The sequence below is a fragment of the Apis cerana genome, linkage group LG1 (genome assembly GCF_029169275.1).
Source record: "Apis cerana isolate GH-2021 linkage group LG1, AcerK_1.0, whole genome shotgun sequence".
In the NCBI taxonomy this organism is placed as follows: domain Eukaryota; kingdom Metazoa; phylum Arthropoda; class Insecta; order Hymenoptera; family Apidae; genus Apis; species Apis cerana.
The window spans coordinates 10,491,540-10,779,897 of NC_083852.1; the positions used below are offsets into that span (position 1 = coordinate 10,491,540).

Genomic DNA, 288,358 nt, shown 5'->3' on the forward strand with positions numbered 1-288,358 from the left:
CCTAACCTAAATTTGATACGTGAGCAATAAATTTCGTTAAATTTCGTTAAAAGTCTCTCAAAAATAAAAATTGTAAAAATCATTGCAAATATTCAATGTATATTAGTTCATTAAATATTAATTATTTTAGCTTTTATCATTAATTCATTTTCTATATTTAATTATTTTAATTTCTTGTTTTTATTTTTTTCCATTTCGATATACAGTCTCCCGTGATGAGATTTGGTAATTGACATCATTTTCCAATTTTTTTTTTAAATCACACTTTATAATTATTTCATTAAAAATTTTCACATATTTTAAATTTAATAATGTTATATTTATATTTATATTATATATTATATTTATATTACGTAATTTAATAATATTTTATCAATAATAATCTTTGGAATGCGATGTCAAGCTATGTACAATTGTACAATTCAATTTATATCTTATCTTAAAATTTTCTTCAATTATTTTAGGTTATTCTTTATATAAATTAATATGCATGTATCAGTTAACGCTGTTTAACTTAAAGAATTCTATTTAACTTTATCTTGTTTATAAATTAAAGAAGTTAATTCTCTATCTGAAATTTCTCAAAATTTATTTATTTGTTCATTCATCAGATAATCTAACTATATATCTACTTATAAATATTATTTATTTAATTATTTATATATAAATAAATAAATTAATAAAGAAATAATTATAACAAATATAAATTAATTTCATCCAAATATTATTAATAATTATATATTTAAATAATTATAAATAATATATATTCATTTTGATTACTAAATCAAAAATAAAATATTAGACAACATATTTTAATAATTCAAATTAAAAATATATTATAAATTATTTAATAAAATTAATTTAATATAAAAGTTTTAGAATAAAAGTTATATAAAGAACTAAAATGAATAAATAACTAATAAGTAAAAAAGTAAATATACAAATATATATATTAATCCATACATAATTGAAAAAACTAATAGAGATTTCTAAAGAAACTAACAAACTAATAAATCACTAGACGAATAAATGAATAAATATATAAATAATTAAATAAATGAAGAAATAAGAAATATAAAATAATATGATACGTTAATACATACACAAATACAAAACGAAGATGCTACAAAAAATTTTACAAATAAATGGTTAGGTTGGCAAATAACTGTATCGATAAATAATCGATAATTCATGAGTTAGTGATTAATTAAATCAATTATTTAAAAAATATATGTACAGATGTCAAATAAATAATTAATATATTAAAAATTAATAATACATAAATATATTAATAATCTATTATTAATATATTTTTAATTAACATAATTAAATTATATTACGCAATATCTCGATACATGCGATTTCGATTGTAAAGTTGCCTTACGACACCAACCAATCAGAAAGCTGCTAACTAAATAGTGGTGCACAGTCTCAGTTTCTTGAGGAAAATCATCGCAATAGGACGTATTTGTGACCGGCTTCGGTGACGCAGTAAGTAATTCTATTCATATTCTGTTATCGAATTTATAATTTATTGTCGGTTTATTTAATAATCCATTATATTTTTTTTAATATTTATTAAGTTGAGATAATTAATTAACATTTCGAACTTTTTTGTACATTTTTTGTTAATCTTATGATCGAGGTTACTGGTAGTTCGTACTTCGTTGCATCGAGATTTGAATAAAAATATTGCTTCTTCTTAATATATCTTTTTTATTTATCAATTTACAATTTTTATTATATTTACATCTTTATTTGATTTTTATTTGAATACATAGTCATTCAGTTGTCGGAATAACTTCGAAATATAATTTATGGCATACACGTGGTACGTCGATTTTCAGATAACTTCGATTTTTTAAATTTTTTATTTGTTTCAATAAAGATTTACTGAAAATAGATTTTCATATTTTTTATCCATATTACATACATTAAAAGAATACATAGAAAGTCAATTTTATTCTATCAAATTAAATCATATGAGCGATACTTATTGCGTTTCCAAATTACGTTTCCTATATGTAATGTTTACGTACCTTTCGTTCAATGTTATGCTCGAGACATATAACATATTTCCACAACATAATTTTTCCAAGAAATTCGGGTGTTTGCGTTCGTGCCATACTCGACATGTTTCGACTCGTTGCCGAACATCTCCCCACTCTAATTCGCGATTCGAGAATCGGAATTACGTCGTGTCACGTCGTGTCATTGTACTTTCCATATTCATAATGATTAAAACTGCCATTCTTTTTTGAGATGTATAATTTTTTTCCTGTGTAATACGTATTTTCTTCCATAGTTATAAACTATTATTCAATCAGTACGTATTTATTGCCACATTTGATAATCTTTCTAAGATGAAATCATTCGCTTTCCGTTCGTGATTTATTTGACAATTATAGTTCAAGTTATTGTACATTATGAGTATATAAGATGAATTTTATATTTAATTATTGTTTTATCTTAATGTGGTCGATTAATTTAATAAGTTTTATACGTTTATTAGACAAAATTTATTTTTCTTTGTACAGATTATTATCTGCTTACTGATCCGACTTCAAAGGCGGGAAAAATTCCAATATGGCCGCCAACGTACTTTTTCAAAGAGAAGTTCGATCTTTTGCTTCTGAATTGTATGTATAATTTTACTTTTATTCGATCATTTTTACATGATATACTTTATCACTTGAAAATATATTTATATTTCTTCAATGAACAATCACCATGAGTATTAATATTTTTGTTTAAATAATGATTTAAGAATATATTCTATATAAAATAGTAAAATTATATCTTCTTATTAAATGAATTTTTTTTATTTTTTTTTGAATTTGAAATAATCATAATTTATTGAAAAAATGGTAATATTTTCTGAAACAAATGTTGGATGGAAAGAAGAAGAAAAATAGAAAAAATATTTCGCTTCTTTTTTTTTTTATAAATCATCCCATTATTAATATAGTTTTATTTCAGAGAATTTTTGCGATCGCGTGCAATGCGATCGGTAGATTCAGTGTTTGTTTCGTAACAGTTTTTTATTATTTTAGCTATTAGAAGCCTAATAGCTCTAATTAAATAATTATTTATTATATTCGCGAAATTAGAATCAGTGTTTGTTCGCCGATTATAAATTAGACGGACGCGTTAGTAGTTTATTATTTTTAATTTTTTATTTTTTTTTAAACAATCGTTTTCGGTAGAGAATAGAGTCAGTGCTTCTCGAGGGAAATAGGCGATCATCCATCACGCGAAGAGGTAATTATCTTTGTATATTTTTTTTCTTCAATTTCGTTTATTGGTATTTTGCGTTGATTTATGAATCGACAAATAAAAACAATATTTAGTTTTTAAAAAAATAAAATTTTTATTTTTCTATCGAAAAAAAATGAATTCTAATAGCTAGATTTTCACTTATGTTTATTACTTCAATTCTAAATCTTTATTTTTATCCATGCATCGAATTCTATAAATTGAATTTTCCTTTTGGTTTCTTCAAAATTTTGTAATCATCAATACAGTTCTTCTTATGAAAAAAAATTATATGTGATAATTTATCTTTTGTTATAGGTATCTGAAAATCTTGGTGAAAATTTTCTCTTGGACTTCAGTTTTTCAACAAATTTGTAATCGCGCGCAATGCGATTTTTAGAATCAGTGTTTGCTTCGTAATAGTATATTAATATTTTAGAGCACAATAATGTTCTAGTTAAATCTATTTACTTAATGGAAATACTTAAATTTATAATCGCGAAATTAGAATCAGTGCTTGTTCGATCGTATATTAGACGGACGCGTTAGTAGCTTTTTATTTTTATTTATTTTTTTTAAATATTCGATTTCGGTACAGGATAGAGTCAGTGTTTCGGAAGAGAATAAGGCAATCATCCATCACGCGAAGAGGTAATTATTTTTATATATTTTACTTTGTATTTAAATAAACTTTTTCAAATAACGAATGGAATGTTTAAATTATGGTTTTTCACGTTTCATTATAGTTTTCTCATCCTCGTATTTGAGGATTGACTTCACGGTGACAATCCATGGGTCACGATGGTGATAACGCAGATTCTTCGCATCGGTTGGTGAGTCGCATGCGTTTATGTTCCTCCGATTACTCAATCATGTCGTAGGATGAAAGGTCCGAATCGACACGAGTGATTGGTTGTATACGTAGATTTTTGCACGAGCACAGTGACCGCGGGTATTTATTATACCCGTGAATAGTAACAATTCTTTTTTGTGTTTTATTTATTAGACCAGGATAGAACTTCTTGCACGACGCGTTTTTAATAAAATGATACTGATAGTTAACTTTGTATTAATAGATTATTTTGATATAGTATAATATATTATAGGTATGGATATGAATGACATAAATTATTAGTTTGATAATATATAATGAAAATAATGTTGTCTTAATTATAACATTTATAACAATTATACATATACATACGAAAAATATTAATAAAAATAAATATTCGATTAAACTAAATCTCGTTTTAGTGAAGAAATCGGATGTCCTCCGATTTCGTTAAATTAAAAGTATGTAACAGTAATGCACATTAATGTCATAAGAAATTTTTAGTTTATCTTATCCTTCAATATTTAATAGTTTAATTTTTTCTAATGAACTTGATTTGAAACGTGAAAGAATTTTATTTCCATCGTACAAAAATATATACGTGCAAGAAGATATTTCGTGACAGGTAGATTTCTGAATCAAGTAACAATAAATTTTGAACATTGCTGTGTTTTGAAAATGTACTTTGATGAAGAAATCGCCTGAGGTTATTTTTATTATTATTCTAGTTAAAGTCATTTCTTATTATTAATTACCATATGCAAATTTATTACTAATCGTTATAAACAAATATTTTTTTATTCCTAAATAAAAATAATAATATGAAATTTAAATGAATTTTATAAATGAAAATTTAATATGAAATTAAAATAAATAATATGAAATTTATTAAATTTGTAAAGTAATTTTTTCAAAATTGGAAAAACAGATCTTGAATTATAAAAGATTAGTCCGTTAGATGCACTAATAAATTTTTTTAGCTCAGGATTTTCAGATTTAACCCTTTCCGTGTCCATTGTCAGGATCTCACTCACGTGCTCAGGTGCTACTTGGGTGAGAGGGAGGCGATGGGCACGATGACTGTAGTTTATAAGTTTATAACAATTTCTCAGCGACTGACGATGCATTAACGTATCGTGCACGACGTATTTTTCACATTATGTGTGTGTTGTTAGGCTGTGGAATTGCGTCGTTTCGTCTATAATTCATGCTATAATAGTATAATTTGAGATTTTAGAAATATTCACGATTAATCTTATAACAATACTTTACATACGATATTGTAATTCTTGTTTTCAAATTACGATAATAGTATGAAATTTCGTATCATTTCAGTAACTTAAACTTAATAATGCCTTTAAGCAGCATAATCATTTAGTGATAATAATTAAATTGAGATATACAAGTATTTAACGCAATGGTCGTTAGCCATCGTCAGTCGATTTCAGGAAAATGGTACGTACAGTTAGAGTATGCGAGCAGTGTGCCAAGCTCGGGTGTCGGAGGCGTCCCGGGACGCTTTCCCTAGTGTAGGCTTTTGCGCCCGAGTATTATGCGTGAGAATCGTAGAATGAGTGTGTTGGTGTGCCTGCTTTGCCATTTTTTAAATATAGGACTAGGCAGGATAGGTAGTATACTTCTCGTGTGACTGTTAATTTTAAGTAGGTAGGGCCGGGCAGGTTGTCACAGTCTCTGGTCGGGTAGGCGCGTTTTCGCGTGACAACCTGTTTCAGGAAATAAAATTTGAAAAATCGAGGGTGAAGCTGAGACGAATGTACCATTCGTCTCTGGTTTCGCTGGTCGATTTTTCGAATTCCGTGGTCGCGGTCGCGAAATTTCGAAACGAACGTTGCGCTCGAGATTAAGCACATGTACGGAGAATGATCATTGCGATCGTTGATCGTCCATGTGCATTCAGCTTTCGTGATGTAGTCTGTTTTTTTTATTTTTTTTTTTTTTTATTTGCGATTAGTGAATCTCGAGCCTAGATATAAGTTTCAGCGGGCATTGCGCCCGAAGGAGGAAGACCGAAGAGGCCTCGACAAACTGTCACGAAGAGGGGCTGCAACGAATGGCTTCTCACTTTTTGGATTTGTTTGGGGTCCAAAGAATGGGAAGTCATTGTTACTATTTTGTTACTGTGCTCGTTTTAGTAATATGTAGTAATTGTTTGTATTGTCTGGCCGATTGCATGCAGGCCCATCAGATCCAGTCATCATGGGCATCGCGATTTTTAATTAGTGTTGCGATTGATTAAGAACGGGTTGAATTAGAGTTGCGTTAAAATGAAAATCGCGTTTGCATTAGTTTTGCTTTGAAGTGAGAATTTTGTTTGATTAGAGTTGCGAATTATAAGATGTCGCGATTTTTTTGTTTTAAATTGTTTTAATTTTTTTTGTAAAATAGTTAAAATTTATATGATTTGTCATTAAATTCTTGAAATAATTAATTGTAACTTTTGATGAATAACTTTTTTTTAATTTGTCTCAGAATATCTTAGAAAATAGTGTTGCGTTGAAAAATAACCGCGTTTGTTAAATAGTGTTGCGAATATTGAATGCCCAATTCTTCTCCACTAAGATTGTGGAAGTTCCAGTTCTTAAATCACCTAAGGTAGTTGAAAACACTACATACAAGGGTGATTAATTAGGCAGTCAAGGAGAGGCTGCATTGAATTTTTCGTTATTAGTCTTGCGTATTTGAATTCGAGTGCATAAAGTATTTTTTAGTGTTGCGTTAAATAATTTGGAAATTTCTTCATTTTTTCTTTCTTTTTTTTTTTTGGTCGATTATAAATTATTATTGCAAATTAATAAAGCATTCATCGCGATTTTTTATTTTGCAAGAGATATTATTATATTAGTGTTGCGATATAAAATGAACATTCCACTCACGGTTTGTTGTCGGGTTTATATCGAGTGGAAAATATTTTTATAGCAGTAGTCCTTCTGACTACTAAATTTTTTTTTTCTTTTACAGCGTCCCCTATCATAGACTGCGTTTGTTATAGAAAATATTACTATGATATATATCCTTTCCATATCTTTGAAAGAAATGAATTTAATTTCTTTTTATTAAATTTTTTTAATAAAAATAATGGTGAATGTTCATTATAAAATTATTTTTTTATAGTTCCATAATATTTTAATTTTCTTTTTAATTATTGTACTAATCCTTTAAAAATGTTTGTTTCAGAAAACAGCTATTATATATTTCAAGAAATTGTGATTTGTGATCTATCATCAATTAATAAACAATTATATATCTTATAAAACATTACTAATTATTGATACTTTAATTTGTTCCAGGGAGTGTGAAATCAATCAACGAAAATGAATATTTCATATGGTATCTTTTCTTTTGCTTCGATTATTAACATTTTTCTATAAGAAGGGCCCTTCGATTTTAGATTAGTATATAGTCAATATATAGATATATAGGTAATACCTTTGATATGAGTAGAGAAATATACATTTAGATTTTATATAGGTAGGAAATCATATAAATCAATTACATGTGGAAAGCAATTATATTTTATAAATTTTTTATTAACTTTTATTGTCTTATTTGTTTCAGAAACTAACATCATCATTCTGATCAATAAAAAATATTTGTATTTTATGTAATCCTCTCGATTTTATTAAGATTTTTCTGAATAAAAATAAATTCCCTAAATGTTTAAATGTTTATATGTACTTTTAGATTTATATTAGGTAGGGATTAAAAATAAATGTAGGTAGGGATTGTAAAGAATAGTAGATTGGAGTTAAATAAAATGAAACTATTTTGAATTATTATTCTTTAAGGATCATATTGTGTCACATTCATAATTAAAATATTTTTAAGTTTAGTTTTATTTTAAGATTTATGAAATATTTGTATGTATAAGTTTAGTTATATAAGTAAATGGTTTGTAGAATTGCTGCTGTAGAAATATTGCTTAAAGTAGAATATATATATATTTGCATGGCATGTATAATTGTAGTAGTAGTAGTAGTAGTAGTAATAGTAGTAGTAGTTAATATTAAAAATGATCATGATGAATAAAATGAATATAATTCTGTATGGAATACATTTAATATTTTTTTAATTCTATATGTTTTGAATGTTCAGTATCATAATTTTTAATATTTTATATTTCTGTGATAATGAATGTTTAAAATATTGACACGTTCTTATCTGTAAAGTATCTGTATCTCATATAGAGTTAAATATGATCGAAGTATATTTTAATTTTTACTTTCAGGTTTAGCTTTCGCGTCGGTTTTCCTTCGAATTCCTTTTGCTGTTTGTTTTGCACAACGACTAAAGATGATGCGTTTTGCAAATCTACATGAAAAGGAAGATTTGTCTTTGTTTTTTAATTAAATTGTTACGTAAGGAGGATGGATGGAATCGTGGATAGGGTGGGTCTCCAATTCGCAGCAACCTCCACGCGGTGAGACCTGGAAAATCATTATTATTTTCTATAAAATTCTTAATCGTATTTATGATATAATTGTAAATTTTATAGTAAATAATATGAGCTAATTGGCTGCGCTCGCGATTACAACGATTATTTTTTTATACAGTTATTAATATTTATTAAGGTAATAGAAACATTTTCATTTGATTTTTAAAAATTGATATATAATCAATTAACTTATTCAGAATAAGCATCTATAATTATATAATTTGTGTAATAATAGGAATTTTTTGTTTTAATTGATAATTATAATAATTAATAGATAATAATATAGTATATATATATTATATTGTCATCTATTAATTATTATAATATATATATATATTATAATAAAATAGGAGAACATAATAAAATAAATTCTAATTTTTGGGCAATTGATATTTCAGAATCTGTCTGAATTGTTAGTATGAGTACAATACAAAATATATGATTTCTTATAAAAATAATTAAGTAATACTACATTAAATGTGAAAATTAATTCAATGCTTTTATTTTTCACAGAATATTTTATTCGTTAATCATTCATTACTCAATTAATGACATTAATGTTTTCGCCGTTACACCATTTAATTTAATTAAATAATTTCGACATATTAAAGCTCTCTACTTACACATAAAAGAAATTTATATTTATATTTCTTTGAATTTAATATGTATATTGTCTTTTTCTTTTCATATTCATAATTTTTTTTGTGTAAATTTAATTATATAATATTGAAATTATATGATACAAAAAAAATTTATTTTTTGAAAAATTTGTTAAATTTAATTTAATTTAACAAATTTTAAACACAGTCCAAATCTACATCATTTTACTTTTTATAGTACAGTATAAAATGATTTGGAATTAAAACTTATGTATAATATTTTATGTACATTCATTTGTTACACGTTCACAAATTTATTTGTTCGTTAAGTAAATTTTTTTTTCTTTATAAGTTCTTTGGCCAGTCCTTTAATGTAAAAAATAAAACTAAATTTATATTTTTCTTTTTAAATTTTTTATTTAATTTTAACATTCAATTTATTAATATATTTTCTTTATCAATTCGAAATTATGAATAATCTTTTGGATTTCTTTATTACATCAAAAAGTAAATTTTCATTTTCTATTCCATTTACAAGAATAGTAGAACTTTTATATGAGAAATTTTAAATACTTTTTTGTATTTAAAATTAATATTTAAAATTAGAAATAATTATAATAATTACAACTTTAAGAAGAGCATAATATAAATGGTACAAAATGTATAAGTAATTTATTATACAATTTCCAATCAATCAATTTCAAATTTTACACATCCAAATTAATTTATACTTCAAAAAAATTAAAAAGAAAATATATATTTTTTCTATTAGAACATTCTACTAAAAAAAAAATGATATATTTAGTGAACAGTAACAAAAACTATTTTGAAAAAATTCTTCATCATTTAGTCGTATGTCTTGCCCAGGTAGTTCTCTGTACTTCGGACATAAGATCATTTCTTGAAGGTAAACGAGCACTAGTTGTACGAGACGGTGGTGGACCAGTTGTTCTCAGAATGGTTGCTAAGTTTTTTTGTTTTTGTACATTCTTACTTGATATTTGACCGTTCGAGTTTTCTTTAGTTGCCACATGTTTTGGTGTTGTTTCTGAACGTTTACCCTGAGGTGGAGGATCTAGCACAATTGGTGGTACTTCCTCATGTAAGTTATTTCGATCCTGTTTACCCACTGTCTCATGATTGACATTCCTTTCATTTGTACAAGGTATAGGTTTTATAAATGTTGATTTAAATTCCGTATTTTCTGTGTTTCCTACATAATTATCTAACTTGTGCGTCATTATGGGCGATGAGGAAAAACTGTTTGATTGAGAAACTCTTAATGATATGGAGTTTGGAGACAATTGAGCTGAATTCTATAAATAAAAAAAATTGTATGAATTATATATATTCTATTAAACAATTCTAGTGATTTTGATATTCATTTATTAAAATTCACTTACAGTTGGTATATTATTAGGAGGGACAAGAAGACTAGGACCCATCGTGTAAGGAGATGGTGTATTATAAGGTGATCTTTGAGGTTGATATGGACTTATGTTGTGTAATCTTTCTAGAAGTTGTGCTTGAAACTGTAACTGATCTGTATTGCTGTTCCCTTGTATTCCAATTGTGCTCAGGTTTCCAGGGTAAGACAAAGAGTCTGTCGGATAAGAGCAATATGGGGATGGTGGATCCAATTCCCATGGTGAATTTTGTCCTCCTGTTCGTTGGTACTATTTGAGAAATAACAATATTAGAATGTTATTCTAAAAAGTATGTAAAAGTGAAGATGATTAAAATTACATTGATTGATTTTGAAAAATATTGAAAAATTTCATTAATTTCTTAATATTTAAATTTTTCATTAATTTAATAAAATAAATATTTTTAATTTCAAATATTAAGAAAAAAGTTTTTTATTACCTGAAATTATATTTTTCTTTTTTTAAATTTTGATGCATACTTTCTAAAGATTCAAAAATTAATAATATTACCTAGCATTTGTTGGTAGCACAAAGTCCAAAATCCCGTGCGAAGACCTGTTACATAACATCATCACACCGACGCTTAGCATAATTATTGGATTAGCGATTTAGCTTTAATGTCAGCATTAAATTGCTATCTTCCAGTCGAGCAATACAGAACGAACCGCGTTCGTTCATAAGCAATATTGTTTTCACGTGTTTCAAAGTCTAATTGCTCATACAGTTTCCTTAAAAGGATTAAAAAGTTGCTTATGAAATATTCTTTAAGTCGATTATAAACCTAATATTTGTCTCCCATAAAATACAAATAGTAAATTTGAGCAATTAATTTTGATTCTAGATATTACCATTTATAAATATGGCATACTTTAATGATAAATTTTGTTGAATTACAATTTTAGCAATTTATATTTGTATTATTTAAAAGTGAAATTTTTTTTATACAAATAACAAATAACAGATCCATTTTGATTTCAAATTCGCAATTAAATAAATGAATATTATTTATGTATCTTAATCACATTAAACGCAAAACAATATTTCAAAAAAATATAATTATGAATCATTCATGCAAAAAAAAAAGTATTAGGATATTTAATTTAAATAAGCAAATACTTTTGAGCATACATTTAGGTCTTATTCAAAAACTAGAATGATAGAACATAATGAAACTATAAACTGTAGACAAAAAAAAGAACAATCGCAGCTTTAACATATCCAAAACATTAAAAAAAAATGCATTCATATCTTATATTTGAATAATCTAAGATATTAAGGAATGTGTATCTCTTGATTCAAACTTTACATCTTACATCTTATTCTTTGATGACAAGGTGCAAAACAGAAATATATGCGTAAATTGTTTTATTAAGAAGTTCATTTTAAAAAAATGCGTCAGTACAAAAAATGTTACAGTATAAAAAAAAGAAAGAAAGAAAAACAAAAAAAAATACAAAATATAATGCTAAACGTTAATTGAAATGCAACGTTCGTTTGCTGGTTGGTTGAACAGTCATGTCAACATTCATGGTATTCGGTAGAGTGTTACCTGGCCGAGATTCGACAGATCAGGAACAGTAGTAGTCTGTTGTATTGCCGCCGAGCCTGGTAACTGAGATTGTGAGGTTACGTGGCCGCTCGAGATTCGTTCTTGTTCTCGAAGATGGCCGACCAACGCACTTATATGCTCTAGAAGCTCTTTATTTTGCATCAATAATTGATGCGTTCTAGCCTGTAGAAAAAACGGAAAATAAAACATGATATACATTTAATATCATTCGGTTTTCAATGTTTCTTTTAATTTATCTATTAACAATGAAATATTATTGCAATATATATCTAGAATTTAAGTAAAATTTGATATCTAGCAGTAGTATATTATAAAATATATCTTGTGGTATTTACTCAAGTTTATTCTTGTCAAATTTGTGTAATATTTGTTAATATAGTATCTATTTAAATATGTGTTAATATTCATCATCAATTACAGATCAAGTTTTATCATTATTATGCAAGCAAATGAATATTTACAAATATCTATCTGTCTAATTCATTCTGATTCTTCTAAAAATATTCAATTATCCTTCAACGATCAACATATCAATACATAATAATAATATCATGATATATTATTACATGATAATATAATCCAAAAAGAAATTGAATACATAATTTTATATATACAATTAATAACAACATATTTTATTTATATGTATAATAATATAAGATCTTTAATTTGTGGATTAATTTAGTAAATTTTCATAATAGAATCAGCATTAATTATGATAAAGCTAGAAATCAAATCAATTAAAATTTCATGTGTAACCTCAATGTTTGATTAAAATATTAGAAGTATATGCAATAGTATCCTATTATATTATATTAACATATTTCACTTACTTGAGCTTCGACGCGAGCTGCAGTTTCAGCAGCAAGCTGATCCTGAAGAAGTCGCGCATGGGCAACAGCGGCTCTGGTTTGTTGGCTTTGTTGCTCTAATCGTTCCCGTAACAGTTGAATCTCGTGTTTTAGAGCAGTTAATTCGCCGCCAACCAATAATCCTCCGCAATCGGAGGTCACCGTGCCCTACATTATAAGATTAATTAAACATTTATAAATGTTCAATATATTATTAAAAGGAAATGTTAAAATAAAATAGTATATTTTCAATAATCTATAATGATTATACCGATGGCGATTGTCTAATGGGCGAGGTAGACGCTGTAGTTGCTGGAACTTCATGCGACCGCAGAAGACATGGAACAGTTGTCTGTTCTGGTGCCGAATCTTCTGTATCCCCTAAGAGTGATATATCTAAAAATATTACATACATATACAGTGTATTGATTTTGATTCGTTCACACTGTTATAATTAAAATAATTAAAAAGAAAAAAATTTGGAAAAATCTTTTAATTTTATAATTTATAATATTATTATTTAAAAAAATATTGAACATATTAAGAGTGGTTAATGGGCAGATTAATGAAGAGAAATAAAAAAATTCTTTTGAAATGAATCGCTTATGATAATTCAAAAGAAATTAAGATATTAATCTTACCTTTATGGACAGAAGACGGCGATGGTTGTGATTGTACATTGGGTATTTCATCTTGATCTTCGTAAACGTCACGGTGATTCTCACCATGCTCCCTCTCTCTTTCCTTCTCTCCCCGATCCCGCTCCTCCGTGGCGTTGTTTAAACTTAATTTATGGCACACCTCGAAAGCTTGTCCTACTGTTCTGACCACCCTCATCGCTTGACTCTAACGAAATCCAACTTTTTCATTGAACGTACAAGTAAGTACAACTAATATTTAAAAGTGGCACATGCAAAAATTAGGGTGATAGTGTTTGTAAGTACTTAACTGACATCAAATTTCAAGCTTTCAATTTTAAAATTAAATTTCGAATACATACAAATTTCTAATTAATTCGAATCGTGAATCCTCATTTATATTCCAACGCAGAGCTTTTCAAATTCTTTTTATCCGAATAAAAACAATAAGAAAAAATCGATGGAAGAAAGAAGCGAGAAAAAGGAGGAAAAGAAACTAAAAGACCCGTAAATAACGGTTAGGATATCCTATAATTTATTCCACCGCGATTATTCATCGTCCCCGAAGCGATTCTTCTTTATTTTTTTTTTCCAGGTACAGGAGACAACTTTACCCTATAAACAGCGTTATTCGTAAGCGTACACCTTTACCTCGAGCTCCTCGAGGTCATCGTTCTCCTCTTCGAAAGGGTTCTCATCGAAGCTAAAATCGACGGCCGATATCGAGTGTGTTAGTTGAAGGGGAGGCAGTTTTATTTTTCGAAAAGGTTTCTTCAACTTTAGATAATTGAATATTTCAGGCTCCTTGAACGATAATTTCTTCCTGGGCTTCGGTGTGGTCTCCACGCCGGAAGGATTGGCTGGACCGGAACTAGGCGACACTGGTGCGTCAGAGTTCGTTTGCTTCGTCGAATTTTTTAACATGGTCGACACGTATTTACTCCCTGTAGATTTATTTTTTTTAACAGGAGATATATTAAATGTATATCGTGATAAAAGTTACGATGTCCGTGAAGAGTTCATTCTTTTGTCCTGCGTTGCATGGTATGTACAATACAATTTCTTTTTGCACTCTTATTTATGTTATATTTAATTTATAATTTATTATTGTAAATATTATTTTGATTGATGATTGATGAACATTTAATATTTAGAATATGTAAAAAATTCCTAACTTTATAATTTATAATTTGAATTTATTATTTAAATATACCTTAAGGGTTTGGATATCATGTTATATGTATCACGATGCGAAATGATACTTTCCACGATAATTATTATAAATAAAATTTTATAAAATACATCTGAAGATTCTATTCAATTCGATATTTAAAATTCAAATATCGACTTTATTATTATTCAAATCACAAACAAAGAGCAATCTAATAAAAATTCTACGTTCATTTTTCCTTCATGTTAGACAGCAACTTTATTCTCACTTCCCTACGTAATAGCTGTAGTAGTAGAAAGCTTTGTTTCCAATTTTGTAAATTCCGTCCAATCAACCAATCATCTTTATTGTTCTCGAAAGTGTCTAATTCTTATGCGCGAAATAACTTGAATCACATCTCGTAGATAACAATAAACGATCTAGCAAAATTTATTTCGAATACAAAAGCGCCGCTAAAGAATCGATATTTACGTGTGTAGCATACCCGGACGATTCCATTTATAAACAAGCGCCGACCGGTATGGACCAGACAACTGGCAAACTCCCCGATAAATCTTGCTCTTGCTTTAGAAACTATTACAAACCCGCGTCGTTAACAGAGCTACACGAGAGTTTATTTGCTCTGTAACGTGTATACGATCGACGACGCAGCAGCGCTCGCAACGCACTCTCGTTTCATTCGAGGAATTAATCTCGAATCTGTAAATCTTCGAGACATTTCGAGATTTCTTTTCGTGCCTGGGTTGCAATGGTTATTTCGAAATAATTGTTCAACGAAGTATAATTTATTTGTGTATTCTCTTTTATAACTTTTCTTATTTTTCTCAATTTTTTTATTTGTTTTGAAAACACGCAAGGGATATATTGGAAATAAATATATTGCAATATATTTCTTTCGCTCTTCAACGGCAATCTTTTTTATTATAATCGAGGAATATTATTCATCTTTCGTTACAGGTATCGCGAATTTTTTTTTTTTTTAAATAATCTTTCGTATTTTATTGTAAATTTATAACGAAAAAGATAAAATTATTAGCAGTAAGGGGCATGTATGTGTGTATGTAAGTACATTTTAAAGATATTTTTATAGACATCGCTCTTCAGAAAGTATAACTCGATCAATGATTTTAATTTACTAGCATGCCGGTAAAATCCATTCTCTCTCATTCATATATCTCGAACTTGACCCCACATGACGGCCATTAGTGATAACCTCGAACGAGTGCGTCGCTTTGATTAGAGAAGCGTGCGTAACACAAGTAAATATACTCTCGTCAGTGATTAAGTGACGACTTGATAATACGCGTTCCTTTCTATCAGGCGTAAGCGATCATGTTAAAAAAAAAGAACTCGTGTTATAATTATCTGACATACATCATTATTTTTTCCTTTATATTACTTTTTTCTTCAAGATTTTTTTTTTTTTCAAGATTATTTTATAATTAATTTCTAACTAATTTAAGAAATTATGTTATCTTGATAATAAATTGATGATAGTTACGCATTTATTAAAAAAATATTTTAATAAATTTTTATTTCGTTTTATTTCAGAGTTAATTATGATAACGTATGGTAATTTTATCGATAAGTTCAAGGATATAGTTGTCATCAGATTCCTTACGAAATCTGTTTCGCTTCAAAAGATCTATAAAATGAAATAGGAAACGCTTAAAATAAATAAATTACCGCGTTTATGCCAAATTTCTAAATTTTTTGATCTTTCAAATTTCACTTTTAAATCGAGAAATAAAAATTTAGAAGAAAAAAAAATGTGTTTGATATTAAATCGATAAATTAGAAAGTTTAATTATATTTCTAAATTATTTAATTTGACAAAAATATTAAATATTGAATAGTGTTTGAATAAGCAACCGTGAAAGTATCAGTCGTCGAGTTTCGATTCTCCAATTACCTCGATCGATATATTATTTCAACGAACGGAAACAAAATCGTGAGAAAGCCAGGCTTCTTTTAAAAACTTCATTTTCTGGAATTTCTTTATATATAAATATTTACGGTTTTCACGATTAAGATTTTTATAATAATTATTATTTATAGTAACATTAACGTAAAATATTAACTTTTAAGGATATATTTATGAAATAAAGAAAGGAAAAATTGAAATATTTATAATCGACGTTAATTTTCGGGATAAGAGTGCAAAGAGAATAAAATGTTTATTAAACGTTGAAATCGATAAATAAAATAAATGAAAAAAATAAAATCATTTCGGATTAATCTTGTTCTAATTTATAATTTTTATATCATTTTTAATGATTTCAATATTTACATATTATTTTAATTAAAAAACGAATTAATAAAACGAATGAATAAAACAAAATACCAATTTTTATTTTTTTGACGTATTTTATACACATCACTCACTAAACACTTTTTAAACAGATCATTTTATTGAAATTGTTTCTTGATTTTAATTCGTTCAAACTTGAAATTTTATTTAAATTTTGTTAAAATTATTAAAAATTGATCTTTTTACATTTGATTTTCCATGACATGTTGTTAATTTAATTCAGCATTTTTTGATCAAACTTTTATCATTTCTGCTCAAGATATTCTCTATTTCTCTATCTTATTTAAAATTCTTCCAACTTCTGTTTCAACACTTTTTCCTTTAGCTAACACATTTCTTTAGTATCTTCTTTGAAGATACTTTTATTCTCATATAAAAACACTTTCCAATTTTTTATTTTCCAAACACAAGTCCTCTTCAAATATAAATTTCTTTTAACAAACTTTCTCTTATGCTTTTAAACTTTTTCAATTCTTTTTCAATTTTTGCAATAGAAATCAATATTCTCATGAAATTATATATCAATTGAATTTTAAATTTTAAATTTTATTCATTTTTCAAAATTTTTTCAATTATTATTCTACTTTTAGTTTCTTTTAAGAATTAATTTTTCTATAACTTTCCTATTTTATTCTCATAGCTTTCTACTTTTATATTCATTCTTACAACGAGAAATATATATTACATTTTCCGTTAAATATATCTCTCCTTTCCACTCTCTATTTTCTTTTCTTCCCCTTTTACAAATCACCATTTTCATTCCCATTCCTCATTCCTTTCTCCAAATCATTTATCCTTTTTATTCCTCCTTTCTTTTTCTCTCTCTCTTTCATATCACTTTCACATCTCATTCTCCACATCTTCAAATTTTACCATTCAATTTCACAAACTACTATCCCATTCTCACTTCTCTATTTCCTTCTTTTTCTCAAATACTATTCCATTCTACACTCTCTCCCCCACTTCCTCACTATTTTCTTCCTTTTACCCTCTTAAACCATCATCCTTCGCTCATCCTCCCTATCAATTGAGATCTTCATTTATTTGATTCACCGTCTTGCGTTCCAAAACGAGAAATATTCGAACGAGGCTCGTGCGCGGCCGTGTGTTCTCGAAATACACGAAAACGAGCAGTATCTGGCCCACGGGTGGCTAGGCGAAGCGGAACTAAGGCGCGTGCCTCTGGTGGATCGTCGGCCGAGCGATAGCGACGACGAGAAGTAAGTACACACACGCATCACCGGCTTGTTTCCTCTGGTTTATTTATAAACGCATTAATATTCTTGCTTTCGTGCAGCTCAATGGCATTTCCGTGTCTGTCCATTGCAGAGAGAATCTCCATTCTTCTCTATTCTTTTATAGTACTATTAACGTATTTATCGCAGTCCACTGCTATCTATTGCTGCGTACTTTAATTGAAACGCTGTGATGCGAATGCTTATGCAAAATTTGAACGTATAAATCACGAGAGCAAGACATATCTATATATTTAAGCTTTATTTTTTTTAATCGTATTCGTAAAAATTTTATTTTGCATAAACGTTCGTAGTTCACCGATGCAATTATCATGTTAAGTCATAATATAATTCATGTTTATATCAAAGGATTTGAGGAAATACTTTTTCTAAGATGCATAACGATTAAATATTAGAAATTTTGGAAACAAGTAATAATAATATTTTTTTAAATCAAAGAATATTTAACGTTTCGATGATAGAAATTCAATTTATATTAAATAGAATTCAAATAATCATTATTAATAATTTTGTACATATATATATATAGATGGAAATTTATTGTATCCGATAATTATTAATAATTGCACTGTTATAGGAATTGTTTCTATTTTTTTAATAAAACGATTCTTTTTTTTTCATCTAACAAAAAAAATTTTAATAATAATATTTGAATTATTTTTCTTTTGAAAGAAAAAATTAATATATATGATATTTATAAGTTTCGTCTTGTATAAAATACTTTCTCTATTAAAGTCATTAAACCTTTCTCATCCATGCTTCTACAATATGTACACACTGTGCACATTGTATGCCATTATATTCCTTAATTATTCTGTATGTACAAAGAAATTCAATCAATATCATGTTACGTCAGGCTTCATCTTACTTCTAATTATTGCATATACATTCTAATACATATTACATACATATTTCACACTTTATATATCAATTAAAATTAATTATCTTCTTCAAATTAAATCTTTTTCAAAGTTTTTAAAGAATTTCTTATTATTTTACAAATTAATTATTCAATTCAAATAATTTATATAGACACTGATATTAAACAGAAAAATTCCAATTCTATTTCAATAATCATGCATAGCAATGATAAAGAGATAACTTTCTTTACTATTCTTTTCTCTAAATAACAGTTTTTTCAAAATCAATCTTTTACGCAAAAAGTAAAATTGGTTTAAATATAAACATATATAAACTCACAGGTATAGTGTTTCATTCCTTTTTCTCATTTTTCTTTCTGTTCTTCTTTTTTTTTAATTATTTTATCCTTCATTACAAAACTTAATACTTCCTGTAACCTTTTTCCTTCCTCTATTAGATACTCCTTAACAATCTCACATAATTCCTCTTCATTGATTTTCATTATTTCTCTTTTCTTCATTATCTTTAATCACTTTGATTTAGTTTCGTTATAATAATTAGATTTTTATTACAGTTTGTAAATTCTTTTATCCTTTCATTTACTCTTTAACAATTCTTCCTGCATTCCTCTTCAGTTTTCTCCCTTCATTTTTCTTTTTCTTCAACTAAGAAACTTTAATCTATAATTTTATAATACCAATCAGAATCTTCCTCTTTCTACTTCCTCTTTCTGTTTCCTCTCTTAAATACTTAACAATCTTACATAACTCTCTTCTTTAATAACTTTCATTCTTCTTCAGTTACCACATTTGCATCATAATTTCATTACATGTTAAAATCTTGTTATTTTCTGTATCTTCTTCTACTTACATTAATTTGTTGCATTAATTTTCTTCACAGTTGACCAAGTTCTGCGCATTTCTTTCAACAGCTAAACTAGTCTCTGTTTCTTTTCCAACTTTTGCTCCTCCTGTTCTGTCATTAACCGAGTCGAAACAATGAAAAAATGCAAAAAGAAGAAAAGATAGAAAATGAGAGACAAAAAAAAGGGAAGTGCAAATGAGCTTTTACAACACGGAAAAGCAACGCTTAAAATTTGCGTTTCACTGTGCTCGTTTCGAGCATCCTTCAACTAGAGCGAGTAATTCGGTCGAGCGATTTTACTCGTTACTCTTCTCGTATTTCCTCCCTTATGGACGATAACAAAACACATTAATTCTAGAAACGTGTAAAAGTGAATTTAGTGATTAATTACTATGAATCTATTTAAATCGAATAACTTTTTCTTCTCCTTTTTTTTTTACTTTATATTTTTCCTCCATGATTTAGAAAGAAAAGGTTAATGGAAAAGTTCTTTTCGTTTTTTCGACATATAAATCTCAAAATTTTTATAATTTTTCCAGAATAATGATGGATTGTAATAATATTTTAACATTTAAAAAATTGTAGATAGTTAATAGAGGACGTGCTACGTTTGTGACAAGGATTACTTTTGAAAGATCAATATATTTATAGAGGCCAAACAAACAAAAAATTGAAATATAAAAACGTCGATTAAGATTCATTTATTAAAATATAAACAATTTGAGGCGAGACAAAGGATAGAGCTATCTCTTTCTATTATCTATATATCGTTTCATCAAAACAAACTTCAATTATTTACAACTTAATAAATAATTCAATCGAAATTTATACAAATTTTGTGTTTGTTTTGACTCCTACAATCTATTATTTTCCACAGAAAAGAATGTATTAATATACGAAGTGTTTTAATGCAAAAACTTCTATTTTCCTAAAATCTATTCTATCTCTCCAAAATGATTTTGAATTATTTGTAAAATATCATTTTAAAAAATGATTTTTTATAGATAATCATCAAATTATTATCTAATTATTCTATTCGATGTATAATTATGATAAAATTTAATCAATTTATAGGTTGTTAATTTCTTAATATTACTAATCGAAAAGCTAGGAGTAGTTTTTAGATTAATTAATAAATAATAACATGACTATTTTTGAAAAATTATTTCCATTTTATAAAATTTTTATTATTTTTTTTCTAAATATCAAGAGAAATCTTTTTACCAATAAATAGATTTTTTCTTTTTTTATTTCCATAATAAAATAAACGTACGTTTGAATTTATCTAATTTTGTCTTGGAAATCTGAGAATCGTCCAGAAACTTCTTACATGAAACACAGGGAAGGAAATTGACAATAGTTTCAGTCGTAATTCGAGAAAGTTACTTCTACAATGTAAGATAAAAGTATACAGAGCTTAATTCATTCTTGGAATTGTTTACTTTTAGCTGCAGTAAAACGTCTCGAACGAGAGCTTATGTACCGAATCACTTTTCCAAATCTCAATCCTGTTTATTTCCTAGACGACAAATCGCCGTTCAGTAAAGTTTTACAACGAGCCTTGAACTTTAACGAACGGCCAAATATCTTTAAACATCGCTACATCAAAGTTTATGTAACGAATTTGATCTATATTTACACATTGGAATAAAAAAAAAAAAGAGATAGAATAACAAGAGTAATTTTATCGTAGAGAAATAAAATTTTAATGTATGGATATATTTTTTGAATAAATAACAATTATAGATATATCTGTGAATTTATCGATACATAAACTTTGGATTATAAAAAATTAAATAAATTTCTTTAATCTGTTCCTGTTGTTGGAATATACATATAAATGATAGATTAAGTTTTATTATTAACGTAAAACTCATATTAAAGAAGAAACGATTATGATTTATTATGTGCTAATGTGACGATGAAAATATAATAAAAAGAAAAAGAAAAGAGATTACGTGTACGATAAAATTTTTATTTGGAACAGGGGCGACATCTGATATACATTTTTCTCACTAGCATAAGGATCGTAAACTCATCGTAAATTTGTCCAGCAATTTTTGAAATATTTTAAATTAATATATGAATCTTTTATATACTTTATTTTTGTTATTATAACATTTTTATTTATTATTTTCTTAATTATTGAATCATTTTTTTATTTAGTTCTTTATCCTTGCTCTAAAAAATCCAATGCTGGATTAAGAGATGGAATGACTGGCCATTTATTTCAGGAGGTTTTAAAAGAAAAAGAATAGATATTATGTACAAATATTATTTTATTATTTCTATTATTCTTATTTTTTAATTTTTTTCTAAGATCTTTCCATCTTTCGTGCAATTTTAAAAATAAAAATCAAATAAATAATGATTGTTCAAAAGTTTTCAAAAAAAAATCAGAGAAAGAATATTTAAAAGTTTCATCTGCCATGAAATTTTTCAAAATCATTCGAAAAATAGAAAAAGCTCTTTTCTCTCAAGAACTATAGTATGATATTCACGAAACATTAAACATTAGCACATGGTACATAGACATTTCTTCGACATGATTCTAGCAGTACAGTTTGTTTTATTTCTAGACTACCATTTCTTAAATTTACGAATCATATAAAATTTTAATTTCTGCTTGAAACGAAAAAAAAAAACCAAACAAAAAATGAAATAAATATCTAATAAAGTTGGTTAATAAGTTATAATAAAATTAAATTACAATTTTTAGATTAAATTATTAGTTCATTATTGAAATAAAATTCATAAAATGTAATTGCATATATAATTTTTCATTGCATATTAACTCAATAAGTTATACGCAGATATAATTTTATAATTTTATCATATCAGAATATTCTGTGCATATACTTCAAAGAAATAATAATTCGAAGAGTAATAATTAAATAATAAAATAATCGTAGCTTGATTTATCTGACATATTTAAAGTATATTCTAGCATAGCATATTTATCCAGGTACTTTTAACTAACAGTATAAATGTTCATATTGTCCAAAATATTATTCAAATATAATAAATTCTATCAATTGATTTAAATAAAATATCGGTGAAAATATCTGTGAAAATTGGATAAAATGGTAGAAGAAAATCATCTGGAATAATTCAAATTCACCAGGAATAATAATTTTATTTAAAGTTTAATTTAAACTACGCGCCACTGGTATTCAAAATATTTTCAGACGAGAATTTACGCGCAAACGCAGCATCGGGGATCGACGAATCATACCGAAGTTTCTCTGAGAAATATTTTTAAAACGGCTTATTACCGATGGGCTCCTGTAAACCAATGCTGTATAAGTTAAAATTAACATCTTGACAACGTGTATGACGTAGAACATACCAATTGACGAATCTTATTTAATGACACGATATAATAATTTTGAAAAAATTATAATATTTAACTGGATATTTATTTTAAAAAATTATCCGGTTAACGTTATAAATTATATTATTTTATTATATCACTTTTTATATTTTCGTTCAATCATGTTATTATCCATTCATATAAACGAGAATTTTTATTTCTTAAAATAATAATATAATTATTTAACACTTACAAAAATATATTTTATAAATATATATTGTATAATATAATATTAAATAAAAATATAAAATTTGAAAACCGAAGAACATAATTTTCATTCGAATATTCAAATAGTTTTTATTCAAGAACAATTAACTGAGATTACTTTGTGTCAAACGATTTCTCATCTTATTAATTTCCTCTTATTCGAATGAAATATTCAACTGTTGTCCATAAAGAAATCAATAGCGGTTCGACGTTACAGTTCGTTGACCAACACAGCCTGTCTAATTTCAGCTGTTCTTCCTCGAAATCAAGCTTCTCCTTGTTTTCCCTGCGAGTGCACTTAAACGATTCGACTTTGATCTTCGAATAATTTTCGAGACTTTGTGATTACAATTTGTCGAACTTCTCTCGACAATTTTGTTTTAAAAGCGATGAAAGAAAGATTTAAATAATATTGCAATTTTCTTTCTTGCAGTTTGTATGCACGAGGAAAATAAGGTAAAGAACAAAGTGACAAAATCAATTTGCTCTGTTGACTTTCAGATATACGACGTTCTTTAAGATTAAAGCGGATGACGATTTGAACAAATACTTGTTTCCAACAAAATTTATACGGCAATATCATTTTATATTTATATATATATATATAGTTCTCGCCTTTCTTCTTGCTACGATTTATTTCTCTTTTCATTCTTTTATTTGATTTCCTTTTTTTTTATTTTTTGCTTTTCTGAATTTTAATCTTACTAAGCTTCAAAAATTCATTATAAATAAAAAGTAAAAAAAAAAAATTATTTAAAAATGCAAATAAAAATGGAAAAAGAACAATAATATATTATATACTGAAATACATATGAAGGTAGAAATGTTTCATCTTTAATGTGTTTATGATAGAAAGAGACGTATCGTATAAACGATATGACTCGTATAAAACAATGATGATGAAGAAGATGACGAAGAGTAGAAAAAAAAAAAGAAAACTTCAGTACGAAATGTTTTAGAATTTTCCATATCACAATTTATGTACACGATCAAATATTCATCTCTACACTTAAAAAGAAACAAGAACGGTTTCGAAACACATTTATAAATTATTGAAAATATCGAACTTAAAAAATATTAAAGTTTTTTCTTTTTGTTTCAAAATTGTAATTTCTTAATATATAGAATTCTTCCTTAAGAAATTAAATTTTGTAATTCAAACTTCTAAAACAGAATTCCTTAACAATGAATCTTGCTTATAATGATTTTAGATATACTAATCCTATCAACGTTGAACTCAAAATTAAATACGAAATATTTTAATATTCTACCGATAGAAAAAATACACGTAAGAAAATTCGAAATAACGAAGATGCAACATAATTTTACTATATAATTTTCCTATCCTAATTGTAGCGATCCATTCTAAGTGAACGTAAAATTATACGAGCCAGAACCAACGTTTATTATAATAAACCGGTAATACCTATCATATGCCGTAAACGAGCCAGTGTGGATGGAGCATTATACCAGCAATTTTATCGTCACACGATCTTCCAAAGCCGGGCGCCCATGATCTCGACCGAGAGAAGGTGCATTCTGCTCCCTTCTGCGACTTCGTCTCCTCTCCTCTCCTCACCTCTCCTCTACTCTACTCTACTCGTCCCTTTGACCAAACGACAATAATAGCTCTGACAAGCAACGAATCGTGTTCAGTACAGAAGAGTTTGATGTTGAAAAATGTTAAAAGTTTTAATGATTTAGAAAGAAGATTCGTAAAATATTAGATAAAATATATTGAGAAAATAAATATTACATACTGGGAAAAGGTTGGAAAAATTTTAAAAATTGTAATTATTACAAATGATGAAGAAAATATTTGGATGATTATTATTGTATTACATGCTTCGAGAATCTTTAAAATTATCTTAAAAAAATTCCTCGAAGAATTAAATGACGTAGTACGTGCATGGAAATCCAAGTAGTTTTATAAATATGAAAATCTTTTTATCAACCTAGAGAATATTGTATCAATATTTTACAAGTTCCTTGTTATACAAACACTTGTAATCTATATTTCCTCCACCTTTCTTTGATATTTTAATTACATTCGACGCTTTAAATTCTACTTCCTTTAAAGAGACTATTCAACAACTTTAATCTTCGGAAGTCTATTATGAAAGCCCAAATCCATTAAGGTATGGTAAAGAAATAACGTAACATCCTTTATTCACCTAAATTACCTTGAAGATTTATCAGAAGAAACCTAAATGATGATTGCTCGAAGCTGTATCGAGAGAAAGAAACGTGGAACAAGACGGAAAGAGGAAGCTCTTTATCTGGAGTTGAAACGCCAGAAAAAGGAAGATGAAAGAAAAAGTAGAAGAAAAGTCGTAGAGCAAAAGTATGTGTATACGCGTATGAAAGAGCTCGAGAGGGATGGCTCGTTTATTTATAGAATTACAATAACGTGACTTGATAAAATGCCAGGCGACACACAGATTGCACGTGTACCACATAACATTATGACTTGATGACTATTCACGTTGTGTAAAACGATAGTTCAACTCCAATTGATATTTCAAAATTTAAAATTTTTCGTTTTGAATCGTTACAAAATTAACTTGAACACAGATTTTCTTCAAATTTTATTTTGAAGAATAAAGTTTGAAGAATTAACGAAGATTTTTACACATGTTTCTGATTAATTTGTATCATTTCATTGTTTGTCTCTTAAATTTGATGACAGATACACGTATAAATATTCAAAATTTTCTAAAATGTAATCGCATAAAGTATTTAAATTGCTTAATCTAAACTTACCTTTTTGCTAGATTTGAAGACGTTGCATTTAAATGTATTACTGCTACCGTCCCGAGCAATGTAACTAAAAATTTTCAAGTCATGGCTGTCATGGGAGACATAGAATATCCTGTAAAACAATAAAGAAAAATAAATTGCATAATTTACTCTTTTCCAATTTCTTAAAATTCCAAAATAAAAAGCAAATAAAAAAAATATGTAAAACAAAATTATTGCATGGAGGTGTAACAAGTTAAAAATTTCTTTTTTTTAATTATAAAAATTATTTATACGTAATTCAATTAAGAATTAATCGGAAGTTGTGTAATTGGAAGGAGCTAAACTTGTTCTCGTATTCAAGAATACGCAGGATGTTCCCATGAGAGAAGCGAGCGATTCAGCTTACCTATATATGGGATGGTGCATCAGGTATATCTTATTCTCGTCCATCCACTGCTGTTGCTTCTTCTGTGAAAACAAAGGACAAATAACGACTCATTAATCCCATGATACGTAGGATGGACGTATCATCTTGGATGAGGAAATTGTAGCTTAGAATAGCGTGTCTCGCATAGAATATAACACTTCATTGAGAAAGAAATGTTAAAAATGCTTACAAAGTATTCGTAATGCTCACGGCAGAAGAATGATAAATTACACGTTGAATTACAGAAGAAAAATATAAATATTTCATTTTTAAATTTGGCTCTCATCTCATTTCCAAAATATTCACGAACACGTTTTTTTCTTCTCCAATGTTTCATTTTAGAACGTATCATTTTTGCAAAATGATAATGGATAGAACGACTAAATATAGGAATATACGAATATACGAATCGAGATCCATTGTTATATAATAATTGATATGTGAATACAATTTCTTGATCTCTTTAACGATAATTTTTTAATATTTTATATTCAACGCTCAAATTACGTGATTCTCGTAAGTGGCAATCTTCTTTTTCAAAATCATTATCTTTTAAACTTTAACTTAACGGATTAAATTTTAAAAGAGAATTAATTCGAAAATAATAATAATCGACAAATGTAATACGACATATCGTATATTCATATACAGAGATCAATATCGAAGGAAAAATAAGAAGAATTAAAAATCGTTTAAAGAAAGAAAACTAATTTTCACTGAGATCGTGACGACACGCATAGCCAACAAACCAGTCGGATAAGTAGTACACGACAATTACCTTCTTCTTTCGAAGAGTGACTTTCAACCCGTCCACGGATACCTCCAGCGTCACTTTCTTCTTTTTGATCCCTTTGGCCTTGAACTCGTACTGGAGACAGAATAAGGCTGAAATAAACGAACCATTCCGGCCCGCGAGGGCATCCGCACGTTTAATTACAGATTATGCGAACTCACGCGGATTCTTCGCATCGCCGCCACGATCTCCACTCGGCTGGTCGGTCGAGGAACCTCCATAGAGCCGATGAACTACGAGCAAACGAACAAAGGAAATAGAATTGGAGAGAGAGAAAGAGAGAGAGAGAATGGATTACGTACTTGTTCCTTTTCCATATATACCGGCTGGCATATTTTGAATTACCTTGCTTAATCCCTATACGATTTTCTTTTCATTACTTTATTGCATTAATACCTGGGTATGCGCAGAAATTAACCAATTGTTGATACAGACTTCTATCGAAACGTAAACTGGGAATTTTTAGGAATTTGTTGTTCGTTATATAGTATAGATATTCTATCATATTGTATATATGTATATCTCGTTGAATAATGCAGGAGAAAATACAGTCAATAATTTAAATAGAAATTTCAGTGTTGACGATATAGAGAATCATATGAAATTTAATATTTTTTATGAGATACATAGAAATTGTAGATTATTTTTGAAATAAATTACAAAAATTAAAAATATAGAATTTTATTATAGAGAATTAAAATATGAAAAATATTTTATTATATATATATATATATAAAACTATTAAAATAAACATAATATCATAATGGAAAACAAGATTTATCGAATGAATACAAGGAACATATGAATTCTGCTACTGTTTCAGGAACACCAACAACCAACATAGTTCGACTGGCCGGTCAGAAATTGCCCGCTAAAGATCAAAAGCAGATAATCAGAAATAGGTTTGCTAAATGTAGTGACGTGCTTGAATTCGGCCAGTGATTTATTGAACTAAATCAAGGGAATTCTGTATCTCGTTTATAGATAGTAAGACAGAATATCAAAACATGAATAAGCAATTATCAGGAATTAAAAGGAAAGACATACATAGATAATTCCTTTGATTCTTTAACGATTTCAAAATGCTAATAAAAGATCAAAAAATTTTTTCAACTTCAAAAGCAGTAAAAAGTTTTGTAAATAAAATAATTAAAGGAAAAATTTCTTCATTCATCGTAATGTAAAGAAGAGAATATTATATATAATGAGATACAAATATTTTCGTATCAAGAAATTTATCTAATTAAGCACAATGGATTATATATTTCATTTTTGACAAAATATTATTTTAAGAAGATGAAATCATATTCAAAATTTTAATTCCTTTTGTCATTTTCTTTTAATTCTGTGCCATTCTAAATTAATTAACAATTAAATTTTAAATGTTTGAAACATAGTATTCCATCACTCTGTTAAAAAAAAATTATGCAAAATTTTATTTAAAACTTTAAAGATTGATTGTACAAGATATAAGTATAAATCAAACGCTATGCATAGCTAAAATATATATAATATGTATATATATATATAGCATACATGTATTTAGAATTTCCCCATTAAAACGATGGTTTGACCACGTGTTTTGCACACGTGGTTACCTCCCACGTATCGCGCAAGAAATGATCGAGTTACTCGAATTCGAGATCGATCGCAAAGTGTAATGCAATCGACTGCTATCCCTCTTTTCCTGTCTCGTTTTAAATATTTTAACAGATACGCCAAAGAATAGCTGTTCGAAGGTGTGTTGTTCTTATTCTATAGGTGACTAAAGCTATAAATATTTATATAATATTAATTAAGAATGATGTATAATTTTTACGTCATGAAAAAGGATTATTACGCAAAAACATTTTTAAGAAAGAATTATTTTTAAAATAACTTATATTAAATTATAAATATATATATATATATATATATAGAAAAAAATAATGATTTATTATATACAAGAATGATATATTTATATTAAAAATATAAAAGAAATGTAAATACAATTTGAAGCGTGACCAAATCTCTTGGATATTTAGAATTTTTTTATCGTATATAAAAGAAACGAAATAGTTACAATTGTAAAATTATTATGAATTTACTAGGGCAAAGAAAAATTTCTCTAGGACTATGCAAAATATATATCGATTCACAACAACGAATTTTCGTTAACATCATAGAAAAAATCTCTAAATTAAATTACAAATATAGCAAGATATATCAATAACTAAAAATATATTTTAAAAAATTGATATAAATTATTACATATATATAAAGAAAAACGAAGATATATATAAAAAAATATAAACGAATATTATTATAAATATAAAAATCTAGAGAACGGAAGAAAAAGAAATTCATTTGTTAATTTATTAATTTTCTAAGAATTTTAAATTTAAAAAATCAAAGAAAATTTATTTTCTTTCTTTGAAGGATATTGCATCTTTCATCATTTGAAATGTGAAATAAAGTAAAAATCCAGAAGTAAATTTAAGAAAACGGAGATTAATCTAAAAAAAAAAATAAATACAAGAAAACAGCGTTAAGTCTGAAATGTTTAACCTATATTAAAACATACAAGAAGAGAAAAGAGATTTTTTATAAATAAGGAAAGAACTATTTCTTAATGGAATATTTTTTAATGGACGTGAAAAACATTGCATTAAATTCAATTCGATGAAAATAAAATAATAAACAAATAAAATAAAATTGAACAAATTAAATTACTGATATGTGACTTCCTCTTCAAATAATACGGCATTGTAGAGGGCGCAATCAGTACTGGAACACGACGCGTAAAACCGAATGTTAAGGGGAAGAGAACAGTTCGAGAACACCGCGAATAGCCGCGATGTTTCCATTGCGAAGTGACCGTTTTACGAAGCTGCTTTACGAGCTTATGAACATGAAAGCTTTAACCTTTCCGAGAAACGAACGTGCACGATTCAAATAAACACGTGCACAATGACGTCACAGTCCTGTTTCTCTTTCCGTATTGCGATGTCGTGTTACTGATCAAAAATACCCGTTTTGTCGCGTTGTTGCCGCGATTGTTGCATTCACTACGCAGTGATCGATCGAAAGTTGGCTAGAACTTTCTTTACTTTTTCCATCGATCATAATACGTGAAATATACAGGTTCATAAACAGGTATAATATTCAAAGAAATGAATGAATATTGATTTTTAACGTTTCGTAGCAACGAAACGAACTATGATGCTTACTTGTGATATTTCCTTTATATGAATGATCGCTATTAGCGATTATCTATATTGGTTATATCTATAATATCATTATTCAAAATTCGCGGCGTTGAAAGTCACGTGACTTTTAAAGAGTATGTTGAAAAAATAAAAGATCTTACGCTTTTAGAAATTAGAAATTAAAAAAAATATAACTCTGGCAATTATTTAAACGATTTGTCGATATCAATCATATACTATATACATAAATTATATGTTATTCTATGCACGTAAATGCCTTTCAAAAAATAAATCGCTTTTATAGTAGAATGAGAAAAATTTTATATTTCTTAGAAATGATTTTATGCAGCTGTTTGAACGAATTAAATTGCGTATGCAAATTAGAGCAACACTCGTTTTATAAATATTTCCGGAAAGGAATCAATATGAAAGATTTCGTAGTGCAATTGAAAAATACAAGAAGATAAGAGTTCAATCACCCTTGTGGAATGCATGTATTTATTCTGTTCCGAGCTAAATCCAAAAAAAAAATTCTAAAATCAAATTTATTTGTTTCAATCTAAATTAAAAGAAATCGAAATATTTGCTCTGTGTTTTAATGAAGATTGAAATAAATATTAAAGAGAGAATTTTCTACTTTGTATATACTATTATGATCACAGAATATAATGCAAAGTTCCGTTAGACAATTTCTATTTCCATTCTCATTTTAACTCAGCTCAATTTTTCTTAGCCAATCGTATTTCGAAGCTTTAATGCTCATTTCCTGCGAAATAACTATCTTGCATTGATGTTACGACTAATTAACAATCGCAAGTATATTTCGAAAAGGACACGCCTCTTCTTTAGAAATTACGTTTGTATTGATATAAAAAATTCTTTACTATAATAATTTCAGAAAATATAAATCAGAATACAACTTTTCTTTATTAATTCTTAGAATTAATTCGGATTGAAAAAAAAATGAAAATTAAATTTTTAATCAAAATACATTGTTAATATTTTTAAGATATTTGTTAAATAATAATAGAAGTGTAAAAATAAAAGAGCTCAGAATTGTCAAAATTGCAAAATCAGAGGAGTATGCATTTTAATTTCTAATTACTTTTTCTCCTTTTATCTCTTAAAATATGATTTCATAAATCTAAATTACGAAGAATATTATATATTTAACATTTCTATTAGACAATTACAATTCATTTGATCATAATATTATATCAATATCAAAAAATATTTCACATTTTTACCGTTTTCTTTCTAATAATATTATGATTGGATTGATTGCTTTTTAGAGAGAGTCCCTCTGTACAAGTTTTAATAGAATCCGGTTTTGAATAAATAAGGAAACTCTTTAGTCATTTTCCATTTTCCATTTTACGTTTTCTCAGGCATTATTGTACAGGAAATGACTTAAAATTGTTTGCGCATGACTGGACTATTCATTGTTTCGAAAAGTTTAAACAAGTCATAAATATTGGTAGATGATAAAAAAATGAAAAAGAAAAATCATAAATTTGCTACAAATTTAAAATAAATTTATATATATATATATTTGATACAAGGACTTTAAGATACGTGACGCATTATAGTAGCCTTCCCGATATAACGAGTTCTTAAATTAAAACAACCAATGCCAGTATCGATAGAATATGGACACCTAGGGTTACCTATAATCGAAACCCACAATTAAACGTTGTACACGTAATACGACCGTTGCTTTAGTATTGCGTGTTTCCCTGGAAACGATCAGAAATGGGGAAAGGCTAGAACAGCCACGCGTTTAGGCAATGTTGACGTAGAAAATTGGAAAGTATTTAACGATGATTACCTTGGCATGGAAGACAATTCCACGGTGGAATGCCTCTTCACTGTGCAGTGGTATCCTCGTGTCGTACTCGTCATTATGTACGAGATTATATTGCTTCTTAGAGGGCATGCTTGGCCCAACTTCATCCGATTATGCTCGTCCAGTCTAGCTGAAACATTAGTCTACGTATTATCACTCAATATTATTCTTGAGTTGTAAAATTTTCAATGAAAAAATAAATAATTAAATCATTTAATCATCCAGAGATATTATTCTTTTTTAATATTTTTATCGTTTGTGTATATATTAACAATAAAAAAAAATAATACAAGAATATTTTTTAAAAAAAATATAAATTTATAGAATGTTTTGTTAATTTTATATATTGTAAATTTTGTTTGCTTATACGAAAAATTAGAAACAATTTTCTTTATATTGATTTGAACTCTTAAAATTAATAGTTAATATCAATAGATTGTTTAATTCTATTAAAATGTTATAGCAAGAAAAAAAATGACATTTTATTTTGTTCTCTATTTTTTACGAAGTATCAAATTTATATATAGAAATTATTAAATATTTATATTCATATTTGTTAAAATAGAAATATCTGTAATCATCGTGACATAGGTTTTCATCTTGCTGACTAACAGAAAGGAAATTGTGTAGCTAAGTTTCGACAGGAAATCAATGTTGGAAGATCTTTATGTAGCTATTAATCTTCCTGACATTTTATTTAAGAGAAAAAATTTTATATCTGAGATATATAGGTGATTCTATTGACGATAAAATTGAAGTAAGAGATAAAGAATATAGGTTATCCTAATGCCTTTATTCTTATTTTATTATGGTTAAATCATTTCAGATCCGAAAACTAATTTATTGTACAATAATAATATGAAAGAAAATGTTAAAAATTTGATATTTAAAGAAAACATTTATATTATTAATAAAATTTTATGTTAATAAAATAATTACAAAAGAGATCAATATCATTAACTCAGATGACAATTATAAATTTTCTAAATTAAATTATAAATAATTCAGCTGAAGTCGTGTTTCATCAAAAAAAACTATATTAAATTAGTGCTACTAAAAAATAGAGCAAAAATTGGTCATTATATGAATAATTAAATAAATATTTTTTAAAAAATTTTAAAAAATCGTCGTATGCTAAACATTTAATTCATATGCTCTTATTATATTCATTTATCAATTTTATTTATCAAGTTATAAAAAAAAAATTTTTTAAAAATGTGTTCACATTTATGATGACTAGAAAGTGAAGCTTTTAATGTACATATTCAAATAGATGAAACATTTTTCTCTAGACTATCATACTATCATTCCTATATATTACCATTGCACAAGTTCAAATATTTTGCTTTAATTCTTTTACTATAAAATATTTACAATTATCTGATTGATAATAACATTTAATAATAAAAATCTCTCTATTGCTTATTATTACTATTAGTATAAATAAATATTCATAACACCATAATTTTTAGATCAATAGTCTATAATATCAATCTGTAAACAGAACAGATCTTTTAATATTTTTAAATCTATTATTTTTATAGTATTTTTATTACTATTAGTTCTCATTCTTTTAGATCTAGAGTAAATAATATCAATTAGAAACAATTTGTATATATCCAGATATATGCATTTATCTTTTCTAAGAAATTTTGTTGTACAATGAAACTATATTACATTTCTCTCTGTTTCAAACTCCTAAAATCCAATCAATCAAAATGAATCTAGATAATCTATTAACAATAAATCACAACTAAATTCGTCTTCAATGTCGTAAATCGATATTCTGTCATATTTATTCTTCTCAAATTATTGATTTGAACTGTTATTGAAAATATACATTGTATACACTTATATATATATATACATACATTCTTAAATAATTTAAAGCTCTGTTCAAAATAAAAAAAATTTAAGAATTGAATGATAGATAGAGCCTACGCATCCACATGCTGTAGCATGAAGCACGTTCAAGGTCAGTTGTGAATATGAGCTATGGTTGACGTTTTTTGATCGAGTTGTGCACTCGACTGAACAAAAAGTATATGCTCGAAGCTTCAAGATAGCATCGAGGCCGATTTGCTATGCCTGTGTCGAAGCATGAGTTTCCTTCTGATTGGTTGCCTTTCATTCATGACAAAGAATTGCCAGGTGGCTTGTCCTTTATCGTGAAAGCTTTCTTTCGATTTTCTGTTTGCACATATGTATCTTTCAGTAATACTAGATTTAGAAAATGATTAATTGTAATGAAACTAAACTTATTATGTTATTATATTATAATAATAATTTTAATTTTTTAATAAAAAAAATGATACAGGATTATTGTAAATTGAATATATCTTAAAATACTGATTAATTAATTTAATAACATCACATATTTTTTAAATTTGATAAAGAATTATTTTGAATTAAATTATTTTTTGAAAAATGAATAAAAATAAAATTTAAAAGATAAAATTGAATAAATTGAAAAATTGAATAAATATCGTCTCTAAATTAATTTTACGATGTTATACCATTAGAAAATCTTTGAAATAAAAGAAACTAATTTTTTTAAATTATATTTAAATTATTTAATTATATATTGTATATTAGATTTGTATTACAATAATTTTTAATTTTTAATCAATTTCATTTTTTAGATAAATTATTACAAAATATATGATTAAAAATTTAATCAATATAATTGCATAAATATAATAAGTTAACTTTTTTTTTCCATCCCCGTTCTTTCAATTTCTTAACAATACATCTAACGAAACTACATCTTAAAAAACGATATCTTTATTAAAAAGATCTTTTGAAAAAGAAGAAAAATGACTTCGATATAAAAATATAATTTTCTTTTGTTAAATTTAAGTCGCATAGAATAGATAGATTCTGAATCACTCGAAATCGCGTGCATGATTACAACTCACGACGGATAATAATGAAAATTTAAAAATTTATCGCATTTTACACATCATCTCTCATATTCTCCTTTAATAAATCTTTAATAAACCTAATCATATCCCTCGTATTCTCGACCCCTTCGAAAACTATTCGCTATACACGAACACCTCAAAGTACATCGAAAAGATATACAGACTCATAAAAATTACTTGTTGGAGGGTTGGAAGAAATCCTAATATCTCTTGCGTGAGACTATGAGAAATAAAACTTCGAGGGGAGAAACGATTCCGCAAGGTAAGCGAGAAAGAAAAAGAAGAGAGAAAAGGTCTAAAGAAGTCTAGTGTATCAATCGTACAGTCCACTTGCCAAGATTTTATCATGGCGGTAATTCCATTAGCCCCTCGCGAGAACAAAATCATGCTCGATTGCGTTGCCTCTAGACCAATTACATGGCACGTGCAGCATGTTGCACTTAAATTGTTAATAGTCAAAGAAAATAATAAAAAAGATATATATACATATAGTGGAATCTTTATATTCATCATTAATAAATTTCTTTTTATTTGTGTTTCTGCAATCATTGCTCCCCAATAAATTATAAATTTTTATTTATTTATTGATTCAATTGAAAATTAATTCATTTTTTGTTAATTTTTATAAAAAAAATTAATTTTAATATTTGTCCAATCCGATATTCAATATTTTTCAGAAACAGATTAATACTAAACATAAAAATTCCACTGTATGTATATGTAACATATGCATCTAATATAATATAATGCAATAAAAACATATATTTTATTGTATCAATATTATCAAATATTAATGTTATATCATAATGAAAGAAAAAACATATTCATTAAAATTCATTGAATTCACGTTAAAAATGACTCATTTTAATAACTTTTAATAGATACATAAATTTTGCAAGTGTCAAAATAAAAAATACTGATTGAAATATGGAATCAAAAGATTAAAAAGAATTCAAAACAATTTACATTTTTAATTATCTCAGAAAATTATATAAATAAAAATAAATAAGAATTTAAAGCATTCAAACATCAAAATTGATACATAATAAAAAAATAAATTATCTTTAATAATTTTCTTCATTAAATATTTTATTTTTCTAATAATAATTTTATAGTCACATCCGTTATAGAAAGCCTTGAAACCATGGGGATGGAATGAAGGAGGAAAAAACAAAACGCAAGAGAGCAAAGGTAAAGAAGAAACCGATAGAATCTTATAAGTAGGATAGACCGTGGTTATTTTTCGACTGGAATTATTCGGTTGACTGGGTTCGTTTATAAACGAATTTACAGACCACGTAAGGCCATCTAGTGATTTTGCTACATATGGCACCTACGGTTTTATCCAAATATTCTTCCATACCATTAGTAAAGAAACATGCATGTGTCTGTAGAATTATTTATCTACTTGAACACATATATATCGAATTTACAAAGTGAAAAAGTTAATTTATCAAAGTACATTAATTATTTTATTCTATTAATTAAACGTAAATATTGGAACAGAGAAAGAAAATAAAGGATAAATATATGCATATGTATTAAGAAATGCTAATGTTAGATTTAAATGAAATTAATTTTTTTCTTCGCATTGTATTAATATTATATTAATATATTGTTTTGAATTGATATATATATATTAATATATATATTGAATTTATATATATTAATATATATATTGAAATTTATATAAATAATAAATAATAAATATATAAATATCGAATACTGAAATATAAAAGAAAATATTCTCTACTTTCTGAAAGCTGTTTTATTTATTCAACAAAAAATCTTTAACAACAAAATTTTATGAATTACAGGAACAAATTAAGGAAACCCGTTGGAATAGGAAGCAATTTTATTATATTCGTTTTAACAGACCACTAATATCTACAGACGAAAGAAAAGAAACCGTAACACTCTCTGACATTATCTCCAACTAGAAACTATTTCTTGGAAAGGACTGTCTAAGTTTATTTCTTAGAAGAAAACCATTGGAATTTGTTACGAATTTGATTGTTTAAATAAAACACATACTTAATTTTTGTATAGAAAAGTTAAAAAGAAAATAAAAAAAAAAAATGAATAATATTAATGAATATTAATTAATTTTTAAATTTTTGTAACATTTACTAATTAACAATCTTCTATTTAAAATATTAAATATTAAAACTAATAAATAAATTTAGGATATCTATTATTATTTAACTGTTATCATAAATATATAAAGATGCATAATCATCAAACATAGTACTTAAATATCTTCTGCAGAAGATCTGAAATAAAATTTACAAAGAAAATAAAATTTGCATTAAATGTTTACTTTTTTCTCCATATCATAGCAAACATTTATCATGAACGATTATTTAATGCTCGAACAAATAATTCTAAAAAAGTTATAGATTCGTAATATTATCACGTTTATTTTTAATAAATTATTTTTGATTAAATTTCTTTATATATACATAAATTAATTTTTAGAATTAATTATGTCTTAAATATGTCTTAATATCAAAAAAAATTATAAAAACTTTGAAAGAGATAATAATTAAAGGAATAGATAAGTTATACGAAACAGAGAGTTCAAATATCGTTGGAGGATGCAACTTTGTGCACACCTGAATTAAGCTAGCGTTCACACAAGCGCGATTGAACAAAGAGACTGTTCATATAGCTGCAACTCGCGTCTACCTATGGCAGCAATAACTATGGAACGGTAAAACGCGTACCGCATACAATTTCATCTCTCTGATTTGCTATAATGCGACATCCACTGTGAGTAAATTCTGAAAAGAAAGTACAATTCTTTGCGTATAATCTTTATACATATGAAACCGACAAATTTCTTAATAATTTTTCAAAATAATCACAAAAAATTACATAAAACAATATTACTAAAGATAAATTAAGATTAAATTTCTTTGACATGGGGAGGAGGTATTTTGATTTGAATAAAATAAATGCAACTTTATATAGAAAAAAATAATAATTAGAACTATTTGATACAAGGTAATTTACCATAATTGATAGAAAAATTACTTTTATGATAAAATCATATATCGTATAAATTAATATTCACTGTTTATAAATATTGCTTGATAAGTAGATTATGGACCCATTGGAAACTGAGTCAAAGTGGAGGATCTCATTTAGCCACCCCACGTGCTATTGAACGCGTTTTACGGCCTGTGAGCATGTATCCCGCTACTTTCGCACGAGTCATTAATTTCAGTGCGAAATCCATTGGTTTTCATGATTTATAGCGCGATATATGTTTCTTATTGGAAAGGCGCAGAAAGCAGAACTGAAAACAAAACACACGCGAATAAAAAAAATAGAAAACCAAATATGTATAAGCCAATCATTTTTATTATAAGATGTATAAATATAAATTCTATTATTATTTAAATCATTCGAAAGAAATCGTTATATGTTTGGATTTAAATTCACGCATATTGAAAATATCAATAATCAAGTAAATTTTTCGAAATTTTTATAATTAATCATTATTCACAATTTAATTAAATTATGAAAACTGTTGAAATGAAAAGATATCAAATTATGACAAGAGGATTTTAGTTAGAAGATAAATACTAAAAATAAAATAATCTTTTCTGTTCGCTTTTTATTTGGAGAACGGATAAAATTCATCAATTAGTTTTGTGTGTAAATGAATATCGATATTCTCATTAATAAAAATCTTACCTGCTAGCTGATTGGACGATCGAAGCCAGATAGTCCTCATTAACCGGTTCGATTCGTACTCTTGGCAAGAACGACCGAGATACGGTCCTTGCCCAAAAATCGGCTTCCTTTGTGAATGCAGCTTAACGGTGGAAGGCAGGCCAGTCAGCCAGGAGAAATATGCACACATTCAGGTCCCGTCGTTTGTGAAGAACCAACACTGATGCCCCATGGCGCGATTGTACACTAATACACAGAGCCACCGACCTCTCTCTTCTTTGAAACAGATGACAGAATGACTTGGTTAATGTAACTCACGAGATATTCTACAGGAATACCTTTATATCGCGATTTTATTCGACGCAATGCGACCACTTGATCGTCATGCATGTATGTACTACCAACTCCATTGGCTTTACTCTCTTCTTCTTTCTTCTTTCGTCCTTTCCTTTTCTTTTTCCCTTTGGTCGTTGTTCTTTTCACGGTGAACGCGAGAACTCGTAAGCCTCTTTGGTACGCGAACCGAGATGACCGCGTGCTAATTCGAACTATTCAGAGAAAGGAAACGACAACGTATAACTTCACCAATGGAATGTGCAAAATAATAAGGAAGGGATATAATCATAATCATTCGAATTGCACCACTATTTCTGCACCGTTTCTTAATAACGTTGAATATACACTTTATAGACCACGTTTATCTCACCATGTTTTTCAATTCTTTGTTCTATTTTATGATTTTCGTTTTATAATTTTGCACAACACTTGCAATATTTCTTAATTGCATTTTTCGCTGTTCTCTCATTGTTCGATCACAAGAAACAAGCGCGCGCTTTGAATATGTATTATACCCGCCGTGTGAAATCGTGATACGAACAGCCCTCCGAGGATCGTGCAAAACTCCCCCACTGTCGACGCAACCGGCATCACACTGAAAACCGGCTGGCTCAAGTATTGCTCTCGAGCATGAAGCGGGAATGTAATCAGAAAGCAATGACATCTATTGAGAAAATAAGGAAACATATTGTCGATAATATTGATGTAATAAGTCAATATTTTTTATTCTTAAATATCGAATAATAATATCGAATAATCAATTTATAAAAATAATAAATTGCTAAAATTTTGAAAATAAAATAAATAAAATTAAACAAAAAATTAAAATTTCGTAAGAGTGAAAATTTTTTTACTAATACATAAATTTATCATATCGTTTGAAAATGGTTGAAATATTTTGATGTTGACAACAAGAAAATATAATTTCAAGATAAAAATTTGAAATTTTGTTATTATAAAGTAAAGAAATAAGATAAAGAACAAAAAAATATAATTATATAAATAAAAAATAAATCAAATAAATTGAACTATATGATTGCCAATCTAGGTTATAAATAGTTTATGTTTTTTGAATATAAATATTATGCACAGGCTCGAAGAAAATTATATGACATACGATAGCATAAGTGATTGAAAAGAAGTGAAAAAAAATTGGAAAAATGAATATCGTTACTTGTATCGCACCTATTAATATTGCCGTTGTAAAATATTGTATGTATTTTTTTTTATTTTTTTTATTGGTAATTATATATAAATATTATTTATTATACAGATCAACTAAATAAATTGAATAATAGCAGAATTTATCTGCAATATTTTATATTTTTATTTAAATAACCGTATTTTTAAAATTTAAATTAATAATAATAAAATAGTATTTTATTTTTTTTTTAGAAAATCTTATTTTTATTTTAATATTAATTGTTTTATATATGGAAAAAATAATGTATGGAAAAAAATGAAAAAACATTCGAAATATTATAGAAGTATATGTTACATATATCATTGAAATGTATATAACTTCCTTGATTATTTGAATTTGAATAGAATTTTTCAAAGTATTATATAATATTTTTTTTTACAGGGGGTAAAAGAGACGAAACGTTAATATTGCCAGCAAATGATTCCATTAGCGCTACTTTAGATACTGACCATGTAAAAATTATTAATATTTACAAGATAAAATATAAATAATATATTCTAATCACTTATTTTAAATTTTAGTTATGTGCAAAAACTACTGTGATGATTAGTCCAAATTTTAAACACGATCGTATATGGTTAAATGGACGGTAAATATATTTATTATAAAAAATTTTTTAAATAAAAATACGAATTAAAAACATTTCAAAATATTATAAATTTAATATTTTAGGGAAGAAGATATTAAGAATATTAGATTGCAAAACTGTTTAACAGAAAGTATGTAATTATATTAAAATTCTCAAATTTTTCTTCAGGAAATAAAATATATTATATTTTAGTTAAAAAAAGGGCAGGAAATTCTAATCATATGGATCAATGGAAAATTCATATTTGTTCAGAAAATAATTTTCCAACTTCAGCTGGTTTAGCTTCCAGTGCTGCAGGTTATGCTTGTCTTGTAATAGCTCTTGCTAAATTATATGAAATAAAGGTATTTCAAAATAAACAAGTAAATAATTATAAATTTTATAATATGCAAAGTTAGTTGAATTTTATATGTTTTAATATTAATTTCTAGGGTGATATTACTACAATAGCTCGTGTTGGTTCTGGATCAGCATGTCGTAGTATTTTAGGAGGTTTTGTAAGATGGTATATGGGTTCTCAAACAGATGGGACTGACAGTATAGCAAAACAAATTGTACCTGCCAGTTATTGGCCAGAAATGAGAATTTTAATATTAGTTGTAAGTATTATTTTTGATTTTATTATTTTTTATATTGTATTTATCATTACATTTAATATTCTGTAATAGGTAAATGAAGCAAAGAAAAATGTTTCCAGTGCAATTGGAATGAGAAGAGGTATGGAAACATCTGATTTTCTGAATTTTAGAGTAAAACATATTGTTCCTGATAGAGTGAAAAGTATTGAACAAGCTATTCTACAAAAAGATTTTAAAACATTTGCTGAACAGACAATGAAAGATTCAAATCAAATGCATGCAGCTTGTTTAGATACATATCCACCATGTGTTTATATGAATGATATTTCACATGCTATTGTTGATTTGATTCATGCTTATAATGAAACCGTGAAAGAAGTAAAGGTATTAGTATTTTTTCAAGTTTTTAAATCAATAAATAATAATATATAATAAAGTATTAAAATTTATATTAAAATTTTAATAAAACATGTTATATATTTATTCATTTTAGGTTGCATATACTTTTGATGCAGGACCAAATGCAACTTTATATCTTTTAGAAGAAAATGTAACAGAATTTTTAGGAGTATTAGATTATTTTTTCCCTCCAACAACTAATTTAGAGGAATATAGGAAAGGTTTACCTATTAAAAAAGTTGTACATTCACTAGTAAATATTATCATTTTTGGTATAATAATCATATCTTATTTGATGCATTTAATAATATTTGATTTTGTTTTAGGAACTATTCAATAATATTAATATAAGAAAACAAGCTCCAGGATGTTTTAAATATATTATTTACACTAAAATCAGTGATGGTCCTAAATATTTAAATGATTCTAAAGATCATCTTTTAAATAAAGAAGGATTACCTATTTTAATTAAGGATTATCCTTAATTTATTTTAATTTATAAAGAATATAATAATAATATTTATTATAATGAAAAATAAATTATTATTTATATCTATATTTGTATCTTTTTGGTTTTATTTTAATTATTTTATATTATAAATAAAAATTAAAACTTATGTACATATGTAAATAGAATAGAGCATCTTGAATATTTTTGTAATTTTTAAAGATATTAAAAATTTTTTTATATGAAATTCCTCAATATAAAGAGGGCTATAATGCGACTATAATAATTTTTTTGTAAATGTAAGATTTTTTGATATTTTAAGATCAAAGTCACCTTCATTTTTTTTAAATTATTTGTATTCTTTTATTTCTGGAAATGTTTTAATAAATTCCATAACTTTTATATCGATTTCATATAATTTTTGTATTAAAAAATTTTTCAATATTTTTAAAAGTGACAAACATTTAAAATAATCAGAATTATTGCTTTATTCTGTATAATGATTAGAAGATAAATAAAATTTAATGAAATGTGTTAAATATTTGTGTTGAATATTATTTTATTTATATCATTTTAATAAAATTTATTGAAAATTTATTCTTATTTCACACGTTTATAAATAATAAGTAAATAAATAATTAATAATATAAATAATAAATAATATATTAAATATTTGCATTGGATACTATTTTATCTACATTCTATATTTATCTTTATTTTATTTATAAATAATAAGTAAATAATAATTATTTTATAAATAATAAGTAAATAAGTAATATTTTGATAAGTAAGAACTTTTTCCTGTCATCTTACATATATACATATGTATATATATATATTTAAGTTAGGTTAGTAGCTAAGTATAATTAAAAGAATTTTAATAAAATTTTCATAGATTAAATATTATCTTACATTTTGTAAATATAATAAAAATATTTTAGAAGTAACTAATTATTTGTAATTATTTAATTTCAGTGAAAAATCGAAAAGTATACAAATTTAATCATGTGCAAAACGAAATTTGTTAGATCATTTTTGGACAAAATTCTTAAAAAGCCTAATTTCGCACAATGTTTACAAAAAGTTAAGTTTTTAATATTTTCTAATTTTTCTTTTTTCAATAAATTAAGTATTATAGTAATAAATTTATTTTTAATTTATTATAAATTATTTTTTTCTAAAAAGCTTCAGATTGTATCAGCAGGAAATGGAAATTGTAAAGCAGAATTGGTTGTATCCCAGGAACATTTAAATATATATGGATTGATGCATGGTGGTTTTACATCTACTCTTATTGATGCTGTCTCTACATATGCTTTAATAACCCATGAAAAAAATAGCAAACCAGGTGTTTCATTAAATTTAAATATTACGTAAATATAACTTTTTATATATTTTTTATACATCTTATATATAAAAAATAATAATATATTAAATCTTTTATATATAAGAAATATATATATATATATATATATGTATATTAATTAATTATATAACATAAATATATAATAATATATATAGGTTTATGAAACCTGCTCTTTCTGGTGAGCTGATAACAATTAATGCAAGAACAATACGTGTTGGAAAAACAGTAGCTTTTATTTCAGTAGATATTACAAAAAATGCAGGGAAAGATATAATTGTTAATGGAACGCACATAAAATTTATTGGAAAGTAAAATAAATAAAAGAACGCATATATTATTATATATTGTTAATATTTAATGAACACTTTATATGTGAATATGTATATATAGTACAATAGATAGTACAATAGTATATTATAAAATTTAAATTCTAGTACTGTCTCAATGTGTATATTTGTCATTACATAAATGAATACAATTTCTTTATTGAACATTGCATCATAATATCCTTCAAATATTAATCTATTCTTTGCTGTAGATATTTTTATTTAACAAAAATTTTTAAAAAATTTAGATATTAAAAAATATTATTAATTATTTTCTACAATACTTTTAGAAATTTTATAAAAGTTAATGTGTACATAATATATAAGATAACACATGGCACAAAATCATAAAAATATAATTATTCAACATATTAGCAATCAATATAAAAATGTATATATTAAATTATAATTGTATTTGTGATTTGTTTTTATTTAATATTTGTGATAAACAAAATTTATTAATATAAGTTTTTTTATATTACTAACATATAATGAGTATGATATTTATTTATTATCTATATAAAAGAGAAAAGAGTGAAGTGATATGTAAACTCTTGCATTGTTCACAAGGAAAAATATTACTGCATAAAATACGATTAAAATATTTTTATTATTTCATCTAAGTCAAACATACACACACACGCGCGCGCGCGCATGCACACACACATATGTATATATATACCATTCAAGCAATACAAAATAAAAATTATGAAAAATCGCAATAAGTAAATAAGCTCTATTGCTTATATAAATATCATTAAGCTCTTTTTAGTACTATTAAAGTATCAGATATAAGACTAGAGATAATAATAAACACTTAAATAACAAATTCAAATCCGATATAAAAGCAACAAGGATTTAATTTTTTTAAATTCAATCAGGCTTTAGATATGTACAATGATGTAATAATGCAATATTTAAAATGAAGCGAATTTAGATATAAAATAATAAAATCAAATGCCTATTGAAACAATGGCACATCTATTGATCTTTCGATCTTTTCACGTCCTCTAAAAGAGATTTCAATTCTTTTACCATATAAGACAAAGATTCTGCAAGATCTCTAATTTTTTTAGATTCTTGCTCCGTTTCTTCGATTTTTTTCTCTAAATATTCAAGTTTTTCGCTATAACTCTGTGCATTTATATTCTTCACATTAAAAATGTTTTTCGATGGCAAATATTTAGTTGCACTACGTCTAAATCTCGAAATCGTATTACTATGATCTTCACATCCATCACAACATTCAGACCAAACTCTTAAATCTATGTATGGAATTTCATCACAAGTAACGAATTTATTATCACCTTCTGGCAATAAGAACACATTTGGTTGAATTCTGTTAATATTGTCACCATTATCACATAGAATCCTAGCTAAACTCGTCTGTTTAATTTGAGCGAGTTGCTCTGGTTTGAAAACAGTTGGATTCTCATACCAAAACCTGTCCCCATTTCTAGTACGTCGGAATTGTTCCAATAAAAGACATTTGAAAAGTGGTCCTACTTTTGCATTAGGGAGTTGATCTTCTAATACTCCACCAACCCAAACATCTATGTTCCCAGGATGACCATACAATTCTCTTAATTTTTGTCTAACCTTAGCGCTACGAATTTCACCAACTAGATCCTCAAATGTCTCTACGTGAGACATATTGCAGAATCGTCGCCATTCCAAATAACTTGGTAGAGCATGATCCCTACCACGTTGGATATTCATTGCAGCTAAATCTAATGCAACTGCATGAGCAGTACGGAATAATTGTTCTGTAAGTTCTGTATTCAAATTTTCTTCTGGTAATTTTAATTTTGCTGCAGTGGCAAACATTCCTCTCATCAGTGGATCTACGCCACCTTCCTCAACCAATCTCCAAGGTGAGAAGAAGGCGTCTCTTAGCTTAAGAGGACCCTGAGGAATTGATTGAAAAGATTCGTTAAAACGTTCCAATCGAGGTTGAATCAAAGTATGACCAAATCTCAAAGCTGCAGTGGCAAAAACGTTGGAGATACTAGCATCAAGATTAGAGTCATAACCACGATATGAGCCTAAAAGTTCTTCGGCAGTACCATCAAACACATGAGGAATCCATTGTTGATAAGTAATATGCTGCATTTCAGCGCCAACGATTTTTCTGGCCTCCTGATATAATTTTTCTCCATTCCATTGAGGATTCATATCACGTAACGAACGAGCTATGCGATTATGTTCACGCAGCCATATTGTATGCATCGCCAAAAGACCTACTTGTTCATTGGCTCTGATATCTCCGGCTACGAAGCAATTGATAGTGCTTTCTATAGGATTTCTTCTGCAATCAACAAATTGACCAGAAGCATATGGAAGTAGAGGCTTCTGACCAGGAATTGTTGGTCCTTCTCGTAATAAACCATGATCAGTAGTGAGATCACGCAGATCTCTGGCTAAAGTATCATCGTAACCATATACTTGAGAAGCATCTATATAACTAGTTAATTGATTTAATTGCTCTCGAGGGGTAAAACTACCCCATAATATACTAGTTGCACCCGAACCGCAAACTGCACTAGTCCTAATAAAATCGATGCATCTTCTGTTATTAACTCTGGGATCATTACGGGGTACGTCCATGGGGAAACAAGGTGCAGCATTATCACAAGATTTTTTGCAGTCTATGCCATCCCAAGATTCACTGGAAACTGCTGGTAGAGCATGATCTAAATCATGATCTAGAAATTGACCCCATTGCATCACCATATGTGTTATCCCATTGTCTGAAGTCACTTTGTGAGTGGCTATCAGTGTCGTGGAGATTAAACGTGCCGAAGGTTTCGGATATCCATAATAAAGGCGACCTTTCTCCCAACCTACTGGTGATGAAAATCCATTTTCATAAATTGGTTGTAAAACTCTACGAAAACCAGTATAGGAGGAACCCCAAGTAGGATGGCGTAGATTGTTACAACTACCATCAATGCTGCGGTATTTATTGTGATAGCACATATTCGTGCAATTCTGACGATGCCTGTGACCAGTACATCCGGATAATCTTTCGATTTCTCTGACCTATAATAAAATTGCAGAATTTTTTTCTTATTTATTATTCTGAAAAAAATTATTCTCTAGAAAAAGAATTAATAAAATTTGCTAAAACGTTTTTAGATAAAAAAATTTAATATGAATCAATAAGTAATATGATTTCAATATTTCATCAATTTTTCTTTTTTTTTATTGTTTTTCAATAAAATAGCACATCTTATAATAGTGATTATTATTAATTATAATAATATTAATTATCACTTTTTGAAGAGAAATTATTTTTTAGATTAGTAATATCAAATTAAAAACTATATAAATTTGATTCTTATCATATTTATATTAACTTAAGAGAACAAAATTATTTTAATTAAATAATTAATTCAAAGAACATACCTGTTCTGCTGTCAGAATTTCTTCGTAACGAAATTCAGTGGTAGTGTTTGCGCTCAAGCCAGAATTTACCATTCGTCGTATATTAACAAGTGTTCTTTCAAAAATTTCTGCTGGTCTGGCAGCCGCACGACCAATAGCATCTGGGAAACGTGCGAGTCTAAATGGATTCACGTGTTGAGGTCTGTCACCATTAAAAAGATCCATCAAAGTGTTGTTTATGGCTCGATCGATTTCTTCTGTGGCATCTTTAAAAGCTCTTATCACGAGCACATCTGTTGCTTCTGGTTGGCGAACACGCACTAAAGCTTGAGCAGTTGCACGGCCATATTGATTCACAGCCGAACATTCGTACCTATATGTACAATTTTTTTATTTATTTGATATATATATATTTTTTATTATAGTACTTGATTAAATTTGAAAGAATTTTGTTCGATTTTAAAAACACTTTTTTCTTATTATTCAATATTTAGAGTTTCAATATTTGATCATAGCAGATAACGAGAAAAAATTCAATTATTGAATAGCTAGAGCTTAAAACAAATTAACAAATTATATAATTTGTATTTATTAAGATTTATAGATAAAATTTCATTATTTGTATCATTTTTCGACTTCTTTCATTTATACATTACCTTACAAAAGTTTAAAAGCAATAATATTTTTGCACAGAATAAAAAATTGTGTTTATTGACATTGACAATTACTTTAAATATAATAAAAAATTAAAGAATTAATAAATAAATAAAAAATAAAAATATTATCTTGTCATCATCTTTTTTTTAATACATTTTTTTATTATTCAGCTAATTTTAATTATAAAAGATACATAATATGTGATCTTTTATTTGAAATTCTTTATTGCTTCGAAACTTTTAGATGGTAACGTATTTCTCTTCAACAAACATTTCCCTTAAAAAATCTCGGAAAGGAAGCATTCAAATTCACCTTCCAGTGTCCCCAGCAGTAACATTATAAAGATACAAGCTCCCCCCACGAGATATTCGAAATCTTTCTCCTTCCATAGCTGTTCCATCCTTCTTCCACTGTATCACCGGTTTTGGGATCCCTTCCACTCTGCAAGGTACCTCGATAATGGTCCCAGGTTCCGCCTCCATATCATGAGGCTCATATGTCATCCTAGGGGGGCTATAAGACTCGTCCACCACGTTCAAATCGGCACTGGTTTCGGCGTATCCATTAGAGTTTCTCGCTTGGCAAACGTATCTCGCCGTGTCCGTTTCCTTCACGGCAAAAATTTTCAATAAACTTCCTTCGTTCTCGATAGCGACACGACCACCCACGTTCAACAATTGACCGTTCCTCCACCATTGAATATTCGGAGTAGGGCGACCATCCACTTTGCAAGTGAAAGAAACATCTACGCCAATTTGGACAGTCTGTGACTCGGGTAATTCGGTGAATCTTAACGACGGTGATACCGTGATCACCGCCCTGGCCTTTCTCGATTTTGTTAAACCCATTTCACTCTTAGCCACGCATTCGTATTCACCAGTATCTTGCTTCGTCACGTCTGATATTATTAATGTCCCATCCTCCTGTATCACGTAATGATTCCCATCGGCAGATACCTCGTTAGAATCACGCATCCATTTGATTTCTGGTATGGGATCGCCTATTACCTCGCAGGTAAAGCTAATGGTACCACCCAGTCTTACCTCCACGTCCTGGGGTCCGTTCATTATGCGTGGCTCGGCTAAAAAAACGTAGAAATGAATAATTTGTTTAAGAATAATTTGTTAAATATTGATTTGTATATTAATGAGATTTTTTTTTATCTTAGAAATATTAGAATTTTAATTATTTATATGGAAATTTATATTTATATTATGTTAGAAATTTTGTTTACCATGTATACAGATTTTTCTATATTTATAAAAATGAAAATTAGATATAATTCTTCTTTTTACATGATTTGATGTGAAAATTAGAAACTATATAATAATATTGTTTTTGTTAAAAATAATATAGGATTAAAGTATGTATTTTCTTGTTTTTGTTATTGATCAATTACATTAAAAAAATGTAAATAAAATAGTTAAAAAGTCAATTTAAATAATAGATTTGTCAATTTATTTTAGGCACAGTGAAATTGCCAGTGACAAATCTTAGTAGAAAATAGGTTTATTTACAATTGTATAGGTAAAATTTATTAGAAATTGATTACATATTTGATTTAATTTGAAATTGATATAATTAAATATGTTATAATCATCAATTAATCATTTTATCAGAATATTTTTTAAATAGACACGAAGATGATATTCATTTATTTTTATATTTATTTAATATATATAATAATAACTGTAAAAAACATTTTCACATTATATTTGTGATAGTATTTATATATTAGTTTTAATAATACATAAATACATTATATGGTATCATATAATATTTTCATACAAAAATTTGATGCTATGAAAATGAAATATGGAACATTTCATAAAAAAAAGTTTGATTGGAAAATAGATAAATAATAAATGTTGATATTTTTTTATTATCATTATAAGTTTTTATATACACATAATCAAAGATAATCGAGGAAACAACTTTCACCACTTTATCAACATCATCATTATTGATTTTAATAAAAAATGTTCATTATATAAATTTAATAATTTTTAATTTGAAATTTATCATATAATTTTAAAACTTTTTCAAGTTTTTATTTTTATTTAAGTACCTTATAATTCGAGCAGAGACTAAATATTATCATATTTCAATTATCAATTATCTATATTTATAATATTATATTATATTACTTTGAAATTATTTTTACTCTTTTGAGTCATTTGAAAAATTAAGATTGTTTATCAAATTGCACTAATTATATTTTTTAATCTCAAATCTGTATAAAATTATTTTTTATTATTTGTACAATTATATGCAATAAGGATTAAATTTAATTACTCAACTACAATGAAAATCATCCATAGACATAGTCGTTAACGATCTTCCCTTCATCTCGTTCGGCGACTGACAAATGGCCGCCATTTCAGATGGTTTGCTTTGAAGCCTCTGCACAAGCCAAACTAAGTTGCAATCGCAAACGAGAGCATTGCTATCTAGGCGAAGCCGCGTCATGGGTCCCACATTGTGAAAAGCGTCCGCTGGTAGATGATGTAGCATATTGCTCTGTAAGAAGAGTCTTTCCAGTGACGGTAAATCATTGAAAGTATCTTTTTTTATTTCTCTCAGGTGATTGTAATGTAGATATAGCTGTTCCAATTTCAGGAGACCAGAAAACGCTCCTGGTGAAATTTGTTCCAAACGATTTTTATATAAATAAAGAATTCTCAGATTTGATGCACCCTCAAAAGTCTTTGGTAAGAGATATCTGATGCGATTGTCATTCAACAGAAGTGTATCTAATTCTGGTAGATTGTGGAAGGAGCCTTGTCGAAGCTCAGCTATGTTGTTGAACCGTAGATCACTGTAAAATTAATATAATTTTTTTAACGATATTATAATGAAATATTTAAATAAAAAAAATAGAATATATTAGAATAATATAAATAATAATAGTAATAATAATGAAATGGAAATTAAAAATTATTTTATTTTTATTTTTTATCTTTTGAGGAAAAGTTATGATGATATCTATATTTTGAAATGAAAAATATAATTTAGAAATGAAATTTTAGGAAATGTAATGTATTTAATGTATAGGAATTGAATATATATTTATAATTATTCAATTTTTATTATCATAATATGAAACTGATTTATTTATTATATTATATTTTTTATTAAATTATAATATAATAAAATTAATATAATTGAAAATATAATTGTGAATTGTATAGTGAAGTATAATTGGAATATAGATATCTTATATTATAATAGAACATCTTAATTATTAATTTATAAATAGAGATTGATCAAATGCTGAAGAGGACAAAAGAAAGAAAATATAACAAAAAAGAATAGAAATACATTTTAAATATACTGACATCACTTTCAATTTTTTATTTATAATTTATTTAAAATTTTTTTTATTTCATCAAAATCTTTTAATAATAGAATAGCAAAAGAATAGCTTCTATCTTCTATTGTTCTATAAATTTGAATCAAAGAAATGAAGTTTTTCAATTTCAAAAATTATGCAAAAGATTGCTGTGTGGGTTGACTGTTATATTTCTTTCGCAATTGAGCAATAATCATGCTTCAAGTATCGATTATAGCTGCAATCAACTTGACAAAACTTGCAAATCAACGAAGCAACTTAAACGCCATCATTCGTTAAAATTTGAAATAATATCGTATACTGGTTCATTTCGACTTGTTCCAGTTAATTATTGAATGGACAACCGGTCTGTATATGTCGTCGACAAACAATCGAGAGATATCAATTAGACATAATTACACGGTTTGTTGTTGCAAAGATCGCTTGAGTTATAAAGCGCGAATCTCTTAATTAACGATTTTATTCGTCTCGTTGCACATTATTCCCTTCATCTAAATTGCCGAGCGAGTTCTCGGTTCGGCGCGTCGGTATTTTAACCTCTTTATCGCTTCAGCTGATCTTCCAGTGGTTCGTTCCGTGCTGAAATACGAACAAGGGAAACGAAAATGGAACGATCCATGAGTAGAGGCGACCATTCGTGACATAAATGCAATAATAGAAGATTTTTCTGTTAAAAAGATTTTGTTAGAAGATTCGCAACGAGAAATGTACTCTGCTTCTTATATTTTCGCCTCATGAATCTTTTTACTAATATCTTTTATCATTGTCAAGTATGACAATGTTGAAGAATACGTGAAATACATGTTTGTGTATATATGATAAAAAATTTTCTTATATTTAGAAAACAGAAATAACTATATTTATGGAATTTTTAATAATATGATGTAAGGTAAGCAAGATTTAGAGAGAAAAGACGAAAAAAATATAAAAAAGATTTTCTTTCATTAATTCAGTGATATTATTGTATGTATACTTTTATAAAATAATATCAACGTATATTATATTATATTATATTTAGCAATTTGTAATTGTTACAATTTGTTATTAATATTCATAAATATCTGATTATTATTTTATCAATCATGATTCAATATTTTTTTTCATCTTTTTACAATATAGTATTAAGAAATATATGTGTGTATATATATAAATGCAATTAGAAGGATGAAACAAAATTTTTTTAATTTCAAATATATTTAAAAAATTATTATAATTTGTGTAAGGAATATTAATTTAAAAAAAAATAAAGCATCATATCAAAATTATCATATTTATTGACAGGTTATGTTTCTATATTAAATTCTTCTAATAACATGTACTCTAAATATTGTCAAAAAATTATAAATATTTTTCTTGTTTTCTATCACATAACATTTCACGTAAAAAGATGATTCTTTTTTTATCAATATTCTCTCTTTATTTTGTTTAATGTTTCTTTCGGTTTTAAATTATGATTATATTTCAGAATATATTAATTCGAAATATTCAAGGAAATATTAATTCTTTCTTTAGATAAAAAAACAAAACCATATCAAATTATGTCCATACCAAATTATGTCTAATATATTTATATGATATGCTATTGGGGAGAACGAAATCGATAAAAATGATAATGAGAAATAAATTCACTTTCACCTTAGTTGGACGACTTTGCTGTTTTAAATACCGTCATAAATATTATTAGCAGTCGTTATTTATCTAAATTTACCATCATAATTTGCTTTGCAATTTGACACCAATATGATTCAATAAAAAATTATAGCTATTAATATTAATAAACCTATCAATCGATGATTATCAAATTAAATTAAAATCGTATTTTTAGAAACATTCAATAATTTTAATTTTTTTATTTTTTCAATATATATTTTCGATATATTTTTTATTTAGCAAATTCAGAGATCGATGGTATTATTATTTACATTGATATTATTTTTTATTTATTATTAAATTAATAAATTTTTAATTTTTAATATTAAATTAATATTAAATTAATATTAAATTTTTAACATATAATAATAATTCTAATCGAAAGAAAAAATCATTAAATTAAAATAGGAAGTTTTTTAGAAATAAAAATATTTAATATTTCATTATAATTTTTTTACGATTTTAATTATTAATATAATTATTAATATAATTAAAATATTATTAGACTATTTGTATAATATGTAATATTTATCTTATAATATTCTTATTGTAAATTAATCCAACTTTTATATGTTATCTTTTATTTAATTTTCAGAATAATTTTTCCAATGTATATCTATTAATTGTTTAAATAATAATAAGGAAAATTTTTATCTTGAAGATATATCAGTATTTAGCAAAAGTATATTTATTCAATGAAATCGAAGCAAACTGCACTTAAAGGGTACCTGCTCGATATTCAGGTCAATATCCATAATAAGTATTTCTTCGTCGATCGATTCGAAGACCATTTTATTATTTCAAAAAACTTGAATTCCAAAATTACGTATAATAAACAATAATTTCCAATCGTTTTATTAAAATCTGATTGAAAATGATATAATGAAAATATTTTATGTAAAAAAAAGATGTTTTCCATTTATTTTTAATTTATTTATAATACATTTATATAATATATTTTATTTGTGTAATATAATATTAGTTATAATATAAAATGAAATAAGTTCGATTTAATTTGATATAATATATTCTTTTTTTTTTAAATTTTACTTAATTAGTAAAAAAATTTTATTTAATTATTTTATTTAAAATTTTATTTCGATTATAAATTTATATCATTAAGTCTTGAAGATATATTATTTTGCTCTGTTATCTTATCTATTTTATTTAAAATTATAAAATTGTTTGTTATTAATAAGTTCTAAAATTTTATCTATCATTTTCGTTAATTCTATTTAATATTTTACCTATATATAATTTTATTTATATTTATTTTATATTTTATATCTATTAAAGATATTTAAATTTACAATGTCTTCGTTATATTATATAAATATTTGGTTAAATTCGAATTAATCGTTCTTAACGAGCGAGTTTCATTATTTTTGTAAGGATACTTCAATTTAACGAGACTATTTTACACAACATAGGGAGAAACCATCGAGAAGTATTCATCGTATTGACGATCAATCGAAATACAATTCGACTTTTACGTAAATGAATGAAAATAACATTCAGTTCCAATGAATAAATAATTTTATTTATGTGTTTCAGATCGTTCCAATGTTATCTATTCAATAGAAATTTGTTGCTTTCCTTTTTTTTTTACCGATTTTTTACAATCAAGTTTTAAACACTCTTTGTCTACAGTTGTATACAGAAATAAGACACTAGAAAGATGAGTGTACTGCGTGAAAATAGAGTCTAGGAAAGCATCAAGGTTAGCTTACAGTGAATCACGCAGGGCGAAATTTAACAATATGTGTTGAGCTTTTTCGATCATTTCTTAATATACACGATTTATATATTACGAATATGAAATTGAATAAGATTTATCGTATTAGTATAAATAAACATGGTATATTGCCAAAAATTCAAATTATGCAGAGTGGACGATGGGAAGAAATCTTTCAATTTGAAAAACACTATTTGTTTCGCGTGTTTCATTTGACACTTGACAGTAGAAGCAATTTATTATAATTATTAACAAATAAGCGTATAGAGATTAGATTTTTGCGTAATCGTGGTGTTGACAGAACAAAAAAATAATGCCATTAAAAGAAGAAATAAATATGCACATAGATATATGTAATAGTATGTAATTTTATTTGAGATATTAACTAATTGTTATTCAATTTTTATTTTTCTCTTCTTTTTGGTAAACTAAAATTTTTTCATTTTTTTTTTTTTATATCTTTTTACTTCTTTAATAAAACATAATCTTTCAATTCTTTTTATCAAAAATAAAATATAGCAAATGTCCAATAATAAGATAAACTTATCCATTTATCTTTGTTTTAAAATAATTATTAGATAAAAGGAAATAAAAAAATAACATAATTTTTCAATTTAATAAAGGTAACTACTATTTTAAAAAGTTATAATAAATTAAAATAGGATATTATTTCTTTTGGAAAATGAAAAAGACTTTGAAAAAAAATAATAAAATTATGTTATTAGCAAATTATTGTATTTCAAATTATATTATATTTATATGAAGTATAAATTACTTTATGATATTTCTGTTATGCAATAGGTCATATGGATTAATTGAGAAACAACGGTTTAAATAAAAGCAATATCTTTTAATTACGTTTCTTTATGGATAAGAATATTGCAGTGTATACTCATATCTGAGTCATCTCTCAATACAAACAATTTATCGTACTTTCTTTAAAAGATTCAATTGATATTTTTGCAGTTAATGTTCGGCTTTATGATTAATTATTTCACATAAAAACTAAATTTATTCATGAAACTTCTCTATTTCCGAAACTTTCACTCTTAATTGTGATTTGAAAAAAATTGTTTAAAACGATTTCATAATTTTCTACATATGTATATTTTATGTTTAATATTATAAGAAGAAATATTTGATAAAATAGAATTTTTTATGAAAATGTAAAAAGTAAAAACATTATTAGAAAAAAAATTATTATAAATGTTGTTTATAATAATAATATTTTCATATACTATATATATAGAATATATATATTATATAATATATACAGCCTTTTAATAAATATAGTTTTAAATAGCGAAAAGAAAACGTAAAAAACAAAAACAAATTGAAACAAAGTCCTTAACCTGAAATGATAGAAGCGGTAAAATATTGATAAAACATTATCTATGGTTATATTTTTATCGTTTTTTCACTCAAAATATAAAATATATCCATTTTTTAAAAGAAATATATTCGTTGTTTTTTTCACGAAAAACTAAATTAATTGTTTTTCTTGCAAAAAGAAAGAAGGAAGAGAGGAAAATAGAAATTCGTATATAAACAGATTCATTTTTACAGAATATATATAGATGATATCATGTATTGAAACGATGATAAGATCAAAGAAACATTTCGAAAATTTTATAAATGAATAAATTTATTTTTTAAAGATAATTTACAAATTGAATTAAAATAATATTAAAAAATTTGTAAATAGTTCTGAAATTTAAAATGATCATTTATTTCTTTTTTTTATTCAAATCCTGTTATATATAATTTTTTTAATAGAAAAATTATAGCTTTCTACTTTAAAAAAATAAAAGAAATAATTTCTTAATTAAAAATTTATAATATTCGTTGAAATAATTTATTAGTAAAAGTTTTTTAAAATGTCTTATAACAAATTCTTTAATTAATATTAAAAATTAGATTGAATCGATGCATGAAAGAATAGACCACACACATTCATTCGAAAATTCATCTGCATCCATGATATGGATTCGTTTAGTCTTCAAATATTCGTTTACATCCGCTTTCTCACCTCTTATATATATAGTTTAAGCTGTATGGTCACGCCTATTTTAACTATATTCGAATACACGTTGTTCGGCTGTATAAAGAAACTGAAGTATAAAACTATACGATTTTAACATGACTTTAAATAAAATTATTAAAAATTCAAATATGTCAAAAATGTTAAAAAAATTATATATATAATCTTATTAAAAAAAAAAAAAGAGAGAAAATCAGAACTTTTTTATAAACTTCTTCAATAATTTTATAAAAATTAATCATTTAAGATGAGATCATAATGCGAACCATTTAAACGTATATACAAAAAATACATTCATAAAAATTACTAAGTAAAATAATTTCTGAGAACATCTTTTTATATAACATCCATGCTTTTTTCTTTTGTGTTAATTTTCGAAATGTTGAAAATTAAATGATAAACAATTTTGTTTGTAAAATTGAAGATTTTCTATTCGAATGATTTGTGTTTCATTGATTATTTTAAAAAATAATAAACATATTATTATAAAATAATCTAAAAAAAGTAATCTGAAATAAGTATTATTATAATATATCCCATTCATATTTAAAATACGATTCTCTAATTATGTGAAGGGGTATATATCTTTGATCAAGTTATTGCCTTTATATCACTAAAGTAGTTTATCATCAATCTCAAGTTTGAATTGATTCATTGCTGTATGATTTTTCTTAATTATCGTATTAGAATTAATTATATGACTTATAATATAATGATATATATTTATGAATTTATAGAATTTCAAAATTGTTTAATATCAAAAAAAAATTTTCTAATTTCTTAAAAGCTAAACTTCTCGAAAAAAATACATATAAAGTACATATAGAAGAAATATATTTGTGGATAAATAATAAAATTCAATCAATATTATTAAATCTAATAAAATAAATCAATATTATTAAATCTTTAGACTTTCAAGAATTCTAAAATTCTTTTTCGTAGAAATCCTTCAGTTCATATAAAATAAATATATCTAATTGAAAAGAATACTTGACTATAAGCAAGCTACGTAATTCCTTACTTCCCACATGCACTTATGTTCAGAAATATTCACAGCCTACACCATAAATATTTGTCGATTACTACGATTCCTGTAATTCGCCTAGGGACATAGTATATATAGATAGGCATACCATAAATCGTGGCGTAACCATTGGCCGGAGGGATTAAAAGTAGTGTAAAAGGAAAAAAAAAAAATAAGAAAGGATTTAAAGAAGCATCCACTTACAGGACTGTCGTATTAGTTGGTACCCGTGGTACACGATTCAGTTTCTGAAGCATGCATCTCACAGTAGTCCCGAAGCACATACACTTATGAGGGCACTCCACGTTCCTACCATTTTGCCATTGGTGCGTATAAAACGATGGCAGGATGAACAGGAGCGAACAAATGACACTTAACGTTAACCTCATTTTGCGATACCCACGTGATCAATCTTGTTCACATCGAAATTGTTCCTTGCACTATTTCACGCTTGCACGTGTTGCATAGAGATAAATGTATCTTCGTACATACAAATTATGATTGCAATCTTTAGACGCGATACTTTCACTTCTACTTCAGAAATCCATAATTTGTTTTTATAACTATTAAAATTAGGACTAAGATCCTGAAGGATTATTAAAATTTATTAGTTGATAGGATCTTTGAAATCCTATCGACTTTATACGGTGAATATTTATTATATTTTGATAGTGGTTTATGTAATTTTATTAAATGTTGTTGTTTATTAAATGAAGATCGTGAAAAAGAAAAAAATATTTGGTGAAAAATTTGCATGCAACTCAACGTAAGTTGGATTAAATTGATAGTTTTAGATAATGAATTTTATAATTTGATTTTTTTTTAAAAACTTTAAAAAAAATGTTTTTAGGAATAGTATGTGTTGATTTTTAAAATTGCCTGTTATCTCATTTACAGTATGTCTTGTTTAAATATTTTTAAAATTATTGAAATCAAATTTTAGAAATTTATATGTATCAAATCAAAATTTGATATATGTTTTTATTACTAAATCTAACATATTTTTCCAATAATTTTAAATGACTTCTTTTCTAATTGTTTATCAAAAATAAAATAAAAAACTTAAACTAGACATACTCTCTCTACTCTTCAAACCTCATTACATTTCACCAATTCTCATTAAAACTTCAAAACAATTTATTCTAAATTTCAATCATATAAAATAATTTTTTCTTCAACTTTCAAATTCAAAATCACTTCCTTCACAAAAACTTCACCGATCCAAGATTTCAAAATTAGAAGAAACTAATCCGTTATATATGTATTATATCTCGGTGAGATTTCTTCAGAGCCGTGTATAACTGTCGAATATCGTCTACGAGGGACGAAGCAACGGCGGCGATGAAGGAATAAATAAGGACGACGCCGCTGCTGCGTTCTCGTCTCGTCGCGGCGGCTTGACTACTACTGGAAGCACGTCTTGCCCGAGTATACGTCTGCGCGAGCGTATATACGCGAGCTTTTCCACATGAGTATTCCTCCCTCTACTACTTCCAACCGCAACGTTCGGCGCCGATCTGTCCCTCTCCCTTTTCTTCCTTCTCGTTTTTTCTTTATTTACCTGCACACGTGGATGTATTCGGTATAGTACGGTAACTTTTGTAATATTGCAAGATCGTAAAATAGCATTGAGCATCAAAATGGGCATATCGAGTGTTTAGACAAGTATATTGATGGAAATTTAAGAAGATGAAAATTTGAATAATTAATATTTTGATAATATTGATGGATATTTTGATAATTTAAATTTAACATTGATGTTTTTAGATTTTTTATCCAATCTGTTTTGTCTTCTTTATGTCAAAAAATTTCTGGAATTAGAAGATAATAAATAAAAAATAAAAGAATAAAAACATATAGAAAGATATATCAATTATATAATAGAAATGAAAACAAATGAAATATTTCTTTAATAATAATGTAAATGTTTTTTAATATCAAATTAACTTGTCATACAGGTTAAATGATTTTGAATAATAAATATAGAAAGATAAAGAAAAAAAAATATTAATAAATGTCTATAATGTAAATACATATATCAAATATAAGAAAAATATATTTATTACTTTTATGTAATAGAGTATTTTAGCATATAATAATCGTAAAAAAAAACTATTATATTTTGCATGCAAAATAAAATTTTAATTGCTTCTGAAATATATAAAACTGAATAAAAGACAAGTTTTTTTTCTATCCTGCAAGGAATATTTCGTTTTTATTTTATTTTATTAAAAAAGGATATAATATACAAACACATTATATTTTTCAAATTAAAAAATAATTATAAAATTAAAAAAAAGATAGATATTTATTATTTACTAGATATTTACTATAAATATTTACTATTTTCTTTTAATAATATTTACTTTATTACACATAAATAAAAATGTACTTCAGTTTGAAGTAGTTTTAGATAATTCTTTCTACTTTGTTGTATGTCTCTTTTTGCTGTATGCGATTTCAAAGAAACCGTTGCTATATAATTGGATGCTTTATATCTGTCCATTTTAATGTTTCTGTACGCAGTGCTCTATGGGACACAGTGTATTCCCGCGTAGCAACGTTGCGACGTTGCATTGCGTGTTATGGCTTCTTCCCTTGCCTTTTGAGATCTCGGTCAGAATTGACAGTAGTCGTTGCTTTTGTATTCTAAATCGTACACTGTCAACATTTAAATTCTGAAAGTCTTTCAAATTTTAACACTAAGAGAAAAGTATTATTTCGTTTATCAAAATCCCTTATTTCCTATAAAAATATTATATTCTGTCAAGATAACGAAAGTAAGAAATATTCGATAATAAAATCATGTTTACAACTTTTTTATTATTATTTTATTTTTTATATATTATGTTTCGATATCGTATTTTATATATGTATCATATTTATATGTTTTTGAGTCAAATATCTTTCATTTTAAGAAAAGCGAATGTATTGCATTATTATTGTACTAGACTATACTATTATATATCCATGTATTGAAAGCAAAGATAATCTTATAAAAAGAAAGTGTCATCAAGGATACTAAGTTCGAAACTTATAATGCAACATTAGATTCATCTTAATTCTAACCTAACTTTCGCTCTACTTTGTCAGCTCTATTTATTAAAGTTTATCATCAACAAAGATTTTAATTTTCTTATTCTTGGAATTACAATTCCTCTTAGACCTTTACAATTAAAATCACGAAACTATTACCAACACATCTATACGTGATGGTGTTCCATACATGTATACATTCGTACCTTCATAGAATATGTTTTCCAAGCCGTACATTTCACACGACAGAAACGCAATATTCGGCGTAATGCGATATTTATCGATACTGTCCTCACGTGCGCATTCCTATTAACATTCCGTATGAAATCTACAGATAGATAAGTGGAATGCTTTGTACAAAGGCACGTTTACATATACTCTGGTATTTAGATGCATCTGTGCTTGTAAAGACGTGCATGCATGCAAAGTTCAACGAGCGCTGGGGAAGCTGGCGCTAAACGGCAATCCTTCACACTAGGTAACTGATCGGTGATTGTTGCTTCCTTCGTTGTTTTTTTTGATAATACTGTTATCCAATATAGAAATGTGATCAAGTATAATTAATGTTCGTGTATACAATTCTTGATATATATCATAATAAATAGATAAGTAGAAATAATAATCTCGAGTGTATAGGTTAGGTGATATTTAAATATTAATTGATTATTATTAATTGATCACTATAACGATAAATGTGATAAATGTTCATTAAAAAGTGGAAGTTAATTATATAAAATATAAAATTATTTATTATAATGTTAGAATGAAATATCATAATGACATTATGATACAGTAAGTACGTTATAATAGTAATATTATTATATATATATTAAGTAAAAAAATTTATTTGAGAATATCATGTACGTATATATTATTGTATATATATCATTTAAATCAGAAATTTAATTTTATTTATTTAAGTTAAAAATATATTTAAGTAATAATAATAATTTTTTTCAAATAAATTTTATTTTTCTTTATAATATTATTATTAATTTATGCAGAATTAATTTATAAATTTATAATTTAAAAATTTTTGAATTATATATTTTAAATTCAAAATATATACTTTTATATTATATTTTTAAAATATTTAAAAAAAATATCATTCGTTACAATCTTAAATATTTTAAATATTCTTTTCTTCAATTATTCTAATTTTGACATTGATTGATCACCATTATTTTTTTTAAACATATTATATTCGAAAACATAATTTAAATAGAAAAAATTCTCTTTTTAGATATACTTTTATTTTTTGAAATTCGATAAATAATAATAGTCTGTATGTTTATCTCGTCAATTGTAGATATATGTATTTTTTGAATAGAATTGCTGAATATAAGAAAAGAAAAAAATATGGAACTATTATCTTCATGATGTTTTTGTATTGTGAGCTATGCATTAAGGAGAACAACACAGGTGCATTATGCGAAGAATATTTAACAAAAGAATACTTAAGGAAAGAGAAAATATTAACATTCTAGGTCACCGATTGTATAACACATTCATGATTAGAACGCATTCCCGTGATGTGTAATTTACCAAGTTTGTGGATTATCAAAATTATTTGATAAGCAGGAAATTGTTTCCGACTACTAATACGGATTAACCTAATGCACCTAAAAATATATATTGTAATACATATCAATTCGAACACCATATTGTGCGAGAAAATATTAGTTTATATATTTATTTATAATAAACTTTTTTAAATTGATTTTTAATATATTAATATAATCATTATTAATTACTATAAACGTAAATTTTATTTATTTAATGTATAATTTTCTATAAATTAAATAAAATTGAATAACAAAAAACATTGTAAAAATATTCAGAATTATATAAATTTTATATTTATGTTTATAAAAATTATATTTTAGCAATAAAATGAACTGAATGATTTATTATAGTGAATGAATAATCATATTTGAATATTACATTTTGTCCTTTTTTAAATTTATAATTATAATAATATAATTATAATTTAATTTATAATAAATTATAAAATCAATAATTTCTAGGACATTTATGATGCTTGTAATGCAAGTCATTGTATACATATGTATAGATTTACAGAGTTAAAGCATATATACTATGATACTATTGTTATAATTCAAGGAAAAAAAAATAATGAAATTATAAAATTGATATGTTAAATTTGAAGATTTGATGAATGAATTATATTACATTATATAAAATAATTATATTATTGTAAAATGATATAAACTATATATTTTTGAATTAGTTTCTATTAAAAAATACAAAATAGTGTATATAATCTTCATAAATTAAAGTTACTTGATATTTTAATATTGTAATTTAAAACTTTGTTATTTATTTTTCAGTAATTTATACTAATAAATGAATTTAATAATCTATTTAAAAAGATTTACAAATTTTGAATCTATGAATTATAAAAATAAATTTTTTAACTACGTTATGTTGATCAATGCAACTAGAATGATCTAACTGAACTTAATCGAGACATACAAACCCGAAATGTGTGCCGAATAAATCCGAACTTAAGCCGAACTAATGTGCATCCGTGAGTATATGTAGGTTTAGTTTAGTTTGTCACTGTAAAAAATATAGATTTGTATGTTTCGTAATCAAAATTAGTTTCTATTTTAATAAAAAATATTAGAACATTTATTTTGAAAGAGATAATTTTTTTTAATACTTTTCAACATTAATTTTATTTAAAATGAATAGATTTTATAAAAAATTTGTCTAATATTTTAAATTATATACAAATATAAGGAATTATGAAATCTGATTTTAATCTAGTTCAAACTGGAAAGATAATATTAATCTACAGATATGGCATAACTCAAATATATATATATATATATAAAATATATATATATTAAAGAGATATGTGTATTTGAATGATGTTATATTTACTATTATTATTGATAAAGCTGATTGTTTATTAAATAATAAAATATAATTAAGAATCTAATAAAATAAAATAATTTGTCAAATAATATTTTAAATTAAATATATATATTCAACGTATATATTTATATATATACTCATTTTAAATTGAATGAAACAGAATCATAATTATAAAAAAAATATAATTACAATTACAAATATAATTATAAAATAGTAAATTAAAGTTACGAAATCATACATATTTTGAATCAATTTGTAATAATTACATCGAAAATAGGATTTGTTTTTGATTAAAAATGATTGTAATAATCCCTTAATTTATTGCATTTTGATAAATTAGTATTTTATTGTTTTCAGAATAAGAGGCAAATTATATAAATTTCAAACGCGATAACCACATATGCCAGTATTATCTTATTGAATGAAAAAATATAAATTTGTACAACGAGCAATGATAAAGCTAAATACGAGAGTATATATATAAAGTGAGAGAGATAAGATACGATTGTTCAATACGATACCGAAGATAAGAAATGATTGTATGATATATCACATTATTATACTATAGTGATTATACTTACCAAAGGAGAGAAAGTGTTATAAAATTTTTATCCATAGCATGATTTGTTGCGAAACGTTTAATCGAGGAAAATCACCATAGATTTGTTTAAGAGAAATCTTGAAATTCGAAAAATAGAGAATCAAAATCTATGAAATTTCAATAATATATAATTTTCTTACATAACTTAGAAAATCTTGAATCTTCTTAGAAAAATTTTTTATTTATTAAATTTAAAGATCGATAATGATTAAATAAAAAAAAAAATAAGAAATTATAGAGATAAATCTAGATTTATTAATGTCACTTTCAAATCGGTCACTTTATTTCCAAGTTTAACAAATTTCGATTAATGATAAAAAAAAAAGATGGACATTTTTGATCATTGTACTCCATATAATGATTTTGATTAACTAGAAATATATAATATAAAATATAATCAAAAGCGCCTATTTCTCAATTGATATATGTCACACAGTTTTATTAAATCAATTTTATGGAATAGGCATTAATTTTATTGAAATTGAATTTTAATTGCCTCAACAAAGATATATATTCAATAAATTTCTATTAAAACAGATTTTAATGATTATCATTTTTATAGTCATTATATTAAAACGATCTAACATTATGATTGATATTGATATCAATAGTGGTAGCTGAATTTGATGTGGATTGATCTTTTTAATAGGACTTAACGAAATCATCATAGATAAACACGTCATGCTGGATACATTCATATTAATATCAATTTCTTCGATATTATGATCGGCAGTAAAGATAGTCAAAATTCTATTATTGATTCTTATTCTTCCATCGTTGACTTCTTATTGAATATCAACTTGATTAGATAAATAACTGGAATAATAATTTCTTCTCTATAGAGTGTCTTTATAAATCGTCGACTTTCAGTTTGATAAGATGATATAAATGGAAAGAATATATAAATGTAAAGGTTACATAATAACATTATTAAAAAATGTAAATAGAATAATTTACATATTATTTTGTCAAGACACAAATAACATATTAGAATAATAAATGTCTCATAGCAAGTTATTTCATAAATCAGAGATACAATAAAATTTCCTAATATTAAAGAAAAAATAGATGATCAACAATAAAATATTATAAAATAGGATCTAAATAGAAGAAAAAATAATAATAAAATAAATATTGAATGAATTCTTAAAATTCCAAGCTATATTAAATCATTAATTAAAAAATAAAATTTAATAATATAAATTGATTCAAAAAATATAAATAATACAGAATACATATAAGTAGAATACATATTGAAAAGATCTGACAATACAAAACAAACTAAATCTAACTTTTTCTTTTTTCTGCATCTCTTGAATGCTTTTACAATTGTGCTCTCTATTTCTCTTCATTGTTCAACATATTCTTTACATCATAGAATAGTTTCGACTGAAAAATAATTATTATTAAATTATTATTATTATTATTATTTGTGCATGAAAAGATATAAAAGTAAATAAAAAAAATTATAAAAAATATCCAATTTTCAGCAATTAAAAAATTATCAAATACAAGCCATCGTCGAAACTTTTTATTAAAAAATAAGAAAATAGAATTTTTCATATATAAAAGTAATTAGATAATTTTTTAACAAAATTATATTTCTTATTTTTCAATTCGTTTCGAATTTGGTAATGGCTTCTCTTTCCATAATCATTTGATCATATCCATCATAAGATTCTTGGTAACTAATAAATAACCAATGCTGAATAACAATGTTGTGATGCTCGATGATCAGTAATATCGTTTGCTTAAAACAGAATCATTTTTTTCTTTCTTTTCTTCATCACATCAACGATTGTGATTTAACCGTTTCGAAATCTACGATTCATTTGATTTTTAAGAATCTTTCTGGAATTATGCATATACTTTCACAACGAGAAATTTTCAAGGAGAATAAGTTTTCTTATTTACGTATATTCAATAAGAAATCACAAACAAACTGGTTATATCTACATTGTAGAATAATTTTGTATTATTTTAAATCTGAAGTAAATGAACTTTAAGATTCGAATAAATAGACTTATGATTAAAATCTTATTATGATATAAAGTATTTGATTTTACATATTGCATACGTTATATATATGTTTAATGAGTCGATTTATTAAAAGATAAATAAAATAATTAATCATAAATAATGATGAAAGTTTAAAAAAAATATTGTAAGATCGAGATTCGTAATTTTAAGAGATTAAAATTTTTACAATTGAATATAGATTTCTTTCATGTATACGCAACGAAGTAATTCTTTAGAAATTGAATATTTTTACAATAATTTTTTTGTTAAATTTTTTTTTTATATTAAATTATTTAAATATTCTTGATCTATCTAGAATAATTTAAGAAAAATTTTTTTTTTAATGATCATTGAGTTTTTAGATTAAAATCAAATAGAGATTAGATTAAAGAAATAGAAATTTGAGATCCTAAGAAAAGTAACTACATATTGTATTTTCCTAGATTAACCTCTTAAATGAGCAAATCATGTAAGTAAATATTGGATATTTAAATGAGTAAAGCGTACAAATAAATATCAGGCACTCAAATGAGTAAACCACATATATAAACAAATATAAATACATCAATTGGATCAAATGAAATAAGTGTTTCATTTATTATTTTAACTGATTATAGTATTAAAGAATTAATTTAAATCATAATTCATCGGTAATTTTAGCAATCAATTCGATTTGTTTATCTTCTCTGATTGGATTTGATGGATAGTGTACATGTTGATTGACATTTTAAGGTATCGTTTACAAAAACGAAGATAGAAATTGTATTGATCAAAAATACTTTATTGACTTACGTCAGTAAGTTTAGTTTTGTCAATAGTTCAGTTTAATTTCACTTACGTCAATGTTAGTTTTTGCAAATGTAAATATAGCGTGATGCATCTGAATGCAAATACAATATTGCATTTAAAACAGAATATCTTCTCATAACGTAAATATTTTGTTATGCCCAAATTATTGATAATTCAAATTATGAATTTATATTTTGTTTTTTACCAAAATTAACAGAATTATTTTTGTAATGTCTAATTTGATATATTGCAATAAATGAACATTTTCATTTGTTATTCGTTGTCTTCGAAGTATAAAACAGATCCGTAATGCGCTTCGTAGATTAATGAGATATTCGGTGTTACATACGATGTCTGCTCCTTTTCTTCAAGATTCTATTAATAACACCGGTTTCATGGATTAAATCATGATTTGAGATATAGGAGAAAAGTGAATATACATATTCATTCGGATGGAATATTTATTAATTCTAATTGAAAGATTCAATCAGACCTAATTTCTATTCCTTGGATAACTGAGTGAAATAGAATTTTAATTTTACGTTATTGAATACGTCAAACATTTTTTTATATTATTGCCATTGAAAACATATTTGAAAGAATTATTTTTTAAAGATAGACTATCTTTTAAAATCTTATTTTTTTATATGTCAATTCTTCCTTTATTATTTTATTTCTATGGATAATTGACTTAATAACATGATGCATTTGTAAAATAATATTTTCATCTATTAATTTTTCTGTTAATTATTATTCTATTATTCTATCTTTTATTATTTAATAATTATATTTTACTTTTATTTTTTTCTTTCATTCTAAATAAAATATATATCTCTATAAATAATAAAAATGTTATGGATATTTAAGATATTGTCAATTTTTTTCTTGGAAAGAAAATTTTTGTAGAATATACACGATCCAATGCCGACCTTCGTCTTACATCAGCGATCTCTTTTTGTCCTCGAGACGTATATGGAATCCACATGGAGATATCGTGTTTTTGTACACTCCTTGGAAGATGCTTTTTCTGTAAAGGGTAGGCAACCGGATTCCAGAAAATGCACAACTTTCGATACTTATTGTTACTTCTTTTATTGATTTTATTTAAAAATTAAACACCATTTGTCTATTTATTTTTAAATAATTTTTTATAGATTGTATTTAATTAAAATATTAAAAATTTAATATTAATTACGAATCAATTTAAAAAATATACATATTAAATAAAATTCTCAAAAAAATGTGTTTAGATGATTTGATTGTCACACGTTTGTAAAAAAACATGATACATTAGATTTTACCATCTATTATATTCTCATTAAAGAAATGTACATTCATGCAATAAAATTAAAAATTTCTTATTCGAAAATTTAATTTCGCTTTATTAAACATCAACGCCATACTCGTATTTATTGAATTAAGTTTGCATTGGGATGATATCGTACCCTTCCTCATCCTCGATCTTCGCTTTTCTCGACCAAGCCTAACTGTTCTTAATGTAATAAAAGAAGATTCATGAACGAATGAATCATGTTTGTTCGAATGAATGCATGAATAATCTTAAGAGAATCGTGCAAATGTTGATCGCATTGCAATGAGAAATTAAACGAATTCTTTCTTAGTGGAGCGAGTCTATGTGAAAGGTAAAAATATAAATTGATTTGTTACTTATGCAATGCAAATATGTTATTGTGTAACACGCTCGACAATAGCCTTATTGTAAATAATAATCATGGTGGTTTTGATAAATCATATTTACTCGAGCGAAACCTATATGCTTCTATTTGTTTAATCGAATCAGTATTTTCGTAATCGATTGTAGGTTATGTTTGTTCAAACTGTTATATTAATAGTATACAATTGTGTTCTCTCATTAATAATCTTAAACAGCATGATTATTTATAGAAGTATTTTTGGAAATGATCACATTCCAAGTTGTTCTTGTTCATATACTTACATATATTTATAAAGATCTAAAAAAGATTATGAAAGTAAAAGAACTTTATAGAAAAATATCCGATATCATAAATTTTCTCAATTTTTAAAACTATATAAAAATAATAATAATAAAAAGTTTACAATTTATTTTACAATTTGCCCAATAGTTTCTTTTAATAAAATATAATCAAATATATTAACACAATAATCATTCTGATTTTTATTTTATTATAAATTAAATAATAATATAATAAAAATGTCTTAGAAGAATTACATAGTATATTTGAACAAAGAGATAAGATTCAATTTTTTTTTATAATAAACTTTTAAGAATAGAAATAAATTTAAAACTTAACAAATTTTCATCTCCTATAATAAGGCCTGTTTTTAGACGGCAGAACAGATTCATCCGTCACGGCTGAGACTTCCGTTCTTTGTTTGCAGTTTCTATTTCAGCATGTCCTCGACCAATCACAAAGGAAGACACCAGTTATCGAACACGTCGAGCCAATCGTTTACCTCGAAATTATTTCGTTTGTTTATCCTCTTTTTCGATAACGAGCGATATAAAACGAAATTAAAACGCCATCTAGTTAATACGAGAGTATACATAAATGAATCAATTTGATCGTGGGTAAGTAAAAATCATGTTTAGTATCGTATATTCCATTACGGAATCTCTATTGTTATGTTCTAAATTGAAGTTGATGTCATTCACTATCGCACTTAGTCGATCTTTATTAATATAAATTTATATCGCGACAATAACGTTAATTCAAGTATAAATGATATATATATATATAGTCAGTGTAATTCATGACACGAACAATATGATTTAGTTGATCGAATGCGTTTCGGAAACGTTAAATATAGGTTTCCTGTGTATATTGTAAATCGAACAAGGTTAATAGCTTACTTCCTTTTTCCATCATGTAATTATCATAGAAATAAATCTAATTCGAACATTCGAACATAATGTTAATTAATATTGCTAGATAATAAATTTTTGTTTATACAAAATTTTAAATATATAATTTTTATCATTAATTAGGATATGTTTAATTCTAATGTTAATTTTTCGTTTTTGAAAATTAGATTGCATATACTTGTAATTATGCTTGTATTTAGATATTGTATTCTTAAATATTGAGAATAATGAAAATGAATCTAATATTAGAGATATAAAGTTTAAATGCAAAGTGTATCTTTGTTACATTTTTGAAAAAGGAATAAAATTTTTAGCAAAAATTAATTAGAAGAAAAACTATTTAAAAAAGTACAAAAAAATTATTTTTAGTGATATTTAAAATATTATTAATATTGAAAATATATTTATGCATCATTATACATCAAAATCAAATTAATTAACATTAATAAATATAAAAAATATTATTTAAATTGTTGCTTTGTTAACAAAAAAAAAGAAATTAAAAATTGTATCCAATGTAACATTGACAAATAATTATTTCACGCGTGATTAAATCAATAAATGACATTCCTTATAAAGTTACAAGATTATTCTGGAACGCATTATAATAAATATATATATATACAATAATGAATATAATTCATTCCATTAATTCATACCAGCAATACCAAGACGAAAATTTCTTCTTTACCGCGAAACACACCCCATAAACTACCATTAACGGTTCAATAAATGCCTTAATAAAAGCAAAGGATCGAGTCAAAATTCTATTTGTATAAATTCATAAATCTAGTTGATCTACGGCACAACTTGACATTATGTCATCTCTATAGTTCAAAAATATAGATTAAGACACGTAATAAAAATCTTATAAATTTCAAAAATCAATATGCAATAGAATTCAAGTAAAAAAATGAAAAATATGTCAATTAAATATTAATATATTATTATTATTTTTTTTTTTACATAACATAATCTTTTTAATCTTTTCAAGCTGCTGATATAACATTTGTGTGACGCCAAACCATTGTGATTGACATCGAATCAACGTTATATAAAGATACTTGAATCGTCTTGCAGAACGAGCCAAAGGTGTGAACGTGATAAAAATCCCGAATCACGTTTGATTCCAGATAAATAAACGGTTTATTTAAAAAGCATTATTCCTTGACACTTTGATAAAAAAAAACATATATAATAATGAATAAATGAATTAATTTTAGATACAAGGAAGAAAAACATTAAAAAACAGTAGTAGGAAAAGAAAGTAAGTTTATTTGAAAGGTCTATTACAGGAAGCATAAGTAAAAAGCATAAAATTTTAAAAATCTTTATTACTATGTTAGTTTATAGAAAGATAATTAAAGAAAGAGAAGATATCGATTAAGAAAAGATACTTAATCGATTATTTTTCATTTTCTTTGTACACTTATTCTTTAAATCGCAATCAGATATTATCCGATTAGTGGTATTATCATGTTTTTAATGTATACGTTAGATCATTTATGTACACCTTACATAAATAATACATACACTTCTTGTGACGAATGCATATGAATGTAAGTGAATACTTTGCACTACAAGTCTAGGCGAAGAGAATAGTTACAGAAATAGCTTATGACTCAATATTAGACAGCATATTTAATACGAACCATACGGAATTATATTCATTTCTTGTGGTCAAAAATCGATGATTTATTTGATAAATATTTACACGATTTCTATAAAACATTAATGATCGAAAAATCTTAAAATTCTAAAATCAGGTCCATGTTGAAGAGATTCAAGATCTTTTCAGACTAAAGATTTTTGAGTTAAAAATTCAGATCTAAATTATAAAAAAATTTCCAAGTCACAATTTATAAAAATTTTTAACTCGAAATCCTCGATATTAAATTTGTTGATATTTAATAAATGATGATTTTAGATTGATTTTTGTTAATTCTTTCGAATTTGTAATAGTTTCGAAATTCTACAATTTCAAATTAATTTTATGTAATATTCTTTCATTTTCATTATTCGAATATCTTAGGAAATATGAGCATTGTGATTTTCGATCAAAATTGCCAGAATATATAACTTGCTCCTGTTTTAGCACTTAAACAAGGAAGTTTATGTTTAAAAACGTAGGTTTCATTCTAAATATACTTACTTCAGAGTTACCAAATAATGGGACAAAATGGCTATCAGTGACATTACAAAGTAGCAGTATAAAGAACACGATTTCCAATCCTATCTAGAGAGACTATATTAAACTGCATCATTGCTTCATTTACTCATTCTCTTTCTTTAGAAAATTTTAGAAAAAATTTTCTATTTTCTACTTCAAATTACTCTGGAATAGGAGGAACAAATCAAGTGAGAAAATAAAGATTCAGTTGGCAATCTTGTTCAGCATTGCCACAAAAATTCCTTCTTAAGAAAATAACGTCACATTATTCTTATTTTTTCTCTATTTATATCTATGAATCATATTCTCTGAATATATTAATCTTTTTTCTGAATTTCAAAATAATAATCTTGGTCTCAATCCACGCTAAAAGCGATACACAAATTCAATTAATAATCAAACAAGATAAAATGTTTGCAGTGAATAACAGCAATGAGAAAACAATTTCTTCTTATTTTCATCGATTTGAAAAAAAATGAGTAAAAATCGAATAATATTGCTATATCATATCTCTACATAATAAATCTATATTATATCTCTACAAATCTTGTTACTGATATTTAACAGTCATTTTGCCTGGTATTTGGCAATTGTGATTCTCTTAGTTTGTTGTCTTATTCCCAAAATATAATTTAACATCAGATTCTGCCTAAAATTCTCTCTAGCAATCCTGCTGCCAACTCCCTGGCTAGAGAAAAATGACACACAGAGTTATATATAATATTCGAACGAAGTAGAAAAGGTTTCTTTCTAATCAGCAGTAATAAAAATTATTTATAAGTTTTTTTTTTATATTTATTATTTTTATCGTTTCATTTATTAATTATAAAATATACATTAATTCATTATTTATATGTAAATGAAATAGGGAGATGATAGGGAAATAAAATGAAATTAAGTACAAAGATATTATCGCTGTAAATATAAATTTATTGAAGTCTTACAGTGCTTAGATTGAACAAAAACATACGGCAAACTGAACAATTTAAGTACACCTATATCTTGTCAATAAATTCGCCGTATAAATATTATTTTACATCTATGTAAATTGTGTATGATTTTATTTATGATATATTGTATATATCTATGTATAATTTATATACAAATCCGATATAATACCGTATATGTAAATATACATATACAATTGATCGTAGAAAATACAAATTATTCTTCACGAAATTTTTTTTTCTTTTAAAGACATTTCATATCTCATACAAAGCAAATTCTTCTTGATATTCGAATTTTGTACTTCTTTTTTTTTTGCATTTATGTTTACACTTACGTATCATTGAAATTTGTAACAACAATGAACATTGTGTATTTTTTCTATACATGTATGAAAGCCTTTCCCCTTTCAAAATTATGACAACTGTGAGCATGAATTATTATTATTATTATTATTATTATTATTATTTGTTTTATTTGTAATCAATTTAAAAGATAAGAATTGCTCAATAGTATCTTTCGTCGAATAAGTCTTTTATTGTACTTTTTATTGCGTTTTGTTTAGAATAATCTATAATAATCATATAAACGAAAGCATGTATACTAGGCGTTAACGTTACGTGCCAAAGAAAATATTTAGAACATAACGTGATGATTTTAAAGTGAATGATGGCTTACATATTTACAAAGCTTAACTCTTAGTGGATATGAGAATACAACAGTAATTGTTGTTTCGCTTAATAATATATAAGATGATTTTACCCAAACTTTAATACAGTGAAAAAGAAACTAGACATTCAATACAAATTACAAATTAAATTGTAATAACAAGAAAAAGAATATTTTCATCTTTATTTTATCTCGAGAGAAATAAATTTACCCGAGAATGAAATTTGTCTTCACTTTGTCATTAATTATTGAAATATTTTAAATCTCAAACTTTCGCTTTAATTATTTGTCCTATTATTCGTAAATTAAACCTTACTTAACATAGCTAAATCAATATTAATGATCTCGAAGAACAATACATATCGGAGACATCAGTCTTCTATATACAAAAATATAAGAATGGATAAAAGAAGATCGCAGATGAATGAAAAAGTTAACAAAGAAATTAAACTATCTTTAAAAGATTATAATACACCATTTATAAAATGAAAACATTTCTTTCTCTAATGCTGTATGTATGTATGTAACTTTTCCTCCATTGGTTTAATCATTCATCGTATATTTATATTGTTCCCATATGTATCAAATAATCGACAAATATTATCGATTCATCCTTTGATTCATTCTTTAGGTATCATTGTTTTTTTTTCATCCTTTTAAAGAGACCGACTCTTCTCGAGTTTCTTTCACTTAAACTCCTTTAAAAATTGTGCAATTGACTTAGCGACATTTAAGACGGAAGTATTCACGCAAGTTTCATGTATATCGTGCGGTCTCTCATCTTGCAGTGCTTCAACTCCCTCAATGCTCTTTGTGCCTCGCTAGGCGACGCGAAAGCTACTCTGGCATCGCCTGTAGGCATACCTCTTTCATTATACCGACGTATCACGTTCTCTCTTTTAACATCAAAGTCGCCAAAGAACTCGATGATCTCGTTAATGTCAGCTTTGAAAGGGACATTTTCCAAGGACAATACGCAACCAGGTTTACCAAAACCTTCCACTACGTAATCCATGGAACCTGGGTGTCGGCCTAACATGTGTCTAGGTATGCCCATCAAGCCAGGAGGGCATCTAGGTCCGAAACCAGAATTACCGAAGCGAGGCAAATGATTCATGGGTCCGGAAAATCGTGGCCTTTGCTCCTGAAGCGGTGGAAAATGTTGCTGTTGCGTTTCCATGATCTGTGGATCAACCATTCCTAACGTTTCCAACATTTTCGCCCGTGGAACCAGCTCTATCGTAGGGACGTTCTTGCCAAAAGGTAAACCGTTTTTAGCAGTAGCTCTGAGAGCCTCGTCCGCCGTGTCGAATTCACAAAAACACTCACCAGCGGGTTTCCCATTCTGATGCAACATGTGTATTCGATGGGGCACGATTCCAATGTCGGAGAAGAAGTCCAAGATATCGCGGTCGATCGTTTGGAATGGGAGACCTCGCATGATAACGCAATCCGAACTTGCCGTTTGATTCATACTATTCTGCTCGTGATCACGTTTCGCTTGAGCAAATTTTTCCTCGGTGATCGCCGTCGCGGTCACGGGTTTATTGCCAATTTTCAAAGACGTATTCACCGACGCTTTCGCATCCTCTATTCTGGCAAATTGCACATAGGCCATGCACTGGATAGTTCCAGACTCCTTGCTACTAGTGATGAACAGGTCGTTGATTTTCCAATCGTGGAACAATTTGGCAATATCCATCTCTTTGGTAAAGGACGGCAGATCAGTTAGCAAAATACAGGCAGAGGATCTGACATCGTCTATTCCATCTTCCCCCCGGTCCCTCTCCTTCTCAGGAGAGTACGAATCCACCGCTTTGTCGAAGATGCTTTCATCCAAATGCAAAACCTCCACCTCTGATCCCCTAACGAATCTGGTCGTGCTCAATGCGAGTTCCTTGCCCTCAGCCTTGCTGAACTTAACGTAAGCAATACCAACACGATTCCCGTGATTATCGTTGATCAACTTGAGCCCATCTTTTCTTATATAAATACCTTGAAACGCGTGACGAACGTCGTTGTACGTGGCGCTCAAAGGCATGTTACGAACCTCGACACAGTGTCCACCTCCGCTATTGTTTTTATTCTCGTTCGAGAATCTGTTGGTCGAGCTACGGTTCCCTGGCCTGTCACTGTCGAAATTGAACTGAGAACTATTCGTTTGGAAGGCGTGCGGATTGCGGCGGCCTTCCAATTCTTGCACCTTGCTCAAAAACGGATTGTTCGGTCTGATGCCTGGCCTGTAATTCACAGAACCGTTCGAGCCGTATATATCCGCCCCGAACTGGCCCGACCTGCCAGGGAATCTGACTTGATCCAATCTGCTTTGCTCGTTCTGGTTCCACGGTTCTTTCGGCCGGTTCAACGAGCTCACTCCGCTGCTCAAATTAGGTAAATTTGACCCGCCCACGTTCTGAGACAACGGGCCCATACCTACAGTGTGGCCGAGCGTTTGCATGTGCGACTGCATCAAACTTCCAACGCCATTTATTCCATTGATCGGAAACTGACCTTGCTGAAGCAACGACGGATGCCCCATAACCATAGACCGTGGCTCGCCGTCTTGCGACAATGCTGCTACCCCAGCGCCCAAAATCCCAGGCGCCAGCATGGCGGCCTGCATCTGCGTCTGCGGCGGCACCTCCCAAATGCCATTCTCCAACGGTTTCTTGGCACCTGCTACAGGCTTGTCCTTGTGAAACTGGCCCACGCACACCACGTCGTTGTTATCGTCGTCGTTGGCGTCCTTTCGACGCTCCCCAGTTGAATTACGCTTGGTATCCCGATCCCTCGATCGTGTACGATCCCGGGACCTTGATCTATCGCGACGGCGACGCCTATCCCTTCTGTCCCTCTCCCTGTCCCGCGATCTACTTCTATCACGACGTCTACGATCTCGTCCTCTGTCTCTATCTCGTCGATCCCTATCCCTGTCGCGGTCACGAGATCGAGATCTGTCCCTGGATCGAGATCTGTCCCGCCTGTCTTTGCGATCCTTGCTCGACTCGCTGTCGTTGTCCTTCTCTTTCTCCCTTCGGTCACCGGGCGATCCAGGCTTTTGAACAACCGGGGCGACAGCAACCGGCGCCGTTTGCATAAAGGATTGAAGGCTCAAGGTCTGTTGGCGAGCCGCCTCGATAACTTTCTGCATCTCCGTTCGCGAGCTCAGCAACAACTTTATCTTCATTTCTTTGATCTTGCCGCCATCGTGCATCATCGCCTGTCGGGCATCCTCGTCGGTGCTGCAAAAATGCGTGAAATTCAGTCCGCGTAACCAAGAGGTCCGCGTTGGAAGAAGATGGAATTTCAAAGGGAGGATATTCTTTTGTATAAAAATTGTATAAAATTGTATAAAAATCATTAGATCGCGGCTTTTTGCGCACTTGAACGTAGAAAAATGGAAAAATACTAATCGTGTTCGTATAAATTTTAATTTTTTGAGGACTTAAAATTAGAAATAATATTAATCTCTTTCGTTTCTCAATCCATCGATTGAAATCGATTTATCGCGTTTTATCGATTTGAGTATCATTAAAATTTAAAAAATTATAATTAAGAGACAAATGTTATTATTTATTTCAATTGTATATTAATAGACAGTCGTTTGTTTACCTGAAAGCTATGAAAGCGTCTCCCAGCTCTCCGCCAACAATGTGCACACCTCCTTCCGGTATGCTCAAGCCTCTGAAAAATTGGCGAATATCCAAAGCGTTCGCGGACCATGCCAAATTCTGTAGTCTGATTATGACGCTCATTTTCAATTGTTTTTCGAGGGATCTGTAACCGAGGCGAAGGAATTCGAATTAAACGAGGATGAATGTATCCTGGGATGCAAAAATGATGCATACCTTCAGAATCATAAAGCGAATAATCGAAAGCTAGGCAATTGTGGAATAAAATAGAGATATATTTTAACGTATTCTTTTTTATTATTTATTTATTTATTTATTTAGATACATACGTTTACACATGTTGATAAATACACAATAATAAATATATACACATATAATAATAATTTTGATAAATTTAATTTCGAAGCAGGATTACGTGGTATCGATTCAAAATGATTTTTAATTTATATGGAAATTTTTATTGGTTTCAAAATGAGTAATGTACGAAATAAAATATATAAAATAATGGTTGTATAATTAATATTTAAAAATTTTCAAAATTCTAGATGAAATTCGATAATAATAGAAGTAACGTAACATGTGATTTACATAATTAATAAACACGATTCGAAAATTAATAACGCCGATATCTCGTTCGTTGAAGTATATAAAGATGTGAAAGTGAATTTTATTTCTAACAGGAACATCAATTCCGTATTCTTTCAAGTATAATATCTTTGAAGATTTCATCGATCGTATCTGTTCCATTTTATTGTTCGATCAAGAAATAATCACAAGGATTTATGTTTTCAGATGTCAATCTTCCGATTATATAACTAAATACATTTATAATACTCGAGCAGTTCTTGACGAAATATTTTAAAAATTATATAATTTCCTTCTTTACGTTTATTAATTTTAAAAGCGATTCATTCAAATATTAATTTATTTTCTAAAATAAAGAGATTATAATCGACTATTATTATTTCTTTTGCAATTAAATATTACTGTTAATGCATAATTTAATGTATAATTTCATTCATTAATAGAAATACATATAACATTTTATTTTTAATTTAACAATATTAGTAAAACGTAATTATATAAATATTTATTAATATAAATTACTTTCGAATTTCACTATTCTGAAATTACTAAACTAAATACACTAAACCAAAGTTAAAATATACATTATACGCCACTGATTTGTTTTAACTTCTTCTTAGGTTTCGCTCAAAAGATACAGATCTTGACGTTTGACCCACTTAACGACTGTATCGTATGAGATACTGTACAACATTTCCCAGATAATTTTCAAAATAATCAATCTTTGAAAAATTCGTGATAAAATCGAATTTATAATTAATGGTACAGTTCGAACAATGATCCATGGATGCGATATTAAATCTAAAAATAACTTATCCCCATATCTTGTACCATCTCTTTCTAAACATTGCAATAAATCTCGAGATCTAACGTTTTACGGACCATCGATTCGACTCGACAGTGTATATCCAGCGTGTCAAACTAACTTCTTATCTCACAATATCGAACTCACGGCAATAATAGAGATCACGATTCTATTATATTAAACACGAATTGCAATAATAAATTTTCGTTTTTCAAGTTATTTTAATTTATTTCCAACGTACGAAGAATATGTACTAGAAAGTACATATGGTATTTCAGTTTTAATGAACGTTTCGCAAGGTAGCACACGTGAGAATAAAAAGATTTTTTAAATTCATGTGCATACCAAGAATACTTTCCAAATTGTTTTTTCTTAACGCGACAAATATATACTTTTCAATTTTTATATTAAATAAATTTTTAAATCTCGTAAGTTCCCTCGTTACTTTGGGGAGCCGATAAAATCGATCAGGTTTAAGATTAAGTTTAATTTTATATGTTTTGAACAATGGAAAATATAGCATTATACGCTATATATTTTCACATTGGACATATTTATAAACAAAGTTACACAATTTAAGTTAAAAAGACGCGTTATTTATAGGAAAATTTAAAATTCTTCCGAGATCCAATCTTTGACGATTTAATTTAGATCTCGGTATTTATTAATCCATCTACGTGCACATTGCAAATAGATTTTTCTATTTTTTAGCCTCTTATTTTTAAGGTTTGCGTGTCTAACTTAAGTTTAATGTCCTAGTTTTAAGTAATTACGAGAACTGGAGGATCTACGCCGACACGAAAGTCGTAATCGAGCACGACCTCGATCGTAAAGATTATATAGTAATCTCTATTGAAAAGAGAAAGGGATCGTAAAATCGGTCAGACGTCAGTTCACACGTTCGGCCATCAGAAAGAGAGAGAATCGAGAAAAAAAAAAGAAAAAATTGAGAATGAGCGGTCGAAACGATTTCTATTAAAAAAGGAAAAAAAAAAAAAGAGAGAGAGTAAAATGCTGCATCTGGATGTTATCTGCATCAATTGACGTCGCTTTAACACGCTCACTGCTTGCCAAATTTGTAATATAATCACAAAGCATCGTATTCAAATTATATAACACAATTTGTCAGTGATTATAATAAGTAATATTATGTTTCAAATTAAGATAAAGAAATTTACATAATGTATAGAATCTTGGCGAAGGTTACGAAAGAATTTTTAATAGAATAATAATTAATGTTTATGATTAAAAATTTATAGATTTCATTTTACTTAGAAATAAAATAACGCTTACACGTGTTAAAAATTTAAAGAAAAAAAATATGTATTTAAAATTTTATAATTTTTGTTTAATATTTAAAATTGAAATTAATTATTTTTTAAGTTGATGAATGAAACGAGAGATATGCGCACGGAAAGTCGATCAGAATCAAATGAATATCTTAATTCGATTCAGTGATTATTGAAAAGCGTATAATATACAGATCTAATATAACAAAATTCTAATATAAATATTAATATGTACAAAAGTCGAAAGATAATTAATAAAATTAATTAATTCATGATTTATACGTAATAAAATTTAAAATAAAAATTTATGTAAAAAAATCGAATCATTATGTCAACGCGATAATTTTTTAATCTTATTATTAACAAAATTAAAAGTTATATCATAGAGATTACGTATGTAATTGTTCTGTTTGCTTATTATCGAAACGTGGCTGATACAATCATTAGTGTCCTAGGCTTTTCTACGTGGATCGATTAAAAGCATGAATAATAATCGACCAACGAATTGAATTTCTGTGTAATGAATAAAAGATCAATCACTGTTCAATAGCGTGTAAAAAACAATTCTGTAACAAGATTTCGAAGATTGTTCGAAGTGATCAGTCTAAGATATATTATATTTTATAAAAATGGTAGAAAACCATTCTTTTTTTTATTTTCCATATTTTATCATTTTTTTTTTAATTGAATGTTAATTATTTTATTATTAAATTTGTTCTGGTTTTAAATAAATTCTTTTTATAAATGATAATATTCTTTAATTTATAAATTTAACTGATGAAATGAATATTTATTTTTTGAAAGGAACAAAAAATAATAATAATCATATCTTTCCTTTTTTTAGTAAAATAAACATGTAATGAAAAATAATCCATAATATTTGTTTAATATTAAAATTTCGACGTTTTTTATTCTTTTTATCCTTCAGTCTTTCTATCAATTGAATTTCTATCATTACATATTTATATATATGTAAGATAAATATAAGATAAAATAAGTTTTCATTATTTTCATTAAAATAAAAAGAAGCAATAAAAGATAAAATCTATAATATCATATTAACGATTAAAATTTCTAATATATTTCTGCTTTTCCTATTCTTAAGTTGAATTACTTCAATAATATAATTATTCATAAAATTCTAATTAAAATAAAATAATAAAATAATTTTTTAGTTGATTATTCAACGAAATAAGAAAAATAATGGGCATTTTAATAATGACGTCATTAAAGTCTGTCATTTTTAAAGAGAGGGAAAAAAAAATGAAACGCAATAAAACGTTCAAATACAGAGAATAAATTTGAATATTGTTTTTTTCTTCTCACGCAATAATTACGTAATAAAATCCCAGCATTTTGAAGAATATGATAATTTTTACTCACGGAAACATTTATTATTTTAGCGAATTTTCTCGTTTAACGATATAAATTTGTTGAATATATTATCAAACGATAAATAAAATATTTCTTGTCTCTTATCATCATATTAATAAGTATCATGAAAAAAATTTAAAAAAAATATATATCAAGTATTATTAAGTATATAAGAATAGTTAATCATTTTTTAAATAAATGGACAATAAATTAAAACGGAAATAAAAAAAATATCGAAAACATTTTAAGAAATATTTACATTTGAGACGTTAATTTAGGAATTTCATTTCACAGAAATGAAAGTAACGATATTATTCATAAAATCATTGATTAAAAAAATGTAATTATTTAAAATTAAATTATTATAACAAAGTTAATTGGAATAAATTTTTCAATTAATAAACTTTTTTATTAGAAATTTCTTCTCATAGATCTATATCATTTGCAATAATATAGCAATATTAGCAATTCTGACGCTTTAATTCCTATATTCATCGAATGTAAATCATTCTTCTCCAACGGTGAAACGATCATCTTTAAATCAAATCGAATCTTGCGCTTTTAATTATTGATCAAGAGATAAACATTTTATATTTTAACGAAATTAATTTTTCGCTCTCAAGAACAATATTTTCATTCATTTTTATCAGAATTACTCTTGACTTTTGTCAACCACTTGGATGAACCAATTGCATAAATTAAGGAATAAACAATACCAGACAACAATAATTGCGGCACGATATTTGCTTTTTTTTTTTTTGTAACGTGAAGATACGACAGCAACGAATCCTCGATGAAAAGAAAACGCAACAGCCGCGTTAGCAGCATCATTGAAATAATTATTGACGAAACGCATACGTTAAGTAGTATCGAAAATATTAAGGAAAAGTTTAAAAAAAAAAAAAAATGGTGAAAAAAAATTGAGCACAACACCATGATTCTTTTATCAGAAAAAAGAAACAAAAAATTTTTCTTCTTCATCTTAAATTCTAATTATAACCGATGAAAATTCTATTACTTCTAACAATAACGATTAAGTTATTATAGTAAACTTAACGCAGCCTCGGGTTTCAGGAATCCGTTGGACAGCAGTTTAAAAATACAGCATGTGGATCTAGGTAGATTGGAAGTTCGATAACGTAGAGACTTGAACGCCTTTTTCGAGGCACAATCCTTAACCATGTTTCATTTCACGTTTTCATTCGCGAAATATTACAAGAAGGTAAATAGTAAAAAATTTATAAAGGTACACGATGTAATAAAGTAGTCGTAAAATGGGATAATGTTCTAAAAAAGATAGGATACATAGGATAGGATTCTTATTGAAAGTATCTATGGAGGCCTACCACCATGTATTCGATTTAATTTTTTCTTAGAAATAATTTAATTTTAGAGAGATAAGATACCTAGAATTTCCAGAGCACCAATTGCAAGAATCAGAGGATTGAATAAATTTTTGAGAACTACGCATCAAGTCAGCAGATGAAAATTCTATGTAGAGTTATTTTTTCTTTTTCTTTTCTTTTCTTTTTTTTTTTTTCCGTAAACGAAATTCGATTCGCCTTACCAAATTATTCGACTCGATAAGTCGATTTTTAATAAAAATTTGATTGTTATTTGTTCATTATAAGCATAAGGATTCTCGATAACTTAATTCTTCACTTCAAAATAACCACACGATTCCAACAATTTCATATTGGAAATCTTAATATCTGAACGTTCATCAGGATCAACCCTAAACGACGATCGATGTCGAAGTTTGAGCAGATCGTTGGCTGTGGTGAAACTTCGTCAAATTTCGCGACTAGGCTTCAACAGGTCGACACAGATCGATGGAAAAATTATTGACACAGAGAGACAACGACGAGGGTCAATCAGCAAATATCCACCTCGAGGTTCCATATCCGTACAGCGGTGGCACGTCCATGATGTCGTGACAGAACAAGAAAATTCCAGAGGAACGATGAACGCGCGTCTCAAACGTTTTTTTTTCTTTTCCTTTCCTTTTTTTCGTAAAACTTTGTCACACGTCGAACTTCCGTCGAAGACTAAAACAAGCTCCCTCGAGCTTACTTTGGAACGTTTGATGACCATTAGAAAGAAAAGTTTCAAAAACGCGTTTTTAAACTCGTTCAAAATATTTTAACGTTTCGACCAAAACGTTTCGAAGTTCAAATAACAAGACTTATATTCGCTGAGTGTGTGTATATATATATATATATATATATACTATATATATATATATATGTGTGTGTATGTACGAGGAATTCGATATATCTATCTCACTTCCACTCAAGCGGCTTTTTAATCGCGTATTATATAATATACGCTGTATAATACACATCGCTAATGATAATGGAAAAAAAGCATAATATAATTTTGATCTATTCGAAGCAAGTTAATTTTGTTCTTTCATCTAAAATGTAAAAATGATTTCCTTAAAGGAAATTTTTTAAAAAATCTGTTTTTATATTCCCGTAACATAAATCTATATATATATATGTATATATATATCAATATATAAACATTTTTTCTTCGATTAATTAATGTGTTAATGTTATGAAAAATACAATTTAATATCTAAATTCTGAGGCTTTATATTATTCAATATATTCGACGAATTATTATATTTTTGTGTTAAACTTTTTTTTTTTTTTAAATTTAAGATTTCACTTGTAAAACAATTTAATACTTCAATTTCATCCATAAATTCATCTTCCATTTCTGCAAAATTTTTCAAATGTGTAATACATACACATTTACTTTTTCCAATTTCGTTTCTTTTCTTTTATGGTAAAATTTATGAAGATAGGAAGAGGGAATAGGAAGTATATTGATCCGAAATTGTCGTAATTCATAAAGCTGGCTGCATATTCGTTACGGGAACAAAAGATATGTTGAAACATACGAATAAGAGAAAAAGAGATCCAACGAGAGACAACGAGATTCGATTTCATTCACCAGATTTTTATGCGGTCAATCTGAATCAGTAGCTGCATCAACTTACAAGCAGTCGCCGCAACCAAACGCAGTTTTTCTCCTTAATATTTATTTTCCCCTTTCCCTCGTTTACTTTTCTGCATTGCCATTATTATAAGAAAGTAATTTTATTTATATCGAAAATTCGAAACCTCTCTTGCTCGACACTTTTATGATCTAAAAATACCTTTAATTTATCTTTAAACTTTAATAATATCTTTAATAATTAATTATTTTATTTCAATTAATAATTTTATATACTTTGATTGTACTTTATATATTATATTCATATTCAAAACAAAAGAAGTTTCGAATATCAAAAAATTACGAACTTTCGATTGTCGAATAAACGAGATTATGTTTAAAAAAACGCGCTTTCGTCGTGAATGAAAATATTAGCATAACTATTAAAAGTATCAACTAAATATATAAAGGCCCAGTGATGCAAACAATTGTAGCATCTTTCTCTTCCTTTCTCGTGTTGTATGCACGACCTGATACACGTCATCAGTAGTACGATGTATTGTTGTGTAGATATAAGATTAATGACCGATTTCCATCGTCCACATATACATTTGATCCATGAGTTTCCTCGTCGCTCAGCACCACAATTAATATATTTCTTGCGACGGTGTGTGAAACGATTGTGCTAACAATAATAATAAAATAATACGATTGCTTTTTAGCAATAATTCATAAATTCAATAATTTTGTTGAATCCAAGAACGATTATTTCGAATTCTAAGAGTATTATTTTTTTTTACGAATATTTTTTAAAGAAATCAAATCGGTTTTTATAAAAGTCTGTTTTATATATCGTTGTTTTAGTGATTGATACGTTTTATGTATGTTGTTTAACTTAATACGTATTAGGAACTAGTACCATTGTTATAATCCTAAATTTTAGCCACAAAAATGGAAAATTTACGCTATTTTTAATGGATTTAACGTTCAATACATACTTTGAACCGAAGGAAAAAACTGCACTTGATAAAATGGTGCAAAGTATACAACAGGAAAAACAGAGTAGAATAATTCGATGACCATTGTGTCCACGTAGAACAGTGCAAACGGAAATGCACTTGAATGATAAGGCGATGACTCCCAGCGTTCAAGGACCTTGCAAGAAAAATGCACTCCTTTCTTGCGCTCCTCTTAACTTATATTTTTTAAAATAAACTAAATATGTAAAAATCACGATTCATACATAAACGACCTTTATCCGCGCCTTTTTATTTTAATTGGACTTCGACATTTTTTACTACTTTTTTTTTGTAGAAAAATAATAAATACTTAATTTGTATATAAAAAAAATAAATTATCATATTAAATCTTATTATTTCCTATATTTTTAGAATTTTTGTTGTAAAAATAATTGTATGGACGTACGATACATGTATTTTAATTTAAACTTTGCAAAATATATGTTGCTTTATTTATGCATGACTTCTTATTTATAAATAAACTTACCTTCTATGAATAATGAATGAATCAAATAATCATAGTTGCTGCATTTTAAGATAATATACTTCGAAATATTTAAACGCATAATGGAATAGGTTATTAAAAGAAAAATTTGATATGATACATTTTAAACATATTTTCAAGTTCTATTTTATGCAACATGAGCAGAATCCATGATTATGATCCTCTATATCAACTTAAAACTTTTACAAAAAGATATGAGTTTATATGAAAAATGTTTCTCTTCAAAAAAGTTTTCCTTTTAGAAATTTTTTTTTTTTAATATAATTCAGTACCATTCGAGTAACATGGTACATCTTGAAAAAAATGCTCAATTATTATATTTTATTAAGGTAAGTTTATAATATTAGGATGTATGTGATAATCAATATTTTAAAAAATGAAGAACATATAAAAAATAATCATGCAAATATATAAAAATGTTCTTCATTTCTATGCAATATTTCGCTTTTAATTTTTTTTATTGTTTTCATTATCACTATTTTATTAATTACTTACCATTTCTCATTAGATAGCATGAATGTATAGTAAAAAGAGAAAATATTTTGCATGAAATGTAAATGTGAAATGGTGCTTAATTCTCAATGACCATCTTGGAACATTCCAAGATAATGAAGAACTAAATGAGCCTGTAGTAAAATCACAACACTTCCTTCCAAAATTATGAGCTAGATTTTATTACATTACTTATGAAGCATTACCTTCACTTTAGATACTTGAGAAATCTCTTCCTTCTTCACCCTCAGTTAAAATGTACGATGAAAGATAAGAAGTTGATGAGAATAAAGACGACCAAGCAGCAAGTCCATCAGCGAAGGATAATAAAATGAAGAAGTGGAAAAGGAGTCAACTGCACCATGTCATTGTACTAAAGTCCAGTGATGATGGTGATACCTGATCTTGACACCTAACACACACTCAGTTGCCTAAGATCCTGCAACACACATCATTTTTTCCATACTGTACCTATAAACCTCTTATAACAATCACATACTGTAACTATAAAATAAATATTAAAAGTTTCAATTTTATTTAATTCTAAAAATTATATTATTTAAACATTACAATATATTTTATACATTACTTCTTAACTTTGAAATTTTTAAGTTTTCCCCTCATATATATTAATTTTTGCAAGTAGTAATAATGTATATTTTTATTAAAATCCAATATTATATAATTTTATACTAGGCAATATATATATATATATATATATATATATATATATATATATATATATATATTTAAATATATATATATTTAAATTTACTGTTCTTTATTTGAATAAAAAAATTAATAAAAATGAATAAAATTATTTTTATTCAATTATTTTCTACACAAAAAATATTCGATTTTTTTTAAAATAATAAGATATAAAAATTAATATCTAATAAATACATCTAACGATTCTTTATATCAATATATTTGAATCTAATATCTAAAACATTGTAGTAATATTATATTCAATAAAATAAAATATTACTTAAATTTCGATACTTCACAATTTTCAAAGCACGAAAAAACTATGTATAGGAAAAAATATTTTCTTAACTACAAAAAAAATGACAAAAAAGTGCATGAATTAAATGATTTCACACATGATAAAACTAAACTTCAAAACCAATAATAAAATTCAAAGAAGAAAAATTTTTTATTACATTGTGCATTACCCATTCGCCATTTTCACAACTTGGAAATGTTGATCGAAATATTTTGAGAAGCACACCAGAATATTTGACTCACCGAACTTACTATGCAAATACGGCGTATCTCATAAGGAGAATGTTGATTATAGAAGCCGTAAACAAATTTAAACACGACAACAAAGAAATTTTCGCTTTCAATGAACGACAATTGCTTCCTGTCTTCAGCCAATTCTGTAATGGCTGTCGTTTTCCGTGCAATCGGTTGTGAAAACCCCGCAGTCGTATTATTCACTATTACCAATATTTCATAGTTAAATTCGATATTTCTATTTCAATATTATCTTGTCACTTTTATATTTATATTCATATAATAATAATTAAGATATAATAAATTAAAAATAAATTATTTAATGTTAAATAAATTAAAAAATCTAAATTTTATTTTAAAAGTTTATTTTTAATATTCAATATTAATAAAAATAAATATGTAACATTGATTGTATAATATATTAAATTATAAAAAAATGTTTATATCATATTTTTTTTATAAAATATATATAAAAAAATTATATTTATTTAATATATTTAATATTTATATTATAATTATATTTTTAATATAAAGAACATGAAAAAGTACGAAAGTAGGTTTTTTAATTTGGCAACACTTGTTTGGCTTGTGAACAATTCGTGATATTCGAGAAAACACGAAGTAGTAAGTAACTGATTGCGCGGGTAGACGGTTAGTGCGTAGGATTTGTAGAGTGTAATACAAAGAAAAATGGCGATGGCAACAACTCAAGTTAAAGGAAGCGGATGGCCAAGGAGAGCCAGTAACAGTTCGTTCGAAGGAAAAGTTGTACAGAACCAGTCTGTAACTATCAACAGGACAGTTAACTTGTAAGTGATAATCAATATGTGACTTAATTACATTATTTTTTAGAGTTAATGTTTTGACTGCCTCTCCTGTAGAACAACTATGGCCGGTTAAGAGACGCTAGCAATTAAAATTATGTTCCTAACACCTTTCAATGCATCTTACATGGTACAACCATGAGACGGCTGTTCATCTTTTCGTTAAGTACACATGGAAATTTTAAGCAATATTTCATTGAAATTATTATTATTAAAATTATTATTGATTAATGATTTAATAATTTATTTTTGCTTATATTTATCGCGAAACATAACCAATTATTTTAAAATGCCATGAAAATTTTCATGTAACAAAATGTTTTCTATAAATTATTTTCTCACAATCCATAATATATATATATCTTCATTGAATTAAAAATGAATTAAATATATGATTTTTTGCTTAAAATTTCCAAATATATAATAAAATGATGTCTTTCGTGCTTTATTTGCACAAAATATAAGCTTCTGATTATAAAGAAGTTAAAGACATTTAATTTCCATTAAATTATATTTATATTTATCAAAATTATAGCCATCATATATAATGTACATTGGCCTCTTTTATACATTGAATGTATGTTTGCGTATGAAAATATGTTTTGTTATTTTTTATAGTCACAATAATATAAATGTGACTTTTAATTTATAATGCGTATATATTTGAAGAAATAAATATATTGTCATAGATTATTGTTTCTCATATACTAATTATTTTGATATTATGTATAAAAAATATATAAAGCAAACAATTTTAAAAATTATAATCTAAGATTATATATCTCTTAATAGATAAAATTATAAATGTTTATATTTTTTTTATTAGTAAAATGAATTTTTATGTAAGATAAATTTTGCAAAATAACATTTTTTTATATCCAAATTATCATAAATGTATTTGTTATAAATAGTTCATAATTGTATTTATTTGTTATACTTTTAAGAGATCACATAACGTGCACAGATATTGTGAATATTTTAAATAATCTTTTATAAAACAAAATTTTAATAGAATATTACATTTGAAATTTATATCTTTTACTTACTGCGACATTAATAATGTTTTAAAAATGAAACAACATACTGAAGAATGTAACATATTTATTATATAAATATATTTATTTACAAGATATCATTTATAAGTGAATAATAAACTCAGATTATATGATGTAAAGAATTAATTGTATAGGTATAAGTATCTTAATTACTTATTTATATTTTGATATTTGGCAAGTTTATAGTTATATAGTGTTTAAAGATATTATTAAAAATTATTACAACATATTTATTTGGTATGAAAATTATTGTGATTTATTCACATATAATTTATAAATTACAATATGTCAATGCATATGTCACAATATATTACATAAAAAATATTTTTTAAAAAAGATAAATACATGTACTATATATTTCTAAACAAATAATATAATACATTTGATTATTTATAATTAATGTAAACATGTAATATTATAAGTAATATAATAATTTATACAAACAATTTATATTTAATATTTTGTATTTTATAATTAAGTGATTATTACATATGAGATCTTTATGTAGAAATTTAGTTTTCAAACAGAAATTTAACTTGTTACTTGATAAATTGATAAATATTATTAAATAACATTGTATTTGTAAATCATATAAAATTATCAATTCTAGCATTTATTTACAATTTTATTATACATGTGTGTATATATATAAATATATAAATATATATATATATATATATACATTTTTTTTATTCAATGTATATACATTTTTAAATATAAAAAATGTCAGATATAAAATGATGATTTAAAATATTATAAAAAAATCTTTGTATGTTATTCCTCTTGCTTGCATGAGCACAAAATAATATTTTTTGTCTTGTATAAAAATGTGAAAATTAATATAAGGTTTGCTGGGGACAAAATTATATGTTCAGACTATCTAGTGCATTGTGAGTACCTGTATAATCTTTATCACTATATATTGTAATATTTGTGAAAGTGATGTTGAAGAGACTGGATTTAGTTACTGAAGGATTGCATAAAAAGTAAGAACCTAACACAAAAATAAAACTCATTTATCATAGATATCCTTTGACAAACTATACATTTGGAACAAAAGAGCCACTCTTCGAGAAAGATCCATCTGTACCAGCAAGGTTTCAACGTATGCGAGATGAATTCGATAAAATTGGAATGCGTCGCAGTGTTGAAGGGGTTTTATTGGTACATGAACATGGATTACCACATGTTCTCCTGCTCCAATTGGGAACAACTTTCTTCAAATTGTAAGTATTATTGTGATATCAATTAAGTGTATGTGAAAATTCAAAGGATGAATTCAAAATTTATGCAATAAGAAAATTATTAGAATTATTAAATTAATCATTAGATTATCAGTTATTAGATATCATGGAATTTTATTTAACAATTTTTAGTTTTCTCATATCTCTAAACTTGATTAAAAAATCTATTAAAAGATATAAAAATATTTATACATTTTTATTTATTATTTTTTAGACCTGGTGGAGAACTAAATGCAGGAGAAGACGAGGTAGAGGGCCTGAAACGGCTCCTTACAGAGGTAACAGTTAGCACGAAGCCTTATGCTACCTATATGGTAGCTAGGAGTGGCACTTTGATATGTTAGATTATAACACTGTTTAAGGATCAATTGTATTAATCCTACAAATATTTGTAGAACTTATGTAACCGGGCCTGTAGCTCAAAATAGGGAATTTTATTAAATTAATTATATTAGTATTTATATTTTTAGTGTGCTGCATGCCCGGACATTTCAATGTTTATAGTTATGAAATTATAATTTTTTACATTATACATATCATGGTTAGCTAAGAACATTGTTCTTGTGTCACTCGCTATATGTTAATTCAGAAATAGAAGAGGCAAGACATGAAGATTGTAATACTATAACAAGAAGACTGTATTTTATATATCATTATCAATTTTTTGTTGTAATTCATTGAAAAGACAAAAAGTACTTAAAATATTTAGGATTATGATTCTTCTTCATATAACAAATAGGCACTTTTTAGATTTTATATTTACTAATTTATCAAATTTTTTATTAAAATGATAAACGTATGTACAACAGCTGTTTCATTTAATTAGGTATCTGTAAGTAAAAAAAATCGGAAGTATTTCTATAAATACTTTTAATCTATATACATTATATAGAAGGAACATAGTAGGTAATCATTGATCAAGTTAAATTGTTACCCGAATAAAATTATACACCCATCTTAAATAATGTAAACAATGTACATATGTCAAAATTATGTAACCATGTTCTTAGTGAACTGAACGAAGAAGATTGTATTTTGATGTATACACAGTATAGTAGAATTGGGAAAGAGAAAAAGAAAAAGAAAAATAAATGATACTATAATATTAAAATAATTTTCAGACCTTTGGGCGTCAAGATGGTGTTAAACAGGAATGGGTGATAGAAGATACCATTGGAAATTGGTGGAGACCTAATTTTGAACCACCTCAGTATCCTTATGTACCACCACATATTACCAAGCCGAAGGAACATAAAAGGTTGTTTCTTGTTCAACTGCAAGAGAAAGGTAATATATCTTTTATTTATAATTTTTATTCATGATTAAAAATATATTACCATATTAAGATGTAATAAAATCCAATATTATAATATAATTATTTTTATATTTTTTAGCTCTATTTGCAGTACCAAAAAATTATAAATTAGTAGCTGCACCTTTGTTTGAATTGTATGATAATTCACAAGGATATGGACCTATTATTTCCTCCCTACCCCAATCTCTTTGCAGGTAATTTTTGAATATATAATTATAATATATAATATATAAATTTTTGAATTTATATCTAATTATTTTTTAAAATTATTTTATTTTATATGTTGCAGATTTAATTTTATCTATATGTGAAAGAAGAAATAAGTGAGAAAGTAATTTTATTTAAGTTAACAGAAATTAACTATTATAAATACAGTATGTATGAGATGATGAGTGAAACTGCAAAAAACCCTGTGTTCTATGTATAATATAATATGCACTAAAAATTAAATCATTTTTTAAGTAGTACTTATATAATTCATTAGCACTTTTAATTTACATTCCTTATAATCTTATTTCATACTAATAATAATAATTTATAATATTATTCATATATCAATTATAATCTAATTTAAATTTGTAATATTTATATTTATTCATAAGATGTACATAGATGTACTTTGCCATTTACATATAATTGTGAAGTGTTTTAACTTTATATTATAAAATTTATTATAAAAAATTTATATATATAATTTATATATATATAAAAATAATATATGATAATTATAATTATATTATATATAAGATTATGATAAAATTTATGAACTTCGATATTATAGAGATAAAATTTATGATTCATAATAAAAATTGTTAATATTAGTTATTATAATTTTAATAAATAAGCAAATCAAACGCGTTTTTTTTTTGTATACAATTTTTATATTTGTTTTGATCTTTAGAATTAATTTTTCAAAATATCTTATGAATATTAACATTTTGTATAATAATGTATGATATAAGAAAAATAATTTATAATAATATTTGTAATAGTAATATAGTAGTTCTACATTCTAAAAAAGGACATGTAGTTTTTTAATATTTAATTTAATAACTTAATTATACTCTATTCTTTGTTGAAAATCAAATATTTTTAAGTGAAAAAAAATTACGAAAATTTATCTTTATAATTTATCTATAAACTTATGGTTTGAACCGCCATTTTGTATTTAGCAAAGATAGGAACACATATTCTTATTTACCTGATATTCAGGAATACTAGATATTTATTTGAAATGTTAGAAGATTGCGTTTAATATAACAAGAAAACATATATATTAATATACAAAATGACACAAGATGAATCAATCATAACAAAGGTACTTGTAATAATAAAATTTTATATATTTTTATTTCAATTAGTAAAATTATCTTATCTTAACCTGTATTTATAATTATTAAATATAAATTAATTTTTTCATATATTAGATACAGAAAGTAGAGGATACATTAAATGAATCTATGTATAAATTAGATATGCTGACAAAAAAACTTAAAACAAAATTATTCACAATGGAAACTCGTGAAGAGTTGGAAACACAATTAGAAGAAATTAAAGAGGTACTTAAAAAGAATGAAGAAAAATTAAAAAAATTAAGAAAACAGAATACAAAATCATTCATGGTAGCAGCAAGCATAATTTTTGCATGTTTTTTGCTCTATGGATTATATTTAATGTTTTATGGAACAATATAAGATTTTTATATTATATTATATTTATATTTTTTATAATATCTTTTATTGAAAAATATTATTTTCTGAATTTTATATTAATATGAAAAATTTTTTATATGTTGCTATTTTGTATCATATCAATATTGTTAACATATAACATATATTTAAAACATATATTTTCTTATAGATCAAAAAAAACAATTTACTATACAACAATATATTAATTTTTTTTTCACAATTATTATATGTTCAAAATTTTTAATTCATAATCAAATATGAGCATAAGATACCAACATAATTTTCCAATAAGACTGATTGCATTATGTTTTATTTACATTGCATAAACAAATTAATTTCATAATATAAAATATAATTGTCTTACTATATAAGTAGTAAAAAAAAAATTTTAAATTATTTATCTTACATTATTTGTTTTTACAACAAATTTACAGTATTTAACTGAGAACAGTTAAGTTATTGAAGCATTGTAAATAATGTTATATTTTAATTTATGAACATATAAAAGGGTAAGTTAAAATTTATTAATCAGTAATCAAGTCATATTGTGGAGTTCCAGCACGACGACTTTGCATGTATTTAGCATGTATTTCAGTATCAAGATAATTAGATCTAATAGCAGGATTTTCTTTCATGGCAGATCTCCATTCCAACTGTAATTTTAAATAATAGATTAGAAATGTATTATTTATATATTCTAATATAATTTGTGTGGAATAAGTAACTACACATTTACTAAATATTTTACCAGTCTTTTAAATCTATCATGAGGTATAGTAAATTGATCTCCACGTAGCATTTTAATTGTATTGGATCTTTCCCACCATGGCCATATCATAAAGTCTAACATGCCAGGAGAATTACCATGAAAGAATGGTGTACCTCTTGATGCAAGTTCTCTTTCAAAAAGTTCCAACTCTGATAAAGCTTCATCAAATATATCTTGATCTATAGATGTATTAATAAACAACTGAAAGATAAATATTTATATTTTAATTCTAATATGTTATATTTGTATTTTATAAATAAATTTTATGTATGAAAAACAAATACCTTACACATAGTATTTATAACAGAATTAAATCTACCAATTAACAACTTATCCTTAGCTCTAGCTAGAGGATCATTAGGATATAGTTTGTTTTGTGGATATGTATCGTCCAAATATTCAGCAATTACAAGACTTTCATATAATATTTCTCCTCCTTCTAATTCTATACATGGAACTTTACCCAAAGGACTTTTTTCTAATAGCCAATCAGGTTTATGAGTCAAATTTACATAAACAACATCGTGACTATAATAAAAAAAAACTATTTACTCATGAGATTTTAAAATAATTTATGAATAAAAATACAAAAAATAAAATAGATGAGTGTCCTATTTAAATTAAATAAAATATGTTCTTAATATATAAAGAAAATATAAAAAATTACATTATAATTTTAAAATGTTAATTCACTTACGGTATATGTTTCGCGTCAAGTACTAAATGAATTCTTTGGGCATATGGACAAAATCGCATACTATATAAACGTATTTTTCCAGGTACAATGGGTGGAGCAACTGATCCTAGAAAATAATAGAATAAAAAGAATTATTTTTTAATTATATCAATATTAAGTTTTAATAATATAATCTTACCGATAGTCAAATGTTTAGAACTCATTTCAATAGTATAATCGATAAGGAACTTCTAAAAATTGTTCGGATCAATTGCGGAAATATTCTTTAACTATGAATAATGTTTCACATTTTCCTGCAACCTAAGTGGTCCAAGAAATATTGATGATGATTCAAAGTTCTCCAGCTTATATATCTGTTTTAATAAGAACTACGATCTCTTCAAAATTTAATATCTAAATATAATTTTTTTATTATATAATTTGTTTTTAAAATCATCTTAATTATAATAATCAAAATATGATTATTACTAATTTTAATCTTTTTTCATTTTTTTCTAAATACTTTGGAGGATTTTAAATTTATAAAAATTAAAAACTGAAGGTTAGATTTAAACTTGACAACTTTTAAAAAGAAAGGTTCTAGTATTTAGGGAAAAAATTTAAAAAAATTTGTTTAATTAAAAATTATGGTAAGTTTTGATATCAAGTTATCAGTTCAATATAAGATTACAATATAAGATACACAAATAAGATTACAATATTAATAATAATTGTAAAATTAAAATTTAAAGTAACATTATAAGAAAAATATATGATAGAATATATAGATTTATATCATAATCTTATAATCTTATATTTTTTAATAGAATTTACATCTGAAAAATATACTGGTTATATTACAGTTTAAATATTGTGATTTTTTTATTATGATCATTTAAGTATTCATACTATATATGATAAATAAGATTAATTATCTTCTTGAAATTTAAATATTATATCATGTTATATCAAAAGCTTCAAAGCAGCATAAAATAGAATTATAAATTAAAAATAAATAATAATTAGAGATCAGAATTATTTTTTGATATCTTTGAAAAAAATATTTTTGTTATTTAAGAATGGTTAAAAAATGCTAATTTTTAATTCATTATTTTATTTTATCTTACCTTTAAAAAGATATTTTTAAAATTAAAGAGATGGCGTTAACAGTCAATTTTTCTTTGTTCAATCATTGTTTTTCTTATCTATATTTGTTTTTGATATATAACTATAAACGAGGTAGGGAATATTACTTGAACAGACATTTTTGTTTCAAAACTATGATGTATCTTAATGTAAAAAATATATGTATTTACAATTTATTTTTAAGATGATAATAATTTTGCAAAATAGAATATATTTTAATATAAAATATGACGCGAGTATTTTCCTCTTATAAATCAATTTTTATCTTATTTTATTTTATTCGTTTTTTATAAGATATGTAAAATATATATATATAATATATATATATTATATATATATATTTTATTATTATATTATTATATATTATATATTATATATTATATATTATTATATATATATATTTTATTACAATATATATTATATATATATATATATTGTATGTATATTAAATGTATATTATATATACATTTTTATATTATATATAGGAATATTATATTATATATAGGAAAGCATTAGAGAAAATTTTAAATATATTTGAAATTTAACAAGAATTTTTTTTATTTCAGTTGATTGTATTAATTTTTCCTGATTAGATTGAATATGATTTTTAAATTCTATTTTAAATGGTAAATAAAAATTTTTTATTTTTTAATCATAGTTAATAATTCAAAGCATAGAAAATCTATAAGATGATAGGTATATTATTCTATCGTTCATTTATGATTGAATTTTTTAGAATAGAAATTTCTTTTTTTTTTCTCAAAATCGCAAATTTAATCATTCATTTAATTGATGAATCTTTTTGCATTTGTTGGTGTATATTTTTTATTAGTTATTATTTATTAGTTAGATCGAATATAATTCTTAATTATAATTTAAAAATTTAAAAAGTCTTAAAAGAAATTTTGACAGCAAAGAAATTAAAGCAAAGAAATAATTTAATTTGACTAAGTATATATAATAAAATGATCTAAATGTAATCTAAAAAAAAAATAGCAAAAGAAATCCAAATGTAACATAATTAAAATAATACAAATCATTCATATTTTTTTTAAAATATTGCAATGTAATATGCAAACTATTAATATATTTTTAGAATGTATTTATGGATATCTTTAGAGAATTTATAAAAACCAAAATAAATATAATTGGTATAATTATATATAATAAATTTTATTATTAGAAAGAATTGAAGTTTGTGGAAAACGAAATTAGATTGAATAAAAATTTATTTCTATTTTTATCTAATGTTTATAAACTTGTTTATAATTTAATAAATAAGTTTCAATCAATATTTTTGCATATTAATTTTTTTATTTTAAAATCGATCTTTCATAAATATATTAACGTCCCATATGATTCGAAAAATATATACTACGTAATATAAAGTAAATTTAATGATCGTAAAATAGAATTATTATGTTATAATCATTAAATCATTTTGCATGAAATAATTTAAATGTGAGCTTAGTAATCATACTTCGAATGGCTCTATTCTATGTCATGTCGTAATATAGGATATCCCCTCCAGAAGGTAGAGTCAAACTATCGGTGTGCTTCTCTTTACCTGACCGCCAGTCACAATTTCAAATTATCCAGGACGAGTTGTGAGCTTTTTTTCGTCGCGCGTTTCCACGACAGCGTGATGCATTTTCGCGCATTTCTATTTCTTTGTTTGTTTCTGATGGTAAACCATCATTGTTGCGAGGAAAATGTCACTAGTGTCACGGAAGAAAACGCGTTAGCGAAATTAGTCAAAATGTTTTCGAAACCCGGGGCATTCAAACGAGTAAGTTTCAAAAATTATGTATCTTTTTTAATATTGTTGAAAATATAGAATATATTGCAAAAAATATTGGAAAAGAAAATTTTCTCAAAAAATAATGTAAATTTTCACGTAACAGATGCAATGGTATTGTTTATTTGAGCGAATATAATTATAATAATCATTTTATAATGATTTTTTCTTCTTTGTTTTTTTCATAAAACAAAAATTTTGAAATAAAAAAATTCGAATTCGAATTCGAGAATTTTTATTCCTCTTTTAGACTAAGTTTAATTCCTTATATAAATGTACGTTAAAACATGCATATATAAAAGCAAAGATGAAATATAAATTGACCCATTATTAAAAATATCAATTCTCGTTGCGCAACGAAAATTATAATCAAGGAATATCTATATACATAATTTGGAACATGCAATGAAGATATCCAATTGACTTTCAGATTAACGCAATACTTGGTGAAAATTCGATCGAAGAATCTTTTACGTCTTGTCCAAAAGGCGAAGAAGGCCTCGAATGCAGAAGAGCTGAGGCCAGGCGATCCGTCGATTGTCCTCAAGGTAATCATACAAGGATTTCGAAACTTTACGTGTATATTATATGTACAAAAATAACACATAAATAAACAAATATAAAATTAATATATTAAAAAAATAAAATATTATTTTCACATTCCAGCTAGATAATCTTAATTGTATATTACAAATAAACACACGACTTTCCGTGATATATAATGGAGATTCTAACCTTGACATAGCCACTCCCAGACATTGTTTGCTCATGTTAAATACACACGATCGCACCAGAGCATTAATGTATGAATTAGATCTATCGTTCAATTGAATGAAACACTATTTTTCGCGTTTTATTGCATTTAATTTAAATTTACGTTTTTAATTTACGTTTATTAATACGTAATATGATAAATCACTTTCTCGGGAATCATGCCAATTGAGAAACAATTTTATTTTTATTTTGAAAAATATGAATATAAATAGCAAGATGATTGGAAGGTTATAGGGATTAATGAAAAAAATAAATGATTTTCTAATATGATGATTCTTTAATTAAAAAATATTAAGGAAAATTTAATGGCTAATAATAAATAGAAAAAACGAAGTGTTGCGAAGCATAATTCAATGCATATTGCATAATGCTGCAAAATATGAAATATTGTACATTATACATATATATTCTTGAAAATATTTAATTGATTATCAATGCAACAGTGTACTATTTATAAAAAAATAAAAAAAAAAAAAGAAAATAAAAAGTCATATTCATTTCCTTTTGCTTAAAAATTTTTTTATTTTTAATTAATAATTATATTTTTAATTATTTTAAACAATGTAACATTAACCCTTCGCGGTTGAAAGATTGGATACCAGCCTAGTAGCACACTTTCACTCAACAACTCCAATAAAAAATAGTACACTTCGTAAAGATTTTATTAAAATTAATCGAAATATATATATAGCCAGTCCTAGCTTCACATTGTTTGCATATTATTATTCAGAATGTTTGTTTACCAATTGAATGTACGTCATTAAATTCCACTAAATCATATAGAAAGTAATAATTTATTTTATAAGTCATTTTTCTTTGAAAAATAGAAACTTTAGTTTCTATTTTTACTTTAAAGATTGGAATATTAACCCCTTGAGAAAAAAATTAGATAGGTGCCTGAAGATGTACTTTCACCATGTATCATTATAAAGTCGCTTAACTTTTATTTCTTAAATTTTTATATTAAAAATCATTTACAATTTGTGGAAATTATTATCAAAATTTAGTTTGAAATCAATTTTAGAAAGTATAATAAAATATAAAATAAAATAAAATAACATAACATAAAATAAAATTAAAACATATTGATTTAAAAAAAAATTGTTTTTTTTTCGCAAAAATTAAAATTTTTTCGAAAACAAATTTATATGATAATAATTGAGTCGTTTAAATAATTATCAATTATATTTTGTTTAATTAAACCTTACTTCTCAGCGATAATAGAAAATATAATCGATATAATAATCATGGAAGATCAATTTTAATTATCAATTATAATTTAAATTTATTTATAATTTATATCTAAAATAATTAATTATTTCTAGAATAAAGAAAATTTATTATTATAAAACTCTTAAGCAATTTGAAAGCAGAAAATTAAACGTTTATTTTTACGCGTATCCTTGCAATTTCTTCCAAGAGAATAATTTATAATAATCAACGCAGTGCTTGTGTATTCCATCTTACATCTCTTCCTTTCACTATTCAACGATCAAGAAACTACGATTTAGCGAATGAACTATATATAAAGCATATGTGGTTTTATCGAACCATCTAATTATCATATGCAGAATGCAACTATTGATTTGTTTGAATTCTTCAACAATGTGTTAATTTTTTACTTCTTCTTTTTTCATAATACGTATTTCTTGTTTATTATATCAATTAAAAAAAATGTTCATTTTAAAAAAATATAGATTATAAAAATTGAATGTAAAAAAAAATTGTATGAATTATATCAATTAGAAAAAATGAACGACAAATATATATTCCGTGATCGTAATGTTCAAAAGAACAGTGACTTATCTTGTTTTCAGTTCTAATTATTATATAAAAAATACATACGATATGTGATATACGATATACCTGTGTTCCTCTTCTTTCCCCTTTTCGTTATGGTTATTTAACATAAGGAGTCGAATATCTTATGATGCAAGCACGTTGCTTTGGTAATGGAATTGCAATCCGTTATCGAGAAGACGGAATAAATGGAAAAAATGAAATATGTGGTATAGAGAAATCACTTCTAAAAATATATTTATATTTATAATTTAAAATAAAATAGTAATAAAATTAATCAATTATTATTGAAAGACATTTTTTTTAAAATATCTTTTAAAATATTATGTATCTAATATTATAAATATAAAAGTAAGAGACTTTTAATAAATTAATAATATAATAATATAATAATAAATTAAAAAATCAGGATCAAAGATGTAGAATTAAATTCTATCAAATTATTTAAATGCAAGTTTTTCATTTAAAACAAAAATTTAAAGAAATAGAACTAAAACCTGAAAAAAGTATCAATTTGTTAACATTGTTACTGATTCATATAATTTTTTACATTTTTTTCAATTTTTACAATGATTCATTGTTGTTTTGTATAATTGAATCGAATAGAATATTGATTAAAAATAAATGGTTTGCGAATTTCATTTTTGATTATCAATATTTCTTCTTGTCTTTTTCCAGGTGATTGTTATTGCTACAATTGTGCTGCAGCTGGTCCTGAGTTATGGGCATCCTGTTGTCGTGAAAGCTTGCGATGTTGTTCGCATCTTGCAGCGGCATGTCGTACCTGCGACCATCCAACACTATACCCGTTTTGCTCAAAACACTTTAAAAAATGTCTTGTCGAATTGAAAAAACAAAATTAACATCTGTTCTTTACGATACGATTAATTTTCATCACAAGGACAAATAATCGAATGAAATATAAGAAAATAGGACTAATAGGTTATAACAGTTTCTAAACATTGATTTTGAAATAAGAGAAAGAATTTCAACAAAATGAAGATACATTTTAAAAACACGGTTAACAACTGTAACCATGACCAAATTTTATAATATTTTTACATAACTATAAATTAAATCCGTACAAAATGATAACACGAATGAAATTCGCGTAGGTTAAGTTAATCGACAATCGTATCTTGCATAAGTTGAAAGTTTTACGCCGAGTTTCTAAATATAGCGCTTATCTTTCGACCCGTTAAACTGGTCCCCGTTTCAATTTTTTTTTGTGCTACGTTACATTACGCACCAGATAGGGTAACGCGAAACGTGAGATGCCGTGATAAATCGTACCTGAACTCATGTAAAACTCGTGTATTCCTTTTTTTTTTCTTTCGCGAAATATCGAAGAGGAAGAGGAAACAACGATGAATTCATCGATAGAGAAGCAACAGAAGGGAAGACATATTCGATATGTCCGTAATAACAGATTAGACAATAAGATAACGTTTTTACTATGTACAGAAAAAAAAATCAATAAAAAAGAAAAGAATAAGAACAAAAGAAGTATTAGAATTTATAATGACGAAATTCTTGAGCGTTCATAGGTCAATGTACAAACATAGTAAAAAGTTAATGTACCTTCTAAAGACTAAACGATCGCAGGCCATTAATCCGCCGCTTTTTGTATCTTAACGATTATTGAGAACATTTGAGTTATGCAGTTACTGTCCAAGCGATAGACAAAAAGTAACAGACGGTTTGACAAGTCGCACATTTACAAAATACCTTGCCAATCGAAACGTACGAAAAGTAATACAACGCTGCTTCGAGAAAATTTTTCTCTTCGACGGATATTTTTTCATTCATTTCTTTTTTTTTTTTGTTTTTACATATAACATTAAAAGCTGACAATTCGAGAGTACAAATAATAAATCATCACTCAAAATACAATCATTGATAAGCTTTATTTGTGTAGTCTTCAGAGTATTTAGTAATCCGTACTTTTTTAAAACTACTAAATCCTATAAATTGTGGGGGCAGAGACTTTGATCAGGTAGCCAGACTTAAATAATACAGAATAATACGAATTTGATTTCATTTCTTCTTTTTCGTTTTTGGACGTAAAATTTTCACGTTTAAAGAATTATTTTATACATTTTTTTCTTTTCATTTTCGCAATTTTTTTAAATCGTTTACTGCATCCCCACGAAATATCGGACCTCGTTTCTTTACACAACATTTTATTTATTTTTTCTCCAAATATCTTATATAGAATGCTATTCCGCGAAATTCGAAGTTCTATATTGCTTTACCTATATATATTAAATCGAATTTTCGATTCGTTTCATTTTCTTTGCTGTTTCTTGTTCCATTTGTTTCACACTACCGCCATACGTGAAACTTCTAGCATAAGTATTTTTCCTTTCTTTCATTTTAATATTCTTTTTGTAGCAAAAAAAAATTTTTGTTTCTATTTCTTTCTCGTTTTTCTCTCGTGTTTAGTATATAAAATTATAGTTTTGCACTTGAGAATGCTCTCAGTTCTTAAATCAGCACCACACAGAGGTGAAAGACAAGACTAGAAAAGAAGATAGGAAGAAACGTAGTTACTCTTTTTTTCTTTTTCGAATTTTCGTTTCGCATTGCTGTGAAAAAACAATGTAATGTGACTTTTTTTTTAAAACTTTTTCCCATTCTTGCATTCGTATTTGAATTCGTATTTAGAGGAACGTAATCAAATTATCTACGTTTCGACGAATCGTCAATAAACATTAAACACCTTGCACGATTTCGGCAGTCATAAGAGTGATGATGCTGCGCGCGCATCTTCACTTTTCTTTCGTTTGTTTTATTCTTAATTAATATAGTAATTGATCGCGAAGCAAGGGAGGCTGGTGAAAAAACGCAAATGCTTAATACATATATAATATAATAATATAGAAATAATTGATCCTCAATATATATATAATCATAACATATTACATATTATATATATATATATATATATATGTAATATAGTATATATATAATATATAATTAAGATATAAATGATTGCAATAATTTTTATTGGATTTGAGTTCGGTTATTTAATTTTACTGTATTATTAATTTTTAATTTAGATTTTTTGTTTTGCGAGATAATTATTATGTTTATCAGAATAATTATCATTAATATGCAAAATTAAAATTTTTTAATATGAATAATTTAGAATTTGTCTTTGTTTTATCCTTTGATTATTAAAATTAAATAACTTAACCCAAAATGTTTTAAGTCTAATACGATTCCAATTAAATATTAAATGTATTTTTTTTATCTTTTTTCTGGAATTTCTTAAAAAATGAAATTCCTGAAATTAAAAAGTTGAGTATATGCATATATGATAATTGATTAATAATATTAAATTAAGATATATTTATCATGTATAATTATTGTGCGTTAAATGACCATGCACTCTCTCGCTTCACGATATGATAATGACGATAAAATATGAATAAATCCGCTTCTTTCATTTTTACCTTTTCTTTCTTTTTTTTCTTTTTTTTTCTTTTTTTGTTTTTTTTTTTACGATCAGAAGAATAATAGCGGTAGCGTCCTGGCAAAATGACAATTGACAACGATGATATTACTTCGATTCCTTTACATAAAACACAGATCTTGATCTATTATGCGATCGACTTATTACGGTGTACATGTATATCAAGTATGAGTTCAAAATCTATCACGAAGTACAAAGAGAGATTGATTATGCTATTTTTAGTTTATTAACTTGTATATACCGAGAAATATCAAGACTACAGTTAACTATATATTTAGTGATTCGGAAATTGTGACCAAGATCGGTTGGTTAGCCAGTAATCAATGAAAAATCAGATTATTTAGAGTAGGAGTGGTAATAAGTATTGCTTGGGATGTGTGTCGGAGAGATTTTGTTTTCACTCTTTCTTTCTTTCTTTTTTTTCTTTTTTTTTCTTTTTTTTTTTTGTAAAGTGTAGATAAGTTTTTTTTTCATTTTGTTTTTTTTTCAGAAGAAAGGATTTCATAAAAACTCGGCGTTCTGCCATTTCGTCTTTGTTTTATCCTTTGAGAAAAACTTTGGGTAAATACGATTTGTGTTAAATTCATTAAATACTTTTACATCGATGTGACACATTAAATCAGTCGCGCAATCATAAGTAACTTACATCTTTGATGATCGACAGATTTTCTTTTTATCTTTCATTTTTGTTTTATATATATAATATATATATATATAATATATATATATATATATATATATATATATATACATTATATATATATATATATATATAATATATTCTGTTTCGTTTTTTGTTTCATTTTTTTTTAAACATATTCTTCAACAAGAAAATCTTATCACAAAATTTTTACAAATTATGCGCGAATGATATTTATGTCATTATTTTAAAAACATACTGAATACTTATTCTTTGTTCTCTTGCAATGACAAAAAAAAAAAAAAAAGAAAAAGAATCGTTACTCTCACACTCACATTCATATCTTGCTGACTATATCAGCGACACACATTTTCATATAAAGATCATTTTTTCCCTTTTTTTTCTTATTGAGTCTACAACTTTCTTGTTCTTACTCTTTCTCTTTTTCAATTATTATAACCGCCTTAAAAATATTTCATTGTTTGAAGAAAATAAAGAGATATACATAGAGTACAGGTACCGCCGATGATTACAAAAATTATTCAAACTAGCGACAAAGATCGATAACTGTAATATATCAAGGGCCTAAGAAGATCCCATTTTTTCAACTTTGTTGTTTTACGTCACATAGTGTTTACTTTCTCTCTCACATTCTCTTTTTTTCGCATTCTTTCTCTCTCCACTTATTACTATTGTAAATCAACCAATTTTTTTATAATCACGTAACACTTATTACTTAGTGCCTTATAAATGTCCACTTGGTTCTGTAGATATAATATATATAATGTAATAATTGAAGCAATTATATTCATTTATGTGCGTCCGAGTTATTATGCACTTAATCCAATTAGTTGATTGACATTCACCTATTATTCGCTTGCAATATTATTAATTTCAACATAAGATAATGTGAAAAAAGCAGATATTGCTCTTAAAGAAATCAATTTGAAAATTGTTTGCTAAGCTTAAATTATGAACAGTTTTTCATTTTCTCTTTTTGAAACCACTAAGATAATTATTCGTATATTATATAACCGAAAGTTAAAGTTCTTCAAGACGATAAAACGTCTTGTAAAAAGTAAATCATCAAACCTTTCAGGTAACAATCAAAAGTCACACTCACACATCAATGCATATTCACAAAATGATGGTTAAAATATCCCATTTTCACATAATACAGGAAATATCTTGTCTATTCTTCCAAGTTTGAGCTCACTTTGTAAATACAGATGCCAATCATGCATCGATTAGTATATTATCCTAGAAATGTCACAAAGATGCAACATTCCATTGAAGATTTCCATTTAGTACGATATTGTGGAAAAAGAATATGAGTATCTTTGTTTCTCAATATTCTTAACACAGCTCTACAGTTTCATTTATTTGCGTTTAATGGTCGATGTTTAAATGCGTTCGGTTACGTTTTCCAATTGTGTGGATGGGCTCGAGGTGGAGCCTGATTACCCTGTGCTTGAGATGCTTGTGATGGAATCATATCAAGCAGATATTGACGTTGCAAATCTGCTGCTTGTCGTTGCAATTCTGCGAGACCTTTTCCACCAGCTTGCGCCATTGCTAATTGATAAGGATATAATATCGAGGTAAATGGTGGCATCATATGAGCAGGAAGAGGTTGATGAGGTGGCAGACCTGGTACAGGATTTTTTGCCAGTTCTGAAAATAGAATCAATCAAATTATTTTTAATATATAATTTATTAACTTTTAATTAATAAAAAAAGTATATAATTACCCCTAAGCAACTGTTGTTGCAAAGCAGCTGCAGCAGCATGGTGTGGACTGAATTTTCCACTTTCTGCTAATTTAACCAAGGGATGTTCTTGTAGCTTAGGTGCTGGTGGAGTTGGTGCTAGCGTTGGTGCTGGTGGAACTTGAGGTGGGGGGGCTGGTGGCGTTGCTACTCTTCTTGTAGGAGTAGCTGCTTTAGGAACTGGTTTAGGAGCTGGTGGATCCGGACTTGGGCATGCTGCTTGTGCCAACCTTTGTTCTATTTCTTGTTCTTGTTGCAATGCTTTTACAAATGCTGTCTTTAATCTATAAATATATGTAATATATTAATTAATATGATAAAATGTATCATTTTTCATAATAATTTTTCATAAATTTTAAATTACATACCGATTAGTATGCTCTGCTTTGAGAGCTTTTTTAACATTAGTCGTTACACAATGTTCACATATAACTCTAGGATCGCGACCTGCTGGTGGTCTTTGAAAAGTTGCATGCTGCACTCGTGGACCTTCTTTCTTGCCACCAGTTATAGGCTTTTCCCATTTCCATACGGGTGTGAAATCCGTTTTACATTGAGTACATTCGAAAGGTTCTGGAGGTGGTGGAATAGCAGGTTCTTTAGTGATGAAATCAACTACATGTTCCAAACCCACCAAATATATAAATTCCGTATTAGACGGATTTGGCACAAAGTGCATCTCCGGTGGTGGAGGTTTTGGAGGTGGTATTTGTAACAAAGTCTTTTCAAGTTGTTTTCTTAAAGCCAATTTAGCAGCTGCTTGACGTTGTGCAGGTGTTTGATTATCATCCCTCGGTCTTTCCTATATTTTAAAAATAAATATTACATGCATAAAAAGTATAAAATAATAAATTTGATTGTAAGTTCTCTATAAAATAAAATATCATTGTTATAAGAAATATAAAATAGAAAATAAGGAAGGAAATGGAAGCATAAATGGGTTAAATATAAAAATAAAAAAATGATATGATTATTAAGGCAAGAAAAAGTCGGCACAATATTTAATAAAGAATTAGATTGATAAGAGACTAAACATATTTGACTATAGTGGATATACCTGTTCTGAAATCACAGGTGTGCTTAAGGATGCGGTGGTTTTATTTTCTTGAGATCCAACAAGCAGCTTTGTGTTTACAAAAACACAATTATGGTTATTTACAAAGTTCACAAATAATGTAAACAAGTATTTGTAAAATATAATATACATTTGCATAAAATTTAACACAATATCTTTTAATAATATCTATTTATAACAATTATATGTATTTAAATAAAAAAAGAAACAATATTTTATACCTTACTTACTTGATGTGCTGGTGTAGGTGTTGGATCTTTTGTGGATCTTTCAGTTCGATCTGCAGGTGCATGATAATTTGATACATTTGATGTTGCACTAGGAGGCCTGCCCCTAGGATGAGGTGGTTGTGGTATGACCATATTAGGTGGCATTCCGGTACTAGAAGTAGAACTTCTACCAACTGTGGGTGGTAGTAACATTCCAGGTGGTGGTGCATGTAAACTACTGCTCCTGCTTGGTGCAGGTTGTCCTCTAAGCAATGGTGGTGGTGCTTTACCTGTTCTATGACTGAAAACATATATATATATATATATATATTATTTTAATAATCAATTATAGAAATCCTTTTAATTACTTTTATAGAACAAAATTTAATCAAAAACTCACCTATGAGGAGTTGGTTGTACTGTAACTGGTGGTGGTAATTTACTGGGTACTTTGGGTACAGCAGCAATATTTTCTTTTAATTGTTGAGATTGTCTTAATTTTTTCAATAATACCAATTTCATTTCCTCAGATCTAAGTTCCTCCCTTAATTTTCTAAGTGTCCTCTCTCGTTCAGCTAACTCATCTGATGATAATTCTTTTATTGGAGGCAAAGGAGGCATATCACCTAATAAATAAAAATTTATAATTTTATTAAATATACTAAACTTTTATGAAGTATAAAATCAAATATAATATGTATTAGCACAATACTGAAACTGTAAATAATTATGCTATTTTTATAATTAACCTTCATCACTATCTGCATTTCCATTAACATAACCATTTATTCTACGTTCATCTGGAGTTTCTGCATAACTTATTTCAATTCTAGGTCTAAGATTGCGACGTGTTTTTCTATCATCTCCAGATTTAGGAGCTAAAATGCCTCTTGCTGCATTTTGAATGTTTCGTGCTTCTGGCATATTGTTGTCCACATTAGGATTCGAAGAGAAATGAATACCTAAATCTAATGGAACTCCTACATCTGCAGAATTAACAGTGATCGAGGGAGAATTTCTCCTGCTACTGCTGCTGAAAACACATATTATTTACTGAAAAATTATCATAACAAATTTTATAATTTAGTAAAAGAAATAATATAAAATTATATAAGATATATATCAATATCATATATATCAATATATAATTAATTATATATATTATATTTAATATGCAAATATATATTAAAAAATGAAATTTAATAATATAAAAGTTTCATTATCTTAGAAGAAAATAGTCTATTTCTATATAATAATTTATAATTAATGATGAACTTATTTTTTTTAAAAACTACATATAATTATACAATATTTTAATATATTATTTTTTTATCATAAATTTTTGTTTCATAAATGTATTTATCATAAATACAATATATAAGAATAATTTTATGTTGGCATAATTCTTAATGATGTATCTTTGTATAATATAATTAATTAAGTAATTAATTTAAAATTTAAATAAAGTAGAGAAATCGAAGTTTCTTTTAATTTACCTAACACTCAAATCCACTACCGCATCCCCGTCCAAATCCATGGCTTCCATTCTTTCAAATACAGCAATTCTATAAATCACAAAGTAATTGTATGAAACGCAAGTACTTATTTATAACTACAATTTAATTATTTTATTTCGATTGGATCGATTTTAACAATAACACGGCAAATATATGTATATGCTAGTAAAAAAAAAACGACAAACAAGTCAGTACGAACGGTGAGACAGCGTTTCGCAATGCCGTGATTTGAAAGCGATAGAAAAGATTCACTGAAATAAAAATAACTGTGTTACCAAAATTTCCGTTCGAACATTTCGTTCATATGCACCGAAACATCTTCCCTCTTTATTTCGAGCAGCAATCGTCTCAACTTGCGAAAGACGCAATCACAACACAGTAGCACCACCGGTAACGCGATCAACTCGCGGACTAAAACGCGCGATAAAAGATCGTGTTCGCTTGCAAAGCGATCGGCCGATATCCACGGAAGCAATGTCCTAACCTAACCTCCGTGGAATTCAAAGATGTTCAAGGAAGAATATATTTTCTTCGAGATGGTACACGAGGAAGATATTGGCGCGCTTTGCAAAGCTGCCGGCAGCACTATATGTCGCGTGCTTTTTGCTTTCTTTCTTTCACAAATTTTTCGCAAGGAAGTGGTGATACAAAATCGAAGAATTGAATTTGATGCTTCGGAAGTGGCGTCTCGGCACAATGGCAGCTAAGCGTAGCGGTACAAGACTGTGGAAGGGGGAGAGGGGTGTCCTGTACCGCGAGGGGAGAGGTACGGTCGCACATTAATTATTTCTCCCCTCACTCCGCTGACGGTCTACCCCCTACCACACGAGTCAGCCACTCACCCACACGAGCGGCATCGGAACGGGCTAGAAACCAATCTCTTTCTCTTTTCCTCCGCCTCCCTACCACTGTTTCTCTTTCCCTCGTTCTCTCTCTGCGGATTTTCCCGAATTTCGTCTCCGTACTTCTCCCTTTCCCTCACTCCCTCCCGCACCCTTATGCCCTACGGGAAATCGATTTTTCGACGGAGTCCCCACTGCCAGCCTTCGCGACTAGAGGGACGAAGAAGTTGCAATGTTTTTGCAACGTATTTGATATTGTCCACGCATCTCGTAATTACTATTGTATCAAGAAACCAAACGCGACCTCTAGGTAATACGACTCTATTTATTTTTAATTTTTCTCATATTTAGATATATATTATACATTGAATAATTATTTCCATCGAAAAGTCTGTTTTTAAAATTTTTTATTTCCTGCAAGCTCACTTTTAGATCGTCTTTAATGCAATTAACTAGTTCACGGAGTTTCTCTTAGATCTCCCGCCTTGCACACTTTCCAGATCACGTGACAGTATAGGATCTCTAAACTCATAAATTGATGTCAGCATTTTTCATTCATATTTTATAACTTTGCTGTTTGACTAATAAAGAAATAACATATAAAAGTAAATAATATATGATAATATTCATATTTGTTTTTTATCAAATATAAAATAATTTTGCTCAATTTATACGTCAATTTCATTATATTTTTCGCTTCAAATTTATTTATATTTTTTGGAAAAATTATGAAAATTTATTATGTTTTTTTGCTGCATTTTTTTTTATATTAAATTAAAATTACACGTGAAATAAACAATATTAAAATCCATTATTATATGAATTCTAAAGTAATCTATGACAATTTTGGACTTTCTTCCTAACCTAATAGACATATATTATCATTATGATAAATTAGTGAGCCAATTTTATTATCAAATAAATTAACAAAAATAAAAAACAATACATAATCATTCATATTGAAACAATTTAACAATATTAGAGCAAAACTATATATATAAAAATAATAAATAATAACAATCATGTAACACTGATTGATATCAATTCAATGTTCCATATTTTATTTTCAATGTAATATAATATATTATAATATAATTTTAATATCATATCAAATTACAAACAAAAATAGCAGAATTTATTATTCGGACAATAAGAGAAAGAAATTAAAATCATTTGATAGTAATTAATCAAACGTACAATTGAAAATGTAAAACTCAAATGTGTGAACGAGCTATACATGAACGCTCACTGGCAACGTGTGACGCCAGCTCGCACAACACGGCGACACGCGACTCTTTATATTTCCGCGTGCACAACATATTTGCTACTACATTGATAATCGCACCTTCTCTGGAATGATGCACGAAGTGTTTTGGCCCCCACACATGCCTATGTCTCCCACATTCAGGAAGACTCACGTACCTGAGAAGAGATCAATCAAGAGTTGGTCCAAATTTGTGTAAATCGCTTTGATAAAGTCAATTATACACAAAGTGGACGAATAAATGGGCAGACTAGTAGATAGGCTGCAACAACCAAGCAAGCAGGCAGGCACGCTATTAGGTAGACAGTTAGGTAGGCAAAGTGGTCGGTCGCTTTCCACTCCACTTCACTTCATTCTGCGATATATTACTCTATACTATCGCTTACGTACAATGACATGGCGCACACCACATACCGCAGTCAATGTACGCATACACTTCACTTCTCTCAAGTATCCCTCCCTATCACGGGCACACTTCACTGTCTCGCGATCGTGCACGCACGATTTCCGCATGTTTTCATGAATTTTTTTCGCGTAGCATATCCATACATCGTTTACCGTGATTTTCACTTTACTTAGTTTGTATAACAACACGAAAACAATACATACAGCTCGGAGGGATGACGCGTACCAACGGTAACCGCGTAAACGATTGTCACGATCGTGAATCCCAGACACAACCTTGAGCTGCTACCTTCCGCGCAAGGAGAAAAAATTCACACCGCCTCTGCGCAAAAATTAACGAGAGTGATTCAATATGGCGGCCTTGTCCGCCGTTGATGTCTTCCCCTCCTCCATCGCTCGTTTCGCCGGGCATCGTCGCCGTCGTCACTCCCCTGCCCCTGTCTCTGTCTCTGTCTCTGCATCGGAGGTGTAACGTCGTGGGGAAAGTGAGGACGGGGTAGAGGGACGCCGACTGACCGGGAAGAGGGGGGAGGGAAGTAGACAGTGGATCTTGTCGCCCCCGTTGGCCCCCGGTATCGTTTGTCGGGAAAGCGCCGCCAGCTACGGGGCTTACCGGAAGCACCCCACGGACTTTGTAAATGCGCTACGAAAGGGGCTTGACAGTCGTCTAAACAAATCCACGTGCTTCTGCGCATTCCCTTCTCTTTCAAACTTATACCGGTAACCACCAATCGGACAACGGCTACGACATATTGGAGGGCATTTCAAATCAAAATAGCTTTAAATGAATTGTAACAGTCACGAAATTATCGATCTATGAGAAATTTCACCTCGATATCGATATATTTGAAATAACATGATTAATTACTTAATGATACTACGTAAATACAAATTTATAGATATTTTTTATAGATATTAGTATTATCTAGTTTTAGATTTAAAAATGTATTTCGTCATTACGTCTATTCATATCACGATAATTATATGTTTTAAACTTGCAAAAAATAACAGACGGAAACATTATCAATTAAGAATTGATATTAAAAAATATAATAAACGGATTAATTATTATAAATTGAAACTTTATAAATTTTTAAAATATTTTTTAAATTACTAGCTTTCCAAAGAAGATTTTAAAAATATTTCAGAAAAAATTATTAAAAATAAATAATAATTAATAATAATAATATAAAATAATAGTAATAAATAGTAATGATATATCTTTTACTTTTTTCTTATTGATTATAGATTGATGTTAATAGATAAAAACAGAATTTTATGCCATGCACAATTTATTAATCGATCGATACATTTTTAAAAATTGATTGATACTTAAGAAAACATTTGATTTTTATAATTGAAGATGTAAAAATCATAGACCGGTGTACAATTCTATGTTGAAGTTGAAAGAATACTGATATTTTCTTCTTCTTTACGCGACAGTATTAACGATTTTGCACATTACAAATGCATGTACAGTTATGTAGTCTATTTACGAAAGAAAAAGACAAAGATTAACAGAAATGGACAGTCATTAACGATTGTGGACAATTACGATACAGCTGCGTTACAAATAGTTGATCTCCATCGTTCGTGACAAAATCGTTCCAATGATCATTTCTTGTTTTGTCAAATTAATTTCCAGTTATGTCACCATCATCATCGTAACAAATAGAAGAATTTTTTACGAAAAAAATCGATCTTTTTTTCTTCAAGGTATGGTCTGCATCGATTTAAATGTTGTATTTCTTCAGACCAAAAATATAAAGGAAATCCCTGTGTCACGAATGATAGGAAAAGCCTGGAAAAGATGTTGCAACTTGGTCGGAAAGACAACAGATGCAATACACGAAAATATTTACAAATACACATATTTCGCTGCAATAGATTGCAAACAGATCGGAAAAAATCATATTTTCAATTTTTATATATCGTATGCTTAATATATCATAAGCATATCCGCGCAGCTGTCACTGTTTTATATCATTTAAAAGGAGTTAAATAAATATACAGACAACTGACAATTCGACAAAAATCGTATTCGATTTTTAAAAATATATTTGAAAAAAAATTTTAAATCTAAAAAAAAATTTTTTTCAAAAAATATATTTATAAATAATATATATAATTTATATTAAATCATATTTGTTGTTTGTTTATTATCCTCGATATTTTTGTGCATTTTGAAATGATTCATTAAAATATATAAAATGAAAAAAACAAATGTTGAACATATTCTTTCACAGCAAAATATATATATGCATGCAAATATATGTGTATATTTTGGTATAGTTATATATAATATACATTATATATATTAAATATCTATATATAATATATATTGTATTCTATACAAATGAATGTTGAAATGTCTTTCGACCTTTTCGTTGTCCAATAATTCGCGCCTACTTTGTCACTGAGTTGATCGCATGAAGAGAATGTTACAAAATCAGGTACCATGTTAAATACCAACGAATATACAATCAGTTTCGTAAACCTTCTGCGGCAATGTATATACATCGATAGCCGGAATAGATATATTCCGATATTAATTGCTTTCCACACTTCGTAAACTTTCGCTTCTTTATATTATATCGTAATTTAATTAACGCACGATGGATTCCGTTTTTTGTTTCTCTTCTATTTCACATTGCTACACAAAGTTTAATTAATAAACGAGTGTCTAAATGTATAAAAACGAAGAAATTGGACCTTAAAAGATTGTAGTTGATAAATTTTTGTCAATAATTGCCTGTACAATAGTAAAACGTTGCAATGACAATTCTCTATTTAACTTATAATCCCATGAATAGTCGCGCGTAGAATAAATTCGATGCACTATGGAATATCGAAAATCCTCTCGATAGATTAAGATCGTATATTATGTCTTTTCCTCTTCCGCAATTCAATTAATTTGCTTTTCATGACGTTTTGTTAGATTCTATAGACTCTCTTAGTGTCGAGCGCTCTCATAACAGCAGAAACACACTCACAAACTTATCTATATGCACTGTAAACTGCACTCATTGGCGTTTAACAAGTATAGACAATGAATAACACGTTTATTGAATTCCTACATATCGAATTATTTTGCAACTAAATATTTTGACACTGAGAGAGTCAAATATCTTACTGAGATACCTGTATTTGAATATCACTTGATATTATATAAATGTTGTTAAAATATTTTTGTTTATAAAAAACAACTGCAAATTGATGAAATATTAGAAATTAAATAATTCTAATAACTATAATAGTTTGTTCAATTTATGATGCGAGATTAATTCGGCATTCAATAGTGAGAATTCAATTGTATAAAGCATAAATAACACCTGTTGTTCAACGCATTCTCTCTCAACAGACTATTCGCATCACCAAGAACATAATGGAATACCAGATTTGATCTTATATCTTAGAAAATAATCAACCCAATAGACAACAAACTTCTTTATACTCTTTTTCGGATTTTAAAACGCTGTATAATAATAGATATAATAATAAAGATATCGACGTTTACAATGTCGCTCGTTCGTGGCGCTGCAAGCTTCGATTACGAGTGTAAACGCAGTGAGTTTTACAGTCAATTTGCGAAGTTAAATTCGAGTAATAACCTTGAGGACTTGAAAGAAACGACCCTTAAGCGTCGTTCACATGTATGCATATATTTTTTCCGATAATTTTCTCATCGTTTAATAATAAAATAACATTAAAAAACAATATGTTATAAGTATATATTAATACACAAAGATATATGTATGTGGAAATTGGTTCCTTTTTGGATGACATTTCACAATGAATCATAAATAACAGTAACTTTCTTCGATTTCTTTGCCCCCACTTTGAATCTCTGTTTAGATATTAGATTTTTAGATTGCATCAAAAAACATTGCATTATTTAAGTTTGTTTTTTGTATTTTAAATTTTTATGAATTATGTATTGATATTTCTTCAAAAAAATTGTCTAAATATTATTTGAATTCGATATTAAATTGTAATATTATAATATTATAATAAATTGTATCATATAATATTATAATAAACATTCGTTAGAAAACTGAATGTTTGGAAAAGAAAACGCAAAGGATTCAAATATTAATTTGAAATATCAAAGAAGAAATAAGCGTGTAACATTGTATTACGCTTATCGTAATTTTTCTTACGAGATATCTGGAAGGTCTAAGAACTGTCAAACTACGAGTTAAAATTTATGATTTGATATGGCATTAGAACGCCATTAACAACGCGGAAAAAATAATGGAATAGGTGCACTATACGTAATTCACTTGATACGCTTCATCTCGAAAACAGCAAGTTCAAACATCATTCATCCTCCTAATGCGTTCTAATATCGAGCCTGCTTTTACACGTTTCACTCGATTGAAATACTATTTAACTATATGTATATGTCGTTACTATATGTATATAAACATTAACGCCTGAACATCGAGAAAAATTAATGCACGACTGAAGAACAAATTCTCCATTCGAAGAATTATACAACTTTCTTTTCATTTTGTTGAACGTATTCAGAGAGAACATTTACAAAGTTACACGTATCTTTTTTTTTTTTTTTTTTATAATAATGTATCGAATTCTATATGAGAAACTTCGAAGTGCACTAATGGATTGAAATATGTAGTATCTACAACGACTAAAAAAGTGTGTATGTATAATGTGTGACAGAGGCCACATTTTTATTCGTAAAATTCATCATCGTAACATCACGTTTTACGGTTTTCCATTTTAATCTGAAATCATGCTGTGAAAATGTCCGATTTAACACTTTAACTGGTATGCGGTGGTCCGTGGTATATAGCATACCGTGCACAGTACTCTTAGAAAACTACGACGACACCGATTAAACTGTTAACCGTAACAGAATCGAATAATACGACATTTGTGTTATATCTTTCAAGAAAGATTTAAACATTTATATTTGTAAAATTAAATAAATTATCAATTAAGATAAATCCCTGTCGTAAACGAAATGCAGATTTTTATCAGTGCGATATTGAGAATCGAATTGCAACAGAGATAAAAATAAATGTTATCTTGTAATTACTAAACTATATACTATATACTTCTTATTAAAAAAACTCTGATGTGACAGTAATTCGAGCTTACTCGGTAAAAACGAAACCGATTCGTCTATTTTGCGTGAAAAATGTGTATACCCGTATTGGGTCGAAACAATTACCAGAGTTTTTTTCTTTCATGAAATAAAAATATTCATCGAAACGATGAACATCAATGGAATTACATACATATTTTTGCTGAAGAAATATATAACACGATGTGCAAAGTGATAATTCGATATCCCAATTGAAAAAATTTGTGTAGCATTAATGATATATCAAATAATGTTAAATATTATCCTACGGATAAATAATCTTTTATATTGCGTTTTCATAGATATTTTTAGTAGCTCAAAAAAATGCTATGTAATATTTCGTTTTTGTTTCGACAATTGTCAACATCGATAATAAACGATACTAATTTGAAACTAATAAAATAATCCTATTTCAGGGTCATCGTTGTTCGGCACGGGACGCGTCATAACGTTATTCTGTTCCGAAAATTTCGATTTCGTGATATAAGATTCACAATTATTCACAATATCATGATTAAATATTCTTTCTTTTTGTCTTCTTCCTCTCTCTTTTTCCATTATTTATATATATATATATACCCGCGTCTAAAAGAGTTTCAACGAACGATTACGAGACAATATTTATTTTGGGCCTGGTGACGTTTTTCATTTTTCACTTCGAAAATGTTTCTCTCTTATTTTTATTTATTTATTATTTTTTTTTTTTTATTCTCACAGAACATATTTTATTAGCGAAGTTCGTTCCATCTTATCTCGCAATTCGATAATAAAAAATAACTTGCCCGCGTTTTTTATTTTTTCAGCCCTTAACTAATATATATATGTACAAGTATCTAATGGTGTTTTGGTAAATATTCTTCTAGTTTTTTTTTTTTTTTTTTTTTACGTATCGATTGAGGAGCGCGCGAAATTTCAGAATATCATGTTTCATGTTTCAGTTGTTGAATAGTGCGATTTCTCGACGAATGTCAAAACGATTATTTCTTTAGTGAAATATACAATGGTAATAAAATGATCAACATATAGTATATAAGCATTTCATGTAAAATTATAAACTCGCGTTTTCGTGTTTATCAGTCGAATTTACTGATTTGTATATCGATATTGAAATGATTGCATATGCACACTTCCTATCTTTTCTTTCGTGAAAGTTTTTCTTTCCCGTTTAATTTCTCCATTCAACGCAAAAGCATTCCTTTTCAATTTTCATTTTCACTGTTATGTTTTATACCACCCGTTTCTTTCGATTGGAATGAATTTGTGTGTGTATGTGTGTGTGTGTGTGTGTGTGAAAAGAAAAAGAAAAAAATTGCTAGTTATTATGTTTGAGAAGCGTTTTACAATCTCATAAAACAAAACGAATCAACGAATGAACTTACATCGAACCGAATATTTTCCTGTTCGCATGAATGGTTTATTCGTTATATCGGTTTCATTCTATCGTATTTAAAACGATGTAAAATTTTTTTTCTTTCCTTTAGGAACTTATAATACTATTCGTGATATACAACGTCCTGATTTTATCCTGAATTATCACGTGGGCCTGATAAAACCAAGTCTTTCGTTCTTCGATATATTTTCGTTTGATCGATAGAATTTACGTATACATTAACGTATACGTATACATTTTTCCCTTATAATTGCACTGTTTTTTTCAATCGGATTTTCACATGTTAAAAAACCATTATTTAATAATTATTGTTTGCTTGAAATTAATCATAATGTTATATTATACACGCATACGTATACTATAATTATAATATATAACAGACAGAGAAGTGAAATGTTATGTTCGTTTAAATAACGTTCTAGAGTTTAGTAGGAATAGATTATACTCGAAAATTATAGAATATACTCGAAAAACTGCAAACACGAAGAAATTCGTAAGAACAATATTTTCCACGATCGAATGTTTCTTGTCCGGATAATAGTGCAAGTGTTCATCAAAACCCACATGACGATCAAGTATGTTCATTTTAATTAAGGATATCACAAGACGGTACCCACTACAATAGTTAGACCGGGCTATCTCATTAAAAGACAATCTCCATCGATTAGTCATATACGACAAACATTTTTCGCATAGATCTTCTAAAAGCACTTCTAAACATTTTTCTTGATAGTAGGAATTTCATATCGCGTATCGTTTTTCTAATACACACAGTGTTCCATCTTTACTTATATTATTCTCTCCTTTTGTTTCAAATTTTTTTTTTTCTATTATATTTTTAACATAAGCTTGTTTTTCATTTGTTCTCTTTCGCCATTTTTTCGAGCACCTTTTTCTAAGATTTTATATTTTATCACAGATGTTTTATTCTTTCGATTTCCTTTTTATTTATAGCCCACTCGGTATAACACTAGCAAGGAACACATTTGTTATTATCCCTTTTCTTGTAAATGCCATCGTGCGTTACTTCTGCTATTTTTCATATTCCCTTTCTTTTCCTAGTACGATTTTTCTTTCATTGTATCTCTCGCTAAGCCGAAATGATATTATGATCACAGCTTTCGTCTTGCCATTATGCGCAAGAAAATACGATTCACACTAAGGCCTGCCTTAGTACAAAAATATACATTCGCTTCTTAAAAAATAGATCTTAGCATTCTGTACTGGCTAGCGTTCGTTTGATATTTTACAATAGTTTGATTCTTGGCAGGCTGTCTTAATGATTAGTATTTATCGGCTATGAGAACCACCATCGAGTGAGCTTTCATTATTTTTTTTTTCTTTTTTCACAAGGAGCTTATCCGATCTAAACACTAGCTGGTGCACCATCCCTTTTTTTTTTTTATATTATAAGACGCGCATATTCATAAACTGATATTCGCGTGACTCAATCAAAGGCGAATCAATGAGGGCCGCGACCTGAAACGGAAAGCTATGAAGTAGGAAGAAAATCGTTAGACAACAATCGAAGCAAGTGTTATCGATAATAGGTAAAATCGATGTGAACAATTATTCGTTTCGATGGAATTCATGAATCACGAACGATGCTTTCCGCTTAGTCGGGATCATCCTTGTTTTATGAATATGAGGTCAGACGTGGCGAGATGTGCGGATCGCTTAACTGTGGTTATTACCTTTCCCGGTAGGTTCAGTCTTATACTTGGTTTGTCATTTTGCGTTTATATCGATATATGCGTGTAATTAGGATGTGTCCGTTTGGTTAAGCGGACCGCACGAATGCCGTTTTTTTTTTTTTCTACATGACTTTTTACACAGGATTCGCAGAGATGGTACGTATCACTTGATTTTTTGTTGCTATTTTCACTCACTTTTGGATAAATTCCGTTCTTTCACATTCGAACGCATCTCATCTCTTCTGTTCTCTCTCTCATACGTTATCGTTATTTCGCAGCATCATATGTTCTTTCACACTGTTTTCTCTTACTCTCTCTCTCTCTCTTTAGACTCACACGTCGGGGATCAAACCCGCGAGTATACTGTTTATGCAGGACTTCATTTGATTTAAAAACAAAATAATAATAATAATAATAATAATAAATAGTAATAATAATAATAATAATAATAATAATAATAATAATAAAAATATTAATAATAATAATAATAAAAATATTAATAATAATAGTAGCAATAATAATAATAATAATAATAATAATAATAATAATAATAATAATAATAATAATAATAGTAGTAGTAGTAGTAGTAGTAGTAGTAATAGTAGCAGTAGCAGTAGCAGTAGAGTAATAGCAGTAGTAATAGTAGTAGTAATAGTAGTAATAATAGTAGTAGCAGTAGCAGTAGTAGTAGTAATAGTAGTAATAATAGTAGTAGCAGTAGTAGAAATAGTAGTAATAGTAGCAGTAGCAGTAGTAGTAGTAGTAGTAGTAGTAGTAGTAGTAGTAGTAGTAGTAGTAGTAGTAGTAGTAGTAGCAGCAACAGAAATAATAATAATAATAATAATAATAATATTAATAACAACAAATTCTTGTGGGTACAAGTCTCACATTAATAATAATAATAATAAAAAAATAATAAAATAATAGTAATAATAATAATAATAATAATAATAATAAAAGTAAAAACGAAAATGTACGGAGGATTTTAAAAAAAGAGAAAAAAGACTTAGTAAATAACACTTAGTCCGTTTGCACAGCGTCAATGATTGCCGAACAATGGTTCGTGAGTTTTGTAGTTAACGAATAACCATCAGTTCCGTAAGACTTTTTAAAAAATATGCGCGCACGGTATACTAAATGAAAGGGCACGAGCATACCTTAACTTTCAGTCATTTTTTGGCGAAAAATAAGCACATGTTTCAACGAATTGCCGAAAAATGATTATTATTAAGATATCTTACAATTATTTTCATTAATGATGGCTATCGCGTATCAAATTTTTTTCGGCAAATTTATTGTTACCGCGACTCAGGTACATTACATACATAGTAACCCTTATTGGGCGGTTGCTGGATCATTTCCAATGATTATTTTATAATAATAAGGTAAAGAATGATAAAAAAGATAAATAATATAGAATTTCATATTTTAAAGAAAAATGACATGTTGTGAAATATATTTGATTTTGTAATTTTCGTTATTTTGCGTTATTTTTTTTATATGATTAATTTTTATATCTTGTAATATCTTGAAAAATATGAAAAAAAAACATATTTATTTATTTTATTTAATAAAAACAATAATAAAAAATAATGATAAACAGAAATGGATATAATAATTGTTAAAATTGTTTGTAATATATATATATATATATAATAAAAGAAAGTAATTTTCATAAAAATAGAATTGACCCAGCCTCGGCCGTGTTTATGTTAAAGGGTTAAGGCCCATTCATTTTGTATAACAGTTTTAAATCGTTTAAAGAAATAATTTTCTCATATTTGTGCCTAGCTCTCAATCGATTTACTTTTGTTATTTTCTCAAATAAACAGTTATATATTGTTTTTCTCTTCATATCATTCATCTTTTTTTCGTTTCTTTTCTTTTTTTATTTGTTTTAAATTCGGGCGCAACTCCGTAATAGCTATTTGCGCGTGTCTAATATTTTAAACGCATATGTACAGAATCATATATAAAAAACAATGGTACACATGACTACAAGTACAATAGACGACGATGTAATAATTATACAAGGACTCGAAAAAAGTAAATAACCTCTCAGAATAATAAACTGTATACGAGTGCTGTTTTGGTATTTTTCTTTGTGTTGTGGATTTTCTTTAATTTTCGTACTTTTCACTTTCGAAATCGTTATTATTAATCGCACGATAGAAATAGATGCATGCGGCATCTGAATATTAACGTTTAAAATTCGATAGATAATACAGATATACATACATATACACATACACGATTAGCAGCTAATTCCTCTGATTTGTTTTTATAGATAAACTATAATTGTGTTCGTTTTTAAAGTCGCTAAGAGTACGGTGAAAAGACGGTACTTGAAGGTCATACAGTTTTTCTTTTTATTAACATCATCAATATCCCCTTTTTTTACTTTAACACGATATATGAATGCTTGATGTACATGTTTGATGTGTATTTAACTGATACCACCAAATGTGTACCATCAAATTAACCGCACTCCTTTTGACATATATTCATTTAATATTTGTACAAAAGCGTCCGATTGGTTTTGGTACTAAAAATAACCTCGGATCGCTATTCATTTTATTTGTGAGTGCATCTTTGTATTATCTGTGCAACTCGATTGCAAACAATCTTCCACGAAGTTTATATTTATTTTTTCATTTACTTATTCTTTCTTACACTGCATGTTCTTGGCGCTCGCTTTGATATATATTTCCCATAAAATTGGAAAAATATTTGTTAACATGTTTCTACTTACATATATTTGGAATTTCGTTATGCTTTCCTGTGGAACATCGTGAGATCAATCCTTTTTCTTGTTTAGCCTCTCTTTCATTTCTTGTTTGATACGATGATCAGCTCTCATTGATAGTAACATATTTTTTTAATTGTTTTCCCATGATATCAACAAGTATATGACATATCGAAGGTCCATTTTGACGAGGCCTTCTTCTTCGTATCGTCTTGTAATGTTTTATTCTTAATATCTATCAAGAATATTATTATACTCGTATATAATATTTTTTTCCATTAATATATTCATTGATGAGAGGAACGATCATTAACGATTAAATGTTACATTTTTCTTATTTTGATCGTTATGAAACCACCACTATTAACCATAAACTAATTGCCTCACGAGGAGTTTTCCATGGAAAAACCAACGAAAACTGTTTCAATCTATTTCGGTAAATAAAAATAGGGATGATTCGTACTTAATTTAGATATCGCATTACGGAATCAAGAAAGACGTTCTTAACTATGGCTTGTCGCGTTCTCATGAGAATTAATAAAATCATTGTAAAGGAGAACTTATGTGCGTTTTTACCCTGGCTATTTATATATTGGAACTGTGTGATCCTTACCTGACAGGTAATATTGCATCCATCAATTACTGACTTTAAACTACGAATTTATACATGTCCACCATTTGATGTTACATCCGTAGTTCTCGTAAAAACAATTCTTATAGAAAAATAAAGGATATAACTTTATAACTTTACTTCTGAGAATGTAGCTCGCCCAGAAATTGTTGATGATGTTGATCGGTAGCGTACGATATCGGGGAGTAATCTTTTCTTGGTATAAATTAGAATTTACTTTTGGTCGCGAAGGACCAATGGCATGATAACTTCCCTGCTATCACCATCAAGAGGATTTTTAACAACTGTAGGTAAATCTGCATCACTTAATGGTTCCCATTGGCTTCCCATTATTTCTTTTATTTCCTGTGATTAAAAACAATTTTAATGTTTTATAAAATAATTAAAATTATAATAAAACATTTTAAATTCTGGTTATAATTTTATTGAAACCATGTTTACAATATTAAAAGTAGAAACTTACATGTGTGATAGTTTCAGCCTTATACCAAGATTCAATGCCAGATGTAATGAATCTTTGTGCAAATACTAATGACTTAAGCGAATGTCCCCGAAGACGTGCAATGGCTAATAAGTTTTCCTGATGATATTTGTGGCCTAATAATACAATTTCCACAAGCTTAGTACATTTCCATGCAACTAATACTAATGGATCAGGGCTGCAGTAAAATATTAAAATCCATTTATTAATAAGAAAATTAAAAGATAAAAATTTAATAAAAGAACATACCTATGAGGATAACTTGGATCATATGTTGCTGGCATATTTCTTGTTGTAGGTTGCACTGAATCAATTAATATTAAAGATTTTAAAGTACGTGAATACCATCTGGATAGCCGATGCAATGCTCTGATATTAACAGTTTCACAAAATAATACTTTCAAATGTGTAAGAGGCATGGAAGGACGAAGTATATTTGTATCTAATTTCTCAATTCCAACATAAGAGTGTATTAGATTTAATCGTAACTCACATTTTGGACTAAAAATAAAAAACATAGTAAATTATTTTTTAATATATAAAAAATATGTAGAATTTAATAATAAAGAATATAAATACAAAAATGTTTAAGTTTATTTATTAAATTACGATTAAATAAATAATGTTCAATAAAGCGTGAAAGAGACAAAATAAAATGGATAAATCTCTATTCTCTAATCTCTTTCATCTCTATTCTCATTTCATTTAACACACAGTTAAAATTTTTATAAATTTAATAAATAAGTTTCAATCAACATTTTTATATATCAACTTTTAGGCTTGTTTGGTTTCTAAAATTGCTTTTCCAAAGATATTCCAAGAATATTTTAACATCATGTATATTTTACTAAAATAATAATAGTTAAATAATATCATAACTTACTTTTTTTGAACAAAAATTTGCCAACTACTATCAGTTGGTCCCGTATATTGATAATGCCAACCATGCACGTGAATTACAAGTCTTTCCATTGTACCGCTATTCAATGCCTTTAGTAAAGAATCACTTAGGAACTCATAATCCAATGTTAAAATAGATAATCTAGCGAATGAATTGAACATATGTCCATAACCAGAATTCAAAGCATTGTAATCATCAGGATCATCCTTAACAGATGCCAAACTAAGAGTTGTTAAGTGTTTTGCTTGGCAGTTACGTAAATGTACCAGAATTAATCTGGCATTTCCTGTTAAATCTTCTATGCATCCCAAACTCAAAGCTTCTAAATGATCAGATCTTTTTATAATGTTTATAAGAGAAGATACCAATTCTTTAGTGCATTTTGTACTATCTTCGCATTCAAAGGTACTATTACTAGGTTTCAAAAACAATTTACGAAGTTGTCTATTATGTTTTAGTTTTCTCAAGAGGGCTAATGTTTCTTTTGCACAATAATTTGATATATCACAGATGATTGTAACTTCTTGCACACTAAGTTCAAAATTGTCTGCTAAATATCTACAAGGAAATAATAATAAAATAAATATTATCAATGCTTAATATATGTTATCTATGAAAAATTTTATAAATACCGAGACCATGATGCACTTTCTTCATCTTTCAAAACAAATGTGATCTTTTTCCAAAAATGAGGATGAAACAGAGCATATCTCCAATTTTTGCAGACCTATGCAAATTCAAATAAATTATTTCTGCAAAAGTAATTTTTATGCATTTAAGTCATTCTTTTTATTATTGTAATTATAAAAACGAATATTCAAAATGTAAACAAACAATATAGAAATAAAATAAAAATAATAATTGAGATTAATACTCAAAGTAAAGCTTTAAGCAAAACATAGAAAAATATGAATCTCAACACAGAAATTTAATTACCCACTGTGTCAGGTCAAAAGTTCATATTTCAAGGGCAAAAAAAATTCAAAATACCTGAGATACTCGTAACCGGCAGTTGTGAGATAAATATGAGTATATTTCCTGTAGGATAATGCTGGGCAGATTATTCCAGCACAGATTATTGTCCTCTTGCGCCATTTCTGTCGTACGATTTGCACCTTTGTAGGACGAACAGCTGTTTGCCTTTACTGAAGACAGCTGCCCCTCGCACTTTTTTGACATTGCCTTCTCTGTCGCGTCACTCTCTATCGGGTTTTTTAATTGTTCCAAATATACAACATCTCCATTTTCAGCGCGTATCATGTTTAATCTGTGTTTGGAGATCTGTATCCTGCACTTTCCTGGCAAATCCTTTCGAATTGGCCACCCGTTTCCTCGAGGTGAGCCCCCTCCACGAATCAAAATAAGAACCTGACGTGTATTGTGCTCTACTCGTAACTTCCAACCACTCCAACTGCCGTTCTCCTATGTATGCTTGTACGCATGGTACGCGTCAAATTCTTCTCTCTCATTAGCTAACAACTACGCATGTCAATTGTGCTTATAATATTTGATATTGTATATAAACTCATTGTATATTAAAGATAAGTATTTGAAAATATATAAATTATATAAATTTTAGGTTTTAATTATATGAATTGTCAATTAATTAAATAAAAAATATTATTTATATAAATTGAATAAATATCTCATATTAAAGTTGTTTGTTATTTTGTCATTTTGACAATTGTTATAATTTTTATTATACTACATTATACTAATGTAGACAATGTATGTAAGATATGAAAAAATGTTACTATATACAAATAATAAATATAATTAATATGATAAATCATAATTTCATAAAATTTTTTAAAATATAAAAATAATTTCATACTGCAGATTTATCATATATTTTAATTCATAAAGACAGCACTAGCTAAATTAATTTAATAAAGAAATTTCTTTTTTTCAAGTTTTATAAAATTTTTTTTAGAATTTCTCGGATTACAAACTAAAACAGAAAATAACTTTACATATACATATATAAAAAAAATATAGTATTGTATATATAGTATATAGTAATATTATGATATTTTATAATTATATTTAATCATCATGCATAAATATATTTTCAATGTTTCAAATTATATATATATATATATATATATATATATAACATATATATATATACATATATATGTTTTATATTTGTATGAGTATAGCACAAACAAGAATTGAAGTAATAACGAGTTAGTGTTATAAGCCGGGTCAACATGGAACCCGTGATTAAACGTCAATGTATAGTGCTTCGCTGTTTTCCTTCCTAGAAGTTTTTACAAATGACACAGAATAATGAAGCGCTCGAAGATCCGGATGATAAAAGTTTTTATATTTCTGTTGATCTTCCAACTAAAACAGAGCGCAGTATGCAATGAAAGTTTTAGGATAGACAGGGATATACCTAATCCAATGGAAAACAAAAATGTTGAAACAGTAAAAAAAGATAACGCACATAATTCTTTAGATGGAGAAATATACCAACAAAATGCAGTATTATCTGGTGGCACAACGATACTAGAGAATAATAGAACGGTTGATAATATAACCTCAAAACAAACAGATGATAATAAAACTGCACATGCCACAGAAACGCGAAAAGAGGTTGGTATTTGAAATTTGATTAAAAAAAAAATTAAGATTTCTTTGGAGTGATATTTTTTTAGTTTCTATTATTCTTTTTTGAATTTGCAGTATATCTAACCAAAATGGGTTTGATTTCATATACCTAGACATTAACAATTATTACAAAAGCTCTACTATATCATTAATAATGTGAATTTTCAACAGCATGTGGGTGAAGGACATGCAACTTCTTTAAATGCTGGAGCTCTGAAGCGTGGTTTTTATGTGTTTGTGGGGCTAAGTGTTCTTGTCTTGGCCTATATCGTGTTCCGTAGCTTTAGGTATTTAGTATTTATATTAAATTTTATTTATTTAACAATAGACAGTTTTAAAGTTAACCATACATGTTTTAAAGTTAATATTAGCATTTTTAAATTAAAATAAAAATTTAATTTTTGATTAAATTTTTCTTTATATTATAGGTTAAATAAAACACGTGCCCAAATGGTCAGAAAATATGGTGTTCTTGCACATAGACAAGATGTTGAGATGCGACCATTACCATTGGATGAGGAGGATGATGAAGATACTACTGTTTTTGATGCTAGTAATGTTTTAACAAATAATGTTCAACATCAAAATTTATGAAAATAAATAACATAAGATATATTAATTATATTGTCACAAATTTTAAGTTATATAAAAATTATAAATATTTTTTCAAAATATGGTGGTATTTAAAAATCAAAATAAACATCACAACTTTTGTTATATATCACACAAAATTGTTTGCTTGATTTTATGAAATTTTAATATCAAATATGCAAAATATTTAAAGATGTGTTCGTCTTTAAAAATTATATTTCTGGTAATATTATATATTTTATTATATAAATGAAAATGAAAATGAAACGATCTTATGAAACTTTTTTGATTTTTTAATTTAAGTAAGTGATAAGAAAAAAATTTTAAATACCTATTAAACAAATGAATAATGGGTATTCTACTATCTATATCTACTCTTATACAAATTATATTTTACTTAAACTGTGTTGTTATAATTGAAATTATACAAATACAGATTGTCTCTATTTTATTTAATGCTACATTTAATAAATGTTATGTATAAAATGCATTTATTTTTTTATAATTATAAAAATCCGTTTTGAACACCATGTACAATAACAGAAGCTAATCTGAGCCTTCCATCTTTTGATTTAATATTAGACAATGTCCATATATTAGCTATATCTATATCTTCTTCATTATTTATATTATTATTTGTAACATCTAATTCAAATGCTTCTGACGGATCCAATAGACTCATTGGGATTAGTTCCATTGCATATATTATACCAAATATAAATTTTTTTTTTACCTATAATTATTTGATTTATTAAACAATTATGATGAGTTATAATTATTAAAAATTTGGTGTATGATAATTTAATTTTATTTACCTCATTCATAAATGTATCCCATGAATATACTTTTTCAGGATTTGAACCAAGCAAATGAATGGCATTAGCCAATTCATCATAATAAAATTTTAATAATATATTGAAATTTTCATACCAAATAGATCTTTCAGTGCAAACATAAATAAAAGGTGAAACATCTAAAACTGGACTAGTACATCTTGCTAATTGAAAATCAAGCATTACAACTTTCCTTTGAGTTGTTTTATTAATCATATAATTTGGAATCCACGAATCACCTTGAGTAATAACAGATGTTGAATGATATTTACGATTACATAAATCAATTCCTTTTTGATATAAATCATTGGGTTTATAAGAATTGAATTTTTGTTCTGCTTGACTACCAGGATATTCCATAGCCAAAGCATTTTTACTAATATCTATCAGTCGTTTCTAGAGATATGTAAAATTAATAAATTTATATTCTTTAATATAATATATAATATTTAATATCTAAATTGATAATTTTTATTAGTCTTACATGAAAATTTTTATACCAATTCCAATGTTTATAACTAAAATATGTTTCATTTACATGCTCTATAATTTCCATAAATGTCTCTTTTTTTTGATCTTTTAATGCAAAAGAAATTGCATGAAATTTTGCTAAAGCTCTTAAAATTATCATGCACAGATCTTTATCAAAACAGGTTCGTCGATCTACTGTTTTGTATCCTGAAGCACTAATATCTTCCAATGCTATGTAATCATTGTCACCATCACTAATAGAAGAATAATGGCGTGGAATACACAATAATTGAAGTTGATTTTTTTCTTTCAAAAACTCTTCAAATTTTGGAACTATCTAGAAACTCTATGAAATTAAAAAAAGAAAAAGCTTATATATTAAATTGTAATTATAATGAAACAATTTTTTACCTTTGTATAAAATGCAATTTCATTGCGAAAAAATTCTGGACTTCTATATGCATTTCTTCTACTTATATTTGTTGGTAAAGATTTGACCACCAAATTAAGTTCTACTTCCTTTCCTTCAATAGCACTAGTTACTTTAACTTTATTAATAATTGACAAATAATTGTCTCCTTTAAGATTTGGTGAAAAAAAATCCCAACTTAATATATTTACTGTTTTTCCATTATGTATAATATGCAATATATTTTTTAATGTTTCTTCAGTAAAATAAGTACTTATTTCTTTTAATTTTGCATAATTCTTATTGATTATATTTGCCATAATTTTTTAATTACTAGAAAAAATAATTTTTTCCATTTTTTTTATATAAATAAACTGTATTTTATATTTAATATCATAATCTATAAAATTATACACAATTACTTATCAAGATTTTACTTATCAATATATTTACCTGTTATCTGAAATTGATCTTGCAATATCTTATCACAAGTATACTTATATTTTCTATTATTAATAAAAATTTTATAATTTTTTATTGCATTATAATATAAAATATAATTATAAATATAAAATCCTATTTATAAAATAACATATAGTATGATATATCATATATTCTCTGAAACTTTCTCTGAGAAGAAAGCCACTAATAGTAATAATAAAAATTTTACTAGAAATTATTGATTATGAACAATTAATGAAATTTAAATCTCTTAAAATAAATATATTTACATTATATGATAAATTCCATCTTGATATTAAAAATTAATAAATTAAGAAATATATGTCATCTTTTTCTAGTATTAAATATTTTTTATATGCTTTTATATATAAGTATATATTCAGATTAGAAAAATTACAAGTTAAAAATTATTTCTTAAAAAATTATATTGCAAAAATTTTGTAAAATAACAAAAATGATTAAATATTTTTTTAATAAGTATTAATATGTAATAATTTATTAAATTTAATTTATAGTTTTTGCTAGCTTCTGTAATTTGCACAATTCTATACTAATATTTACTCACAAGATATATAATTTATAATACGATGATTTATAAGTTACAATACAAAAATAATTTATATAATTTTATATTTTGAAAACCAATTTTACCGCCTTTTCGTTTTGAAAATATGAATTTATCTCACAAATACAATTTATAAATAATGATTAGTGTGAAAATAGGAGTAATAACTTAAAATTCCTATCTGGTTAATTGTTATTTAAAGTATATTCAACACATATTATATATATAATATAATATTGCATATAATATTATATTATATATATATGATATATATAATATATATATAATATATTATATTATATATATATATATAATATATAAAAAAAGAAAAAAATATAAATATATGCATTTTTATATTATATTTTTTACGAATATATAATATTAAATGTATTAATATCGTATATAGTATTTAGTTTGTTTAGTTTTATAGTTAGTGAATTTCTAATTCACGCAATGTTACTAAAGTTTTGTAACTTTATAGGTAAATCTTATACTATATATTTATTTCATTAACTTATCTTAATATTTTTTTAAATAAATGTATTATATAAATAATTATTATATAAATAATTAATTTATAAATTATATATATATTATATATATATATATATATATAATTTAAAATTTTGTAAAATAATTTTCTGAAAATGTTAAGTGGTATCACTGAATAATGAATAAAATTAAATATATTTGTCATGATATAGTATATTTATATATTGATAAAATTTTACACTTTATGTTGCAATTTCATTTATTATATTATAGAAATTCATTTTATAACTTAATTCATCCTTATTGTAATAATATTAATAGCATATTAGTCATTTTGTCAGTGCAAGTTTATGCACCTTTGATTTAGAATAAATTTTTTTTAATAAATCATACTATATATATGAAATAATCCATAATAAATATTTTACTATATAAAAAATATAACGTGATTCAATAATTAAATTGTATTTGATGATATTATCATATTGGATTATAAAATAAATTATTTTTAAAAAATTGCTTAAGTTACATATTTTGGGATATGGCGCATGCGTCTACGAAACTTATTGGATAATTGTAGAGGACATATGTGAGTAGTCTACCGGAGTGCGAAAAGGAGGGATCGAGAATTGAGAAAGTAAGAAAGACATAGAAAATTAAGCAGAAGATAGTGGCAGCCATTTTAACTGACACTGTTGTTTCTGCGGTCTGTGGTGCTAATTATTGTTTTTTAATAATTTCAAGTCGATTGAGTAACAAAAAAGAATCAGTACTATATAGGATTGTGTTATTCTGTGCACACCAAGATAAAAACGGTGCGAGATAACGATAAAAAAATTCAGACGTCAATGATACAGTGTAGCTCGAAGTGACGAGTGCATGTGTAAATGATCGCAGAAAGTAGTGGGGCTTGATCGTAGTTGGCTGAGTGGACAGCCGAAAAGGAGGAGCTGCCGGAAAGGTTGTTACAAGCGACAGCGACGGCGACGGTGGCGACGGTGACGACAACGACAACGGTGGCTACGATACGACGGCGACAACGATCGCGAAAACAAAGCTACGGCAGCCCTGCCTAGGCAGTGTTATTTTGCAGTTTCTTTCTTAGAAACCTTCTTCAAAAAGAATCGTTATTATTGCAAAGTGCACACAGTCACGCGCCACCGCGTACATCAGCGCCACGAGATGGAGAGACGAGCTGCTTTTGTGCTGCTGGGAATGCTATATTTAGCGGGCACCCTCGTCACGGTCCAGGCAGGTGAGACTTATCCTTTCTTTCGGATTATCTACTATTCGATCATTCATTTATTCGTATTTCATTCTTTATTATATCATTTATATTATTATATCATTTATTATATAGCATTCATTGTATTGTCAAATTGTATATGATTCTTTGTTCAGGCTATTTTTTCCATAAAAAAAAATATTTAAAATTCTTTCTTTTAATTAAATATGCAAAAAATCTTCATATTTTTTATAGATACTGATTTATAATATGATCATAATAAATTAATATAAAAGAATTGATATTACGATTGAATACCAAGATGTCAATCGGATTTTATTTCTGAGATAAATGAGATAATTACTGCCTAATTTTTTTTTATTTCTTTGAAAGTTTTTAAAGATATTTTTATGTAATATTTATATAATATTTATAATTAAAAATATATATAATATTTATAATTAAAAATTGATTGTAATTCAAGAAATTTAATCATCACTAGTAATGACGTAGATATCACATAGTATCTGAAATCTTTATTGTAGATGTGCTAATTGGAAACAAGGTTATTTTTATTAAATTTTTTAATATTATATAAAAGAATAATGTGTGTTTGCGTGCGTGTCATGTATATGTATTATACTATATATATATACATATGCTTCTATATACTCATACAAATATTACTCTTTTTATATATATGTAATATATTATATTTTATATATATTTTATATATATTATATATTATATTTTAAATTGAAAATGTTTTTTACATAATATAATTTTTTCGAATATTTCGCATTAATGCAAATGATATGTCTTGACAGATTATGAAATCTTATTTTTAATTTCGATTATACCATATTGCATTAGAAATATAAATATTTCAACAAAGTATCAATCTATTTTCAATTATTTTATTATTTTAATTATTTATTTAAATTGAATATTTATTAAATATATTTCTTAGATTATTTAAAACATTTTAAAATAAAAATGAAAATTTGATTTATGATCAAATTATTACTTAGATCCCATTATTATTATACATATTTATATACATTATGTATATAAATTTATAATTAATTCAAAAAATTCAAGCAAATCAAGTATGTTAAGCCATCATTTACTTCTATGTATAAGTCATTTCTGGAATCGTTTTAAGCTAAAGTTATAAATTTTTGTTCATATAAATTATTTTTAATTATTTGACAAAAATACAAAATTATATTATGATATGTTATTTTTTTTTATAATATAAAGTTTTTATATTATATTTATATTATAATCTCATTATATATATTTAATATATCGTTCGCATAAAAATTTGAACACGTGACTTTCGGATATAATTTTTTGATATATTTTTTATATTTTCTGAATTTTGACTTTCACGGTCATTCGAATTGCGCATTTTTAGTTATAATGCAAGACACTGGGATCACAACATTTGATGCTGCAGTTACATTCCAAGAGACGTACGCAAAGTACCCACGCCAAGCAACTTTTGTTGCGTAACAATTGACCCTATTTTACTAGTCCACCCAGAAAACTTTACTGAGTTTTAGCGATCGTTACACGGAAAATTTTTGTGTTCGCTCGATTATTATATAAATCAAAATTTTTAATCACAATAGTATTGTGAGTACTATATTGTCTATATTGTCTATAGTACTATATTGTCCGCAGATAAATATAATATATAAATTTCAACTATTATTTGTTGAATATTTTACTATACAATATAAAAAAATGAAGGAATTTCTTTCTTATAAAAAAATTAATAATTTTTAAAAAAATTTTATTTGAATCAATTATAATTAAAACTTTAAATTTTACTTTGAAGTCAAAAATATATTAATGTACATGAGTTGCGAAAATGTATAATGTGAAAAGATTTTAAATGTTTGTCAAAATAATAATATTTAGATTAGAATCTACAAATATAATTTTCATTTTGTCTCCATCTCATTTTGATACTGAAAGTTATGGTTTATAACATAAAATTAAAAAAATCTTTTATAAGTTATCATATTTGTATTTATATTAGAGTTTGTAAAATAATTTTGTAAAGATATATTTTCCTTGTTTATATTTTTAGTCGCATACGTTGTTTATTGAAAAGTAAACTTAACCTCTACATTCTAGCGCCGTGAATGTTTTATCCGCTCAATTTTGCCATTATTTGCAAACCAGACAAGAATAATGTTTACATTTAACCCTGGGAGCATGCATCTATTTTTGATGCATCTTTAGTGTGTATATATATATATATATATATATATATATGTATATATATATATATATATATACCATAGAATAGTGCAACACCATTACAATTTTCATTATTATATTTTATAAATATTTTATAAAAAATTGAAAATTTGTATGCAAATCTATTTCACATCAAAATTGATTATTTTTATTTTGAAATTTTTTTTAAAATGAGTGAATTACATATTTTTTATATTTGTATATTATTCGTGATTATCGAAAATGAGTACGCTAATCGATAGCTATATATATAGTTTTTTATCGAGTTCTATATCTTATCTACAATGTAAAGAAATAAGAGCTTCATATTCTTCAACCAATTGTTTTCTTATATGTTATAGATTTCACAGATTAAATGTAAAGCAATAAAATATTTTGTGATTATAAATTCGCAACACTATAATATAATTTATAGATCATATATTTATTCATATTAATGTGAAAAATTTCTGTTAAAATATAATTTTTTTTTGCAGTAAATTTATTTCATTCTAAATTTGTAATTCAACACTGTTGTTCACAAATTCACTTATAAGATATCTATACTATTAACGAAAAATTCACGAATTTATTAATTACTTTCTTTATGAATATTTTTTCGTTAATTCTGAAATATTTATATTTATATAAACAGCAAGACTACTAATAACTTTATAGTAATCTTTATTTCAGTAACTAGGTCAATTCTTTTAGTTTACATTTTGTAATATGTCGTTTATACGATAAATTATTTTATACATTACCAAATACATTACATACTTTCATTAGGATATCTTTAGTTTATTACATAACTATTATTACCACCAAACCGATTAAAAACTTTTATCCGTCTTTTAGTATTCTAGGTCTAGGTTAGATCTAGGTTAAAACTTGCTTTAAATGATTTCAACTATCGATACAGGTAACGAGCATGTAATCCCTAGAAATTGATACTTTTACTAAAAGTTTTACGTGAATTTATTGATGTTGTTAAACTCAATAGCGATAAAAGTATATGGATTTTTATAAATATCATTAATTTTAATAAATATCATAAATTAATTTTTTACTTTCTTATATCTTCTTCTTTAATTTTTTCTGAGAAAAATTCTTTAAGTCATTATAGTGCCATTTGTCAGATATGTTTTATTTTTGTTAAAAATATTTTTATTTTTTTATTAAAAAAATTTTCTATCAATTTATTATCAATTTCTTATAATTTTTTCAATAATTTTCCAATCATATTAATTTATTATAATTAACGATTGACAATATACGTTTTTGTATGAAATGTAACGAACCATTTTAATGAATCATATTCTTAACCGATGCTCGACTTTTGTTACTGCTGCAAATATCTCTATGATATGTACTGATTCGTAGATACTGTTATAGCGTATTTATAATTTTACCGATTCGTCATCGAAACGCTAAGTCATGTGACCTTCGCGTATAAGCATTACTTTGATCATTCTTTGAAAATCGAATAAACTTATCCAATTAATTTGAAATACCATTAATTATGCGTAAATTTTTCGATCATTTATTTTACCATATTTTTATTTAAAATAAATCATTAATTTGAAATGTTAATTAATTATTTATAGAATTAATACAGGTTAAGATTAATTACGTATGAATAAAAAATTGAAAGAGTGAGTACATTCAACCGATGATTCAAGTAGAATTTTTTTTGTGTAACGTTGAATCATTGTAGAATCCTTATGCATGCTGTCTTTATATGTCATTCATGTAATGTATGCCAATGCGGAGTCTTTTCGCAGCAGGCATCCTCCAGATTCCAATGGTATGTAGTTATATGTAATTTTCGAACTATAATTAGGTGCCAAAAAAAGTGTATCTTTCACGTAGCAAGCACGTGTGTTCAATCTTTTCATATTATTTCACGATAAATCTGTATTTTACAAAATAGAAATTCGATAAAATACTTGATCCGGAAGAATCGATCGAATCGAAAGGATGCACCGGTTCATTTATTTCTATTTAATTAATCTTAATATTTTGAATATTTTCGATATTCTAAATTTCAGTCTCTTCAATTTCATAGAATTATAGAATTTTATAGAACTAAAATGAATCATTTTATTGTTTCAAGCTTGTCTTAATATATTATATATGTGTAGTATATTTCCAAGAAAATTAGATATATAGACGAGTCTTCCGCATCATGGAAACTTGAGAAGAAAAAAAATAACTGAAGAAGGAATTTACCCAATCCTCGAAGATCGAATATATTTGGCACGTGACCGCGTTTACAATTCCAATGTTCTTTCTTCATACTATATATTTGAGATATACATTAACTGTGTAAATCATCGCATATATATCTTTGCCAATGCATGTATCTTATGGCTATGTATTTATTATCTCTCACTGATAATGACGTAAGTCAGGCATCTCTTACTGACATAGACATGCGTAACCACACGTAAATTAATCCAGGTTTTTTTTATCTTAAAATTGAACGAATTAAACAAAAAAACAACGTAAAAATTTAAAACTTTAGTTAGAACTTTTTGATTACAGTTAATTTTTCTTTTATACGTAATTAGTATGAATTCGCGATCAATGAGATATTATTTCCATAAATACAATGAGTTTTATTAGATTACAAATTATTTAAGTTAGTTATTAAAATTATAGCATTTATAAAAGAGACTTCAAAAATTCTTCTTTTTTGTGCTGTTGTGTGATAGAAAAAAAATGATATGATTGAAAAATTTTAATGAATCTTTCTATTATTTATATGTTAAAAAAATATTTTTATCAATTATTTAATTAATCTTTAGTATAATATATATAGTAAGTAGATATAATATTAAGTTTTTACGTTTTGACTGTTTTTGTTCGTTAATTATCGGTCTTTGTGATACTTGATATGATCTTTAAATGTTGTTCCGTTTACATTAAGATAACATCTAAATTCGAGGATAAAAAGAACTAAAAAAAAAAAATCACTTAAATAACTCGTGTACGTCATTGAGCATTAGTATGTTAAATAAAACATGATAACATCATGGAATATAATCTTTAACTTAAATTTAGAAATGTTTGTTGGTTTCGTTGATTCTCGTTAGTTTTCTATTAATTTTAAAACAATATAGATCGAAAGTCTTTCTTATGTGATTATCGTACAGACTATAAAATATTCATCGATATTACTTATCTTATATAATAAATTTCAAATTGTAATAATTTAATATATTTATTCTATAAATTATATATTTTAGACGAATTTTTAATCTTCCTTTTTGTATATTTCGTTGATGATTAATTTATTTAAATAATAATGATTAGATAACTAAGAAATAAGTATCCATCTTGAATTATTTACATATTTTTTTTATTTTTTGAATTATAAAATATAGAATAAAATTTCTCGATTCTTGAGTAATTTCATTTATTTATGTTAGCTTTATTGGAGCAGAAAACTTGCAATGTATTTCTATTGGAAAGTCTTTAACTCTACTCTCTCTTACATCAAGTTGATGAGTTTATCAGAAAGTGCAGTGACCGGTTTTCAAACGACCCATATTTGAAATTCATTTATCTTCTAAGTTTGCTAAAAGCAAGAATTAATAATACTGGAAAAATTGAATGGATACGGATATCTTGTAATATACAAATTCGATTCATAATAAACGTACCTATTTTAATTATTTGTTCTTTTTTATAAATATTTATATACATATATTTTACATAATTTTTGAAATTGAAAAAACTTTTACATAATTTTTATTTTAAATTTAAAATTCCTTTCTTAAACTTAAAATTAAAATCAATCGGTTATTTAATTTTTCGCAAATAATATATCTTTTCTCTGAATGAATTCAATTTCTACTTTATAACGGATAGAAATTTTTGATCTTTGGCATGGCATTAGAGTAGTCGAACGTATTTGCAAGCATTGGCTCTCTTAACTTTTGTGCTCCATCTCGTGTAATTCCAACTTGCCAAATTGCGTCCTACATCACGGGTGTTCCAATTTCTGCGTCCTCCATCGTGTTCTCTATATTTCTGCATAGTAAAATGTTTGAAGATTTTCGCGACATCTCTTCTTGTAGACATTCAATGGAACTCGATATCTCAGCCTGGACAAAAAATAATTCCGTATAGTTCCAGTTTGGTCCAGTTCGAGGTAGTTCGTTATATATATATATATATATATATATATAAAGTTATTTCCTTTTTTATTCTTGGAGTATTTTTATCTCAAATCAATTGTGTTCGCTTAGATTTATTTATAGTTAGAATAGGAAAGATAATTATATCAATAAATTTTTTTTCGTTTATTTAATAATATAAATATTAAGTATTCATTATCAATATTTGGATTTATTTTTGGAATGGAAAGCAGACTGAAATATTTATAAAATTTAGAAAAGATAATTTGAAAATGTAATTTTTAATAGAATTCTAAAGGTTATGTCTATAATGTGTTAATATTGTAATATTGATATGTTAATAATTTATTATTAACATATTAAAAATTGTTTTTCATTAATAGTACCAGACATAATTTTAAATTTGCTTCCAGTTTGGATCATAAACGAATGGTGAGCTATCAACCTTCTTTTCTAACCGCGCCTACATAGAATACACGATTCTACTATACATATAATTTTGATGTCTTAGGGTCATATGGCACGTGTTCGCTTCTGCTATCGATCTATTTTCCATCCTACTTGGCGTTCTAGTATACCTCCAACTTCGTAAATATAAAGTAGTTGGATTCGGTTCTTTATACATTTTATACATTTTCCCTATACGCTTTTTATTACTTGAAAATTTTATCTTTAATCTTTTTATAATCTCAAATTCTGAAATTTCTTAATTATAAATTTATAAAAATTTATTAAAATCAGTAGATTTCTTTAAAGATTTAAAAAATTCGTATTATCTTCTTTGTTAGTTTGTGTACATGAGGAATACATGTGTATTACTTAGTATATAGTAAGTTAAAAATAACTGCAGGAATGAAAGTTACTAGATTATTAAAATTACTAGTTATTTATTTTTAGAAAAATCATATTAATTGTAAATAATTAAACTGTAAACATTGATTCTTATATCTTTTCACCGATGTATTTTATAATAGCTTAATAGAGAAAGTAGAAGATAATAACTATTTTATAGGTCACTTCAATACGATGGTTATCACTTTTTTCCTCGAGCTTGCATGTATTATAATTTCATCTGGTCGAGTTGGTGTCTACGAGGACGACGGGGCGTTATAAAAGAATAAATCGCTAAAAATAAACAGGAATCGTTGAGCGTGTCTGTCCTCTACCTCGCGGAACCGGATCAACGTGTTCGTTACCGATGTTCCTTCACTCTTGCTGCGCGCCTTATTGTGATAGACTTTTTGGCGCCGGCCGGTTTCGATTCCTTTTCTGCGAGTCCAATTGACCAGAATTCTATTTTCTACTGGGAGTGAAAAAATTATACTCTCATTGAAGAATTTTTTCTCTTTTTTTCTTCGTTATGCAGCTCATTATTTTATATTCATTGTACTCTTTCAGAAATAAGAATAATTCTAAAAAAAAATAATTAGTATATCACTATACTACGACTAACCAAGATTCGATTTGTCAATTATTAGATTAAAAAAGTATATATTAATTGTCTGTAAAGAAAATTAATATAAACATCAGAAACATTATTATAAAAAAGATTTATTGTAATAATTATGAATTATGCCAAATATTATATTTAATAAGGAAATCTTTAATCAAAATTAAAAATCTTAAAATCAAATCCTGACCAATCATATGGTTTGCACCATATATTGTAAAACTTGTAACCTATTTTTTTATAGAAACCAGACATTTATACAAAATTATATATATATATGTGTGTAGTTGTTGTTCACCTCTTGATGTGTAATGTTCTTCCCAATTAAGTAACCTACACGGGAGCGTCGGTCGTGCACGAGAATCAACCTTGGTCAATCAAATGTAGCAACCTGAAGTCGGACGATTTGATTAGATGGACTAGGAACGGGCAATCGCTTGAGCCAGAGCTGGCAAGCGGTCAGCTGGTCGTCCAATCGCCAGTGGGCAGCGGAAGTAGCACCCTCCAGGCCATGCATGCCACAGATAACCATGAAGGGGATTATAAATGCACTCAGGACAGCGATGAGTCCTTTCATCTGTGGATATATTACGGTTCGTATATTGATTTCCCTTGACAGATTTCATTACTTTTATGCTCTTTGCTTATATACAGTACTACAGGCTACAGGTATAAGCGTTCGGATGTCTGCCAACTTCAGCGTCCATTGTTATTCCCACCCAATTCTTGAAACTGAGGTCACCGAGCGTTGTCATGTTAAATCGTTATTGCATGTTGTGTTTGCATCGAGTATCAATAATCCATTCATATTCTTTTTTTTTTTTTTGTTTATATTTTTGGATTATTTGCTTATATGATACAAGCGTTCAAATATTGTTTCGGACTATGAACGTTTAAATGTAGTTAGTACTGTATTTGTTTGCTTATATGTTTGTTTGCTTGATCTTATTGTATTTATGTATTTATGTGGTAATTATTTATTTTTATGTATTGATGTAAAAGATGTTTGTATAATTTCTATTTTATGATAATTTTTAAAGAATCTAAAATGTTATATGTTAAATTTTATAGATATCAGAAGTGTAATGAAAAATTATAATTAGAGAGATCTAAAATCAAGAGATTGATCCAAGAATCTATATCATTTAACGTAAAATACATTTTGATTCCTTAATTATTGTATAGGATTTTTGAATATTATTACATTTGATCATATATTGATGATAGATATAATTAATGAATTCATATTTGATATATATGATTATATATTAATTTATCTGACTTATTTAATAAGTATCATTTATTTCATCTGTTATTTATATGAATAATTATATATAGGTTGCTCCATTTCAATTATAATAAATGCATTTAGCTCTCTAATTATTTGTTATTCAAAAAAATGTATCAAAAGAAATTTGTTTCGAGGAGAAATTAATTTAATATAATTAAATTTTTTAGATAAATGATAAGAAAACATATGAAATCATTTTAAATGAGATTATACAATTTTTAATCAATCGATGTATTTCTCTCTTAAAAAAGTATTGTTAACTTATATAGAAAAATCATTGATTTAAAATATTTTAATTATTCATGCTTTTCTTGTTTTTCTTACGATAAATTTTACAAATTAAAATATTTTCTAGAAATATGATTGGCACATTAAAAATGATTCCGTGTAAAAAAATAATGTCGACTTTTATATATCTATGTATATTAAATTATTTCTCCCTTAAAGCAAAATAATTTTCTTTTTACACATTTTTTTAAACAATTCGGGAAACAAATGTATTTATAGATTAAAACAGACATATTGAATTATTCTTTTTCTTATAAGTTATAACACAATTTCAAGGAATTTTACAATCTTTTTTTTTTTTGTAAATATCTGAATTTCAAATATCTTCATTGCCTTAAATTTTCCTTGATTCAAATCGTAAGCAATTATGAAATTTCTTCGAATCTTTCTACCTAGAATCTTGTTATTAAGTATTATCGCTTGTTATCGATCGATGTCTATCATCTCTTAAAACATATGAAAGTTCAAAGTTCATCCTGAGAATGTGATTACACTAATGATATCTATTCATTGCTTGAGCTTCTAATTAAATGAAAATCATGAAAATAACTTGTGATACTCACTCTTTTCTCCATGTGTTATTCCACACAGTGAAAGTATTTGTAATTGTAGAGTTAGAATAACGCTCCATGCCATCTATTCTTTCGCTTTTGATGACGCATGATTTTCTCAACACTAATGTATATATTGTTGAGCAAATATAAATAACAATCAATTAGGATTACTTATCTATTCGCAGTTTGTATTATTGCTTATTAAATATTATTATTAATATTGTTATTGAATTGTGTGAATAGAAAAAGCAACTGTGATGAACATTTTGATTAAATATTGAATTTTTAACTGATCAAAAAAAATTAATTTCTGGTGATGAAATATGTACTGCTTATCTATTTTGAGAAAATATATAATAAAAACGTATCCCGTGATTCACGTTGCAATGGATTATCGCTGCTACTGTTTGTTGAAATTCTTATTATAGCCAGCCATATGTTCTTTTGCGAATAGAAATGCTTGAAAAAAATCTTGACTATATTATTTTATTCGTATATTGTAATCTGCCACTGTTATTATATTTGGGATTCATTATGTGCTCAATTGTGCCGCTTGTGAAATTAATTACGATTGCAGATTCTCGGAACTTGAAGCTCGTTAGAAGAATAAACGGAAAATCAGATTTATCTCTATGTCCTAGAAATCTCATGCTGATGAAGTTTTTGTTTGGTAATTTACAGAATTTTATAAAAAATCTTTCATAACGTATAAAATACGTTCAGAATGATTTTTTTTTATTCTTTGTTTTCATATGATTTTTTTTCCTTTTTATTCCATTAGATTTTTACAAAATTTTTAAGATTAATTAACTTTATTATCGAATAGTTATATTTTATAAATGTTATATTAAATAAATATATAAATGAAAGATACAATAATGTAATTTATCTATAGAAATAATACAACTCTTACATTGGTTTTTTTATCTTTTTAAAAGATAACTACGGCCTACTCTTCTGATAAGGATGATATTAAAGATAAGAAATGTTAGAAATCGTAAATAGTATGAAAATTATATGATAAAATATGTTGTATCGTATAACGTATAATTTATATGTGTATTTTAAAATTATGAATTCCATATTGAAATCATAAAACAAATCTCAAATTTTATCTTAAAAACAAAAATTGTATAATTAATAAGTTTGTGAAGTGATAGCATTAGCATTTAGAAATTTGAATAATACTCTTTTACCATGTAAAGAATAATAATGAACAAGTATTAAGTAAAAAATGATTTTGAATTTTCTTTGATACAGATCTCAAGATAAAAGTATTTGCACCCACGGATGTTCCGTTGGCATTAGAATGTGCAAATAAAAGCGCAGGAGAGAAGTTACTATGGTATAAAGAAAGAGTTTTGATCCATACAGCATTAGCTGGTAACGAGGACTTAATAAAACTAGATAATGAAACAGGCGTTTTGGAACTTCTGAAAACCTCAGATGTGTTGTACGGAAATTATACTTGCAAAGGAACCAATTCTTCTACAGAATACAGGATCGTACGTAAGTATCTTTTTAAAATACTTCTAAAAATATTAAAATTTTCAGAATAAAACTATTTTCTTTTATACATTTTATTCTGCTTTTGCATCAACAATTAACAATTTTAATTTTAACAAATTAACATTCTAACATTTTTTAATACAATCATTTATTTCAATTCAATTTCTTTTTTTAATTTATCAATTTTAAAAATGTTTGTTTACTGCTTGCAGCAAGACCCACGGCATACATGCCTGATTCAACAAGCGTAGTAGAAGGAGAAAAACTGCATTTAACTTGTGCTGGTAAGCAAAATCCTGGTATCAAAGTATCATGGAAGTTTGGGGACCAGAATTACACGCGTAGCATGGGCCGCGTTAAACTTGGATGGGACCATGAAAGAAATATATATGGCGCTATCTTAATGGTTGACAACATCGAGATGAACGATCGTGGCAATGTTTACTGCAGGGTATCTTATAATTGGTCTGATACTGCAGAAAATCACATGGCAGAGGCGCATACATTCCTCAGGGTCAAAGACAAGCTCGCCGCACTCTGGCCCTTTTTAGGCATTTGCGCGGAGGTTGTTATTTTGTGCGCCATTATTTTAGTTTATGAAAAAAAGCGAAACAAGGCTGAACTCGAGGAGTCCGATACCGATCAAAGCCCCGACACGTATGTATATTTCTTCATTCCTAATTTTCATATAAAAATTATTTTCAGGTTTAAATTTATAAACTATCTGAAATTTAAACTCTATAGAGGACCGAGTAGAAGAGATGATAGATTGGAGTATTATATTCCATTGCACGGGCCTCTCCCACCCTCTGAACTTCCTGTCGATCCCCCTGTTACACCATCAAAACCAGAATTCCCAGGTCACAGGGCCATCCAACAATTGCTCTTTTCCAAAGAATCACGCCGTTCATCTGCACCTGCGCGGTTGAGTCTGTCCCGCTATTGCTTTAAATCTTTCCCTCTGAAGTCGTGCCGTCGCTTTCAGCTATATTGGCGCTTATCCAAAAGAGAATACTGTGAAAGTAAAGAAATACGAACTTAAAGTTTTATTTTTGAAGAATAAAAAGTATACGATTCGATTGCCATTTCAAATTATATGCAAATCATTTCATAAATAGGTGGTTAAATATTTAGGTTAGGTTTAGAATCGCGGAATTGCTTTTATAAATAATACTTTCAATATAAATAATCTAATTATACATTTCTTTGTAGATCATTATTATTACAATTAATTTGATAATTCGGATAATATTCAATGATATAGATCTCTGAAGACACATGACAAAAAAATTTTTATTACTTTAGTTTATTAGATATATAATATTATGTATCAAATGTTCATCATATATAATTGTATCATATTACAAAAATTAAGATGAAGTTATGAATTTTTCGAATTTTTTTTATCATGCCACCTATATTTGAAACATCTTGTATATATAATAACACCATTTATTGATTACTACACTGTGTCTGACTGTGCGTGACTCATTCTCGTAACCAGTCACCTTCGAACAGTATTGATCTTATTTAATAATTGTTTTTATTTCATTCCGCAGCAAGCCAACACCAAACAAAGACTCCGACGTTAGACAAAGAAAGTGAAGAAGTGGATAATAAGCAGCGAATGAATGAGAGCGATGCAGGATAGCTGAATCAATGTGGGGAAATAATCGTGTGGCATCTGCCGAAGTGACAATATAGATAACTGTTACAAGAAAGAGAAATAGCGAAATAGAACAAAAACAATAAAGAAACAAACAATTCCGAAACGAGAGAAAGACATCGAAGCGGAAACATGAATATAACAGTAAGAAAAAGTAGTAGGAAAAGAAACGATATGTTCTAAGTGAATAGGCTAAGCTCAGGAAGTGAGATCCCCGGCCCTCGTCATTCGAGTGCATACCTGAATGGAAACAAAAAGGCTTGTCTATGCACAGAAAATGTTAGCGTGCGCGGAATTATAATTTACTAACAGATTTAAATTAAGCCTTACTATCGTGTTCACTCCATTTATCAAATGTTCGTCTGTCCGTACTCTCTTACTACACTGCTTTGATCGATGAAGAAGCTAAAAAAAAAAAAGATAAAAAAAAGATAAAAAAAAAGTCAGAGAAAGAAAAAACAAATGTGCTATTGATCTTACGCGTTGTATGTATCTATAAAAAAAAATGAGTGTGCACGAGAGCGTAAAAAAGTTGGAATGTAGAAAAAGAAAAAAAAAAGAAAGATTAGAAAAAAGAAAAGAGAGACAGAGAGAAGATAAAAAGGGCGTGGAAGATAAGCTTTAAGTGTGTATGCGTGTATCTGAGCGTGCTTGCATACGCTTGAATGAAAGAATGCGATAGTGACGAAAAAAAACTAGTCGGAACTGTACATACTCGCCAAAAGTATAAGTGCATGAAGAAGAAACAAAAATTTGTTTTTGTTATATTTCCTGTTTGTAAACACGCAATCCATATATATATTATATATAATGCGCATTTATTCGTAAGATTTATTCTAAGGAAGTATTTTTTTTTCTCAACTTTTCAGGGGTAAAATATAAATTTATTATTTTATTTACGCTTTCTGGCGGGTATGTCCAGTACGTGATTCAGAGCATGTAGATTCTTGTTTCTCATACTTCGCATCACTATGTGACGGAAGAAAAGAAAAAGAATTTTACAGTAGGACCGAAAATATGTGCTCGATACTAGTTATATAATAATAGGATCAAGGAAGGCAATGCGTGCTATAATTGGCTTCCGAATACACGACTTTCAAAGGTATATTAAAAAAGCTTACCTGGTGGCGTCGCCTTATTATTATTATTATTATTATTATTATTAATTATATTATTACTATTATTATTACTATTGTTATTATTATTATTACTATTATTATTACTATTATTATTACTATTATTATTATTATTAATTATATTGATCTTGAATATTCCATCGCTCATGAAGAATAAATCGGAAGTCACTGCGCGCGACGCCGTTGTTAATGACGTTAATGTAATATTAATACTGTAATATTATTGCCATCGTTATTACTGCTGCTACTATCGTTATTATGATTATTACAAGTATTATTGTTAATTTTATCACTATTGTAATAATTTATGATCCGTACCAACACGATTGTCTTATTGACAGTATCGTCATTGTAAGTATTACAGTTTCTAATAATCCATTTAAGGAATAGCAAAATGAGATTCAGATACACAATGAAAATTCTTTTTAGCAGATACTATTTGCATCTTGTTTACTTATTTCTAATGTCATTATTATAATTATCAACACTATTGTTGATATTATATAGTCATAGATTGATATCTTCGAATTATTTTACTTCATTCACTTATTCCATATTTTGTTATTTATGAATGAAATATGCATGATTTATCATCGATGAGATACGCAAAACCTAAATCAAAAGATATATTTGGAATATTTCACCTTAACATTTTATAGATAATATTAAACATATATATTTGTGTCGCTTTTATGCAAAAACATGTGATTGCATTTAAAAAAAGAAATTTCTTTAAAAAGACAGTTTAAACTTCAATCTCAATTCTATTTTACAAACTAACTAAACAGTACATGATAAAAAAAGTCACTTTAAACATAACTAACATTAATAGTAATACGAAACAGAAACAAAATCCTCCTTTCAACAGGTTATTTTGATGAAATTTGTTTATCCTTGAGAAAAAAAGCATGCATTCAATTAGAAAAATGTACAAACGTTTTATTGCTCAAACATCCATGCTTGCTCGTAAATACATGTAAAATATTGCTGTAATGACGCACGAATTTGGATACATTCCACACGTATCGGGATACGCATCGAGAATTACAGTGATATTGTGTTGTGTGTTTCTTCACGCGCTTTTGTACAGAACCGCGCACCGAGTGCGCCTTATCGATAACTCTTTGGTCGTAAGCGCCACTTCTACGTAATTCCTTTAAACGAAACCGTGCGTGTTGCCCCCGTTCGACGCTCGTATGTAATCGAGCAAATACGACAACGGGAAAAAGTAATAGAACAACGATCCGTCAAATAAAAAAAAAAAAAAAAAAAAGGAAAAAAAATATTTAAAGAAGCACCGGAGGAAAGGGCTCGTTTCGAAGTCTCGTTTTCTCCAGGTCCACTAAACACGTTTTATGTACAATGTCGCTTCACTGAAGCGAGATATATTAATCGTCCGCTTTGGATTTATGAACGAGGAAAGGCTGAAAAGAGGGCAGCACTGTCACTGATGCATTTTCTTATCGTTCGTTTTTTTAAATTCTAATATGCTTTCTTCAATTATTTCGGCGCCTGACTTCCATAATCCACATACACGCGCACAACTTCACCACTGTATTTACGTTGACTGGGCATGAAATAAAAATCAGGCTGATTCGGTTGAGTGGATACACCACCGCCTGTTAAATTGTGCATATTATTCTTCGATCGTTGATAATGATCCCTGCGATCTTGTGTATAATAACCAGGTTGAATGGGTGCTGTGTGCCTCGAACCCGGTGCACGTGGCAAACTATACGTCGCTCGTGGCCCTATTATCCTATTAGGGCCTTCTACAGTATCCGTGCCGATTCCGTTTCCAGTCATTTCTCTATGACGAGGTAAACTGGAAACTGGCGGTGGTGGAGCTTTTTCTTCTGTCTCGAACGCCTCGAAAGCAAAATTTGTGTTCGCACCTGAAGCGTAGTCCTTCCAAGCGTTATTGGCGATCAAACGATCCTGAAATAATTATTAACATTATGACTATCGCATCATCATTGCAAGTAACATTTACTATTTATATAAATTTGAACATATATTTAAGCTTATACAAATTTATTTATGAAGCAAAAGGATGAAACTTAAAAGTGATATGTTCATTTCTAATATAGTTTTTGTGAATTTCTTATTTCTACTATTTACATTTACACTTTTTTGGTAAGCATAGTAAAAGAATTAGAAAAGAAAAAAAACAATAAAAAGCGAAAGCAAAAAAAGAAAAGAGAAATGGAGAAAGATAGAAAAGATTGCCAGTGTAAGAAATACCTGGATTAGTGGGCAAACAAGCGTACGACGAATAATAATTAGCGCGTCAATCGTGTACAAAGTGTGAAGTTCTACCAGCTGGGATTAGGACGATGCATTTCATATGGAGCGTGTTGATGATGATGCCGAAGATGATGATGGTGATGATGATGATGATCGCCGTTTTTTCGATGATACCGCGTCGCGTTCGTACGATGAATCGGGTTGGGCGCGTCACAAGAAGCCAGAGGCAGCGAGTACACCCTCTTTACACCATGATGGTTGAGAAGAGAGCGGATCATGCAACACAAGCGAAGCAGAAAATCGTTTCGAATTCATAAGAGTAGAGTAATAGTGAAAGTTCAATCTAAAGTGACGTTAATTCTTCTAATTCTTCTAGTATTTCAACTATGATGAGAAGAAAAAAAAAAGATTTTTTTTAAATCGAGATTTCTACTATATATTTCTACATACTTAAAAAAAAATATCTAAATTATATTTAGGAATGCACATAAATTTAAAAAGTTACAAAGATTAAAAGTTACAAAAGTTACAAAAATTATATTATATCTATTTCACATATTGGATGTAATAATATTTTTGAAAAATACGTCTATTTCTGAACTAATTAACAGAATTCTAAGAAATAAGTAATTTTTACCGGGAATACAATTCTGGAAAATTCTACTAATAAATCTAAAAATTAAAGTAGTAAGCGGGTTTACTTTTAATAGACACAGCTTGAAAACTAGCATTGCTCTAAACCATACCACAGCGCTAATACGCTTACAAAAAGAGTTAGATGCACACACAATACAAAGAGAAAGAGGTAATTAGAGGTAACATAAACAGAAAATAGAGAAACGAAGAATATATAAAAAAAGAGGAAAAAAACGTTTAAATATATAAAGTGATAAATAATATATAATACCTTCGTTGCTCGTCTCCTCGAAGACCTATAAAGAGTACAGCTTGCTTGCAATAGAACAAGAGCAAGCAAGGCAGCAACACATCCAACAACGATATATAGTTTTGTCGAATCAAGAAATAGATTCGATGTGATTGATGATTCTTCATTTGCATCTCCTCCACCTACATCATTTACTAGCAACCAAACAAAAAATATTCAATTGTATTGATTATATATAATATAATATTTACACTTATTACTATGATTATTCATATTATGTCGGATTAGAAATATATATGAATTGTTAGCTTATTACTAATGAAAATATTTTAATTTTATTATGAGAAATTTTATAATTTCGTTAATTATTGAGATGAAAAAATATTAAATTAAATGCAATATTATTTAAAAACTTAATCAATGTAACTTATTGCTTAAGATGAAAGATTAAAATTTAGATGCTATTAAAATATAATTTAATTATTATAAAATGTAATTTAACTATTTAAATATAATTTTAATTGTAATTTGTCAATGATTGCTATAAGTCTTAAAAATGAAAAACTAAATATTTATATTTTGAAAATTAAAAATATTAAAAAGTTTCATTTACCTCGAGGAGCTCTAATAAACAAATATTGTGGATCTACATTTAATGCACCGACTTTTCCAGTAATGAGAGCTTCTTTTAGTGCTTTTTCTGCAGCTGCGCTGGTATCTATAGGTTTCAACGATCTACCTTTGATTTCATTTTTATCTAAGATCAGATCCATGCGTGCAATAACACCATTTTGCTCATCATCCCTAGACATTATAAATAAAACATTAAATAATATATTCAGAATTAAACTATATATATTGTTTGATAACGCACTTTTGTAACTCAACGAGACGAATTTGATAATAGCCTGGTAATTTGTTAAAAACTGGACCAAAACTATCGGATATCGTATTTGAAATAACTTCAAAATCTGAACTACCCGGAATAGGCGCTATAAAACCATCACCCAAATTTATGAGTTTTACTTCCACATCATAATATAGCCTTGGAGGTGTTGGTGTCGTAAGATCTTCAAATTCTGTTAAAATGAAAAATTTTTAATAATATAACTATAATTTATATCTTTTCTATTTTCATTTTTAAAAACTCTAAGATATTTCAATTTACTAAATTAATTAAAATAGTTCATTTGGAATTATTTTATATGTAAAGTAATAAATTAATAAACATATAAACTCTAAAATAATAAAAAAATAAACTTTCCAAGAATATCATAAAATTGTATCTAAGATTGTATATACATTCTGTTTATAGTATAGTATAAAAAAAAAACCTTCAAGACCACAAGATTTTATGCATATTCTTTCAGCAGAGACAATAGGTACGGCATCGTGTTTACGTATCTTCTTGCTGACAGCATTGAAAATACCACCCTTGACTGGATACATCATATATAAGCAGTGATCATCTGTGAAAGAAAGATCTCTATTGTCCTTTGTTATTCGTTTCCTTGAGAATTTGAGTGTCGTTACACCATCCACTTTACTACCGCCCGTATTATAAATATCTTGAGATGGATCGAGCAACGGAGCATTATATCCACTGATCCAAGTGTCCATGAGAAAAGCTCGACCCGACTTTTCATCAACCCAACCCAATATTGCATCTGTTTGTGACTAATAAAAAAAAAAAAAACTACCGATTAAAAAATAATTGAATTTCACAAGCAAAATTTATTTTTATTATAAAATAGAAGAAATTAGAATGTAATGGAAATTCATTAAAATTAAATGGTCAATTAAAATTTGAATTATATTTATAATTTATAAATATATATTTATAATTTGATTAATACATACCATTTTATCATCATCAGAGAATCCAACACCAGTCCAAACGTTTGTATTAGTTGTGGAAATAACAAATGATAATTGATCCTATGAAAACATATTTAATAATTATTGACATATAAGAATGTTTCAAAAATATTAGAACATTAATAAATTAATTTTTGAAATAAATAGCATTTTCTTTTGCAAGAATTTTTATTATGTCTTTGTTAAGCAATATATCTAAAAGAAAATATGTTAAATGTTATATTTATATATTCGTTGTTCGTAAATCGATATAATTTTTTATTAATAAAAAATTATTTATTACATTCAATACATTTTCTTTGACATATATTTAGTTTAAACTTATTTCGATTAGTTCGATTGGCAGTATGTACTGTCGTGACTCAAGATTGTAGATTACGCGCTTCATGATTGACCAGTATTTTTTATTAATAACTCATTAACAAAACCGTAACAAAAGTTTTTGCAAAGGAAAATTTTGAAATTATTTCAAGAATTTTCAGTTTATAGATAATCCAACATCTTATATATAAAGATCTATTTCTTGTATAAAATATTACCTTTCGTCCTTTATATGTCCATTGAATAGAATATTCACATGTACCATTTATAGGTGAACAATGTTTCGGATAATGCCATTCACCGCTACAATTTGAAATTGGCATTGATACACCATCTTCACTTATCATTTCTTGTTTCTTCTTTTCATCTGAAAATATTAATAATACCATTAATTAATATGAAATGTAGTTTAAGATAATTATGGTGTGAATTCATTAACAACAATTTAAATCAATTCATTAATTAAAAAATAAATATATATTTTTATTCACCTACCAAAGAAATTAAGCGTCACTGTTCCTCTTTGTTCTCCATGTCCATGATATTTAAGTTCATCAGCCTTGTAAAAGTCTTTTACACTAACTTTGGCTTTTTCAATGCCACTTGGTGGATGATGAATATATTTTCCAGATTCTTGTCCTTTAGCCCATATCACTTGCATATTACCATCAATAATTTCATAATCAGTTGGTTCATTTGTTGCCAATTTTCTTCTAAAAAGTATCGTTGTAACACCATTGCGTTCAAAGCCCATTGCAGCAGTTAATGTATCTCTTCCACCCCAATATTCGTCTTTTCTTGGTGTAGATCTATCTCTAGTATAATAGTCACCAATTCTGTGACTATTACCTCGTGCTGATCCTATTATAATGTCTGTGCAGTCCATAGGGTTGAAATCGTGTTTTGGCGTATACTTGTGCGTTTCAGGTAGGATAGCTTTGATTGAAATATCATATTAGATCAAAACGACTTACAGATTTCAATAGTTTCTAATATATATATAATAAAATGAAATAATAAATGATAATTTATGATTATGATGATGAAAAAAAGTTTTCTATTGCAATATTTTTAAATTTACATCACAAAATATTTAGCATTAGTAAAAGTTTACTTTATACTATTTTTTAAAGTATTTTAAAAGTATTTATTATACCAAGTAATTGAAACATTATATGAAAGCTTATATAAAATAAATATAAATCAATATAAATATTATTATCTCATATAGTTTAGATTATGTATATAATGTATTAGTATCAATGCTACTGAATGTGTAAATGTTATTAATTTAAATTATTTATTTATAGTACAGAAACTATTATTGATTAAATATTTTTTATCTATAGTTTATTATTTAGCATTTCTAATTTTTATCAATTAAGTTGACGAAAAATTTATATGTATCCAGAAATATTCAAACTAACTTGACTTTCTTAATCTAATTATTTTTATTATATATTAAATAGAACACGAATTGCAAATTATCAAAAGAAAAAATTTTTAAGTTGAATTTGAATTTCAACAACAATATGACATCAAAAAGTTTTTTGTAATATGAATTAAACGTCAACTTATAAAACATAAAGCTCGTGCAGTATAAAAAGAGACAAGCGATTGAATTATCTTGCTCTCTTAGCTTGTTTTTACCTTTCGTTGCGCTCGATTTGAGACTCGAAATTGGTTCTGGTTCCGAAGTCGGTTCAGAACTTGGTTCCGGTTCTGACTTAGGTTCCTGTTCAGACTTTGGCTCTGGTTCGGAACTGGGTTCCGGTTCGGACTTTGGTTCTGGTTCAGATTTCGGCTCCGGTTCTGGTTCGGATTTGGGTTCGGGTTCAGAGCTAGGTTCTGGTTCGGATTTAGGTTCGGGCTCAGAAGTAGGTTTAGATTTGAATTCTTGTTCAAATATTGATTCAGACACTGAAGTTGATTTCAGTTTAAATTTCGGCTCTAATTCTGGACTAGGTTCAGGCTCGGATTTAGGTTCTGGTTCTGATATAGGTTCAGACGTAATGTTCGTGTTGTCAACAGTGCTCGGCTCGGCGATGAATTCCCCTGTGCAAGAAAGCATCGATCGTCGTGCCAACTAACTACTGCTTATTGTTTACGGACCACCACCTTGTGCGTAGTGTTTCAAATAAAAAAAAGGAATACCAAATATTCTACTATTTTTTCTGGGAAGCATTCTACAGATTACTACAATGAACATATGAATAGCAAGAATATCTTGATCTATCTATAATAGTATCAGTACATACCGTTTGCAGAAACTCCTGTGGATTCTGGTGATCTTTTCTTGCGTCCTATATATGACGCATGAATATTATTTAATGTCACGAAAATGATTATATAATCTAATTAACTTAATGTTCACCTTGTTTTGTACTGACACGATATGTCACACTGGTTTGCACTGTGACATCAGTATCAGGTTGGAAAGTTGAAGTCAAAGAAACAATATCATGAACTTTAGCTGATCTTCTTCTGGTACCAGATCTTTCAGTTCCAGATTCAGGTTCAGGTTCAGGTTCAGGTTCTGGTTCTGGTTCTGGTTCAGGTTCAGGTTCGGGTTCGGGTTCAGATTTAGGTTCAGGCTCAGGTTCAGATTTAGATTCTGGTTCAGATTCTGGTTTAGGTTCAGTTTTCGGTTCTGGTTCTGCTTTTGGTTCTGGCCGTGGAAGAGGTTCACCTTTTGGATGTTCTTGAATATTAGGGAAAGAACGACAAATTGGCATCAAATTACTTGGTCGCCATCCAATACCGACCCAATTTGTACCATTTACTACCATAATACCCTCGAGTTCTTTACTTTCTTTTAATATACGCCAATAAAAAGTAAAATTGTCAGAAAACTTCTTCATAGTATAAATATCCAATTCTACATCTATGGTTTTAATTGGAGATCCTAAAAAAATACTTATTATTAATAATAATAGAGATATTAATGTCATTTTTTTATTTATTTTATAAATTTATTTATCTTGGTGATTTTAAGAATTGAATAGCGTTTTGTTTTTTAACAAAATGATGTAAATAATTTAAAAAATATAATATAAATAATATTAAAAATATAATATAATACTTTAATATATATATAATATTATATATAAATGTATATAACTTTATAAATATATAATTTTATATATATAACTTTTTAAAGTATTTATATATATATAATTGTTGTTAAAACATTAAAAAAAACTCTTACTTTTTGCACAACCCGGTCCGAACCAACCAATGTTGCAGTAGCAATGCTTGGTGGGTGCGGTTGTGCCGCCATTGTTAATGCACGTGCCCTGAATACCACAGTCTGAATCGTCCAGACATTCCTCCTTAAATTCACACCTTATACCATGATATAGCCGATCACATCTACAACGACCTAATAGATATCGACCATGACCGCTGCAATCTTCTCTATATGTCTTTCTATCAATGATCTAACGGAATTAATATTTCAAAATGAATACATTATAATGAAAAAATTATTTTATGTTTATATAAAATTATATTATATATTTTATATTTTGATAATTTTTTTTGGCTTTTATTGAATTCTTACATCAATATCTGCACAAGACCAAAATCTATAACTTGAACCCCATTCCTCAGCTTCTCGAAGAAGCCGAATTGTGCAATCTGTACAAGTGAAATTTTGAGGTAATTGCACGGCATAATTCTGTGCCCTAAAAATCAATGATTCATTTTTAAATATAAAAATTAAAGAGAAATAGAAAAAGAAAAAGATATAGAAGTAAATATAAAAAAAGAATAGCACTCACGTAGCATCATCTTCAACGAATTCACTATTTTTCGTCACAGGAGTTAAATCAATTAATGGTCTATCAAGAGCATCCAAGATTTGCAGCCGAAATCCACCCTAAAAAGGTAATTATTGTAATTATTAAATCATGAATTTTTAAATATCTAATAAGTAAATATATTCAAAACTAGATATTTTAGAATTGATTATAAAATTTTTTTGTGATAAATAGATAAAATTTAATAAAAAATTTATATTATACATTATATGTACATTCAATAACATTAAATTTAATTTGTTTATTTTACATTTGAAAATTTAAATAAATTAAATAAATTTTAATAAATTAATATCATTTTAGTTTCAATGAATGAATTTCTTTTGCTATGCTTGCATTGAAAGTAAGAAATAATTAAGAAGGCATTAAGACATCAATTAATTATCAAATACACAGTTTATTCATAACATAAAAACTGAATTTCTATTAGATTGATTAAAAAAAAAAAGGAAGATTGTACATAGTTACATGCCGTTACGAAAATATTAGTTTACGAAATTTCAAATGAGAAATAGAGAGAAATGTCATTACACAAGATCAATAATAGACAACAACATAATGAAATAAGCGTTAATTTAATGATTACTGATGTCAATCTGACACTTGTATAAAGATTTGAGGTAAAGAACCGTTACTAGTTAACCCTTGCTCAAGAGCAACATTGAGTTTTCTACTACGTGCCATGTTTTCTAATTATTAACCGCATTCTTTAGATCGTCATAACCTAAAAACTCTATCGATAATATTTTACCAATATTATTTAATAATATTTTAATAATGTTTTATATAAATTTGTAAAATTATTATTTGTTTATTTTTTTATTTATATTACACTTCGAATTTTAATAATTAATATCAAAAATATTTATTGATATTAATTATTTTTGAGATATTCTTTAAAATATAATGTTTAAAATATATATTTATTCACTAATAAATCAAAAATATTTGTTATTTTCTATAAAAATTCCTTTTTAATTCATACAAAGGAATTTGTATGTGTATATGTATAAATTTGAAATATAATTCATACAAAAATGTTTTTTTAATAGTATATCTTAATATAATTTTTACAATCAAATAAAAATATGTAAAATACATAAAATACATAAAATTTTTTTCTATAAATTTCTTATTATTTTTTGATATCATATATTTTTCTTATAATAGTATTCAATTTATTTCTGTATACAGCTCGATCGTTTCAGTAATGGATTCTAAAACTTTGGCTTTGATTCGAGTCATTAACGATAGTCGAGTTACGAGTTACGGTACCCGACATACCGATGAATTCGATTCAAATAAGCTTCTCTCTCGCGTACGCGTTCATATGCAAAGCAACTTATATCTCTTACTACCTTTCCGACCTACCTATCTACAAAAGGTATACACGAAGCATTTTGAACGTATACTCAGCTTGTGAATTATTCAACAAACATCACCTTGAGCAACGACGTGCAAGCATAGGCCGCCCTCAACCAGTCTCTTCTTTCCCTTTCATATAGACCACGTGCGGACAAATTCGTGATGTCTTTTACGATGACTTAGGCGTTCGTTAAACGCGTCGCGAAGAATACGAATGTCTAATTGCGCCACTCGATCATTACGTTCAGCTTATGAACTAAGCTTTTTCTGTTACTGTGTTTTTATTTACTGTAATTTTTCTTAATCAAAATCTGAAAAAGTTGGACATATGAATTTATCTTTAGAGTTTAAATTTATCTACATAAGAAGATACCTATACGATAAATAAAAAGATTTCGTATTAAGAATAATAACAAGATAAAAATCTGAATGGTTGGTTGATTAATAATGTCGTCAATTATGATGATACACAAAAATGAGTGATCGATTTTGTTACGAAATTTTTGTCTTATTATGCGAATTTAATTATTTTATATATTTATTCCATGTAATTTATAATGATATCATTAATCTTTCAGTATCTCATATAGCTTTTGGATCTTCAAAATACAATAAGAAAAATCGTTATGAAATGTTTCATAATTGTTCCCATGTAGTTTCCAGGTATAAGTCATGATCACATTTTAAAAATTATATTAATTAAATAACTATAAACTTTATTGAGTGCTAATTGTAGATATAATTGATGATCATGTTCTAGTTATATAAAAAACAATTAACAAATCGATTACGTATGTGCCAAATTCTTTGGTCACGATACGCAAATCATTAATTATAAGAAATACAATCAGTTGAAAGACGAATACAGAAAGTTTCATATTAGAGAAAGTTGGAATAATGTGAAATATAATGAAATTCGATATAATATCTAACTCTCACGTAACTGTTCATATATTTCTTTTTTCTTTCTTTTTTAAACAACCGTACGTGTTTAGATTTCTTATGCGCTATAACGCATGCGCAGTATACATCTTAAGATATTAAGCGCGTATTTGATTATGTACAGAAAACTATGTACAGAAATTATTTAATTATTTGCCTTAAATAACTATCTTACAGTTTTCTTTTCGTGATTCTTATTCTTTTTTGTGATTATTAAAATTCAATAAAATTCAAATATCATTTAAAATTCATAAATTAATTAAAAAATTAATTAAATAAAAATTATATATCAATAGTATTTTTGTTGTGTATTTAGTTAATTAAAATAAATTAAAATGCAAAGAAAAATGAAACTCACTCGATGAGGATAAGCTAGATGCCATGTGACGTTGAAATTACTTCCAGATAATAAAGTAGTTTTAATATCACCTGCAACAAAAAATAAATCTATTATGCAATACTGCAATTATTCTATATAATTTTCATTGTTCAAAACATTGAATTATGTCGAGAAACGGAAGCTTGTAATTTCTCAAACTTATCAAGATTTAGCTTAGGTGCTAAATATAAAAAATATTAATATTTATTATAACGAAACATAATAATTTATATACATATAATATAATAATATGTAAATTCTTATGATATAATTTCTTTCATGAAATCAATCACAAGAAATCAAAGAAAAATTACAAAAAATTTAATATAAATGAAAACCAATTATAATTATATATGTCAGAATCATTTTAAACATTATGAAAAACATTTTAATGTAATTCATGATGTTCATCACATTTTCAATTCAACTGAAACTAAAATAATGATCTATGATATTATCTTATCAAGAGTGGATTTCCGGAAATAATCGAAAGTAATACCGGAAATAATCGAAATGTACAATTAATTTCCGGAAGCGGATGGACAAACTCGCGTTCCACAATCAATCTTGCCTTTTACAGAGTACTATCTTTTCCCTCATCTTTTTAAAAAAGAAAGCTTTTACACAAAACAAATCAATTCGTATTTATTAAATCATGATAAAAATATAAACATGATATAATACTAATTTTAAAAAATATAAAAGAACTTAAAATGCATTATAACATACGAAATTATATTTTTGATTTGAAATGATAAAAATGAATATTTGGACAAGTTTTATTTCCTATACCAAACTTTCCTATTAAGAATAATATATCAAAATCATTAAAATCGATATTTTCAATTTTTTTGTAATATTCATATTATATAGGATAATCGAATTATAGAAAGTTTAATTAAATAAAAAAAATTCTTATTTGAAAGAATTACTTTCTTTCTCACTTCCTTTTTATTTTATTTGAAAGTCTTGCATAATTTAAATTAATTTAAATTACAAAATGATTTATCACAAGAATTTTTTATATATGTGTAATACTATTTTAATTATAATTAATTTTATTATAATTAACATTAATATTAGCAACTTTCTATATTTGTAATTTCATGAATATAAAAAACTGAATAGTAATTTTCTCAAGTTACAATATATATTTTTTTATAATATATATTTATTAAACAAAGTGTCATTTTATTATGGTAACGATGATTCACACCTAAAGTTCATATATTTGCTATGAATATGAGAATTCGCAAAAAGGGTATATAATATATAAGTACAGTGTTGAGGCAAGACATGGAAGGTAATAGCTGAGTAGCCAAGGTTCGAGTTTCCTTCATGCGAGTCGGTGAAAGTTACTTCGAATCGGACTAGCGAACTATTCCCAATGGGACGTATCTTCGTGTTAATGTCGTTTTCCCATAGAACACCCTTTCTACTCATCCCCCATAACTACAATCACGAAAATTTCGCGTATAATTTTCGATTTTTAAATCATGTATTATACGTAATATATATAATTTTATTTTGTCATCAATTTTCTCTAGATTGTTCTATTATTATTATTATTCAATTATTATTTGAGTATCGTATACTTTGAATGCTGACAATTATAAAAAATTTGACATCAATAATTAAAATATTATATTAAAATTGAATATGAAAATGAAATATAAAAAAAATTAGCTAAAAAATTTTTTATTTAAAAATTATTTAAAACAAAAAAGTATTAACTTATATAAAAATATTCTGTACACTTATAACAATAATTATTATTATTTGTATTTCTTTATATAATACATCATTTCAAATTTTATTAATTCGTTTTATATATTATAAATTCAAGGATATATTATGTTTCTTTTTGGTTTGTTTTATTAAAATAAATAAATTTAATTTGGAAAAAAACATTGAATGATTTCGTTGTTATTTTATGATTATTTTTTTATATTTATCTAACATTTCAATTTCAAAGAAAGATATAAATTTCCTAATTAAATAAAAATTCATGCAGTAATTATATTATAAACTAATAATTATATCATTGATGTAACGATTTTTTTATGTATGATATATCATGAAGAAGATTCTTCCTTAAATGTGTGTGTATGTGTGTGTTAAATGCACATTATATATTATAAAAATGTGATTCATTTTGTAACAATCTTAGCTTTTAATGCAAAAAAGGAATAGTAGATAAATTTTATTGTGAAAAAAGAATATTTTTCAACTATTTGAAGAGTGAAGAATATTGGCTAATTAATTTTAAAATCTTAATAAATTAGTACCAATCTACATCATACTATACATATTGTTTTAATAATATTTTAATAATATTATTTTAATAATATATTAATTTACAATATTAATCTCAAGAGGATTAAAATTTATCATAATATTATTATTTCAAAAACAAACAAACTTTATACTATTACTTTATATTATTTTTTTCTAGATTATCATTACAAATTGTATCCTGTAACTTTTATCATCCATTTTTAAATAAATATACTCAGGAAATTTAAAATAAAGATTAATAAAAGATAATACTTACCACGAGGCATTCCGCATGGGCCAGGTGTTCTAGCATTGTCCAAAAAATCCAAGTCATACTTCCTCGCTCTTGGAAAAGTCAAGGCAACGTGTCCTTGCACTTCCTTGAACGATACTATTGCTAATACCAATAGAATCAGTCCTGACATTATCATGGTACATGTACTTGATGACATTTTCAAACACGAACGTGTCACTTTTACAGCCTCGACTATATAATAACTTTCGTTGTATTCCACACAACTGGTCCCTCTGAGAATTTTCTTCTCGCACTCCTAAGATCATCCAGTTGATTTTTCTTAACACTCGGCATGGACACCCCTCATTAATTAATTTCTCCCTTCTTAGAAGCTAATAATCTGGAAGAAAGAAAAAAAAAAAGAAATTTCTTAGCTCGTTTTACAAGTAACGTTTCACTTTTACCAATAAGTAAGAACATTCCAATGAATTTTTTTATCGATTGTTTTTCTTTGCAACACTAGACAACGCTGAAAGTTAGATCCTCTTATGGTAACAACCATGTGCAACTACATACGTAAGAAGCCGAAGCCAGTTTTTGAATACAAACTCGTTCTTCGGCAATTTAATTGGTCAATATCGAATTATTATACAAATAATTATTATACGAATATATAAAATAAAATTTTATACAAATCAATCATAAATGTGTCGCTAAAAATTTATTAGAGAAGATATTAAAATATATATTCTGAATATATGTTTTTTAAATATGGCAAACTTATCAATATTTTTAATTAATAATTAACATTTTTGATAAAATTTTCCAATTTACAAACATCAAATGTCAAAATATCAAAATGTTTTAGGAATTCAATAAGCTAAATAAAATATTAAAACAAATAATTTTACAGAAGTATATAAAAATTTGCTAATATCAATTACATTATTATAAATGGAGAACATAAATTTCGATTGTTAATTAACTTCGAAGTAGAATTTTCTTTCATATCATTCATCATCATACAAAAATGTATTAACTTCATTTAGAATAGTATAATAATAAAAATTAACAATCAACTGCGAGGTTAAATTGATCAATCGAATGTTATTTTCTTTGTTAAGACTTTTTTTTAAATCGTGATTTGCAGAATCGTAAATGTAACTATTAATAGAAAAAAACAATGACTTTTTAATCAAATTTATATGATATATAACTCTATCTCTTTTTTTCCACTTGGAAAGAATGCATATAAAATAAACAAAGATAAATGATAAAAACAAAATAAGTGTGTCGCTAAAAATTGTAAGAAATTATATATAATATATATAAATATGAAGTGTAAATAGCAATTCATAAAAAATGAAGCGATAGAAACGAGGAATGTAAACATCGAGATAAATGATAAAAATTAATTAATTACAGTGATCCATCGAGTACAAATGCACGAAACTAAAATAACTAACACTAAAATAACTTTCCTTTAATATTATTATTATATTATTATATATTTAATTAAACTATAAAATTAAACTATAAAATAAAAACAAGAAACAATTAAAAAAAAATAAAAGTAATATACTATGAAAATGCTTTCAACTTATAGAAAGTAAAAAAAAATTACTGTTATCAAAAAGTATTTAATAATAACTTTTTGTTTATTTCCCTTCGAATAATAAATTATTTTAATAAAATTAGATAAAATAATTTATATATTTATAATCCATTGAATTATCATCAAAGAGAATAATATTAATATAATATTAAAAGTTAAATAATTGAGTTATTTATATTGATCATATGCAAAATAACGAAATAGATAAAACTATTGAGCACGTGTAAACCAATGAAAATTAATATATTCGTGAATGATTGCGACAACAGTCTTTCTATGCACCGCATATTGCAACACTTGGGAGCGGATCTCCTTCTGAGGAATCTCAATATGGCCTCAACGCGGTCTCAGAATGACCTCAGTATAGCCTCATCGATATACGCAGCCCTATCTAAAATGTACAATTCACTCACACAGATGAATATTGGATAGTACTGGAAAGAATACGATGTTTAAGAAAAAAAAGATGAAAGAAAGCTCAAAGAAAGTGGAAAGATATATATAAATAATTACTTGTGTATAGGATATTTTTTCTCATCTTGTAGAAACTTGACATTCTCCAGAATCTTGAACTATAAGCCACTTTCCAACATGAAACGCTCTTCGACTTGTTTTTAAACAACTCACGGTCATTACGAAATCACATTGCATTGGGTATACGCGTCCCGTTGTTTGATGAATCCAATTTTCATTTTTTATATTTCAGATCCGGTATCTACGAATTTCAATGTTTATAAAAATAGAAGTTATTTCATCGACAGATTTTTTTAAAATTTTTTCAGTAATTCCAAAAAGTCAAAAGTTTCTGCGATCTTTGAGATATGCTAATCGCATTCGTGCACACAACTTGCGCATTCTAACATTCCATTCGTTTTTTTTTGTAAATATGGATGCCGTTTTATAGTGTTGTATAGTTTTATAGTATTTGCGCATGAACTATACATTACTAAAAAATCTTGGAATTTATTATTCACTTATTATCACGTGATGTTTACAATCTTATTTGTAAATGTAAACTTTTTAATTGCTAATATGCATAGCTAGTAAAAATATATTCAAATACCATATTTTTTTAAAAAGATTTTCAACATATATTAATATAATATATATTAAATTATAATAAATTTAATTATAATTATGTGTATATATTGAATAATATATTTGACATTTTGAACATTGAATGACAATAAAATCAAATATGAATCTGACAAGTTACTAGAAAAATAATACATGTCATAATGAAAGAAAAATTAATTAACGATAAAATGATTTCAATTGGTATGAATGATTCATTTTGTGTCAATTTGGACTTGTGTAGAAAATCAAATAAAAAATAAAAATTGAACCATATAAATTAAAAATAAGAAAAGAGACAAAATATGAAAAATGTCTTCATAGAAAATATTTCCATGATTAAAAATTTCAATACTAAACTTGAAATACTAGTAAATAATACTGATTATCCTTAAGAATAAAAGCTGTTCGTTTAGTTATTTGTCCTCTAAATGCCATCAGTCGATATGTAACTTGAGAAAACATTTCTACTGTTTTTTTATTTTCACGAAACTTGAAAAAGAAACAAAAGAAAAGATATTAATTGAAAATCAGTAATCATATCGGATATAGATTAAAACAGTATTTTTAAGTTTATACAAATTTAAATATATGTATTTATACCAATATATAAACTAAATATTAAAAATAATGATTATGATATTTCAAATTTTAAAATATGAAAAATTTAAAATTACAAATTTGGAATTTGAATTACATTTTTGTTAAAAATCATAATAAACATCGTACTTTTCTAACTAGATAACTACGCAGTTAATAAGTTGCACAGCTAAACTTTCTCGGATTCTTCTGTTTACATTTTATGTTTCTACATAATCTTGCTATTTCACTATGTTCTTTCTAAGATAATAAAAACATTTAAAAAAAATATGTATAAAAAATTATAAATAATATAAATATTTTAACATTAATTTACACTTGTTTGTAAGTAAACCATCAATTATTTGTTCAAAATAATATGTCAAGATAAACTAATGTCATCATCTCTGTCAGTATAGTACACGCAAATAAAGAAAAAAAAACAATGAAAAAATCAAAAGAATATTCAAACTTATGTCTTCAACATAAAGCAAAACAATAGAGTATAGGAGGACTATTTCTTGAATTATGAAAATGATAATGTTTCTAAGTATTATTAACTGATCGTTCTCATTGAGAAATTTCTCTCTGAATAGCAAAGAAAGAAAATTCGCGGTGCAATCATACAAATAGGCGAAACTATGGAATTATATATAGGCAATGTCGTTATTCTCTTTGATATGTCGTAGAAAACAAACCACAATTTCAGCAGACATTCATTTCATTCAGTTTTCGTTTTGTTCTCACTGTTTAATCGCGTTTTCACTTGGGAGCATATTACGCGATCCAACGCACGATAAAAGTGGCGCGATAGAACGGAACAACAAATTTCAAGAAAGAAATGCAATGAAAAAAAAATTTCATCTAGTATTAAAAGAATATTAAAATTCCATTAAGAAATACACACATAAATAATAATAAAGAGATTAGAATAAGATGAATATGCATAATCAAGGTGTAGGAGGATGAACGAATGAGCTTACAATGCAGAATTATGCAGATATGAAAGATGCAATTTCTTCAAAGATAATTAAGAAAAACGAAGAGGCGAGGAACGCCAATGACGTTGATGCCATTAAACTTCCTCTCACCAACATTCTACGTATAATGAGCTGTTACGCCATACCGCGATATTACCTGAGGATATGCAGAGAATATAAATAGGATGATACAGGAAGCGCGCATCGATAAAAAAAAAAGGGAAGAAAACAAAACATTCTTTGCAGTGAATCGATCGAACGGTTATCGATAACTTTTTAAACCAACCATTACTAGTCGATCGAATTGTCTTGGGATCATCTTTCGTATAACATTAGTTCTCTTCGAATTGTTTTAATTTTCATCTTATATAATTGTCAAGAAGCATACTTCATTTTCAACTTCTTTCAACGATCATACACATCAATAAACTCTATAACCTCTTCCTTTGATCACTATTAGCTTTACTGAATATACTGTATAAGGATCCAAAGATTTACGTAAAAACATTTTTGCGTAAAATAGTTTGGTAAACGAACCGCGATTATTTCACTACATCAAGAAAGATTCAATAATATTATCTTCCTACCTCTTGAATATTTTCTGCTAAACTTCCAGTTGATCTTTCAGTAGTGTATACACAAAATCATTGCACCAAGATTATAGATTTTAAACTAGCACTTCTGAAATGATATCGTTAACCAAGAAAAAAACAAAATTATACAAGTGATTCCATTTTTGGTAATGAGACACAACAAAAGAAAACGTGTTTCCGCGCAATCGATGAATCACGATGTTTCACTAGATAATTAAAATATGTGACTTCAAAACGTAGTCATTTCAATATATCGAGCTACTGAATTACGACGATGCATGGTAAGATCGTTCGATTTCAACAGGTGGTAGCTGCGCACAAGGATACCGTAACAAACGAAAAGGATGCGATGGGGCCACGTCTCAGACTGATTCCAAGAGGTTCGGCTCGGCTCTACTCGACTCGACTCGACTCACCTCGACTGCCTGGCATTGCAAAGCAGCCGTGAGCGAAAACTTACTTTACGCTCCCGCACGGCCTCTTACGTTTGTCCCCCGCCATATTACCAACTGCCTGTTTTTTTAAAGCTGCTTGCTCGCTCGCCTGAATACCTGCTCTATGTTCCTTCACCTCGTTCACCGCGCAATCGTGCCTCATAGCAGTTTGACATCTCATATTTAAAATGATTATACATTCCAAATTTTTTGATTAAAAAATAATTCTATTTATTTTAATTTTAGTTATCCGAAATTATAAAAGATATTACATGATACGTATTTCATTAAAAATATGTTTATCTTTAATTTTTATTTTCTTACTTTTATAATTAAAATCAAAATAGTATAATATTTTTCACAGAATAAAAATAATTTTTTACTTAATATTGTAATGTATTTATATCATTTATATAATTTTTTAAGAAATATTTGAAATTTGTATGAAAGATTTTTTATTATGCTTTAAAAAATAATAAACAATAAATAAATTTAATGCTATATGTAAATTTAATGCTACTTATTATATTTATTACTTATTATACTTATACTTATTATACTTATTATATTAGTTAAAAGAAAATTTTCAAACTTCTTGTGTATGACTTCCTCTTTTTCTCAATTAATTATTCTAAATTTAAAGTTAAAATTAAGAAATATAGTCATTGCTCATATTGCGGGTTTATAACGAGCATTATATCACTTTATTGATTTGTCTCAAATTTTTTACGATGAAAGTGATTCAAAATAAGTTTAATTTTTAATTAATATTTTATTATTCATCAGATTTAATTTGAATAAATATATGTGTCTAGTATTAAATATAATTGATATCTAAGTAATTATCATTTCTGTTAATTGATATTTATAATTCATTTCATATTCATATTTCATAATATGTAATATAAATATAATAAATATAAAATAATTTTGATAAAATAATTCTGAATATATTGTGTGATTTTGAATATATATGTTCAAATTTGGAAATTTTAAATGCTATCACAAATTAAAAATATAACTAGCAAATTATTAAAACTTATTTGTCTGCTTTCTAATTCTTGTTAACAAAAATTAACAATATTACATGTAATATATCACTCATAACATGTTTATCTATATGATATAAATCTTAAAAATAATCTATTCATTCATTATCAGCGTAAAGAGTGTTATAAAACAAAATAATTACGAAAATTATAAAATAAAAACGTAATTTCGTTTAAAGAAAGAAAAAGAAAAAACATATTTCTCAACTTCAACCACGAAATTCTACAAGTTTATGTTTCTGATTATGAAAAATTTATGCAATTTAACCTTCATAGGAATCAATAGTATTTCGATATCGTAGATCTATGGGTATCTTTCAAACGGAAATTAATTTCATTCAGATGGTTTTACTCGCGTAGTAAGCGTGCCCGACAAGCACGACTTAGCTAGTGTTTATATCTGTGCCTGTACATTTTAACTTGTAGCAAGAGCAAAACCTCTCGATCGGAATGGAAAGCGAGCAGCTCCGGCACGCGGTAGCCTACAGCTCGATCGAGTGGTGTTCATTCGCGCCTTAGGCTGCATACAGACTGGCAAACAGGTCTTACATTCTGTGCTTGGTAAAAGTTTGTTACCAAACGATATCGACATTTTGAAGAGTTGTAAATTCTTTTAGGGAAATTGCAATTGAAGAAATTCTTAGATATACAAATATAGTAAAAAAATATTTTTTTATACTATATAATACTACATAAAGACATTTAAAAATTTCAAGATTTTTATCGAGAACTTTAAAAATCAAATTTTTTTAATATGAAAAAATAAAAAAAAGACAAAATATAAAGAAATATAAAAGACATTAATGGTATATATTAAAGATATGAGTATATTAAAATATATTAAAGACAATTTATGGAATATGAAATATTTAAAGTTTAAAATTTAAATAAAAATAGAATTCATAGATTCAAGATCTTAAAGAAAATATAAAATTTAAGATTTCAGTTACTTAAAATCTAAGAACTTCAAATTCTAATAGTCAAATGATTTGGAAATTCACAAATTAAATTTTAAAAAATTTAGGGATTTGAAAATTTAGGAATTTAATCTGATGTTAAAAGATCAACAAAATATTAATAATTAGGACATAAAAACAAATTCATAAATTTAAAAATTAATTAAAGAATAATATTAAATAAAAAGAATTTTTAAAGATTTAAAAAAAATTAAGAAAATTCAAGATATCTAAAATAATTTTACAATTAAAGATTTAAAATAATGTTAAAATTCAAAAATTCAGGAATCTGTAACATTTCACTATTTAATCATTATTTAACCATATAATTGAATTATTATTATTATATTATATTATATCGCATTTGTGTATATATATATATAAAATATTCAAATTATTTAAATATTTAGATTAATTAAGTCATCAGCAAAATAATATTTCTATATCTTAAATTACCAAATTTTATTTTATTTATTACTTCAACAATATTTTTAAAAGATATATGATTTATATGACTACTCAAAATCATGTTTTATAGATGTAGATATAAATTTCAAATGTTCAATAAATTATAAAAATTTCTTTTTTTTATAGATTTTTTAGTACTGATTTTTATAAAAATACAATATACTTATTAATAGATCAACATTATATATTAATAGAGAAATATCAGAAACATCAATTTTTTCCTGAGATATTGATAATGACTTCACATCTTTTTATAATATATATATATTTATAAAATCTTGTATCAATAATATTTGCAATCTCTTAACATCGACTTACATTGTATTATTGACAGATAAAATATGAACATGGATATTGCCAATTGACTTTTCGAAGCCAATGGAAATTGATTTTCCGGCATTTAGTTATTACGAAGGAATTAAAATCAGTAAAGAGCAGATCTGGAGGCCGACATATGTATCTCCTTGCTTGTTCTTGAAGCGAATCAGAGAGCTGGTCAGAGGGAGAGGCCGCATTCCAATCCTTGGAGAAAGCCTCTCGCGCATTTAACTTCGGGATGACCGCTCAGAGGTCACGTAAACGAGCTTCATGGACCCGTTAGTTCGATTCTTATGCGTATCTAATCCAAAATTATTCTATATAATTTTTTTCTCTATTTTATTTTGTTACATATTGCAAGTTCAAATATTCATCTGAAATATTTAGAACAGCTGCTGTTATTTTCATGTTCTATTAGATGATTAGAATTTAGAGTATTGTACGTTAATCATATTTTTTTTACCTTTTTTTTTTATCTTTATTATTATTATTTTCACTGTTAATTATAATAAAAGAAAAATGATTAATATTTACATATTATTAAAATGTAAAATAATATAAAATATAGATAATATAGAATATTTATCCGTTCAAGGTCACTATTCCTACTTATTCCTATTTATTGTTCATATTGAAAGTTATATTATATATATCAATTTCTATCACACGTTATCTATTAATATAAATAAAGTTTAATAGTTTTATGATTAATTTCATAAATACATGACGTGATAATATAAATATATTTTTTAAATTTAAATATTTTTGATGGAAAAAAAATAAAAAATATAATAATTACAATAAAAGTATTCTTAATATTATTATTAATTTTAAATGATAAATAATTTTAGAAAATTATGAGATTAATCTTTTCTTCTTATTTCTCAATTATTTAATTAAAAAATATAATCAAAGAATTTCATGTATTGAAATATTAACAATTTTTAAATTATAAATGTTAATCAAAGTATGAGTATTAAATCAAATATTTCAGCTCTTTTATGATACAAGGGAAAAAGATCAAAATCAAAATGATTAATTTGAGATCTTGTTGGTTGCTATCACGACAGAGACACATTTGAATTCAAATTGGGGAAAGTATGAAGTTGAAACCTTTGAGGACGTACACCTGCTACAAGGTGACTGCATTCCACAGTAAGGTGAAACGTAAGTAGCCGAGATCCGTATTGGAATGTATGTCGGATTTGTTGGAATATTTCACGAGTTACTAACAATATGCTGACCAATTATACATGGTATATCGTATCGTCGCACAGATCGTTTGTTTTTGCAAAAGTCAGCCTACTTGCATCATGTATGATTAACTCGTACAATTTAGTGTCTCATATGCTCTTGTTATAAAGAAATTAACCATTGACAATCAGGTGAAATTTTCGATATATCTTTTCAAAACGAACAGTTTTATATTGTACTATTGTTTCTCTTTTTTTGCTTTTTTAACTTGTGTTTTCTTCTATTCTCAATGTAAAAATAAATTAGATCCTTCTTTTTTTAAGTTTAATCTTGAGTTTTATTAATATTATATTATTTTATTTATTGAATATTGATATTATATTTTTTGTTATTTTCTTTTATATAGTTAGTTTAAATCATGCTTTATTTTAATTTTTTTGTTTAATCTTTATATTTTTTTTTAGCAATTTTTTTAATACTTTTTATCATTGTTGCATTGAATTGTGAGTTATAGTGCATTCTTGAATGTTTTCTTCTATTTTCTAATTATAATGTCAAATTCATGTATTATATAATGTCATATTCTCATGCATTATATAGAAAGATAATTTAAATAATTCTAAAATCAGCATAATTATAATATATAATATTATAATTTTTAATTAAAAAAGAAAATTATTTTATTTTCAAATATATTTATTTTCAGAATAACAATTTCTGGCTATTTTCTTATATATTCAGCATAAAATTTCATCAAGAATACTATTGAATAGAATAAAAATACTTCACATTATCACATCACAAAATAACTAATAATATTACATAATTGCGGATACTTAATGATCACTAATCAACTTATTCCGCAAAAATTTCTTTACAAAAATTATATTTAATATCAAGCACAACTGAATGACGTGAAGTGCGAACTCTTGTATATGTGTTTCTCGCGGTTAATCGAATTTCTTGACATCGATATTGACTAGTGATTCTCGCTGGAATGTTTTTGGGCGTATTCACAAAGCGTGTCAACATTTAGTGGAATGGCTATGAATAGAGGTAACTAGATAAGAATATCATTTTCTTTCTGCGTCGATCAGTTTAGCGAAATTCGCGCATGAATGACTTTTTGTAATGGGAAATCAAAATTTCATTCAATTCCATAATAGTGATTTAAATAAGATGAAATAAAAAAAAGATGAAGTAAAAATAGAATTTAATTTGAATATAATTTATAACAAAGATTAAGCCACAATTTGAAGATAATTCAAATTTTTTTCATTGCTATTTCTATTTGCTTATATTTATAAATTCTTTTCTTAGTTGTTATTATTTTTTTAATTATTTAAAATAAAAGAATTTAAATTCTTAATTAATAAAATTTCTGAACTTTTAAACATTTGTAAATAATCTATAATTTTGATTTAACTTATAAGTTATGATCCTGATAACAATTTCATCGAAACTTAACCTCGAAATTTTTATGCAATATTTCAGTTTTTTTCTTATATTTTTTCATAAAATAGATAAATTTGTAATCACCACAACCCACAATCTACTTATTTGAAATAAAAATATTAGATAGATAATTCTTAATATTATATAAATTAGTATGGTAATGTATAATGTGGTATTATAGAAAGTTGGAAAGAATATCCGCAGGAAATATCGTAATTCCGCCTACAGAATACATTTTCATACTGTGTTGTCATTAGACATCGACGAAGATGTTAAATATATATGGAATCGCAAGCATGGAATTGTATGTGCATAGGTAAATTTATGGTTACTAGGTCTGTCATTCCTTTCACAGCCAATCTTTTTCATTACATTCCATGGTTTATAAATATTTTGTATGTGTATTTGTTGTACCTTTTTTGGCAGGTTTAGGTTAGGAAATAAGTAAAATGGAGAAGTTGTATATAATATATGTGATCATTTAAGTTTATTGTTCCTGTGCTGTAGGATATAAATAAAACATAAATAGAGAGTTTCAGAATTTGTTGGGAAATGTCAAAGAATTTTAATAATAGAAGTATAGAAGTATAGACATAGAAGAATATAACAATAATGATTTTTAATAATGAATGTTTTCTTAATAAAAGAAATTATTAGATTCTTATTTTTTTATTATTAAAATATATTATCTATAGTTTAAAAAAAAATAATAAGCTATTAAAAAGGTAATATAATTTTTTAATTTATTCGATAATTTAACAAATCGATAATAATCGAAAGCAACATTTCACACTTCTTTATTTTCATTTATTTCTCGAATATATGAATTAATCGATTTATATGTGCAAACTATTATAGTAAAAGTTTCTTGACAGTATGAAGAATTGATTATTTGAATCAATTGTTTTATTATCTTGTATATTACCATACTATATTTTAAATATAAATATTTTAAATATAAAATGTGTAATAAAATCACCGATTTATTCATTCTTAACATTTGATTTTATCAATAATCAGAATAGTTTTATCATGTATAATGTGAAATATAATGAATTTAGTATAAAATCATTCAATATCTCAAAAAATATGATTATGATACGATATATATGAATATGATATATTTAAAAAAATTGATGTAAAATTCATTTTTTTATCGTTTTTTATCATATATACGAAAAAATATTTTCAAATGGAATTCGATTTGTTATATGGAATACAAAATTAGATTTTTATAAAGATAAAAAGAATTAGCATTACAAAAAAAAATAATAATTAGCAAAAATAAACATATATATATTTGTGAAAATTGAATTTTCAATACAGAATCGCGTTTTTATTTCGAATTTAATAAAATAATTGAATTAGTCAAAAAATTATAACGTCTGAATTAGCTTTAAAGATTGTTTTTTATATTAATCTCTGTTACTGTAATCACAGGTGAATGTGCTAGAAGAAACTAGTACATCGCAAATGAATCTATGGAAACAATACAAAACTATAATACAATACAATGCTTGAAAAGAATTGAAAAAAGAATATCTACACGAGAATGCATTCTCTTTTAAATATATACAAGTACTACGAATTATTTATAATTACACAATCTTAATCTAGTTTGTACTTTATATAACATTAATCTTCAAAATGAAATTTATATAGAAATAATTTAATGAATACAGATTAAGTATAATATATTCCATTTATATAAATTAATATTATATATATTTTTTTTTATGAAAACTTTTTTTATTTTATTTTTGCTTTATTTACTTACCATATTATGCATTAAATATTACATCAAATGTAAAAATATGATCATTAGGACTTAATTAATTTTCTCAAAGTTTGTCATATTTAAATTAATTATTTATAATTTTAATTAAATAATTGGTTTTCATTCTAAATGAGTAATAATTATGCAGATTTATATTTTTTTATATTTAATAATATTAACGATATTATTAAAGTACACGATGAACAAGAAAAATGTTTCTTGAGAAACATCTATATATTGATTTACATAATTATTGATCCATAAAAACTATTTCAAATATGCGATTTACGACGAGATTTTTCATTTCAGACTATTTTAACCTTTTTTAAAGCATATGTTAATGATATATAAAACAAAAGAAAAATATTTTCCAAAATTTTTATAGTTTTTTATATTTTGTTGGAGTAAATCATTAAAAACGAGAAAAAAGACAAAATTATATACAACTTAAAATAATTCTTTTAATTTACAAAATTAAAATTAAACTTTTTTTACTACTTTTCTTTCCAAATACCATAAAATTTCATCTCTTTCAACATTATTCCAAATTAATCAATTTTCATAAAATTTAAACTATATAACCTCTTTGCAAATCATGAGAGTTCCCTAGAGCAATTATATAATTCTATGTTCTCTTGGATTATGATGCAATCATGTAATTTCATTCAAACATTTGTTTAATATTCGTAAAATATTCAATAATGAATATGCGAAATATGAATTGTAAATATATACTAATGTAGCATTTCTTTCGTAACATGGCACGATTCTTGATTAGAAACATTCGTAAATAATAAGTCGATGTAGCTTATTCTTCTGGCTCTTTTGGCGGTCAGTCATAAACCAGAGATCTCTCTCGCGTGAAATAAGAGAAAGTTAGACAGAAGGAGAAAGAGAGAGAGAGATTTTATGAGTATAACAAGTAGACGAGATAGTGGCATAACAACAGGCGTCTCATGCTGAGAGAAACCACTTTCGCTCTTTTCGCTACTCGACCGTGCGTTTTCATTTTTCTGTTCTTTCTAATCAGACGACAGACATCGCGTAGTTCGTCTACTGTTAGATCTTGCAGTTGTTAACATAGTACAGCATACTGATTTCTATCCGCAATTTCGATTGTAGGTTACGTACATTTTGTAGAACGATTGTTGAACAAGATTTTACGAGTTTTCCAAACATTATTTTATAATTGATCTTACCTTAGATTTAAATAAGAAGCAAATTTTTATATAGAAAAATATTGAATTAATTTGGTTGATTGTTTTTTGAATAAATATTAATGAAATAGGATAAAAAGAAAATTAAATTAAGAATTTTATTTTTAATTTTAAGAAAATTAATTTTGAAATAAATCTATAAATTTGATAAGAAAATTATAAGAAGATGATTTTACTTTGATTTCTAACTTATGATGTAATGTTAAAGATTTTTGAACAATATAATATTTCTAAAAATATTAACAAGAAAATAACCCCTCCTTCGATCACATAATCTATTTAGAATATATATATATTAAATATTATAATTATATAATATATAATATATAATTATATAATGTATAATATATAATTAATATATATAATATTTAATTAAATATATAATTATATATTAGTTTATATAAAAATATATGGAAGAAAAGGTGATTAATATCAATATCACGACACAATCACTTCCATAGACTTCGTTTCAATTTATTTTGCGAATACTTTTCAGATTGTCTACATCTCGGTCCGAACGCTCTTCATTTGTACTTATAGCATAACGTCATGCAGTTGCATCACGGTTAAATACTTGTAATTGCTTCATGTGGAGTAGAATCTTTGTGACCAATGCTCTTATTACAGATCGTTGTCTGAAAAAGTTACAGAACAATCGAATCTCGTAGAAGAACACGGCACTTGTTAAAAATATTATTTATTGGGAATGGCAATGGTATTAAAATATAATATTATCGTCATCATAATTATAAAATACATTCAACGGTAATAAAAATAGAAGGAGAAGCGCGATCTTCGCGATTGTTTGGTATTCACGAGTGATCGTATCGGAAGTACGTTTTAACTATATACACGAGGAATATATTAAAAATCCTCTCTGGAATTTAGTTCGCACTCAAAGTCGAGTCTCGACCGTGGAAAATTTCGCAAACCTCGGTTACATCGATTTTAGGAACTTATTTTTATTTGTGTTCGTCCATGTTTCGCATTGTTCGTCGATTCGAGACTTGCACGAACCTATTCCTCACGTCACATAATCGCGAAACAAAAATTTCTCTCGAGATAATACATTGATATAAAAACAATTCTACACTCTCGAGGATATCATCAGGACACGATGCATTTATCCGTATCTCTCTGCGTTTGATTCGACGTCGAAGATGTCGGTGTACGTTTTCTTGCACATGCCACTGCATCATTGGGTACGTAAGAAATTCTAACACCGCCATATGCTCTTCTTGGAGGTAAAGCATAAGCTGCAGCTTCGTCAGAACTGCTTGACGAGCTACAGGTAGAACAACAGGATTCAATGTCTTCTTCATCGCCATCTATCCTCGATTTTGAGTTTCCAGCAATACCTGTAATAAATTATAGAATTACAATAAATATAATAATCACAATGTAATAATTATACATTTTTTTAAAAATCTATTCATTAAATCTATCAATATCTTATTGTAAATATAATATATATAATAAAAAAATCGTACAATTTTAATATATTGAATAAGATGCTATAGAATCATAAATACTATAATTTAATTAAACTAAAAAAAATTAATTAAACAGTAAAAAAATAAATCAATAGATAAAATAATATAGTATATATAACAATAAACTTATATCAATTTCAATAATAACAATATATAAATAATGCATAACAATTACATATATAAAAATAGATAATAAATATAACATATATAATTCTTGTACTATTCAATAGAATAAAAATTAAAAAACTATCCAAGAATCTTTTTTTTTCAATTGATTTATCAATCTTTTTAAAAGTTTAATTAGATTTAACATTTTTTATCTCAGTATAAAATAATTGATTCTTCTTTAAAATTGTTGTGTTACGCAAAACGAGAAAATTTACACACCCCAAACGGATGTGTCAGCTACTTCCTCCGATTGTAGGCTTCTCGATCGAGACACGTTTGTTCTCGATAACGATGTAAGCGGAGGAGAAGGCGAAGATGACGAATTCCTATCATTATCAGGCGACAGGGGGATACGGGAGGAACCCGCTGCGTGATCGTTCATGTCCAAATCACCCTGAAACCGCACGCGCCGGGATGTTGGTGTCGGAGGGTCGGTTTGACCGACAATGAGGGTCGTAGGCGATGTCGCCGATTCTAGCACAACCCCGGATATCGTTGTCGCGACAACACCGGTCGATGTAGACGTTGATGCCGATGCTGATGCTCCGGATGATGGTCGGGGAGGTGGTGGTAACTCTGGCATGCTTGACGCGTGGGAAGGAGCACAATTCTGAATGCATCTTAATGGCTCACGATCTCTCGCTTGCATCAACCTATGAAAAAAAGATTTATAATGGTTAATTTATGTGATTGTTTGATTTTGTTTTGTAAATAGTATTGCGGTAATTATATTGTAATTATAAATAGAGTTGATTAGTTATTATGTATAATTTGCATTGTATTTGTGAAGATGAGAATGATACATGATGATGGATTTGTGTGAGATGCATAATTTAAAGAAATTGAAGAGAGAAGGCGATTTACAATACATATCTATTAAAAGTATATTTTTGCTCCAATTATCTTTTAGATATTTTAATAGATATTTTAATTTTAATATAATTTATTAACTGAATTTTAAAAATGTATAAAAAATAATAATGTCTTATTGTTGCAGATTATCAGACTTTGTAATTGGCATTTCATTTAAGAGGATATCCGTCTTGAAATCCATTACACATCCAATTCAATATATTGAGTTTGTTTACTGACATTTAACTATAATTAATTAAAAGAAAATTTAACTTTTTTTATAAAAATTTTCATAATATTTTTAAGATTTCACTAATAAAAATAATTGCCTCTATAATTAAAAATCTTATATGATTGATATTAATTGATCTTGAATTACTGCTTTGCACATTCTACATAGGAATATATTTTAAAGTTAAGAAACAATGTTAAATCTTTATTTTAATTTGTCGAAAAAACTAACTTGTTGACAAATTAATTTACCTTCCCAACTCATTACGATTTTCTTCTGGATGAGAATTACGTTCCTGAAGAAGTCTTTCAAGATTCCTCTCGAGTAATACACGATCAAGACCATTTGATCTGGAACTGCTCGAAGGAAATGTTTCAACCGGAAATTCAGGGCTTAAAGTACTTTGCGTAGGTGTTGTCGCTAGAGAAGCAGATGTCTGATGATGCTTTCTATTCATCCGAGGTGAATTACGTGGTGAACAGAGAGTATGTCTGGATCCAGGTGGTGGTGGAGGTGGTGGTGGTGGCGGTGGACTTGAGGAACCTTCGCTTGGGGGTGGAGGTCTCCTGCCAGTTCTATAAATTGAATAATAATAAAATAAATTCTTAATCAAAATTATTTAAAGATCATTAAAATGAATCTAAACAATGACTCTTTGCTTTATCAGAATAATTAATTTTCAATAAAAAGACAGAAAAATTGAAAAGTAAATAATTAAATGAAACTAGTATAATACTGTATATAAAAAATTTTATAATAATAAAAATTCTCAACCAACAAATTAAATATGACGACTAAATTAAACTTAATTGCACTTTTTAAACAAATTTTCAATTATATAAAAGTTTGAACAATGGCTACCTAAGGAAGGAAGGTGGTGGTGGTGGTGGTCCAGCAGAAGAGTCACTTGGCGTCGTTGGTAGTTCCCCTTTGCTACAGGCAATACTGCAATAAATGGCACCTCTCCGTGGAAGAAATGGTCGTCCAAGAAGGGACGCGCGACAAGTGGCGCAACAGAAGCAAGCCTCGGTTGCGTGCCAATGTTGACCCTCGTGCGACATTTGCCCTTGATCGACACCAATTGGTTCCCCACAACTGTCGCAATACTCGGCGAACGAGGCATCAAAACATCGGAGACAGTAAGGTCTGCCTTCTCTCATCACGTACCTTTGACCCCCAAGCTGAAATTATTTAATGAATTATTAAAAAATATTATTGCATAATAATACTCGAGACATTTCCTTTAAATTGTCGATTTCGAATAATACATACAAGTATTTTTAATATTGATGGTCAGGATTAAAAACATTTATCCTATTAGGAAAATAAAAAGGTAGTAAGATATTATATTAGAATAAATAATTAATACAATAAATCCGTTTCTTTATTTAAAATTATATTATTATCTAATTATTTAAAATTTTTTAGAATAAATACCAGAGAATAGTTTTACTTCATTTTATAATAATTTTAAGCAATGCAAAAATTTTGATTTAATTATATAATTATTATTCAATATGCAAAATTGAATCTACCAATATCACATATAGAGATATATAGATCAAATTCCATTCGTTTTATTAGTCCATTATACTGGATAATTGGAGATCTGCAGAAATGGCAACATACAATTTGGATCATAATTCTAATTCCATTGTTCATTATCGACCGATAAGAAGTTTCCTGTAGTCAACTGTACGACCGTGACATTTATCGATACCTTGATTCAATGAGTTATCGTGTCGCATGTCCTGGACGGGCATCAAGGGAATATAAAGGGGGTAGTTCTGAAGCTGACAGTTAAATCGTCCCACCGTTCCATCCCAAATAACTCTCAGAGGATATCTCCTCTGATGTAAATAATTGTTATGTCGCAAAAAACGCCAACAAATGGAATCTGTATCATTCAATATGATTACTAGACGAGAATAGTATCTGCTTTTTTTTAAACTTTTTTTTATTCAAATATATTTAATAAAATATATTGCGACATAGATATAGATTCTTGTGCGGTTAATGCATTTCAAGTGATAAAGTTACAGTATGTACTGGCGTGTGATTTAATCTGATAGTGAGAAATTAGTAGAAGTAAGCGTATCTGTTTAAGTCGACAGGGAGCTTTGATTAGTCATCACGATAAGTAAGAAAAGATAATCCCCATTAATCAGAAGTCATAAATTGTGAATCCAAGCGAGATATTTGTTTTTTCTATTTTCTATCTAGTAGTACTTTTTAAGCTCTTGTCTTGAGTTCATCGATTCACATTTAATGAGAAACAATTTACTTTTATTACTTGTTAAATTATAATAGAAAGAACGATTTATAAAATAGAAATGAATTCGAGCATCTTAAACATATGTTAGCACTGTTGAACTACCAATATTGAGATGCAGATATTCGTTTTACTTATAAATGCAATACATAATTCATGAATTTTACTCGCTTAATATTCATGGACAGTTAGTAACATCATTTTTAACTGTATTTGAAAGGGACGAAACAAAATTAAATAATTGACTTCAAACAACAACAAGAAATATTCAACGAAATTTAACCTACTGATCCATTCTAACAATCGATGTATCCCAATAACTTGATCTAATCTATACTATCATTTCAATCAGGTTAACCACAAAAAATGAGGGAAAGAGAGAAAACATAACTACCCTATTTCTTCTAATAACAATTTCTCATAAATTTTTCATTAATTTCACCGTAATAATAATACTAAGAGTCAAAAGATAATCATAAAATTCACAAAATAGCCAACAACTGAGAAAACAAGTTGATCAAGCAAATTTAAAAATCATAGAAAAATATTCGTGAACTTTTCAGATTCATGACTGATCCGATTAGATCCAATCAGTGCCATATGCGACCTAAAGTTTCGATTTTCGCATTTATACAATTTTTACCTGCCGATCGCACTCAAGGCACGCGAAGTGCCTCATATGCCACGCCCTCCCTTCCGCCTCTGTGCATTCGTCGGCAAGTATGATCTCGTCGCAAGCACAGCATCTCGGCTTCAACGTTTCCGCGTGGTGCCTGCCACAGTACAGCTTGCCATCCTTCCAGAAGTATATCAGGTCGACGAGCAGCTGCCTGCATACGCAACAGACGAAGCAGGCCGGATGCCAGAGGGCGGATGGACCGGCGCGGCTCGCAGCCACTGCCATCTCACCGGCCGCAATCGGCCTGCTACATTCGCGGCATCCGGCGCCGTGGGGCCTGTCCAGCTGGCTCGCGTGTCCTCGTCCAAGCGCTTCGCGTTTCCGCTGCGCGGCGAACACCCTAAGCTCCCTCTTCTCCTCCTCGGTCAGCCCGCTGCAGTACCGTGCCTCGTTGTCGTGCGGTGGGAGTTGTTGCAGCAGTTGCTTCACCCGTTCCCGCTCGCCGGCGCTGCCCGCGTACGGGATCTTGTCTTCCGGTAGTGCACTGAAGTACAGGTGTACCTGTGACACATGGCGCGAGAAAATGGTAATTAAGAGCAATACACGCTGTGGAGTATTAGGAGATTTTTTTTGGGGGGATCTTGGAATATGAGAATGGGGGAAGATAAATTTAAGTTGATGTAATAAGTGAGTAGTTAATACTCTTGTTTTTAAAAAATTCTTAGAAATTATAGATTTGAAAATTTATAGATATTTTGCAGATATTATTGTATATTTTAGAAAGCGAATTGGAAGAGGAAATACTTTTGATAGATATTGAACTTTTATAGGTTTCTTTCTTTTTAAGAAATGAAATTTTATATCATAAAATTTTTGTAAAATAAATTCTTGTTTTTGTATTTGAATTATGCAATAAATCAGATGTTTTGTTACATAATATATAATACTACGTATAATAATAATGTGAGAATAGTAGAAAAATATAATTAGGTTGAAATTCTTTTAGAAAATTCTCAATTGTATAATAATAAAAATTTCGATAAAAATGAAAAAAATAATATCAAATTAGTATACTTGTGTTTATAAATATATGTATATTTTGATACAGGTTTGAAACTGCTACATGAGATTTAATTTATATGTGTTTAATCTGTGTTTTCATCACGATAAAAGGAAATAAATAGAATTTAACCATAAAATTTTCCATATTAATTGTGAAAAAAGAAATAATAAAAATAAGAATAATTTAATCATTTTTTAATAATAATCATAATAAGTTTTACGAGGTTAGTTGAAAAGCTTTAGATATATATCATGATGCTCGATATTCATCATTCATGAATAATTCAGAAATGAAATGCTTACAGTTACACGAGACACGTGACCGTCTCCTCCCTTGAACAAAACATTAATAATAGTCTGTAATAATGTTTTATTTCGAGTTATTATATAACTCGAATCATTTTTGACTTATATTCTCTTAACATCTTTTGATGTTTTTATTTAATAAAAAAATAAATAAAGACGAAACAAAAGAGAAGAATAATGAATCTATAATTCATATAGTATATACATAGTGGTATAGTGAAAAATCAAGGTTTAATTTTATGATTATTTGATAACGAATAATCTCATAAATTTAAATTTGACATTTTAGAAATAGAATTATATAATTTTATCATTCGTTATTGCATGAAATAAAAAATCTTTTATGAATATCATAACAATAATTTATTGGTATTAAGAATTATTTTAGAAAATGAATAGATAGAATGCCCAAATTTTGTTTAAAGAAATAAGAAGAAAGATTATTTTAATGAAGTAAAAATTTACTTTTAATTTATATTCATCTAAATATGTTTCTTTTTTTAATATCAATAATATTATTTCTTAATTTATACACATACAATTTACAATATATGAGTAAATTTTAAACATCTATCATATCTAATAAAATCATGAACAGCAATGCAAAAATCTAGTATTAATTTAACTTTCTTGATTTAAAAAAAAGAAAGAAAGAAAATGAAGATATTTCAAATTAAAAATAAACGAAGTAAGTTTTTAAAAGCGAAGAGATAAAATCGATTACACGAAGGGAACATCAATGTGTCAGTATTCTAAGCGTGTCAGATAACTTATTTTCTTACTTGATCTGGCCTGAGACCTGGCGGGACCCACGTGTACTCTTCGAGGGCGCATCCGCTGTCATCGTCGCTCTGAGAATGCCTCTGATGATGCATCAGGGCCTCCTGAAGGGCGAGGCCCGGCGGAGCCGGTTGCACGGGACTTTTGAAGGGTTCCTGATGAGAAGAACCGGCGGCCCCACTTTGGAAAGCCATGGCCATGGCCATCGGCGGACCAGGACCGAGGCCGAGTCCCGAGGGACCACCCGCCTCCGTCGAAGTCCGCTGATGTTCCTCCCTGGGACACCTGCAGCTTCTGCACACCTTTCTGAAAACAGAATTCTGAATTAAAGTGAAGCGGTCTAAAAATGACGAGAACGCATTAAAAATAAGTCGATGTTTTATCTTGTAAAAAATTAAATTTTTATAGTTTATTTTTTATCCATGGATTAGAAATTATAAAATTAATTTGAAATCTGAAAAATTTAAATGTGTATTTTTTTTTAAATTATATTATTTTTATGAAATAATTTAAGAGTAATAATTGTTAATGAATAATAATTAGAATGTTATAATTATTAAAACATGATAATTCATATCAATATATTTTTATTTTAGCGTTGCTCAAGTTATTCTTAATAAATTTGCCAAATCTATACATTGTAATAAGATAACTTTATCATTATGAAGATTATAATAAATTTAATTTATTTTTACATAAAATTCCAAATTTTTATATTTTATTATAATATTATAATATTTTATTGTAATTATATATTATATATATTTTATACTATACTAAATTTATTACATTTAAGATTTCATTTAACATTAATTTTATAGCAGGTAAATTATTTCAATTATGAAATATTTAAATTTTATATTGATAGATATTATTATTTGATTATTATATAAGTTATTTTATTAAAAGTTTGCATTATTATTACTTTTTTAATAAGAAGGATTATAATAAAATTTTTTAAAGTGTTCTAAAATAAAATGATAACGCAGAAAATCAAAATTAAGATATTAATCAATATAAAATAATTAATTATGATCATTAGTATAATTTATAAAATAAATTATCATATGTATCATGTATAATTTATTAATATAATGTATGATATATAGATTTGCCTATACAAATAAACTGAATCCAAGAAAGAATTTCAATTAAATCCATTTAATTGAATTTACTAAATGATGAATTTATACTAAAAATAAGATGTATATTACTATGGAAAAAAATAATAATAAAAATGAATATTGAAAAAATTTTAATTGATTTTAAACTAATATATAAAGTATTAAAATTTTTTTATATAGTATGCAATAACGAACTTATGTAGTAAAGCACGAGTTGCATATTAATGTAGTAACAAGTTCCAAGAACACATTCTTTTTCCAGAGGAAGCGATAAATTCGTTTCTCATCAATTCGAAGAAACGAAAAGATCTTGACTATATGTATACTCTTCAATTTTGATAAAAATTTTGAAAAAAATTTATAATGGCATAAAATTAATGTATCCTTTAATTTTAACTGAAAAATAAGAGAATTAAATATAATCAAAAATAAAATTAATGGACACATTAATGAAATATTAAAATTCCTTAATTTTAGTTAAAAAAAATAGAAAGAAAAAAATAAATGTAAACAAAATTTAAATATTATCTTCCAACCAAAAATTAAAACCAATTATTTTCATATTATCACATCTAGTAATTTCAGATCAATATAAAATAATATTGATTCAATCAAAAAAACATGAGCATGTATGTACACATATAGATAGAAAATTTATTTAATCCGTAAAAAAAGAAGAGAAAGAAAAAAAAAGAACAACGCGTTAATTCACTTTCAAGTCGAAAAATACGCATGTACAATTTAGGAGGTAGTTTATCATTAAGATGCATGATACGAGAGAAAGAGAAAGATTGCGAGAGATACCGTGACAAGAAAACCTATTTGCATGAAAGACGATGAATTGGCGGCGAGTGGTAAGCCTGATTATACAGTAACCAGCGGCAAAACATTTGTTCCCATCGAAATCCCATATAACTACTAGACAGCAAGATCTGAACAAGTTTGTATAAAAATTAACAAAAATCTTAATTTAAAAACTAATTCATTTTAAGGACAAATGATAGAATAAAGGGACTCAATTTTCAATGTGAGAAAATGTGAATTTTCTTTGATAGTTAATTGTTTTTACTATATATAAATTAGGTATTAAAACAGTACTTTGTTGTTATTTAGATATCACATTCTTTAGTAGTGATTTAATATTAAAAATCAGATTTTAAGTTTAATCCTAATCTTCATTGTTTTTATTTTATTTTTTTTATTAATTGTTACAATTTTATTTTAAATTAACAATGAATCAAATTTTAATTTTAATCTTAATCGAAATTAATCTCAAATTTTAATTTCAATTTTATTTTTACCTGGCAATAAAATCTCTATAAATATTATGATCTATGAACTTGTTTTGTTATTTGAAAAATTCATTTTTTCCATTCTGTCCAATTTTAAGATCAAATGGAATAAACTTTTCTTTCTTTCTAATATAATGATTACAATATTAAAATTAAATGATAGCAAATATATGTACATTGATTATATATATTGATATTTTATTATATTACTATTATTTAATTTTAATGTAACAAATTTTAATAACGAATAATTTAAGTTTATATATATTCTATAAGAAATATTATAATCATTAATTTGTCATTAATTTACATATTTTAACATATTTATGAAGTTTAAAACGTTTATGAAATGCTATTATACTTGTAGATATAAATAGATAACTTCACAATTATAACATACACTTTAATGTACCATGAATAAATATCCAAAAGTATTTATGAAGTACCATTAAAAATCAAGAAATCTTTAAGATAAATCTCCAAAACATTTATGAAGTGTTACTATACATCTAATATAATCTAAATATAATGTATATATGTATAAATAGATCACAGAAAATATTTATGAGCAGTTCTACAAGCTAATAACCATACAACTTTAAAGTAATATAAGTAATCAATAAATCATCCAAGTATTTATTAAGTATCATCAAGAAAATTCTCTTCCTAAACTTTTAAATCCTTCGCAATTGATTTAACAAAATCTCAAATATCAAATCATTAAAATCGATAATGATACACAAAACATTTTGCAATCACATTCTCTACACTCTTTCAAAGGATTTAACCACGTTGCCGAAAAACAACATTACTAAACATTACTAAAGCAATATTCTTATCAAGTAGGCCACCGAACGAAAAACTTTCCCTCGAATAGGTCGAAACGAGATTAACTCACTCTGCAGAAACAGCGACATCGTAACCCGAATGCATAGAACCGCAATCGGCTACCACTGGCTCTCCCGTAATTCTGCGTTCGTTTTCAAACGCCGCGACGTCATGAGCATTGTTCAAATATTCCACGCACTTCTCCGTGGGACTAGTTCTAGCTGCGGCCAAAGCTGGACAACCGACGACAACTCCAACCACATCATCTTCCTCGTTTCCATCTTCACGATTTCTCAAAAAGGCATCGAGATAATGTTCGTCGGTAGAGGGCAACTCATACACAGCGCCAGACATCCAATTGGTGGATAAGTCCCTTCGAATGGCGGATTCATCGTCTATTTTGTTAACTTGATCGTTCTTCCTGGCGTAAAGTTTACGGAGATAAGCTTCCTGGTGGCTCCTGGTCGCCCAGCAGCCACCCTGCCACCATCTTTTCGATCCCAGAACCGAGGTCTTCCGTCTTCTCGCTAAACTCGACATTACTTTCTATTATATCTTTCTATATACGAGGTAGAAGTTGATCTATATAAATGTGTCATCTGAATGATACAATATTTGTAAAGGGCATTATCTATGGTTCATTGTATAATTCGATTATAATTAATTAACGGATTTAATTTTATTTTTTTTTTTTGTATCTTTAGTTCAATTTATAAGATATCATCTTTTGATATCAAACATTTTGTATTCCCATGTTAATGATGTCGCAGTTAGTACGCAATCGGTCTTTTCGTCAATAAAAGATAAATCTTTTTTCATTCATGTTCTGTCTTAAAAGTTGACAGGATCGTGTTCGGAATCCGAAAAGGTGAAACTCGGTGATTCCGTGCATGTCATCGTCGGCCCAATACTCCATCAAGGTCAAAAGATATCCTTATTTCTCTATGTTTTATTCCATATAATTTTACAGTTTCACGGAAGACAAAGACAGAAAGATAACATTGGCATTCATATGACGGGATATCATCTTTTTGGTTTCTCCGGTTGGCACGCGCTCTTGGAGAACACCAAGAGGACTCTCCAAGACAAGGACAAGTCAGAGAGATAAAGAAAGCGAGTACTGCGAGGAAGGAAGGAGAAAAGAAAGGTAGTAGCTAGTGGAGAGCAAGGGAAGAGACAAAGACGAAGCGAGGAAGGAGCAACAGAGAGGAATGAAGCGAAGAGAGAGAGGATAGACCGTGCAGAATCGAAAGGGAGACGAAGAAGAGCGAGGGAGAGGCAATCTGTAAGAGTACGTATAACCGGTAGTACAGCCGGAGATTAACGTTTTAATACGCGGCAGTGTGGCCGAATGTACAAAGGGAATTGAACGAACGATAACATTTCACGCTGATTCTCGAATCGATCTATCGGTTTTCCTTCCTTCGTCGCTTGGGATTCACGTAGTTATCTCTCTTAAGCGTCAATTTCCGATCACCTCTGCTCTCACTGCGATCATCCTCTCTAGTGGATCGTATTTGTTTCACGTCCAAGCTTTGACACGCGACGTGTCAGTCTATAGAGACCAGCCTGATAAATCGAAATCTCAAATATCTTTAGCCCAATCAATCACTGATCCATATGGTCCAAAGTTGCTAACAATTTTTCATAAAACAATGATTTTAATCCTGTTACAAAACGGTATCACAAAAGTGGAATATTAACTGTCAAACACAATCATCAAGAATCTTCTCGTTGGATACACTTAATTTTAATTGATCTTCAGGCTGAAATACACACAAAACTTGCGAATGTATGAAAGAAAAAGGTGATTAAAGGTCCACGCGGTTAATTGGCAATAGTACAGTGATCGCATTAAAAAGCTTCTAGAAGCGACGTTCTCGTCCTTCCCACTCGGGCGTGCTGAGGCCGGGCGGACACTGAGCATGCTATGGGACCGCCAGGAGCAGGAGAGGTGCGGGGCAAGGGCGGCTGCCGGCTGCTAGAAAGCCGCCTCAAGGGAGGGAGAACGAAGGCCCGTTCTCGAACTCAGGTTGTTACGCCGCTGCACTGTGTGTAACTTCCACGCCACCAATACGCGCTCGCCTATCCCCACTATCGCACCGCGATGCCTGCTGAGTCTCTCGATATATTTATATTCGTTTCTAATATGTGTGGCGTGTCAGGGCCCGACGCCTCGCCAAGAGGCCCCTTTTGAGTACGCGCGCGCACTCCAGTCATGTCGGTCCGGCATCATTCCACGAGGGCCTGTGCGTGCTGCGACCACAACCGCACCCCGAGGCCACAATCTGCTGCAACGCTATCGCCTCGCATCGATAGTCTCGCGTGAACGTTCTTAAGGAACACGGAGACATTAGTTGAGGAAAATTGAGTGCGGTTTAAGTGGTTTACTTGAAACATTGAAGATTACTTGATTTTCTTTGATTTCAGCGCTGTTCAATTTTTTTCTTTTTCTTAAGTGATGATGCATTTTTTCCGGGGGATTTTAACGTTTAATAATGTGAAAATTAGAAGTATTGCTTTAATTAATTAAATTTTCATAAACTTTGATTTTGTAGTATATACAACATTGTATGTAATGTAGTATTTTATGTAGTATTGTAATTAATATTTGATTTTAGTAATGGAAATTAGTTTAAACTAATTTCTTAAATAAAAAATATTTCTTTAAGTTGCTATATGTTAAATATTCATTCATTCTACTAATTCATCTAGTAAATTTTATTATAAACTGTTCAAATTTGATCTCTTGTAACAGAAAAATGATAAAATTTATCCATAACAATTTCACCGTATAACGACACGCAAACTGTACTATAGAAGTAAACTGTCCGTTGTTGGCGATGTCCCGCAGGCTCACTGTAAGTGGTTGCAAATGTTCATCGTAATGACGCTGCCGTTTTTCTGGAGTATATCCTCTTGATGCCCTCGTCTTACCTAAGAAACACGATAATGGTTCTTGCCTGATCGTTAACTGACTGGTTCACTTGAAAATGCGATGTTAATTGGTTATTAATCGACCATTAAACAGATAGCTTCGATAAAACCGGAACATTTTACTTCGTGCATTGATGATTGTTTTATTGTATCTTTTATTGCATTCGAACAAACGCATGAGTACGAATTCATTAACGTGTAAAATTATTGTATTGTTTGAATTATTGTAATTTAATCAATCAATGAGAAGTCAAGTTATAAAGATTCATTTATTTTCATATTTTATAGGAATCTATGTTTCGATTTATATTTTACATACGTAAGTTAATTATTTAAATAATTATTTTAGGTATGGTTTTTTTTCAACAATCAATCATAAATAATAAAATAGTTTCAGAATATTTTTTAATTAATAATAATCGTTTAATAAATTCACATTCGATTATCAAATTTCAAACTTAATTGATAATACAATTATTCTCAACAGACTTGCAAAAAAACTTAATGGTAATTCATTATCTATGATATGAGTATTTTAAATATCTGACCAAAAAATATAAGCTTAATTATCTGACAATTAATTAACCAATTTGGTATAATCAATTCTAGTAGATTTTCAATTTATCATATATCATTATACAATAGAAATTTTATATTCAGGTGAATTACTTTAAATTGTTTCCAATTAAAAGTTATTAATCAATTATTGATTATATATACATATATATATATATAATTCTTTTTTCAAACGAAGAGAAAAATACATTGGAATTTTGAACCATTTTTGAACACCTCATTGTTCAATGATTTGGAATAGAAATTCTTATGTAATCCAAGTGGAACGAGTCTTTTTCCGGAATCGATTTCAGGATCGTAATGATACGGACTACTTGCTATCAATAAGAGTCAAGCCGCTTAGTCATCGTTATCATATTCTTCAACATACCACAATTTTCTACTCTACTCAATCACAAGTTATGAATTAGCAAAAATCTCTCTAGTCTCCTTTCTCCTTATTTTATCTGGATAATTTTTCAAAGTAATTCCAGAAATATAGGTTTGTAATAATAATACTAAAGAAATCATATTTATTTTTTTGATAAATGTGTTTTGTGTATCATGAATTATAGAGAAAAGTAAAAAACAAATTTATAATCATTGAGAAAGTAGAATTTTTATGATAAAAAAAGATGTTGAAGATTTTTTAAAAGTTAAAACAGAACTAATTTCAAATGTTTTTGAATATTCACCTGGCTTCTCTGTTTCCATTGCTACCATAAAATTGATCTGAGTTTCTGGCCAATAGAGATTATCCTTCTTATTTCTAGATAATATGTTATAGAATGTACTAAATGAAGTATGTTAAAAGTTTTAAAATTTATTTCTAATAACAATAAAATTTATAATATATTTTGAATATCTTAGATATATAAGATTTCTGCTATACACATAAACTATTTATATAATAACTATTTATTTTTACTTTTTTATTTTTATTAATAAGTTTATTGTTTATAATTAATAATTAATTAATTTTTATTTGAAATTTCCCGCTTTCCGTTATTAAGTCAAGTTTTCAAATGAACCGAGAAAAAAAATTTTTGTATATTGCTTAATAATTAAATAAATCAGATCCATTTCTTGATCTGCAACTGAAATCTTTATTTATCAAGTTGATAAGAATTATTACATACCATATTAATATTACATATCATATTCAAGAATTTAAATCGTGTCTACATTAAGTTAATCTAGATCTTTATAATCTCACTGAACTGCTATTGTACTTTGTAAATTTCATTTTCTGTTTGCTTTTCACATTATTATAAAAATCGACTGCGATTTATCGAGATTCTTCTATAAAGATATGTACTTCGAATAATCTTTATTGGACAGAAGATCATGGCTATTTTAAAAGAAACATCGATAGAGATTAGGTTCATAAACGATCGAGGACACGATAAGTTCCTGTAAAGATATTGGCTCAATTCTGGTTCGTCGATTAAAAGGATACTTGATAGAAATTGGTGGCTTAATTTAACTCAAAAAGTAACTATATATCTCTTTCGGTTCAATTAGGATATTTGCTTCCAAGAATTTCATGGAAAAATATCTTTATTGGGTAGCTTAGTGGCAACTACCGCATAGTTTTTGCTCTTATTGAAAATTTTTTATCAAGTTTAAAAAATTTATAAATGCTTTTAATTTGAAACAATTCAAACAAGATAAAGATTCGATTTATATTTTTTAACTTTAAAATCATTATTTTAAAGTTTATAAAATAAATTTAAGTTAATCATCGTATTCAATAATTGTAAAATAATATTGAAATATTGTAAATTGATAGTTATAATGTTTTTTTATATCATTTGATATCATTTATTTTATTTCAAGAAAATGAGCAAAAACAATTGCCTCACCATCAGGATTTCAATCAAATGTTCGCTTCATCTTCCTTCCAGATATTTTCTTCATTTGAAAAGGATAAAGGTTTCCTCAATCAATTTTTTGCTATTGTAAATTACTTCTATCAATTCAAAAGTCCATTATTCAATGAAACTTCTATGAGAACTTTAAAAAAATTTTTCTAAAATTTTAGAAAAAAATTTAAATATAATACATCTTATAATAATATCTTATAATAATTTTTTATGTGTTTTAGAATCGTAGTAAAATTCATAATTTTATAGCAACATTTTTTAATTTATACCTGAATCTCCAAATCTTCAATCTATAAAAAATTAATAATTATTTTATTTACCTAAGATTTAAACATAACCTACAAATATGTAGTCCATATTGTGTCAGATCCAAAAAAAAATTTATTTTCGATAAAAAAAAAATCTTTTTTCTTCATATTAAACAAAATGGTAACTTCTTAATTATTTTAACTATCAGAAATGTACAAAATAACAGAATTATTCATCAGATTTTAGCAAACAGGTGGCTTGCGATTATCCGCCACAATCTCGGTTCAATATGCGCATGCGCGCGCACGCGGTAACATCGTGTAGTAACCGGTACAAGGCACATCGTGTACCGGAATCATTAACTGTTATGCAGATGAATCTCTTATGCTTCTTTCACGCATAGCAAAGAGAACTCAAACTTTTCAGCCTCGATGCCGAAGGCGTTCACTCTATCTATCTGAGATTCTCCATCATCGACAACGTTGATCAGAGTACCGCTTCATGCTTTATACGGTAGCCAAGAGTGGCTCACCGTGTTAACGAGCTGTGAATGTTCGTTGTGTGTGTTATGAGTTGGAAGGAGAGCAATTGTAATTCTTTATGTTTTTATTTCTATTTTTCTGTGAATCTGAACTACAAAGAAATATCTTATGATCTCTTTAGAAGACAGGAATGATTTTTTAATAAATGATTTTTAATACATTAAACTAAATTTTTATTAATTTAAGTTAAAAATTTAAAAATTTTTCAATTTTTTGAAAAAGATTTGAAATTATGAAAATTAATTGGAAGAATTATTATTGTTTTAAGTTGGTTTACAATAATAAATTATAACGTTTAATTTTGTCAGGGAAATGAAATTAATACTATTTTTTTAAATATGTTTATGATGATTAATTTTAAATTTCTAGACTATTACTATAAATAATTTTTTGAATTTTTTATAAACTTTTAAATGTATTAAATTTATAATATAAATTTATCATTATATTTATAAATATACAAATTTGATTATTAAGATAAGTATTGTAAATAACATATTCAAGTTTTACTGATTCATAAATCATAGATTAAATATCATTTTCACTATTGTCACTCAATTTGAAATTATAAATATGCATAAATCCTCAATTTTAATTTAATTCACGAATTATATACAACTTTATTAGAAAATCTTTTTATTACAAAATAAAAAATTAATTAAAACATTCTACAAATTCTTCAGTTCATTTTTAAATAAATAGTGGATCCTTTATAAATGATTAAATGATTGAACTAATATCACAAATCATAAATATAATTTATCAATTGCCAAATATGACTTAAAATTAAAAAAATTTTTTTTTAATAAAAACATGGAATTCATATTATGCAAATAAATTCAAAGTTGTAAAAAAAAAAAAGAATTCTTCTGACAATTAAAATCGTATATGTGTTCAATTATAAATTGACTAATTTTTACCTAGACACCTGTCGGCCAAGAAACAGCTGTACACTAAATATTCACAGGTGCATCACCGAACTTCACAGCTACGTTTTCCTCCTTTTCCCGTTTATATTTAGCACGGTCAGCACCAGTTTACGACACGCGTGGAATTTTTCGCCCTGAGGAACTGGTTTCTTTCCATGGACTTAACAGACATTGCATATCCAGAGTGATTTTTTTAATTTCGTTACTTCATTATACTTTGATTAATGATTACAATCAAAGTTAGGTTAGATTATAGGTTATCACTTGAAATAAGATGGTGCGATTGTCTCAACATGAGTCGAGTAGATTAAATGAAATTTAGTCTGTTGAATAAGATTAAAAATCAATATAAAACTGATGTTATATTTAGTACTAAAAAAGTAATAGTAGTAATAAAAAATTAGAAAAATTGAATTTTGAAATTCTTAATATCATATCAGTTAAGATTCTTCAACAATTATGTTAAATTGATAAAAAAAATGTTAAATAATATAAACTGGTTTGGTAAAAAAAACAGTTCTTGTATTGAAAAAACTTTTATGCCAAGTCTTTGAAATTCTAAATGAACAATATGATAAAAAGTTGATAGTAATATTTAGTTTAATGAGATATAAAAGAATTTAAAAAATAGAAATAAAAGTAATAGAGATAATTAATTAAGATAAATTTACAGATAAGCTCATAAAAAATATTGAAAGAATATTTGGTAATTCAATAATGATGAAGTATTGAAAATATATTGAAACTATAAAACAAAATGAATAGAATTTTGTATAATTAAAGAATTAATAATAACGAGTATCAATTTAATATTATAGCTTTAAAAATACTATAGCTAAAAAGAAGTATACAAAATGTTTCTTATAATTTTTTTTTATAATTTATAAAATTCTAAATACTTTTTATCAAAGAATTGTAAATACTTTTTATCAAAAGTTTTAAGTTTTGTAGTTCTTAAAGTTTATTATAGACACGAAGAGCTATTCGATGCAGCTGTTTTTTATTCTAGAGAGATCTAAGATACTGATCGACTATTATTAGAGAACAGAATTTTCTGAAGAATTATTGCAGCCCTGTTCGTGCAACGGAAATGCGCTATTAACAAATCGTTTGAGTCTGTTTACAGAAAGAAGAAGTCTGTGGAAGATGATTTTTATACTATTTCAAGATTATTTTCTGTTCGAACATCCGGTTTTTAATATCGTGCAATATCGAACTCGAGAAAATTGATGATATAGAACAATCTAGAATTAATCTCCTTCGAAATTATAATTTTTCTGCTCAATTGTTTCACTGTTACTATTCCCTAGCATACGAATGCACGTATTCAATATGTTACATTATTATTAAGATTTTTTTTAATAATTACGCTTGAAAAACTCATAAATTTGTTTTTAGAATTTCAAATTCTAATTCATAAGTTAAATTACATTTGTACACGAAAAGTATATTTATATAAAAGCATTCATAATGTATTTCAAATATTTTGTTATTATCTATAATATTAATAAATCATGATAAGTGATTTCAATCATATCGAAAGATTTTAAAAGAATTAAAAATAATAAAATAATATATTCTAACTTTATAATCATGAAAATGGAATTAGTTTCTGGCGTCATTGGCGGAGTATATCATCATATATAATTAGATTTTTTTTCAAATAATTTTCAAATAATTAATTTCAATATGCATTACTAATATTTAACCTTTAAATTCCTTTATATTTAAAGAAATTTTCATAGCTGAAAAATATATCAAAATTAATTTATTATTCATCAAATTATTTATTTATTTTGCAAATAAAAGAAAAAAATTCACTTACTGAACTTATTTAATCTTAAGCATCCACATTCAACTTTCATCCATTATTTTAATCTCCATCTATTAACGCTGAGACAGTTCCAGAGCATATGCATATAATTCTTCCGTGACATTAACACATGAATTTTGCGAGCGCGTCCACAATCATGTGACCGCGCGCGTGCGCTTTCTTTCCCGCGCTTATGCGATCGGCTCTCTCTCGTTTCCCACGAGCATTCTCCTGCTCATTACGACTTCCCGAGCCAGAGGTGCACACGGAACCACATCGGTTTCTCGAAAGGAACACCGACAACAACTCGACTCTCTACTACATTCCGTCAATAATAGTTGCTCGAATGCGGCCTGTTTCAATATTTGTAAATCCCGCCCCTCTCCTTTGCCTCTCTTATGTCGACACTCGACAGTTCTCGGCATGTCAAGATACAAACAAGGAGACTTCTTAACTGGGAAAACTTGTTTAAAAAGAATGGAAAGTTAATCTGTTTCTTATGAAATTTCATTTTGAATTTTATTGCTTTGAGAATGGAATAAGCTGAAATAGTATAACTAATAAAAACTTCTGATTTATAATATCATCATGTAAAATTTTATAAAGTATATTATAATTCTTTCAATTATTTTTATGTAATCATCTATATATATTTTGTTATTCAAATATCACTTATGAACACTGCAAAAATCATCAAAAATAAACTTCATACCATATAAATAATATAATTTTATTACATTCAATAAGCCATTATTTCCATTTAAAGTATTGAATATTCCAATTGAAATCATACCATGTTCTAACCTCTATTTCAAGATTAGCCGTAACTCGAACTATACACGGGCGCTATAAACAATTCGCACGTGAATAAAACTCGCACAAACTTCCAGATCTCGACGCGATCGAGAAGAACGAAAAAAGGAATTGTTAATGGAAGTCGAGTTCCATCGGACGCAAGCGAATCGGCCAGGAGGATAAGGAAATCCAGCCGAGGAAATTATGCAGATTGTAGGTTAGAATCCATCTGTTGATGGCTCGAACGGGGCATACTCGAAACTACGTGAGTTCATCCATGGCGCAGGACCAACTACCAATCAGTTCTGCCTGTCTGTTGCCTCCATTGGCGGAACGTTCGTCTTTCTGAGCTTTCGATATCTTTGTCCTTGTCTTATGCATATATACGAAATGGAATAAGAGAATCGAGACGTGAAAGAAGCTTGATCATTTCCGTGAAATTACGATCCTGTGAATGGTACGAAGTTATCTGAGAAGAAGAGTTAAATTAATGAAATCGCGACGCGCGAGTTGCGGTACGTGGCTATTAGACTGGAATTTTCAAATTGTTTTTTATGACCCAGGTTTTATAATCCAACTTTGAACTAATCTTTTGCGTTAGAAAAGACATCGTTAAAATTTCGTTAAAATTATCGATAGTTAGAGAACTCAGTTGAATTCTTTTGATTAGTTATGCAAAGAATGTTCGATAAAATTCCCTAGATAATTTGATATTTAATCAACTACGTTATTCAAGGAAGTAGTAGAATATGTGATACAATTATATAATATTATAGTTGGTTATATGTTATAAATGAATTTCATATATGAAATAAAATATAAAAGTTCATATATATATTTAAATTTTTGTATTTAAAAAATTTTTTGAACATATTGCAATTGAATATATTTCTAGAAAAAAAATTGTAAATATTTTATAAAAAAGATTTTTAAAAATATTTTTTTTAAATTTAATATATTCATATGAATATAATTATTTTAAAACTATTTATGATAGATTATTTCTACATTATTTTCCATAAATAATGATTTGATTAAACTTATTATTACAATAAATATTATTATTATTATTATTTTATCATTAATTACAGATTTATTCTAACTCTTTTTGAAAATGAATATTATTGATTCAAATATTATCGATTAAATTATTCGTATATAGATTTGAGAAAATCAATATAATATTGCAATGTATCGCGTTCAACGTGACAAAATGAGAAAGCGGGATAAAAAAAAACTCAGAAAAGAGAGTAAGATTTCTGTATAGCGGCAGGATGATGAAAATTTGTACCCAATGGACCTTGTCTTGGAACGTTGGATTATTTCTCTATTTTCATTCTTTGAAGACAGCTCTGAACCGCTCGCAATCCGGTTTACTTATCTTGTCTAATAAATATCGGGACATCTTATGAAAACTCCTGTCCAACCACACTGAAATCGTGAACCTCACAGATTTCGCTAGCTCAATTGCTTTTCATACTTTTACATAATGAATAGCTGTCACCAATCCGTTAAGAACTTCATGTTTAAGAGATTGTTATTTCTACTGACAAGTATTGATGATTAGCACGGCATAATTAAATAGCTTGAAGCATATACATATTCTAATGAAGAACCCTTCACTCATTTAAATGGAATTTAACCTACATTTACAAATTCCACTTCATTCTTAATAAAAATTTTAAAACTGTATACATATAAATCAAACATAATAAATTAATAGTTAAATATCAAGAAAATAAAACAAATAAATTTTATTAGGTTAGGTTTCTAGGATGAATAAAAAATTATAATCTCAAACATTTTCGAGTCAATCATGAATTAAAAATTACTATTCAGAGAATTCCACTGAATTATAATATATTTTTACTTGCCATTGATAGTTCTGCTGCTGAATTAAGAGGATTGGGTCACATATAACAAGAAGTTCGACAATAACAGCACCAACTGTACGTCTTTTGACATATTTGAGAAATCGCGAGCGCGAGCATGCGCATCAGAGAAATCGGGAATTCAGGTAGTGGTCGGACGAGAAAAGGTAAGTGTGGTTTGGTTGCTCGCAGGAAAGGCTTAACAGGGAACGAACGAGTCGAGCAGAGCTGTAATTTAGAGAAAAACGTTCCCCAGGGCTGCGGGGCCCTACTTTTCGTGCTCACCGACCCGCCTACCTGGCCTCTATTACTGCGTTCGCTTCGGATAGCGAAGTGCAACACGAATTCGAATTGTTTTCGGTATAATACATTTCACTTCGACAGTTGTTTTTAAATAAAATGTTGAAAATCTTAATTTTTAATTTCTCTAAATATTAATCTTCATAGAAAATCAAATCTTCCATTTCGTATCCAAATAATTTTTTATTTAAATACAGAGTCTTTTATTTAATTAAATTTTTCTAACTGCAAAAAAATTTAGTGAAATAAAATAAAATATACATATTTCAATTTGTTTTTTACTTGCACTCAATAAAAAAAAGAAATTTTTAATATTATTTAGAAATATCCCTTTGGAATATAATATTAATTCACGATCAATTAAACATTCTACTTCTTAGTATAATGATGAATTTCATTTTAGTATTTTATATTAAAATCCAATAAGTATGTAAATAAAATATGCTTTTTATACATATAATGTGTAATTTTAAATTAAATTGGGATTACAAGAGAGAAATAAAAAATCCATCACTAGATCACCAACAACCTGCACATCAGTGGAATTACCTATATACATATATGTTTCTTGCTTCCTCCCGATGCAACCTTTCTCCCCTTCACCCTTCTACCGCTCTATGTTCCACTGCTACACGTCATTTCTTTGGGTACGCACTTAAAGGCTCACATTCAAACTGCCTTTTGCTCGGAGATTCATCGCGGTAGCCTCGAATCGCGTTTGCGACTGTCCTTGAAACTTTCTTCTTAGAAAAATCTTTATTCGTGAGCACGATTGCAACCACTACTTTGGAATAACTGGCAATCAGTTGGTCCGACTTCAAGGAATTGTTTTTCGGATGAATATGAAAACTAAAGACAAAGAAAAATTCGATATTTTATACCTCTTTGTGATTTTACATGTTGCTATCTTAGATATCACTTTTTTTATATGATTAGATATTTTTTATATGATTTAGGTTTTACAACATACAATCAATTATATATTAATTATTTTGCGTAATATCAATTTTTTATTATTAAGAATAAAATTTTTAACATCAGATAGCGGATATTTAGATTAAAAATTAATATAATGATTAAATTTATTAATAAGAAAGATAATGAATTGTTAACATAGATGGATATAATATTGTATTAATTTTTAATATGATTTAAAATAATTTTTATAATCAAAAATATTAGCACGAATGAATTTATTAAATAATGATTTATAACAAGAATTTTGCTTATGTTTCATCAATACATGCTACTCACTAACTCGAACGAATGGATCAAGACGATAACCTCGAGACGTGTTTACGCCTGTCCTTGAGGGAATACTCTCTTCTCGTTTTCGTTTTTTTTCGGATGAAAATAAAAAACAGCCGAGCTATTCACGCACAGTATGATTGCATGTGTATAATTGAAATTACAGTGGGCAGGCTGATCGAGAAGATCTATTTCAGAAACTGTCTCTTCAAATGGAAAATTAATAAATGATTCTTGATCATATGTAAAAAGTTATGGTTATTCTGATAATCATAATCTCCATATTTCGCGCGCATTTTTCAAAAAATTTCAATTTCTTAGTCTAAGGATTTTTTAAAGATTATTTTTAGTTTTAAATATAAGTCAAGAAAAAAAGCTCGATATTATATAAAACAAGATATCAGATATTGTATAGATGGTTGCAAAATATTGACAATATTATTCATTATTAATTTTAATAAAAGATTCTGTCAAAAATAAAATTAAATGATGAAAAATATGGGAAAAAATTATAAAATTTATTATTACATATAAATTAGAAAAGTTAAAATTAATATTGTAACATAAATTATCTAATTATCCAATTATTAAAAAAGTATCAATACAATTTATATATAACAGAAAATATTTCAAATAAATATTAGTATGCATATTTTATGAATTATTATAATTATTTATAAAAACGAGAATTAAATAAAACTTTATAACATACATACTAAACAGGCTGAATTTGCAAATCTGTCCAATTGGATAAATATAAATCTATTCTTGATAAAAAAAAAATGCAAAAGAAATAGGATGATGACATTAAATCCTGTTTGCACTGCGTAACACACTTGTCATCCGTATTGTCACCCACGCTATCCTTTTGAGATTACTATCAGAATGTGATTGATATGTTTAGATCCAAGTTTTTGAATGCTAATGATTAGTTAACGCGCCATTTAAATAATTATTTATTTCCATGGCGGTAAAAAAAAAAAAAGAATCATCAAAGGAGATAATTTTGTCTTTTCATTTAATTTTATTTAATTGTTTTTTATAATTGTTACATGAAAATTATTATTTTTTTGTGAATCGTTGGAAACTTGATATAATAAATAAACATTTTTCAATTATATTATATAATTTTTGTCTCATTTTATTTCAATTATGAAAAACTGAATGAAATGATGAATATCAAATTAAGTTACATTTTCCATTTTTTACAAATTTATTAAATAACTCCATATCATCAGAAGTTTTTTTATTTCGTTTCAGAATAAAATATGCATATTTAACTTTTAAACATTTTAAAAATATTTATTATCATGAGATTAATTATACCATTTCTCGATTCTTTAAATAATAATAAAATTGAATTGAATTATTTATTTCAGAAAAAAAGAAAGAAAAAAAAGAGAATTATAAATTATAGAAAGAAAAATATAATATTTATATAAGAAAAAATCGAATAAGATAATTTCCAATATTATGAAATATTACTATTCTCAAGTCCATCTTTCCTATCTCAACTTAATAACAAAAATTCCACGAATTGTTTCATCATTCAACCGTTCCTCCTTCTCCTACCATCACATTCTAAATCACAATCCGTATTCTAGAACCACTTTGAATAAAAAAACATATCATAATCTTAAAATATATCTCGCTTGACACATACGTTTCTCGTGAAACTTACCTATGAGTCGTTTCGACACTCCATAGGGAAATGTCACAGGTGAAAAATACGAAAAAGAAAAAAGGCAGCGCGCAGAGATGTAACCGTGAAGGCCTAAATTCGTCATAGAGACTATGACAGATTCGGTCCTTGTTCGGTCGGCAGTTGGATAAAAAAAAAGCGGGAACCGTCGAGGACGTTAGCAGTCGACGATGGCAGAGACGTGGAGAAGACGCGAGAATGGGGTGCGAAAATGTCGAGACATCTGCTACCTCCCTGCCAGTGGAAATTATTAATCCCGTCAAAAGTACTAAATCATATTCCCCGCTGTTGCATGCCCGGTTGTCTAGGGAGGGAGAGGGATAGAGAAGGTGAAAGTGAAGAGTAGCTGCGACGGTGTACGTCGCCGATGACCTTGATTTAGGGTCGCAGAAACCCTTCCACAAAGATCGCGCCAGGTATTTATGACTCTCAGGAACTGGTTACCGTCGTGAACTCTGGTAGCATCTGCGGCTGAAAGGATTCTCCCTCGGGGGTGCGGGAAGAAATCGAAAATATTCATATTTCAACATGTCTAACGCTTCGCTGCTTGGGTTCTTATTCTTTCTTTGGATTTAAACCAAGTTGGGATTATTGTGATTAAAACATTGAAACATGATTAAATCTAGGAGAAAGAATATTGGTTTAATTTGGATTTATGAAATAATATTACAGATAGAATAGAATTAGTAAAAGATACAATATAGATATAATATAAACGGAATTTTAAACAAAAAAGTAAATAACGTAATTAAAATGAAATGAAAATGATGTATTTCATAACTTGTCGCAATTAAAATTCAAATTTATAGTTACGCCCACTAATGAACCCACTTCTGAGGCATAGAATCCAATATTCTAAGTCTTATTATAGATTGAGATTAAAAGAAGAGGCTATTTATCAAATTTCTCCTTACTTTTTCATTTCATTTCATAATATTTATTTTTTACCCATTGTCCCTTCTCTATTCGTCTATTTAAAGGTAACCTATAAAATTCAGAAAATAATAGACATTAAAGAAAATTTCTTCGTTTATCTTATTCATCTTTTGTTTAAAAAAATATGATATATAAAAGAAGTTTCTTCTTTATTTTAGATAAAGACATGCAGAGAAAATATATATATATTTCTTAATAAATTTCTACAAATTTGCACAAATTTCATCTCATTCTGTAATGGAATTTCACCCATTATTTTGCATAACAAAAATTTTTTAACCAAAATATATCTTTATGCATATTTTTCATTTTTCAATCTTCCAACGTGTGCTTTGAAATTATTATACACGTATTCGTATCACATTACATTTTTACGGTTGTTAATTGTGGCGGCATCTGTGTGATCGCAGCGCAAGTAAATAAAGTAAACTTGGCAAATTTAATTAAATGAAAAAACACGTAAAAATGTTGACTAAAAAAAAATCTACGAGTCAAGAAGTTAGATTGAATTCCGGATACCTGAATGAATTTTAAATTAAATGAATACAGTGAATATATATCCATCGTATTATTCTTAATTCTTATTCGGTTTAAACAGCTGTAATTACAGGTATTTGATAGAGGTGAGCAGAAGATTTATTAAGTTACCAAAGGAAGTCAAGTTTTCAGTAACTACATATTATCCTGGCAATAAACACGGATAAACTAAGTATCACGTTGCACATTCATTCGTGTTTATAATCGATTTAATTGAATTGACAATTAAACGATATATCAAGTGAAAAGTCAAATATAGAAGAAAAATGCTATTAAAATATGCTTTTTTTTTACTTTATAAAATTCTTTGCAAAAAATATATATATAAAATGTTAATTGAAAATGTTAATTTTTTGACTCATAGCAAGATTTATAAATTCCTTTTTTTTATCATAATATATATTTAAAAATCTACGTTTGAATGAAATATCTTGAACAGTACAATTTCTTCTACGAAAACAAATCATAAATATATGATCATAATTAATCTATGAACGAGAAAAATGCAAAAAAAAAAATTAAAAAATTAATTTCTATCAATTTCAAATTGGATTTACCGGTTACAATTGGATAAACCGGTCACGAACGAATTGTGAAGACTTTGCATCCCAAAAGATGGCAGAAACGGTCCATTTATGATTGGTATGATTCCCAGGATAGTCGTTTAACGAACGGACTAACGGGTAAATCCCCACTACTTGTGCGTATACACGATCTGGATGGATACCGAAGCATGGGCCGGGAGGCACGTCTCGCTTAGCGAGCTTAATTCGTACGGTGAGATATATTAATTAACGATGGCTCGACTTGCAACCCAATTTAGAAACAAGCACCTTGTTTGCATACAAAGGAGCGTCATAGAGCGAGTTCGCACCCTCGATTCGACACCGATATAAATGGCGTTTGTTGGAAAGGACCACTATGTGAATGGCAAAAGCATGGTAGAATGGGGGAAACGAGCAGAATAGAGAAGAGTTTGTATATATATATATGTATACTCAGGAGAAATACCTGAAAGAGGAATAGAGATGAAATAAAAAGGAATAATTTGAAAGTAAAAAAGAAAAAAAGAAAAAAAAGAAAGAATATAGAGATAATAGTAAAAAATAATAAGATAAAAGAAATTACGAAAATGAATGAAAAAAGAAAAGAGAGAAGTAAAAATTTCAACGAGAGAAATAATAAAGATAAGAAAGCAAAAGAAAAAAGGAAATCAAAGATAAAGGAAAAGATAGAGGACGTAAATATGGAAAGAGGAATACGTTGAATGGGACTCGTTAAAACGCGTACCGAGTGTTTAAGAAAGACTCTGACTGTTGACTGCATACTTGAAGTGCACTTATCTACAGTTCTTGAGAGAGCATGCATGTGCAGAGTGCACTTCTTTGTTGCTGAGTCTGCATTTTCGTGCTCACAAATATCTTCACTTCCTAGTATCAGCAGACTTTCTGAATTTAATTAACAGTTTCAACAGATTATGTCATGCTAATACTTTCCATATTATTTAATTTTCCAAGTTATTTAATTTCTCACTAAAAATTTTTAACAAACTTATTTAAAATAATTACTTAAAATAAAAAAAATGTTAAAATTTTATGAATTATCAATGAAATTAAAAATGTATTAAAAACATATAATATATTAATTAACATATAAAACATTAAATTTGACTTTTTTTTTTTTTGATATTATTTAAATATCTTCGATATTTCGATCGATAAATGTGCGAGAAAGCGAATCAAGACTCGGTCGATAAGATTGTACACTTGGAAATCGATAAATCGTAATCTCATGATAAATTTCCAATTATTTTGGAAAAAAATATGTTATGAAAATCAGATGAATATATAACATAAAAATCTTTATTACAACCCCTTTCCATAGAAATTATGCATAATTCACATAATTTTTATTTAATATTCAAAAATGAATATTAGCTACATCTATATCGTTACTTATGCATACACAGTATGGTACAATGAAGACTTTGTTGCTATAAAAAAAAATATATACATTTCTAAAAAACATGCTTAATTTTTAAAAATTGATTTTTTTTGGATTATTGAAAATTGTAATTGAAAAAATGCTACTAAAAAATTAGTCATAAATTAAGAATGAAATAATTAAAAGAATATTAAAAATTAATAAATTATTATCATTCAGTAAAAATATAATCTTTCTAATCAAAAATGAAAATATCATAATCGAATTGAAATTGAAAAGAAAACACATTTAAATTTTCTTGTCAAACAAGTTGCATGTTAAAAGGAGTTACTTATCAACCGATCTGTTTCCTCTCGTTCAACTACAGAGGGGGTCTTATGTAGGGGGTCTTAGTATGAATTTACCATCTCACGAGATCATTACAAATTGAAATAAAATTTTCAAAAAAGATTTAATATTAGAATATCATAATAAATTTAATAATGATATTCAATACGCAAAATCAATGAATTTCGTGAATATAAAAAATTTTTTTTTTTGCATATAACATATATTAAACTTGGATAATTACTAATTAAAATAATTAAAATAGAATTACGTATATATAAATAAATATAAATAAAAAATATATATAAATAATATTATATATTTAATATAATATTATAAATAAAAAAACCTTTTGATTAGTCTATTAAATAGTAAATTCAAAGTATATTGCTGCGTGTCATAAGTAAGTACATAGTACATCAATTTAGTTTCCTATACCGAGATCGTACACGCGTCGGATTCCCGCGCAAAGGGGCGTGTTTAACTCAATTTTCACGTCGAAGGGGCACGCTTCGATTCAAACGCGACCTTCTTCAATTTATGGCTCGTTGTAGTCTCCCACAGGGCAAGGGGAATTTCCGCCATGGCCTTGGCTCAATTTCCGCTGAAGCTGCACCCTAAATTTCAGATAACACCACAACTTGTCCCCCGCGAATCCTGTCCACCATAGAATTCACACGAGTTTCTTTTTTTTTTTTTACATAAGGTATGTACATACTTCTTAAAATTAAAAAATAAAGAAGATAAATTTTCAATTTTAAATAACAGCCATCGTATAACAAAATCATATAAATTGGATTTATATTTTAATAAAAATTTATTTTTCCACAGATAGTTTTCCAAAATTATATTACAACGCTTAAAAATCAAATTTCTGTTTTCATTTCTATATTCTCTTTTTCTCATATAATATCCATTTATTTATTAGATTGTCACGTGACAATTATAGATATTAATTATACAAGAAATACGTACTATGATATTATCCATCACAATCGATACGTCTAATTTTATGAAAGTAAAAATTAAAGCCGCGGTATTCTTGGATGTCTCACCGTTATAATATTCGTTTGCGCTCTCGGCGATTTCGAGTCTATCTAACCTATAATAGGGACGACGCCGCGCATTTAACTTATCGCTTCTCCTATCTACCGGTGGCATACGCCTCGGTTAGAGCTTTTCGCCCCTCCAGACAAGCCTATATGCGTGCACCCGAAACGTAGAGATGGCAAAGACCCTTAAATCAGCCGGTGGCCTGCCTCCGGCAATAGAATTTAGGCTGAAGTGTTATCGCGTAGAGGTGAGACTGGACCGAAGATAAGCCGAACGCTCGTACACGACGAATTAACGGCGTGTAGAAGTGGGGGAATCCACGTGGATAAATTGGTGGAGTGCGGGTATGAGGTAATGGGAAGAGGGATTTTTGAGAGGAATTTAAGAAAGAAGTTAAAATTCAGAAGATATTGGTGGTTTTAAAAATTTATATTAGTTATTTTATAGCAGCGGGGTGTAACGAAGAAGATTTTTTTCGAACGAGAGTAAAATTACGAATATTTGAGTTAAAAGATGGAGTACTTTTAATAAGCAGGATAATATAAAGCATCAAACTTATTAAAGGGGGAATAAAACTGGTCTTTAATTATTTCTGAGATAATGTTTATTATATTCTAAAGCTTGCAATGAAACGATTAACATATACTTAAGAAAATAAGGATTATAAAGTAAAATAATGAAAAATGATTATATGATTATGATATTGCATTGGGATTAAAATTCCAAATAAATTTTTCTATGAAAAATATTATAATATTATATAGTTTAAAGTGATATGTTCTTATAAAGCACTTAAAATTTTTCTAAATAATAAAAGATTAAACAAAAATGCATATGAAAATTAAATTATTCTAAATTTTCCATTAATTCATATAATATCTTTCTCCATTGTCAGCTGTACAGCAATTTCATTTTTTAATACAAACTCCATTAACTTTATAAGTCTTTTTACATTTTAATATATGTCAAATGATACAATATCTTTAATTAGAATAAAATACCGAGATACGATCGGTAATGAATCTACTCACGATTAATTGACCTTTTATCTACAGACTGTATCCTAATATAAAATTCATCCCTGATGTGCGAAAAATTGTGACCAGCTTGTTTCATTGTCTTTCCCTTTTCGACCATTGAAAAACAGCTGCTTACGAGAGGATATCTAAAACACGAGCCTTATATATAACGGAAGTGGTTCGACGACTCGATCGATCAATGTAGGAAAAAAGGAAAGAGAAAAATAGATATATGTATAGCTAGTTTTATGGCACGGCGTGCAGATGGAGCCTTGGAATCTGCGAACCATAAAGACGACGGCTAACTTCAATTTACGATGAGAAAAGGGATACAGCCGACGCGGATCGTAAATCATTCGCTTCTCGATACTGCGGCCCGTTCACGAATCTGTAATCTTCTTTCGATTGATACAATGATCTTAAATTAAAGGGTTTGCAAAGCAGAGAAATTTAAGAAAAATGAATCATAATGATTTTTCCTCCACTGAACCTTCTTTTTTTCATAAAACTAATTTGTAAACGCAGCAGTTTTGTTTATATAAATTGTTCATATTTCTCATTATGCATAATTGTAAATATATTATTTTTCATAAATTTCATAAAGTTAATCAATTCTTATATTTGATCGAAGATTTTGCTGAAAATTATTGATAGAATATGTAACGAAAAATAATAAATGATATGATTAACAGTTTATATAATTTTCTGAATCTTTAGAATTAAAAAAGAAGCATGAATTTAGAGTTTGACTCGTCAATATGTTCCATTATATCACGATCCGTCGTTATTAAAATCTACAAGATGAAAAGGAAGATCTGCGAAACAAAAGTTTGCAAAGAACAGAGGAAAGATGACAATAAATCCAGATTTAATAGAGAGTACTCGTGTGAACTTCCTTCTATATATATATATATATACATATATATTGTTCATAGTCCGGCAACTCCAAGACCTGACGTCGGCATATTGCATTATCGCTCAACTTATGGGATCCCATATTCAATATGATATTGCAAGGGCCGAGAAAGAGACCAGAGGGATCGCGCGAGAAGCATATTTCAAAAATAAGGAGAGTTTGGCTGATCTAAATTCGTATTTTACGCGAAATGATATGGAATAAAAAGTAAAAGAAGATTAAAATGTGCAAAGAATGCTTTGAGAAAGAAATAAATTATATCATTGTATTTGAAATAATGATAAAATTTAAAATATGCTAGAGAAAGCTTAAAAATTTCTAAATAATTTAAAAATAAGATAATGTAAGATGATATAATCTATACAAGAACTTATTATTTATTTAAATAATATTTTTATGTATTTTTATTTTTCTAAAGTAAATTATTAAATTTAATATTTTTAATATTTTAGATTATTACTTTTTACAAAAAGTTAAATAAGATTCTCTGAATGATTTAACAATTGATTTACGCAATTATTAGAAATTCATAAATATTATTAATTATTATTGAATATTATTCCATAAAAATACTAATATTTATCTCTCAATATCCCATCATGTCTATTTTATACGTTCCCCATGGAAAATACAAATCCCAGAAAATCTGTCAAATTAGTTCACTTTCAAAATCACCCTCATCGTTTTTTATTACCCGAATACATATCACGTCCATTCCATTTTCCAGTGGACAAAGCAATTAACAATATCCCCATAACCATTTATCTAAGCGAAGAATATCTTTAAATCCAGTTTCACAAATATGATTATTATTCTTATATTTTCATTTTTATGTAAAGATCATATGATTATTTATAATTTTTAAAAATAAAATTTTTTTAATTAGAATTTCAATTTAAAAAGTAATTAAAAACTGAATTAAAAAAATTAAATTATTAAATTATTAAATATATGTGCACATAATACATATTATATTTATATACATATAATATAATATATCAAATATTAATATTAATATTTTCTTTTTTACTTGAACCAGCCATCACAAATTTCCCCTACAATTTCACAACTCACCACCACCTTTCCCCAATCACAAATCAGGCCCCCAAACAATACAATACAATACCCTAACCATCTCTCATTCCTCTTCATCCATGAAACATCTGAAACCCTCAACAAGAAGAAACCAATAGCAGAGTTTTTCCACGTTCTATCATTACCCAAAGTGTTCATTCCACAAAGACATCCACTTCCCCTTCTCAAAGACACGAGGGACTAAGGGGTATGCGGTTTACGGGGGGTCCTCTCGCGCTTATGGTCAACGCGCTTGCTATAATAAAACTATTCCTTGCTGCAACTCGCAAGGCGCAGAGGCAAGTGTGCTAGAAGGAATGGAAGCAGAGGAGGCGGATCCCACGGGATATAAATGCCGGCAGGGTGTTTCTTTGGACCGTGGCCGGCTTCGTAGATTCAATCACGACCCTTCCTATACCGACCGACCTCACACGGCTCGAATACCAAACAGACCTTTCGTCTATGGTATTAGAGCGTCCCGGCGTCTTTGATCGTGACACGAATTCTCTTCAGAATTCACCTTTCTTCGGTTCTACGCTCCCTACGTACCGGTAACACGCCTGCCTCTAACCTATATAGTCTACTGGAGAGGAGTGGGGATAGCGTTTCAAGCAAAACTTGATGAAGGACGCCATTATGGTCGACAACTAGCAGCAAGAAACGATAACGCAATAATCGTAAAGAGATAGTAAGAATGGGAGAGTGTATTGAAGATATAAAATTAAGTTACGGCCAGCTATTGAGAATTAACGATTTCGCCGCAATCTTTATTCGATGGTATTTTAAGATTGTTTATCCTGAACCTCGTTCCCGCGTTTTTCGTTTAATGTTTGATCTCTTGCCGCGGCGACAGAGGGAGCCATATGGATCTTCGACAAATCAGAGAGGATATTAACTATAAAAACGTAGCTTTAAACTGTTCCGAAAATAAATTTAAAACTGCCTGATTAACAATTACTGATTAAATGATTAACATTAGTCTTAATTCTTATGAAAAAAACCAATATCTATTTCCGTTATAATTTTTTGTTTCAGTTCCATGATAATATTTTTTCGATTCTATATCGATTCTGAATTGATTTTTCTGCAATTAATATCATTAAGTAGAACAAATGTGTGTGTACATATTTTTTATAAAATCATTAAAAAAAAAAAGAAAAAAAAACATATACTCTTATATATATTCTTTTTTATAAATATTTCGAAAATTAAAATTGATTATATATGATTATAACAAAAAATTATTCAAAATGTTGATTTCTATAATATATTTCAAAATCACTGAAATAATTTTTTTGCAATTTTTTCAAAATTATTATAAAAAAAATGTGAAATAATAAAGATATAAATTTAAACAAATGCATCTTAATCAAACCTAATAAATCATTTATCATTTTCAATATATAATCTATATTCTTTGAAATTGAAAACATCAATAGAAATTAATCTTACTGTTTCGTTAAATGCATCCCTATTCTTCATCATAATATAAGTTCTCCCTTTCTTTGTTCTATCAAGTCTCGTGGTAACTATCATCTTGAAATCAAGCTTTCATTCCTGAATCGAGCTTTATCGTGGTCGACATCGTTTCCATCAGACAAATATCTCAGACAAATAGAAAGCGGATCTTTGTTCTCGGAAGCCTAGAAAGCCAACTACTCGCGTACAATCTGCACCTGTAGCCCGGCAACCCAACGTACATGGTTGTCGACTGGTACGATTGGTTGCTGACATTAAGCTGCGCCGAGAAATGGGAGTACATATACAGCAAGCTAGTATCGCAATGTACAAGATGATTCAAAATATATATTTACTTGAGAAATTATTAATTTTAAAAATTTATATTCATTTATATATTTTACTAATTATTAATTTTTATATCATTTTTTAGATTGATTCAATTTTTTATTATTTTGTGATAAACTCAATTGTTTTCAAGATAAAATTAGTGAAATAAATTAATGAAAAAAGTGCATTAATAAAATTATAAACGATAAAATAAAATATTCATAATTTCATTCAATTATAATTTTAGAAAATTCAAAAATCCCTAAAAGTAATTATTCTTATATATGATTTAAATAATTCCTTATATCATGATTTAAGATAAATCACGATGCCACACAGATTTTTTGGAAACTATTTTCCCTTTTAAATGATTCAAACTTTTCCATCAAAATTCCATCGTCTACCTATAAAAACCCAATATAACTGAAGACTACGAAAAGTCACTAAGCCTAACGGTGAACCAAGTCGTCCCTGTAGAATCGTTTTATTGCCGAATCGCGACGTGTTTCCTGGCTTGGATCGTCTCGTCCGATCATTTTTCTCAAGTAGACGTCCCCTTGGAAGCATCGTCCACGATCATCCCCTTGTCCCCTTGGCCAAGTACTTGGTATTCAGACGACGACATACCATCGAAACTCGAGCAGTCTCTGCAAGAGCGAATCTTCGACATGGCTTCGGGAAAATTGTTCATCTTGTTTGGTTTGCAGCTTCTCTTTCTCATTCTCAAACATTGAAAGAAAATAAGTGAGAAGAAAAAGAAAGAAAGTATATCGATTATTTATTATGCCGTTAGTTTTTTTACATTTTTCTTTTTTTCTTTTTTTTCTCTTATGTTGATAGTGGAAATATATTTCCAAGTATAATTTTCTTGATGTTAAGAAATTTTATGAAGAGTAAAAGTTTGAAGTTAGTTTCATGTTCTTGAAATTATTTTGTATAATAGAATGGAAATTTTAATGAAAACTTTAATATAAAAATATCAATTGTTAAAAGATTATATGAATTAATACAAAAATTTTCTAAAAAAAATCTACATCAAAGATCAATTATTTTCATATTCATTTAATAAACATGAATGTCAGAATCGACTTTTATTCTAAATGTAATCATATAATTCATATTACTCATTTTTTTCAATTCTTATATATATATCTAAAATCCTCATAAATTCTATTATATCCTATTTTAAAATATTATACAAAATAAAATATCTTCAAATTCATATTAATTCATTATGAGAATTACCATATTCCCTTTGTTTCTTCGTTTCGTCCTGAAAATAGCCTCTTAATTTAAGACAAAATTAATATTAAGCGCAACTGCGAGAGTAGGATGACTCTTAGGAGAGTAAAACACATTATATCAAACCGGAGCAAAATACGTCCAATGTGCGCGAATGAAACATTAATTTGCCATACGAAGGATTATGGCTACGCTTTATCTTCCAGTTAATCCTGATTTAGAGATTCTGCTACGTACGCCACCTAACCTATTCGTCGGGAATTAAGATGCTGGAAATACGAGTTGTTTTGCCGTTTTGATATAGCTTACGTCAAACTTGAAGATTAATTTTTGACATTTCTTTTTTGTGTTTCCTATCCACTTAGTGATTAATGATGAAAAAAACAAGTAAAATAGACATTATGTATTACATTAAATATAATAAAGCTTCGAATATGAAAAATTTCTGTATGATTGAAATTTTTTTTAGTAAAAGTTATGATAGTTATATAGGTTATGTAAATAGTATGTAGTATGTTGTAGATAATTTTATTCTAATTTTTCTTTTTAGATTTAAAATTGATATGATTTGATGAGCAATATAACTACACATATTATATATTATTAAAAATATAAACAAATAAGTATAGAATAATAAGAATATCAAAATGTTTTAAAAGTAATGAAAAATAGGTTATACGTAAGATATGAAAAGAATTTTAATATTTATAAATATAATTTTCTTCATTAAGATTGAAGTTAATGTATAAAATGTATTTCTAAAATAGATTTTAAATCTGATTTGTAATTATTGTTCTTTTTTCTTAAAGTCACAAATTTTCAAATTACAACTAGATTTAAAATTAAATTTACACTTCTCAGTTATTTATAAATAACAAACACCTTTAATTTATTTCATTTCACTTCAAATCCAATTTCTCAATTTTATTATTTTTCTCTTCTGTAGCAAGCTGATACAAATTTATAGGAGCTTTTGTTATAGCTTCCTGAGTCATAGATGCATTTCGTACGGCGGGAATGTTGACACAAACTGATAGAAAGGATGTTTGCTAGACTCGTGAAGGGTTAACCAAGTTGATAAGGGTAAAGTAATTGATACTGACGCTAAAACGTCTGACCGTGAAGTAAGTACAAACGGAACATCCGGCGGAATTATAGGATTATATTAATACGCTCGTTTCGCAGAACCATGGTTGCTATTTGCAGTTACCACGCGCTTCTTCGATACCCTGCGTGTAAATTCATTCATTAGGGATTTGCAGATCTTCGAAGACTATTAAAGGGTGGCCAATCTAAATTGGCTAAACTATAAAATGAATTTTAATTAAATTGTTAATACAATTAGTAATCCAAGTAAGTTAATTTTGAATGGAATTGTCTTTTCATTTGATTAATATAAATTAATCAAAATACTATTTTTAATTTTATTACAATTTAAAATGTATTTGGATAATATTTATAATTTTTTAATTATTCTAAATAAAAATTTTCTATCTTCTAAATAAAAATACTTTATAATATTTTAAAAATTTTAATTATAATTGCTCAATGTTTTTAGGAAAATGTAAATGTAATTATTTTTTAGGAATTCAGAAGGGTGTCACTATGTCTAACAAGTGTAAATGACGGCTGAATACGACCGTGTGCACGCGAACAAAAGAGTGAATTCTTAAGGGTGAACAAAGCATTTAAAGTGAGCATATTTAACGAGACTGAAGAAATTATTCATTATATAATTATTTTAAGAATCATTACAAAAAATATTTAAAAATACATTACATATATTTCTATCAAATCGATCAATTATTCTAATTTATGATTAGATTTTAAAAAATTTTAAATTTTAAAATAAAATTTAAAGAATATAATATAAATAAACAGATTTTTTATTAGATTTCCAAGATATATAACATCATAAAAAATTTAAATTAAACTTTATTACATATATATCAGATTTTAAAAAATAAAAATTGAATCATTAAGTTGAAATTAATATAAAAAAAAAGTCTCAAGTTTAAAGTCTCAAATTTTCATCACTATTCTTATTACATACAAACAAGTACTAATCATGCATTAAACTTTTTTTTAGGAAACTTCAACTCCATAACCAAAATTACTTTTAAAGGAATATGTGATATCAAAGAATCTCCCATCATGAGAATCTATACATCCAGAATGGAAAAAAAATTACCTGATATTCGCGAATCCTATTCGAGAGTGCTGTACATTGATCATGTGCCATCTGACGCGTTCGCCAGTATAAAATTGCGTGTGAGATAAACGTCTCATTCTTCCACGATCCACGATACTTAAAACGTTTAAAATATTTGAACTTTATTCCATACAATGGGATAGTAGAAAACACTATACAAGTAAACGATTCCATGATCGCCGCTACGCGGCGAATTATCGTTTACATCCTTTCCCCGAGACGTAAATCCTAATATCGAATCGAGGCAGGTTGTTTGCCATTTTCTCTTCTTGTTTAACTTTTTTACTAATTTTATTCTTTTTATCGATAAGTGTTTAGATTTGAAACGAGGTTGAAATGATATTTTCTTGTAGAAGAATATAATTTTTTTAAAAAATGTCCACAAAATATTGCATTATGCTTTTAATTCGTAATTTATTTTTTGATAATATTTATATCAAAAATATATATTTATATGTAATTAATATTTGAAAAATGAAAATAAAAAAACAAGAATTATCAGCAGAAACAAATAAGAAAATTTTAAAATTAATAAAAACAAGTTAAACTTTTAATGAAAAGATTCTGAGAATATTGTTATTCCTATTTTTAATAATTAAACATAATTTCTCTCATATCATGCATATAATTATTTCTTTAGATAAATAAATTTTCAAATTATTCATTGTTCAGATCATTCAAATGTTCGATTTTGTTTTGCTCATGCACTCAAATCTACGTATCCATAAACACTTATTTTCCTATTTATCGAAATAACATAATTTCAATTAATTGCATCAATCCTTCTCCAAAAATTAAAATTCAAAAGATATAGGAATCATCCTTGGCCACGTTTCAACAACAATTCAAATTCTTCCTCCACTGCAATATTTTCTCGTATACTCGAAATTCGTTCATTGAGAAATTCAACAGACGAAATCTCCGAAACATCCTCGTCCACCGTATATCATTCATGAACACCTCCTTCATCCTTGAACGCGAAAACCATAAGCACGATTAAAGCAAAAATGGCAAACAACACGAAGGATGTTCGAATTATTTCGTTAGCACGAGGCACGAGGATCAGGCGAACGGGTGAGCGTCGTGCGAAACACTAGCTAAGGACACTGTATAGCGGGGTGCCTGAGTATGGGGGCGCGCCCCTTCGCGCACAGGGCCCCCTCAAGCGGCGTGCATCAGACTACATTCGATACGTTGTCCACGAGGGGTTCCCCCGTCGACCCATCGTGGCCCTATGACTAATAAGAAGCCTGGCAGACACTGTCACACGAATCCACGTATCCCGTGTTAAACGATGCAAAACTTTGTGGCTTCGGGAGGTTGATCGAGGACGTGTAAGGGTGAATCGATAAATAAGTTAGTAGACCCTATTCTAATTTTTGTAACAGCATATCATCTTGTTCTTTTTGGTAATTATTTAGAGAAGTTTTCTGCGATTTGTTTTCTTGATTTTAAAATATATCAAAAATATATTATCAAGATCAATATTTTGAATAATTTTTTTTCTACAGATATATAAAATCGGTCGCAAAGAATTCGTATCTTACGAAGAGATTCATCTTAAATTTTGATTTTTCAGAAATTCCAATTTAAATATTTTCATAAATTTTCACAATTTTTCATTACATGTAATTCATTAAAAATAAAGAAATTAAAATCTTTTTTATTTTTAATGAAGCTCCGTTCCATATGTTATCTTATCAATATTTATCAATGATATAGTTATAATTCTCGAACATGTATCAATTATATTATTTTTATTTTTTAAGAATAAACTAAAACTGAAAATAGAAAAAAAAAAAATAAAAAAATATTCTCAACTCGACGAATATCGTATCAAAATATTTTTTTTTCTTCAACCCCTAATATTCCCCGATCGTTTTTCATCGATGCGGAATCTCAGTCTATAACCTTCATCCACGGCACTCACCCCTATCGTTTCAGAGACAATCTCTCTCGTCTGAATCGAACCGCGAGCATCTATCGTTCGATGTCGTTTTCTCCTGAGTGTCGTTACCTAAACCGAATACGCAACGCGAATTTCGATTACCGTTTTGCATATACCGGATCGCGACACATGGGACACTTTCTTCTTCAGGAGAAAATTTGATGTACGCGTTCCAGCCCCTTGTTCGGTGGTTTCGGGTGAAGATGATGTACATCTCGCATCTGGCGTGCATTTTTGATAAAAATGTGATCGTACCTTATATACAGAATGTTAATACACACGTGAAATATATTATCTTTTGAAGGGTCGATTCTAGGGACCAAAAAGAAAAATTTTCTATGTATAATAAATAAGTTTTGTCCATTTATTATATCATTTATTTATGTTATGTTATTTTTTATGTATTAACTTTTGTTTTTGTTCTAGCTTCAAGAATCTTAGAAAAATATTTCACGAATATATTAATATATATATATTGGGAAGAAACTTATTTAATAATACAATTAAAGTATAATTGATTAATTAGATCAAAGTATTAGAAAAATTAATTTTTTTTATTTATTAAATATATTTAATATATATATTTTTTCGTTTTCATTATTAATAATGAATTTATGCTAAAATTTCAATGTAATAATTTTATTAGGTTTTTTATCTTTTTTTTTTTCATTTGAAAAATTAAAAAAGAGATCGAGAAAGGCGAGAAATTCTTGATTAAGCAAATGCTTAGATAAATCAATAACCGACTTTTTTTTCGAGATCTGAACCCACAAAAATTGCCCCCGTAATTCTGCCCACCAATGTCGAAAAGCGATGTTATCGAGGAGAACTGACGAGCGTTTTACCGGTGGTGATCAGATAACACTTGCAAACAATGAGAGAAAAAAAATCGTGCTAAATCAGCAATTTCCTGCTTTCATTCGTGTTAAAAGCTTTCATTATATTTTATGCATTTTATGCAAAGCTTGTATAATTAATAATAATTTCAATTAGACATAAAAAAATGATTAATTAAATATAATTTTACAATAATTTAATTTTGCAAAACAAAAAAATAATGAATGTTATATTTTTCTTTTGACCTTATACAAAATTTATTAAATGATCAATATTATATATAACAAATATTACGAAATATGAATTATTGTTTATAAATAAAAATAATCTAAATTATATATAAGTTATTCGTTTCTTTAATTTTTTTTCAAAGAATAGACTATCATTGAATAAATTAAACCAAATCATATAAATCATTTCACACAACTAAAAATCTATTAAATAATTTCATGATAATTAAAAGCAATATAATAATTAAAAGCTATAATAAAAAGAAAGATTGAAAATTACCTGGGTTCTTTTTATCGAAACGAAAACTAAAATCGTAAAACTTTTCTTTTTTATTTTTCTTTCTTGCCAACGAATGTGTTATCTGTACGCATTAAATGCGAGGATTATTGTTCTTATCATTTGATTGTATGGTAAACGGCAGGGAAGATAAACACACACAGAAGAAATCCGTTCTCACCGTGGTGATACATGTACCATGTGTGCACGCGACATTCCCCCACGCACTTTTACAACCCTTGAAACGGTTAAGGCGGTATTTTCACCGCGTGCACCGCCTGCAACACGAATACGCTTACAATTTAAGATTATGAACATCAAGTTTTGGCAAAGAAGGATGAATAAAAGGAAATGGAAGAGGAGTAAAAAGATATAAAGATTTAAATAAATAATAAATGAAAGAGTGGTTGCTAGATAATAGAATCAGTAAATTAATGAAATCATTAAATCATAATAAAATAAATAAATAAATAGATGAACAAGAAAAATATATCTAAATGGATATATAAATCAATGGTAAATAAATGTAATAACAAATAAGAAAATGAATAATGTGTAAATAAAGCTAAAAATAAATAATTATACAAAATAAAATGACTAAACAAATTAATCTTTGAATAAAAGAATGATTGGATAAATAATGAATGAATATATATGTATATAAATGAATGGCATGCTTAATCAATGAAGAATTATACAAATGAATTGAATAAATCGCCAGTGAACAATGAAAATATAAATATAAATGAGTCAATTATTTATGATATTAAACAGTGTAAAAAAATACAGAGAAAGGAATAGAGAAAAAAAAGAGGAAAAAGAATATAATGAAAAAATTATTTTTTATATATAAAGACAAGAAAAGAATAGAATATTGATTGCAAAAGTTTAACAAACTCAGAAAAGTAATATTAGAAAGAAAAAATACAAAGAAGTAATAAGGATTCGAATCTAATAGTCGCAGATGAACGCGTCACGTTGAAATGGGTAGACAGAAGAAAAATCATATCAAATATTTACTCTGATGTGCAAAGGTGTCGTAGAAGAAAATCGAGAAATCAAGAGAAACTTGGCTCTAGTGACAAGGAAATCTGACAGGGAATCATAATCTTTCGAGTACATGTCCCCTTCTTTTTCTTTATGCCTCGTGGCACATTTTTCTGACAGAAAAATAGCAGCATTTCTGTACAAGTAGGATGGATTTATTATCCGATTCCGTATTATTTTTATATAGAATGTATTTAAATAATAAAAATTTAAAATAATACAATCTATCTCACGATATATCTTTTAACATTTTCTTTTGATGGTTCATAAAAATATTAAATTGTAAAACGTTTTATTACAATTAAGATTCTGGAAACAAAGATTGCATAAAATGTTAAGCGAAGCTAATACTAAAAAAAAGTTTTATAGCTTAATTTTCTTCGTTATAATATTAACTTTAATATTAGTAATAGTAAACTTTAGTAATAGTAAGTTGAGTATTCCCTTCTTTACTTCTTCTTGGTTGAATTCAGTAAACATTCTCGACATCTTCAATACTACGCCATTCACAGTAAAGTTCCTCAATAAATATATAATTTTTCAGTCTTATCGTCTATTAAAATTGCAAGTTTATATGAATCTTTCTCTCTTATTGAATCTTATTTCTCTTTTCAAACTGAAAATATAACCTTAAAAAATCTCTCAAATGAATAAAATTAATTTCTTTGAATTAACTATATATTGAAACTATATATTAATATATTAATTATTATCTTTAATAACAATGATTTATAATTCGTAGTTGTTGTAATCTGCATTATAAAAAATATTAGTTATATAGTTGTTATAATATCACTAAAAAAAAATAAAAATAAAAAGGTTAATCAAATTTTTTCTTCCAAAAAAATAAGTAAGTCTATTAAAGTAACATTTAGTATAAGTACACGTTAAATTTCAAAAATCAATGTTCAATGCAACAACAAATTCTCCTTCTCCACTATGCATCAATTCATCTCAAGGTTTTCTACTCGAGTACGAACAACATTTCACGATTGGTTAGTCTCTTACGAGGATAAGAGAAAGTCTTATATGAGAAGCGACTTGAAAATATGGCAGTTGTCGCGCAAGAAAATTCCAAATGAAAAAGGAACTCCTGTCGAGTTGAAAATCTTTTAAAAATATCCAACGGTGGAGACGAATGGCACAGCATGGTTAGATGACCGAAATAGAAATTCGAACTGGGCGATGTGATGATATTCCTACCATTTTAACTTTCTGGTTGATTCAAGCTAAGACCACAAAGGATATTTTTCGATTGTTTTGAAAACTGAATCTATCGTTATGACAGCCGCATAATTTTAGCCACGTCATAAAAATAGCATCACAGTTTCTTTTTAAACGCTGACATTTGATGGAAATCTTGAGAAACTATTTTAAAATCAACTAACAAATCTGAAAACAGAATTTATGATGTTTAATGTATTTTTAAATACTTTTTTATTCCAATGAAATATCAAATTATTTATTTTAATTATTTATTTATTATTATATTATATTTTGTTAAATAATATTTAGTTCCTCAAGTAAACTTAAATGGTGGTCATTAAAAAATGATTCTTAATAAAATAATGATTTCAAAAAATTAAGTTTATATATTTTTTAATTTAGGAATCTCTGACAAATTTTTTGAAAAACATTTTTCATAATTATAAAACATATTGTTTTATATATTTATAATATAAACATAATTGTTTTATATATTTTTTTATGAATATTTTGATAGTATTCTTCCATAAATTTTTATGTGAATTTTTTTACAATTAATTTATATAACATTAAAATTATTCTACTATTAAAAACATTTAATATAAAAATATGTAATTTCAGAAATCATCACACCTTTTCATTAATAATAATTATTTAATATTTAAAAAAATATGAGCATATGAATCATCAATAAGTATAATTTATCAAATATTTAATCTATCTAACAAATTAGATATTTTATCCATAAATTCTTAATCCTGTATAAACAATACTAAGGGCACGAAATCTCAGTATGAGTCATATAATCCATATGACATCACTATCCATTTGCTTTGTTTAATTTTCTATCATTAGTAATTGGATCTCTCGTATTTGTCAATCGTAAAAGATCTTCAATAACGAATCGTGCAATTTTCGCTACCCTTAATCACTTTATCTTTCCCTTCACTTAATTTTAACGATGTTCTAGTTAAATATTTGATACCATATATCTAAGATGACTTTAACGCCATTTCGAATTATCGTCCTTTGTTTCGAATTTTTTCACACATGACTTGTATTTGTTCAGTTATTCAATTATTCTGTTTCAAATAATATCTCGAAAAATAAAGCTGAACAATATCTATGTAGAAAAAAATTTTTAAAAATGTTGATTTTTAACATATTCAAAACTCATTGAAGATGATATTCATTTTCCAAGTAATTATCATATATTTTTCTGAAAAAAAAATTTTTTCATTTTTCATAATCCATAAAAAAACCATTAGCATCAGAATATAATTGATAATTATTTAATTAAACAAAATTATCTAAAATCTTATGAATTTTTTATCTAACCTTATGAAAGTTTTTTTTCCCTTTCTCATTCTTCATTATAAGTAAGAAAGAAATAAATAAATCTAATGATTATACATATTTATAGATCAAATCAAAAATTCAAATTTCTTCCTCTCAAATTTCAAATTAAAAAAATTATACTCATCACATATATGTATGCATATTTCTTTTTTTCTTTAACTTCACTGTGTTTAATCTAGCCTCTGGGCTTATATCTTTTCTAATTACAAATCTGATGTTTAATCCTACTTTTTCTTTCTTTACCCTTATCGTCTTCTCTTTTCTCAAGGGAATAGAAGAAACTTTTTCCATTCGTTACGTATAAATGCCGTTCGATGCTCATATATTCAAGTTCGAAGAAAATGTAAATTTGTCAGATTTATGGGGCAATTTTAAAAGTAAGAGATTATTTGATGATAGTTTGAGAATTTGGAATATTTGGTGATAGTAAAAAAATGTTTTCACCTAATTTATACATTTGAGTTTATATTTTATATCTAATCCTAATCCATTAAAATTTAAATAATATTCTTATTTTATAAATATTTAATGTCGTGTCATGTTTATCATATTTTAAAAATGATACCATTTCTTAGATTCTCAAAGATAAGACAAAGATTAAAAAAGATCATAATCTCAGTTACAATATATATTAATTTAAAAAATTACATTTACAAAAATTGAAAATTTGATCAAACAAGATCTTAAAATGTGATAAAATTACATGATATATTTGATTAAAAATTTGAAAAATAAAAATATATATAAAAAGATTTTATTATTTAAATGCCAGTTTTAAGATACAATATTGATCATTAAACATGGCAATTAAAAATGCATGAAAAAGATATGGTTAATTTTTATTAATAAATCAATGCATGTCATGACGAATTTTAAACCGTTATATTGAAAATTCGCCAATATCAAACCATCAAATCATAACAATAAAAATTTTCTATAATGATTATTCTAAATTTTTTATGTATACAAATTATACTTAATTTTTTACATTCCTTTAAAGTGCTTTTGATAATAATATTAGATTTTCCATCCAATATTAAATTTTGCGTAATTTGATAATAAATATGAAATGGTACATTAATAAGTAAATTCCATTATCAAAAATAATGAATTGATATTTCAAAATGTTAAAATAATGTTTCGTCATAGAAAGTATTGATAATTGATTCTATTAATATTATTATTAACATACGGTTAATTATATTTCTTTTCAATTCACCAAGAGTATTAAAACTATTCCCTTATGAAGATGAACGTAAAACGAAAGGCAACAATAAAACGATTTACTTAATACGATAAGCAAGCTGGCTATATCCCAGCAAGTAAATTTTCGAGAAGTGCAGAAATCGTCGAAGCGTGATAGCTCAGAATTCAGCTTTAATCGAGGAGTCTCTTATCTTTGTAATACATTGTAAGCAGTCGTGAAAAACGGTCGAAAATGTGATGTCAACGGTACTTTCACTATAACTTTACGATTTCGCGTGAAAATGAACTTACACCGCGTGTTTAACATTCACATCGTTATATACTATGGCTCTAGTATACTAATGTTAAATTAACCTTTATCTCACAATCGAGCGACAAACGATGGTTGCCGAGCAGCACACTGTTTTCCATTTTGTATATTAATCAAAAATATCATTCTTATTCAAATAAATTTCTAAATTGCCGTTTCATTTTTATTACTTACATTTTGATATTAATCATGGTTATAATTTTGTAAATTATCACATTATAAGTGAAGTTCGTCACTTTACATAGAAATATCTGGTCCGTTCCGTTCCATTTCGTTCCTATTTTAACATAATAACGCGTTTTGATTGGTACATGTAAAATATTTTTTAAGAACTATAAAACTATAAAATATTTTATGGGAGAAATAAATAACTATATAAATATATTTTAATTTCATGCAATAATATCATCTAAATTTTTAATATATTTAATAAATAATATATATAATATTATTAGATGTGTATAAAGATATCTAATAAGAATAAATATATCTGTAATATTAATAATTTTCATGATTTCAATTTCTAGAATTTGAATTGTAGATTGGATTTAATCAAATTTGTATTTACCATTTATTGCCATTTTTTCTATGCATAATAATACGAAATATATATGATGAAGCTAACATCGTATTTACTATAAGAGAAAATTAACGAGTCAACAGTAGACAAAGGGCTGTTGCTAATGGGGTCTGACGTTGACGAATCTTCAGGTTACAAAGTCGTCAACTGTACAGAGGGCCCTACCAGCAGGAGGTTGGCATTATAGCTAAGAGCACACTTCACGCTTACTAGCTTATCGGAATAATCTAAAGCATTCATTTCCAACTGATGAGACGGCTATTATTCCCAACATTGTAATAATAGGTAGGGAGAGTATAGTATGAAAGAAAAAAAAGATGTAACTTATAAAAATGATATGACATGAAACAAAAAAATCTATTAAAGAAAAATTAATATATTTATAATTTATAAAAAACTATTATAAAAAATCTGTATTATAAAAAAAATAAAATAAATTATAGAAATAAAACAAAAAATAGGAAATTAACTTTTAAAACACTTTATGATAAAAGAAGAATAAGCGCTATTTTCAGATATCAAGAAACCCCAGGGTAAAAATAAAAATCGAAGAAAAAAGAAAAATCTCTGTCGGGTCTCTGATAAGAGGATCCAGCTCTTGCAGAAAAATCACCGTGGCGGTTTGAACGGTAGCTGAGTTTCGACTATTTGTCCTCGAAAGACAAGATCCTAATGGGAAAGTAATCCCTTTTGGGAAAATGTTAGGAGAGATAAAGAGACGGCGCAAGAGATCCAAGGAGATTCGAATTGCATGCTCTCGGCAACTTGGTTGAAGTTCGTCGAGATCAGGTTCACGATAAGGATCCCTCTTTTCGTAAAGCTCGCTCGGAATTTGTCTTCAACAGAAACTGTTGGACCATCTTTAGAACCTTCCGAACCAGTTCTAACAGGATTAAGAAAACGATTGGTGGAATTGAAGGATATTGTATAGAGTAATATATATGTTTTATAAAATTCATTAAAAAAAACGTAATAATAATTTTATGTTATGTTATGTTATGTTATGTTATGTTAAATGTAATAAAATTTATAGTAATGTATGAGTACTATTAATATTATATTAATAAAAAAAAATAAAATTTTTTTTAATATAACATTTCGTTCATTTCAAAATTGGACAAGTTTTATTTAATTCATGTTTACTTAGATAATTATATATGGATATTATAAGTATCGCAAAATAACATATTATAACTTGAAAAAACTTCTTTTTTAATTTCTTTGACTTTGAACTTTCTATTCTTTTTACACGAAAAAAGGAATATATCATAACCTCAAAATATCCTGTTGCACAAATAACCGTATTTTCCGGCGTAAAAAACACGAAGAAGTTAACTGTGTATATATACTGGAGACATACTGGAGATATACTTTAATCTCTAGTGTCAGCCGTGAGCTAATTAAAAATCATGATATGCATGTGCTGAAAAGGGCTGTACCACTAAGTAACGGTCCTTGGTCCTCATGTTTCGCGCGAACAGACGCGGAAACTTGTTTGCTAATTGGCGCATCTTCAAAGACTGTCAACCTTTCTACCACCATTCCATTCCGCCGCATTTCTTATAGCAATCGTTCTTGCGATAAATCAAATGCGCATCACCGTATATTTCAAAAACGAGATCTCTTGGTAATACGCATAAACAAGTATCAACAGAAAATAACATTTTTTTTTGCCTACCTCTTTATCTGATATGATGTTGCCACCGGTATATTTTCAAACGATTCTTCATCTCGCTTTAGTTGATACTCATGTCACATGAATATTCAAATTTGTTATTCAATCATTAAATTCTTATCTGTCGTATCTGTCACTGATTTGTTATTTGATCACTCAATCACTGTTTCACCAAAACAGTATGACAAATTCTAGACATTTTTATAAATTGCAAAAAGTTTCTATTTAATTTAATAACAACACAAATAATTCAGATAGGTTAAAAAATATAAAATTATATTGATAGTTATCGATAATTTATTAAATAGAATACGATACGATAAAGATAAATGTCAAAGCGACAAAATCGAACAAACTCACACCGACTCGACGGTACGTGGCACGCGCCTACGACTGAAAGCAAAGCATTCCGACACCGAGTTCTAACATGAAATCTCGCGCTCGGTCATGTTCGGAGTTGTTCGCTACTACTCGACTCAAAGCACGTGGTGGCTGCCGCGCGACCACGCTGCCTCTCTGTTTCGTCTACCCCACCACAATAATTGTTTTTCGACTTTTTACCTATCGTATTTATATTTCTGTTTCTAATTTATATAAATGTTTTTGATTCAATTTATTTGGATACTATAGAAAATTATTTTATTTAATTTTAGAATTTAAATTTGTTAAGAGATTTTTGTTTCATTAATACTAGTATTAATACTAGATTTCATTAATACTAGATTATAAAATATATTATTTTAAAATATATATGATATTTATATATTATATTATATATAATTATTATATAATAATAAAAACTTAATGCAAAAACAAGTTATAATTATAGATTTATATCTTTCTATTATTTTATAAAATCAAAAAAGTAACTAATAATTATGATTTTGTAAATTATTTCTATTATGATATATTAAATTTATCTCTCATATAAACACTAATAATAAATTTCACTTGACAATATATATATCAATATAAAAAAATTTTATAAGCTTGGAAATATCAAATATCAACGATTCCATTGATTTATAAAATACCCACAATGAAATTCCACGCATAAAAATACAATCTTATCTTATATTCATATTTTATCCCTACTAATCCCAATTGTATCATACAAATTTCAGAAGAAAATTTCTTTTCCACCAACCATCATTATTATTCGTATCTTCTATTTTCGGATAAGGATCGTAAAAACTGTTTTGACATTAGAATACAACTCGGTAGTTGAACTTATCTTTCTTGGAAAACGAAAAGAATTGTTGTCATGTTTACTTAAACGTGGACGAATTGAGGGGGCAACTTGACTATACCACAAACGAAACCCACTCTCTAAAATCGCATCAGTATTCACGATAGATACTCGTTCCACTGATGAGCTCCGTATCGACTCCTGGAGAAGCGTCGCGACACCGAGGCGTCTTCTGATTAAGGGAAAGACTTTGAAATTTGAATGTTCCATAAAAAAGAATTCTTCTTCTATAAAAACATGATCGTGAAGAAAAAATATTCGTCGATAACGAGATCGTTGGGATGATATGGTCGATGATCTGTCTTGCATAGAAAGTATTCTCGTGATGATGAATGGCGAATGTCTTGCGAATTCCTGCGAGAATAGGACGAGTTTGTCCAAAAGGAAATATTCAGGGGTTTGAATACGAAATTCGTTGATCATGAAGAGTGACAATGAAAAGCAATTTCTCTGCTTGTAATTTTCGAAAGATTTATGATATTATTATATTTATGATAGATTTACGATATCATAATCAATGATGATGAAGAATTTATTAATTGAAATTTAAAAATTTGAATTTTAAATTAAAAGAATTTTTTAATTTAAATTTGTAAAAAGACGAATTAAAAGATAGATTTGTAAATATGAGTTTAGATTTTAATTGATACATTTGAAATATTAAATTTCAATATTTGTATTTTAATTCATATTTGAATTTGAATTAAACAAAGTTTGATATAAAAAAAATATTTTATCTATTAAAAAGCAAGATTAAAATTATTATAATTAATTGATTTGATTAATTTAATTGATTAATATTAATAATTCCTTCATTTATTTTTTAGGATCATTTATCAATTGTCAATTATATTTGTCAGTTGTAATTTCAATGGAAGATTAATACAATTTTTTTTAAAAAATTCTATTAATATTAGTAATTCTTTACACATTATATTGAATTTCAAATCTGTATAAGAAAATACTTGAATTTGATATTAAAATATTCATTACATGTAAATTTATTTCTTTATAATAAAAAATTAATAAAATAATTCATCCAGCTATAAGCTTTCAATTGATATGTAACAAATATTATTTAACAATACATTTAACTCCTTTTCCTGAATGATTTTACAACCATTTAATAAATTAAATCATTAATCATTTAACAGATCAAAATTGATCCATACCATTAAAATCAAACTTATTCAACATGGATTAATAAAATCAATCTCTATAATTTTCTTATCAAAAATGAACTGAATTACACATCAATATTATATGTACAAAAACTCTCCCTAAATGATTCTGAAACCGAACAAAGAAACGAAGAAAAATAAAAAGAAATGGGACAGGGGAATCGGAGCTCCACCAAACCTCTATTCGTTTCTCGTCATCGACGTTCAACGAAGGACGTCGAATCGGTGAGTTAGCATAAATTTCGGGCCCATTTAAATCCAGACTTTATCCAAGCTAGAGTTTCTCCCCGATGAGCGATTCGCATGTAAACGACATCCGGTATACTGCCCTTTGGCGACCGCTCATAAAACGGAGGGCGAACCACCTGCTACCGGCCTCTTTCTTCCGATTGTTGTGACAATCTCTGTACGTAGGGATGTACACATGGAACTTGGTCGAGGCAAGATGAAATTTCGGGGACTATTCCGACCGGAACTCGTCGAAACGTGGATAGGATTTTCGAGAAATGGACGAAATTTTGCGGAGTGCTTTATTGTGAATTAGTCACAAATGAGATAGAATTTTCAGGAATTTCCTCAAGAAATATCTTGTTTTTAGATGACATATGACACTTGAAAATTGATTTTATTTCGATAATGAAATATAATCATATTGAAGATTTTTATTATTTTTCTAGAACAAAATAAATATAATGTAAGTATAGGTTTAACTTTTTATTAAATAATGTAATTATAGTAAGGTCCGGATACATGATTACGAATTTCGCTTATATATAAGTTATCCTTATTAATTCCTGGAATTAATAGAGATAGACTTCAGTGTTATTTAATGATGTGATCAGTATTAATTTAATATAATTTAATGAATTACGACCGGAATAAACAAATTTTAAACGAATTTATTTTTAAAATTTACTTTTAAAATCAAACTAATTTTTTCACATATAGAATGTATCCATGTATCTGAACAGTATATAATTTAAAAATAAATATTTTAAAGTATACATCAATGAATTTCTTTACAATTTTTTAATATGATGTAAACTTACTATTTATTATATCATAATATATGATATTTATCAAAATAATCTTAAAAAAACTAAAGTAAATTTCATTTCTCAAAATTTACCTGAATATCCACAAAATAAAATTCAAGCCATACGAGATTTGCAATTATAATTCTCTCAAAAAAAACATGGACATTTTCATTGATCTGTTTATCTTCAAACTGTTATTTCCAAAAATATTTCCGATGGTAATCGATGCAGGAGGGAGAGGTGGTTTCCTAGCGGCAGGATTTACGGGTCGGGAATCCATTAGAATCCAGCGACTAGCGCGCAACCAAGGAAATAAGGAAGGTTACAGGATGAAAGCAGTGAGTTGCAACCCCTCGCGGCATACGGTGTGCGTTTTCCATCGGGCCAAATAGAATTTGCGGTCGTCGTCGCCGTTCACCACCGCGGAACCACTCCAAATGTTTCTCTCCCTCTCTGTCTCTTCCTTTTGTAGAAATTTCACCTCTTATTTCTAGAAAGTTTCATCTGCTTCCAATTATATTCTTCTTTTCTTGCGATTTTTTTAATATCTGAATTTAATAAAATAATAATAATTAAATAATGAAAATTATATTATAAATAAATAAAAGATACAATGAAATTTCTATGATTATTGCGTTATAGAATTTACTATGATCGAATGAAATATGAGATAATGGAAAATGATTTGTAATTGTATTTCCCCTAGAAAAATACCATTCAGAGAAAATTATGTACAATTGACACGTGACTCTAATCTAGTAATCCAATAACATACATCGTACGGTTTCTCCATCTGTCTATCTGTCCATCTTTTGGTTAATTTATATTATCAATTTAATACATTTCTCAAATTTATTTTATCGTTTCCTTTGTACAATTATATTTCCATAAAAATTTATTACTTGAAAAAAAAAATTATTTATCATTAAACACTTAATTCATTAATTATTATTTTATATTATCATTCAAATTGACATTTCATGAAAAAAATCAAACGTTTAAATAATCACAAAATAATGTTTCAACGTTTCAACTTTTCTATTTAGATACATCTTAAGGGGTATTCCCAAAGGAACCATTTATCCGCTAAAAATCGAATGGCTGCCAAGAATCCGGAGAGTGTTTGTTGCCGTGATAAACGGGTAAACGAGGAGAGTTAAACTTTCAAGAGCGCATTTCCGCGGCTAAACGTTAAACTGGAGGGAAAAAAAAGGATGTTTCATTTCCCGTTGTTTATCGATCTTCTTTTAAACCGCTGCTCATTATTTTTTATTTTTTTGCCATAATTCCGACCAAATTTCTCATTTTCTGTTCTCAAATTTTAATAAATTCAATAAAAAAAATAATTTCTTATCAGCAAATGATAATGAGATAAGTTTAATGGACAACAAATAAGTTAAAATATAACAAAAATAACTAAAATTAAAATAAGTCACTATAAATATTTATGAGAAAAATCGAATTATCATAGAAAAATCTGAATAAAAAATAATCTCTCTAACTTCACTCTCTAACATTATGAACATAGAATCAATTTAGAAGATATGAAGATATGAAGATATGAAGATATATCATTCACAGGAATTTATTATGCATACTTTTATAATTCAAAAAGAATTATGAATATAATCTCCAAGGAATTATTTATTTATTAATTCTATATAAACTAAGGTATTTTAAAAATGCTATTGTGTGCTTTTTTTCTTTTAATTATAAAAAATTCAGTTACTTGAATAGCAGTGACTTGTATATGCATAAAAGTTAATAATAAATGAATATTGTAAATGAAGAACATGCGTATAATTATGATTAAATGTAAATTGTGTAATATTAACATTGTATAATTCATTGTATTTTAAATGAAAATTATTAAAATCTTTTTTAACATTAAAATATAATCATTAATTAAACCAATACCACATAAAAATATTTTCCATCTTTTGAAATTTTATATTAACATTAAATTAAAATTTTTTATTTAAATTATTTAAATTAATGAAAATAATTTTTATTATATATCTAATCAATTTTTTCTTAAATATTGCATCATAATCAAATATAACCAAATTAAACAAGATATATATATATATATATATATATATATATATATATGTATATAATATTATATTCTTAAAAATTTACATTAAAAATAATAAAAATATATTACGCATAACAACTTCACTTGCTATTATTATTTCTGCGATATTTTTTACGAGAGTTATACAATGTTTTTCAAACCACATTCGTTTTTCTACCCTATTGAAGAAAGACGAAAGTAAAAGGGAGCCGAAGAGGTTAGGAATAGAGAAACAAGTGATCCCCTTCGATATTCCGCGTGACGCATCAGTATTCCGAAATCGCGTCGATCGTTCGTCTTCCGAGACAAGAATTCAAACCATTTTGAACGAATTTTCCTCCGGTACATGGCGAGAAAGTTTACCATCGCCCCTTGTCTTTCAAATACTATCTTTTTTCCTGGTGAAAATTCCTCTCTCAACCGTTTTAGCCTTCTTTTAATTGTCATTGAAACAATAAGAAGTCGTAAAAACTTTTTGGTCTATCTCCAATTTTCTGCTGATGGCGGTTGTTGTTCTTTCTTTTTTATCCTCTGAAGTATTAAGATATTTCCATTCTTAATTCGATCCCATTTCTTTTTATGAATCCGCTTCACTATTCTTAACCTAAACTTGAGAAACTGACTGGAAATAATTACAGAAAAAACTCGGGAAATTAAGAAGTTGAATGTATAAATCACTGTAATATTTTAACGAACTTTATAAACTATGTTTATTTAAATTTAATTTTTAATTTTTCTTTATGCAGCTAAATTATATTTAATTAACTCACTGAAAGTAATTATAAATTTAATTTATAATTTTAACAAATATAATATAAAAACATTGTTGTTATCTTTAACAGCTTCATTTTCATTCTATTAAATCTAAATTTTAATAATATTGTTTCTACGAATTCTAATTGTCGATAATAGTCATCCATGAATGTTATTTAATATCTGCATATATAAGATAATATAATACTTACAAACACAGTGGCAATCCGGTTGATTAGATTAATATATAGTTATTTGAATTTTACATGGAATTAATATCTCGTTAATACTTCAAATTTTATTTAATTAAATACACTGTAATTTTAAACTTCATAATTTCTTCAACGCATATGATATGAGAGCTTTAACAATATTTACGTAATATTCATGTTTTTTTATTCTTTATTCCATAAATTAATTTATTGCGGAGGATATTTAAAATATTCAATAAAATTATTAATAAGAATCAGAATGTATTCAAGAATCAGAATAATATTTACGAAATGAATTATTATTTCATTTTATTACACTAAATAAAGACATTAAACAAGGATAATAAATCTTTTCATCTAATTACGTATTTATTTATCTATCTATTAGTGAACAACTATGTTTTTATCCCGAAATCTAATCCTCCTTTATATTATTTTTAATTGAATTCCTGCGATGAAATTTCATCCAACTGAAGTCTGAAGTCTCGTCTATTTCTCTTCCTCTTTCGCTCTCGTATTTAAAAGACCGTTTTTGCAACCATGTTTTCTCTTTTTACTTTCTACTCTCCTCTCAACACTTATTCACCACACTTCCAATTTCATTTCCCGGAATTTTCTCTGTTATATGCTTGATTTTCAAAGCATTTAATATATGCCGCATATTAAACTGAGCGTTTTTTACGCGCGTCGAAGTAGCACGAAGACGACAGTTATACGAACCATAGTGAAGTGGGAAGAATTTTGAACTTCGATATCTCGAACAGAAACTACTTCATAGTTAAGACGACAGAAATCGTTTGTCTATCGATAATGTACGTTCTATTGCATACATGGAGCGCCATCTGTTATTTGTATTTATTATTGTTAGTAAATAATTCATCAATTATATTTAATTAATGTGATTATAAAGGATCAAAAAATTTATTTAATAAATTTTTATTTTAATTATATTTATTTTAATGATATATTTTTTATATAAGAAAATATTAAAAGCAAAAAATTCAATAATATTTAAATTAATAATTTCTCTCGTATGTTTCTTATAGGAATAATAAAAACCATTTAGAACAGGTTATGCGACAAGAAACTACACAGTTAAAACGATACTGGATGATTGGAACGACAGGTGCGATTAATGAGCATTTGACTGAACCTTGGGTCTACGCCGACCACTAATTAAATTAATTTCAAGATACGCTCCGTTCTGTTGCTGTCGCCCACATCTAAACTGCCAGTCACGAATCCAGTAACGATCAGTAGGTGGGGAGAAAAGACGGTCGAAGAATGACTAGGGGAATTCGACCTCGAATAGCAGCATTAATATGATTATTTAATTAATTCTTTCAAGGATTCTTCGAGCAAATAATTACAAGATACAAGATTGTGACCAATCAAGAAGGCGTTACCAGTAGCTCTTTTACAACAAATATTCTTATTTAATTTGATGACGAAAAAAAATTGAAAATTTAATGTCAAAAGAAAAAATTATAAGATTTTTTTTTTAATTCTATTTTATTCAAAAAACATTTCTAATTTATCTAATAAACTACACAAAAAATTCTAGCCATAAATGAATTTCTCAATGAAACATATCTAGAGAAATCAGTATAAGAAAGCTCTTTTGCAGCTCGAATCAGAAAATTGGTGCTGAAAGTTCTTCTTATATAGAAACGAAGAAATCTTATTGAGTCGTGCATTACCTTCTTTCAATTAACGCCTTTCCCGTATTCGAGATACGCCTCTCCCCTTTTCTTTGTTCCCGACAAGGATAAAGAACGGCTTCGTAATAGCGAGAACGAGACAGATTAATCTAGTTGTTACCACTGAACAAGGACGATGAATCGAAGGGAGAAGAAACTCACACCGTATAAGCGAAGGAAAAAGCAAGACGTGAACGAAGATGATGAAACGAGAAAGACAGAAATAAAGGAAAGTCTTTATCACGGTGAACGTCTTGGCTTCGAGAACGGTAATGTTGAGGGAGTGGTAAAGAGAGGAAGCAGGTGGAAAGGGGAGGGGGTGAGATAGAGTGAGGAATGGGGTAGAGAGGAGAATCAGCGAGAGGATGGCGTGTTATGGGGTTTTCACGGGTGCTCGGGAATTTGCATACAGAGCATCTGTCACCAGCCCCTTAGCTGGCTTCGGCTATTCTCGACTTGCAATATCTCCCGGTGCGGATCTACGGGATAATGGGGACCATTCTTATGGTAAACCAGGGGGGGGTGCCTGCCTGTGATTCGGTCTTCACTTCTCTTGGTAAAGCTACACCACTTTCTACGTGTCTACGAATCGTTTTGGATATCGTTTTTTTACGTTCTTTATGTATATGCATATATATGCATTGTTGATCATTCGTGAATTGCTTCATATTTGATTTCATAGAAAAAAGAAACTTCTAATATCATTTGTTGATTAGAGAACATGTAATACTTAATTACATCTAATTTATAGTTTTGCATGAAACGAAAATTTAAACATAATAAATTAATATATTTATAAATAAATTATAAATATTATAATTATAAATAAATTTTTACATGATTTCGTACAAAGAAATTTTATATAAAATCAAAGAGAATCTATTTAAATTTATGAAACTTGTTATTATATATCAATCATGTAATAAAAGAATATTTAAATTGTTAAAATTAATTGCAGTTCATATCATATTAATTATCATATAATTGATTTAATAGTGACAAAATGTATCTACAAATATAACAAGCACATTAAATAATTAATTAAATGAGATCATAAACGATTTTCACATACATTATATATAATATCATTAAAGAACAAAGAAGTAACAAAAAATATACAAAGATTATGCTTACATCTTTTTTTATTATTTGCAAAAATTTCAATTTTCTCATCAACATGCACAAATGTAGCTACATTTTCTATATATATTTAAATCAGTTCATGATATATTATATTACTTCTAGATCAAATTTCGCAGATTTTTGCTCCTTTAATTTCACTCGTTTTTTTAAATTTAATTTTTAATTTAATTTTCCCATGATTAATCCTTCTTTGAACGAGTTTTATCATTTCCTTATATACATCCTTCGATCTTCTTTCTTTTTTGTCTCTTCTATATCATTCATTCTTTTCTTTCTCTTCAACCACGTTGAGGAAAATAGTTTTCTGGGCACGAATCACAGAACACATTGAAATTCACTACGTATCTTCGCTTTCCATCTCTATTCTCGTCAGCCAACAACACTACAGCCACGCGCTTAGATCTGACACGAAGAGGCAAACGTAGACACCCCCATGACCACCTATGTAGCGTACACCTATACTACTCGCAGCCTGTTTTGCTCTCGAAGCACATTCGCCTTTGTTCGCGACGCCCTTTAATTTAGCTCAGTCTCTTTCCACATTTTTCCGCCAACTTCCTCTCAACCCCCTTTACCTTCCATCGATGCGATGCTTTCGCTCTTTTGCTTTCCCTTTCGTGTGTTTCCTATTTGCTGACTGTCTAATTTTTACTTGTGTGGTTCTTTCAGTTATACCGATCATTGTTCTTTGTTTGAGAAGTGTTTTTTTCTTTTGATCTATTTTTTTTTATTTTTTTGATAAATTCAATTATTTCTATATCCTTTTTTTAAATAGTTTTTTTTAAATATTTAATAATCTAAAAGTTAAAAAAGAATATTTAAAAAATATTTATGGAATTTTGATATAATTTCATTTATAAAATTTTTTTTAAGTATTTTAAAAATACTTAAAAATACTTTATTATTTATATATATTATATATATAATATTAACATTTGATTATAATCATAACTAAATATAAATTTATATAAATTTAACAAATGATAATAAACACTTACATATTTCATTGAAATTCATAGAAGTCTATATTTAAGTCTATATTTAAAGAACTAGACCAACTCAAATCAATAAACAATCAAATAAAGAATCGTAGTTTTATTAATTCGTGTCCATAACCTCATTCACGTTCATAACCTCAATCACATAATTAAGACTGGAACAATAGTTCTATTTACAATAGAACAATTATACTTTCTTCATTAAACTTCCTCTCTTATTTATTTTAATTTTAATATTTGAATTTTAATTTTAATATTTTGAATATAATAAATTTCTATTTACGTATTTACGTATTTAACTTTAATATTTTTTCATATTTTTATATTTTCATCAAATTGTTCGATTATCGATATGAATCTTATATGAAAAATTTACATATTTATGTAAATGTGATTTTAATATAATTTAATATAATCTTTGGGAAATGTCATTAAGATATATTCGGATAATCTTCACATAATATGCCTACATACATCGATAAATATATTCTTGTACTTAAAAATTTATTTCAATTATTTTCGTATAAATTGTTATATGTGTAGAATATGAAAATATATTGAAATACTAAATGCTAAATTCATTTTAGTTGTGTCAAATACGAAATGGACGAGAAACAAATTTTCCATGCACTATTTTTCTTCTTTCAACAAATTTGAAGATTAAAGACGGTTTTAATAAAAATCATTTGTTTCAGATTTTTCTAATTTAGACAAAATTAATATTTTGTGAAAATTTTAAGAATATTTTTTCAGGGCACATTTTTTCACATGTTCTTAATAGTATTAATATTTAACAAGAAAAAGTTTTATTATTTTAATTAAAATTACTATAAATTTATTATTTTAATAATATTTTCTATTTTTTGAAAACAAAATTTGACACCAAAAATGATCAATTTTTAACATAATTTTTCATGTAATCTATTATTTAAATATTAAAAGAATTCTAACCTAAATCTAATGGTATTTTACTATTATTACGAAATAAATAAAACAATCGATTTTTAACCTATCACCATCTTCACAGAATCACTTTATGATCTTCTTTATCAAAAAATCCATTACGTATCACCACTTCAAATCCTCGATGAATGTTACAGACAACTTTAACGCGAGTTTGAAAGCGAAAGTCGTTTTCACCCTACGAAAAATCAACGATCTTTCCCTTTTCTACTCTCTGTTTCTCCGAATAACACGCTGTTGGAAAAGTGAAAAATTGCTGAAACTTATTAAACGGAAAACTTTGCCGTAGTGGAAAGAAGATGGAACTAAGAGAGGGTGTGATATATGTATGTGCGGCCATCGGGCAAGAAAGTTTTGACGAGCGACCGACTGCTGCCTGCGTTATTATTGCCGATAAATTATCCTGGCTTTGCAGTAACCAGAGGGGCCAACACTGATCTGGGTGTAAAGTTCGCCAATGCGCATGCGCATGCAAGTTGCCTCGAATTACGTCGATCCGCTCGATTTACGAGTTACGTGCCGCTTGGATCTTTTCTCACTCTACCATTATTGCCTGAAAAATTCATCGACGATTATTCCAAGATAATCGTGGGAAAATTAATGGTATGGTTTGAATATAAGTTTTGCTTTTTTCATTGTGAAACAGAAAGAAATTCGTAAAAGAGATTAATTTCGATGAAATTTGTGGTTATATTAATCATCACAGAAAAGCTTGTATAAAATGTAGAATATTTTTATTACTTTTCTTTGAGTGTTAAAATATGAAATATTAATGAATCTACAATTTTTTATTATTGTTTTTATTTTATATATTGAAATGTGAAATGTTAATAAATCTAAAGTTGCAAAAGAATATAACGTAACATAACGTAAATGAAAGTTAGGTTAAGATAAGATTATATATTCGAGATTAATATATTTATATAAATAAACTAAAATATTCAAATTTTAAAAAATATATATATAAATTTTACAATGAAGTTTGAATTCAAAACTCCATTATTTAAAATTAGAATTGTGATTATTGATTATCGATATTTTATCAATATTTTTTGATAGTCTTCAATATATCAATAATATCGTTAAAAAATATTATTAATGAATAAAAGTAACTAAAATTTTTATTTTTTCTTATTAAAAATCATTATTAAGATGTAAAATTTTTCAATTATATTATAATTTATTTAAGTTATTTTTATTCGCGTTAATAAAATTTTTAAAGATATTTTTTGAATATGTGAAAAAATTAATGAAATATACATAATCATTAAACATTTTATATATTTTTAATAATAGATTAATACGAAAAAATAGGAACTTAAATTACTTTCATTTGTTATTGATATCGATATACATCGATATATTATCGATGTATTATCCATATATCGAATTATCAGTGATATATCAATATTCTATTTATCGATAACGATATCGATAAATGTCAATAATCATAACTCTAATATGGAATATTATTTCTGAAATGGTAGTTGTCTAACAAATTCCTAAAATTTCTAACAATTAATTATTGAATAAATAATTTAATTTATAAATATCTATTATCTCTAAAAATAATTCAATTTTAAAAATCTAATTAAAATATTTCAACACAATATCTAAAATATTTAAATACAATTTCCATTCGATTTCATTAAGACGATTTCATCGAATTTTCAAACAAACGACAACCTTCCCTTTCTACCTTCTCCCTCTCATCTACTTTCTTCCTTTTCGTCTCCTCTTCCTGAGCGCGGATAATTCGAAGCGATAAGCCCCTCGTCGATGAGAGGGTTTATCGTCAGAGGGGCCTGTCGTCGTCGACGGTCTCTAGCTGAGATTCAAAGACAAAGAAGGAAAAAGAGGAGTAGAGTAAAAGAGAGAAGTAGAATTCGCATGGTTGCGTAAGTAAAGCAGCAACTCGAAAGAGGAGGATCGTGAGCTTTAAGCCGACTGCTCGTAAATCGCGCTCGTCCGTGTCCTCGACGATTGGCTCGCGCAATCGATCCGAAAACGAGGAGAAGTTTCTGCAGAAGGTTCCTCGAGAATAACACCAGCTGTATGTTGGAAATGCGTGAAGGAAGTTGAAAGGAAGGGGGCGATTAGGATAAATATATCAGAGACGCAATTTGTTATCGCTGACGGATAAAAGTATGAATCCTCTAAATAAGGGTACAATTTGATTTTTGTTCTAGTCTTTTTATTTTAAAAGTTTGAAAATTTCCACATTTTTCATTTTTTATTTTAAAATCTAAATTTTTTACTTTTGATTTTTTTTAAATTTCACATTTCAAGGCAAAAATAATTTTAAAGTTCATTTTTTAATTTCAAAATTGTAAAGCTTTTTAATAGAAATTGAAAATATTTAAATCTTTTTAAAAAAAAGTTCAAGAAAATAATTATAAATAAATGCAGTAATTAAAATTAAGTAAAAAATTATATGCATTTCATTTCAATTTTTAAACATTTTAAAATCAAAATTTTTTTATAATGATTTCTTGTAATGATAATAGTTAAAGAAAGAAATAAAATGTATATGTTATGTATATATATTTGATTAAATTTGATTAAATTTTATTAATATTCTAATAATTATATTTAATTGATTTTCAAAGAAAATTCATATTTAAGAGATAAAATAAAACTTCATATAATTTAAATAATATAATACTCGTTAATGGATTCTTAAACGATTCTTATTCTTATTCTGTTGCAATAAATATTATCTCCACAGTTTCGATTCAGTTCCAAGAATTCTCTTTTGCATAAGATAATTCTTGGATATCAGGGTACATATATATGGTTATAAAACGTAAAAATCAATAGATCATGGACTTTTTTCAGTCTGGAATTATTTGTATTCTTAATAATGTTCAAATTTAAATGTAATGGTATTGATTTGGCTTCTCATAAATAATTTTTGTTTAAATAACATACAATTTTTATTACAGAAATCTTTATAATATAATATAATATAAAAATTTAAATAGCAAGTTTCTGGATTTTTAAGAGAAAAAAATTAATCAATCACTCTATTTTGATATTTTCTATCTTGATATAATCCAGTAAATATATTTATTCTAAAATATGAAAAATTTTATAAAAAAAATTTCATAATCTTTTACAATGTTATTATTATTATATTAAATTAAAAAGAAAGAAATTTCCATCAAATATTTCCAAAAATCAGACAATGAAAACTAAAAAAACTTCAAACTAAAAATTTCAAATTAAAAACTAAAAAAAAGATACCTTTATAAAAGATTATTTATTTTTACATTGAAGAATGAAACATATTAAAAAATCTTCAAAAAATCGATTCAAACAAAAGAAAATCTTTTCGAAGTTATCTTATTAGTTTAAATTAACAAAAAAAAAATTAGAACATTCATGAAACAATTTTCAACCAATTTTTCACATATCCTATCACAATAGCAAGATTCATGGAAAATGATTTTCCAGAGAAACAGTTTCCCGAGAATCAGGAGATTCTCGAGGTCGTTTCTCGATTCGCCAGAAGCAAGTTTCTCTGCATCAAGGTCCATTCATCGTAGCGAACACGTTTTTTGTCTGGCCACCCGTCGTCCCTGCACACTAGCCAGGACACGACGCGTCTGAAACGCGAGTGATTCAAGCTTGAATCCAGCGCGCCGCATCGATCATCATCATCATGCTCGAATAACATTTATGCCTTCCTACGGCGGTAACCGTGCAATACCAATTTGTCGTCGAGTCAATTTAGTTGGAACGGTATTTTTCGAATGGACTGATCGAAGATTTTTTTCTTTCCGTTCTTTTTTTTTCTTTTTTTTTTCTTTTTTATTTCAAGAAAGAGAAGAATTTCTGAGTTGAATGGTCGAAGATAAAAATATATAGGAAATTGATTTGACCAATAGGTTCAAATTGTAGAAAATAAGCATATAGAATATATCACTATGAGGTATTTCCAATAATCTGAAAATTATAAATTGTAATAAAAAGAAAATAAGGTTTTTTCAATAAATCATTTTCATTTTTATCGTAACTTTTTTAATCTCATAATATCTTAGCTGATTTATCGAATCTCTTTTGGAATTTTTGGACTTTCGTCACATTTTTCCAACATCCTTGAAATTTTTCATTGTTCCTGAAATTGCTGATTCTTCCCAGAATTTTGCTAATTTTAAAATTGACTTTCTAAACGTGACCTATATTCCACGTTATAAACAATTCCAATGTTCTCTATCGTATTCTCAACGTTCGATATCCACAGTATCCAATTTCATGAGTCCTGTATTACTAGTATCGAGTTTCACGACTCTGAAGATGTGCGAGTATCGAATTACTTGAGTCCTGAATTGCCAACCTTGAGTATCATAAGCCAAACTGATCTGTATCTTATTCTACAAGTTCAAAATTTTTCTATTATCGACTCTAATGCAGCTTAATTTCTCTCAACATTGACTTTCACAAATCCAAAATCATTACAATTTAAAATAAATAATTCAACTATGCATTAAAAGTTAAAATTACATTTATATCTGAATCTATCATTTCTTATTGCAGGTCAACGATAAAAATTATTACACGTCTGAAATGAATATCCACATAAAATCAAATCCATTAATCGTCAGCGGTGCTAAATCATCATTTGCCAAATAAAAGAAAAAAAGAGAAATACCTATAGGGGTTAAACGGTTCCGTAAATTGTGAAAATTGAACGATCGTCGAAACGTTGGAAATTAGAAGACAGTTGAAGGGGCGGGAAGCCTCTGAAGAGCAAGGTGAAGGTAATACCGAAGGACCCTCCTCGTCCTTCGGGAGTGTCTTGGAGCAGAAGACAGCAGGGCACTCTAACGAACTTATCCCGAAGGCTGAGTGCTGCCTCCGGCGAGCCGAAGATATACGAGAATTCCTCTTCGCTTCACCAATGTCTATACAGGGTGGAGTATAATTATTGTCACAAAATAATCGCCTGTTAGAAAAAAAAAAGGTTAAAAAAAAACAAAAGAGATTGTTCTTACTATTATCATGTTCATTGTTAATGTCATGTCTTTCCATTGTGATTTAATAATATCTATGTGGCATCTCTGTCTGGGGAACATGAACTATATCTTGGCTTCAATTCAGTTTCCATGGTGAAAATGTATTATTATATGTTAACATGCTATTATCTTTAGTTGTCATCAATAAATATTTCATGTTTAAAACTAACTTATGAATTTTATGAAAAAAATTTTAAGAAATGTGATAGAAGATTCAGCTTGATGATCAATTAGCAATTAAAAGACAATCCTACGTTTAAACTCAAATTGTTCTCACGCACTACTTCTAAGAAAATACACTAACAACGAGAAATAAAGGATGAAAATGGAGGAAGTATCTCATCCCTACTTATTCATTCTTTGCGTATTCAAGATGTGCATTCGGTTAGCCTGCATGACTCTATGTAAAATATAACGTGATTTTAAATAAAAGCATACAATGCTTCAAATATTAGATTTCATCTTCATCTATAAAGCAAGATTAAAGTATGCTTTACCTAATTCTATGTAAAATCATGTATTCAAATTTATGAATACACCGATTACCAAAGATGTATTCAACGATGAACTGAATTTTATAATCAGGTTATATCATAAAGATTATATCTGTATATTATAACTGTACATTCTATTATCTACTATGATATGAACTCAGAGGTCTCTTGATAATACGTTGCTCTCTATAATATCATCCTCAATGAGATATCGTTTAGAAGAAAAATATTCTTTCCATCTACACACATCAACACAGATCAACTATCTAGAATAAAATAATAATTATTAATAGACAACGAACTTCAAGTTCCTTATAGACAGATATAAAACAGATATTAAATGACTTTCCTCTCGTTTGTTATATATTGCAGAACCAGTTTATATTTTACTTCTCTCAATCTTTTTTCTTTTCGAAACACATTAAAATAAAACTGAATAGTATCTTTTATAGCACAAGGAAGAATACCTTTCCTTTTTTTTTTCTTTTTAGAATGCACAGAATCTCATTTATATTACACTTGCTCATCTACACAGCATCTTGTTTTCGCATAATAAATATGATATATTGTTGTTCTTATTATTATTACTATTGTTTTCTATTGTTATTATAACTGTCATTATCATTATCATTGCTATCATTAATATTATTAGCATTCTTGAAGAACAATTTTTTTAGTGAAAGTGTGAGTAAAAATATAGATATTACACATAATCAGACCTTACTATCATGCATGAAAAAAATTTTAAACAACCTACTTAACATATAATAGTTGGATATTTAACATTTAGTTCCATAATATTAACAGATTGCTTTCCATTTTTTACATAAATTTACATCTTATTAAACATTCTTTATTTATTTTATATTATCTTTTTTCTTATATATACGTTTTTTTACTATAAAATTTATTTCTTTTTAGAATAAACAAAAGAAGTTTGAAGAATTTTTGTGTCACCCTGTGTATATCATTGTGTAGCATTCACACGAAATAACGCGTGCGCGGAAACGTGGCGGGTAGAAAACGAAGAAAAAGCGGAAGGGTGGTGGAAAACTCACTTTCCACCACGGTCCGTCCAACCCTTCGGCCACGCGTGTCTCTGCCTCCTCCCCTTCTTCCTCTCCCCTTTCAGTTTAGAAGCAGCCAAAACACGGAGAGCTGAACAAAAACCAGGTCCCAAGAGTGAGAATATAGGAAACAAGGTGAATTTCTGAAAATCGATATCGGCTACGAATAATGCAGGAGATAAACACGTGACATCTGTCGATTCGATTTACTTTCATCGAGAAATATTTGTCAAAACCTTCGAATTTTTTCTCTTCTCTTTCTCTTTTTAATTTTTGCTCAACAACACATAACACATCATATAGGAAATTTTAAAAATAGGGAAAATGATTAAATTTTCTAGTTATTATTATTATTGCTGGAAAGAAATGTTACGTTAAATAATTTTTCGACTATTCAGTCGATGAATCGTAATTACGGAAAAGAAATGGACGTTTGCTTTGAAATTATGGGAAGGAAGGAGCGGAAAAGTGATTTTTTCCCTCATAAAACGAATCGATTGGAGAGAATATGGGAGGTGAAGAAATGATAACAACCTTTCAAGACGTATTAAGGTATTTTGCGGTTATGAATCGTTTTCTGACCACAAGAAACGTCGTATCCATCACACAACTAGGATTAATACAGTAAGTTGCATATGTCGACAAGGGGATAATTGCGGTCGACATATTTTTTTACGGCAAACGACTTTCAGCGCTTTTAATCTATTAGTTACCACAGTTACGTAACACGCATATCGTTCCTATTTATTATTAATGTTCATATAACATTAATATATTATTTAATTAATACCAATATATAACAATTAGCTTTGTAATACTTTTAACAAGTTTTATACAAGAAATTATTAATTTAATATAAGATTTATACAGATTATTCTAGATTTATATTATTTAAATAGATCATTCGAATAAAATAGAAGATTAAAGAAGAATAAAAACGAGATGGAAGAATTATAATCATAATTATCCTCCAACTATTTCCACATTTAAATAAAAATGATCAATAATTCTTCCAATCAATGCTTCGAGAATCAGCTTCACAACTCGCCCATTAACCAAATACCCAGTAATCAAATCCAACCCCGCTTATTAACGCGGTACACCTCCCTCCTAATTCAAATATTTGACGAAGAAAAGTTCCCCGTAATCCGCGGCAAGTTAAAAGGCTATACGTCGGGTAGAGGGGCCATTGGAAAAGTTCGAGGATCATTATCTCCAAAAATCGTGCACCGTTCCTAATAGGGTATTCCGTTCGAGTTTCACATCTCGAGGGGTTGGAAAAGAAGAGAAAGGTGTATAGCCGCGGGGGAAGAGATGGGGGCGCGAAAGTGGCACGACACTCGAATCGGTACCCCGATCTTTCTTCCAGAAAACTTCTTACCACCCCTCCCCAACCCGAGTTTTGCCCCGATGGTCACAGTTCGGTCGCCACCCTAAAAATTACTTCGAGTAAAAAACGAGCTTCGAACGGGTGAGGGGCAGCTGCGAGGGTTCTCCTATCGAAACGCGTTCGAGGACCTCGTGACGATTGGAGGGCACGACCTGTTTCTGGAGAGATTTCAAACCGGACCGAGCGATCGTAAAATCTTTCTGCAAATCGCGTGATAACGTTATTTTATTTCATTGAAGAAATTCTTTTATCTTCCTCGATCCTTCAAGGAATATTATATTCTTATAAATAGTTTTTATTTTATTTTACTTCATCCACAGGATATTTTTTTTTATTACTGTATCTATTGAAGTTGAAAAATAATTGAGAAATTGTGATCTCTTATTGTATAAATAAGATAAAGTATGTATAAATAAAGTTTATCTGGTTATCGAGTAGAGAGATGGATAGAGATAGAATCAAAAGATAGATATTCATTTGAGATTGGAAATTTTTCAAAGCATTCCAATTGTTAAAAAATAAATTAATTAAAAAAAAATCATCTTGTTGTATATCACAAATACGATTGAATTATAATTCGATATATTTTATAAATACGTGTAAAAAGTCATTTGTTAAAAAATACTATTATTACAGAATAAAGCTTTCATAAAAATATATATATATGTATATTCAAGAAACGAATGATTCGTTGACCATATGTATTGCAATACTTTCCTCATTTCTGAGATGTTGAATAGGCTGTATATAAGTTTCGTGACATCCATTCGGATCCACCCTGCAATATAATACTACGAGTTTTTCGAGGGCGAAACGTGACCATGTGTTTAGAAATAAGAATCGTAGGAATGCGTTTGTGCGCCAGTGTGACTAAATAGCAATTGTGTGCGCGTGTGTATACGTTTTGTGATAAGAAGGGAGAACGATGAATGATGAGAGGGTAAATTTTCAATTAGCGAGAAAGAGAAGAATTGTTCATTAGATTCTAGGATTCTAGATTCAGATTAATTTTAATAGGCAATTTTTCAAAATTATTTTAAAAATTGCACTCTATTTGTTTTTTAAATTATTTTAAAATATATAAAAATTAAATAAATATAATTAGAGAAAGAAGGACAAAAATATATCTTTAATGTATTTGTTAATTTTATAAAGATAAATATTATATAGATATATATATGTTCAACGATCATTGGAATCATTAAAATTTTCCTTTGAACTGAATCTCGAATAGGATACATAAAGCGACTAGCAAGCACGTATATGGTATGTCACGAGTTCTTGTGTTACATTATATGTACTCACACAGGTACACTTGATCGCCGATGCTACAAGCATAGGAGTCGCTTCATAAAATTATAAAACTTGTAATACTAGTAGTTTTCTAGTGTGATATCTCCTCCAGTTCTATGGAGGAGTTCCTGTTTTCCAGCTGATAATTTTATTTAGAACAACGTGCACAGGGTTACGACCATCTTCATAAACACCATAACGCCTCCAGATAATTTTACATCACTACATTACGTTTTCCTACCACGTTACGCGATAAATTTTATATCATATAATTAATTTTCTTTATTCGATGTAATTTTGAAACAAAAATTTCTTATATTAATTATCACGTCAATATAAACTCGTCATTTGTTTCAATCAAAATTAAACAAAATAAACTTTTTCTTTGTTAAACATAACCTATAAAAACGTTATTCATTAATTTTTATTTGTAATTTAGATTATATTTAAAAAAAAAGTTACATTTTGAGTAAAGATAACGATTCTCTATTGACACGATCATTTATGAGAGATTAAGATCATCCTCTTAATGATGATGAAGGATAATGTAGTCTGCGGGATTTTCTCATTCAACGCGATGTAATTCTGCGCGCCGAAGACCACACCGAGTACTACTCTGTTAATATGCAAGGTGATTAGAGAACAGAGAGAAAGATGTAAGAAACGAGAGAATGAATGACGAGATAACGAATCAAAAATAATGCGATATGAAAGAAATAAAAAACGTAAATGATGGCTGTCTATTTTTCGAGTAAAAACAAACAAAATTATAATTTGAAAAAATCAATATTCTATATCAATATTATATAATTCTAAGTTATCAAATAATATCAATAGAAAATATTCTCTTATAATTATTGTAAATAATTATGTCTATACAATTGTAATTTTTCTGTGATATTTTATAATTTGCAAAAAAATTGTTTAAACTATTCTTTAATCGACTAACCTACAAATCAAATCACACATCTAACAAACTCTCTTATATCTTATTATATCTCAAACATTTATTTTTTTTAAATTATATTTTACTTTCAAATTTTTTTCCAAGTCGATTGCAATATAAAATATCATTTTACCTTCAAAAAACATAATCGTTGAGAATTTTACTTTTAATATATATAATTAATATTGATATATATATATAAAGGTAAAGTGAATGATTGGTCCACATTACGAACCATAAAAATTTTTCGATTGACTTGGCAAATGCGTATACATAATACCACGCATATACGTCGCTCCCGCGAATCCTCCGTGCGTGACCAACGTATAGAGTTACGCGGCTTGCATTCCTAGGAAGGTATATGTATATATATGAAATTCGATAACTTTCGCGTACAGGAGAACGCGTGAAAGGGTAAGCAACCGTGTTTAAGATAAAAAAAAAAAAAACATTCGATCATTATTGCTCTCTTCGGTTGCACATATTATATATCAATGACAACTTGAATTTATTTTTCGATACTTTGTCTTATTTATTTTTATCTCATTTCTAGGTTAGGTTCGATTAAGTTATCATGTAAACAGTTGAGATGTAATAACATGTCCTTGAAAAATTATATATTTAGAGACTGTGTACTTAATATTCATAATATTTATGATGAAAAGAAATATTAAGTCGTATTTCCAAGTGCATAAATTTCAATCAATCAATTGGGAAAATATATATCAAATAGATCTCATTTTTTAGACTAATTTTTTCATATAAATAATTATTTTAACTTACTCGAATATGTGTAAGGAATAAAGATTTATTTATCAGATATTTTTAAACCTTGAAAATCGAGGATCGAAAGAGATTCTTGAGATATTAATCGTCAGAGATTTCTCATGAAATATAAGAAGTTGAGGCGTAGCGAGCACATTTAATGTGAATCGAGCTTAAAGTGAAAGCCGACCTGTTTGCCGTTGGTACACCGATGCATTCAACGATTACTCGTACGACCTGTTGTCCGGTGTACGTCCTGGTTTTACATACCCACGACATCGTTTCCAGATTAAGGATTCCGAAATGAGAACAACAAAAATTTGTTTGAAAGACGGAACAATTTTTCTATTTGTTTGATGTGCGTGTCAAAATCGAAATAATAATATTCAAATAGAAAGCGTTTATTACAGTTAGAATATCTTTTAACGCGTAATGAAAAATTCAATAAAACAAATATGAATTAAAATTATGATTTAAAATATAACTTTAAAATATCTCAGTTTAATTAAGATCATGAAATTGATCGATATAAACTTTTATAAGATCGAATATTGATATATTTTTGCTTTTGACAATCTATGCAATTCTGTGAATTTCAACTTTTTAAAATAACCAAAAATATAAATAACGAACTTCAGTCATTTTGAAACATGAAACTTAGAACAAAAGACTTTGGTGATATTTTATACTACTTATTTTTATAAAGAATAACTGAAATTTTTATCCAATGTGAATAACGGTTAAGTCATAGCGACACCTGAGACTGTGATCAATACCAGGATATATTGAGGATACGTTTCTTGCGTATCTTCGATCCAACAACATGGGCTCGAGAGAGAGCTCTAACCTATAACAAGCGACGATACGTTGATATAATTGGATAAGCTCGCCAAACGTTTCGAGTTTCATCTTTTCCATTCTATAGCACTTTAAAATCGTGGGATTTTAGCGATGGAACCGGCCTAAACCGGAGGGTTCAACTATCAAAAGTCGTTTGGTTAACGCTAATCCTCAATTGCGTTCATCTTAATCACCTTAAGCACTCGACCGCTATATTTCTTCTCTTTACACCGTAGCTTACCGATATTTGCGACTGTTCTACCGATATTGCACCATGTTACACAAGAAATATAGGGATAGAAAAGTTAGGAACACACAGTTATCGATAAATATACACGAATAAAAATTTTAAATTATATATTTGCTAAATTAATGATGATTCAATTATTTAGGATTAAAAATGTTCCATTTATAATTATCGAATTATTCAACCAGACTGCTTCACGGTGACAAAAGAACTTACTATATTTACTTACATCTTATATATATATATATATATCTATTTTACTTTCTTCTCGTTCAAATATATTTTGTCTAACGAAAAAAATTCGGAATCTCTTCGAAATTATTTCGTCAAACTGCAATGTATAATATAACAATATGTAATACCAAATTTCGAACAAAAAAAAAAGAAACTAAAAATGGAGGAGAGAAGAGTAGCTCTGGACGAGTATGATGTACTGCACTAATAACCGAACCCACTGGGTTGGTTGTGGCATATCCTAACGATGCTTTAAGCCATAATTAATTTACTGACCGATCCCTTACCTACTGGAACCAGCCGGTGTACCCTTAAATTCCGATAGCTAGCGTAACAAACGTATTTTTCATCTTTATCCCCCTTTCATACAACGAATCAGATTGCGCGTACGTAAGCGGAACGAAGCACATCGATCGATGATCATATCTCACTTCGTCTCGATTTTGTTAAAGAATTGGTTGTAGAAAAATATCTAAATAACGATCAGTTTCGGCGGGTATTCGAGAGAATGTGGGCGTGATGATGCCTGGCCCCGAGCCTTTTTCTGTTTCGCGTTGCAAAACGCAACTTTTCTCACGAACAAGAGAGGTTGCATCGCGTGCAACATCGTAAGCGGTGGTTTCATCGGTAATTTGAATGACCAAGTATATAATTCGTGAGCTGAAGACGAGTGAATGAATTAGAAGATGCGGCTGAATGGTGTGGAAAATAAATCTTTAGAAAATGAAAGTTTAGTTTCGTCCTATATTTGCTATTACGATATAATTAAGATGGACAATTATGAGTGTAGTTTGTATATGAAAATAAAAATTGAAATATTTCTTAATCGATCAAAATAAAGTACAAAATTTATCTCATTAATATTAAACTCAACTACGTCGATTTTGTCTTGGATAAAAAAAATAATTCATCTTTAGTTGTCAAGTCAATCAAAAATAATTATTCAAATGATTACGAATAATTCATTTAATTAACAAATAAGCTTGCAATTACTTTTACATTTTCGTAATCAATCATTCCACGTTAACGAAAGAAATCTCTCCGATCATCTAAACCAAAAAACAATCTATTCATGTTTAATTACTCTTAAATAAGAAAGAACCATCAATATCAAAGCGATATACTGCACTATACTTATTATACAAGTTGTAGAAGCGTTATCAATTTGTCTGGTCCATTTATTGGTCAATAGAAAGAGAGAGAGAGAGAAAAAGGAAAGAAAGAGATTGGCGACTGGTCAGAAGAGGGGAGGGGAGGAGGTGAATGGGCGCCGAGACGCCAGACGCCGGCGGATGCCGGGCGCCGCATGTCCTAGACTCGCGACGGGACAACGACCGTGATGTTTGTCGAGCGAAATGCCAGAAAAAGGGACACGACGACGCTTCGTGTCCCAACGAAACTGTTTGAAAAAGGAGGACGAAATATGCTCGAGTCGGTAAAATACAGGGAAAGGAGGGAGAAAATACCGCGGTAAGTAATGCGTAGTTGAGAAGAATCAGGCAGAAAGGATGAGGGAGTGAAAAGGAGAGAAAAATAAAAAAGAAAGAAGAACGTTCATGAGAAGCCATAAGGAAGATTAATACGCCACCTTTATTTTAAATTCGAAAGTGCAGATGGCATGGTGCATGCAAATAGATGAATAAAAGGAAGAGCTTTACAGAAAGTTTTCGCTTAGTGCGTACACAGGATGTTGATATATTCGTGGAACATATTTGAAAAATTCTAAAGATTTTGTCGATTCTCTAAGATCAAAGCAAAAATTGATATATAAAATATGGTGGAAATTTATTTATTTTAACTTAAGCGAGGCAAAGATATATAAAACAAGATGATAGTACATTATTTATTGATCAATATGATTTGCTTAATTTGATTGAAAAACATTTTAAATTTGGAATTTATCCAATCAATAACAGATATAGAAACAAATATGTGTGAGCAAATGGTAAGATCATAAATAATAATATAATACTGTTAGGATAAGTTTAGCATACTGATGTGTTGATTAAAACGATACTAATGATATGTAATAGGTTAAGATACTTCAAATGCAGTGAAGCATGACGAGATATTTATTAAGTTAAGTAAGTTAAGTTTAGTAAGATAGTTAATATCTAATATTTATTACAATATAAAATAATATAAAATATAAAATTATAATCTAAATACACATATTTTGTTTCTGCATAAATTTTTCTAAATATATAAACAAATGTTTTTAAAAATATAATAAAAAAAATAATAATAAATTCATTAAATAATTTAAAACTACCGTGATTTTATATGTGTATTCTTTTATTGTGATTTTGTTTATAATTTTTAATTAACTTAAAATTTCAATGCTATGTTATGTAAAAAGCAATTTAAGATTTATTTTGGTTCAAAAAAAGATTTTTATAAGCAAAATAATAATCCAAACTTGATTCTATAAACGATGAGTCCTTTATGATAAAATTTTAATTTAGAATCATCTTAAAACAACGAAGAAAACCAAAATATTCATTAAAAAGGAAAGTTCCAAAACTTTTTAAATGTTAATGAACTTGAAAGATAACATATCTTTGAACTGAATAAATATATATTTATTATTGTTATAAAAATTCCATTAATATAAATTACGATTTAACAGCTTTTGAGTATTTATAAATGTTTATTAGTAATAAGATTTAAAACTGAATGCGTAAATTCAAATATGTAAAACATGAGATAAAGAAGAAGATGATCAAAAATAACAAAAATAATAGTTTTTTGATTCCAGATATCTGTAATTGTATTGCTCTCGATACTCGATCCTGTTCTTGCTGCACATGCTTCTAAAGGATCGAGATAATCTAACAGATCGAGTTTTTACAGAATTTATGATCAACAAATTTTATAAAATTTCAAAATTTAAATCTAAATTTTAGTCTTAAATATTTACAGAATATTGAATATTTTTAAAATTAAATTTTTATCTCAATCAATTTGCTGATTTTAATGAAATATATTTATTTATTAAATATTTATTAAATATGAAGATATTATTTCAAATAATATTTTTATTTATATATAATCAATAATTAACTTTGATTTTCAAATTACTAAGCAAAAAATACTATCAAAAACTAAAGCCTATTGTTAGTCACGTATAAAAGAAAAAATTATTTAAAATGATGCCTTTCTTAAAATATTTCATTAAAATCAATGAGAAGGAATTAACATAGATTTATCTTTATTTTATTCTATACATAAAATTAATAACAAAAAATAAAAATCATCTTACAATTAACAAAAGAAAACAAAAAAATCTTCAAAATTCTTTCCATTCAATGGACTATCAAAAATCTCGAGCAATAAAATCAAAATCAGAAGTAACCAAACTCAACGACTCGACATAATAAATCTGTTCAGTTTAAATATACCGTTCCATCTCTGATTCATCTCGATTTGGTCCAAACTCAAGTGGTTCCAATTTTCGCATCATTCATCGGAACGATCAATCACAAGCTTGAGTCGTTAACGACATCGACAGCCTAGAATCATCTCTTTTTCTATGCTCCAACACTTTAAGATAGCAGTGTTCATTCGAGAAAAAACACAAACTATAAAAGAATATAGGAAAAAAAAAATAGCGGCGGGGAAAGAAAAGATCGGATGGCCAAAAGTCCGATTAAAAGGAAACGTTTACGAGGCCTCGGCTCTGAATTACGATCTCAATACTGCAATAAGTGCTCTTAGCAGGACCATGTTTTTTTTGTCGACGCGAGATGTTTCCCTTCCCCTCCTCGAGCATTTATCGTAGCTTTACGCCGCTACTCCCGTGGGCTTCTCTCTCGAGAAATATTATTTAATTAACGGGAGGAGACCGCCGCAGTCGAGACCTGGATCTTCCATAGCTCGTAAATAAAAACAGTATATTCTTGCCCAGTCGTGCCGGTCATTCCTTCTCTCTCTATCTTCCATCCACGCGCTAGCATTCCATCTTTTTCCAAATATCTTACTCCTACCATCGCTCGATCGTATCCCCACTACTATCCACCGACCATCGGCTATAGTCGTGTTCCTTCGTTTCTTCGGCGGACGCGCACAGTGCCCTCTTTCCACAAGGAGCGCGATATTTTCGGTAATCATGGCACTGCTACGGAGCTCTTTAAGTGCGACATTACTTCCGCTAGAGACGTGCTTTTTACTCGATTAGCCTTGCGGTGAATTTAAGCTCTGCTCGAATCTTGCGCACAGGACACACGACCGTCAGTATAACCTTCTCCCTTCTTTGTGGTCCCCTTTAACCCCCGCCAATCGGAAGCCAAAGAATTTCTTCCTTTAATTGTCCTCCGCCCCACCGACCGAAATATATACCGGGCTAGAGTCGAGTAAGAAACCGACACTAGAACGACTCCGGAAAGTAATCTGCCTAATTACCCAGCAAGAGATTCATTCTCCGGGTACACGGGGAGAGGTTAAGGGTTCGAGAGGTGAGGTTTCTGTCGTTAAACGACCGAAGACTGTTCTCCGTCTTTCTCGGAGCGATTTTCTCGCGACGCACCGGCATCCGAAAATGCGTCCTAACGCTTCAGAGGGCCGAAACGACCGGATTTCTCCTCCCTCCAAACCGTCACTCAGCCAAACTTATTTAACGCCCGCGGCTTCCTCCGCTTTGAAGTGGAAACCCTTTTCGGCGACGCGCGAATCTCGCAAAAGACTTGGAGATCTCGGTTTGTTCGTAATTCCTGGAATTTGAAATAACACGAAATCTCGGGTACCGATTTCCACAAGCAAGGGTTAGGATTTACGGATATTGAAGGTAATAAAAGTATTTTTTGATTCGAGGAACAAATTGCAAAATTATTTAAATGAAAGTTATCAAGATTCCACGCGAATATAAATGGAATTCCAATAATTCGAAATTTTTCTAATAATAGCCATACTGGATGCATTATGATGACAAAATTACCGATAAAAGTTATAATGATTATTTAGAAATTCACTGATCTATGATTGCCGCAAATGTAATTTATTAACAGAATTAAATGGCTTTTCATTTGAACTTTGATGTTATTTCTTTACATATAAATCTTTGTAAATGCGTTTCAATTTTCTATCTCTCTCAATTTATGAGTTCAATTGCACGCGACATGGTCAATTCTAAGCATATGGAATATGCAGCAGCGCCATCAGTGGCATAATAATAACTTCCAAGATACGACATCTAACAAGTATATAGGGTCAACTTGTATATTCACTGGTCGAAAACGCACTGTGCTTTTTTCCTGGTTGGCAAGTCTATCTGCGAGACGAGGAGAAAATATTCATAATGCTGGATTAAGCGTGAGAGTGGTCTGGGATGCTCCGAACAGGGTGGACGAGCAAACTAATCAAGAGTCCGCCCCATTTAATTCCCACCCTCGCCATTTTCTCTTAACCATACGCCGCTATTGCTTTGTGGTCAAGAGTCGACTCTTGGACGAGATACAGCATAAGACCTATCATATTTTTTTCAAACATTTTTGAAAACTAAATTTCTATATGAATAATAACATCAAATTATCGTACAGCATTATAGTATTACAATTATTTTTTATGTTTCTTATGATTACAAAAATAATATAAATTATAAATATTAAAAACATTATTAGTTTTTAACGTCATCATTTCAGAGATTCTCTATGCTTTGTTTCTTCATGTACGTTTACTACCCATTATCAATACCATCCCTACTATTGCTTATGCCAGTTCAATTTGATTGTGCGCATGTATCCACCATGTGAATTTTTTTCGTACAACTTCTTTTTCTACCGCAATCATCGTGTTTGAATCGTGTATTGGATACGTATAGTGATGATGATTGTAGGGAGAGGATTCGCAGTTAGGATAGTGGGTAGCTTGGTAAAGGAGATTATTAGAAAGTTGAGAATTATCGTGCAAGAGGATTATTTTTATAGACAGGATAATATGGAACTGTAATACCATGTAATGAATGGTTCTTATAGAATTTTATATCTGTTTGCCATAAAGTTCATTCATACCATGAAATTAAATATTGAAAAGGTTTGAGCTATACAGAGTAAATAAAACTAAAGTGAAAATAAGAAAAATGAAATAGAATAGTGTAAGCAGAAATAACTAAATTATGGGTATATTAATATGAACTGAATTATGGGGAGATGGAGTTAAATAAAGCCAATAAAATTAAAATTATAATTATAATCAAGAAATAACATTTATCTTGGTTGAAGTAAATCTATCTTATGAATAAAATCAACTGATTCAGTCAATTTTAATTTTACAAAGGATTATATTTATATCATAAATTAAACAAGATCATCAATATTAATTATTATGTATATCTGTATAAACGTAAAACGAATCTTGATAAAGAGCTAAATATTGGAATTTCGAACTCTCTCTGGGACAGGCATTTAGCATGCTTATCGTATATTGATTGGATCAGCAATCGATGGTTAACGCGGTATTAAAACAACGAGTCTGCAGGGACGATACAAGCGAAGTAATTCAAGCTAAAGCCCAAACAGACGCATTATTCAAGTTGCACACATTCAAGTATATTTCACAATGGTAATATGAACTTTTATAACGATAAATTATAAAAGAAATATTTTATCAATCAATGGATTATATTAAAAATTAGACAGGTTTACATATTTAATAATCATTTTCACTGTTGAAAGGAATCCCATTTACATGTCACGAAACTCATGGAAAGTTAAACTTTCGATTTTTCTTTTTCTTCTAACAAAAAAAAAATTCGAGTTCTAGTCGAGCTATAATTAAATAATGAAATAAATTATTCCATAAATGTTCGATTTGTATTCTAATTTTCGAATTAATCAATTTCTAATATATGTATAATATTCAATAAAACGTTTTCAAATCAAATAATTGTGAAAGAATGCGAAATGATATAAAATGGATCAAAAAAAAGTAGTTAAAATAGATCAATTTCTAATATATAATATTCAATAAAACATATAGTCGAGTAATTGGCATGAAATGATGTGAAATATATCAAAACAAAGTAGCTAGAATAGATCATGTTAAAATATAAGAAAAGTTTTTTTTTCTAATTAATTAATTACTCAATTAGTTATTCAAGAAACATCACAATGCATTCTTCATAATGAACAGAACAGATAAATTGTCTACTTCAACCGGTATGAGGGAAACGTCAGAGGGCAGCATAGCGATCGTAGTACCAGCAGCGCAATATGCAGTAAAGCACGAATGCAACAATGCGATCTCCCCCCTAGCGGTGGACAAGTGAACGAAGGGGAATGGGGGTATTCCGGATATATATGGGGTGTCTCGTTAATCAAGAGAACCTCGCTATCGCCCGTGGCCTACCAAGGGTGGAAAATAGGAGAGGAGCGAGGGTGACCAGTGTTTAACGGTTGACAAACGATCGTGTACGTACGCGGTCACGTAAACAACGTGTCGAGCGCGAACACGCGTGCGCAAAAACCCGTAAATCTGTCTATTAAACGCGATTAACGATTTCGGGAAGTCACAACCGTCATCCCAGTGATCACGTGATCAGACGTGTCGGTGGGAATTCTGTAGTTTAGTAGTGCAACAACTAGAAGAAATGATAAAAAAAGAAGAAGATAAAAAAAAGAAAAAAAGAAATTAAAGATATAATTGACACATATGATTAATGGATAAGAAAAATAAAGAAAGAATAAATAAAGAAAAAAATGAATGACAATTTATCAATCTGAGAAAATAGAAAATATTAAGAAATTCGGATATCATTCATCTATCCATATTTCTAAATTTTATTCAATAACAACGAATATCTATAAAAATAAAAAAAACATCTTTTTTTAGATACCTACATACTATATAAATTTTTTTCCAATTCTGAATTCATCTTTTGAAGTCCACACATATGATGTGTTAAAAAACAAAAACCAGTCGTATAACGGCAGGAATGAATTTCCACCCCTTAGAGTACATCCAAAGTAATGGCGGTTGAAATATTTAATATACCGTCTAATCAAGAGGAGGAAATGGTGGGAGGAGGGTTCTGAAGTCACGGCTACTACGTGATCGACCGCCAACGAGCCCATGATTCCAACAAAATCGTCCTCTCCGATTATCAGTCGTGTAACGAGGCGAAAAAAAGAACGAGAAATCGGGTTTTGCCGCATTCCATGCGCGTTCAAGCTTGGTCAGTACGCGGGGGTAGTGCGATTTTTCTTAGGGGTTGTGTTTTCATCGCATTTCTACCGTGCTACGCGTTGCGCTAACGAACGTCTATGAAAAAAACTGTATGTCTCTCCGTCAAATCGTATTGTTTCTTTCCCTCTTTCTCTGATCTAATGATTCTTCCATGAATCTGCTTGGCTTCTTTATCATTAACTTTACCTTCATTGATTTCCGTTGAAATGCGCATGCTTCTCATTCTTCCTATTTTGTCTTATTAGTCGATGGTTAATAAGAGAAATATCGTGAAGTAAAATTATAAATTAATCATTAAAAATTATAAATTATTTTTTTAGTAATTGAAAATATATAAATGGAAAAATAAAATGGTTCTGTTACTATAAGAATTAAATTCGTTTGTAATTTGTATGAAACCTAACCTAAGATTTTATAAACAAGTTTATGTTTAATTTTCAAATGTATACAAAGATATTTAAAAGAATTAATTTCATTGATTTAACCAATAAGATTTCACGAAAGCAAGAACGAAGGGAAAGTATCGAACATTCAATATATCGCTTGTTTGTATCGATAGATTACACATCGATTTTACACATCGACCGAGTTTCTTAACTCTCTTCACATTCTTCATCGACGCAAGCGCAGAAAGTTGGTTGAAATCGAGAAAGTTCACAACGTATATCGATGACGAAAGATCGTGAAATATTTTGATAATTGTATACAGAAGATTGTTTCACAATTATATTTCATATAATAGTGATTAAATACTTGATTTTGTAAGTCTGTTTATTACTGTAAGTTATTACAGTTTTTATAGTGTCGGATGTATAAAAATTTTATTGATCATTTTAGATATATCTATATTATAGAGTTTTATTTATTTCTTGTTCATTATTCTAATTCATTATCCTATAGAAAAAGATATTCATTTTTATATTGCGTTAATTTTGTTACTATATTTAATTCCATGTAATATGATATAAATAACGTTAAATATCATCTATTGAAAAATAAATTAAACTAAAAGTTAAATAAAAGTTAGGTTATAAATTTTACGTCTGGAATATATTGATATAATTGCTTGCATTATTGTGTATCTATCCTTTTTTTCTATAAATTCTTATTTATAACACAGAATCAGAGTTTACGATAAAGAATAATATTTAAAAGAATTTGAATATATTTCGATTAATGTTCAAATATGATATGCGAATAAAACTAATTAACAGTTTTCAAGATAAGCAATGTTTACCATAAAAGGCAGAACATGATGCGGTTTCTGAACCACATATAGAAAGGTAGGCCGAAAGAATCAAAAAAAGTGGGCAGATTCTTTTCCATAAAAATAATTCTGCGATCTCATTTTCAAATCACATAACTTTGTTTTAAATTTTGTAAAATATTTTTTGATTTCAAGAACATTATGTTATAACATATATAACATACAAACATATATATAACATACAATAACATATAACATATATAACATAACAAAATAATTAATAAAATTTTTAAAATGAATTATGAATGAACATACAAATGAATCAGAACAATTGAAACTGAATCGTAATGTATTAAATATTGAATGAAAAATAAAGTTTAAAACATATTAATAATAAATTGAAACAGATAAAAATTGAAATTCAAGTGAATTAAACTAAATTAAACAATTGAACTGAATAAACATAAATCAAATAAATTCAAAAATAAAAATAGATCAAATTAAATTAAGTTAAATCAAATTAAATATGAAAAGTTATATGAAAAGTTAAATATGTGAATCAAGTATATAAAACTCAATGCTGAAGTTCTTCGATGAGATTACATTTTTTCTCGATTATTAAGAAGTTACACAATTTTTATGAAACCATGTATTTTACGTTTTCAAAAAAAAATTATCAAATTTTTAATTTTTCTTTTTTAAAATTTAAAAAATTAATTATGAAAAGAACTTAAAGAAATATGACTAAAAGAATCAATGATTGCAATATGGATAAATTTTGATAAAAAAAATCGTGAGAAGAACGATGCAATGACAAGTGAAACTGCACGACCTGCATTCGGGGATGCATCGAAAGAAGAACAACAAGTTTGCCGAACGAGTTGTGAAGATGGAGCCGGGACAAGAGGAACCAAAGGTCTTCAAGTTTTTGCGAGACATACGAAACCTGCGACGCGGAGCGACATTCTTCTCTTCTAACTCTTTCTGTTTTCGGTTCGATGAACGTAAAGAAATCGGCGTACAGATACTGAACTTTTAGGGGCATACTTTTTCAGAACTGAATAAAAGTGTTTATCTTCGATTTCTACTAAGATAATTATATTGATTTTAGTTAGACAATTTTAATGAATGAATATTATATTATTAAAATAATTCTTAAAATTTTTTGGCCCATAGAAATTTAAAAAATTTCATTTTATGTTTCATAACTTAATACTTTCTTTTAATAATATTTTAAATTTATATATTTTCTTAACTATATTTATATTTTTTTGCATTATTTTTTTAATTTTTATAAAAATTACAGTTACAATACTAATACCATTATAATTTCCATCTTTTTAAAAAGAAAAAAAGAAATCAGGATATGAAGGTATTTAATTTTTATTTTCATTTTTTTTTTTCTTTTCTTTTATATCGTCCAATAAACAACATGGAAAGACTATAATCTCCTAAAGTAGAACGTTCAAGATTTCGATAAAAATGCCTAACTAAAGATTCTCCATAGATAAACTTCCAGTGACTTCTCTCTCTATCAACTGATACTTACACAAAGGAAGATACGAAAAATAAGAACATACGATAGAAAACCTTCATTTTGACAAACATATCAGAATGCTATAATTTACCTTTATTTCTTTCTTTTATTACCAGTTGGCGCCGATCTTCAAATGGAATCGCTTCTCTTTTTAAGATAAATTCCTATAACGAATCACATACTATCGAAGATAATTTCAAGCTTCCAAGAACCGGCAAAGATAAGCAAAGAGGCGAAATTAAAACTGTTAATGACAAATAAAACTGCAAGTTTGATAATTTCGAAACGACCAAAGTAAACTATATCTGTGAGACGTTATCGTTTCTTTTTTCTTCATTGCCATTTTTTCTTTTTCATTTTTTTTTTTTTTCAGCCAAATGAATGAATCGTATTTCATTGGACTTTAGTATGACGGCTGTCTTCAAGAACGAACGCATATTATCTACTATATGCGTACTACCTATTCGAACACGAGGAGACCCATAACCTCATCGTCGTTGTTGATTACATGTTCTGTCAAATGCGTTGACGCGTTGGCTCGTAAGAACCTTAATGATCCTAACGAGTTCCCCTCTTGGTGAATCTTGCAAATGATGTTAATCATAAACCATGAAGTATTTTGGCACTGCGGACAATGGAATAACATGATTTTCATAATATTACATTCATTATATTGTTTTCATGGTATTAATTCGTGTAAAGTTAGTCAAGAAGTAGAATATATACATGATGAGAGATTTAAAGAAAAATAGTAATAATTGGGAAAACAATCTTAATATATATATCTATGAACAATTAAAATTATCTCATCTATTTAAATATATTGATTAATCTCAAAAACATTTTTATTATAACTCTAACAAGAATAAACAGCACTTAACATAAAAATAATTAACAAGAAGACTCTCCTTCTTTTATGATTTATAAACATGTATGAGTTGAATATTAATTAAAGTGATTTTAATAAAGTAGAAACCGTAGATATATTGATTGAATAATGAAATGAGAATAGAAAGTGAGCTATGCTATCGTAATTGTGCATCTTTATGATGAGTGTTCATGTAAATACATTCTCTATACCACATTCATTGGTTGGAAAGTTCAATTCAGCTGTTAAATTGGCTACACGATTTTTGATTATATCAAAATCTTCATTGATATAATCAAGAAAACGTATGTTCGCATGATAGCTTATTCTATTGCTGTTAAATTTTTTTTATCTAAAATCTAATATATTAAAAAATTGTCGCATTAATAAAGTAACCAGTAGTAGATTAAAGTGGGAGCTTCATGTTCTTTGATTCTATCAAACTTTCATGGATATTTTGAAATTTGTCGAAATTTTTGAATATTTTGAATATTTTTCAACATTTTAGAATTCATTATAATCGATAGAAGGGAAAATATTGATGATAATATATTTCTTTGATATTTTTTATTAAGGTCTTAGTATGAAATATATATAATTTTAAGAATTAAATGAAATAGTGTTGCTTTTATAATATAGTTGCCGACTGTTTTAGAAATTAAGTTAAATTTTTATATTAAGGGAGCTTTATCTGTTATTTTTATCTGTTATCTTTATTCGATTTACTCTTTAAAGAGAAATTAGGATCTTCAAAATTAAACAAAATCGCATAAATAATGTTCAATATTTAAAATTCAAGAAATTTTATATTAAATAATAGACAATAATTTTAAATACATTTTGTTATAAATTTAATCAAATTCTATTGAAGATAATTATTAAAGACAAATCGTTTTATTCATAATAATTATATACCCTTATAATGTCATCAATAATATGCTACCGAATAATCTTTTAATTTTTTTACATTGAAAAATGGAATAACTTGCAACAAATATTATCCTCGATCAAACTATTCATATCAAAGATTTTAATTTAATTTTAATCGATCGAAAAATCATAAAATGGGAAAAGGAGACTTTTTAAGAGAACAACGAGTTCTTAGTGAACCTGCGAACGAACGAACCAACTTAATACAAGGGGAGAGAAAGGGAACTCGGTATGTTAATTACAGACCGACATACATCCCTCTTTCTTTCTTCTCTTCCATCTCTCACTCGACGTCCGATCGTTTGGCAAGCTGGGGGTGCATACTCTCTCGTTCTTTCTCATCGGTTAGCTTGGTTGCCAGCCGATTCGTCTTGGAACAGCCCATCGTTGGTCTCGTTGCACGCAGGCCTCGCGTGAGACCGACGAGTCGACCTTACGACCCGAAGCCGAGAAGAAATCTTCCTTTTGCCCTCTTTCGATCTTCCCTTTGCTCTGCCTTTACAAATCCAGCATACACGGTTTCACGATGTTTCTGCGCCTCGACCGCCTCCTATTTACTACTACCACCACCACTATAGCGATATTCTATCCCACGTGACTGACTGTCCACCACTGAGAAATCGACCCTCCATTATTTGCACAACACGTTCTACCAATTTGAACGCATTTCGCGCATCATATGCTGTCAATTCTTTGAACGAAGAGAACGAAGAATATTTTCGAAAAGATAATTGGAAGAGAATTATGACAAATTTTAGATAATTCGAGATAATTCGAGATATTGCAAATTAAAAATTCTAATTCCATGAATTAATGATGCATTAAAATTTAGCATTAAATAATTAATAAAATAGTATATTAGCAAAAAAAAAAGTGATATTAACATGTCATTGAATTTATTTTTTAAACGACATTTGATTAATAACATCCTCTAAGATGATTCTTAATATTATTTATATAATATAGTAAAAATAATATTTTATTTAGAATTTATTTGTATATTTATATTTTATAGAATATATTTATATTCATTTTATAGATTCAAAGCTAAATCGATATACAAATCTTTTCAATGTTATTCAAGATAATTTTCTGTTTTAATATTATCTATCTCTCAACTATTTTTATTACAGCAAACCATGCTAAATTTTATCTGTTTTGTTTATAGCATTTTACTTTTGCTTTCCAAGTATCACTGATTTAAAAAAATCAAAACATTATATAATTACTATTCGTTTATTAATGTGAAATAGAAATAGAATTATAGAAATATTTATGATCATAGAAATATTTATGATCAATAATTTTTTTTGTAATTATTTTGGTTAGTATTGCCACATAATGATAACTTTGCTCGGATGGTAAAAACGCTCGCAATACCATTTTGATTAAAATTATTTATTTTGCTTTCAAATACATTATGAATATCAAACATTTTCTTACTTCTTTATGAGAATAAAAAAACAAAGAAGAAAAAATAATGTATTGAGAAGCAAAGGGTAGGATTTGTTTTTAGTACATTTCGTTAAAACATGTCAATTAAAATAATTTTATTTTTTAATCAATTTACTGAACAACTAATATAATAATACTAATTTTCTAATAAATTATTTACATAAAATATATCTGATTACTTACCGCCAAAAATGAGGCACGTACCCAGCTGGACATAAATCTCGACATTGACCACAGGGTGCACCTTGAAGGACGACATTACCGTGCGAGTAAGTGTTGGATTGACCATCTTGAGGTGACAACATCCTATACATAATAAAAAATAAGATTTATTCGAATTTATTATTTCTTTATGATGTTATATGATGTTTCATAATTGATCATTACTTATTATAAAATACATGTTGCATGCTAAATATAAAAAATTATATCTAGTTTCAATAAATTTTAATTAAAATAAAAACCATTGATATATTTTTTTCAATAATTGTATACATTTCTTAATTAAAAAATAAAACTATTTAAACAAAATAAATGGAAACAAATATCGAATATTTTTGAACTGAATAATTGATGAAAAATATTTATTATTATACAACAATCTAATATTATGATATTTATATCTATTGCTTCTATTTAATATCTAAACAATTTAATACTGATATGTATAAATTTAATATTACGATATTATGATCAAACACGATTGTAAATTTTTAAGCATTTCTTTCTACTTTGTTTTGCAAAATTTTATAATTCTCATTTTATAAAATATATATAATTTTCAAGAAAAATTTGTCATTTCATTCGTTTTTATGCAAATGATGCATTAATATCGCGATCTTCAATATAAGCTGGACCAAGTCCAGAAATTGATACCATCCATTATCATAAATTACAATAATTACCGTAAATTAACATTCTACCGTGACCAAACTCACCAACGCGTTATTAAATCAGACAAATGATTCCTTTAATATGGCGAATGATATTAACATATATTCCATACGCATATGGAACCCTTCGCGATATTCTATCACATTATTTGAAATGATGATTTTGAATAACGTTAATTGTGAACAATTTTTATAAGATACTGCATTGATCATTAATCAAATTTAGAAGAATACTCTGTTTCATTTTATCATATTTTTCTCTTAACCGTGCTAAAATTTGTATATATTTTTTAACTTAACATTTTGTTATCTTCTGCAACAACAAAGTATACCGCAAAAATAATTAAAAACATCTTCTAATAGAGAGGAACAAGAGTGATTACGCACTGTTCGAATTAATAACGAAAACCAGTAATTAACGAGTAATCAATATTTCGAACACTTTGATCGCATGTCGATTAATCGACACCAGGTAATTACACCTTCTAGAAATTTTATTACAACGAAAACCTTTGTATACCACGCGAGAAACGCCGACAGTTTCATCATATTCCTTTTTCGTATCTTAAACGTTCTGCTTCTTATGCTCGACTTTTTTTATCGACATTATAAATATTTCTCCTCAGAGATGCGATCAAAAATAATGGCGCAGCTGTTTGTGCATGGAAATAAAACAGAACCATCGAGAACGATAGTCGATAAGTTATCCCGCCGTTTAGCGTAATTGTCAATTATCCTTTTTTTCAATCGCTTGATCACAACCTTGATAAAATGAAATTGAAAATTATAAAAGAAACAGATTATAAAATTAATCGAAAACAAAATTTCTAACGAAAAAAACGCCTATGGATAGAAACGGGAAAGCAAATCAGTTGTGTTCGAAGGTAATGTCAAAGGTTAATAATAATTGTGCATAGTAGATATGTAGAATATAGATGATATCAACAAAAAAAAATTGCTAATCATTATACAGTTCTCAACATGTAATAACTAAACCATGCGAAGTTTCATGATCACTTGACTTGCGATTGTCGCGTGCCAATATGTATAAAATTACGAATGATGAAAAAGTCTTTATTAAGAAAAGCACACAAAATATATATAATTTTATTAACTAATACAATTTCACGTTCAACGTAATGTTATAAAATCATCAATATTTTAATCATTTTTAATTATTACTAACACATGAATAATCTTATTACGTTTTGTTAATCTAACCTAACCTAATCATCATTTTATTATAAATAGAAAATCGATCACAATCGATAATTGTATCTTTATATTTATCTACTAATAAATCTTATTTACTTATAAATTATAATCTAAAATGTAAGTATAGAAAATAGTAGTAGATTTCTTTTTCAGCAATAATAATTTGTATAATTTATGTATGATCTTGACGATAGAATTTCAAAAAATCAAATTTCATAGGCCATAAACGAAATAAGCATGAGTATTTATTAATCACTGTAATTACTTATGTACGTATTTTTAATAAAACTATATACGGAGAAGTCGTAAACAATATATAATTTTGCTCGATGCAAACTTTATCCAAAAAAACTTTCGATAAAAGTAAATGAGTTAAAGCTGTGATTTTTTAACAAATATATAAAAAATAAAATATATATATATTTATTTTATATAAATATATGTTCAATTATGAATATTTTTTTATATTTTTTAAAAATTTTTTAAAGATTTCCATAGACGCTCATTGTTTTCATAAGCCGGAACCAAAATCCAAAATCCAATTTACGTCATGTTTATTTTGTTCATATAATTATAATCACTTTGTGAATATAACATTACAAATCATTTTGCCGAGAACCATTTCAAAATATTGTTGAAATTCATAAATAAACATTAACAATTCCGAATTCACAAAATAAATGATAATAATTAGTTATAATTGCTTACCGTAATTGGTCGAAAGTACGAGAAATAAGGAAAATAGGTTACAATATAGTTCATGATGTATAGAAATGGTTGCAGGTTGCCGTAATTAGTTTCTTTTTGCATCGTTAATGTTAAGCATTGCTAACGTACAACATCAATAGGGTGAACTGAGGTATGTTAATGGACGCGATAGCAACTTGGTCGTTGAATTCTCTACTGGTCCTTTATAATTTGTGAAACGACCAATTAACATTCCCTGAAAAGATGGTCCACCATGATTTCTCAGTTTTCATGTGAAAAATTTTGATTGGATTTTAATATCAATATTGATCATTTTAATTGAAATCTTAATAAAAACAAAAATGTATGCAAAAATGCACTATTCAGTCAAAGAATTTTATAAATTTAAGTGTTATTAACTTTACGAATAATATAAGGAATTCGATTTCCAAAATGTGAAAAGGGGCAGGCGAATGAGAACATAAATTTTACTTAACGAACACAATCCGAAAGTCGCAGAATGATCAAAGAGAATTAATTTAGTGAAATTTACCCGACAGAAATATGACGCTTAATTAATGTCGAAACCATTTTATTAATCACGTACATATATAGAATATGTACATGCATATGTATGAAAAATATATATATATACAAAAATGTATATACATGATATGTATGCATATGTATGAGAAATGATGATTATATTTCACATTTTGAACAAAATATTGAAATAAATAAATCGGATACTATATTAAATGAATTTTCTTTACCGAAAACGAATGAAATTCCCTGAAAAAAACTTATATATAAATTGTACAATTGTATACAACATTTATTTTGGACGGTCATCTTATTCAAAGAGATAAATATAAAACTTGCATATAAGAGATACAAATGCAAGAAGACGACCTCGCCTTACTGGACTGAACTGGAGTTCTTCCGCGATGAAAGACACACACAGTCACCGATGCCTGGTGTTGTATATTGCCTTGTGCACGGCGAGATCTTCGATCAAGAGCATGCGCACGTCTGTGCGCGAACGAACAGGCAACACGACCGTATAACGTGCAACTACCGAGAATACGGATCGTATACTCTATACACATACCTGTTGCTTTCTCTCTGCTACAGCCAAGATGCTGAAACTACGATGCTCGGTATAGCTCGAACTACTCGAGTCTGGCGAGAAGTTATAATACGAATTCACCGTTTTTCGCACGAGTGTTATTCGTATGCCAGGTTTATTGCTTGTCTTTGGAAAAAAAATATTTTCCGCATAACATGAAGTGATGAACATACACAAACACACAAATACTAACCAATTTGTTTTCGAAAGCGTCACTCGCGAATCATTAGATACGAGGATTCTTGACTTGATGCATAACCGAATACGAATCCTTTCTCGTGTCACGTAATATCCCGCGTATATGCCCTCGTTATTGAAGTGGCACCACTTCACAGTTGCACCTGCACTTGCACTTGCACCACACCACGCGAGTAATAATGTAATATCGTGGCATTGAGTCGTGAGGCCCCGGTAAATCACGGGATACCACCGCGCCGTATATCGTGTTGAGAGAATCGACGACGGTGGCATCCTCGCGGCATCACCGTACACTGCACTCGAGTCAAGCCGAATACTCGGCTCGCTCTCTTTTCTCTTTCTATTTTTTTCGATCTTACTAAATATATTGTTTTATTCTTTTTTCTCTCTTTTTTTTTTACTATCGTATCACTTTCGAGTTTCTCATATTTCACAGAAAGTTTTCACTTCGCGGATCTTCAATATCCGCGGTTCAACGATCGAAAAGCTTGTTGTAGATAGATAAGTGCATTGTCGGCAGTAACGCTAGCTCCATCATCAGAACTGTCATCTTAAGATTACAAAAATGGATGAAGATAAATAAAAAAGCCTTATTGTAATGAAATAATCGACTTTTGATGTTGATCGCATTTTTATATTATCCAATGATCGAATTCGATCGCTTGATTCGATAGTGTTCTGTTGTAAAACACGCGTTGTTTTCTGCGAGGGCGAGGAAGACACTTTGTAGTTAATTCTCGATTTGCTTTAATATAGTGCTTCAAGATATTCTCTTCACAGTTGTAAACTGAAAGAGAATCTTGTATATACGATAGCACAGCAACACGCAGTTGAAAGACTCGAATTGGACTGGCTGTAGAGATGAGGCCCTTTTCCCCCACTCCCGCACCCCTTCGACTGGTTGCTTCTCTACCGCGTCAGACCCCCACTTTTCACATGCCACCGGACATTCTCCTCTCATCCCTCCCCCGCGGCCTTCGACTTTGCTTCGCATCATTGTATCTTTTCCCTTCTTTTTCACCTTCTCAATGCTCCTGTGCATCGTCCTTTCTTTCTCTGTGCGTGAACTTAACCTGAAGCTCCTAATGTATGTACTCGATCGTATACGCCTCCTTCTCCAACTTTTGCCTCTTCATAATTTTCTAACATTTTTTTTCACTTCATCAACTTCTAATAGGTGTTCAATTGACAATTCAACTGCAGCATCCAGCAACTTTATGATATCTATGCTTTATTGCATATGTTTATGAATAATTATGATCTTTTAAATATTTTATTGTTATATTAATATATGATAATTATTATAATATAACATTAATTTTTGAATTACAAGACTATTAGGATAATATATTTATAAATTTATTTAAATTAGATTGAATTTATATCTATTTAGATTAATAATATTTAATAATTAATAATATTTTCTTTTTATTGTTATGTCGTTAAAATTTTTTTTTGTATTGAATAAAATTACAATATTTTTTGATTCTCGTTAATATTTTTCTTTTTTTTTTCTTTTTGTAATTTAATTTCTTGATTTTTAAATATTAAATATAGATTAACTATTATTCTGCAAATTTTAATTATATTTTTTTTTCTTAAAAGCATATTTTATAACAATTCATAAATTATCTTTATTTTATATATTATTATGTAGATTTATGTAGATTATTTATTAACAAAAATTTTTTATTTAAATTATAATCATGTATATATAATTATATTATCGCTGAAAAAAGAATAATTAAATATATAATAAATTAATAAAAAATAAATAATTGAAATTAATCTAATAATGATATACATTTGCACGTTGTTAAATAAGATGAGTATAAAAGTTCGAAGTATCTTTAATATTAAATTAAATGCTTCATTAATCGGTAATGTTCGGATATGTTCGGATACGTTCAGCCAACCACGTGACACTCATCGAGAAATATGGCGTGAAGTTGGTACGAAGATGGTTGTTGTGAGTTACGAAAGAGTAGACGATTTCTCGCGGGGAAGGCACTTCCCAGTCGTCCGGAAAAAGTACCGCATTGCTATTTTTTCCTTTGATCTAGCAAGCGGACGGTAGTGCGATGGTATACGACATCAAATGGATCATACCGAAGCTTCGAAATCCAAGCAGTCTTTGGAACATTGCGAGTAGCATAACCTTTGTAGCAGTAGGGATTTTCTCTAAAATCATTATAGGTGAGTTACACAAATCAATTATTTAAATTAATATTATGTATTATTTAATATTGATATGCTCAATCATTAATGATAGTTCGAATATATATTTAAAAAATTATTCTTGATATATTACAGATTTAACTATTTATTAGCTCGCAATATATATATATTCTATAGTTTATGTCTATGATTTATATAGAAATAAAAAGAAAACGTGACTATTCTACAACTCTGATTGAAAAATTCATTTTTTATAATTAAATACATGGAAGATTATAACAAAGTAATACAAAAAGTATTTATATAATAATGTCATGTGTTATAAATTTTTTTTATTTAATCACTATAATTATGATAAAATAAATTTAAAAAATTTGTTTCAAATTTAAACTATATAAATAATATAATAATATTATTTAAAATTATTTGAAAATTTATATTAATATAATTATTTGTTTGAATTGTTGAGTAACAAAATTAAATTTTATGTATATTGCAATAACACGCGCAAGTAAATGTTTCTTTATAAAATAAAAATAAATTTATTTAAATATTTTAAAAATAATTTATTTTATAAATAGCTATATAAAAAGTTTTTAACGAATTAAAATTATATAATATAATATAATGTTCATTCAATATATTATAAAAAAAATGTATAATAATTAAATCTTTTATATATCTGTTTATCATGGTTTATCAATTTCTAAATGCAATTAAAATGTAATATAATAATTAAAATGTAATTTTTTTAAGTATGTATATGATTAAAACAATTAGAAACCATTTATATATGATGATTGTTATTATATTCTAAATTGTATTATTTAATTTTTTTATATTATTATATTACAATTCTTTAAATTCTTTTAATACTTTCTTATTATTTATATTTCAAAAATTTATATGAATATAATTAAGAAAAAATTATATATATAAATAAAACAAAATTAAACAAATAAATACAAAAACAAACAAAAATACGATAAGTATATATATTATTTAATTTTCTACACACTTCATTAGGATAGAATTGGACATTCCATGTGACGTCATTATAAATATCACGCGATATTATCAGATATTCATTTTATAAGCATATGCATTTTTTCATTGATTATAAATCAATTTATATTCGCATATACATACATGTAATGATGCATAACTTTTAAAAAAATACTCAATTAATTATATTTTGATTTTAATAACTAATCTATTCAAATCATATGTTATCCAAATGGAAGGTATATTCTGTATCATTATTATTATGTTTTGCGAGATTGGTATTTCTAATTTCAGGAAAGGTCAGGTACGCATTAACGCCCTACAAAGGGCACAGGAAATCAGTCATTGGCCCTCGCTGGTCTTTCAGTGAGTACCACTGATTTACAATAGACCCGACTTAATGTTGACGTTGACTTAGCTACGATACAATAAACTTCGGAAATTAAGCATTACTCAATTGGTTGAACTCATAGCGCTCCATATATCTTTCCATCTCCATTCACTCCTTTTCTTTCTTTCTTACTTCTCTCTTTTTGTTCGTTTTATCAATCTATTCGCGTGTAATAATCGCTATTCATTCCTTCAAATTCAGTTTTATCTTTACATTATATATGATTAAATTTTACATAACCAATATTTCTTTTGTCCATTGCGATATTTATGATTCTGATTAGATAATATTTCATTCTATAATTCTAATTAAGTAATCAAAACAATGATTTTTGAAAGTTGAATATGAAAGATTGATTAATAATAATTCATAATTCAAAAAATCTATAAAGATAAAAATTGCTTTAGAAGTCAAATTCATGTTAATCAAAGACTATTATAATGTTAGATTTATTAAGTTACAAAAATATTATGATAATTTGAATTTTGGATTTGTATGTTTCAATAAAATATAATTTCAACATCATCTTATTATATATTTATGATCATATATAGATATCACTATAATAATTATTTTATGAAATATAAATTAAACGAGATATAAAATTATTTTTAAAATCTTATAAAATATCTATAATTGTTTTATAAGTCATTATATCAATATCTTTATTATTCATTAAGATCGATCAAAGTTGATTTGAGATAATGATATTGATATACAATTATTTTATCATCTCATGCGTAATCATTTTTTATAACAATCACAATAAAAACAAACTTTTACATTTTTTTAAGGCTAATAATTATTTTTTTTTAATTAATAATTATTCCATTAATCAAATATAAATAATTTAGCTTTACTTTAAAGTTCTAGCATTAAATAAACTTCTCTTTTCATTGTACGTGTAGAAAGAAAACCAATTCTATGTAAATCAAGATGAAGTGTGTGTCATGTTAAATATATACAGTATGTACAATAAAGATGAATTTCACGAAATACACACAATATTCTGTAGTTTTTTTTCTGGTTTACGAATTAATTTACCGAAGAGCATTTTCTTTTCCGTTCGTGCTGTTTAAGAATGGCTGAACAGAACAACAGTGTACAACAAACATATCATCAATCGAGCGTTAGACGAACGGCCGAAAAATGTACCGTTAATCACAGTGTCAAATCATCACAGTTGCTTCGATGATCCTGGTATATGGGGTAAGTTTCTTTTAGATTGGTTCAACAATCGGATCACTGTATCGACTGTTATTCATTAAGTTAAACACTCGACACTGTTTCATCAATATAGCTTTCAACCTCCATTGTTATGTTTTGTTAGCAAACATTTTATTGTATGTATCGATTAATGAGGCATGATCGAAACGATGAAAAGATATTCCAATGATATTGTATGTTAATATTGAATACTGAATATACTTTATTAGTAGATTGGAGAATATTTTTTTTATCGATATTTTTTTATATGAATATGTACTAGTGGTTTCTTTATTTATAAAATATTTCTTTGTTGTATATACGAAGAACAATATGGCGGAGTACATGTGAGTGCTATAAAAATTATTCTACAATGGCTTTGCACAAACAAAAGAATACTGTAATATTTAAATATTTATTTTTACACAAATTATTTTATTAATTATTAGTAATATTAATAAAATAGTAATTTTTAAATCGATAATCGATTTTACAAAAACAATATAATGTAATAATAAAATATTATATAAGTATATTCATATATTATTCATGTTTATTAAATCATTTTCGATTTTTTTTTATTGATTTACTAATAAATTATTGATTATTTAGACACACATACATGCACATACGCTTGCATACCTTCATATATACACGAATTCTCCTTTTCCTGAATCATATCTTTTCTTTCTCAGAATGACCATCGATAAGCGATCGAATGAAAGAATTTAAGACAGAAAAATCTCTGAACTCATTTAGCGAGCCTGGACCTGAGGTATCTGATGGATCGTCGTAAGATCAGGTGGTCGCTTGCGGCCCACGACATTTGTTTCACAAACTCCTGGCATTCATACTTCTTTATGCTGGGCAAATGCATTCCCGTGATCAGAGGTGGAGGTGTGTATCAGGAAGCCATGGATTTCTGCATCGAAAAGTTGGCCGCTGGTGAATGGATTCACGTCTTCCCCGAGGGGAAAGTAAACATGTTTAAAGAAACCATGAGGTTCGCGATTTTTTTTTCTTTATATTTATTCTATATTTCATTTTATTTATCTTTTCCTAACCTTTTTTTCTTTTTCTTTTTTTTTTTTGTTTACTTATTTTTTTCGATAAAAATTTTATTCTATCTGTTCTATCGTGTTCAGATTAAAGTGGGGTATTGGAAGATTAATATTTGAATCACCTGTTCCGCCGCTAGTAGTTCCAATCTATCATCTTGGCATGGATGACGTTTTACCGAATGAACCACCGTATAGATTGAAAATACGCAAAAAGGTCACTATGAATTACGGTGATCCAATAGATTTTAGCGAATTAGTAGAAGAATTGCGTGTGTCAAAAGTGTCTGAAGAGGAAGCAAGGAAAGCGATTACAGATCGTATTCAAACAGAACTTTTAAAGTATTGTTATTTGAAATCTCAGTAATATTTATGATATAATTCATAATAATCTATATATTTTCATAATAATTAATATATTTTCAGATTGAAAACGATAACGGAAGAACTTCACAAAAATTCATGATAATCAAACGGGAGACATTCTAATCATCATCCCGATTAGCTTTAATATACCAAAAGAGGGAAGAAAAAAAAGAAAAAAAAAATATATATATATATATATAAAAAATAAAATTTTAATTTCAATGTGACAATAGATATTAATCAAAGATGTTCATTTGTACGACATGTAACTAATATATATACAATTGTGTAATGTAATGCACGTATCAGGCAGTAGTGATTTAGTTTTGTTCCTTTTTTATTTTTTTTTCATTTTTTTAAAGAGGATATTATGTTCGTGATATTCTTGAGAGAATTTTAATTTAAATATGAGTCGTGTTGACTTAAAAATGCCATATATACGTTTCACAGTTACATTATCACATACATAGTAATGTATATACGTTCCTGCATACACATAAAAGGAATCATCATAACTTATGTAAAAACTTACAGCTATTGTTTATAGAATAAATTTTAATATAATCGCAAATTACGAAAGCTTCTATGAAACATAACATTGAAAATGTGCCACTATACTGCATATCACCGTTCATTTTTATACGTGATTTTTTAATATTTTCAAGGTTCGTAATTTGTGATGATACAATACAAGCGTGACACAATCTTTGTATAATTCATTGAATTTACTCTGCATATATTGAAAACTTTTGTATAAATGATTCGAATATAATTGTAATCAAAGAAAAGAAAATGAATGAATTTGACGAAATAATATAACTAAGTCAGATTTGATTGAAACCCAACTTAAATTTGTTGGATTTTAAAATGCTTAATCATCGAACACAAGACGAAATTACGATGCTTGTGATCAATTGTATTGTACATTTAAATATATGCACACAAGTATATTTTTGATATATTGTAAGAATTTACAATAACTATATTAAAAACATTGAATGATAAAAATACTACAAAGATATACATATTTTGTATTTATTAAATTTTTTTATAAATAGTAAAATATTTTCACAAAAAGAAATCTATTTTTTGCAATCTGTTGTACTATGCGAGTATTATTTAAAGTGTAATGTGACTGTTTTACGCCATTATTTCATTTTAATAAATTATTTTTCACGCTATATTATATTATTTAAAAAAATATGTAGATTATTATAATTATTATCTAACAGATAATAAGATAAATATTTCTCTAAGTCAACTTTTATTAATATTCAATAAAATATTAATATGTTTGAATATTCAAACTTTATTTCAAAATTATAATTTATATTATTTTTCTTTAATAAATATAAAAATTGTTTTAATATATTTTCAAAATTATCAAAAAAATAAATATTATTACTATTATTACTTATTACAAATTATATTACTCTATGAAGAATAATATTTATATAGATAATTCAACAAATTATATTTAAAATTAATATTTCATGGAAAATATCAATTATATTACATCATTTCGTTATGATATTCACAGATAAATCTTATACATATATATTCTTTTTATGACATAGAAATATATATTACGTCGTACACATTTGCGACATTACTATTTTTCAAAGATTGGGTATGTCTTGGCACGTTTTTTCTCTTTATAGAAAAAGACAGTTTTGATTCTAGAGCGATACAATAAAAGCAACACACAATATTTTCATAAGATAAGTGGAATCTGTACATTAATACGTTATTCATAAACTTTAAATAGATAGAGTGATACATAACATTAACGAGACAAAGTTTATACTATAAACGTAAGTATTATCATTACTTATCACTTTCATTCTATCACTTATATTTTTATACAACTTAAATATGAACTAAGTGTAAAAGAGAAGAATTCGATCGCGAGACTTGAATTTATAATTAAATTGAACTTCATTTATAAGTATAATTAAAATATAAAATAGTATTTGATAAATATAATGTTAACAATTTTTCAATAAATTTAAATATGATTAAAGATAAAATTAATTTTATTATTATATATAATGTATATGACATTAATTGTATAATATTACATCATTATTAAAAAAACTTTCTTTAAAAAGATAATTTAATATTTTTATAAAATTTCGAATCCATCATTGGACGGTGTTTAAGGAATTAAAAAATAACAACAAATAATATTTAAATATTGTTTGATTCTAATAACTTGATTCGTGCTTCTAATATAGATAAATAGAATTATTTTATATTTATTTGTAATTATACGATTTATAACTATCTATTTCTACATAATATACATGTTAATTGATTCTACAGAATATATATATATATATTTTTGTATAGATTGTATAGAATTTAAATATATATATATATTTATTTATTTATTTATTTATATAGATTTCGCAAGTATCGCGATCGAAATAAAATCTCACGATCCGATAAAAAAAATAACATGCTTTTGGTATAGATTGTGATCATACATTATCCTCTTTTGATAAATTAATATGATCATTCAGCATTCATTTCTCTCATTTCTCTCATTTCTCTCATTCTTGTGTCTATCATCTCCTTTTATCTCAATGATATTCATTGGCAACTTTACGAAGACTAGTTTTATTGAAATTACAAATACTTCCAAGCAGAGCAGCTCGTTCGTTGGTCAATTTTGAGACATTACTTGACACATCAATAGTTGCAGTCATCTGTGACGGAGGTGCTGGTATAATACTTTTTGCAGGAACTCCATCACCTTGTCGCACATCTATAGAACCTTTAGTTAAATAGATTGTAACTTTATATAATTTTTATAATGTCGTTTGGATACATACTATTTTATTATTATTTTATTTTATTTAATTTTTTATTAATTACATTATTTTTATAAAGATATACTATATGCTATAAATATACTATTCATTAAACCTATTATTATATTATATTATTATATACTCGAAATGTATCCAAGCGATAATTATATGAAAAAATGTATGAACGTGAATAATTAGTGTTTGAGTGATCATATGACCTACGTGAGAGAAATAAGCGTAGTATGCGCCATCAACTTTTGTGCCCAGCTAATATAAAGTCATGAATATTGATTAATGTTAATTTTTAATAAAAATTAATGAAAAAAGTAATTTGATACTTACGCAGTGATGGAGGCGTTAAAGTTCCAACACTGGTTGCTGTAGAAGTACTAGTAGGACTATCCGAGCGTTCCGGACTCTTACCATTTACATGTTTTATTCCATTTGCACTTAATTGGTTTGCAGAACGTTGTTCTTGGGCTAATTTTTGCTCCTTTTTCTAGAATAATAGAAACATTTGTCTTTTCAGTTTAAGAAATATATTAATATTTTAATACAATATTTAAATATAGTATTTTTTTACTAGTTTCTGTTTTCGCTTTTTCATTTCTTCCTCTGAACTCATCATTTCTTGAACTTTGACAAGTCTTTTTTGATGTCTTGCTACTTTTTGTTCTTCTTTTAGTCTTTGTTCTGCTTTGTTTACTGCTTCTTGTAGAGCTTCTTTCAAATGACTACTTAATTTGAAATGTGGTTTTTCTATGGATCCAACAGCAAATGTAATATGTTTTGCTGATTCAAAGAATGGATGTTCTAATAAATGTGATATTGTTGGTAAATCCTGTTTCAAGGCTTCTGGTGAAAGTATCACTTCTAGTAGACTTTTTAAAGTTAAATCGCAATATGGTAATTCCGAACATGTTGCTTCTAACAATGGTCTTCCAAATGCCATTTCATATAATACATGTCCAAAAGAATAAATATCTACTTGAGTCTGTAAAGAAAAAAGAATATACATACATATTTATATTGAGAAATTTATACGATATTTTTCTAATGTAATGTGAAGTATACCGTGGCATGAAGTTTACGCCTTTGTACAACATAAGGACGATAAAATGCTGGTAAACCTAGAAGACCATTTTCTACATCCAATAACTTGGCACATTTTTGTGTTAAAAGAATATTTCCTGTATGTAAATGTCCATATGGTAGACCTTTTTCATGAAGAAATCCTAAAGCTTCCAAAATCTAAAATAAGAATTATTTAGCTATAAAATCTATTATTTTTATTTATTATATTTATTTATTATTTATTATTATATTTTTACCTGGTAACCATACATAGCAATTTCAGGCACTGTTAATGATTTGGTTTGTTTTGGATTTCCATACTTTTTTATAAATGGTTGTTTAGGTTTAGTTATGCACAAAATGTCACGTAATGTACCCGTCGGATAAAAATTTCTTATCATTAATGCTCCATTTTCAGTTACATGTTGATAAACAATTGGTTCTATATAATTATGCTTTAATGTTCCTAAACTTTTAAAAACACCTTGCATATCTTTATCTTGCAAATGTTTATCTGGACCAAATTCTACCCATGCAAGTAATAATTCTTGTTTTGAATTTTGACGGTTTTTTACAGTATAATAATGTTTTCTTAACCGCCATCCCATATCAGGAATGGCTTTACAAACTTCAAAATTTGCATCACTACGTAAGGCTAATGACACCTGTTGCAAAGCTATTTCTGAAAATAAAAGTTATTTATGAAAATAAATTATATTTTAAATATAAATTAATAATTTAAAATAAGATTTTTTTAATACCTAAACATAATGTTATTTACATATAACTTATTTATATACATATTATCATATACATATATCATATACATATATCATATTATTTTTACTTAATTATATTATTATATTATTATAATTAAATCATACCATGTAATGGTGCTGTATAATTATCTGGATCTAAGAATTTTTTCATAGGAAGTGATGAAGCCAATATAGGATTCATTAGTATATTGTTTAAATAATTCTAAAAATAAATAAAATAATTATATTAAATTAATACTTAATAATTATGATTTTTTTTATGTAATTAATTTTTTATATAATTTATATAATTAACCTGTAGGGCTATTTGACGTTGAGCTATGAAGTCTGGTTCCATATTACCAATGATTTTCTTTGGAGGAAGTGCCAGATCAATACCAGATATTGATAAAGCTGCATTAAGCTGTACAAAGTCATTGTAGCGTCTGCTAACTCTCCAAAATTTCTCAGAAAGTGGACCTCTTTGTGTTCTAATCACATATTCCTATAAATAAATATAATATAAAAATATATATTTATATCATTCCTGTATTAATAAATAACAATTTTTAAATAAATGTATGATTAAAAAATAAATTAAACTATATATAATATATTCTAATACTTATATATTGTACATTCCAATAATATTATATTTTTTTATATTTTTTAAGTATACATATCTTTTTTTTAATATATTATATATACAAAATTAATTTTAACTATATAAATTTTATGTGTAGAAAAATATATTATAAAATTGTTTATCTTTGAAACATGCAAGAGAAGCATCCAGAATGTCTAGATAATCAACAATAACGTCCGACGTTGATTTAACGATATGAGATTGGAGCGAAAATCCGACATGTATGAAGATCATCTTTTATCGACTAAATGTCAAAATATACGTATTAAGCGTGTACCGTACCGTATGTCCGTCGATTGTTCTTGCATTTTCAATGACGCTCGTCAGCTTTTCTGTATCATCTAACAGCACTTTATTTGTATATCGCTTCTCAAATAAAGCCATTGATCATTAGTCCGACAGAATGCAGAGCCCGTGCGGGGCGAACTGCGTATGGCTATCGCATATTTTTCGTAAGTCGCCATACATGACGCACTTCTGTATCATTGCAACATTGGTCAACGTATTATATACAATTATTTTAAATGATTCAATAACAGATTCAAAAAGATGCACCGATATTGATTAATGTTTTTTAATGATCAACACAAATTTTATTTAATGAATTACATCAATTTTCTTAAAGCTTGACACCCATCTTTCACCATTTTATTATATACACTTTTGCAGTGATGCCACAATCAGATGACCACTACAATAAACATAAAATTTCTATATTTTATATTTATTTTATTTATTTTGAGTAAATTATAAAAATTTTATTCCAAATTATTTATAAATAATTAATTATAAATTTAAAAATAATTAATATAAATTTAATTATGTCATGAAATAATGAAGTAATTAAACAATTTATTAAACAATTAAATTTTTCGTAAATTTTTATCATATATTTCATATTATTGATGAATTTATCATGTTATCGATTAAAATGCCAGATTATTACATTTATGCAATTAAATTTATCATAAATTCATATCATGCGATCTAATAACAAAATATAGAAACTAAATTTGACTAAGTTATAGATAACAAGATAAAATTGCATTTGATTGTAGCATACATTATACAAAATTAGTTGGATTAGGATGTTTTGAATGTTTATCTTATTTATATTTATATATATCATAACTTTTGTTAGCTTTTATAACAATTAATAATATAATAAATTGACAGAAAAAGCGAATTTATTTATTACTTATTATTTCATGTTGATAATTTAAATTTTACGAAATAATATTATTGAATTGCTTGCATTATAAGTATTTAAATTTTCGCGGGTCGGATATGTATAAACGCGACGTAGTACTTCATCGAGTCGTCACAACTTCCGGCCATAGTTTTGCATCCTTTTTTCCGAACATCGTCTGCCGTTGTAATCATTACACCGTGGTGATAGTACAACGAAGTGGAGAAGTGTCAGAAGTGGCGAGTGTCGATTCGTTTTTCTTCAAAATTTCCAAGAAATGATAGTTATTCAGCCAAACATAGTTCTGTAACAGACAAACAAAAGCTATCATTTCTTACAATCAGACGTGCAACAAAAATCCTGCGATTTAGGGGACGGATTGTGAAATTTCTTCGAAATATTCGCGACGTAGAGACGTGCTATAATACATTAACTGCTAATGATGGCACGATTCAATTTTCTTATGACCAGACATGTGAGACTCGAAATATTTCCCGTTGGTTCAGGTTGAGGGCTTATTCATACAGGATAAACAGCCCTTGCTTGCTTGTCGGCGCGTGATCCGAACGTTCTACGTCGGTGTTCTTTTTCTACCGTTTTTGAATCGCCGCTAGCGTGTTAATTAAACAAACAAACTGTGGCCGAGATAGTGTTAATCGGATACGGCACAAGAAAATCTGGAAAGGACGTGCGAGTCGATGAGAAGAAGGAGGCGGCGGAGGAGAAAGAGGCAGGAATTTAGGATCATCGAAAGATATGGAGAATAACGACGAAGCGCGCACTGTGGCTGATCGTGCGTCGACGTCAAAGGAGGAACCCTTAGAAGCCACTGCTGATGATGATTACGGCTGCGAGCATTATAAACGAAAATCCAAATTTGTTGTAAGTACCTCAATTGGTTTTTTCTCGCAAATACATTTATAATCCCTCTGTTTTCGGTTTTGATCACGCAGATGTTCAATGATCAATTCGTGCGTTTCAACTACAAAAGAACGTATATTTTTTTTAGATACCGTTTGTAATACTTCCGTATCTCTACGTTCACATCAAGCATTTTTTGAATTTGTTACAATAAACGATGATCTTGATTTTATTAATTTTTAAATTCCTTCTGTTTTATACCATAGTAAATATATATATTTATTAAGATTTCTGATTAATTCTCTAGTAACAATATAACGAGTGGTTATAGATTATATCTTTTTCATGTATATTATTAATTGGGCCGTTAAGTGGTTGTAAGTACGTCACCGATTGACAGTTAATTCAATTAATTCGCATAACAGCATCCCTACGGATATATGTATATATTTCAAATTAATCAATGTAGAAACGAAAGATTTCATATGAGATTGAAATGAGACTTTTTGTAAAACTTTTTATAATATGATTTTTGTGCGAACATTATAAAATGTCAATAAAGATTTATTGTTTATATGTTTGCATTATCATAATTGTAATCCTATTTAAAATTATTGAATAAATTTAATTATCCGATTATTTTAAAAAATTTGCATGGTAAATTAATAGTTGACAATTATAGATTTATAGTCGGTATATTTCAATGAATTTTCATTCAACTAATAAACCGAATTTACATTTCATAAGAAACGTTTTGAGCGCCGCCTAAAACAACAGATAAAAGTCGAAAAGCATTCATAGAGTAATCTATTTAAATATCTATAACGCACTATAATAAAAAGTTGAAAATAAAAAGTTTCAATACCTTAAAAATTATTCTTGAACTTGAATAATCAATAATATTTATAATTCTGGATAAATGTTTCTAAAATAAACGACGCGCATAGCGGTCTTACAATTAACGACTAACACCGAAATCACTTATACACGAGCTTTTCTTATTCATTGTAAACGCGACATGCGTTTCATATGTGTATGATGTACGTAGCAACAAATCGATGAAGTTCAGCTATATGTTGTAATGAAACGCCCTCTCACAGTGTTGCTTACCAATTGCCGCGATAAGTCAAATGTCATGTGCTGCTACCAGTGACTAGTTTTTCTAAGTTGTCTGAAAAAAAATATATATAATTATGATTTTTTTTTTCATGGATATTTCCAATAGATATTTCGTATTTTATAATAAAATATATCAGATTTGTGATTTACTTGTCTGCTTACACGATTTGTCTTGTTTACCTGAACGCATAAAGATAAGACACTTAAATTTTTGTTATTCAAATATTATTCAAGAGAGCACTGTGAATAATCTATATCTTATGATCGAGAAAACATACATCTATTATATCTTACTAAAAAAGCAAACTATATATACATAGTAAGTCAGTAATATATTTTAATTATAATAACTTTGAAATAATAATTTTTTTTCAAAAATTCAAAAATTTTTGAAATTCAAAAATTGCATTAAATAATTCTTTTATTAAAATTATGATAAATTATCGATATATATGCTTTGTGGATAATTTTTAAATATGTTATTAAATATATATAAATATGTTATAAATATTTTTAAATATGTTATTAAATATATATAGAAAATTTTAGAACTTTTTATTATATATATATTTATATATAATTGTATAGAATCATTGATTAATTTTAGTTTTACCATAGATTATCATAGATTAATTTTAGAAACTAAACAAATAACTTTACAAAAAATAATTACTAGCATTTGAATGTTTAAACATTCTGAAAGAAATATCTATGCTTTGATCTACAGTACATTTTGAAAACCGATTATATATGGTGATCGCATTTAACGCACATGTTGTCATATATATATATATAAAAACTAAAACTGATGGTTATATGTATAGGAAAAAATTGTTTAAAATTCTATTTTATTATCTTATATTTATAATATATATAATAATATTTAAAAATCATTAAAATTTGACATCATATCGATAAATTAATGTGATTTTGTTATAAGATTTTGTTGAATTTTTATTTAATTCAATATAAATAATAGTTATTTTAATGAAATTTCAATTTATAAAAATTAATATTTTTCATTTTTTATATAATTTTTTATATAAAATTTATATAAAATTATTGAAATAATTAACACGTGTTACGATAACACGTGGGAGATGCGAATGTGCGCCATCTAATAGAAATTCAATAATCATGATAAAAGTCAATTATATACTATGCTGAGTCGATTATTAAAATATTAATATTAAAATATTCCATCCTTTCGACAATCAATGAATCATTATTGCATGGAAAAATTTTATATGAATCATTATAGATTTTCTTAATAATGGAAAAATTCATATAGTTGTTGACAACTATAAATGTTTTTTTAACTTGATTCATGTGATTAATTCTTTCGATGTCGCTGAACGTACTAGCATCACGTGCGAAACGAGTTTCATAATGGTATGTTATCATGTTCTCTGTACGCTGATCACCGTACGTTGTCGAACAGTTTTGCCGAACGCTTATAAGCGTCTGCTGCATCGAAAGGGTTAGGGATCAAGGATGGATTCATATGGGGGCTAATTGGATTATTATCTAAGACCTTCGTTTTCTAAAGTGTCCAAGAAATATCGATAACACTTTTCTAGTATTTTAATTGAAAATTTGAATTTAAAAATATATATAACATTTTTTAAAAGTAACCGGTAATATTTATTATTTTTTAGACACCATGTTGCAACAAGGTATATACATGTCGATTCTGCCACGACAAAGAAGAGACTCATACAGTAAACAGAAAAGAAGTCACAGAACTGATATGCGTTTTATGTGATACTCGTCAGCCAGTACAAGCCACTTGCCAAAATTGTCATTGTCGATTCGGTAAATATACATGCCTCGAGTGTAATTTATTTGATGATGAGGACAAAAATCAGTATCATTGCGATGGCTGCGGAATATGTAGAGTTGGCGGTCGTGACCGATTTTTCCACTGTGCCAAGTGCAACATGTGTTTACCAGTTCAATTACAAAACGGACACACGGTATGTAATATATCAATTTTGATTAAATGCCAATGAAAGTATTTCTATTCTGTATGATATACTTAACTAAAAATTATTTATTAATTTAATTAATAAAAATAAACTTAATTTAATAATAAAAACTGTAATAAATATATATACTTGATTTGATGAAATGATAGATAAAAAGTTTCAGTTTTGAATTATAATCATAGAAAATAATTCATATAAATTAATGTTTTGTGTCATATTTTCAGTGTGTAGAAAATGTTTCTCATGCAAATTGTCCAGTTTGTCTTGAGGATATTCACACAAGTCGTATACCTTGTCACATTCCAAACTGTGGTCATTTGCTTCATCGCACATGTTTTGAGGAATTGTTACATTCAGGACATTATGCGTGTCCAACTTGCCAAGTATCCCTTCTAGATATGACTGATTTATGGAGATTTTTGGATATGGAAGTATCATCAACACCAATGCCAGAAGAATATAGGGATTATAAGGTTGATATTCTGTGCAAAGACTGTCATGAGGTAAAAGAAGCATTTTATTTTAAATATTTGAATTATTTATGTAATAAAAATTTATGTATTTATATAATCAAAAAGTAATGATAAATTAAATGTAATCAATGAAACAATTTTTTAGGAGTCAACAGTAAAATTCCATATTGTAGGTTTGAAATGTTTGAATTGTGGAAGTTATAACACTTGCAGAGTTAAAGGATCTCCTTCTCCAGGTTGATATTAATTAGTAATTATTTAATTTTTATAGTAATAATATTTTTAATTTTTACAATTAGTTTCTAAAACTAGTGTTTTAAAAAATTTTTAGCAGATCCAGATACATTGGATTAAATAATTAGTATCAACATTATGGATAATGAAGAAAAATTATGCAGAACAAAATTCTGAGTATTACAACGGGAAAATTATGCAATTCCCGCGAGAAAGTGTTGCTTTTAAGCGATTGAGAAAGAAAAAGACATTAGAAAATGGCCTCTTTGGCATTATACCTCTTTATTTGTTTTTAGTGAATTTATACATCTTTGTTGATTGTTTTCAGACTTTTTATAGATGTTATTTTATTAGGAGGCTGAATATAGTGACTGAAAATGATCAGCGCTTATATTTTTAACCATGAGACATCGAAAATTATTCAATAATCACGATTTAAATCGTGAATTCATTTTAATTCAAATTATTAAGAATAGTAGATTCATTTTACGAAAATATATTAATTATTACACATAATGATAGTAATTCTAAATGAAATATATAATATATTCTTGGCGATTCTCATTTTGTTATCGATTGGTGACACAGTATGCATGGTATCACCCATTTCTTAAAATTCTTCTCGCGCTGTTATTAAATAGAGTTTTGAACATTTCATGATGCGTGACTTTCTTTTGATGCAATCTTTTCGTAAATGCTATTTGATCAACATATACCGGTAGTGCTAGTCAAAAAATTTCCCTCTTTTAGCTACTATTATAATCAACAGCTAAGAGTTCCTTTATGATATACATAGTTCCCCGATGTTATATTATACAGTTACATGTAGAGATAGAAATCAATGAGATTATTACTAATAAGACGCATTTTATTTCTTAATTAATTATTGTACGCGCAATTTTCGAAAAGATCGCCATCTAGTCAAAGATCACTTGAATCACTTCTTAATACAAATGTTCTATATATAGAAAAAAAATGCGCGGAGGAATCTCAGATAGTTGGGTGACGTAAGCTGATATCTAATACAATAATTTTTTGAAAATATACGAAATAAATTTATATCGTAAACCTTCGAAATAAATGGTGAGATTTCAAGCTTCGACATTCATCTATCGAATTTTATCGGGCATTACCATCATGTTATTGTAAATTAAAAACGATAATTATAAATTTGTGCGTATAATTAGGCATCTTTTAGTGCACGCGTTTAAATATATATTTTTATGGAATTTGATATTAAATTTCATTTTAATAATTAATAAATATTTAGCATAATTCATAATAGAGAAAATATTTTACCATAATAAAAAAAATTAGTGTTTTTAATTTTTCCTTCAAGAAAATACGTAAAACACGATAAATATGTTTAACTCGTTTTACATGAATTAGTGATTCATGTTGTTAGACATTTTAATGTCTAATTATATAAAGCGAAATGATGATACTTTATTCCAATTATATTTTTGAAAAAATATCCAATACAGATGAATAAATTGGTAACAGTAATTTTTTTTAAATTAAATTTAATTAAATAATTAAAAAAAATATACTTTATTAATTGTTTTTAACTTTAAAACAAAATAAATATAATTGGTAATAAAAATTCTAAACAATGCATATTATACAAGGTATGGAATATCTTCAGAGATTTTAAAAATCAAATTAAAAAATTGATATGTAAAAATTTGATATATAAAAATTCAATTGAAGCATATTCATTAAGTTATAAGCAATTGAAATTTACATTTAAATTTAAATGAAATTAATTTAAATGAAATGAGACAACTCTATCATAATTGTATTGCTTTATTTAAAAATTTTGATTGCAAATTTCAATTATTTATAATATAATAAATAAGTTTCAACTAATATTTTTATATATCAATTTTTGTGTTTGTTTTAGCCTCTAGATCAAAAATGTCTCATGAATATGTTAACACTTTATATATAACTAATAATTCCTAAAATTAAAATTTAATATTATAATAAATTTTTTTAATTTGATCTCAAAGTTTTAATGAAAATCCCAAATTCTATATACTGTTGAAACATATTAAGAAAACGCGTGTACAGAAAGAGCTTTAGAATTATGTTTGACGCTTTCTACATCGCTCATAAACATTGTCATATTGTATTCAGTTTGTACGCATATACTACTGAGTAATCTTATCATCATTCACGTTTAGATACTATATATTTCGATTGCTAATATGAGATAAAGCATATTTGTGCATAACATTCTAAAGGACATGTTTAAAATATTAAAATATGATACGATGTTTCAAGCTCAAATAAAAGTCGAGTTGGTAGGCACTCTTGATATACCTCACCTGATTGTGAGATTTTTTTGATTATTGAATCTTTTTCAATTGTTTGTTGAATAATATGTGTATGGCTGTTTATTGTATAAGCACTTGTATTATTCATTTCATGGCATTCCAAGTTTCATAAAAGACGTTAATATACACCGAAAATTGAATTGTTATTGTTATATTAACACATAATTTGATTTAAAAGCATAATGTAAGAAATTATGACATATTAAATCAAATCATGACATAATTTTTTCTAATTTGAAAATAACATTGTGCTGGTTTAAAAAAATATTACCAATTGTTTATTTTTTGGTGTGATTATTATCACGTCTTTATTATTCAATTGTAAATTAAATACCAGTTACAAAGGCTCTTTGTACATAACGGCCGCAATAATGCTTTTGTTTTATATTATATAATATATATACTATTGTATCAAATAAACCAGCTATTATTTTATTCTTTCATCGTTTCGTAATATGATAAGAAGTCGCTACTTTATATGGCAAAAATTTTTTCATATTTTAATAGAAAATAAATTGTTTTTAATATCAATTCACACACGAATTTCTTTATGTAAACATTATTGATTCCTGATGTCTTTTTAAAAAATTGCATATAAACTTATAATTTGTACTATCAGGAATAAATATGTTTACGAAAAGAAATGAAATTTTATTTCTTTTTTCTATATTCATCACTATCTATACGCCAACATAATAGCAACTTCCTATCAAAAAAGGCAGAAATATCTTGCTTTATTTTTGTTTTTGTGATTTATTTGTGGTCCACATATATCCTACTGAGAACAAATCATAAATATAAGTATTTATAAAGCGTGACATTTCTTCTCTTTTTAAGATACAATTTCAGATGCACTGTGGATTTTTTCATAAAAAGAAAATTCATTTATTTGTATACATATGCTATGCATTAGAATATCTCAATTTTATATCAATTATATGATTTATAAAAGATTATTCTAATGCATCCATTCGTATTCAACCTGTAAAATTGCCTAATAGATTTATTTTTTCTTTGCTTTCCTGTGTTTCTTTTTCTTTTATATCATGTGATAAATTTGATAGAAAAAGGCTATATTCCTTAAACGGAAGTGCCGTATTATTTTAATTACGACTAGTTTAATGTCGCATTTTTTGTACCACGAAGTGCGACTGAGTCCCCATGTTTACAAAAGGACTCTCAAAAATTCAAAGAACGAGGACGTAATGGCAAGTATCCATGACTGCTAAGGAATCGTCGAGCAGCTCGCGTCATTTCGAGCTGATCGCGTGTACGTCCACATGCTACTGTTGCCCATTGTGCTTCTAAATGTACCTGCAATTAGAACAAACCAAGGATAAAAATTAAAGTAAATAGCGTAATTATGATATTAATATCATAAAATAATAATATATACAAAATGATTACATTAGCAATATTTAAAATATAATAAGATTAAATATTTAAAACTGTCTTATACTTAAAAAATTATAAACTAAATTCTTTAAAACTTTATACACATAAGATTAAATTAATTGAACAATTTTAATATAAACTACATGATATATTTAATAGTTTTAAAGTATACATTTAATAATTTTATTGCCCTTACATGAGCTATTTAATATTTCAAGAGATCAAATATTGCAATGAAATTTGATCTATAGCAACAGATGTTTTTGCAGTATACGAAAAT

At 27.2% G+C, this 288,358-nt stretch overlaps 22 protein-coding genes and 11 long non-coding RNA genes across 116 annotated transcripts in view; 15 read left to right on the top strand and 18 right to left on the bottom strand.

Annotated features, from left to right (window-relative positions):
- Positions 1–1,411: 1,411 nt before the first annotated feature.
- LOC133665648 (uncharacterized) lies at positions 1,412–7,904 on the top strand. 2 transcript variants are annotated; one of them, XR_009828779.1, is made up of 4 exons: positions 1,412–1,491; positions 2,538–2,639; positions 7,283–7,576; positions 7,664–7,904. It is a non-coding gene; the product is annotated as an uncharacterized LOC133665648 (long non-coding RNA). The 2 variants fall into 2 exon arrangements; XR_009828778.1 differs by having other exon boundaries at positions 7,283–7,435.
- Positions 7,905–9,038: 1,134 nt separating this feature from the next.
- Positions 9,039–40,210, bottom strand: LOC108001828 (carboxyl-terminal PDZ ligand of neuronal nitric oxide synthase protein-like). 10 transcript variants are annotated; one of them, XM_062071078.1, is made up of 14 exons: positions 39,605–40,210; positions 39,288–39,542; positions 38,662–38,886; positions 32,644–32,791; positions 27,789–27,860; positions 27,613–27,702; positions 26,814–26,875; positions 26,429–26,537; positions 13,626–13,830; positions 13,256–13,380; positions 12,967–13,152; positions 12,116–12,298; positions 10,543–10,815; positions 9,039–10,455 (listed from the first exon to the last, which is right to left on the bottom strand). In XM_062071078.1, the coding sequence occupies exons 4-14, from the start codon at positions 32,749–32,751 to the stop codon at positions 9,982–9,984; spliced, it is 1,887 nt and encodes a 628-aa protein (XP_061927062.1). In that variant the 5' UTR covers positions 32,752–32,791; positions 38,662–38,886; positions 39,288–39,542; positions 39,605–40,210; the 3' UTR covers positions 9,039–9,981. The 10 variants fall into 10 exon arrangements, with proteins under 10 accessions (XP_061927062.1, XP_061927069.1, XP_061927056.1 ...); XM_062071085.1 differs by having other exon boundaries at positions 39,668–40,205; XM_062071072.1 differs by lacking the exon at positions 38,662–38,886 and having other exon boundaries at positions 32,644–32,787.
- On the top strand, positions 18,237–37,673 carry LOC108001829 (uncharacterized). The gene is made up of 3 exons (XR_001766792.3): positions 18,237–18,324; positions 36,701–36,776; positions 37,403–37,673. It is a non-coding gene; the product is annotated as an uncharacterized LOC108001829 (long non-coding RNA).
- A 413-nt stretch (positions 40,211–40,623) lies between the features above and the next one.
- Positions 40,624–42,936, top strand: LOC108001769 (diphosphomevalonate decarboxylase). 4 transcript variants are annotated; one of them, XM_062071104.1, is made up of 10 exons: positions 40,656–40,814; positions 40,998–41,115; positions 41,188–41,258; positions 41,328–41,395; positions 41,479–41,525; positions 41,588–41,739; positions 41,827–41,994; positions 42,064–42,357; positions 42,467–42,625; positions 42,699–42,936. In XM_062071104.1, the coding sequence occupies exons 2-10, from the start codon at positions 41,094–41,096 to the stop codon at positions 42,855–42,857; spliced, it is 1,140 nt and encodes a 379-aa protein (XP_061927088.1). In that variant the 5' UTR covers positions 40,656–40,814; positions 40,998–41,093; the 3' UTR covers positions 42,858–42,936. The 4 variants fall into 4 exon arrangements, with proteins under 4 accessions (XP_016918449.2, XP_061927088.1, XP_061927095.1 ...); XM_062071106.1 differs by having other exon boundaries at positions 40,703–40,843; XM_017062960.3 differs by lacking the exon at positions 40,998–41,115 and having other exon boundaries at positions 40,624–40,814.
- A 617-nt stretch (positions 42,937–43,553) lies between these two features.
- Positions 43,554–44,677, top strand: LOC108001755 (acyl-coenzyme A thioesterase 13). Of its 2 annotated transcripts, XM_062071209.1 has the most exons (4): positions 43,554–43,668; positions 43,796–43,903; positions 44,006–44,193; positions 44,342–44,677. In XM_062071209.1, the coding sequence occupies exons 2-4, from the start codon at positions 43,826–43,828 to the stop codon at positions 44,496–44,498; spliced, it is 423 nt and encodes a 140-aa protein (XP_061927193.1). In that variant the 5' UTR covers positions 43,554–43,668; positions 43,796–43,825; the 3' UTR covers positions 44,499–44,677. The 2 variants fall into 2 exon arrangements, with proteins under 2 accessions (XP_061927193.1, XP_061927182.1); XM_062071198.1 differs by lacking the exon at positions 43,554–43,668 and having other exon boundaries at positions 43,677–43,903.
- Positions 44,519–61,835, bottom strand: LOC108001810 (peroxidasin). Of its 7 annotated transcripts, none has more exons than XM_062071145.1 (7): positions 61,601–61,835; positions 59,454–59,919; positions 58,563–58,889; positions 50,857–51,374; positions 48,869–49,637; positions 47,921–48,272; positions 44,519–47,554 (listed from the first exon to the last, which is right to left on the bottom strand). In XM_062071145.1, the coding sequence occupies exons 3-7, from the start codon at positions 58,745–58,747 to the stop codon at positions 45,494–45,496; spliced, it is 3,885 nt and encodes a 1,294-aa protein (XP_061927129.1). In that variant the 5' UTR covers positions 58,748–58,889; positions 59,454–59,919; positions 61,601–61,835; the 3' UTR covers positions 44,519–45,493. The 7 variants fall into 7 exon arrangements, with proteins under 7 accessions (XP_061927129.1, XP_061927120.1, XP_061927137.1 ...); XM_062071136.1 differs by having other exon boundaries at positions 58,563–58,944; XM_062071153.1 differs by having other exon boundaries at positions 58,563–58,996.
- A 209-nt stretch (positions 61,836–62,044) lies between these two features.
- Positions 62,045–74,208, top strand: LOC108001776 (uncharacterized). Of its 3 annotated transcripts, none has more exons than XR_001766768.3 (5): positions 62,045–62,186; positions 62,725–63,945; positions 64,656–70,279; positions 71,568–71,717; positions 71,797–74,208. It is a non-coding gene; the product is annotated as an uncharacterized LOC108001776 (long non-coding RNA). The 3 variants fall into 3 exon arrangements; XR_001766769.3 differs by lacking the exon at positions 71,797–74,208 and having other exon boundaries at positions 64,656–69,350; positions 70,090–70,279; positions 71,568–71,733; XR_009828842.1 differs by lacking the exon at positions 71,797–74,208 and having other exon boundaries at positions 71,568–71,733.
- Positions 73,653–88,426, bottom strand: LOC108001816 (uncharacterized). 4 transcript variants are annotated; one of them, XM_017063029.3, is made up of 4 exons: positions 88,165–88,426; positions 87,208–87,440; positions 77,970–78,134; positions 73,653–77,599 (listed from the first exon to the last, which is right to left on the bottom strand). In XM_017063029.3, exons 3-4 carry the CDS (start codon positions 78,110–78,112, stop codon positions 75,103–75,105), a joined length of 2,640 nt encoding a protein of 879 aa, XP_016918518.1. In that variant the 5' UTR covers positions 78,113–78,134; positions 87,208–87,440; positions 88,165–88,426; the 3' UTR covers positions 73,653–75,102. The 4 variants fall into 4 exon arrangements, with proteins under 4 accessions (XP_016918518.1, XP_016918517.1, XP_016918521.1 ...); XM_017063028.3 differs by having other exon boundaries at positions 88,250–88,422; XM_017063032.3 differs by having other exon boundaries at positions 88,259–88,411.
- An 87-nt stretch (positions 88,427–88,513) lies between these two features.
- Positions 88,514–93,154, top strand: LOC108001761 (cleavage and polyadenylation specificity factor subunit 5). Its single transcript, XM_017062948.3, has 6 exons — positions 88,514–89,049; positions 91,145–91,345; positions 91,578–91,641; positions 92,485–92,650; positions 92,758–92,872; positions 92,968–93,154. The coding sequence occupies exons 1-6, from the start codon at positions 88,931–88,933 to the stop codon at positions 92,987–92,989; spliced, it is 687 nt and encodes a 228-aa protein (XP_016918437.1). The 5' UTR covers positions 88,514–88,930; the 3' UTR covers positions 92,990–93,154.
- Positions 93,155–93,812: 658 nt separating this feature from the next.
- LOC108001777 (uncharacterized) lies at positions 93,813–95,419 on the top strand. Its single transcript, XM_017062970.3, has 2 exons — positions 93,813–93,996; positions 94,106–95,419. Exons 1-2 carry the CDS (start codon positions 93,967–93,969, stop codon positions 94,370–94,372), a joined length of 297 nt encoding a protein of 98 aa, XP_016918459.1. The 5' UTR covers positions 93,813–93,966; the 3' UTR covers positions 94,373–95,419.
- Positions 94,513–96,411, bottom strand: LOC108001760 (pyrimidodiazepine synthase). The gene is made up of 5 exons (XM_017062947.2): positions 96,014–96,411; positions 95,836–95,941; positions 95,423–95,666; positions 95,118–95,339; positions 94,513–95,022 (listed from the first exon to the last, which is right to left on the bottom strand). Exons 1-5 carry the CDS (start codon positions 96,036–96,038, stop codon positions 94,894–94,896), a joined length of 726 nt encoding a protein of 241 aa, XP_016918436.1. The 5' UTR covers positions 96,039–96,411; the 3' UTR covers positions 94,513–94,893.
- Positions 96,412–98,441: 2,030 nt separating this feature from the next.
- Positions 98,442–102,835, top strand: LOC108001774 (uncharacterized). The gene is made up of 3 exons (XM_062071438.1): positions 98,442–98,749; positions 99,189–99,306; positions 102,011–102,835. The coding sequence occupies exons 1-3, from the start codon at positions 98,459–98,461 to the stop codon at positions 102,193–102,195; spliced, it is 594 nt and encodes a 197-aa protein (XP_061927422.1). The 5' UTR covers positions 98,442–98,458; the 3' UTR covers positions 102,196–102,835.
- On the bottom strand, positions 101,555–112,877 carry LOC108001834 (transcriptional repressor p66-beta). Of its 29 annotated transcripts, XR_009828845.1 has the most exons (10): positions 112,285–112,427; positions 110,000–110,068; positions 109,253–109,536; positions 108,904–109,129; positions 108,516–108,804; positions 108,277–108,342; positions 107,588–108,021; positions 107,202–107,503; positions 102,626–107,124; positions 101,555–102,116 (listed from the first exon to the last, which is right to left on the bottom strand). XR_009828845.1 is itself a non-coding variant. In XM_062071320.1 (9 exons), exons 2-9 carry the CDS (start codon positions 110,047–110,049, stop codon positions 106,868–106,870), a joined length of 1,896 nt encoding a protein of 631 aa, XP_061927304.1. In that variant the 5' UTR covers positions 110,050–110,068; positions 112,736–112,877; the 3' UTR covers positions 101,555–106,867. The 29 variants fall into 29 exon arrangements, 28 of the variants coding, with proteins under 28 accessions (XP_061927304.1, XP_016918563.1, XP_061927285.1 ...); XM_062071320.1 differs by lacking the exon at positions 112,285–112,427 and adding an exon at positions 112,736–112,877 and having other exon boundaries at positions 101,555–107,124; positions 108,525–108,804; positions 109,253–109,533; XM_017063074.3 differs by lacking the exon at positions 112,285–112,427 and adding an exon at positions 112,736–112,877 and having other exon boundaries at positions 101,555–107,124; positions 109,253–109,533.
- LOC108001849 (F-box only protein 33) lies at positions 111,897–126,956 on the bottom strand. Of its 2 annotated transcripts, XR_009828862.1 has the most exons (7): positions 126,475–126,956; positions 126,117–126,211; positions 125,467–126,042; positions 124,833–125,084; positions 124,566–124,761; positions 124,085–124,447; positions 111,897–123,706 (listed from the first exon to the last, which is right to left on the bottom strand). XR_009828862.1 is itself a non-coding variant. In XM_017063103.3 (6 exons), exons 1-6 carry the CDS (start codon positions 126,742–126,744, stop codon positions 124,316–124,318), a joined length of 1,521 nt encoding a protein of 506 aa, XP_016918592.1. In that variant the 5' UTR covers positions 126,745–126,956; the 3' UTR covers positions 111,897–124,315. The 2 variants fall into 2 exon arrangements, 1 of the variants encoding a protein (XP_016918592.1); XM_017063103.3 differs by having other exon boundaries at positions 111,897–124,447.
- A 677-nt stretch (positions 126,957–127,633) lies between these two features.
- On the top strand, positions 127,634–129,181 carry LOC108001854 (uncharacterized). Its single transcript, XM_017063113.3, has 3 exons — positions 127,634–128,085; positions 128,272–128,387; positions 128,529–129,181. The coding sequence occupies exons 1-3, from the start codon at positions 127,777–127,779 to the stop codon at positions 128,692–128,694; spliced, it is 591 nt and encodes a 196-aa protein (XP_016918602.1). The 5' UTR covers positions 127,634–127,776; the 3' UTR covers positions 128,695–129,181.
- On the bottom strand, positions 129,123–131,624 carry LOC108001853 (uncharacterized). The gene is made up of 5 exons (XM_017063112.3): positions 130,858–131,624; positions 130,407–130,737; positions 130,009–130,332; positions 129,507–129,920; positions 129,123–129,424 (listed from the first exon to the last, which is right to left on the bottom strand). Exons 2-5 carry the CDS (start codon positions 130,722–130,724, stop codon positions 129,197–129,199), a joined length of 1,284 nt encoding a protein of 427 aa, XP_016918601.2. The 5' UTR covers positions 130,725–130,737; positions 130,858–131,624; the 3' UTR covers positions 129,123–129,196.
- A 235-nt stretch (positions 131,625–131,859) lies between these two features.
- Positions 131,860–146,884, top strand: LOC108001784 (basigin). 6 transcript variants are annotated; one of them, XM_062071530.1, is made up of 6 exons: positions 131,860–131,912; positions 132,449–133,178; positions 141,326–141,589; positions 144,390–144,638; positions 144,851–145,295; positions 146,198–146,359. In XM_062071530.1, exons 2-6 carry the CDS (start codon positions 133,106–133,108, stop codon positions 146,241–146,243), a joined length of 1,077 nt encoding a protein of 358 aa, XP_061927514.1. In that variant the 5' UTR covers positions 131,860–131,912; positions 132,449–133,105; the 3' UTR covers positions 146,244–146,359. The 6 variants fall into 6 exon arrangements, with proteins under 6 accessions (XP_061927514.1, XP_061927498.1, XP_016918464.1 ...); XM_062071514.1 differs by having other exon boundaries at positions 144,851–146,359; XM_017062975.3 differs by lacking the exon at positions 131,860–131,912 and having other exon boundaries at positions 132,123–133,178.
- LOC133665685 (uncharacterized) lies at positions 140,417–141,433 on the bottom strand. The gene is made up of 2 exons (XR_009828865.1): positions 141,295–141,433; positions 140,417–140,958 (listed from the first exon to the last, which is right to left on the bottom strand). It is a non-coding gene; the product is annotated as an uncharacterized LOC133665685 (long non-coding RNA).
- A 1,469-nt stretch (positions 146,885–148,353) lies between the features above and the next one.
- LOC108001785 (uncharacterized) lies at positions 148,354–167,137 on the bottom strand. Of its 5 annotated transcripts, none has more exons than XM_028668737.2 (18): positions 166,627–167,137; positions 161,834–162,191; positions 159,259–159,329; positions 156,555–156,652; positions 156,335–156,458; positions 155,981–156,212; positions 155,147–155,677; positions 155,031–155,075; positions 154,423–154,827; positions 153,268–153,708; positions 152,991–153,139; positions 152,434–152,511; positions 151,908–152,250; positions 151,448–151,652; positions 151,187–151,377; positions 150,595–150,767; positions 149,760–149,929; positions 148,354–149,378 (listed from the first exon to the last, which is right to left on the bottom strand). In XM_028668737.2, the coding sequence occupies exons 2-18, from the start codon at positions 162,006–162,008 to the stop codon at positions 149,369–149,371; spliced, it is 3,441 nt and encodes a 1,146-aa protein (XP_028524538.2). In that variant the 5' UTR covers positions 162,009–162,191; positions 166,627–167,137; the 3' UTR covers positions 148,354–149,368. The 5 variants fall into 5 exon arrangements, 4 of the variants coding, with proteins under 4 accessions (XP_028524538.2, XP_016918466.2, XP_016918465.2 ...); XM_017062977.3 differs by lacking the exon at positions 149,760–149,929 and adding an exon at positions 163,920–164,121 and having other exon boundaries at positions 166,627–167,130; XR_003698645.2 differs by having other exon boundaries at positions 149,207–149,378; positions 149,685–149,929.
- Positions 167,138–169,508: 2,371 nt separating this feature from the next.
- On the bottom strand, positions 169,509–171,115 carry LOC133665693 (uncharacterized). 3 transcript variants are annotated; one of them, XR_009828881.1, is made up of 3 exons: positions 170,985–171,115; positions 170,321–170,353; positions 169,509–170,231 (listed from the first exon to the last, which is right to left on the bottom strand). It is a non-coding gene; the product is annotated as an uncharacterized LOC133665693 (long non-coding RNA). The 3 variants fall into 3 exon arrangements; XR_009828879.1 differs by having other exon boundaries at positions 170,971–171,106; XR_009828880.1 differs by having other exon boundaries at positions 169,509–170,353; positions 170,971–171,106.
- A 1,853-nt stretch (positions 171,116–172,968) lies between these two features.
- LOC133665691 (uncharacterized) lies at positions 172,969–174,820 on the top strand. Its single transcript, XR_009828877.1, has 2 exons — positions 172,969–173,231; positions 173,947–174,820. It is a non-coding gene; the product is annotated as an uncharacterized LOC133665691 (long non-coding RNA).
- A 1,133-nt stretch (positions 174,821–175,953) lies between these two features.
- On the bottom strand, positions 175,954–225,466 carry LOC108001804 (protein espinas-like). 3 transcript variants are annotated; one of them, XM_017063011.3, is made up of 9 exons: positions 192,227–192,465; positions 191,886–192,052; positions 186,599–189,465; positions 183,287–183,590; positions 181,161–181,697; positions 179,107–179,426; positions 178,497–178,820; positions 177,381–177,814; positions 175,954–176,858 (listed from the first exon to the last, which is right to left on the bottom strand). In XM_017063011.3, exons 3-9 carry the CDS (start codon positions 187,066–187,068, stop codon positions 176,608–176,610), a joined length of 2,640 nt encoding a protein of 879 aa, XP_016918500.1. In that variant the 5' UTR covers positions 187,069–189,465; positions 191,886–192,052; positions 192,227–192,465; the 3' UTR covers positions 175,954–176,607. The 3 variants fall into 3 exon arrangements, with proteins under 3 accessions (XP_016918500.1, XP_061927532.1, XP_028524475.1); XM_062071548.1 differs by lacking the exons at positions 186,599–189,465; positions 191,886–192,052; positions 192,227–192,465 and adding an exon at positions 225,082–225,466; XM_028668674.2 differs by lacking the exons at positions 186,599–189,465; positions 191,886–192,052; positions 192,227–192,465 and adding an exon at positions 214,383–216,232.
- On the bottom strand, positions 195,014–198,566 carry LOC114578048 (uncharacterized). The gene is made up of 2 exons (XR_003698632.2): positions 195,452–198,566; positions 195,014–195,371 (listed from the first exon to the last, which is right to left on the bottom strand). It is a non-coding gene; the product is annotated as an uncharacterized LOC114578048 (long non-coding RNA).
- On the top strand, positions 212,278–217,524 carry LOC108001808 (uncharacterized). 3 transcript variants are annotated; one of them, XR_009828871.1, is made up of 5 exons: positions 212,304–212,578; positions 212,742–212,870; positions 213,138–213,544; positions 213,777–213,884; positions 214,281–217,524. It is a non-coding gene; the product is annotated as an uncharacterized LOC108001808 (long non-coding RNA). The 3 variants fall into 3 exon arrangements; XR_009828870.1 differs by having other exon boundaries at positions 212,278–212,638; positions 212,742–213,544; XR_001766779.3 differs by lacking the exon at positions 212,742–212,870 and having other exon boundaries at positions 212,325–212,578; positions 213,174–213,544.
- Positions 225,467–227,313: 1,847 nt separating the features above from the next.
- Positions 227,314–232,646, bottom strand: LOC133665690 (uncharacterized). 3 transcript variants are annotated; one of them, XR_009828875.1, is made up of 3 exons: positions 231,588–232,646; positions 228,638–231,244; positions 227,314–228,181 (listed from the first exon to the last, which is right to left on the bottom strand). It is a non-coding gene; the product is annotated as an uncharacterized LOC133665690 (long non-coding RNA). The 3 variants fall into 3 exon arrangements; XR_009828876.1 differs by lacking the exon at positions 227,314–228,181 and adding an exon at positions 228,208–228,302; XR_009828874.1 differs by lacking the exon at positions 227,314–228,181 and having other exon boundaries at positions 228,208–231,244.
- Positions 232,647–234,411: 1,765 nt separating this feature from the next.
- Positions 234,412–237,280, bottom strand: LOC133665692 (uncharacterized). Its single transcript, XR_009828878.1, has 2 exons — positions 235,429–237,280; positions 234,412–235,227 (listed from the first exon to the last, which is right to left on the bottom strand). It is a non-coding gene; the product is annotated as an uncharacterized LOC133665692 (long non-coding RNA).
- A 2,258-nt stretch (positions 237,281–239,538) lies between these two features.
- LOC108001806 (uncharacterized) lies at positions 239,539–263,168 on the bottom strand. The gene is given in 4 exon segments (XM_062071566.1): positions 239,539–240,283; positions 240,285–240,339; positions 241,046–243,061; positions 263,044–263,168. Coding segments are annotated over 3 exon segments (600 nt in total). The 5' UTR covers positions 241,426–243,061; positions 263,044–263,168; the 3' UTR covers positions 239,539–240,118.
- LOC108001807 (uncharacterized) lies at positions 257,479–260,691 on the top strand. Its single transcript, XR_001766777.3, has 3 exons — positions 257,479–257,624; positions 259,724–259,901; positions 259,981–260,691. It is a non-coding gene; the product is annotated as an uncharacterized LOC108001807 (long non-coding RNA).
- Positions 263,169–265,683: 2,515 nt separating the features above from the next.
- Positions 265,684–267,884, bottom strand: LOC133665688 (uncharacterized). Its single transcript, XM_062071556.1, has 2 exons — positions 266,767–267,884; positions 265,684–265,911 (listed from the first exon to the last, which is right to left on the bottom strand). Exons 1-2 carry the CDS (start codon positions 267,253–267,255, stop codon positions 265,810–265,812), a joined length of 591 nt encoding a protein of 196 aa, XP_061927540.1. The 5' UTR covers positions 267,256–267,884; the 3' UTR covers positions 265,684–265,809.
- A 1,022-nt stretch (positions 267,885–268,906) lies between these two features.
- On the top strand, positions 268,907–274,367 carry LOC108001825 (tafazzin). Its single transcript, XM_017063047.3, has 5 exons — positions 268,907–269,178; positions 271,637–271,765; positions 272,522–272,765; positions 272,908–273,162; positions 273,247–274,367. Exons 1-5 carry the CDS (start codon positions 269,064–269,066, stop codon positions 273,284–273,286), a joined length of 783 nt encoding a protein of 260 aa, XP_016918536.1. The 5' UTR covers positions 268,907–269,063; the 3' UTR covers positions 273,287–274,367.
- A 1,380-nt stretch (positions 274,368–275,747) lies between these two features.
- LOC108001824 (PX domain-containing protein kinase-like protein) lies at positions 275,748–279,163 on the bottom strand. Of its 4 annotated transcripts, none has more exons than XM_062071658.1 (9): positions 279,036–279,163; positions 278,763–278,957; positions 278,151–278,339; positions 277,961–278,057; positions 277,334–277,758; positions 277,077–277,253; positions 276,586–276,996; positions 276,345–276,501; positions 275,748–275,965 (listed from the first exon to the last, which is right to left on the bottom strand). In XM_062071658.1, exons 2-9 carry the CDS (start codon positions 278,862–278,864, stop codon positions 275,772–275,774), a joined length of 1,752 nt encoding a protein of 583 aa, XP_061927642.1. In that variant the 5' UTR covers positions 278,865–278,957; positions 279,036–279,163; the 3' UTR covers positions 275,748–275,771. The 4 variants fall into 4 exon arrangements, with proteins under 4 accessions (XP_061927642.1, XP_016918534.1, XP_016918533.1 ...); XM_017063045.3 differs by adding an exon at positions 276,225–276,269 and having other exon boundaries at positions 278,763–279,163; XM_017063044.3 differs by having other exon boundaries at positions 275,748–275,956; positions 278,763–279,163.
- An 808-nt stretch (positions 279,164–279,971) lies between these two features.
- LOC108001789 (RING finger and CHY zinc finger domain-containing protein 1) lies at positions 279,972–287,701 on the top strand. Of its 5 annotated transcripts, none has more exons than XM_017062993.3 (5): positions 279,972–280,551; positions 283,308–283,625; positions 283,862–284,140; positions 284,256–284,360; positions 284,442–287,701. In XM_017062993.3, the coding sequence occupies exons 1-4, from the start codon at positions 280,426–280,428 to the stop codon at positions 284,349–284,351; spliced, it is 819 nt and encodes a 272-aa protein (XP_016918482.1). In that variant the 5' UTR covers positions 279,972–280,425; the 3' UTR covers positions 284,352–284,360; positions 284,442–287,701. The 5 variants fall into 5 exon arrangements, with proteins under 5 accessions (XP_016918482.1, XP_061927701.1, XP_016918480.1 ...); XM_062071717.1 differs by having other exon boundaries at positions 284,445–287,701; XM_017062991.3 differs by having other exon boundaries at positions 284,256–284,346.
- LOC108001786 (myb protein) overlaps positions 286,961–288,358 on the bottom strand; it is a 35,985-nt gene continuing 34,587 nt past the window's right edge. For all 6 annotated transcript variants that reach the window (XM_017062980.3, XM_017062979.3, XM_017062983.3 and 3 more), the window contains one exon: positions 286,961–287,997. In XM_017062980.3, coding sequence (XP_016918469.1) covers positions 287,863–287,997 — 135 coding nt within the window. In that variant the 3' untranslated portion in view covers positions 286,961–287,862. The remainder of the gene's footprint in view (positions 287,998–288,358) is intronic.

Excerpts from the sequence above, each read along its gene's own strand:
- LOC108001854 (XM_017063113.3), top strand. The coding sequence starts at position 127,777 with ATGAAGCGCTCGAAGATCCGGATGATAAAAGTTTTTATATTTCTGTTG. Across the intron at positions 128,086-128,271 it reads CCACAGAAACGCGAAAAGAG|CATGTGGGTGAAGGACATGC; the intron begins GTTGGTATTTGA and ends AATTTTCAACAG. Across the intron at positions 128,388-128,528 it reads ATCGTGTTCCGTAGCTTTAG|GTTAAATAAAACACGTGCCC; the intron begins GTATTTAGTATT and ends TTTATATTATAG.
- LOC108001828 (XM_062071072.1), bottom strand. The coding sequence starts at position 32,751 with ATGCCCTCTAAGAAGCAATATAATCTCGTACATAATGACGAGTACGAC. Across the intron at positions 26,876-27,612 it reads TCACTCTTCGAAAGAAGAAG|AAGAAGCAACAGCAGTGGAT; the intron begins GTAATTGTCGTG and ends TTGTTTTCACAG. Across the intron at positions 13,831-26,428 it reads TCTTCAAATCTAGCAAAAAG|AGTCAAGCGATGAGGGTGGT; the intron begins GTAAGTTTAGAT and ends GGATTTCGTTAG.
- LOC108001834 (XM_017063069.3), bottom strand. The coding sequence starts at position 110,049 with ATGGAAGCCATGGATTTGGACGGGGATGCGGTAGTGGATTTGAGTGTT. Across the intron at positions 109,537-109,999 it reads GTAGTGGATTTGAGTGTTAG|CAGCAGTAGCAGGAGAAATT; the intron begins GTAAATTAAAAG and ends ATGTGTTTTCAG. Across the intron at positions 107,504-107,587 it reads AAAGCAGAGCATACTAATCG|ATTAAAGACAGCATTTGTAA; the intron begins GTATGTAATTTA and ends ATATATTTATAG.
- LOC108001777 (XM_017062970.3), top strand. The coding sequence starts at position 93,967 with ATGACACAAGATGAATCAATCATAACAAAG. Across the intron at positions 93,997-94,105 it reads ATGAATCAATCATAACAAAG|ATACAGAAAGTAGAGGATAC; the intron begins GTACTTGTAATA and ends TTCATATATTAG.
- LOC108001810 (XM_062071145.1), bottom strand. The coding sequence starts at position 58,747 with ATGAGGTTAACGTTAAGTGTCATTTGTTCGCTCCTGTTCATCCTGCCA. Across the intron at positions 51,375-58,562 it reads CCAACTAATACGACAGTCCT|TGATCTACGGTTCAACAACA; the intron begins GTAAGTGGATGC and ends TTAATTTTACAG. Across the intron at positions 48,273-48,868 it reads ACTGCTGGGGACACTGGAAG|GTACGAATGTTCGGCTGTGA; the intron begins GTGAATTTGAAT and ends TTGTACATATAG.
- LOC108001769 (XM_017062960.3), top strand. The coding sequence starts at position 40,763 with ATGAATATCGTTACTTGTATCGCACCTATTAATATTGCCGTTGTAAAA. Across the intron at positions 40,815-41,187 it reads TATTGCCGTTGTAAAATATT|GGGGTAAAAGAGACGAAACG; the intron begins GTATGTATTTTT and ends TTTTTTTTACAG. Across the intron at positions 41,396-41,478 it reads CGTATATGGTTAAATGGACG|GGAAGAAGATATTAAGAATA; the intron begins GTAAATATATTT and ends TTAATATTTTAG.
- LOC133665688 (XM_062071556.1), bottom strand. The coding sequence starts at position 267,255 with ATGCCACCGTCGTCGATTCTCTCAACACGATATACGGCGCGGTGGTAT. Across the intron at positions 265,912-266,766 it reads TAGCAGAGAGAAAGCAACAG|GGAATGTTAATTGGTCGTTT; the intron begins GTATGTGTATAG and ends CCATCTTTTCAG.
- LOC108001755 (XM_062071209.1), top strand. The coding sequence starts at position 43,826 with ATGTGCAAAACGAAATTTGTTAGATCATTTTTGGACAAAATTCTTAAA. Across the intron at positions 43,904-44,005 it reads TCGCACAATGTTTACAAAAA|CTTCAGATTGTATCAGCAGG; the intron begins GTTAAGTTTTTA and ends TTTTCTAAAAAG. Across the intron at positions 44,194-44,341 it reads TCATTAAATTTAAATATTAC|GTTTATGAAACCTGCTCTTT; the intron begins GTAAATATAACT and ends TAATATATATAG.
- LOC108001825 (XM_017063047.3), top strand. The coding sequence starts at position 269,064 with ATGGTATACGACATCAAATGGATCATACCGAAGCTTCGAAATCCAAGC. Across the intron at positions 269,179-271,636 it reads TTTCTCTAAAATCATTATAG|AATGGCTGAACAGAACAACA; the intron begins GTGAGTTACACA and ends GTGCTGTTTAAG. Across the intron at positions 273,163-273,246 it reads ATTCAAACAGAACTTTTAAA|ATTGAAAACGATAACGGAAG; the intron begins GTATTGTTATTT and ends ATATATTTTCAG.
- LOC108001760 (XM_017062947.2), bottom strand. The coding sequence starts at position 96,038 with ATGAGTTCTAAACATTTGACTATCG. Across the intron at positions 95,942-96,013 it reads TTCTAAACATTTGACTATCG|GATCAGTTGCTCCACCCATT; the intron begins GTAAGATTATAT and ends ATTATTTTCTAG. Across the intron at positions 95,023-95,117 it reads ATGATAGATTTAAAAGACTG|TTGGAATGGAGATCTGCCAT; the intron begins GTAAAATATTTA and ends TTAAAATTACAG.
- LOC108001774 (XM_062071438.1), top strand. The coding sequence starts at position 98,459 with ATGTCATGTCGTAATATAGGATATCCCCTCCAGAAGGTAGAGTCAAAC. Across the intron at positions 98,750-99,188 it reads AACCCGGGGCATTCAAACGA|ATTAACGCAATACTTGGTGA; the intron begins GTAAGTTTCAAA and ends ATTGACTTTCAG. Across the intron at positions 99,307-102,010 it reads ATCCGTCGATTGTCCTCAAG|GTGATTGTTATTGCTACAAT; the intron begins GTAATCATACAA and ends GTCTTTTTCCAG.
- LOC108001761 (XM_017062948.3), top strand. The coding sequence starts at position 88,931 with ATGGCGATGGCAACAACTCAAGTTAAAGGAAGCGGATGGCCAAGGAGA. Across the intron at positions 89,050-91,144 it reads ATCAACAGGACAGTTAACTT|ATATCCTTTGACAAACTATA; the intron begins GTAAGTGATAAT and ends CATTTATCATAG. Across the intron at positions 92,651-92,757 it reads TGTTCAACTGCAAGAGAAAG|CTCTATTTGCAGTACCAAAA; the intron begins GTAATATATCTT and ends TATATTTTTTAG.
- LOC108001853 (XM_017063112.3), bottom strand. The coding sequence starts at position 130,724 with ATGGCAAATATAATCAATAAGAATTATGCAAAATTAAAAGAAATAAGT. Across the intron at positions 130,333-130,406 it reads AAATTGCATTTTATACAAAG|ATAGTTCCAAAATTTGAAGA; the intron begins GTAAAAAATTGT and ends TAGAGTTTCTAG. Across the intron at positions 129,425-129,506 it reads GGGATACATTTATGAATGAG|GTAAAAAAAAAATTTATATT; the intron begins GTAAATAAAATT and ends AAATAATTATAG.
- LOC108001784 (XM_062071514.1), top strand. The coding sequence starts at position 133,106 with ATGGAGAGACGAGCTGCTTTTGTGCTGCTGGGAATGCTATATTTAGCG. Across the intron at positions 141,590-144,389 it reads TCATCTGTGGATATATTACG|ATCTCAAGATAAAAGTATTT; the intron begins GTTCGTATATTG and ends TCTTTGATACAG. Across the intron at positions 144,639-144,850 it reads TACAGAATACAGGATCGTAC|CAAGACCCACGGCATACATG; the intron begins GTAAGTATCTTT and ends TACTGCTTGCAG.
- LOC108001816 (XM_017063029.3), bottom strand. The coding sequence starts at position 78,112 with ATGAGCGTCATAATCAGACTACAGAATTTGGCATGGTCCGCGAACGCT. Across the intron at positions 77,600-77,969 it reads GACGCTTTCATAGCTTTCAG|CACCGACGAGGATGCCCGAC; the intron begins GTAAACAAACGA and ends GCATTTTTGCAG.
- LOC108001804 (XM_017063011.3), bottom strand. The coding sequence starts at position 187,068 with ATGTCGAGTTTAGCGAGAAGACGGAAGACCTCGGTTCTGGGATCGAAA. Across the intron at positions 178,821-179,106 it reads CCACCACCTTCCTTCCTTAG|AACTGGCAGGAGACCTCCAC; the intron begins GTAGCCATTGTT and ends TTCAATTTATAG. Across the intron at positions 176,859-177,380 it reads AGCTGACACATCCGTTTGGG|GTATTGCTGGAAACTCAAAA; the intron begins GTGTGTAAATTT and ends AATTTATTACAG.
- LOC108001789 (XM_017062991.3), top strand. The coding sequence starts at position 280,426 with ATGGAGAATAACGACGAAGCGCGCACTGTGGCTGATCGTGCGTCGACG. Across the intron at positions 280,552-283,307 it reads AACGAAAATCCAAATTTGTT|ACACCATGTTGCAACAAGGT; the intron begins GTAAGTACCTCA and ends ATTATTTTTTAG. Across the intron at positions 284,347-284,441 it reads TAAAGGATCTCCTTCTCCAG|CAGATCCAGATACATTGGAT; the intron begins GTTGATATTAAT and ends AAAAATTTTTAG.
- LOC108001849 (XM_017063103.3), bottom strand. The coding sequence starts at position 126,744 with ATGATACGCGCTGAAAATGGAGATGTTGTATATTTGGAACAATTAAAA. Across the intron at positions 126,212-126,474 it reads GCCGGTTACGAGTATCTCAG|GTCTGCAAAAATTGGAGATA; the intron begins GTATTTTGAATT and ends GAATTTGCATAG. Across the intron at positions 125,085-125,466 it reads CAAATTTTTGTTCAAAAAAA|TCCAAAATGTGAGTTACGAT; the intron begins GTAAGTTATGAT and ends TTTTATTTTTAG.
- LOC108001824 (XM_062071658.1), bottom strand. The coding sequence starts at position 278,864 with ATGGCTTTATTTGAGAAGCGATATACAAATAAAGTGCTGTTAGATGAT. Across the intron at positions 278,340-278,762 it reads GAACAATCGACGGACATACG|GAATATGTGATTAGAACACA; the intron begins GTACGGTACACG and ends ATTTATTTATAG. Across the intron at positions 277,759-277,960 it reads TTATACAGCACCATTACATG|AAATAGCTTTGCAACAGGTG; the intron begins GTATGATTTAAT and ends TTTTATTTTCAG.
- LOC108001785 (XM_017062976.3), bottom strand. The coding sequence starts at position 162,008 with ATGTCATCAAGTACATGTACCATGATAATGTCAGGACTGATTCTATTG. Across the intron at positions 154,828-155,030 it reads CACAGGAGTTTCTGCAAACG|GGGAATTCATCGCCGAGCCG; the intron begins GTATGTACTGAT and ends TTTCTTGCACAG. Across the intron at positions 150,768-151,186 it reads GTTTATTAGAGCTCCTCGAG|TAAATGATGTAGGTGGAGGA; the intron begins GTAAATGAAACT and ends TTTGGTTGCTAG.